Source organism: Papio anubis, chromosome 5, assembly GCF_008728515.1.
Source record: "Papio anubis isolate 15944 chromosome 5, Panubis1.0, whole genome shotgun sequence".
Lineage (NCBI taxonomy): Eukaryota > Metazoa > Chordata > Mammalia > Primates > Cercopithecidae > Papio > Papio anubis.
This window is the reverse complement of record NC_044980.1, coordinates 71,475,042-71,694,418: the sequence shown is the minus strand read 5'-3', so window position 1 is coordinate 71,694,418 and position 219,377 is coordinate 71,475,042. Positions and strand designations below refer to the sequence as shown.

General features: G+C 43.4%; 1 protein-coding gene across 10 annotated transcripts; it reads left to right on the top strand.

The window, feature by feature from the left end:
- The first annotated feature begins 53,586 nt into the window (after positions 1 to 53,586).
- Positions 53,587 to 216,642, top strand: LHFPL2 (LHFPL tetraspan subfamily member 2). 10 transcript variants are annotated; one of them, XM_021939493.2, is made up of 7 exons: positions 58,411 to 58,818; positions 58,911 to 58,971; positions 59,764 to 59,846; positions 69,476 to 69,580; positions 129,943 to 130,001; positions 185,033 to 185,647; positions 212,657 to 216,642. In XM_021939493.2, the coding sequence occupies exons 6-7, from the start codon at positions 185,218 to 185,220 to the stop codon at positions 212,911 to 212,913; spliced, it is 687 nt and encodes a 228-aa protein (XP_021795185.1). In that variant the 5' UTR covers positions 58,411 to 58,818; positions 58,911 to 58,971; positions 59,764 to 59,846; positions 69,476 to 69,580; positions 129,943 to 130,001; positions 185,033 to 185,217; the 3' UTR covers positions 212,914 to 216,642. The 10 variants fall into 10 exon arrangements, with proteins under 10 accessions (XP_017815169.1, XP_021795187.1, XP_021795184.1 ...); XM_031666264.1 differs by adding an exon at positions 99,597 to 99,788 and having other exon boundaries at positions 58,411 to 59,846; XM_031666263.1 differs by adding an exon at positions 99,592 to 99,788 and having other exon boundaries at positions 58,411 to 59,846.
- Positions 216,643 to 219,377: the final 2,735 nt, after the last annotated feature.

Below are 219,377 nucleotides of genomic sequence, written 5' to 3'. Positions count from 1 at the left end.
CTTAAAACACACACACACACACACACAACAATCAGATATAGAAGACCTGTTATGTTCCGCATCAACAGGTCTGCCAAATCCTGAAGAAGATGATGGAAATCATGACCTGGGAGGTGCAGACAAATGACTTGAAAGCATTGGTGAATAAATTGATTCTAGACAGTGCTGAAAAGACACAGAAAAGGCTTGCCTATCTATCCTCTCCACAATGTCTTCGTTAGAAGACTAAAAATGCTGAAGAAGCCCAAGTTTGAATTGGGAAAAGTCATGGAGCTTCATGGTGAAGGTAGTAGTTCTGGAAAAGCCACTGGGAATGAGACAGGTGTTCAAGTTGAATGAGCTGATGGATATGAATCACCAGTCCAAGAATCTATTTAAAGTTCAGACTTATAACAGTGGGACATAAAAAGTCCTATTTGTTTAAAAAAAAAAAAAAAGACTTGTTGAAGCCATGAGTTAGCTGTCCTTTGCAGTTCTGTCACCCTTATAATCAGCTCCTGGGACCAATTTTAACCACATTCTACCCTACAATGGCTAGAGGCCTCTGGCTTTCACATCATACCTCAGTTGATACTTAGCTAACCTGAATCATTTGTTTGTCAAGACTTCCAAAGAGTTAACAAAATCTGACCAGTTCCCAAATCTTTGTAATTTTATTGCCCCAACTCCATTCAAGTGTCAAAGTTGTCACATAACCCAATGTGTCACCTTCTACCTGTACCTGTGCAGGTGACAGTCTTGGTGACTGTGATGTTACTGCCTGCCCAGGCTATCACCACTGCACTCCAAAATCCCATCCTGAGAGGCTGATTTTTAAAACCACTGTTACCAACTCTCATAGCTTGGTTCTCTTACAGGCAGAATCTGAGACAAAGGTCATATCAGGTAGTTTACTTGGTAGTGATACACAGGAACAGGAGTAAGGAACCAGGGGAATAAGACCAGAGAAGATGGAAACCAGTAGAAGGGAACAATATATAAGAATACAGGCCTCATCCCACTCCCAGTGAGACTGAGTATTACACATGATCTGTTTTTGATGTTTTAATAAGTATATATTTCCTAGGTAATTTTGAATTTTAATTTTTAATGATTTACAATATTTTTCTCATGTTTTAAAATTTTTATTCCATTTGTGGGTTTTTTTTTTCCTGTCCTTTGCTCATATGTTAAGATCCAGGGTTGGTTTTTCAAAAAATATATATTGGACCAGCATTGTAGCTCATGCCTGTAATCCCAGCACTCTGGGAGGACAAGGCAGGAGGATCACTTGAGCCCAGGAGTTCAAGACCAGCCTGGCCAACATGGCAAACCCTGTCTTTATGAAAAATAAAAAAAATTAGCTGGGCGTAGTGGCAGATGTCTGTGGTCCCACCTACTCAAGAGGCTAAAGTGAGAAGATTCCTTGAACCTGGGAAGTCAAGGCTGCAGTGAGCAGTGACCAGTGACCACATCACCTCACTCCGGCCTGGGTGACAGGATGAGATCCTGTCTCAAAAAAAAAGAAAAGAAACGAATTTATCTTTAAAAAGCCATTTTCATAGTCACTCTCATATATTATTGGTAGGCCAAACACTGATAAAACATTTCTGGAAAGCCTTTTGCAATTTGTATCAATAACTTAATTTTTTCACCTACTGTAATTTCTCAAAGACAAGCTAAACTTGAGTCACAGGAACAGGGTAGGTAGGTTTCTGAGTGCCTGACATCGGAGTCAAGGTAATGCAGGGTTGATTTTTCATGGATATTTCTCCCCAGTTTGTTGCTTATATTTGTTGTTGTCAGTGATGTTTTGGGGCATTAGAAATTTTAAAGTTTCATCTGGTTGAATCTGTTAACTTTAGAAAGTCATTCCCCTGTCAGAAATCAGAAAATTTTCACTCATGTTTTCTTCTAGTTTTCTTCTGGAGATTTGATATTTTTAAAACATTTAACTCCTAATGCAATGATAGAACCAGCTAACATAAAAAATGTAATAAAATAATACCAAGTGCTGGAGAGGATGTGGAGAAATGATCTCTCATACATAGTTGGGGAGTGTGTAAAATGATATAATCATTCTGGAAAATAGTCTGGTAGTTTCTTCCCAAAGTGAGCTTTACCATATTACCCAGCAATTACATTCTTGTACTTTTTATCCTAGAGAAATAGAAACATTCACACAAAAGGCTGTGTGTAAATTTTCATAATAGATTTATTCATAATAGCAAAATACTGGAAACAGCCCAAATGTCATTCAATTGGTGAATGGCTGAACAAACTCAGGTATAAGCATAAAATAGAATATTCATCAGCAATAAAAAGGAATCACCTATTGATGCATATAACAATTTAGATGGACTTCAAGGGTATTATTTTTAGTGAAAGAAGACAATCTCAAAAGGTTACATATTGTGTGATCCCAATTACGTGACATTTTTGAAATGACAAAGCTTTAATATGGAGAATAGTTAGTGGCTGTCAGGGACAGGAATGTATGTGTGTTTGAGGTTGGGAATAGCAAGGAGTGGGAAAGAAGGGGTAGAAGTGAATGCAAATACAAAGAGGTAGCATGATGGAGTTTTTTTGTGGTGATGAAACAGTTCTTAACCTTGTTTGTGGTAGTGGTTACACCAATCTGTTAATGGGATAAAATTGCATGCAAAAAAACTTATGTCATACAAAAACCTGCACATAGATGTTTACAGCAGCTTTTTAAATAAAACTTGGGAGTGCCAAGATGTCCTCCAGCAAGTGAATGGATAAATAAACTGTGGTACAACCAGACAATGGACTATCATTCAGTACTAAAAATAAATGAGCTATCAAGCTATGAAAAGACATGGAGGAAACAAACACCTATCACTAAGTGAAGGAAGCTAATTTGAAAAGGCTGCAAACTGTATGATTCCAACTATATGACATTCTATTGTAGAAAAGGCAAAACTAGAGAGACTGTAAAAAGATCAGTGGTTGCCAGGGATTAGGGATCAGGAGAGACAATGAATACGTAGAACACAGAAAATTTTTAGGACAGTGAAACTACTCTGCCCGAAGGCATAATGGTGAATCCGTATCACTATAAGTTTGTCCAGACCCACAGAAGGTACACCAAGAGTGTAAACTACAGATTCCGGGTGATAATGACGTGTCAAGGTTGGTTAACCAGCTGTGACAGATGTACTACTCTAGTAAGGAACGTTGCCTGTGTTAGGGCAGGAGGTATATGGGAAATCTCTGTATCTTTAACTCAATTTTGCTCTGAACCTAAAACTGGTCTGTAAAAAAAACAAAGTTCCTTTAAACAAATGAACAGATAAATAAGTAATAAGTGAAATTTACTTTTAAAATTGCATAGGACTACACATATACACATACACAAATCATGATTTTTAAAACAGTGAAAAAAAAAGCAAATTGTGTTTTTTTGTTTGTTTGTTTTTGAGACGGAGTCTTGCTCTGTCGCCCAGGCTGGAATGCAATGGCACAACCTTGACTTGCTACAACCTCCACCTCCCGGGTTCAAGCGATTCTTGTGCCTCAACCTCCTGAGTAGCTGGGATTACAGGCTCCCGCCAGCACGCCTAGCTAATTTTTGTATTTTTAGTAGAGACTGGGTTTCACCATGTTGCCCAGACTGGTCTTGAACTCCTGACCTCAAGTGATCTGCCTACCTCGACCTCCCAAAGTGCTGGGATTACAGGCATGAGCCACCACACTGGCCACAGTGTGTACTCGAATTAATGATAATGATCCATTTCCTGGTTTTGATATTTGATATGGCAGCTACGGAAGATGTTATCTTTGGGGGAAGATGGGCAAAGAGTACACAGAACTCTGTACTATCTTTTCAACTTCCTTTGAGTTTATATTACTTAAAAATAAAAAAAAATTTAAACATTTAACTCTTAATCTGAAATTTATGTTGTATATGGTATAAGGTGAGAATACTAAAGTGATTTATATTCACATGGTTAACTGAAGATCCTAGTGTTATATCTTAATTAATACATACCTGCCCCACTAATCTGTGGAACCTGCTATGAGATTCATTAAACACTTTAAAATTCTGGGATCTGTTTCTAATTCACCTAACTTTATTGTTCTGTGTTTTCTTGAATGTGTGCAAGGATTAAACTGATTTGATTATATATAACATATATGTCACATATATATTATATATCATATTTATCACATATATAATATATATTATATATCTTTATTTGAGACAGAGTCTTGCTTTGTTGCCCAGGCTGGAGTGCAGTGGTGCTCTCAGCTCACTGTAACCTCTGCCTCCTGGGTTCAAATGATTCTCTTGCCTCAGCCTCCCGAGTAGCTGGGACTACAGGCATGTAACACCATGCCTTTGGTAGAGACAGGTTTCACCATGTTGGCCAGGTTGGTCTAAAACTCCTGGCCTCGAGTAATCTGCTTGCCTTAGCCTCCCAAAGTGCTGATATTACAGGTGTGAGCCACCACGCTCGGCCACCAGTCAAGTTTTGATTATATTTACTTTATGATTTAATTATATTTACTTTCAATAGCTAGCAACACTAGTGATTCCTTACTAAAGAGGTGGAAAAGAAAGAAAACCAATATTTTCTGAACAAGACTAAGATCTTCACATGGATTATATCACTTAATCCTCCCAATACTCATATGTAGTAGGTTCTATTATTATTCCCATTTTACAGATGAGCAATAAGAGGCTCAGAGAAATTAAGTAATCATTCAGGATATCAAGTTAGTAAGTGGCAGAGCTGGAATCAAACCCAGGCCTAGGATTCTAAACATTCTTCGCTCTGTTGCCCAGGCTGGCCTGAAGCCATTCTTCTGTCTCAGCCTCCCAAAGTGCTGGGCTTACAGGTGTGGGCCACCAAGCCTGTAATAACATTTTTTTAACCACCCCTCCATTCACAGACAGTTAGGTGTTCAATCTTTCCTATTAACAAATAGTGGGATAAAGAACACCCTTATACATAGTTTATTTCACATGTGTACAAGAATATCTGTACATTACATTCCTAACAGTGAAATTTCTGGACCTAAGTGATGGTGCAAGTATAATTTGGATAGTTGTTTTCCAAACTGCCTTCCAGAAAGTTGGATATATTCACACTTCTACCAACAATAACACAGTACCTGTCTCTGGAGCCCCTATCTGAATTTTCATCTGTGCCAGCAAGTGAAGGTAGTATTTAATTATATTTTATTATATTATTATGATAGTTTTAATTTGTATTTCTTATATTTTGTATAAGGGTGATCATGGGTTATTGGTCTTTTTCTTAATGTAGGAGCTCTTTATACATAAGGATTTTCCCCTTTACTTCTAATTTGAACTGCACATTTTTTCCCAGTGTGTCACTTTTCTTCTGATTCTGCTTACGCAGAGGGGTTGCCATGCAGAAATTTTTTTCTTTTCATATAATCAAGTTTGTCCGTCTTGTCTTTTATAGTTTCTGAGCCTTACATCTGTATACTACTAGATTACAAAAAATAAAAGTGTCCTTTATCTCTTCTAGTAATTGTGTGGTTCTTTTACATTTTCAACTATCTAGAATTTATTTTGTTTGGATGGTTACCCAGTTGTCTCAATATAATTTTTTAAATGAGAATTTTTCCCTACTGATTTGAAATGCCAGCTGACTCTATACTGAATTTTCTGTTTTGTATTTAGCACTTTGGGATACTGAGGCAGGAGGACCACATCAAGCCAGCCTGGGCAATAGAGTAAAGAATATTTAGGCTGTTTCATTGTACTCGATGACTGTTTGTATTAATATATCAATACTACACAGTTTTTCTTACTATATTTTGATAATATGTTTTGTTATCTGGTAAGGCTTATGCCCTGATCACATTTCTTTTTCAAAATGGCAAGTTTGTTTATTTTTAATTTCACCGTGGTGCTGGGTGCATGCCTACAGGGGAGACCTGGCTCTCCATTCACTGTGGTGCTGGGCCCATGCCTACAAGGGACACCTGGCTCTCCAACCTTGCTTATGTGTTCTTCCCCAGCCCCAGTCCGTAGGGTCAGGTTCTCTAAGGACTGCACATTCAGAAAATGGTTCATTAGAAATGTGAGCCCCTGGACCAGCACAGTGGCTTACTCCTGCAATCCCAGCACTTTGGAAGGCTGAGGCAGGAGGATCTCTTGAGTCCAGGAGTTGAAGACCAGCCTGGGCAACATAGTGAGACCTCTTCTCTACAAAAAATGAACACAATTAGCTATGCATGGTGGTGTGCACCTGTAGTCCCAACTACTGGGGAGGCTGAGGCAGGAGGATTGTTTGAACCCAGGCCATCAAGGCTGCAGTGAGCTGAGATCACACCACTGCACTCAGTGCAAGACCCTGTCTGAAAAAAAAAAGAAAAAAAAGAAAAGGAAAAAAAAGGAAATTTGAGCCCCCTTTATCTATTTCCCTTCATTGGAGGCTTCCTTAAAGGCCTTTACCAATAGTGTTTCTAAGTCCTAGGGGGATCTACCTTCCCCTGGACCAGGCACAGGGCTTCTTAAAGTACGTCTCTTGTTCAAGTTCTCAGAATAAGTTCTGAGGTTTGATGTTTTTCTCCAACTAATGTCAAATAGCGGGCCTGTAATTTTCCCAAATTTAAGAGTATTTTCCCCTGGCTTCCTGGCTGGCTCAGACTTGTGAAAATATTCTCAATTTCAACTTCACTTCCTTTAACATCGTGCAAGACAGTATGTGGCAAAGCCTTAGAATATAAAACGTTTCTGACATTTTCACTCTGCATCTTGCCAATTTCTCATTTGATTCTTTTTTCTTTTTATAAAGACAAATTAGAAAGCAATCACTCCATAACCTTTGGCTTTGTTATTTCTTTATTCTTTGTGCTACCCAGTCCTATTTCCCTATCTATCACTCTTCTCTATTGATTTTGGATGGTTTGGTGTTTGCCTTTGTGCTTTGCAAAGAGAGCCATTGATTTTGAATAGATCTAGAAATGTTGGGAGCTCTTGGCAACATACCCAATCTTAGTGTTGCTACTAAAGGCATTAGACATAGCCTTGCAAGTGAGTTTACTGTCTCAGTCTACGATTATCAAAATAAAGACTGCTAACAGCTGTTGGCAAAGACCTTCAGAGTTATCATCTGCCTATTCACAATAAGAACTAGGAGAGTGACCTGCTAAATGCCCTGCTGAACCACTGATGACAAGTATGTCTTTAATTTCAACTCCAAAAAGTAGGATATGGTGTAACAGAAAGAGAATACAATTTTTTTGGATAAAAATTCAGGATACCTGGCTGGATACGGTGGCTTACGCCTGTTATTCCAGTACTTTGGGAGGCCGAGGTGGGCAGATCACTTGAGGTCAGAAGTTTGAGACCAGCCTGGCCAATATGGGGAAACCCCATCTCCACTAAAAATATGAAAATTAGCTGGGTGTGGTGGTGAGTGCCTGTAATCCCAGCTACTTGGGAGGCTGAGGCAGGAGAATTGCTTGAACCAGGGATGCAGAGGTTGCAGTGAGCCAAGATTACACCGCTGCACTCCAGCCTGGGCGACAGAGCGATACTCCATCTCAAAAAAATAGAATTATTATTTAAAAAAATAAAAAGAAAGTCAGGAGACCTTAATATAGTCTTGATGTGCCCCAGCTAGGTGGAATTCCTCACCAGGCTCTGGAGAGAAAAGCTGCTGAAGAACTCATGAATAGAAAGTTGTAGGATATAGACCATTCAAAATTGTCTCTAGGCTGGGCGCAGTGGCTCATGCCCGTAATCCCAGCACTTTGGGAGGTTGAGGCAGGTGGATCAGCTAAGGTCAGGAGTTTGAGACCAGCCTGGCCAACATGGTGAAACCCTCACTCTATTAAAAATACAAAAATTAGCTGGGCATGGTGGCGTGTGCCTGTAATCCCAGCTACTTGGAAGGCTGAAGCAGGAAAATCACTTGAACCCGGGAGGCAGAGGCTGCAGTGAGCCGAGATGGTGCCACTGCACTCCAGCCTGGGTGACAGAGCAAGACCATCTCAAAAAAATAAAGATTGTCTGTAAATGATAAGGACCAGAGATAATGTGGGTAGCTAGGGCTATCTTATCCTTTTATCTTTCTTGATCGCATATTATTCATTGGATTTTCACCCGGTCTCTGGAGTCAATCATATGACAAATTAGGTGGCCAAAGGGCAAACAGTAGAAAAAAATGAAGGAAAAAAATGTAAGTCATCCCCGGGCTAGAGGACCATATGTTGAACAGTTGAGAGGTGCCTATAAATATGTGGGAAGGCTGATGGGGAGGGGTCAGGTTGGCCAGCTTCCCAGCCCCAGAGACGGTGCCATGGGATGGGCATAAGGAAGCCTTTGCCCAGGACATGTCTAAGGTACCCACTGTGGCCCACTTGAAGCCTGCCGGGCTTAGCTGCCCGACTGTGTCTTCCCTTACTTAAGGCCACTCTTGTCGGTGGCCCTGCCTCTGGTGGAGTGAGGAGGTGCTCTGCCATGTAAAGCACTTTTGATTTCATGGGCTGACTATGATGGTGCTCCAAGGGAGTATACCAAAATCAGAGATGTTCCTGCTCTTTGACTCAGCAATTCCCAGGTAAAACTTGAGAGAGTGTTGATTTGAAAAATTGGATTTTCATTTGCTTGGGCTATGGAGCAAAATGAGATATACCTTCCATGTCCCCCTAAAACCATCCATAAATTCTGCGATTCTTACGGGAAGGGATAATTTTAGTGAAACTGGGGAAGGAGCTCGCCTATGTGGAAAGGGGTAAATCAATAGGAGGCTGAATAGTAAGAGCTGTGATGACGCTCAGGTTGGTGAGTTGATTCACTTACCAGTGAAGCAAGATTGCCCTGGGCAAACTTTCCAAAACAGAAGGAGAAAAATGTGTCATGAACACTCACCCATGTGACCTGAGGCTGAGTCATCCATGGTTGATTCCAATTCATTATGCCTTTTATCTCTCTGGATATTCAGGGAAAGCAAGGGTCCTTTGTCCAGCTAGAAGCCAGACATCTTTTTGAAACCGTCTTACTCTTGAGTTGCATCTAATGGGCCATTCTCACATTGGTGAGTCACTGTGTCTCAGACCAGCCTTCCACCCTCATCCAGCTCTTCCTCAACCGGAATGGCCCCAACTCTTTCCTCACTGATTGCGTGCCTTCTGGGCGCTGTTTGTGGGGCCGGTGTGGGTGTGGCCGGGAGCAGGCAGTCTCTCTCCTGTGGTTGAGCACATTTCCAGGCTGATGAGGAGAGACCCTGCCCACATCACACCCTAATGTACCTTACCCCACTCTCCTTATCTGTGAGATGACTCACATGTACTCTTGGTGGAGTATTTGGGATCCTGGAATCTTATAACATTCAATGCAACTTGTTACCTTCCACAATTCTTACCTCACCCAATCTTTGATTGAAAGAATAAAACAAATATAAAATCCTGGGTATCATCTCAGTTCAGGGAAAAAACCAGTCTTCTTTAATCTGATAAAGGAGACTACCTAAATCCTACTGAGAATGGATAATACATGATGAAATATATATATATGTGTGTCTGTATATATATGTGTGTATATATATGTGTGTATATATATGTGTGTGTGTATATATATATTTCTTTTTTTTTTTTTTTTGAGACGGAGTCTCACTCTGTCACCCAGGCTGGAGTGCAGTGGCAAAATCTCAGCTCACTGCAAGCTCCACCTCCCAGGTTCAAGCCATTCTCCTGCCTCAGCCTCCTGAGTAGCTGGGACTACAAGCACCCGCCACCACGCCTGGCTAATGTTTTATATTTTTACTAGAGATGGGGTTTTACTGTGGTAGCCAGAATGGTCTCGATCTCCTGACCTCATGATCCACCCACCTCAGCCTCCCAAAGTGCTGGGATTACAGGCATGAGCCACTGCACCTGGCCATGATGGAATATATTAATCAACAGTGAAAATAAAGGAATTACAGCTACATGAAGTAAAATGGATAAATCTTAGAAACAATGCTGAGTGAAAAAAACTCAAGTCCTGGAATCTCTCTATATAAGAATACAGCAATTGTATAAAGATAAAATCTAGCTACGTGAATATTATAGATATTTTGGTAATTTGTAGAAAACACCGTGTATGTGTGTATTAGTTTCCTGTCACTGCTGTAACAAATTACCACAAACTTGGTGGTTTAGAGCAACAGATTATTATATTACGCTCTCACAGTTCTGTAGGCCAGAAGTCTGAAATCCATTTCACCAGGCTAAAAATCAAGGCGTTGGCAGCGCTGTGCTTCCTCCAGAGGCCCTGGGGAAGAATGTGTTCCTTGCCTCTTCCAGTTTCTTGTGGCTGCCAGCATTCCTTGGCCATATCCCTCTAGTGTCTGCTTTGTGGTCACATGGCCTTCTCTTCTATAGTCAATCCTCCCTCTGCCTCAATTCATTAAGACACTTGTGATTGTTTTTAGGGTCCAACTGGATAATCCAGGATCATCTCCCCAGTTCAAGAGCCTTAACCGAATCATATCTGCCAAGTCTTGGCCATTCACTGTAACATTCCCAGGTTCCAGGGATTAGAATGTAGCCATCTCAGGGGTTCATTGTTCAGCCTATCACTGTGTGTGTGTGTGTGTGTGTGTGTGTGTGTGTGTGTGTGTTTGTGTGCATGCACATTTTTTTCTTGGAATGATAAATACCAAGTTTAGCAACAGTGGTGCTGGAACAGATTTGTACAGGCTTGCCACGATCAACTCCATACATCTCTTCCAGCTCTGCACTCAGCTACTTTAGGTTGGTAACTTGACATCAGTCACGTGGGATTACTTACACCGTGGAAATTGACAAGAACTACAAATCAGTGTTTTTTCCCAGAGAACTGGTTTACACTGTCAGTAGCGTGGTTACCTTCTTAGTGGAAAAGGCAGAGCAGTGGAATTAGGTTTGGTAATGCTTCAGTTTTTAAATTGGATGGTGTGTTAACAGGTGTTTGTTTTACTATTATGATTTAAATGTACATAGGTTTTTTTGTGTGTTTTTTGTTTTGGTTTTGTTTTTTTTTTTTTTTTTAAGATGGAGTCCTGCTTTGTCACCCAGGCTGGAGTGCAGTGGTGCAATCTCTGCTCACTGCAACCTCCGCCTCCTGGGTTCAAGCAATTCTCCTGCCTCAGCCTCCCGAGTAGCTGGGATTACAGGCCTGTACCACCATGCCTGGCTAATTTTTTTTTTCTTTTTTAGTAGAGATGGGGTTTCACCACGTTGACCAGGCTGGTCTTGAACTCCTGACCTCAAGTAATCCACCCACCTCAGCCTCCCAAAGAGCTGGGATTACAGGAGTGAGCCACCGTGCCCAACCTGTACATAGGTTTTATATACAGACATAATACTGATTTTTTTAGGAGAAAAAATGGAAAGCAGCAGGAAGTTTCTGATCTTTCAAAAAAGAAATAAAACTATACCAAAGACTGGTAAGAATGTGGAGACAGTCCACCTTTCATATGTTGCTGGCAGGAATGTAAAATGACACAGATACTCTGAAAAATAGAAAGGCAGTTTTCTTTTCTTTCTTCTTTCTTTCTTTTTTTTTTTTTTTTTTTTCTTTTTTTTTTTTTTTTGGAGACGGAGTCTTGCTCCGTCGCCCAGGCTAGAGGGCAGTGGTGACATAATCTTGGCTCACTGCAGCCTCTGCCTCCTGGGTTCAAGCCCTTCTCCTGCCTCAGCTCCCAGGTAGCTGGGATTACAGGTGCACGCCACCACACCTGGCTAATTTTTGTATTTTTAATAGAGATGGGGTTTCCCCATGTTGGCCAGGCTGGTCTTGAACTCCTGACCTGAAGTGATCTGCCTGCCTCGGCCTCCCAAAGCGCTGAGCCCCAAAGCGTGAGCCACCATGCCCAGCCAGTATGGCAGTTTTCTACATAGCTAAACATATTCTTACCATCCCAGCAATTGCATTAGTGGAAATTTATCCCAGATAAATTAAAACATATCCATACAAAACCTTGACATAATGTTCATAGCAGGTTTACTTGTAGTAGCCCCAAACTGGAAACAACCAAAATGTCTTTTAATAGGAGAATGGTTAAACAAACTATTGTGCTGAATTATTGATACATGCAAAAACTTGGATGGACCTCAAAGACATTATGCTGAGTGAAAAAAAGCCAATCATAAAGGTCACATATTATATGAATTTATTTATATTACATTCTCAAAATGACAAAATTATGGGTCACCATATTTTTTATAAAGCTTCCCCATTATAATCTGATCATCAGTCTGGGGAGCAAATATAGTACTTCTTCCTTACCGTGACCTGCTGGACTTTCCTCTTCTGTACCTGCTTTTAAATCTCTGTCCAAAGCTGCCTTGGGGCAGAGGTGTTATACCTCTTTTCTCATAAAGCAGTGTTTGAACACTGATCCTGCAAAGCAGAAAATGCCCTTTATCATGGACACTGAGCACTGAGCAACAGTTTAATAAGATTTCCTGACAAAAGCAGCCCACTGAATTGGATGTTTTCTCTTTCTTTTATTATCATATTTGAATTTCCCCCAGCCAGATGACTGATAACAATTCTGTTTCTCTTCTTTTCCAATAAGTAAATTTCAGACTCAAGACTATCCCCTCAACAGGCCAGGAAATTCCATCTTTGATAAACGAGTGGGTAGAGTTAATGGAGGAAGAACTTGCTGATCAGGGATTCTCAGTGTGTTAGTCTGTTTTCATGCTGCTAATAAAGACATACCTGAGACTGGGTAATTTATATGGGAAAAAGGTTGAATGGACTCACAGTTCCACATGAGTGGGGAGGCCTCACAACCATGGCGGAAAGCAAGGAGGAGCAAGTCATATCTTACATGGACGGCAGCTGGCAAAGAGAGAGCTTGTGCAGGGAAACTCCTGTTTTTAAACCATCAGATCTCATCAGACTTATTCACTATCATGAGAACAGCACGGGAAAGACCTGCCCCCATGATTAAATTATCTCCCACTAGGTCCTTCCCACAACACGTGGGAATTATGGGAGCTATAAGATGAGATTTGGGTGGGGACACAGAGCCAAACCATGTCACTCAGTTTATAACATACAGAATCACAGCCTCTTAGCAGAGGAGATCTTGCAGTACCATGCACTACACTGGGGCTGGTGCCTGGGACTAGAGCAATTTCAGGCTATGGCCCCTCCCCCCACCATTCTTCCCTCTGTATTTCTGCAGATTCCTGCTGGGAACCAATGCCTATTAATGAGGTTTCTACTTCTAGCCTATGAGTTAACATTCTTTTTGTAAATTAATTTTTAAATATTTTATCTAAACAAAGATAAAGCCAAATTGTATTTAAAGGCTCATGAAGGAGGACTGTATTCCTCTGCTTTAGAATTTAGTCTCATGCCTCAGAGGCAAAACTTTGAACTTCAGCTGTTTCTTCTGATATTTGCCATATTTACACTGCCATTACAGACACCTCAATTTTAGATATTATCTCTTGACTTTCTAACGAATGGCAGAATGGGGATTTAGCTCCCTTTCTCTATCATCCCCACTTGCCTTGTCTCAATATAGTGTCACAACTTTTTAATTCAATTGATATTTGGCTGGGTGCAGTGGCTCATGCCTGTAATCCCAGCACTTTGGAAGGCCGAGGCTTAGCTTAGGGCCAGGAGTTCGAGACTAGCCTGGCCAACATGGTGAAACCCCATCCCTACTAAACTTACAAAAATTAGCCGGGCATGGTGGCACAAACCTGTGGTCCCAGCTACACAGGAGGCTGAGGCACAAGAATCACTTGAACCCAGGAGGTGGAGTGAGCCGAGATCATGCCACTGCACTGTAGCCTGGGTGACAGAGTGAGACTCTGTCTCAAAAATTTTAAAAATAAAAATAAATACATATTTAGCTTTTACATTTTATGTTCCCAGGCAAGTTAAGTGGTATAATTATATTTCCTCCATTTTACAATATTTTGCTTATCTGCAGTTATTATTTGCATTTATTTTTTTCTTACTTTTACTCTTGTACATATGTGTCCCTTAGTCTTTCTAGACCCTCTCACAAAATTATAAAATTCCTCTTAAAACAATTTTCTACATGGTAGAATCTATCAGATTATCTAATCAGTTTTTTTAACCTAGACGTTACCTTTTCAGAGCCCAGAGCTCTTCTAGCCTAAGCAGGTCGTTAAGACAGTTAAGAGTGCAAAAGATTTATGAAGGAGCAATTGCTCTGAAAGGAAAAGGAAATTAAGAATTGGACAGGGGAGCTGCTGCCCTGAGTTGCAAACCTGACAAAGATTCCACCAGCCCAATGGGGAGTGCCAGTGCAAACACTGTCCTTTGGAGACACTCACATTATTTCTTCAACATCTTGTTTAGTCATTGACTAAGGGCTACCCCAAGAAAAATGTGACCTTGGCTCAAAAGTTGAGGCAGATCCCAAAGGAACTACTAGCTATAGATTGTCAGCTAATCACACCGTTTTCAGTTGGGCAGCAAGAGCAACGAGTCATTTTCTGAAGGGGATCTGAGCAGTGCCTTTTTTTTTTTTTTAAGATAGAGTTTTGCTCTTATCGCCAAGGCTGGAGTACAATGGCATGATCTTGGCTCACTGTAAACTCTGCCTCCTGGATTCAAGCTATTCTCCTGCCTTAGCCTCCCAAGTAGTTGGGATTACAGGCATGCACCATCACACCCAGCTAGTTTTCGTATTTTCGGTAGAGACGGGGTTTCACCATGTTGGTTAGGCTGGTCTCAAACTCCTGGCCTCAGGTGATCCACCCACTTCAGTTTTCCAAAGTGCTGGGATTACAGGCATGAGCCACCATGCCCAGCCTTGAGCAGTGCCTTTCTAGGTCTGTACAGATCCCATTTTCAGAATCCCACGTGTTCCTCTTTCTTGTTTTACACCCTCATTTTGGTGGAGCACATTTTTAGTAGTTGCTGAAATGTAAAGTTTTTGAGACTTAGGGTGTCTTAAAATGTCATTTTACCCTCATACTTGACAGTTTGTTTGGGTATAGAATTCTGTATCTCTTTGACTTATAATTTTGATAGCTCTATGTCTTTTAAGTTCTGATGCTGCTGTTGATAAATCTGATACTATTCTGTTTCCTACTCTTTAAATTTTTTCCCCCACTATTTTTCTTTCTCTGGAAACTTTTAGGATCTACTCTTTATTCTCAGTGTAATTTCCATCGTAATTTAAAATAACATGACTTGGTGAACCTTGTTAATTCATTAGGTTGGGCATACAATTCTCATGTTCAATCTGGAGAATAATTTCATTAAATACTGAGAAATATCTTTTATTATATATTTAATAATTTTCTTTATTTTTTTCTGATCTCTCTTTCTTGACTCCTATTAGTCAGATATAGAATTTTCTAGATTGACTCTAACTTTTTTGATATTTTCTCTCCTATTGCCTATCTTTTGTCTTTTTCATCATCTCTCTGGGAGATATTTTATCTTCCAATCTTTCTGTTAAATTTTTATTTCAGCTATCAAGGGCATTTTTTCAATACTCAAATTGTTTTTTCATAACATCCTGTTCTTGTTTCATGTTTTCTCCCATTTCTTTGAGGATATTAGAATTCTTTTAATATTCTGCTCTCTGTAATATCTCTATTTCCTCTAGATCCTTTTTTTCTTTTCTTGTGTGTTTTTTTTTTTTTGTCTTTTATGTTGGAGGAATCTGTTGACCTTAATTGTCTGATCAAATTTAATAGTGACATATTATGGAGCTCATTGATAGTTGTTTAATGGTAGTCCCTGCTCTAGAGAGACCAAGTGGTAAACTATTCTTTAATTGCAAGTCCTAAAATGTCAGGGTTTGTAGACCTTTTCTTTGGAATCTTTACATTTCTTTCAAAGAAAAAGACTCCAGTCTTCCACCTGTGTGCTACTTTACTGGCTGCCATTGTTTTCCAGTGGAGAAAGAGACTGAGGGACTCTTAGTTTACTACTCAGACTTTTACTCAATCTTCCTATTTTCAATGGAACATCTCCCTTCCACCCTTCCCTAAGATCTAAGATGTGCTGATGTCCCAGAATGGGGAGCCTCTAATGTCCACTTTTTCCAGAGAATAAGTGTGTAATTTCCAGACTACAGGAGTGGGAGTGTTGGTGGGGGTGGAAGGAGTAGTTTCCTGCTGGGTGGGGGAGGGGAAAACATGGCATTATAAATTCTCTTTCCATGACTTCCAACCAGTCCTCTGTTTTTATTTCCATAATTAACCTACATTTTCCAAAATACCTGACACTCTTAATTCCAAAGACTTCCTAGGTTTCTGTAGTGTGAACTGGCTTGCTTCTTACTGATGCTTCCCTTTGAAAGTTCTTAGATTTCAACTTTTTCAGTTCTGTTCTACCAGTCACTACTCCTATATCCACTTTTTTCAAATATTTTATTTTACTTTATTTTTTGTAGAGACAGGGGTCTCACTATGTTGCCCAGACTGGTCTTGAATTCCTGACTTCAAGTAATCTTCCCACTTTACCCTCCCAAAATGCTGAAATTACAGGCAGGAGGCACTGTGCCAGCTTCAGAACTTTTATACTTCTAAGTGGCTGTTGCCTCCTCTTCTTTGGACTATAATAACATACATATATATATTTTTTCATATGTCTTGACTGGTGGTCTTTTGGACAGAAGAGATATAAATGCACGTACTTAATGTACCATTTTTATTTTTTATTTTTATTTTTTTGAGACAAAATCTTGCTTTGTCACCCAGGCTAGAGTGCAGTGATGAGATCTTGGCTCACAGCAACCTCTGCCTCCTGGGTTCAAGCCATTCTCATGTCTCAGCCTCCTGAGTAGCAGGGATTACAGGTGTGTGCCACCATGCCCAGCTAATTTTTGTATTTTTAGTAGAGATGGGGTTTCACCATATTCACCAGCCAGGATGGTCTCAAACTCCTGACCTCAGGTGATTCACCTGCCTCAGCCTCCCAAAGTGCTGGGATTACAGGTATGAGCCACTACACCTGGCCTAATGTACTATTTTTAATTTAAAATATCTGACACAAATTTTCAGTAGGCTTACAGGAAGTCCATACTGTTTTCCCTTTACCTTTATTTCAATTCTTGCAAACATTGGGTCATCTGTATGATGCATTTAGGAAAACTTACAGTTCCAGCATCCCATGACTCACAGATAATGCTATTTCCTTAACTGTTCTAGAGGTAACAGCATTCTTTATGCAGTGGGCATGTCCATCAAAACTTCTGTATGGTTATTTTCCTTGCTATTCTGGTATGTATTTTGCCATAACTTTGTTTTGGGACTCACATTTCAAGCTTTGTTATTAAAGATAGAATAGGAGTGAACATTGTGTAATGTCTTAACTTCCCAGTAGAAATCATAAGGCCTAAGATTTTTAAACTCAAAAGTTAAAGGCCGGCTGCATAGAGAGTGTTTTCAGTAAAAGCAAAAGAACAATTTTTTTATAAGCACAAAAATATGTTCCCTACCTTCTCTAAGAGTCATAAAATTGCTCAGGGTAAAAAGGACTTCAAATGTTTTCCTATCCAACCATGCAAGTGATGCTTAGACCCCTCCCCACTCCTCATTCATCCCTTCCTAACGGTGAGTGGAGACTGTGCTTGCACACCTGTGGTGACAGGAAACTGATTTCCACTTTAGGCAACCCCTTCACCTTTCTCAGCCTTGACTGCTCTTATTTTTATAATCTACCCCATATTGAGCTCTGATTATGTGCCCAGCACTCTGTTAAGAGCTTTACAAATATCTCATTTAATCCTTGCCACAGCCCTGCAAATGTTATTTCCATGTTGCGACTGAGAAAATGCAGAGAGCTTAACTGCTTGCCCAAGTTCCCACAGTGAGTGAGTGAGGGCAGGGCCAGCAGGTAAGCAGCAGTTGGCCTGGCTGTAACTCCTTGTTCTTTCTATTTGTTCTTCCTTTTGTCAAGCCCAAAATACCCCCACTCCATAGCTTCTACCCACTCCAGAGCATGGGGCAAAAGCCAAACCTCTGTCCCTCAGGAGAGCAGGGGGAAAGGCCAGTTCTATCTTCCACATGAGCACGCTTCGGGTATTTCAAGATATTTATCTGATGCTCATTCTACTCCAGGCTAAAGTTTTCCTGAAAAAAGATCAATATCTGTTTTGAGAATATTAAGTGTACTTCTCCCTTCAGTTTCTCAGCTTTTTTCCTACTTGAGGCACTGGCTCAGCCTCATAAAGGGGCATAGGCTGGGTGAGTGTCTTCAGTGTGTGCTTGGAAACGCTGCTCAGAAAACAGCTGTGCTTCTGCCTTACACCCACCTTGTGAAGGGCCACAATGGATCTGTACAAGCCAGGAGCTTATTTAGTCTTGTCCTGGCACACCCAGCACATCAGCCACTTTGAACGGAGTTCCTTCAGGAGGAGACTCAGCTAAGTCCCAGAGCAATAGTAATTGCTTCATAACAGGGATCTTAAAGTGTCATTAAAGCAGCTTCAAATTACAGATTCAGATTGGGCAAATACCCATATAAATCCCACCAGATAGCCTGGTTCCTTGGTTATAAGCAGGTTTGTTTTTCTGTACTGTTACCCAAATTCCCCTGATTATAATCCCTCATGAGCCTATTTAAACTGCAGAATTCTGGACCCCACAGAGGAGTCCTGGACCTCCTAAGTCTGAATCTTCAGGAGAGGGATGTACAGTTTGAAGAAGCCTCTCCCAAGGGTTCTCATCATCCCTTAGCGTATTAGTCTGGTTTCACACTGCTATAGAGATACTGCCTGAGACTGGGTAATTTATAAACAAAGGAAGTTTAATTGACTCACAATTCCACGTGGCTGGGGAGGCCTCAGGAAACTTACAATCACAGCAGAAGGGGAAACAGACCTTTTTTTTACAAGACGGCAGGAGAGAGGAAGAGTGAATGTGCAGGAGAAACTGCCATTTATAAAACCATCACATCTTGTGAAAACTCACTCAACTATCACAAGAACAGCATGGGGGAAACTGCCCCCATGATCCAATCACCTCCCACCAGGTTCCTCCCTCAACACCTGGGGATTACAATTAAGATGAGATCTGGGTGGGGACACAGAGCCAAACCATATCATCTAGGCTTGGAAAGCATTGTTTTGAGTTCTTTGCCTGAAATTCCATTCCTTGTCCTTTTTTATTTTTTGAGACAGAATCTCACTCTGTTGCCCAGGCTTGAGTGCAGTGGTGAGATTTTGGCTCACTGCAACTTCCACCTCCTGAGCTCAGATAAGTCTCCCGCCTCAGCCTCCTGAGTAGCTGGGATTACAGACATGCATCACCACACCCAGCTAATTTTTGTATTTTTATCCATTCGTCAGTTAGTAGACATTTGGGTTGATCCAGTTTGGAGCTATCATGCATAAAGTTACTATGAATATTCCAACTCAGGTCTTGCTGCAGACATGTGTTTTCATTTCTCTTGAGTAAATACCCAGGAGTGGGATTGCTGTATCATATGCTATGTGTATGCTTACCTTTATCAAGGTGTATGCTCACTCTTTGTCAATCAAGAGATTGACGGGCTGTTTTTCAAAGTGGCGTATCATTTTGCAATTGCACCAGCAATGTACTACTGATTTCTTTTTTTGAAAAAGACAATTATTTGTAGAGAGATCTACAAATACCTTTATTTCGTATCATCAGCACAGATGTAGAATTAGTTTTGTTTAAAGCACTTCCTTTTTTTTTTTTTCTTTGTGAGACAGTGTTTCGCTCTTGTTGTCCAGGCTGGAGTGCAATGGCACAATCTCCACTCACCACAACCTCTGCCTCCTGCGTTCAAGAGATTCTCTTGCCTCAGTCTCCTGAGTAGCTGGGATTACAGGCATGCGCCATCATGCTCAGCTAATTTTGTATTTTTAGTGGAGACAGGTTTCTCCATGTTGGTCAGGCTGGTCTCAAACTCCTGACCTCAGGTGATCCACTCGTCTCAACCTCCCAAAGTGCTGGGATTACAGGCGCTAGCGACCGGGCCTGGCCGTAAAGCACTTCTTAAGAGTTCTGGGCTTGGAGTCAGATTAAGCTGGGTCCATTACTAAATTCAACAATACTGTATCCATGATTTTGAACAAGTGGCTAGATCTCTCCAAATGTATTTCCCTTATTTGTAAGATAGAGATAACAATACCTCTCTGCTTAGAGATGTCGAAAGGATTAAATGAGATGAAACACATAAATATGAAACACATAAACACATGAAACACTTAATACATTATCTGATATATAATAATCACGATTAACATAAGTTACTGTTACTATTTTCATTACCTTCTTTAGAATAGTATTTGTTGCAGTAGGGTTTAACCATGTGAGAACATGTACCATGAACTTTACTTCTTTAGGGTTTCTTTTGGGTAATAATTTAGAACTCAAGAAAACTGCAGGAAGCTGAAAAAGTGTGTTTTGTCATTGAAAAGAGATATTTGTAGTTATTTAGAATGAACAACCAGTGAGTCATTTTACATTTTTTCTAGAGTGTCTAACTTCAGTGTCCTAATTTGTAAAATTAGGAAATTTTACTAATTTATAGAGGTTAGAGGTAGCCATTCCTCTAACCCCATAAGCCATTCCTCCACCTCCATATGGCGGTGGAGGTAGCCATTCTTGCTTTGCCTCTCTCACAGTGTTGATGTAAAGATCAAAGGAAAAGCTGAACATTAAAAATTGTCAAGTGTTATATGAATATTTACCACCAGTGAAAGTTTTAGAGGATAATCTTTTTTTTTTCTTCTTTTTTTTTTTTGAGATAGAGTCTCACTCTGTCGCCTAAGCTGGAGTATAGTGGCACGATCTCGGCTCACTGCAATCTCTGCCGCCCCGGTCCCAGTGATTCTCCTGCCTCAGCCTCCCGAGTAGCTGGGATTACAGGCACCTGCCACTGCACCTGGCTAATTTTTGTAGTTTTAGCAGAGACGGGGTTTCACCATCTTGGCCAGGCTGGTCTTGAACTCCTGATCTCGTGATCCACCCACCTTGGCCTCCCAAAGTGCTGGGATTACAGGCATGAGCCACTGCACCCGGCCGAGGATAAATTTTGTAAGATACAATTTAATTAGAAAATAGAAATTATAAGATAATAATGTCCTTTAATAATTTCCCTTTTCTAGTGTTACACAGGAAAAAATAGGCTGATAGGAAAAATTGCAAAAAAAGAGATTAAAATAAAGGATGTAAGAAATATTTTTAAAATGTGATTAAAATAAAAGATGTATGAAAATTGGTACCAAGAAGACCAAGCTACCACATAGATCCCAAACTAGCACTAATCTACCTCCAGCATAAAAAAGAATACGCACGCATGGCACTTTTCACATACCACTGTAGGTCAGCAAGCCAAATTCACAGTAATTTAGTAGCCACAAGAAAATGGTTAGTCTGTGTTTGCATCCAAACATCTGCTTTCTGTTGATTACTTAGATGACACATGAGTTCACACATGCCTATTGAAATTCTTTTTGGGATTCTATCAGTTGCATTTAAAAAGCGTTTACACAGTGGAATTTGTGACAGCACCAGGAAAGTTGTAGTAGAAATATAAATTATTTCATTCTCCACCAGAACCGTGTGGGAGAACAGAATATAAAGTACAAAGTTGCATTTGAGAACAGAGAAGTTACGTGTATTCAGAATGGGAAAGAATTAATTACACCTCCCATAATTTATGAGGAATACCAGAGTCAGCCAAAGCTTCTAGGTCATGTTCTTTTTCTCAGAACCTGGAAATTCACATATTGGTCCTGCCTGTCTTGTGGAGGAAGTCTAATTCTTCCTCAACTGTTTCAACACAAGGAGGTGAGAGAAGGGGACCTCTGACACAGCTGCCCTTCAGACTTACCTAGTTAACGTGGATTCTCAAGTGTAGACACTTAGCGTTTTCTATTTAGTAAGTCACTTATCTGCTAAACAAAGTCAGAGCATTTCTCATACCTTGTTTTTAAAACTCAGAAATAAATGAAGTTGTGTTTTTAATTTGCCAATTGATAAGTGTATTCATGTATCATTTTTTTCTATGTATTTTTAGTGTAGACATTTTGCTGTAGGGTCTAAACTTATGATTTGTGACCAGATGTACAGAACATGTTTCACCTAGAACTCAGCCTAAAATGTCATGATTCAGAAGCGTTCACAGAGTACCCACCCACCTCATGACAGTCACTTTCACAAACATGATCATATATTTCATTCTCATGATTATTCTATAAAATAGTATTTTATACATATATAACACACACATATATAAACGTGATTACAATAAAGATGTAAGAAATTGATACCAAGAAGACCAAGACACCACACTGATCCCACACCAGCACTAATCTACCTCCGATGTGAAACACAGTATGTTTCACATGTTACAGTAGGTCAACAAGCTAAATTTACCACAGTAATTTAGTGGCTACAGGAGGGTTTTGTCATTCTTCTTGTAATAGTATGTGTATTTATATGTACATACCACTTAATTAAATGGTATATATATGTACCACATAATTTAAAATATATACAGTGTATATATACATATATTTTAAATTATATATATATGTGTATATATATATAGAGAGAGAGACGGAGTCTTGCTCTGTCGCCCAGGCTGGAGTGCAGTAGCGCAATCTCAGCTCACTGAAACCTCCATCTCCTGGGCTCAAGTGATTCTCCTGCCTCAGCCTCCCAAGTAGCTGGGATAACAGTGCCCACCACCACACCTGGTTAATGTTTGTATTTTTTGTAGAGACGGGGTTTCACCCTGTTGGCTAGGCTGGTCTTGAACTCCTGACATTAAGTGATGTGCCTGCTTCGGCCTCCTGAAGTGCTGAAGATTACGGGCTCAAGCCACTGCCCTCACCTATATATTTATATTATATATAATATAAATTAATAAATCATATATAATTTAAATATGTATTTATACACATACATATTTAATAAGTAAATAAATACATGAATAATATTTACATATTTACCATGTATATACACTTTATTTCAAATTATATATTTTTAAATTATATACATAATTTATAATATAAAATACATATATAGTGTGTATATATGGTAAATATATAATGGCAATACATACATATAGATATTTAATTTTACAAATGAGGAAACTGAGGCCCAAAAAGGTAAAGTAAATTACCCAACATTTCACAGCTAATAAGCAAGAGAAATAGAATTGAAATTCCTGTCCTGCTATACAGCTGCTACAATGCAACAGATGCATACCCCAAACAACTAAGGACATGAAAACCCCAGAAATACCATATTTTGATGTGACCCCAAGAAAAATTGCTGGAATATATCGATTATCCTCCAAAGAAATCAGCCTTAAATTGAGGCATGCATCTCAAATATCACCAGTTACCTTAATAACCTGATATAGGTCTATAATCCCTAAATTTTAAAATATTTCTTGAATGTATTTGTAGTTCCAATCTGGAATATCTATTGAGATAATGATACCTTAAGTTTATGACCAGTTGTGTTATTCAGTCATTGCATTTCTATACACCTAAAACATCTTGCAAATTTCAATGAGCATTACCCCATTTCTAGTATTCCGAATATGGGGGTGCACATTCTTTATCCATCTTCTCAGGATTTCATAAACTTTGCTCTTTCTTCTTTCTCGAGAATACTTGATTTCTGAGCCTGTCTGAGTCTGTCCTCATTTGCAAGCCTCTTGATTGCAGAAGATGACTCTAAACATGTTGCAGATGAAAGAAAAGATAAAACTTGCCCTACCTGGCCTCTTGCACAAGACTCTGAGGTGTCTCCTTTCCCCTCTGGCCTGCAAGTCTGCCTTAGGACACTTGCTGCTCTCTCTCTTCCACTCAAGAAAGTGATGGTCAGTTAGACTTCAGGTTCTTTCTTGCCCTTTAGGTTTGTTTTGTTTTGTTTTGTTTTGTTTTTTGAGATGGAGTCTTGCTCTGTCACCCAGGCTGGAGTGCAGTGGCACAGTCTCGGCTCACTGCAACCTCCGCTATCTGGGTTCAAGCGATTCTCCTGCCTCAGCCTCCCAAGTAGCTGAGGCTACAGGCACATGCCACCGCGCCTGGCTAAATGTTTTTGTATTTTTTTAGTAGAGACGGAGTTTTACCATATTGGCCAGGCTAATCTCGAACTCCTGAGTTCGGGTGATCCGCCCGCCTTGGCCTCCCAAAGTGCTGGGATTACAGGCATGAGGCACAGTGCCCAGTCGCCCTTTAGTATTTTACACTGTTAATACGCCTGAATTTTCTGTACCTTTCTGTTGAGTGGTAATATTTTGGACTTAGTTGTTATATTAAGAAAAAATTCTGAGCAGAATCAAGCAAAGGATGTGGCAGAATGAGGAAATGACCACTTTCTTTGGTATTGGTAGGGCTATGGATTGCAAGTGTAGTGGGCATCAGAAACACCTGCACATTCCTGGGCCCATGATCCCTCCCTGAGGCTCTCTGGAGTGGAGTCCAGATATATGTGGTTTAACTGGTTTCTCTGGGGTGATTCTGATGTAAGTGGTCAGAAACACCACCAGGCTGTGATGCGTCAAACCAGTCTCTTCTGGAAAGAGGCACTACAGCTTCTCTAAAGTCAGTATTATTCATGACCTCCCGCTTACAGTAGAGAGTCCTAGTTAAAGCTGTGAGTAATCTTAGAGGCTCTAATTCTTCCAAATTGTCTAAAACAAGAAACAAAACCAAACCAACCAACTACTCATCTAGTCAAATAAATGCTGCCTGAAAGAAGAGCAACAGCTGTTCTTTCTTCTTATCCAGTGATTTGGAGAAAACATTGTAAGTTCTTCTCCATAAAGCAGTAGAAAAAGATGACATGATAAGAGATCCGTGGGCTTTTCCTCCAGAGAGCAAATAGAAAATGCTTGGTTTTTGTCCTGACTGAGAAACGCTTAAATGTCTACATGTACAATCAGATAATCCCTAAAATGCCTTTCCCCTGGTCTAACTCAATTCAGATAACTGTGTTTGTCTGTGAGAAACCCTCAGAGAAAAATATTCAAGCCAAATGATCTCATGCCTGGATTTTGCAAAACAATATGTGCACAAGACCAGAATTTATATCATCATCGAATATGTGCCTTTCCCAAATCCAGCCCCGGGATGTTCTTCAACAACATGGCTTCTTTGCCACATCTGAGTCACTTCCTGGGCCTGGATCCAGGACAGCCTGCAGACCCCTGGCCACCAACAAGCCACATAAGGAAGCAGTTCTGTACTATTTCTAGGAAGGGCATCTTTTAAAATTATTTTACACTTATCTCACCCATTTTGGTATCCCAGATGGCTTTAAAGGGGAGTTAGCATGGCTGAAAGTCATATATTTTTTCCCCAAAATAATTAAATTTTCCGTTGTGCCCAATTGAGAGAAAAATCAAAGGCATGCAGTGGTGAAAATGCCTGACAATCCCTGGAGACGCTGAACTAGTCTTTTCGGGGAAAATTCTGGAGATCTGTTTGCTGCTCTAGGGGATTAGCTGCCTTTGCACCTCTGCAGGGGAGATTCAGGTTCTATGTATTCTTTAGGGAGGTCGAAGAAACAGGAAAAGTTGTTCTGGATTGAACTCTCACCTCTGACCACAAACAATTGCTAGGTTGAATCTCCCCTATCCAAAAAGTTTGGAACCAGAGTGTTTTGGATTTTTGATTTTTTTAGACTTTGGAATTTTTGCATATACATTACTGAGATATCTTGGAAATGGAACCCAAGTCTAACCATGAAATTCACTTATGTTTCATATATGCCTTATACATACAATCTGAATGTAAGTTTATATAATATTTTGTGCATGAAACAAAGTTTGTACACCCTGAACCATCAGAAAGCAAAGCATCATGTCAGCACTTTAAAAAGTTTAGATTTTGGAGCTTTCCAGATTTCGGATTGCTGGATTAGGGATACTCAACCTATAACACTTCCTGGTACTTGTGTGTATTAGACTACGCCTTTGCAGTTGAAGAGCTTCGACTCCATTTCCCTGGTTGTCACTTCCAGAAGGGCTGCCCTCTATGTGGTATAATGGGATCTCTCATTGAGGGGAGGAATGAGGAGTTACTGTATGCTCTGCCTCAGAAGAGGAGGCCACAGTTGTCAGGCCTACTCAGCAAAGTGTCCCAGAGGCTGGTCTGCAGTCCCTGTAAGGAGGCACATCCAACCTGGGGACTGCAGGAGGACATGTCTGGGCCCACACTACCCCACACACTGCCTGCTCCAAGGACCTCTTTTGGTTTTAAGATTCAAATGCCACCATTGGAAATACATTTGAATTGGTAGATCTCCTCTTTGAGAGGTCAAATAAGAATGAATGGGATGGCCTAGAATGCTTTTCCTGCAGCTCTTGTTATCTTACTAACCATGGTCCTATAAAAAATCAGGCAATGACTCCTGCAGAAAGCTGTTCCATTCTGGGATCATTGGTCCTTCTACGAGGCCTCATAGCCTAGTGCTGTGCTGTCACTTCCTGCTTGAGGTTAGTTTTCTCTGCTGGCCTCCCTGAAGGGAGGACCTGGGTATTGTTCATTCATCGTTGTGTTTCCACTGGCCCTGACACCTGGTTTACTCTATAAATATTTGTTGGATGAGCCCCAGTATCTTTGATTATAAAATGATAAAGTAATTCAGCTACAAAATGACGATGGTAATGATACCTTCCTCAGGGTATTTGTGAGCAGGAGATGAGATAATCTACGTCAAGTTGTTGGCAAACTATAAAGCTCTGTGCAAATGGAAGTCTTCAGGATAACTTGCCAGGAAGCATGAGAGGGGCTCCAGAAGAAGACACAGAAACCTCACCCACTTTCAGGATTTTCCTGGGGCCCATTCTAAGCAACTATACTTAGACCTGCACACAGAACCACACCCAAAAGGACTTTGCTCTTTCTATCAAGATCCTTTGCCCCGAAAGAACCTAACGCCAAATGTACTCCCAGAGCTTGTCGTTTTATAGAATGAATAACCAGAGGTTAGAATATTAGACACTAATTCTCACAGAATCTGTTTAACAAGTAGTGTGGTGGATAACTGCATTAATTATTAAGATTAAAAGTCTAAGACAATAAGGAGCAGAAATTTGCTCATTACCCAGATAGACCAGAACAGAGAGGGAGATTGTAGGGAACTATAGCAGAGATACCAGTTACTCCCCACCCACATCCTCTCCTCAGAGAACCCACCTCTCCTCCCCGCCTTGGCCATCCACAGCTGTCTGGACTGGGATGGGAGGCTATGGTTCAGGACTTCTCACCTCAAAGAAGAAAAGCCACGGCAGGGCCATGCTGTTTAGGTTGTTAGAGTTTGGACAGAGACACTGAGAAAGTCTGCCTTGGAAACATGAACCAGGGGGAATACATTGAGCTAGGCCTGAAGAACCAGTGCACATCAAAGCAAAGAAAGCCAGGCCATCGAAAGACACCGCGGTGAGACCCATTGGTCCCCACCCACCATTTCACCAGGCCCTGTCTGTGTGCCAAGCTCAATCCTCAGAAAGGATATTTCATGTAGGCTGGGTACATGAAATGTAATCCTGTAATCCCAACACTTTGGGAGGCCAAGGCAGGTGGATCGCTTGAGATCAGGAATTTGAGACCAGCCTGGCCAATATGATGAAACCGCATCTATACTAACAATACAAAAAATTAGCTGGGTGTAGTGGTGTGTGCCTGCAGTCCCAGCTACTCAGGAGGCTGAGGCAGGAGAATTGCTTGAACCTGGGAGGTGGAGGTTGCAATGAGCCGAGATCGTGCCACTGCACTCCAGTGTGGGTGAGAGAGAGAGACTTCATCTCAAAAAAATAAAAAATAAAATAAAAAAAAACAAGGCAGAAACAAACAGAAAAAGTAATGATGTTGCTTATGGTGAATGCTGGGGTATACAGCAATGGACCAATAAAGGGCTTCCAAATCAGTAAAGAGGAAGTTAAACTGTCACTGTTAGCTGATGATATGATCATTTACTTTGAAAACCCTAAGGACTCCTCCAGAAAGCTCCTAGAACTGATAAAAGAATTTATCAGTTTCCAGATACAAGATTAATGTACACAAATCAGTAGCTCTTCTATACACCAACAACGACTAAGCAGAGAATCAAATCAAGAACTCAACCCCTTTTATAATAGCTGCAAAAAAAAAAAAACAAAAAAAAAAACAAAAAAAAACTTAGAAATATACCTAACCAAGGAGTCAAAAACCTCCACAAGGAAAACTACAAAACACTGCTGAAAGAAATCATAGACGACATCAACAAATGGAAACACATCCCATGCTCATATGGGTAGAATCAATATTGTGAAAATGACCATACTGCCAAAAGCAATCTACAAATTCAATGCAATCCCCATCGAAATACCACTATTGTTCTTCACAGAATTAGAAAAAACAATTCTAAAATTCATATGAAACCAAAAAAGAGCCCACATAGCCTAAGCAAGACTAAGCAAAAAGAACAAATCTGGAGGCATCACACTACCTGACTTCAAACTATACTATAAGGCCATAGTCACCAAAACAGCATTGTAGTGGTACAAAAATAGGCACATAGACCAATGGAACAGAAGAGAGAAACCAAAAATGAACCCCAATACAGCCAACTGATCTTCAACAAAGCAAACAAAAACATAAAGTGGGGAAAGGACACCCTTTTCAGCAAATAGTGCTGGGACAATTGGCAAGCCATATGTAGGAGAATAAGAGAATCTCTCACCTTATATAAAAATCAACTCAAGATGGATGAAGGACTTAAACCTAAGACCTGAAACAATAAAAATTCTAGACAATAACATTGGAAAAACCCTTCTAGACATTGGCTTTGGCAACGATTTCATGACCAAGAACCCAAAAGCAAATACCATAAAAACAAAGATAAATAGCTGGGACCTAATTAAACTAAAGAGCTTTTGCAGAGCAAAAGGAACAGTCAACAGAGTAAACAGACAACCTACACAGTGGGAGAAAAGTCATCAAAATCTGTACATCTGACAAAGGACTAATATCAAGAATCTACAGTGAACTCAACCAAATCAGTAACAAAAAACCAAACAATACCATCACAAAGTAGGTTAAGGACATGAATAGACAATTCTCAAAAGAAGATATACAAATGGCCAACAAACATGAAAAAATGCTCAATATCATTAATGATGAGGGAAATGCAAATCAAAATCACAATGCAATGCCACCTCAGTCCTGCCAGAATGGCCATAATCAAAAAAGAGTAGATGTCAGCATGGACGCGGTAAACAGGGAACACTTTTACACTGCTGGTGGAAATGTAAACTAGTACAGCTGCTATGGAAAACAGCGTGGCGATTCCTTAAATAACCACAAGTAGAACTACCATTTGATCCAGCAGTCCCGCTTCCCAGAGAAAAAGAGGTCATTATTCAAAAAAGACACTTGCACACACATGTTTATAGCAGCACAATTCACAATTGCAAAAATCATGGAACCATGATTATATATTATATATACATACCATGATTATATATTTTATATATATATATGATCAAGCTCCCCTTTCTATTTTTCTGTGAGCCCACTTATGTCTTGAAGGTCTCATTCTTCAGGAGATCTTGCAGAGCCAGTAGACATTGCTGAGCATCTAACTTGTCCCAAGGGGCTTTCTTGATTCTAGAGAGAATAGAACACTATGATACATTCTGAATAACAGTGGGAAGGACATGAAAAAAGGGTTTTTAATTTTCACGGAAGAAAGATTATGTTGTAGAAATATAATATGTATTTTCTTTTGGATAATGCATTTGTGCATATATATATATACACACACACACACACACACACACACACACACGCACCATGGAATACTATGCAGCCTTAAAAAGGAATGAATTAAACAGCATTTGCAGTGATCTGGATGAGATTAGAGACTAATATTCTAAGTAAAGTAGCTCAGAAATGGAAAACCAAACACCATATGTTCTCACTGATATGTGAGAGCTAAGCTATGAGGACACAAAGGCATAAGAATGATGCAATGGACTTTGGGGATTTAGGGGGAAGGCTGAAAGGGGGGCGATGGATAAAAGACTACAAATATGGTATAGCATATACTGCTCGGGTGATGGGTGCATCAAAATCTCACAAATCACCACTAAAGAACTTATGCATGTAACCGAATACCACCTGTACCCCAATAACTTATGGAAAATAAAAATAAATTTTTAAAAAACAAAGCAGAAACAAATAGAAAAACTAATGGCATTACTTATGGTGAATGCTGGAGTATACAGCAATGAACCAATAGATTTTTGTGGTATTTCTGGAGGGACTTTCTAGGCTGGCTCGAGTTCTTTGGAGACTGATAATGCTGGTGTCTTATTATATTTGGTAAGTTCATACAAAAAATAAATTGTCAGAGGTAAAATTCAGTGTCCTGTGAATGGTGGGAAATGGAGATTAAAAAGGATTCATGTGCAGATGAAAGCTGAGAAGGTGAGAGCCTGTTTGGCTGCTATTTGGAGTTGATGGAGAAAAAGCTTTTGGTGAGGGAGGGGTAACCCGGTTGACTATGACCAACAGTTCACCAATGCACAGCTTTCTGAGTGATAATCATAATTGGGTTGCGCCTGTTTGTAGATAATGTCTCTCCTCAAGATAGGGAAGAATTCCTGGGAAAGCTGTATCCCTGACAAAATGTAAACATAAAACACCATGCTGCCCTCATAAGACTTAGATATATCTTTATGTTTCAAGACTTCCCAAAGACCTCTGCTCTGTGGTTACATTTTTATTGTTGTTTTTTTTTTTTTTTCAAATAGGACTTCAAAGGCCCTCCTCTTTACTTAAGAAGCTCCTGGGACCCTTATTCTTACCTGTGCCATCTTTTCCTTTGCTTTCCTTAATATCCATATTTTTCCAAATATCCTGTTTCTAATTTTTGCTTTAAAAATTTTCTTTTAGATTTTTTCCATTTTAAAAGACAGCCTGTCTTCATAAACTTGCAACCAGGGAGAAAGAAGGTGAACCCCTCCTTCCTCATGCATCTGCCTCTATTGCTTTTTTGGCACAATCAGCTGGCCATTGTGGTATTTCAGGCCCACCACATCTTATAGCAATAATGTGAAAAGTTTAAGAGAACTGTAACCCTGAGGCTATTTGCAAAGTGTTCATTCTGTAAGTACAAAGTTTAAGTGAGTTTGAATGTCAGCTTATCTCAGATTCCCATTTGTAGTTCATTTAAATGACGCATACACTCCATTTATTGCTCTAATCTTCTGCAGGCAGAACTCTGGATTTGCCCGGATATTTCTGGCCCATTTCCAAGTCTCCACATTCCCAGTGATCACCTCCTCATATCTCTTCAGTGGGATCCAAGGTTCTTCTCTCTTTGCCAAACTGCATATTATGTGGGGAGATTGGCAGTGCTAGGGGTTTTCTTTTTGGTTACTTCCTTACTTTCAATTAAAAAAAAAAAAAAAAAAAAAAAAAGCTGCCCAGCATGGTGGCTCATGCCTGTAATCCTAGCACTTTGGGAGGCTGGGGCAGGAGGATTGCCTGAGCTCAGGAGTTCAAGACCAGCCTGGGCAACACAGTGAAACTCCATCTCTACTAAAATACAAAAAATTAGCTGGGCGTGGCAGCGTGTACCTGTAGTCCCAGCTGCTCAGGAGGCTGAGGTAGGATAATTGCTTGAACCCGGGAGGCGGAGGTTGTAGTGAGCTGAGATTGCGCCACTGTACTCCAGCCCGGGCGAGAGAGTGAGACTCTAACTCAAAAAATAAATAAATAAATAAATAAATAAATAAATAAATAAATAAATAAATAATAAAGCTATGCAGTACTCTCAGGCAGTAGGTAATGAAATACATCTATTTTTTAAAAAATCAAATGCTCAGGGAGTGCCTACTGTGAACCAGGCACTGTGCTTGATCCTGGGGACGCAGTGACAACATAGAAATGATGACAATAGCAGCTGCTCTAGAGGTGCTCACAGTCTAGCAAAGGTGTCATAAAAGAGTGAATTATAGAGCTAAGGTGTAGCCTTTGGAGGTTCAGTTTAACACAATCTCAAGGAAGAGGTTTACATTATTCAGAGATTTACACAGACAACATTTTATTACATCCTTCTGAGGGTCATTTTAACCTCACTGTTAAACTTAAGGCTATTTCCTGTTGTTCTTAGCAATGATGAAGGCCGTTTGCTCAGCATCCTCCTGATGAGAACTCTGCATATATTCCAGTAAACAACCATCAGCCTGCCCTTTCTATTTTTCCTATGAGCCCACTTATGTCTTGAAGGTTTCATTCTTCAGGAGATCTTGCAGAGCCAGTAGACATTGCTGAGCATCTAACTTGTTCCAAGGGGCTTTCTTGATTCTAGAGAGAATAGAACACTATGATACATTCTGAATAACAGTGGGAAGGGCTTGAAAAAGGGATTTTTAATTTTCAGGGAGGAAAGATTATATTGTGTAAATATAATATGTATTTTATTTTGGATAATGCATTTACTCATTTGGATTATTAGGTTGAAGGAGGAAAGAGGACCTAAGTAATATGTTTTTCACCAGTAACTTTTTTTTTTTCAACTGAGTCTGGGTTTTGCTCTGTTGCCCAGGGTGGAGTGCAGTGGTGTAATCATAGCTCACTATAACCTTGAACTCCAGGGCTCAAGCAATTCTCCTGCCTCAGCCTCCTAAGTACATAGGGCTACAGGTGGCATCACCATTCCCAGCTAATTTTAAAAATTTTGTCAAGACAGGGGTCTTGCTCCATTGCCCAGGCTTGTCTCAAACTCCTGGCCTCAAGCAATCCTGTAATCCTGCTTTGGCATTCCAAAGTGCTGGGACAGGTATGAGCCACCATTCCTGGTCCATCAGCAACCTCTAGAGCCCCGATTGTGCTGTTTTGTGCTGTGTCCAAAAAAGGTTAATATCTGACTTTATACAAATGAAAGGTGCTGTTGCTACTAATGGCTGTTGCTTAGAGTGATGGCTGACTGCATGTTAAGCATCTATTAGGACCTGGAATCCTACAATGTCCTATCTTATCTCCCATGATCTAGTTGAATGGTCTCATACTGTTACTACTTCTTTCTCTTTTCTTTTCTTTTTTCTTTTCCTTTCCCTTACCTTCCCTTCCCTTTCCTTTTCTTTTCTTTCCCCTTCCTTCCTTCCTTCCTTCCTTCCTTCTTCCTTCCTTCTTTCTTTCTCTCTTTTTTTTTTTTCCAAGGTCTCACTCTGTTGCCCGGGCTGGGGTGTGGTGGCGCCATCGTGGCTCGCTGCAGCCTTGACCTCCTGGGCTTGGGCAATCCTCCCACTTCAACCTCCCAAGTAGCTGGGACTACAGGCACATGCTAATATGCCCAACTAATTTTTGTGTTTTTTGTAGAGAGGGGGTTTTACCATGTTGTCCAGGCTGGTCTTAAACTCCTAAGAGCTTAAGCAATCCACCCACCTTGGCCTCCCAAAATGCTGGGATTACAGGCGTGAGTCCCTGTGCCACTCCTTTTTGAAGAAGCTTACTGATACACACAATAAGCCTAGTTCTTCTACCTTCTGACAACTTTCAAATCTTTGAAGGCAGCTGCTTTGCCATTAAAAATTCCCTATTTCCTCAAGAGCTCCTTATATATGATCCTTGCTGCCTTCTTCCCAATCCAGTGGGACAATAAGTCCTACATTTCTTTCTTTGCATATCTCATACATTGGTCCCTTCTTTCTTTCTGTTCCAACAATTTTACCTGCAATTCTATGAAAATGAACTACTTCACCATAGACATGATAAAATAGTTGAAACCTTGGGAAATGTAACAACATCAGACTGATGTTTGTGATTGTCTCTCGGAGGACATGGGAACAAAACAGTGAGTATAATCATTGCCACTCATTCTGGGGCAGGGTTCAATGGGGACATCTAGTTTTAATTTTAGCTACAATTTACAAAAGAGACTGGAGCTTTTGGACACAGGAAAACAGTGTACCTCCTCCAAGTGTAAGGAGAGAGCTAATTCTAGGTGGAGCAAGTGCCTGTTATAGAAACACTTTCGTATTCCTTAGATCTTCTCCCTTCTTCAAAAACCGTCAATGAGGCCAGGCACAGCGGCATACACACGTAATCTCAGCACTTTGGGAGGCCAAGGCAGGTGAATAGCTTGAGCTCAGGAGTTTGAGACCAGCCTCGGAAACATGATGAAACCCCATCTCTATAAAAATACAAAAAAATTTAGCCAGTCATGGTGGTGCACATCTGCAGTCCCAGGTACTCTGGAGGCTGAGGTAGGAGAATCACCTGAGCATGGAGAAATTGAGGCTGCAGTAAGCTGAGATCACACCACTGCACTCCACCCTGAGCGATGGAGTGAGACCCTGTCTCAAAAAGGAAAACAAAACAAAACCATTAATGGCTCAACTTTGCATAAAATATAGAATCCAAACTTCTGAGCTGCCTTTCAAGCACTAATACATCAGCCAAGCTAGTTTTTTTCTTGCTCACCCTCCCTGAAATAAATAAGCTTTGTACTTTCCTGCCTTTCTTCTTTGGGTAAACCTGTTTTCAACATCAAAACCATCTTCCTTCTCTCTGCCTGGCCAAAACCAGTAGTTCTCAATATTGATTGCCTAACTCAGTTATCTGTTCAACTTAAAAATGAAGAAGGAGGAGAATAAAGGGGAAAAAAAAGGAGGGGGAGAATGAGGATACAGATGAGGAGGAGGGAGGGAGGGGGAGAGGGAGGAGCTGCTAGGTATCATATTTCTAGGGTTATGACCCCAGTACGTATATTTCTTTAAAATGCGTTGAGAACCTAAAATAGACTGAAATAAAATAAAATAGGTTGAGAACCACTGTCCTGCCTATAATGCTCAATTCAAACCCCCACCTCGTCTGGGAAGCCTTCCCTGAACATGCCAGTGAAGAATAGTCCTTCCTGGTTGCCATTATGAATGAACTCAGTGACACCTAACTTACAGCCTAGATGGCCCTGAGTCAGCTCAGAAGCTGTTTGATGATAAACCCAAGTGATTTTTTTTCTTTTTTTGAGGCAGACTCTCACTCTGTCACCCAGGATGGAGTGCAGTGGTGCCATCTTGGCTCACTGTAGCCTCCGCCTCCCGGGTTCAAGCAATTCTCCTGCCTCAGGCTCCCAAGTAACTAGAACTACAGGCGTGTGCCACCACACCTGGCTAAGTTTTTTTATTTTTAGTAGAGTTGGGGTTTCTCCATGTTGGCCAGGCTGGCCTCAAACTCCTGACCTCAGGTGATCCTCCCTCGTCAGCCTCCCAAAGTGCTGGAATTACAGGTGTGAGCCACCGTGCATGGCTGAAGCCAAGTCTTATAACCTGCCATTCTTGGGCCACTAGTACAGCATCTTGTCCATAGAAATCTTCACAGATATTGGCCAGATGCAGTGGCTCATGCCTGTAATCACAGCACTTTGGGAGCCTGAAGAAGGAGGATTGCTTGAGTCCAGGAGTTTGAGACCAGCCTGGGCAACACAACAAGACCCCATCTCTACAGAAAATTTTAAAATTATCCAGGCATGGTTATTTGCGTCTATAGTTCCAGCTCCTTGGGAGGCTGAGGCTAGAGAATTACTTGAGCCTGGGAGGTCAAGGCAGCAGTGGGCCATAATTGCACCACTGCACTCTAGCCTGGGCAACGAAGCAAGACCTTGTCTCGAAAAGAAAAAGAAGAAGAAGAAGAAGAAGCAAAATGAAAAGAAATCTTCATAATGATTTACCAGTTATTGGCTCAATGCGGCAGGGGCAGGTGTAACCAAAAATGGATGTGGAGCATGTAATGGAGGAAAACCAGTGCTGGGGTTTATTACAAGGCAGGATATAAGGGCAGCAGCGAATTCTCTAACACCTTAGCATCCACAAGCAAAGGCAGGCTGCATGAGAGCGAGACGGAACTGCAGAGGAGCCCCCTGAGTCCAGGTAAGCTGAGAGCCGAGTCCTTAGAAGTGGGGAGAGGTGGAGTCATAATCTGTGACAATGCAGAGGGGCCATGAGTTGCATTTTCAGGGAGTTGAGGGCATAGCTTTTGTCTGAGGAGAGAGGCTGCCTTCTGGCCGAAGCAGATAACTTGGGTCCAAGAATATTAAAGGAGACCTCCCAGACTTGGACAGAGTGCCGGAAGTGAGGTGAAATACAGGAAGGGAGCTGCCCCAAGATGGAGGTGAGTGAGGGATGAAGAGATTGGAGGGGAAGCAGGCCGGCCTGCCTCACAGAGACAGATGAGCTTCTTGAGTCATGTTTTAATGGTTCCTGAGTTATCTGAGTACCAGACTTACACATCAATTGGCTTTCTTCGTTCTGTCTCCTAATTCCCAAGGCACTCAGACACTTTACAACAGCTGAGCTTGCTGAGCGACTTACTGCGCCGCAGGGAAAGGGCAGGAGTGGGGCCGACTGCCAGGGACGCTGGGCCAGCCAGGCAGGAGTCTCCCAGGAAGACTCTGCAAAGGAGCCTTCTGTTGGGAACTGCCCGGGGTGCCTGTTTCATACAAACCCTTCCATTTCTGTGATTTCACAAGTGATAAATATTTTTTTAAACAGAGGAACCAGATCTTTGTGGTAAAACATTCATGGAAACATTCCTACCCTACCACAGCAGGAAAAGTCCTCCGGCCAGAATATGTGATTAGAAACAAATTAGGAAAACTCAGTCTGCTGGCTCAGGTGGTCCGTCTTGCCTTGATGGGCCTTGGGGTAGTAGGGGTCCCTGGGGCTTCTCCACTCAGCAGACCGTGGACCTCACCGGGGAAACATCCAAATGCCAGCACCTGTGCCTCCCTTCCTGCCGGGAAAATCCTCCATCCCCAGACCGCTCCCTTTAATTCCCCAAACACCTGCTCTGTGATGTTGAGTGTGGTGGGCTTGTAAAGAAGCCTAAGACATAACTATTTCCTGTGTGCCCACTATGAGCAAGTTTTGTAGCTGCTTTGCACAGAGCTCATTCAAATGCCAATCCTTCTAGCAACCCTGTGAGACAGGTCTTACAATACCAATTTGGGGAGAAAATGGAAGTACTGAGGGTTGTTAAACAAGGGACCCAGTGACATTCAGGGGCAAGTGGAAAGAGGAGCTTCCAACCCAGGGCTGTCTGATTTTCATTAATAATAACAGCATTTGTTATATGCCAAGCACTGTTAACAAGCACTCTACACGCATCCACTCAGCCCAACAAGGTAGGAACAATCATCACTTTCCTCCTTTCACTGATGAGGAAACTGAGGCACAAAGAGATCAGGTACCTTGTCTGCGGTCCAAGTAGTACACAGTATGGATGGATTTGAACCCATAGAAGTGGTCTAGATGTTTCTCCACAGTGAGTCCGGTTCGTCCCTACTCTACTTGGCTGGCCTGGCCTGGCCTGCCTTCCCAGGCTGGTGGCAAAAGACACCATTAAACAACAATGCAGGACACATGGTGTGATAGAAGATTGAGGTTTTAAAATTTTATTATTTTTATTATTTTTTTGAGACAGAGTCTCGCTCTGTCACCCAGGCTGGAGTGCAGTGGCACGATCTCAGCTCACTGCAACTTCTGCCTCCCAGAGTCCAAGCGATTCTCATGCCTCAGCCTCACAAGTAGCTGTGATTACAGGTGTGCACCACCATGCCCGGCTAATTTTTGTATTTTTAGTAGAGACAGCATTTTACATGTTGGCCAGTCTGGTCTCAAAATCTTGACCTCAGGTGATCCACCCATCTCGGCCTCCCAAAGTGCTGGGATTATAGGCATGTGCCACCGTGCCTGGCCCCATTGAGGTGTTTTTTAAATGATTTTTGAAATTTAGGGGTCCTAACAGACATGTATGAGAACCGTGAGGATTTTCTAGTGGCACCTGCACTCTGGGTTGTACTAGCGGGTACAGAAACAGGCCTTGATGGGGGTGGGGGAGGGATTTAAAATTTGAGCAGACAGAATTTTTATTAACATGAGGGAATTCTTAGATTATGGGATTACATGACAAAAGAAAGCTACAAGGCTATAGTATAATCTCAATGATATAAAAAGGCTAAAATGATGGAATAAGATAAATTACAGGTTTTTTAAAGGATCTTTCAATGTTTTGAGTCAAGCAACAATAAAGAAAAATATTTCTACTGGTATATGCTTTTCCTAATTTAGTAAAGTTCAAATATTGTTTTGAGCACGTCTTGTGTTGGCAAGTCAGTGTGACACAGGCATCCCTGTATTACCTGCAGAAGTCTGCATTCTGGTAGTGCAGGCCAGCGGGGCTGTAAAGTCTCTATTACGAGTCCAGTCCTAGAAAAGCAGTCTTTACCCAGCCTGACTTGGCAAACTTTTGTAGCAGGCAAAGGTTTATGTCGTGCACTCTCCTACCATTTTCCTTTCACACCCTATCCTATCATCCAGCCAAATTCCTGTCATATAGAAGACAGCTTATTATAATTGTCCATCAGTATCCATGGGGGATTGGTTCTAGGATTCCCTGAGGATACTAAAATTTATGGATGCTCAAGTCCTTTATATAAAATGGTGTGGTATTTTCATATAACCTACACACATCCTCCTATAGACTTTATTTATTGATAAATAAATAATCTCACTCTGCTGCCCAGGCTGGGGTATAGTCACATGATCATGGTTCACTGCAGCCTTGACCTCCTGGGCTCAAGCGATGCTATTGCCTCAGCCTTCTGGATAGCTAGGACTACAGGTGCATGCCACTACACCTGGCTAATTTTTCAATTTTTTTGTAGAGACAGGGTCTTACACTGTTAACCATGCTGGTCTTGAACTCCTGGCCTCAAGTGATCCTCCTGCCTCAGCCTCCCAAAGGACTAAGATTACAGGTATGAGCCACTGCACCCAGCATCCTCCTGTATACTTTACATCGTCTCTAGATTACTCATATACCTAATACAATGTAACTGCTATATAAATGGTTATTATATTGAATTGTACAGGGAATAATTATAAGGAAAAAAGTCTGTACATGTTCAGTACAGATGCAACCATCTATTTTGCAGGGTTGGGGGGAATATTTTGATCCACAGTTGATTGGATACATGAATGCAAAACCTATGGATATATAAAGTGTCAACTGTATTTATGGCACTCAACCTAAGTGATTCCTCAAAGCTGAATAACCCTGTTGCTAATCATTAAGTAATACCTTAGACATAATATTTGTCCTTTTCCATTTTTTTCTTTAGAGTAATTCAGTGTTCTGTATCTACAAAGAAAAAAGTTTCACCACCTTTCAGTCACACCCTTCCACTTTTGTAGTTTTGCAAGATAAACCAATTGATTTTAATATCATAGAACATGGAAAGTTAATTGATTTGGCTTCAGACTCCACATCGTAACTAACCTCTAAAAAACTATCACTTGTTGAATTTTGGTGTATCAAAGGTGAACATCCACAATGATCTGGAAAGTCTATTAAAATATCCTTTTTTTCCAACTACATGTCTATGGGAAGCTGGATTTTCTTCATATACTTCAACCAAAATACATCGCCAGAGCTTCAGTGCAGAAGCAAATATGAACATCCAACTTTTTCCCACTAAGTCATATGTAAAAGAGATTTTCAAAAATATAAAACCATGCCACTTTTCTCACTAATTATTTTTGGTTTTGGAAAATATGGCTTTTAAATTGAGAGAAAAAAATCACATATGAAACTCACAATTTAATGATAATTTATTATTATTAAAAAACGTTTCCAACTTTAATTTTTGATACAGGGGGCACATGTGCAGGTTTGTTACCTGAGTATATTGCGCAATGCTGACGTTTGGAGTATGTAGGATCCTGTCACCCAGGTGCTGAGCATAGTACTCAACAGTTTTTCAACCCTTGCCCTCTGCCTTCCTCCCCATCTAGTAGTCCCCAATGTCTATCGTTGCCAACTTTATGACCGTAAGTACTTGATGTTTAGCTCCCATTTATAAATGAGAATTAACCATATTTTAAAGTTTACAATCCATGGCTTCCAGTACAGTCACAAGGTTATACAACCATCACCGTTACCTAATTTCAGAATGTTTTCATCACCCCAAAAAGAAAGCCTGTAGTCATTAAACAGTTTTTCCTCATTTCCCCATCCCCCCAACCCCTAGTAACCACTAATCTGCTTTCTGTCTCTACAAATTTGCCTTTTCTGGACAACTCATATAAATGGACTTGTGACCTTTTTGTCTCTGGCTTCTTTTCATCTAACATGATATTTTCAATGTCCGTTTGTATCTATGCATGTATCTGTACTTCATTCCCCCCTCCCCCCCAACTTTTTTTTTTTTTTTGAGATGGAGTCTCACTCTGTCACCCAGACTGGAGTGCAGTGGCGCCATCTCGGCTCACTGCAACCTCTGCCTCCTGGGTTCAAGTGATTTTCCTGCCTCAGCCTCCCAAGTAGCTGGGATTACAGGTGTTCACCACCACGCCCAGCTAATTTGTAAAGATGGGGTTTTACCATGTTGGTCAGGCTGGTCTTGAACTCCTGACCACTCACTTCAGTGATCTGCCCACCTCAGCCTCCCAAAGTGCTGGGATTACAGGTATGAGCCACTGTGCCTGCCTTTATCCCTTTTTATGGCTTAATAATACTCCATTGTAAGCTTAGACTTGGTTTGTTTCCACTTTTTGACCACTGGATAAAGCTGCCATGAACATTTTTCATTTGAACACCTGCTTTCAGTTCTCTTGGATATATGCCTATAAGTAGAATTGTTGGGTCATATTTTAACTCTGTGTTTCACTTGTGATAAACTGCCAAACTGTTTCCCCAGCAACTGCATCATTTTACAACCCCACCAGCCAAGTATGAGGGTTCCAATTCCTCATATCCTCATCAAAACGTATTTTCAACTTACTTATTTTTTATTATAGCCATTCTAGTGGCATGAAGTAGTATCTCATTGTGGTTTTGATTTGCATTTTCCTAATGACCACTGATGGTGAGCATCTTTTCATGTGCTTATTTTCATTTGCATATCTTCTTTAAAGAAATGTCTACTCAGGTTCTTTGCCTGTTTTTAAAAATTGACTTTTTTAAGAATAAAAACTATTTTTATATTCTAGATACCACACTCTTATCAGATAGGTGATTTGCAATTATTCGCTCCCCTTCAGTGTCTCCCTCCCTCCCTCCCTCCCTCCCTTCCTTCCTTCCTTTTCTTTCTTTCTCTCTTTCTTAAGACAGGGTCTCGCTCTGTCACCCAGGCTGGAGTGTGGTGGTGTGATCATTGCTCACTGTAGCCTCAAATTCTTGGGCTCTAGCCATCCTCCCTCCTCAGGGCGCTGGGACTACAGGTGAGCACCACCGCATCTGGCTAATTAAAATTTTTTTTTTTGTAAAGATAGGGGTCTCACTACATAGCTCAGGCTGATCTCCAACTCCTGATCTCAAGCAATCCTCCCACCTTGGCCTCCTAAAGTGCTGCAATTAGAGGTGTAAGACACTGTGCTTGACTTCTTTTTACTTTCTTTTCTATTTTAAACATTTTATTTTATTTTAAGTTCTGGGGTACATGTGCAGGATGCACAGATTTGTCACATAGGTAAACGTGTGCCATGGTGGCTTGCTGCACCTATTAATCCATCACCTAAGTATTAAGCCCAGCATGCATTAGCTATTTATTCTGATGCTTTTCCCCTGTACCCCCTCTTTTTACCTTCTTAATAATGTTGCTGATGTAACAATTAAAATTAAAAATCAAAATTTTTAATTTTGATGAAGTCCAATTTACCTATCTGTATTACTTCTTGTGATTTTGATGTCATCTCTGAGATTCCATGGCCAAATCCAGGGTAAAGAAGATTTACTCTCGTGTTTTATTCTAAGAGTGCTGTAGCTTCTGCCTTGAGGTCTTTGTTCCATTGTGAGTTCCTTGTTTTATTTGGTAAAGGTCCAACTTACCCTTCCACTTGAGAGTTTCACTGAGTTGATTATGAGATGTTGGCTGAAGAGCAACACTTGGGTAAGTAGACATTTGGTCTCTGCTGAAACTTCCCACTCAGCAAATGTATTTCACCATAAAGTTATCTCAAGATATAAATACAATTAAACCTGGAAATGAGGCTTTTAAAAGCATTTCCTTGCCATGCAATTGCCATAACAAATGTTTGGTTAGGTTTCATTATTTAAAAAATGGTCTGTAATTAAAACATGGTCTTCCTAGCCCTTGGACAACAAACTGTGAGAAAAGAAACTGCTTGGTCTTCCCACTCCGTCACTACCTGAGATGGCCCGAGATAACAATTAAACCAGCATGGTTGCAAGCCTGTACTTTGCTAAATGCTGTAAACTATTGCCATTAATTTCCATGAAGATGTGAAGATGTGAGATTTGAATTTTAAACAATATAATAAAACTGAATTTGTTAAAGTTCTACTTAGGCGTATAAACAAGCATTATTAAATGGCATTATTTTACACTACTGAAGATGAGGGAAGTGCATACATTTTCTCAAAGTCATTTTATGAGCTTGTTTTTTGAGGAATACAGTAAACGCACAGCCTCTCACATTGAAGTGTTAGCAGGTTGCACTGGCATTGCTGTCTTTAGGTGCTGACACATTTCCTGTATTTATAATATCGTTGTGAACTTGGAAGCTTTGGGGAAGGGTTCTGGTCTAAGAGAAAGAGAAGCTGGGCTTCTGGGCCACAGCCAGTGTCAGACAAAGATAAGAATGACTTAACAATTTGTTTTCTACGTTTGCAATGTTTCTCCTAAATTCCTTTTGTGTTATCAGTAGACATGGTAGTTGCTTTTTCTTTTGAGGTCTCTGAGGTTAAAATGCACTTAACAACAATTGTTTATTTTTGGACATGCATATCATACTGTCTTTCATCCAATGCTGAAGTGGCTACTTTCTATCAGGTCGAAGAAAGTTCAGGTTTCTAAGGGAATTTTGCACTGACAGAATCCCACATTAGGAAACAGAGATGGTTTCAGATGTAACTTTATTTTTAGGATGTGTTTATCAATTATTTTTTCATGTTAATTTGATCCCATTAGCAATCAATAAATGCATTAAGAGTTGCCCTGAAACTCTATTTGACCTGAGAATCAATAATTCCATTAGGATTGGAGGGCCTGTTCTGGTTTACAAACCTATGATAGTTTCTAAAGTAGTAGTCTGTATAATTGCAAAAGATTAACTCAAAAAAAGTAAATTTCTTTTTCTGTTGTTATTTTAGTTATTGAACTAACCAGTGTAGTGGTGTCCATCAGGAATACTGATTTAGACCACTGGTGCACTTCACGTGCCTTTGAAATAAACAACGATATCTCACTCACTCCAACCTGGAGAAACTTATAAAGAGCTAGTGTCCCGGGCTCCACCAGAACCTGGATCATGAAGTCCCGTGGGAGAGTGTTTCTGCTAGTCTGTTAGCTGATATTTTTCATTAAGCTAAGCTGAAAAGCATTCAGTAAGATTTATCAGCACAATTTAATGTTGGTGTAGTCTGAGTTTTTGAGACAGAAGTTGACCAAGGAAAGTATAGCTGAACCCAATTACACAATCTGGTGGCAAAGGAAAGGATTTGACACTGTCTTTAGAGTTCTGGGAGGGAAGCTCCAATTTTGCCTATCCCATTGCCTGTGGTCTTTTCCACTCATATGAAGAATATGTCCCATTCACCGTGGCCCCCACCAGAATCCAGCCCCTTATCCATGTTTGCTGCTTCCATGGCCTGGACAACTTGCCATGCATCACTCAACCTCAAAACCTGGACATCATCCTTGACGTCTTTTCCCCTCAATGACTGCCAACGAGTGCTGCAAGCTCACTGCCACCACTGATCCTGATCCTATCCCCACTGTCCTGGAAGACCAGTCTTTCCATTCTTGGTCTTGCTCCCATTTAATGCATCTCTTCACAGAGCAGACAGAGAGATCTTTCTAAAACAAGATCAGATCATTCCTGGGATTTAAAACCCTCAATGGCTCCCCAGGGCCCTCAGTTCAAACTTTGTAATGTGACTCCTAGGACCCTTGGTGGCCCCACTAACATCAACCTTACCCCTGAGTTAATAGCTTCTCATTTTCCCTCTCTTTGTGTCTTCTGCCATTCTCTCTGATGCTTCAGGGCTTTTGTGCACTACCTTCTACCTCTCACCTTGTTAACTCTTACTCCCTAGAGAACCTTCTCTAATTCCATTCCCCACCCAGCATCTGTTTCCAGTGTGGATGCCCCCTGCCTCACCCCAGCACCTGCTGTTTAGCGTAGAGCTTTTGCCTAGTTCCTTCTCTCTCACCTAAAAGCCTGAGTGTCTCTAGTGGACCAGGATATACAAACTCTGCCCCTCGATGTAGCACAGTCCTTAAAGGCATTGAGTGTTAAGTGAATACTATGTATTACTTTATTTAATTCTGGTCACACTGGCAATTAAAATATACATTGACCTTCACTGAACCACATAAATTCACTGGATTTTAAACTCCTTGAGGATGGAGGCCTTGCTTACTTGCCTTTGCATCCTTCTCACACACACAGTAAGTGTTCAGCAAATGTTCACTGAAGTTGCTCCTAGTTGTTGAGAACACAACTGTTTCTATCATTTTTACCTTTATTTCATTTTTTAAAAATTGAGATCTATTTTACATACCACAAAATTCACCCACTTAAAGTCTACAGTTCAGTGGATTTTAGTATACTCACAGAGTTGTGCAACCATCACTACAATCTGATTTCAGAACATTTTTATCACCCTAGAAAGAACTCGGTACCCATTAGCAATCACTCCACACTGCCCTCCACCTCCCACCCCCACCCTAGCCCTGGGCAAACACTAATCTGTTTTCTGTCTCTTTAGATTTGCTTTTTCGGGACATTTCATATAAACAAAATTGTATAATATGTGGTCTTTTGTGACTGGCTTCTTTCACTTGGCATAATGTTTTCAAAGTCCATCCATGTAGTAACGTGTTTCAATACTTCGTTTCTTTTTATGGCTGAATAATATTCCATTGTATGTATTTACCATGTTTTGTTTGTTCACTTATCAGTTGATGAACATTTGGGTTGTTTCTGCTTTTTGGCTATCATGAATAATGCTGCTGTGAATATCTGTGTATAAGTTTTTGTATGGACATGTTTTTCTTTCTCTTGGATATTTACCTAAGAGAGGAATTTCTGAGTCATGTAGTATAATAATCCTAAGTTTCATCTTTTGAGGCATTGTCAAAATGTTTCTCAAACTGGTTACACCATTCACAGTCCCACCAGCAAACAAAGTATGACAATTTCAATTTCTCTACATCCTCACCAACACTTGTTATCTGTCTTTTCTGTTTTAGCCATCCTAGTGTGTATCGCGTGGTACCTCATTGTGGTTTTGGTTTGCATTGCCCTGATGATGAATTATGCTGAGTATCTTTTCATGTGCATATTGGCCATTTGAATATCTTTTTGGAGAAATATTTATTTATGTGCTTTGCCATTTTAAAAATTGGTTTGTCTTTTTATTGTTGCTCTGTAAGAGTTCTTTATATATTGTGGAAACAAGTCCCTTGTCAGATACACATTTTGCAAATATTTTCACCCATTTTGTGGGTTGCCTTTTCACTTTCTTGATGATGTCCCCTTGTCACACACAAGATTTTAGTTTTAATAAAGCCCAATTTATATATATTTTTTCTTTTGGCATTTATTCTTCTGGTGTCATAGCCAAGAAATTATAGACTAACCCAACATCATGAAGATTTACTCCTATGTGTTCTTTATATTTTTATAGTTTTAGCTTTTCTGTTTAGGTCTATGATAATTTTGAGCTAATTTTTTAAATTGTACGAAGTAGGAGTTTATATTCTTTTGCATATGTTATCCTGTTGTGTCAGCACCACTTATTGAAAAGACTCTTCTTTTCCCATAGAAATGTGTTGGCATCCTTGTTGAAAATCATTGACTGTAAATGTAAGGGTTTATTTTTGGGCTCTCTATTCCGTTGATCTGTATATCTATCCTATGCCAGTACCACGTTGTTTAGACTCTTGTATCATTTTTAAAAAGCAGTATAAGAAACCTATGTAACTGGCAAGTTGGGAAGGATAGTCTCCTTGACTAGAAGAAAATCCTTTTTGCAAGAGTATGGGTGTCAGTGGGAGGTAACAAACATCTATTGAGCACCTACTTTTATGTTAGGCATTGTGGTAGATACTTTTACATACATTGTAATAATAATAATAATAATAGTCAGAACAACTCCATATAGTAGGTAACATTATCCCAATTTAAAGGTGAAGAAACTAAGATTTGTAGAGGTTAAGTAACTTGCCTAAAATCATGTAGTAACTGGTGGAGGAAATGTAATTTGTACACACTCCTAGCCTTCCAGGGCCCATAATCTTTTCCTATCAAGAAGATTTTGTCACTACACATCTAGAAAACATAAACATCTATGAAGCATATCTGAATGTAGTGTAGAGAACTGAATTAATATCAAATATTTTTCTCATGACACTGGAAAAAACAGGCATTTATAACTATTTTGAGACAGTTGTCTTAGAGCAAAATTTCATGGGATATTTAAAGAAATCACTTCTGAACTATAAAACTAGTTTTATGGTTCATTTTAATTTCACAGCTTATGTTATTCTCATTTATATGACCTCAAGAGTGATTGAACGTTATTTTGTATAATTAGCATAGCACATGCTATTCTGTTGGAAGAGAACTAGAACTAATCTCAGCTGTGTGGATTGGCCTTGTCCCTAATTCTTGTTTTCATTGAAAACCCTCCCAAGGTTGTTCTGAAATGAACACAGGTCATAGTTGTCAAATGGGTTCTATGTGAAATAGTAGAAGATTTAAAATTGAGAAAGATGGATGAAGTTGATGAAGAAGTGGAATTATCTTTGCATAACTCTCTTAACACAAGGCATGTTTATTTTTCTTATTTATTTATTTTACTATTTATTTATTTTTTGAGACAGAGTCTCACTCTGTCACCAAGGCTGGAGTGCAGTGGCATGATCTCAGCTCACTGCAACCTCTACCTCCCGGGTTCAAGTGATTTTCGTGCCTCAGCCTCCAAGTAGCTGGGATTATAAGCGTGCATCACCACACCTGGCTAATTTTTGTATTTTAGTAGAGACAGGGTTTCACCATGTTGGCCAGCTTCGTCTCAAACTCCTGCCCTCAGGTGATCTGCCCACCTTGGCCTCCCAAAGTGTTGGGATTACAGGCATGAGCCATGGCTCCCAGCTCTATGTTTCTTTTTTAAATTGAGGGCACAGAGGGTACACTCTGCGTCCTAGAGTTTGGGTAGAAGTTAAGTTTAGATAATGCAATTTCAGCCATGGCAGAAGCATAGTCTAGAGCACTCTCTCTTCTCGTGTTAATTTCCACATTCACTGTTTCTCTGAGGCAAAGCCTATTGCTTCCTCTGAGTGAAGTTTCTGCACCTACATGTTTAGATTGTCCAGTGTCTCTTATGTGAGGCCCATGATTCAATTCCTTTTGGAAGTTTGTGCCAGGAAAATGTTTGCCTGACTTGAAGAACAACTATGATTTCTTTACCAGACCACGAGAACTATATCATTAATTGTATGTCATTCTTGCCTTGGCTCTGGGAAGCCTAGAGCTAAATTTAATGCTTGACTGTGGTAAACCAGGACCCTGGCAGGAGAGTCTCTTACCACCTTCTGTTATTTCTAATAAGAAGTTCCTCAGATCCATTTGGAAGTGTGCAGAATACATACTATAATCAATGATACCCAATATTTTTATTATCAATAGAAAATAATATATCTTCTAACTCTAGCATTAAGTGAAAACAGAATGCCCAAACCAGCAATTGCTAGTATTACAGATATACATTTTTGTGCTTCTTGTTTCCAGGAAAGGGACTGGAAGAATTTTAAAAAAAGAAAAAGAGAAAAAATTCCTTGCAGGCAGGTTTTTAGATTGGAAATTAGTTTTTCAGTCTGGGCCAGATTAAGGACAAGCATCCTCTTCATGACGCAAAAAAAAAGCAATGGTTTCTTCAAGTTCTCCTTTTAAGCATTGCTACTGAATCATGCTGGGTGAGCATTTTCCAAATTTCATTGTAGGTACTAGTGTGGAAGGTAACAGTGAAACTTTACCTCTTAGAGGTTTTGAGAGCTGCACATAATTCATAATAGAAAAGATAAAGCTCTTGAAAGCCCAAGTCACAGACCAGATGCACAGCATTATTGTTAAAAAGGGCCAAAGCATGTTTTCCCTGGGTGGTTTTATGCCTGTCATGAACACTGTAAGACAGCTAATCCCCCTAGATTCTTTGTACTTTATACCTCTTCTGAGAAAAGTTTGTCATCCAGGAAAATGCCTGCAGGTGAAGATTCTGAATGAATAAGATTCATTTAATTGAATTTGTCAGTTACATGTTATTGAGCATTTAAGAATGTTGCAGAATTTGCATGCAACTTATAAAGTAATATTGCAGTAAAAAATTCTTACCATATGGAAATTTCCACCTCACTTCAAGGATAAGCTCAAATGGACTAGGGCCAAATGGATTTGTTTATGGTAGTGGTGACATAATAGGAGGAAATGAACAGAGTACCTTCTTAGGTTGAAATTTGCCAAAGTCACATGGAGTCTAGTTTTGGAACTAGAGGCAGGAAAACAGGCTATTTTTTAAGGAAAAGTCAGTGGGCAAGTTAAGCTACTGCTTCATGTATAGAAGAAAGGAAGGCCAGGAGGTAGAGACTGTAAGTGGAAGATAAAAGTTGCCAAGAGTCTTCAGTTTTTCCAGGAAGAGCACAAGCGCCCAAAGTTCTGTGTGTTTATTTCTTTTGTGACTTAGCCACAGTGAGTATTTTGAGGTTCATGTTTTTCTTTGGCCAGACTGGAACGTGGATCGTTGAGATCCTTTAACAGGTCTGTGAGGGAAAAAAGGGTCTTTTCTACAGATCACGGAGATTTTCCTTATTGGGATCCTATGTCCCTCGTGTCTAATTTAGTGCTACTGCTCTCTCTGTTATGTGGTACTAGAATATCCTACATCCCTATTTGCACCTGTAATCCTTGTTCTTAGTTGGAGATATTTTGTTACCTTTATTCAAGAGACAGTCGAGCATCTTGATACAATGAGATTTCAATAAAAATAGAGAAATTTCGTTTATATTTACAGGCTTCATTTTTGTCACCAACTTAAAAACTGCCAGCTGGAAGCAGAAATAAATATATGACATTTCTAAGTCCATTGGAGACTTTGGCCAGGCCATTTCTGTGGCCAAAAAGGTGGCTTCTATCTCATGCAGGTCAGACTACTGCTTTTAATCAGTAAAGCCTTGCAAGGGTTTGTGCTCAAAATTACCTTTTCTCAACCCTTATTGGTAGGGAAAAATGGATTCTTAGAATTTCAGATGGTTTCTTTGTATAATTATATCCATGGAACAAAAAAAGCTGAATAATCATGTTCAAGTTAGTGACTTTTCACAAGACCCTGTGGGTGGGAACTACAATCAGCTAGTTTCCTTGAAGAGACTCTTGGCTTAAATTGTCTAGTATTTTATGTGATCTTCAAAAGGCACTGAATTCTAAGTTTGCACCTAGCACTGAAATTCTATGATCATTTGCAGTTTTAGGAAATACAGGGCTGGGCATTGTGGCTCACGCCTGTAATCTCAGCACTTTGGGAGGCTGAGATGGACGGATTACTTGAGGTCAGGAGTTCGAGACCAGCCTGGCCAACATGCTGAAACCTCATCTCTACTAAAAATACAAACATTAGCAGGGCAAGGTGGCATGTGCCTAGGGAGGCTGAGGCAGGAGAATCACTTGAACTTGGGAGGCGGAGATTGAGCCACTGTACTCCAGCCTGGGCAACAGAGCAAGACTCTGTCTCAAAAAAAAAAAAAAAGAAAAGAAAAGAAAGGAAATATCAATCAATCTCTTAAAGTGGGTGGTGGTGGATTTGGGAAGTAGGGTTTAATGAAGATGAATAGGCAAACTTAAAGTTAATCAACAGTCAGTATGCTGACAATCATGAAAATATATCAGTGCTTTCCTCTCTGTTATAAATGCATATTTTATTTAACTCCAAGCAGATTCTTACTCAGAAAAAAATAGGATGCAAAGTGTTCACACAAGAAAAATTGCTATCCGTGTTGAAACAAGGTACTCTAGGTGGAGTACAACATTCAGACATGCAAAGAATAGATTTGCACAGGCAAGTAAGTTCAATACCATACATTTTAGCCAGGCATCATTGTAATTTCACTGTATGACCTATCCAACTGGCTCAATAATCTTCTTCCAAGGCCTCCTTGTCATTTGACCAAAATGTGCAGACACCCTTTAATTTCTCCTAATTTCCTCCTCACTTATGCCTCGTAGTGAGTGCTTCTTGAAAATTTGGCTGAAGCACACGGTAAAAGCAGGATTCACGATATCCCAAAGTTCCTGCTGTTCTCTTTCTTTCCACAGAACTTAGAAGGTACTTTCTTCATGAACTATACTTTTTAGCATTTATCTTCTTCTCTATTCTTCCCTACTTTGCCACTTCTAACTTCCTGCTTTATATTAAGTGTAATTTATCTGCTCTTTAGACCCAAGTTATCCCATCTGGGGATACATGTTTTGATTTTTGCCCAAAAAGCTGCAAACACAGTTCTGAGAAAAAATTAGTTTTATATTTTACAGGTAGTTCTCCTGTGAATTCAATAACACAAGAGTATTAAATGGCTATAATTGCCCTAATTTACATGTCCCAATAGTAATTTACCGTGTCAGACACTGGGGAAGCTACAAAGACATAAGTAAGGCTCAACTCTAGTCTTCAAAGAGATTAAAATACCCCATGCTCAATTCAAGCTACACACATATGAAACATATATCCTGAATAATACAAACCATCTGGTGATGTGTGTTCAAGTCTCCACAACACATGAGGGCAGATATTTTTGTATTTCTTTTTATTCACTGATGTATCCCCAGTACCTGGAACAGCCAGTCCCTGGCATATAGTAAGTGCTCAGTAAATGTGTAAAATGAAGTATAGTCTACTTTTTTTTTTTTTTTTTTTTTTTAAAGCCGGACTCTCTCTTTGTCGCCCAAGCTGGAGTGCAGTGGTATGATCTCAGCTCACTGTACCCTCCACCTCCCAGGTTCAAGCAATTCTCCTGCCTTAGTCTCTCTAGTAGCTGGGATTACAGGTGCCCATCACCATGCCCAGCTAATTTTTGTATTATTATATATATTTTTTGAGATGGTGTCTTGCTCTGTCACCAGGCTGGAGCACAGTGGCACGATCTCAGTTCACTGCAACCTTTGCCTCCTGAGTTCAAGCGATTCTCCTGCCTCAGCCTCCCGAATAGCTGGAACTACAGGCATGTGCCACTACACCCAGCTAATTTTTCTATTTTTGGTAGAGATGGGATTTCACCATCTTAGCCAGGATGGTCTTGATCTCTTAACCTCATGACCCGCCTGTCTCGGCCACCCGAAGTGCTGGGATTACAGGTGTGAGCCACCGCGCCTGGCCTAGTTTTTGTATTTTTAGTAGAGACACGGTTTTACCATGTTGGCCAGGTTGGTCTCGAACTCCTGACCTCAGGTGATCTGCCTGCCTCGGCCTCCCAAAGTGCTGGGATTACAGGCGTGAGCCACCACGTCTGGCCTATAGTCTACTTTTTAAACACAGAATTAAGTACAGTGTACTCTGTTACCAAGGGTGTTTCTGTCATGAGATCATGGATAACACAAACTAACTCATTCGTTATTAGATATTAATAAAATGGGTAGAGTTGTGTTGGTTCATATTCAAGGGTTCCCAGCACTTTAATATTTCTGCACCACCAAGTAACTGCAGCTGCAAAACACAGCAGGGTGCATCTAGTTACAGAGAACACAGGGTGCTATAGGCCCATTCACCCTACATTCTTTCTCTTGGATTCATTTGGCCTTGACCTCTCTACCTTGGAAGGGTTTGTGGGATGTGGGTTGGGGACAGGACAGAGAGTTCTCCTTTTATTTGTACATTTTGTGTTTATCTCAAGTCAGCAGCCTCAAACAACTCCCCTTCAACAGTTATCTTCATCTTTTTATAAAAGTAAAGTCCTACATTTTTATGTACTGTAGTATTTATTAGGAATTTAGCACAGTTCATTGGCTCTGCTGGTATGTTTTTTGGAATGGTTAGTTTTTGTTAGTGCTCTGGTTACAATGTTACATAGATTCGGAGTCATTTTCTAACCCTACTTTCCCCACAAGCCCTGTTATTTCTAGTGTGGGATTTCACAAAATGGAAAGAGCACATATATCCTTTTAGAGCAAAAATGTGGTACTGCAAACTTCATTTTCAATGAAGATAAGTGGAATTTGGCTGCAGCAGAAGATGAAAGAGAGCATTCCAGCTCTGGGAAGAGCATCAGCAACTCCCGTGTGGATACAGGCATGGATCTTTCTCAGGGGGAGGGGAGGATCCCCATCTGAAGAAGAGTGCCAGGCTCTGAGGAGTGCGTATGGAGGTGCAGTTGTTGCATGGTTTTGAACTGATGAGTTTTTAAGGAATTCAGAATGTTCTCTGGCAAAGTGTCTCAGAAAGCTTCTAGAACCGGAAGTGGCATGCCTGAGGGGTGTTCTAGAGCCATTCACCTGTAGGCCTGCACATGTGGATGCAAATGTAGAGAAGACCCCAGCAGAGAACCGGTAGGAGGCCGCTGACGCCATCCAGTCCCAGATAGCGAGATCCAGAAAGGTGGCAGTGGGCTTGAAAGGGCATGGCAACTGCAAAGACAGTAAAAATGAACTAATGGGAGTGGCTACCGGGAGTGGAGAAGCGAGGCCCAAAATTGCTAATCTGTATCTGGGCGACTGGTGGACAGAGATGTCCCAGACAAGGGGCTGAGAAACTGGGAACGGGAGCATTTGACTGGGCTGGGGTTGGGGAGGGGGCGGCGGCGGTGGAATACAAGATGGGTTTGCCTAGCGTGGTGCCACGTCCTAACGCTTCGATCACAAACCATAATGGCACCTGAATTCATAATCATTTAACTCTGTTCTTTGCTCCCAGCCCTGGGGGTGGACGTGGGGAGTTAGAGCATCCCCTCTCTGGACAAGAATGCCTTTTCAGTCTGTTCCTAAAGCGCCTCCGAAACTGATCCGGAAACCGTAATTTTGAGGGCAGGGAAGCTGAGAACACCAAGCATTCTATTAGGAATAATCTTTGTGACTGTTGGAATTGAGTTTCCACAGCTACATATTCAGAGGGCACGGAAACTTATGTCCGGAGCCGCCTCTGCGGGAAAGGGCGGCGAGGATGGGGGTCCAGGCGCCCCGTGACCCCTTTCCCGTTTCGGACTCTCCGGGGCCACCAGACGGCCGTTCTTTCCGCTCGGGCCCGGGTCTGGGGAACTGCTCCGAGCGCCCCGGGGCCGGCTCTCCGCCGGAGCAGCCCGGCCTCTCTCCCCCGGCTCCGTCAGGGCCGCTCCCCGCCTCTGGCGCCCCCGGCGCCCCCGGCAGGGCTACTCGAAGCTGCTCCGGGAGCTTCCCGGGTGCGGCCCGCAGTAACCTCTCAGGACCCCGGAAGACGCCGCCGCCGCCGCCCGGCGGGAGCAGGGACCGGCTCCCAGGTCCCCGCGCCCCCTCTCGGGGATCCCCTGTCGCCGACTCCCTCCTGGACCCGCAGGACACTCCCCTCCGGAGGCCGGGCCTGGTCCGCCCGCCCGCCGCCCCCGTCCCGCCCCGCGCGCCGCGCCGGGAGCCCCGAGCCCGACCCCTCCCCCCGGACGCCCGGCCCGCTCGCGGGACGGAGGCGGCGATGGTGACTGGGCAGCGGCGCGGGGCCGGGGCCTGGGCAGGGCGGCTCTGCTGCCTCTTTCTCTCGCTGCCCCCGCCCCTCCTCCTCCTCCTCTCTCTCCGCGAGTACTAGTCCGGGCGGCCGCCGAGCTTGGCGCTCTCTCGCCTTGCCGCCTCCTCCCCCGCGCCGCGGACCCTCTCCCCTCCCCTGCGTCGGCTCCCCCTCCCGCCGCCCCCTCCCGTTCTCCTCCCGCTCTCCTCCCGCCTCCTCCTTCCAGGCACGGCCAGCGGGGGCAAGACCGAGGTGGATGCGAGGAGGCGTCACTGAAAGCCCTGGCTTGGGGAAGGCTGCGGGCTCAGAGCCGGAGACGCCGAGCTGGGGCAGGGTGAGTGGCAGGCGTCGGGCCCGCGCGCGCTGCGGGAGGGGAGACCTGGTGGGCCCGGCCAGGTGGGCGCCCAGCGCGGGTGCATGGAGAGCCGTTGCGGCCGGCCGAGCCCAGGTTGCTCGCGCCGCGGCTGGCGCGGGAACTTCGCTTCGGCGCCCTGGGAGACCGCGCGGAGCGGTCGGAGGTGCTGCGGGATGGGCGTTGGGTGCTGGGAATGGGAAGGGAACAGCTGCTTCCCAGCGCCGCCGGCGGCAGCAGAAGTGGAAAAAGTTGTGCCGGGAACAACGTCTCCTCTGGAAGCCGGCGCGAGCCCTGCTCTCCGGCCGTTGCTGGCGGGCTTCGGACCGCGGCGCGTGGGTCCCGGGCGCAGCTCGGCACCGGGCTCCAGCGCGCCTGGCACCGCGCCCTGGGGGCCGCCCAGTGGTCGCCCCTGCTGTCCCTGGTCCGTGGCGTGTGGGTCGCTCTGGCCACAGACGTCAGCTGCTTCTCAAATCTGGACTGCATTTTTGTGGGCAGCTCAGTGATTTGGGGTGCGGGCTGGAGGAGGTTGGCGTGGAGTGGGGAAGACCGCATCTGGGATGGGCGAAGGACTGGGGAGACTCTGCATGTGTTTCTGGATGTTTTTAGGCACACAGTTTTTTTCCCCCCTTCCATTCAGCGGCCCAGTGTTCTTCGAACGTAGAAAAGCAAAGGGTTTTCTTCAATCCCGTTCAACTTTTCTGTTATTTCAGGATGGTCATGAGTTCCATGAAAGTCCATGTGCTGTTTCAATGGGAGTGAGACCAGAGTGCAGACAAAGTCCTATCTCCACCCCCTGTCCTCGCCTCCACCCGGGCCATTTCCTGTATGTCCCATTTGCTCTGCTGTAATTGTGTGAGTGTGTTTGTGCATGTAGGTTATCATCGGTGGGTGACCTACGGGGAAAAGAGAACTTTTTGAAATCGCAACGCGGCCGCTATGGAAAGTGTGTGCTGGAGCCGAGGGAGTAAAGATTCGGGCGAGCCAGAGCTGTTAGAGGCTCACCCCAGAGAGGTAAACCTGAGTAACTGAGCTTGAAGGAACATTTATAACCTGCATATTGCTTTTGCCACTGGCCAGAGAGCTCCACTCCTGCCAGGTTTAAGAGAGGATCAGATACTGACTTCTTTGGTGTTGACTTTTGCTGGTATTCCTGATTCTTTCGTACTGGTTCTCTTTTAGAAACTACTCCTTTTTAAATTTAAGAGATAGAGAACACATGTTCGCGGGAAGAGGCAATGTTTTTAAAATAGGAAAGAGAGAATCAGATTCTCATTTCTTTTTGCTGTCATACTATGATAAGCTTATTGATCCATTAGAAATCTGATTCTGATTTTGAAGTAATATCAGATGAAACACTATCTTATTAGTAGTATTTTTCTCTAAGTGGTCACATGGAGAGCAGACTGTGTGGCTTCTTGTGTTTTTTTCTAGGGTGCAGCAAACATTTTATATCAGGAAAAAGACATTGTGTGTTGTAGGAGAGGGGGATGGGGTGGGGCAGTCATTTGTCTTCAGAGCAGCCTAATTAGGAAGAATAATTACACTGCAAATGAACATTGTTGAATATAAATTGAGTCATGATATGTGAACCAGTCATTTGTCTATAGGAAGGAAGAAGGATCTTTGTAGATGAGAACAAAGCAGTGCCTTCTGGAAGAAGTAATGTATGCTGTTCACCATATGCATGGGCTCGGTGTTGATGGCACCACCCAGTGTTTGGGCAGGGAGGAAAAGTCCATAGTAGGAGGTGATAGAAAAACAATATATAAAAAGCTACATATTTCTTTTTAATGAACACTGTATGCAGCTTCTCAACTTCTTTACTGCAAAGAATTGATGAAATGGTAAACCCAAATATAGGAGACCCAAACTTGGGCTGTTGGGCTCCAGATGTACCTAAACCTTGGGCATGTTATTTAATTTCTCTGTTTTTGTGTCTATGAAATGGTGAAGATAAGAATTCAGCTGAGATAATCACCTTGAAGATGAACTGATTTATAGGACTTAGGATGGTTCCTCACACTAAGTGCTCAGAAAATGTTACTGATGATGATCAGGTTTTCCAAATCCCTAGGAAAACGTGGTGCCTGTTAAACAGCTAACGCAGAGATACCTGATTTTAGAGTGAGTAGCTCTGAGTTGAGGCTGGACCTGTGCCCTGCCAGCCTACACTCAAAAACTGATCTTTCTGGAACTTGCAAGCTGCATCCTTTGGCTCATTCTGGTTAGCCTTTTCTGGGCTTCCATTTCCAGGGAGTTTGTAATGCAGGCACTATTTGAGTCTAGAGGTGGAACCCAAATGTGGCTTGCAGTTCCAGGCTACATGTCCCATTGCAATGGCAGCTTTAACTATTAGGTCCCACCAAAGTGAATATCCAAATTTTATTTGAGGTAGAAAGAAAACTAGTAATGAACATGATAAGTGCCTCTTTTGGAACTCTTAAAAGCAACATTTTACCCAATGCTTACTGTTCTTAGATACAAACAAGAAGCAAATAGCTAATCTCTAGAATTTACTCCAAAAAGCTTTAATATATGTCTTGGGTGCTGGACCCGCAGTAGCTCACACCTGTAATCCCAGCACTTTGGGAGGCTGAGGTGGGTAGATCACAAGGTCAGGAGTTCGAGACCAGCCTGGCCAACATAGTGAAATCCCGTCTCTACTAAAAATACAAAAATTAGCCGGGCGTGGTGGCATGCATCTGTAGTCCCAGCTACTCAGGAGGCTGAGGCAGGAGAATCACTTGAACCCGGGAGGTGGAGGTTGCAGTGAGCTGAGACGGCACCATTGCACTCCAGCCCGGGTGACAGAGCAAGACTCAAAAAAAAAAAAAAAAAATATATATATATATACACACACACACACACACACACACACACGTGTGTGTGTGTCTGTCTGTCTTGGGGTTAATGATGCACTTCCCAGTTTTTGCTAAGATTGTGTCTGTCTGTCTTGGGGTTAATGATGCACTTCCCAGTTTTTGCTAAGATTGTGCCCCAAAGTGAACCAAAGGCATTGTTAGCACAATAGTGCTTACTGAGAAGAGGAACTCTGCTATGCATTACTCCTTCTAATTTAGGGAGAATGCCTGTTTGTTCCTTCATTCATGCAGTCATTCATCCTGTCATTCAGCAAATACCTAGGGAGCCGCTCCCTTGGGCCAGGCTCTGTTCTGGACTCTGGTAACACAGCAAGAACCAAGAGCAGGCCTCTCCTCTTACAGAGTACACATTAGAAGAAGAAGAAGAAAAAAAAAAACAACCATACACCTCTGTTTTCAAAGGACTTCCATAGACCCTGGAGGCTCCCTTTTTGACTCAGAAGAGCTATACTAGAACATGGCGTGTTGGGTGTCCTTGCCTTCCACTCTCCAGCCTGGTCAGAGGGAAGTGATCTGGCTGGGGCTGGGGATGGTGGCAGGGTACAGCTAGTCCTGTGGGTCTTCCAAAGGGAGAAGGGGAGGCCTCTTTCTTTCTGTTCTTTATGATAAAGTATTCAGTTTTAGTGGCTGAGCACAACTACTGGCCAGTGAAACAAATTGTTTCGCAGCAATGAAAACAAACAGTTCGCAGTGTACTGAGCACCATAAAGACAGCGCTGGGGCAAGTGAGAGCCAGACAGGCACTGGGCGACTCTGGCTCACTGAGGAAAAAAAAAAAAGACTAAACATGGGCAAAGGAGATCCAAGGAAGCTGAGAGGTAAAATGTGATATGCATTCTTTGTGCACGGTTGTTGGGAGGAGCACAAGAAGCAGCACCCAGATTCTCAGTCAACTCCTCAGAGTTTTTTTTTTTTTTTTTTGAGATGGAGTCTCGCTCTGTCGCCCAGGCTGGAGTGCAGTGGCGTGATCTCGGCTCGCTGCAAGCTCCGCCTCCCGGGTTCACGCCATTCTCCTGCCTCAGCCTCCCAAGTAGCTGGGACTAAAAGGGAGTTGTCAAGGCTGAAAAAAGCGAGAAAAAGAGGGAATAAGAGGAAGATGATGATGATGAATAAGTTGGTTCTAGCAGGTTTTTTTTCCTTATCTATAAAGCATTTAAACTCCCTGTATACAATTCACTTCTTTTAAAGAAAGAAATTGAAATGGAAGACTGTGTAACATTTGTTTTTAAACCGTACGTTGTCTTTTTTTGTATAGTTAACACGTTACCAAATGTTATCTTTAGATAGTCTTGTCCTGGTGGTATTTTCTTTTCTTTTTGAGATGAAGTCTCCCTCTGTCACCCAGGCTGGAGTGCAATGGCATGATCTCAGCTCACTGCAGCCTCCTCCTCCCAGGTTCAAGTGATTCTCCCATCTCAGCCTCCTGAGTAGCTGGGACTACAGGTGCACGCCACCACGCCTGGCTAATTTTTTGTATTTTTAGTAGAGATGGGGTTTCACCATGTTGGCCAGGCTGGTCTCGAACTCCTGACCTCAAGGGATCCGCCTGCCTTGGACTCCCAAAGTGCTGAGATTACAGGCGTGAGCCACCATGCCCGACCCTGGTGATATTTTCAGTGGCCACTAACCTTTCCTGATACAGTGTAGGGCTTGTAAACTGGCATGTAAATTTAAAGCAGGCTCTTGTTGATGCACAGCACAAATTAGTTAATATATGGGGTTGGTAGTGTTTTCATCTTCAGTTGTCTCTGATGCAGCTTTTATGAATGTTCTGCTAACTGAATACCATTCTGTAATTGCAGAAAAAAAAAAAGTTGTGGCTGTTTTGTTGACATAATGCTTCTAAGTAAATACAATCTTTTTTATTAAAAAACCGGCAATTTTTCCGGCACGTGAGACATATCAGCCTTAGAAAGGCAAAGAAGGAATCAAAGGTAGGATCTGATCATCGACTTATAAAAGCCAGATTGTGTCCAGAGAAGAGTCTCAGCTGGCATTCGAAATACTTGATTCTCTCTTGGTGTAGAAGATGTGGCTGAAAGAGGAAAGAAAAGAGTGAATACTTGTTTCATCATGCACCTTTCAAGGTTTTGTTTCTTTTTTTTCATTACTTTAAAAACTGCAGTAATACATGATACGATAATACCTAAGTTTGGAGTCTAGGAGGCTTGGAAAGGTATAGTGCAGCCAGGGCGCTGACAGTAGTTGTTGGACTAGAGTCAAGGTTGTGCTGGGAAGTACCTGAGGGTTTGGGGTCTTGGGCACTAAGCTAAGGGAGTCTGTATTTCATCTTGAAAGCTGTGCGAAGGCTGGTGCATTTGTAGCAGGTGAATGCTGTGATCATATCGCACTTTAGAAAGAGCTCCATGGCCATAAGGTGGGCTAGGTAACAAAGAGGGCAGGGAACAAGGTGAGCTGGGAGGCTAGGACCAGAGTGCAGAAATCCTGGCCGGACTGGGTGGCGGAGAGAGGAGAGGCCTGCAGATATTGACCCCACTTCCTGTTCATCTCCCGGGGTGGTCCCCTAGGAGAGGGAGTGTGCACTTTGACTGTTACGGGTCATGGCACCTTTCACTGAGGTAAGCAGTTGTGGGAACCTCAGTTTGGAGAGAGATGGCAAGGAGTAATGAGTTCAGTTGAATCCAAAACTGAACTATAAGCCTTCCAAGGAGAGATGTCCACCAAAAAGTTGGATTTAGAGGCAGGAGGCGAGGTCTGGAGCTAGAGATGATAGAGGGAGTTCTTTTTACGGTAGTGGCAAGTGTTTGTAGGGAGGCCCCCCTCTCTTGCTTGGCATGTCGAGGTTTACTAACTGATGCTAGGTGCAAGAGTAATTTGTGTCCTTGTAAGTGAAATCTTCTCTTTGATCCCTTTACCAGGCCTGACTGGCTTGATTGTCCATCAAGCCCTTGACTTTGGCCTCAAATGACCAGGCGTGTACTGATGTGATTTTGCAGACTTGGTGAGTTCTGCTTGTTGTTATTTTAAACTGAGATAGTTAAGAGGAATGTACATGGAGTGGTTGTGAATGTGTTTGATAGCTAGGATGTATAACTGATAAAATTGATACCACACACATGTGTGTTAAGGACAATATTTGTGTCCTCCCAGATTCATGTATATCGTGAAGCCCTAACCCTCTATGTGATAGTATGTGGAGGTAGGACCTTTGGGAGGTAATTAGGCTTAGATGAGATAATGAGGGTGGGATCTCCATAATAAGACCAGTGTCATTATGAGAAAAGGAAGAGAGACCAGAACTCACTCTCCAGTGTGTGAGGATGCAACAAAAAGGCAGCTGTCTGTCTGCAAGTCAGGAAGAGGGCCCTCATCAGGAACCAAATCTCCTGGCACCTTGATCTTGGACTTCCCAGCCTTCAGAACTGTGAGAAGTAAACGTTTGTCGCTTAAGCTGCCCCATCTATGGTATTATAGCAGCTTGAACATCTATGTGTGTGTGTGTGTGTGTGTATACTGTACATTTTCTTAAATGCAATAAATATATTTAAGAAAATGTAAGATGAACTTCACGTGCTGAGAATGTAAATTAGTTTTGTGTATATCTACAAGATATTGAATACGGTTAAAGAGGTGTGTTATCTGCATGTTTTCCTAAACTTCAATCAGCTAGGTCAAGAGAAACACCCAACTTTGATTTTGAGACTTGGCAGGACCGGAAAGGAGAACCTCAGTGTATTTGGATTTTTCTTCTGGGTTTGTTCTGACTTTGATTTAATAACACGTTATAATGATTAAGTGGTTTTATGGAGACTATTTTACAAATATTTTTGTTAAACTTAAATAAGACTTCCAAGGTATTTACTTGGGGGTGAACTTTTGAAGTTCAGTCAAACTAACTGTTACAACTCTTCACATTAAAAAAAAATAAGCGAGGAAACCTGTACCCAGTTATAGTATTTGAAAGAAGAATATTTGAGCTGGTTAATAATGAACAATGTTTAACACTGAGGTGACATCAGCAGTAGAAACAATTCTTTCTTTGTGCCTTAAGCACAGAGCGTGGTTCAACTAGAGGTAACCAGGTTGTCTGGCCTTTGACTGCACAAGGGTAATAGGTGGATGATTAGTAGCCCAGGTTGATATACGGAAACTAGGGTGTTCTGACAGTTTTAAAGCTCTCCCTGTTTGTGAGACTGAGAACATTTCCCTTGTGGGTTGAATCTCTCTGGTCCTAAAAGCACACAGATTCCCAGGAACCCATGCATTGCTAATGGGCAGCTGCACACGTGTGCGATTCCCAGGTCTTCATCTCCAACTGCTCTGCACACCCTTCCTCTGAAACATTTCCTTCCCTTGCCTTAGAGAGGGTGGCCGGGCTCTCCTACTCTCCGTGCTAGGAGAACTAACTCTTATTTTCATGTCCACCAGGGATGAGGTTTATCTACCTTCTTTTTTGAGGTTACCAAATGACCCTCAAGGGCTACGGGTGTTAATTTACATTTCATTCATTTGTGGCATAAATGAGAGTGTGCCAAGCAGGCCCCAGTGAATGCTTGTTGAATTGCAGGCACAACCGTTACTCCTCTTACTGCTGTGGATTTAGGGTAAGTCCAGTGGAGATGATTAATTATTGTTAGTCTGTGCAACCAGCAATAACACCTCACCTCATCCTTGCCTGCTTAACAGGGTTGGAAGGACAGAGACTAAAATTTTACCTGGTTATCTTAGTGGGGTTATGAGTGACTATTTTTTTTTCTTTATTTTTCTGTTTCTCAGATTTTCTGTAAGTAGCATGTTGCTTTTTGAAATCAGAACTAAAGAGCTGGGGAAATATTTTGGTTTCTGTACAAAACTGTAGCAGTGGTTTTGGTCACAACGTCATACGTCGCTTTACATCCATAGTGCATCTTTTGTAAGGCAGTTCCTGTCTTTAAACAGAACTGACATTCCTCCTCATTGTTGATATAGTTATAAATACTGGAAGGCTGCAGGAATGTACCTAGGACTGGGGGCTGTGACCCAGATCCAGAATGGGGCAGCTTCCTCTGAATGATAGGGAAGACCCCACCCCTTATAGTGGGTATGTGTGGTATGTTTTCATAAACATTTTAAGTGTGATTTGTGAGGTGTTTCTGTTGTATTGATAAGAAGTACCGAAATAAACCTGGTTGATAAGAAATACTGAATTAAATAAATGCTGTACTGGCACGTTAGATTTTTTTTTTTTAATTTCACCGTTCAGTGGAACCTTAACCAGCAGTGAGATCTGAAATACTTCTTTAGCAAGAAGCTCCCCACATGCCCGGAAAATTAAGAGGGACTCTTTTTCCTCTCCTGATTCTATTGTTCAGCATTTTCTTTCTTTCCACACTGTGCTGTGTTCTCGGGGCACCTGGAGTTCAAACTTCCTTTCTCCTGGGGCAGGCTGCAATTGGGCTGAATTTCACATGTTTTCTAGTTTTAAGGCATTTAGCCAGTTGTTTAAGGAAGGCTGTAATTGCATTCACAGGAACCTCATTCAATCTTCAGATAAGTGGTACATGGCACACACTTATTAAGGGCAAAATAACTTTTAAAAAAATTAACTTTCTCTTGCTCATAGAGAACACATTTTCTGAATTAAAAATAACAGACTGAATAGTCTGGGAATTACAAACTTACCAGTAAGCAGTGTTTCTGTATTTGTAAATGACTAACACTTGTATATTAAATAGACACATAAGAAAAACATGGCTCACAACTTTAAAAACAATGTAAAATCACATTTGTTTTCTTTTTTAAAATGGCCAGCTGTCCGTTCTTAGAAGATGATTCTACATTCTAGAGAGGTATGTCTAAACAGATACTCTTTCATTTGCTCATGCTTATAGTGGGCCTTTCAGGGTTCTTCTGCAGTGGAAACTCATAATTACTGACTTAATTACTGACTCTGCGTGGATCCATGCTGTAATTCGTAGCATAGTGTGCCGGCTTAAACTGGTGACTGTAAGTCATTTTTGATCTGAATCCTTTTGGTAAGTGGGTGTGCTTAGGTTGTCTCGACTATTCATGTGGGTTTTTTTTTTTTTTTTTTTTTCTCCAGCTTGTGCTTAAGTGTATTGTAAAGAAAGGGCAGCATGAGAGGGAACTAAGCTGATGTGTGAAATGTTTACACTATGTTGCAAAGCCAAAAAGAGCTGTAGCCAGTATGGGGTGAAGAGGCCACACTGAATAATAAGAACCCAAATGGTGGTGGTGGTGGGAAGGTATGAGAGTTTGTGTATACACCTGTGTGGACAGGTGGCCAGGGGGCCTTTTAGGATAGTCTGACCAGCCGTGTTAGGGAAGAACTACTGCTCCTTTTGGTCTGGAAACTAGACTTCTGGTCCTTAAGCGGCTTCTAGCTTTCTTAATATCCATATTGGTCAACAAAACTTGAATGTTTTAAAAAATTTAAAAAACGTAAGAACTGCCATCCAATTAGATTTCCTCTAGTTTGGGATGTATATATTTGATTTTTGAAACCTTGATCATGGGACTTTCATTTCTTCTTGTGAAATTTCAGCTTTCTCAGTTCTGACATGTTCGGCCTGTCCAGATAGTTTTGCATTCTGACCCGGTCATCTGTCTTGTCAGCCTTCCCTCTGGGCCACAAGTCGTTCTTTGATACATGCAGCCTGTCAGTCACTCAGGTTCTTTGAGTCATTAACTGGTGCTGCTCTGTTAGCCTCCCCTTGTCATTCTCCTCCAGTTCTCTTCGTAACCAAGGGTGCGTCAGCCTTTGCAGGCGGCTGGAGGGCAGAGGGTTGGAGTCTGTGCCAAGATACAGAGGAAGCTAATCATACCCGTGACCTCGACCTCATTAACATTGTGCTGGAACCAAAGAGCCAGCATTCCATGGTATTGTTTGACTTTGGATTGTCTCTGCTGATTTATGATCACGAGGTCTGTAGTCCTGCCCTCGAAGGGAGGCAGATGTTATAGCCAGATGAGAATGCGAGACACAATCAGAACTTACTGCCTCCTTTTAACTTCCTAAAAACTGGGCTTTGGGTTGTCAGCTATTCATTGAGTCCTGCTGATGGTGATCTGGCTCCAAGCAAACCTGAGTAAAGAGTGTGAGGGAGGAAGGAAGGCTTCTGAGAGGCTGGAGCCCGAGTGGGGAGGCTGATGTTCCCAGTTGTGGGTAGAAGTCTTCAGCAGGGCTTCTCAAGCTTGATGGTGCCCAAGAACTGGCAGGAATCCTGTTAAAATACAGACTCTGATACAGCAGGGCTGGGTGGGGCCTAGGATTCTGCATCTCTAACAAGCTCTCCCCATGATGCTGCCCCTGCTACTCCTGTGGAGCTCACTTTGAATAGCAAGGCCTCACGTTCAACTGGACCATGAAAGAGACTATGGAATAGGCAGCTGGCGGCCGAGACCTGTCAGGGCTGGACTGTGCCTGCCAGGAGGGCCCATGAGGTCTGACTTGAAGTTGGTTGCCTGCTACTTAGGGCTGGCCTCTATTGGGATGAGACTGTGAACCCTCAGCCCTGGCACTTCCATTTGGGCCTTTAATAGCTGTTGGGAGCCACTGTGCGGGGATGCCGTCAGTCCTTTAGGGCAGGGAGGTTATGAGCTCTTCCAGTTGAGATACAGTAAAGCTACAGGGGAAGGCTTCCCCCACCCCCCAAGTTAGTTAAAATGATTTCCTCATTTCATGTTGTTATATTCCATAAGTTTAACTAGGTTAAGAAGGCGCTAACATCCTTCCATTAAACCTGCATTTTCCCACATACCCTGTAACTTCAAGGTTATGTGATTACAAAGCTTTTAAAAAGTTGCCTATTGTTTCATTTGGAGCATTATTTCTGAAACTTGCCTGACACTCCGCTAAGGTGCTGGCTAGACATATGTGTTACCAGACCCTACCAGGGGTTTTGGCTTCATAGGTCTGGAGTGGGTCTTGGGATTCTATATCTTTTAAACAAAGCTTCTAGGTGGTTCTTATGATCAGGAAGGCTCTAGAAAAACCGATTTAGAGAAGCATCCGTTGAGAAACCTGTCTGTCTGAGCCTGTGATATTGGCCATGTCTGAGGGACACCCTTGCCTTTTTATTTCTTGGCCTCTTAGATACTTGCTTGTGAAGGGCTGTCTTCTGTCCCATTGAATCCACTTCACTTTTTATCTTAACACATGCTTTTGCTCTTACAGAGAGGCTCTTATCTTAGATGGAGCCAAATCAGAGAGGCCTTTGTTAACAGTGTAAGAAGTCAGTTCTGTGAAGCCTTTATTTTTAGGAAGGTTTTACAGATACTGACTATTAAGTGCTCAAAGATACTGGACTATACAAGCTTTGGGCCTCTGTAGAGAAGTCTTTAAGAATGTCTTGATAGTGATTTTTCCCACTGTTTCCTACTTTGGTTCAGACACTGGAGATAATGAGCATTGTTAAGTAATGGATGACCAGAAATGGATGAACAAGGGGCCCTATCCTCCACAGACCAACTTGGTTCTGATCCAGGTGACTTGTGAGGTTAAGGAGTTTGCCCTTCCACAATTGTATGGAAATTAACCTCTATTCCTAAAGATGCAGGATCCATCTCAGCCTTACCTTAGGAGCAAAGTCAGCTTATGAGACCAATGAAGTAGGAAATGGTCAGTGTGGAGGAATCAGCTGGATATAGCTCCTTTCCCAAAAGGTGGAATTCACTTAGTGTTGTGCTTACAATTCTACCATTAGAGAAATTGGGTGAAGTGTTTCCCTTTAAGCCTCTTATTAGATGTGTAAGCATCCATAGGACAGGTGATGCATTTGTGATTCATATGTTAACAGGAATAACTTAATAGAATGCTTCTTAGGATCAGAGTATACAGGGAGTGGACTTTGATAGGGTTGAGTATGGGCCACTCTTCAAGGAGGGCAGAGCAGGATGCGGGGCCACAGATAGCAGCCTCAGGCACCAGGTGTCCAGGCAGCTCAAGAAAAGCACAGCGTGCCTTGGGAGGGCACTAGGCAGAACTTGTTCTCATTCATTTAATTGGTGTGTGTGTGTGATGGGAACTTTAATATCATTTAAGATGCATTTGGCACATTTCTAATGTGGCCATTTCACATACGAGTTATAATGAAAAGCCAAGTGATCTATATATGAAAACTAAGACTAAACACCGTAATTGTACATAGGATTGTTTTGGATGGTTTTTTTTTTTTTTTTTTAAATATTTATTTATTTATTTATTTGGGACAGAGTCTCACTCTGTTGGCCAGGCTGAAGTCCTGTGGTGCGATCTTGGCTCACTGCAAGCTCCGCCTCCTGTGTTCACACCATTCTCCTGCCTCAGCCTCCCAAGTAGCTGGGACTACAGGTGCCCGCCACCACGCCTGGCTAATTTTTTGTATTTTTTAGTAGAGACGGGGTTTCACCGTGTTAGCCAGAATGGTCTCGATCTCCTGACCTCGTGATCTGCCTGCCTCGGCCTCCCAAAGTGCTGGGATTACAGGTGTGAGCCACTGCGCCCGTCTGGTTTTGTTTTTTAAAGTCAGTTTAGTTTTGAGAGAGAAGCTAAATCCAAGACTTGGAAAATGATCCATTTTCTGTACCTGCTTAGCAGGTGAGCTTGGCCAGCAACAGAAACCTTCCCTTCTCTCAGGGAAAGGGGGGATGGTGGGAGTGTTGGGGGCATCTTTCCCAGGGGACTTGAAGAGAAGGGCTTGACTCTCCTGAGATTGCATGCCACCTAGATAATGTGCATTAGCTCATGCTTTCTCTTTTGTATCTGTAAAGAATCATTACATTTGCAGAGTTCTCAGCCTCTGGCTGGCAAAAAGAAACTGAACTTGGGCATTCTGCTGCCAAAGCCAAAGCTTGTGTAAGTGGTGGAATATGTTTTCAGAACAGAGTAGGGATGGGTTGGGAGATTCTCTTGTCTCTGCTGCCGGAGTAAACCAGAACTGACAGAGGACTTACACAGAAGCACTCCCCAGGGACCAGAACTCTGGGAATGTCTATGAAGAACTGACCCACTCCACGGCTCACAGCCATTTCCCAACTCTTCTTCCCCTGGCCTCTCTGCTCTGTCCCTAGATTGGGCTTAGTGCCCCACATTCTAAGATTCATAAGATGTTCCTCCATGTTCTTGAAATGAAACATACAAAAAATGAATCCATTCTTATCACACATAAAATATCTTTGTCCTCAAGGGGGCATGGTACTCAGGAAAGATGGAAACAGCCTGTGAAAGGCAGAAATTGATAAGAACTGTCTGTTCTGCCTCCCTGACCTTCCTGTGCCGTCAGCTTGCTCTGCGGCCTTGGGCAAATCATTTTGCCTCTTTGGACTGGAAAGGGTGAGGGGATGGAATCCAGGCCTGAAACTCTTATTCCAGGTGAATCCATATGGCTGTGTATTCAGTCATTTATTCAACACATGCTTATTACACCCCTCAGAAAGCTCGCAGTCTAGTGGGGAGAGACGGGTGGAAGAACCGTGATCGTTGAGGGCTAGCAGGTGTGGCAGTGTGTTTGGCCATGGAAAGCCTTTGGAGGTGTGGGACCACAGGCACAGGGGCCGGTGGGGAGGTCAGAGGGCTGCAGCATACAAACACAGGGTGCTGCCTGAACATGGGGAGGCAGTTGGGGTTTCTGCAGCACTACTTGAGGTGTGCTGAGAATAGTGTCCTCACTGCCCCGATACCACACATGACTTCCTGTGAGTTCCTGCAGCACAGCCACCCTCATGGTGGCATTGGTGTTGGGGGTAGGCCCTGGGAGCTGAGTGGAGCATCATCTCCCTTTATGACCTGAGTGCTATTTTGATGCTTTGGCCTCCACCCCTGCCCCTCATCCCCTTTTGTAAAGAAAGAAAGAGCTATAAAAACATAAACAAGAATGTGAGAACTTGCCTGCTGTTTACAGAAATATGCTTTTTTGTGGGGGAGGGGTAATCTTTTTCTTTTTTTTGTAAGGAGAAGATAGATATTCAAAGAAAGAGGAAGATGAACTGGGCTCTTCTGAATCCTGAATTACTTTATGGCTCCTGGGCCTTGGTGTCTTTGTAACCACAGAGTTTGGTTCACTCTCCAGGAAGAAACTTGACCCTCTGATAAAACCACATGGAGCCTTCCAGGGCAACCTCAGTGTTTCATTTATGGAGCGGTCAGATTCTGTATCTAAGTGGGAGGAGAAATGTCTAAAAGGAGAAGCATGCGTTCTCTTTCCTTAAAGCTCAAGTTCGCTTTGCCTGTCCTAAAACAGATGAGGGCCCAGGAGAAGAGGAAGGGCCTTGCCTGCACTACCACCTCCACCTCCCCACCTTAAAGGTGGCTCAGTCCCCTATCCCGTTGGTCCCCAGGACTGGGAATGGTGCCATGCATAAAAACCAGCTTTGTGTATTTTTTACAACAGAAATGGGCTTCAAAGCACTGTGGAGTGTGAGGCCTTGAGCACAGAGTCGCTGTTGGGTTAGTAGGCTGGGCCAGCTCTGTACTCTGTCCCCCAGGACTTGCCCTTAGCAAGCATCACTGTCACCCAGAGGACTTGTGAAAACACTGAATGTGGGTCCCACCCCAGAGATTCTGAGTCACTAGTACTGGGATGGTGGAGAGTTTGTGTTTCTGACACATTCCCAGGTGATGCTGCTGCACCACACGGTGCCACTCAGGCACTTGGTAGGGGTGTGTTGAGGCAGGCAGACTCTGCCCCTGAGGCAGTGGTGCTGAGCTATTGTCTGCCTGGCAGGAACCACCTCATGCTGGAGGAACCTGGGCTTCACGACTGGTGGTTTGCCGGAGATGCTCGGGGGAGCTCAGCTTCACTTCCGACCATAAGGATTGTCTTTCTGTCCTCTTATGACACACCAGGATGTGGCATTTGGGGCAGCTAAGATGGGGTGTTGTTGCCTCCTTCCAGTTTGTTCTCCTCTCTGGTGTTGCTGAAAGCCATCTGAACCATCCCAGTGTCCTCTTCTATGTCAGAGCTTGCATTAGCCTTAAGGTAAAGTCCAAACTCTCCTAAAGCAGCTGCAAGAAGGCTTCTTGTGATCTGAAATGCTTCAGTGGGCACCAACTTCTTTCTTTTATGAACTGTGTTCTCACTTCCAGGACTCTCCATTTTACTGTTCCTTTTGCCTGGCATGCTCTTTAGTTTGGCCACCTCCTCATTTTAGCCCTCCCTTGTTCTGGGGAGCTTCCTTTGATACCTTGGAAATCAGCTGGTGCCTCTGCAAAGGCTCCCATGTCCCCTTGTATTTTCCTCCCTTCAGCTCCTATCAGCTGCTCAAAGTCGTGAATGCAACCTATTTATTTCTCTTTGTGGACTGTAAGCTCCCTGAGGGTAGGAAACCCATTTATGCAGGCATTTCCAGGCATATAGAAGGTGCCTGGCATATAGAAGACCTTCCTAATCATTCTGAGATAGGTACTGCAGGGGAGGAAACTGAAGCACAGGTAGGTTAACTACCTGGCTGCAGTTACCCTGCCACTGAGTTGTGAAACCAGTATTGTCACCTAGGTCTGTTTGATCCAGCCCCTTGGCCAGGTAACACTAGCCTTGTTTTCTGCTCTGAGACCAAAGAGCTTAGCCATAGGCTGCAGATTTCTGCTGGAACCATCAAAAGACTGGCTACTCCCGTTAATAATAAAAATGACTTTTTCCAATTGTTTTTCAGGTGAGTTGGGAAGCAGACTCTTGAGTTGACAGCTGGCCTATGGTTTCTGCATTTTGTTAGGAACCACCTCATGCAAGTGAGGGACCTGGGTCTGCTCACAGCCAGGTGGGTGTCCCTATACTATAGATATGACAATGCACTCTGATAACCACCCAATGTTCTCATTCAACAGAAAGAAAATCCTTAAATGTGGGGCAGCGGCTTCTCTAAGAAAGGTGTAAATTGGTCCCTGTGGGTGTTGTGAGTGGCCTGGTAAAGATGTTTACCTGGCTGGCTTGCTCGTGGGCATGGCTGGTTTTCTCATTAGTCAGCCCTCTTTCCTTTGTTTCAACACCCTTTTCTTTTCCGTTTAGGTCCGTGCTTTAGAATTCCTTTTCCTCCTTTAAGATTCAGCCCAAATTTCTTTTTTTCTTTTTCTTTTCTTTCTTTTCTTTTCTTTTCTTTTCTATTTTTGAGACGGAGTCTTGTTCTGTAGGCCAGGCTGGAGTGCAGTGGCATGATCTTGGCTCATTGCAAACTCCCCCTCCTGGAATCAAGCCATTCTCCTGCCTCAGCCTCCCAAGTAGCTGGGACTACAGGCACATGCCACCACACATGGCTAATTTTTGTATTTTTAGTAGAGACAAGGTTTCGCCATATTGGCCAAGCTGGTCTTGAACTCCTGACCTCAAGTGATCTGCCTGCCTTGGCCTCCCAAAGTGCTGGGATTACAGGCATAACCCACCACACCTGGCCCCAAATTTCACCTGTTTATCAACTCTCTGAATGAGAGGCTTTTCAGAGTGTAACCTTTTTCTGCTTCCCAGCAAAATGAATGGCCACTTCTCTGTGCTCACACAACACGTTGAACTTGTCGTGGTGAGCTTTACTTACTTGTTTGTGCTCATCTTTTTCCTCTTGTCTATGAGTTCCTTTTGGTACCATCTCCCACCTAGCATGGTTTCTGGCATGGAACATATTTTCAATAAATGGAAGAATGTTCGTCCCAAGTAGCATAGGTTATGCTAGGTCATGGAGCCATAATGCTCTAAATGGCCACCTGTGGCCATGAGCAGCCAGACTCCTTGGCTGACCTTGGAGAGATAGAGTTGTCAACTAGACCCTGGAAGCCCCCAGGCAGCCCTACCGTTGGCATACAGACCACCATAGGATTGAACATTATCTAAATGTAAATGCAGTAGGGAACAAACAGTAGACTTTCCCAAGGGGCAGCCTGAAGGAGATAAAAATATGTCTCAGTGACTTGAGCATTTGTTTTAAAGCACAGTTTAGGTTTAAATAATTTTGATAGGACACTTTTAAATCAGTGCACTTGAGTCTTCCCTACTCTTCTTAGAAAGTTGGGTGCTTTGAGAGGTATGCAGATTGGCTTGAGTTGATCTTGCATTATCCTGTGGGTTGGGAGTAGAAACCCTCAGGGCAGTGGATCACCTGAATGTTGGAGCCAGAATAAGAGTTGAGTACTTTCAGGAGCTGCTGGGTGGCTGAATTCTCTGATGCCTGGGGTGGCACTTAAATCTAGCCAAAGACTACTGTCACTAGGAGAATGTGGTCTTGAGGTTTTGCCCCAGCCTTATTCTGCTTCTGCGTTAACACTACACATTGTTCAGCCTTCCAGTTGCCATCCTGGGTGTTTGCAGCACTAAAGCAAAAGAAATTGTCTTCTGCTTTCTGCATGTGCTTTCCACAACCTAGTAGAGGTTCCTGGACAGTAAGTGCCATGTAAAAATAGTCACTTCCCCATGGTTTCTTCTATGTGGTGCTGAGACCCAGCTGTACAGCTTCCTGAAGGAGAACTGAATGACAGACAAGGCAGTAAAGGAACCTTGACTCCCAGCTGACCCTCTTCATGGTCTTCAAGTTTCCCAGGGCTTGGATAGAAGGAGGATTTCAGCTTTGCCCGAGAATGTCTAGTCTCCATGGAATCAGTTTGTCTATCATACTTGAAAAATAAGCTAAGAAAATACATGAAATGAAAAAGCCCAGATGTTAAAATATGCGTGGGTTTTAGCAGTCTTTGGAACTTGAGATGTTACTGAATGTTTGTGTCACACCATCCCTGAAGAGGCTGCTGCAGGGCATTTGCTAGGAGTCTGGTCTCCACACTGCCCCACGCAGGGAGAGTGCCCCTGCTGGCCACTTCATAATGAACTGCAGTTTACCAAGCTTCTAGGAGATATCTGATCCTCAGAGCCCCTCTTGTTTTACAATGCAGTTCTAATCATGTTAGGAAAAGCAGCAACCATGATGGAGTAGGTCAAACCCTCAAGTTATTGAGCTGCCCGGCTCCACGTAGGTGTGTGTTCAGGCTCACTTCACAGAGGTTGTTAGTTGAATCTTGACTACCCCAAGTAGTCCAAGAAGTGGTTTAGTTCCTGAATCTCCTTAAAGCTTCTGAACTTGTCATATGTGTTTTGGACTTGTTAATAAGGTCTTGTGTTTTCATTCGGTGAAATGTTTACTATTTCTGAAGATGGGACTGCTAGTGCCTTATCAGTTGAATTTGTATGTCAGAGTGTGTGTGTATTTTTAATACAGCTGCTTTTGTAGATTGGACTTGATCCAAAGACACTGTCCAACATGGGCCCCTTGTGTCGAGGGTTGACATTTGGGAGAAATCAGAGCAAAGGCAACTAGCAGACACAGCAGCTTGTCTCCTGATCTGGGACTCCAGTGCAATTAGCATACTCGGCTCTGCCTCACAATTTCCTTTATTGCTGAAATGTCTGGGAACCAGGTATTAGTACAAAGATTAATACATGGTACGTCCTCTCTCAGCCTTTGTTAATTTTTTTTTTTTTTCCAGGCAAAATCTTTATCTTCAGCTGTAGTTCCTTAAAGAGGAAGCAAAGTCTCTAAAACAGCCTTTCAAGTTTCATTGCAAAGCTACACGCATATATTGACACCTCTGGGAAGAGTTTGCTCCATTCCATTTCCAGAGCACAATCAATGCATAATTTAGGAACCACCTTTTACTTGAACCAGGTAGCTTGTCAGCTGTGATTGATTGACTAGTTTGTCTTATCTACTGTAGGGGTTTTGTTGTTGATTTCAAGAAAACGTACAGGTACTTGTTTCCAGGAAAAGTTGATTTTAAATGGAATATCTTAGACTTTTTCCCTCACAGAAAGATTGGAGGTATTGTTTTATGACTATCATGTCCGCTTTCAGTTAAGAAATGTCTGTTTCCTGTTCCTTAGTGTCTTTTTGACACTATGGACCTGTTTTAGAAGGAAGTCCTTTGGATGAGTAGTTAATAGGAGTAACATTTTCAAATAGGCAAAAGACTGAAAAAAAGTCTTCTTCCATCTTTTTTAATGTTAAAGAGTAAACATCCTGCATTCTATATGATTCCTTTTCCCTATGGATCATTCTTATATTGAGCAATGTCTAAGGCTTCTAAAATCCTGTTTTCTCAGGTTTCTTCTTCAAATCTGGGGAAGACTTGGTTGGCTCCCTTCAGACCTCTTCCATTGATGCTTATCTTTGCTGACTTTATTTCCTAATGGCCAAGCTTCAGGGCTCACCTCGCCTGCATTTCATCTGCTTGCTTGACATGACTGCAGAGAAGTCCTTCTTCCCTTTATGGCCACAATCTGAAAAAGAAAACAAATAGCTGAAGCTCTCCTTGCAGCCCAGCAGGCTGGGGAAAATAGTTCTCATTCTCCTTGTTCCTGGGTTCAAAGTGCACTTAACATTTTACGGGGGTGACCAGCCCTCCCAAGGTGCTGGTTTGAGTGGGCCTGTGTTTTAGCCGGGTGGACAATTAACCATGCTGACCTCCTCCTTTTTGCCATTGCCTTTCTGGCTGAGTTGATGCCAATACTCTGAGTGAGAAGGGGCTGCTGCTCCTTTGAGCGGAGCACCAGGGAGGGGTGGGGAAACATCTGATCTTGTTCAAAGGGGATGTCTCTGAAGCATGAAGATTGAACTGATTGTGACCCCACCCTGGGGGAAGGAGACATTCTCTCTGGAGAACAGGCCAGGAGGAAGAAGCCGGCAATTACTAATCCCATTGGCCTGTGGGCCTTCAGGGTCTCATATCCGTTTAAAAGAGAGAGAATTGGGGTTGAAGGTAATAAAGTAGACCTTAAATTAGAGGAGCAGGGGGTCATTTTATCTAATTTTGTGGTTGTTACTGAGGAATAAAAGGCAGAGGAGATAATTTCATTAGCCCTTTTGAGATCTTTATCACAGCAAGATGGCATTTTGGGATCAGCAGAGCCACACAGGGCCTGTCCACGTCTCTCCTGGTAAAAGGAGAGCTTGATTTCCAGTGTGCCAAGGGAGGGGCCGGGAGGCACAGTAACCCTTCAGGGCACTGTGGTCAGGAACAGATGGTATCTCCTGCCACAGTGAGAGGTTAGTGGCTACAAGTTCTGATGTAGGACTCGGCCAGCTACTCAGGAACATGGCATTCCATCTGAAAATGAAGAAATCCACCAGAGAAATGAGCTCCTGCAGAGTTGGGACTTTGTCTTTTACTTCTGAGGAAGGCTTGTGGGTCCTCTGCTGTTGACTTGATTTATTTGGAGCGTAGTGGTCATCAGACAAATTCCTTTGAGTTGAGCATTATTCGAGTGTCAAACCACGTGGTAGAGAGTTAGCAGAGAGTCACAGCTGTGCCTTCTGTCAGATGAATGCAGTTCTGTTCAGAGTGGTAGTACCTATTTAGGGCTTCATAAATGCCCTGCTGAGTAGGCAGGTATTTCTGTTCATGTTTGCAGAGAGGGAGTGAGGCAAAGAGAGGTCCTGTGACTTGCCCGAGGTCTCCTTGTAGGGAAGTGGGTAATCTGGATTCTATCCCTGGACTTCTAACTTTGAAATTAAGCTTTCTGTGATCAAAATTAGTAGAAACAGGGAAAAGGATGAGGAGGAGAGCAATAAAGGTTTCTTCAAGAGAAAGGAGAGAGAAGTAGTGGTGAGAAACAGTTCTTTGTGCTAGCCACCAGCTGGCACCATTCCCCAAAAGCAGCTTGGTTTCTTTCTGTGGGGAGGGAAGCAGAGTGACCAGGGGAGACAGGGAAAGTGAGGGAGGCTGGAGACGGGAGGGTGGGAAGGGCTTTTGGAGTGTCTGACACAGCCTTAGGCAGATGCTGGTTAACTTCAGGGCCTGTGCATATCATCCGAAAGCACAAGGCATCCACTGCCTCCTCAGAAGTCTTGCTGGTTTATTTCTGGGGCCCAGCTTTTCCCACGTCTGTCTTCATTCACACCCTTACTGTCTCATGTCTGATGGCTTTCTTGTCCTCAGCGTCTTCCTCTCTACTCCATACATTTCTGCTTACTATATTTGTTTTTTGTTGTTGTTTTGTTTTTTTGAGACGGAGTTTTGCTCTTGCTGCCCAGGCTGGAGTGCAGTGTTGTGGTCTCGGCTCACTGCAACTTCTGCCTCCCGGGTTCAAGCAGTTCTCCTGCCTCGGCCACCTGAGTTGCTGGGATTGCAGGCGTGCACCACCATACGTGGCCAATTTTTGTATTTTTAGTAGAGATGGGGTTTCACCATGTTGGCCAGGCTGGTCTCGAACTCCTGACCTCGGGTGATCTTTCCGCCTTGGCCTCCCAAAGTGCTGGGCTTACAGGTGTGAACCACCGCGCCAGGCCTACTTACTATATTTCAACTTAGCTCTGAAGAAAAAGGAAAACTTCTCTTGAGATGTGCTCGTGAAGACTCTTATCCACTGTTAAGTACATTTAATCATAGCTTACGTTTGTATCGTGCTTATACAATACAGGTATTTTCCCCTGCCAGTTGATGAAGGAGACTGCGGATACCTCCCTTTCTGGTGGATGCAGTGCCCTCAGGAACTCCCAGAAGGCAAGACTCCAGCCAGGGGTTCTCCTGAAATGTCTGACAGGAATTGCTGGGGGTGGGGTGTGGAGAGGGAGGAATGTGCACTTGATCCCCTAAGGCTTCTCCGTATCCTGTACTCGAATCTTCGCCGCTCTCTACGCAGATGCAAGAGTCCTCTTGCTTTGGCCACGTGCTGCTCCTTTCCTTCAGGACTGTGGCTAATCAGAAGTTGGCCGCACTTCAGTGCCTCTTAAAAGCTTTTTTCCCTGGCTGTGTTCAGGATGTTGAAGTGCAGTGTCAGAAATGATGTGAGTTGATGAAGAAGAAATAAACAAACCCAGGCAGTATGTGAGGAAGGCTTGGCAGCCCTGCTCCTGTTTTTCTTTAGTTTGGATCTGAGGGAACCAGATTTCCTCGTTGGAAGGAATGGGGCTATGAGAGTCCCTGTGCCATGGAGCCTGAGATGTGCATGCCAGTGGGCCTTCTGGACTAGGGCACCGGTTAGTTTAATAACTGTGGGATGAAAATGTGTAGTTTATGGTTGGCAGAATGGAGAGAAATCACATGGCCGCAACCTGAGCTATATGTATGTGGAGTTAAAATAGCATCTGTTCAGGGAGGCAGAACATTCCAGAATGCTTCAGTCCCCTCTTGGAGCCAATGCAGAGAGTGGAGAATAGGAAAGCTGGGAGGGACTTCACAGAGCTTCTTGTCTAAGCCCCTTAATTTCAGTTTAGGACACTGAATAACTTGGCTAAAGCCCTGTGAGGTTAGGGGCCCTTGTCTGTCTGGTTTGTTCACCTTCATACCTTTGGTGCCTGCATTGTATTAGGTGCTTAACATGCATTTGTTTGGTGAATGAATGACATAAATGAAGATATGACTTCCGACTCCTAATCCAGTACTGTCTCTGAGATATTTGTAGGCAGAAAAGTCTGTGTAGACGTGGTGCCAGATAACTTGTATGTAGTTGAGGCTATCTTGAGATTATATATAGGTTAGAAAGTGGAGATGTAGCAGAATCAAACTGGCTTCTTAAAGTTGGTGGTGAAGACAGGCTTGCTCAGGTTTGGGGGTGGGTAGGAGGCAGGACTGCCACTTTGCTCAGCAGATGGGGCTCCTTTCACATTGGATTCTGTGTGAGTGGTACCCTCTGAAGCTGGACAATGGCCCCAATAGCTCAGCTTCCCCGGAAGAATCAAGATGACTTTGGAAAAAATAGGCTTGAAGTTGCCCCTTTCCTTACCGGCAGCTAGGAGCCTCCCCACCTTCTGCAGCCCATTCCCCTCCTTTTCAGAGGGATGTGTGACTTGGAGCTCATCAGACTTACCCTCTGTTTGTAGAGTGGTGTGTATGTGTAGAATGCTATAGGTGTGACTGGAAGGTCATGTTTGATCACTGTAGCAACAGGAGTAGGATGAAGTCCTGCACATAGGGTCTCTGCCACTGTCCAACTCCATTTGGAGAATTGCAACTCTGTTGCCATGGGCCCCAACCAAGGAAACCAGGTCTTACAGGGGGCTGCACTTAGAAAACCAGGGTGGTCCTGGCCAGCATGGTGAAACCGCGTCTCTACTAAAAATACAAGAATTAGCTGGGTGTGGTGGTGGGCGCCTGTAGTCCCAGCTACCTGGGAGGCTGAGGCAGGAGAATTGCTTGAACCTGGGAGACGGAGGTTGCAGTGAGCCGAGATCGTGCCACTGTACTCCAGCCTGGGTGACAAGAGTGAGACTCCATCTCAAAAAGAAAAAAAAAAAAAAAGGAAAACCAGGGTGGTAAGCCACACAGCCACTTCTAGGCTGTTAACTCAAAGCATTGCTGTTTGTTTATCTCTTTTTTTAACTTCTTGGTTAATTCACAAACAAGAAGAGGTTTACAATTACAAGGGAGTTTTAAAATTTAGAATAGTTATAGGAGATTAATTCAAGATTAAAAGTTGTCAAAGGGAATTTGTAAAATCAAGAAATGTTACTTAAATTCGCAAACTCTGATCTGCTGAGACTTTATTGGCTTGCTGCTTGGTAGGTTTCATCAGCCCACTCTGGGCCCTCCTCCCAGCCTGGCTGCGGATGTGTCTCTTGAAATTGACCTTCAGGCTTTACCACTTGACCTGATATCTAGGGGAGAGAGTGCTTCCTCTGGAATCCTTGACAGCTGACCATTTTTGGGTGGAATTCGTGTGCCTCCTCTGCGACAGAGAACACAGTTCCTCCTGGAAAATCCCTTTCTTTTTTTTTTTGAGACGGGGTCTCGCTCTGTTTCACCATGTTAGCGAGGATGGTCTCGATCTCCTGACCTCGTGATCCGCCCGCCTCGGCCTCCCAAAGTGCTGGGATTACAGGCGTGAGCCACTGCGCCCGGCTGGAAAATCCCTTTCACTGGTTCCCCTGACTTCTGCTGGTGCCTGCTTTGTACAACCCGTCTCACTTCTCTCCAGGGGATGTGTAGCAGACAGCCCATCTCCCGGTGGGTCAGAAGACAAGCTGGAGTCAAACCCTGATTGATGACTACAGAATCAGTTGGGTTGTGGCTTCTGTTCTGTATTGAAGATCACAGGACTTACTGATCTAAAGCTGGCAGGCTCTCTGCAGGCCAGAGGTGGGTTGAGCCGGTTGCCAAAGCAGCAAGAAGAATGACTGTTGTCTAGGCTATTAGAGCTTGAATTAAAAGAGTGTATTTCATGTTGCACAGTGGCATTAATCGTTACTTTGTTATTCTGGGGAAAACCAGGCCTTTAGGAAGTGATTTTGTGGTAGTGTCCTTATAGTCTGGTGTTTGAACTTCTCATGGGGGCTGTTCTTTGGCACTGATGTCGTTATCTATAAGCTTGTCCTATTGTGTGGTGCTAGTGTAGTGCTTTGGAGCAAATGGTAAATGTTTACTTGAACCCAAAATATACTGTGTGCAAAGTCATGCAAATTAGAAACAAATTAAGAATACATATGTGTTATAAAAAAGTGGCTTACTTGGAAAATCTAGTTTCATTCATTCATTTACATGTGGGGAAAACTTGATTATTCTCTTCAGGATTCTTGAAAGTATAAACAAAAGTGAGGTGGGAGTGCCCACCTTCCCCAGCTATGAGCCTTAAGCTTTTATGGAGGGTATTTTAGAATGCACTCTTTAGTGCAAAAGAGTTTCAGCATTGCCTGTGGATGAAGGCACACCTTTTGCTTACTTCTATACTTACCGCATGTGACATAGTTTCAATGCAATAGTTCTCTCTCTCTCTCTCTCTCTTGCTCTTTCTCTTTTTAAAGCAATCTGTGGGGGTCTATAACCACAGTGGCAGAAAGAAAGGTAATGGAGATTTATACAATAGTGTTCATGTTTACAAAATTAAATGCTGAAACATGATGGAATTCTATATTCATGGGGTTTCAACTTGCTCTAAAAATGAATGTTAACGTGATGGAGTTCTGTGTTCTTAAGATTCCAGTCCGCTGTAAAAATTAATGTTAATAAGCAACAAGACTGGTTCGTATTCGTGGTTTTCTCCCTGCAAAGTCAAATAGTATACATGCATTTATTAATGACTCCCTGAATGAGATCTAAATCACTTAAGTACAGTTTTATATGGAGTGGAAGTATGAGAATCAAAGTTTGTGGTTTTTTTGTAAGAATTTGCTTCCATTTTTACAATGCAAGTCAGAGAAGTCTTGATGTGTCCCATCTTTTCTTCCATTTGTATCTTCTCTATTTTCCTCTAGATGATTTCCTCGCCTATTATACACGCTCTTTTATCACAGCCTGGATACGATCCCTGATCATCACCCAAGTTTCATCCCCTTCTTTACAAAGCCTGACTCCCCCGTAAGGGTCTCCAATTTCTTCCTCCAGCTAGGCAGGCCTCAGTGGTGTCTTAGTCCATGTCTTCTGGTCGTTTCTGGATCCCAGTTGTACCTCACAAGCAGCCCAGCTCACCCTGAATCTAAAGAGCATGCATTTTCTGTAGCCTAAAAATGTTAATGATTAAATACACAGGGTTAGATTTTGTCTGGTGATAATGCAGTCCCTTTAAATGTTTTACCAGTTTAGAAACATTAGAGAGACTTGTCAGGTTCCTTGGAGGAAGAGAATGCTTGGGAGATAGCCCCTCCCAGCTGCATTTTGCCACAGTGAGGAAGGACTGAACTCTGGGCAGAATGTGTGGTGTGTGGTGGGAAGACCCAGCCTTAAGAGTCAGGCAGGCTCAGGGTCCAGGCCCTGCTCCCCATTCCCAGGCTCTATGACCTCAGGCAAATTACTTTTCTCTCCAGGGCTTAGTCTTCTCATCTGTAAGATGGGGATAATCATGCCTTCTTCATAAAATTGTTAGGAGGATTAAATGAGGGAACCTATGTAAGGCACACCTGGAATTTAGTAAGTACTCATTGTTGCTGCTATTGTAATAGGAGGAAGTCTGCTTTGAGTAATCCAGTGCCTTCTGAAAGTTTCTCCCTAATTGTTGCCCCTCAGCCGAGGTACTCAGAGCGTTTAGGTAGCTGATGTTGTTTTAGGCATGTAGTGCATATAAGTGCTGATGCCACCCAGTCGCTTTCGAAGCCTGCTGCTGAGTGTCTGAGCTCTTGTGTCATGTTTACTCTTCTCCGTAGCAGACAGGTGCTGGAAACCGGCATTTACCAGGGCTTCCTATGCTTTCAGAATCAAGGAATTTCTAGAGTGTGTATTTTGAGATGAGTTAAAATTAATAGTTATTTAAAAAATTAAATGAGCCCTGTGGTCGGATTTCTTAGAGAGTATGTGTTTCTTGGGAGACACTCTAACCAGTGAGGGCCATTCTTGGTGGCCAGCTGCTTTGTGGGGCAGTTAGATTCTACTTCCTGGACCAACATCTTAGTGGAAAAGGGGAAGGCAAAGCCAAAAAATTGTGTAAAACGTATTTATGTTTGTCCTGAGAGAATAGCAACGTATCACACAACATTAACAGGACTGGCCTGCTAATAGTTCTGCACTGCAGTTTGCACCGACCCAGCAGTGTAGTAATTTATTTCACTGAGGGAATTGTGGTTTTATGTGCCATGTATTGGTGTCATTGAAACCATGTTTTAAGAGGAAAATAGCAATTAATGTTTAGAAATGGGAAATAGCTTTACAAATTTGTGGTGGAAGAGACCCAATAAAAATGACTATCAGGAGTTTTCCAAAGGTGAACCTAACAGTTTCTAAATGGTGTTTTCTGTCTGGTAGCTTGACAGCTTTTGATTTGTAAGTGTTAACCAAAGTATGACTGCCACAAACAGAGCAGGGTGTGTGTGAGAGAGTATTACTGCAAGGAAGAAAGCAACTTTACTAAGATGCAGGCAGGCATCTGTGCTGACTTAGGAATGGGTAGAGAGGTCTAGGGTGTGTTTGGTCAGATTACACCCTGTCTGTGTCATTGCTGCTCCTGTTCTCCCGCTGCCAGATGACAGCACTGAAAGAGCGGCTGTTAATCTCTAACTTGGGGTTTGCCTGCATCCATGCATAAACATTTCAGCTCATTTTCTTAAGAAACAGAAGACCGCCGGGCGTGGTGGCTCACGCCTGTAATCCCAGCACTTTGGGAGGCCAAGGCGGGCGGATCACAAGGTCAGGAGATCGAGACCATCCTGGCTAACACAGTGAAACCCCATCTCTACTAAAAATACAAAAAATTGGCCGGGTGTGGTGGCGGGCGCCTGTAGTCCCAGCTACTCCCGAGGCTGAGGCAGGAGAATGTCGTGAACCCGGGAGGTGGAGCTTGCAGTGAGCCGAGATTGCGCCGCTGCACTCCAGCCTGGGCGACAGAGCGAGACTCCGTCTCAAAAAAAAAAAAAAAGAAACAGAAGACCAGAGCATATGGGAGCCACTGAATACTGAATCCTTTAAGATTTGTTTTCTGTTTGTTTGTTTTTAGTATGATTGGTAAGATTGGGGCATCTAAATTAAAAGTGACTCCTAAGGATTCAGTTAAAGGACGGTGTCATGATGAGAATGGTGGTTTTACCTGGGAGGGGGAGTTTGCAGTGAGCCGAGATTGAGCCACTGCACTCCAGCCTGGGCAACAGAGTGAGACTCCATCTCTTAAAAAAAAAAAAATGGAGTTCGAGAATGATGGTTTTCTGATTTTTAGTAGGAGAACTCTTTTAAAAAATGAGATATTTCAGTGGAGCCATGGCATATGTGCATTTAACTCATAAAAATTAAACTGTACACACATGGTCCAAAAAGAGAGAGAAATCACGTTGAGAATAATGTGGAGCTGCTTGGCAGTCAGCTCCGTTAGAGCAAGTGCCCCAGGGCAGGGTTTCTCAGCCTGGGAGGTCCTAGCGTTCTGCGCTGGTCATGTGGTGTTGTGGGTGCTCTGCTGTCCTGTGCATCCTACAGTGGATGCTTAGCGGCATCCCTGGCCTCTGCTGACTAGATGCCAGTAGAACCTTGCTTCCCCATTCATGGCCATGAAAAGTGTCTCTAGACCTTACCAAATAAATGTGCTCTGGAGGCGTGGAAGAGGGCAGAATTGTCTGGGTTGAGAACCACTGCCTTGGCGTGAGACTGATGGGAGGTGCTTTTCAATCGGTTGCTCCCTTAGATGACCTCTGTTTGAGGTCCTTGTTGATCATTGTTTTAGATCATCATTCGTAGATCATCGTTGCCTTTCTGTGATTGAATACATTTAAAAAAATAAAAACTCTGAGGCATAGCGAGTGTCAACTGTAAACTCTAAAGGGTGAGTTGGAGACGATGAAAGCATTAGATTTGCTCCTGAAGGGAGAGCAGCCTCATTGAAATATCTTCTAGAAATTTCTAAAGGCCAAAGCCCTATAAAGAAAAGTGATTGGGGCCAGCACTGTGGCTCACTCCTGTAATCCTAGCACTTTGGGAGGCCAAGGTGAGTGAATTCCTTGAGACCTGGAGTTTTAGACCAGCCTGGGCAACATGGAGAAACCCCATTAATACCAAAAAAATACAAAAACTAGCCAGGTGTGGTGGCACACACTTCTAGTCCCAGCTACTTGGGAGACTGAGGTGGGAGGGTCGTTTGAGCCCAGGAGGCAGAGGTTGTGGTAAGCTGAGATTGCGCCACTGCACTCCAGCCTGGGTGACAGAGCCAGACCTTGCCTCATAAAAAAAAAAATAAATAAATAAAAAAGAAAGAAAAGTGATTGGTCTATTGACACAAATCTTGGCCTTGTCAGTTCAGATATTTTTTGGTGATAGTGGGGCTCATGGCCAATTTCTAAACTCCAGGTCTGTATAATACCATTGTGCGGTGTCCCATCCAGTTTTGACCAATTTTCTGAAAGGCAGGCATTCTGGTTCGTTCTTCTCAGGCTCTGAGTCCCGAAGCGGGCCTTTTTCAACATGTGTGTTCAAGTCTAAGTGCATGTTACCTTTAGAGTGTTTGAATTACTTTATATACAGTATGGTTGGGAAAGTTTTGGATTTTAGAACAGGGTCCCGCTCCTTGAATCTGGGTGGACTTATCAATGCCCTGACCAATAGAGGTGACAAAAGTACGTGCTACTGGACTGACTTCTAGGGCCAGTCACAGAAAGCAATGCAGTGCCTGTCTTGTTGGAAGGAACACTGCTCTTCAAGCCCTGAGCTCCGCTGCCTAAGTCCAGTTCCCCTAAGGCCATCATGGCAGGAGAGGCCATATCCGGGAGCTCCAGTGGATGGTCTCATCTGGACCCAGCCTTCCAGCTATCCCCACTGACATGCAAACCAAGCTTCTAGACCAGCCTGTCCACGGGCTGAATACTGCCTGTGACTGACCTTTGCTATTGCCACATGCAACAGCAGCACCACGCAGCTGCTCCTTGTCCAAATCCTTGACCCACAAAATGTGAGACACCATTAAAAGTTGTTTCAGATGGCTCCTAAAAAATAAAATCAACGTCTTCATCTGGTGCTCTTCTAAAAACTTACTACAGAAGCTTCTTTTTGTTTTTTTTGTTGAGACAGAGTCTTGCTCTGTCGCCCAGGCTGGAGTGCAGTGGCACGATCTTGGCTCAGTGCAAGCTCTGCCTCCCACGTTCACGCCATTCTCCTGCCTCAGCCTCCCAAAGTAGCTTGGACCACAGGCACCTGCCACCACGCCTAGCTAATATTTTGTATTTTTTAGTAGAGATGGGGTTTCACCATGTTAGCCAGAATGGTCTCGATCTCCTGACCTCATGATCTGCCCGCCTCGGCCTCCCAAAGTGCTGGGATTACAGGCGTGAGCCACCACGCTCGGCCTACAGAAGCTTCTTGAGAGATAGTTTGTTGATCTTCCTGAAGAGTTTTTTTTCCTTTTCAGACAGTGTCTTGCTCTGTCATCCAGGCTGGAGTGCAATGATGTGATCTTGGCTCACTGCAACCTCCGCCTCTCAGGTTCAAGTGATTCTCCTTCAGGCTCCCAAGTAGCTGGAATTACAGGCGCCTGCCACCACACCTGGCTAATTTTTGTATTTTTTAGTAGAGATGGGGTCTCACCATGTTGGCCAGGCTGGTCTTGAACTTCTGACCTCAAATGATCCACCCGTCTTGGCCTCCCAAAGTGCTGGGCTTACAGACGTGAGCCACTGCACCTGGCCCCTGAATTTTTTAAGGGTCATGATGCCTGGGAATAAGTTTTGCCCCACTCTGCAAACTTTAATGCCTCTTTGGCATAGTCTGTCAAACTATTAACAAATATTTTAATTTTAATAAATATTGCTTATGACAACTATTTTTTAAAAAGTGAAGTTGCTCTGTTTAATCTGGACAGTAGGGTCAGAGCCCTGCTTTCATCTGGTGCCCTCTCCTGAATTATTGCTCTCATACTCTAAGGCAGCTCTGTGGATCCTCCCTGAGGTTCATAGCTTGAAAGAGCTTTGCAGTTATTCTTTCAAGATGAGGTGGGCTTGTCCTAAATCCAGCCCTGGGGTTGGAAGCACCTTTTAGGGAAGCACCCTAAAAGGTGTGTCTCCTGGAGGTGAGCAGTGTTAAAGTGTAGGTTGCAAAAATTGCACCCATGGGTGCACAGATGGATGTCCATGTGCCTACAAGCAGGTAGAACATACTATCCGTTAGGCTGAGCTGGTGAGAGTGGAAAAATAAATAATTATTCCAACTTACCTCTTTCTTAGAGAAAATGAATAGCTTTCACATAAGTGTGGAGTTTCTATTCCTTTTAAGGAACTCTAGGCTGGGCATAGTGGCTCACACCTGTAATCCCTGCACTTTGGGAGGCCGAGGCGGGTGGATCACCTAAGGTCAGGAGTTTGAGACCAGCCTGGCCAACATAAGGAAATCCCATCTCTACTAAAAATACAAAAAATTAGCTGGATGTGGTGACACGCACCTGTAATCCCAGCCACTCAGGAGGCTGAGACAGGAGAATCGCCTGAACCAGGGAGGCAGAGGTTGCAGTGAGCCGAGATCGAGCCACTGCACTCCTGCCTGGGCAACAAGAACAAAACTCCATCTCAAAAAAAAAGAAAAGAAAAAAGAAACTCTAGAAGTGGCATAATTACTGTCATTAAAAGGGACTTGTGACACTTGAGATTTTGAGGCCTACCTAATGAGTTCTCCCAGAAGCTAGGGTTTGCTTCGAGAAAGTCAGAATTAACAATCGATGTGCAGGGATCTTTCTCAATTAGGGCAGGTGGATCGGGTAAGCTGCCTTTTTGCAGATCTCTGCTGAAATGCAAACCAGTCCAGGTTGTCAGGACTGTGGACATCAGGCATGTCACTGTTAATGCTGGGGTCAGTGAGAAGAGTCAGACTCGTATCAGGAACTGTTGACTGAGGTGTTGCAAGGAGAGCAATAGTTCTCTCCTAGCAAAGGCTCTGAAGGACTGCCAGTGACAATCACATGTCCTTAGACTTCCTAAATCCCTTCTAGCATCCTTTTCCTTCTTCTCTGGGACACATCAGCACACACAGCAAGGATTAGGGGAGATGAGTGTTTATTGGCATAGTGTTCTGAAATCTGGATATGACGGCCTTGGAATTCTTGTAACCCCTTTCTGTGATTTTTATGTAAAATGACTTCAGAAGCAATCCGTAGTCAGGGTTGTCGAAAAGAAAACCTGGGAAGAGGCCGGAAGCGGTGGCTCACGCCTGTAATCCCAGCACTTTGGGAGACCGAGACAGGTGGATCACGAGGTCAGGAGATTGAGACCATCCTGGCTAACATGGTGAAACCCCGCCTCTACTAAAAATACAAAAAATTAGTGGAGCGAGGTGACGGGCGCCTGTAGTCCCAGCTACTTGGGAGGCTGAGGCAGGAGAATGACGTGAATCCGGGAGGCGGAGCTTGCAGTGAGCCGAGATCACTCGGCTCCAGCCTGGGGGACACTGCACTCCAGCCTGGGGGACAGAGCAAGACTCCGTCTCAAAAAAAAAAATAACAAAAAACCCCGAAACAACAACAACAAAAACCTGGGAAAAGAGGTTGGATTGCCAAGGGAATGGGAGGATGGGGAGGAGAGGAACAGAAGGCAGAAGGAAGGAGGACAAGAGGGAAGAGTGTGGGTGAGCAAGTTGCAGAAGATAGTGCAACTGTTAGGTAAGCATTCCTGGTCTTAAGAACCTACCTAGCACCAGTTTGCAAAGGTAACCTCTCTGCTGTGGAGTCATCTGGGTGAGTCACCTGTGACTGCTTTCCAGAACATCGCCCTGTCAGATGGTTGGGAAGAGAGGACAGGCTGAGGAAGGAGTGTGGGTGTTGTATTTTTTGTGTGTCCATCAGCTTGACCTTCTTAGTCATTTATACTTACGGAGCCAAATGAGTGGCTCCCTTATGATAGCATAGGTTTTTATTAGTCCTGGCATGAGGTTTTGAATCAAATTTTGTCTTTTATTTTGGGACAATCTGAGTGCTTTTAGATTAGACTGAATAAGGGGAAGGGCTTCTCACGATGCTTCTGTCAAGAGGCTAGGTTTGTAGATGTCTGGCAGGTCGTAAGTTAATCTGAAATCTTGTGCTTAGAGTTTATGAAAGAGCAGATAAAGAATGTCTACCATATATGGATTTGTTTTTAGAAAACAGTTTTCTGTTAGCTGTTGAGCCCTGATGACTTTTTAAAAATTTGGATTGTTTTTAGTCTAATTACCAGTTTAAGATTATGTGGTTTGATGTAGGAAGAGGGAAAAATCTGTTATGCTGTTATGTATCTTCCCTTTGTCTCTCCTTCCTTTTTATCATCTTCCTTTGCTTGCTAACAGGTATTTCTTGCTTAAATTTTCTTGCTGCCTTTTGATTTCGTCTTCTGTTTACCATGATGGTTCTCAACTGGGACAGGGCTCTCCCCATCTCCTCTCTCAATTCCCCCTACTCCACATACCAGAGGCTTTTGGCTATGGGAGAGGGATTGGTCTCCCCAAAGGCTGTCAGGGAATAGAGACCAGGGATCCTAAATGCGACTAGGTAAGATAAAACAAGCTAGTAGAGTAGTAAAAAGCCCAGGCTTTGGAGCCAGGCTGCCTGGGTTTGGAATCAGCCCTGACTGTTACCAGCTAGGTGATCTTTGGGAAGTTACTTGAAGTTTCTTTGCTTCAGTTCCTCATCTGTAAATTGGAGCCAGTAATACCTCATAGGTTTTTGTGAAGATCAAATGGGTTATAACAGAACCTGCCATATTTGAAATGTTCAGTAGTTACTTCTTTTTGATAAAATATAATTTGAAAGGGTCCAAAGTCACTTCCTATTTCTAAATTTTTTAGTCCTTTTTTCTTTTTCTAAACATGAGCTGTATTGATGCTCATATTTTTATATTGCAAAGTCAACATGGGTTCCACCATAAGTTTCAGTTCAAATGTAACAAAATGATTTTAGAATGTTTCCTAAAGACTTACAATAAAATGGGTAGAGTCTGGCATGTGGTGATAAAAACAGTAGGTTTATGTGCCAGATAACCAGAGAGAAGCACTTGTATCAGTTTGATTTAACACTGCTTTTCTAATTCCATAGGTGGAGCTTAGAAGTGGATAAAATGAGTGAGCTTTACCCAGAGCTTTACCCAAAGCTTGTTTAAAGAACAAGCTTTCTTGCCATCTCCCACCCTCTGGGGACCTAGTGGAGATAAGAGGAGACTCCCAAGCCAGAGAAGGTAGATAGAGTTGTTCTAGTAGCATTTGTGTGTTGGACCTTGCTTGCTAAAGGGCCAGCTATAAATGCCCAGGCAACAGGCCAGGCTGCCCCTGGACATTGAGGGTGACCAGATCAGATTCAGGGCCAGGACAGTCTGGACATATTTCACCCATGAAGCTTTTAAAAACTTGGAGCTAAACCCTTTCATTAACTCATGTTTCTCGTAGCATTGGCACCAAATTTAACATCAATGAGCAGGCCTTATTTCTAGGGGCCTGTTCATCAGCTGCTGTAGAGTACTCTGGTGATCAAGACAAGACAGTATTGTGATGAAGTAGCATTTGCTTAGGGTGTCCTAAGCCCCAGGGAGAATGTTGGCCAGGGCTCTCTTATAGAGACAGCTATTTATTCCTCCCCATTATCCTTCATATAATCAGTCCTTTGTTGGAGATATGAACCCCCTTCCCCCTTTTTGTACCTGATGAATCTGCGTCAGAAGTCCAACAACTTTACTAAGATCATACAACCAAATAAGTGGTAGAGTTGGATTTTGGACTGTAGCTCTGCTTGATTTTGAAAGCCTGTTTTAAATCATCATCCTGGCTGGCTTTTCTTTTAGTATGAAATAGACATGGATAGTTCATTTTGAATGGATTTAAAAATTTGAACCTGAGAGTAATAAACAGTGAAAGTCACAGATAATAGGAGGAGGTCAACCTCTGCAAACAGGAGAGAGTGATAATTAGCATCTCTTTTATTCCAGACACTGCCCATTCATTAATACATTTAATCTTCACAACCACCTTATGGGGTATTAGACCTGTTTTACAGATGAGGCAACAGAAGCTTGGTATAAGTGACTTGTGTTAATAATGCACTCTACTAGTCGGTGGCAAAGCAGGGATGTGAATCCTTTTCTCCATACGATGCTGTGAAAAGGCTGGGATGGTCTCCTTGCCTGGTCACTTCCAGTTGCCTCTGAGGTACATGGGATAAGGCTGGATTTATGAACCAAGAAAAATGAGTGCATGTTCCAGGTTTGCTGTGGTGTTACAGGACCAGCTGCATTTGTTTCTCATCTGAGAAACTTACCTATGTCTTAAGAGAGAAGCAAGCCCACAACAGAGGCAGAAAGCTGATAAGGAAAGCTGACTTCCAAGCAGTATATTCTGTGGCCTTGGCCTCATTCCTTGGCCTTGCCCCTGCTCCTCAGAAGGCACCTGGAAAAGGGCTCATTGGCATTCTTTGCACTAGCTTCTGTGTACAGCTGTCTGCTCCGTGGAACCACCCATCTTCTTGGTGCTTTGTCTACCAGGAGAACTTCAGGATCACCGGCTGTGCACATGGAAGAGCTGGGTGGGGAGGTGAGACTGGATGAATCTCTGCCTTCAGACTATTAGGGGACCATCATTAATGCATTATGAAGCTTGGCTCAGCCTTAATTCATTAGGAAATCACTATCTCCCAACTCATTTGGTGCCTGCCTTAAGGGCACTTTAAATGCAGGATTAAGTGCTGCTGTAAAAGGGAGTCCAGCTCTTTGAAGACTGCCCCTGACACCAGGCTTCTGGGTGGTCGCTGTTTACTGGAGCCAGTTTCATAGAAGTGATTCTGGGGACTGGGTCAAGGAAAGGCAGCCTTTATGTAGAGGAAGTGTGCCATGGTTAGGTAGTTGACTGCTTATTAGTTTACTCTTTCAGCCAAATTATTTTTGCTGCTGTTAAAAATTAGTTTTAATAATTGCTTTTGGATCAAGCTGTTGAATAACTGAGCCAAGTTTTCATGGCCAATGAACTTTTATAGCAAACTCTCCTCTCTTTATGGGGTTATTATGAGGATGATATTTGTAAAGCACTTTAAGTGCCTAGGGAAGGCTGTGGATAAATAGTAGTCATATTTTCAGAGTTCTGGAGCAATGACTACACAATGGCGTTCCAGTTCTGAAAGATGCAAATCCTACTCTGATACTACTGGTTTGTTTTAATGGCTATTTTCCTGTTTTTAATTTTTAAAGGAAAATTTATGAAAAGATCAGGATGATTTTTATATTTTCATTAAAATTTTCTACTAGATTAAAAAACCTCTTTAATTGGATGGGAGAAGTGTTTTCACAGAGTCAGAGTTTGAATAGTAAGTAGGAGATAGTAGGAAAAATGCTCCATTGTCAGCCAACAGCTAACCAAACTGATTTGTAATGGAATGTCATAGTCCTTTTCTATAAAGTAATATTTTGTTTCTGTCTTCCTGTTCTCTTTTGTCTTTTGGGAGAAGAAACACAAATAAATAAAAATAGTTGTTTTGTTGTTTCGGAGAGGAATACACTCTCTAGAAAGGACTGTCTTAAAATGCACTGTGGGTTTTTAACTCATGAAGCTCCTACCATGTGTGCATGCATTCTAAGAACTTGTCTGTATCACATGTGGGAAAATGGAATTAGAAAGGCTTCTCCCTTTGTGGCCTCATTATGTTCTGAGTTTCAACGATAGATTTTCAGTAAAAAAGTTTGTGCTCCTACGTGATCTGGGATACACACAGCAGCTTTCAGAATTGTTAAAAATGTAAATTAGGTGGCAATTTAGACCACTTTCACTCCCTTGCTTAAAATCTTCAGTCTTCTCCTGTCACAGGTAGGATAAAATCCACATTCCTCCCAGACTCCCTAGGCTGGTGTCATCTAGGCCTTCCCTTTTTCACCATCCCCCTTAGTAATTGTCCCTGGGCTCCTTCTGCCCCAGCCCTGAAGCCTGATCCTCAGCCCTCAGGCTTCTCCAGGGCGGGACTTCCCAGTCTTTTACCCCAGGATTCTGGTGGTACTTCCTGGGGTCGGGGTCTGAGCTCAGCATCCTCTCCTTAAGCTCTGGAATGTCAATTACTGAGCAGGGAGCCCAGAAACCTCATAGGCCAGGGTCAGAAGGTGACACTGAGCCCTGCTGGAGTGCAGAAGCTGACAATGGACAGAGTTCAAAGCCCAGGCGGAGTTCTCCTTTGAGAGCATTTCTACTGCCCCTCAGCCCACACTGGTCTCGCCCTGCCCTGGACTGGCCCTGCAGTTGGGCCACAGTTCACAGCGGCCTGTGCTCTGCCTGGGGATGTGTGCTGCACTGAGCTCAGCCTGCTGTCAGCTCTCCTACAGCAGGGCAAGGACTCAGCCCTTGCTTAGTGGACACTGGTATCATGTTTTGTTTGATTTTAAAGACTATTGTCTTAGAAGAAGAATTTATACCTCCTTCATCTGTCTGCTTATAGCAATTCATGAACTTTTTTTTCCCTTCTCAGTAACAAAGCAGTGAAAGCCTAACTGAATCAGAGCTGCACCACTCCATGCCTGTGGCTCCTTGAGGAGGGCACTTAAGTATTCTGTTAACGCCCGTGCAATGCTCCTTTCTTTTTGCTTGTGGTCTAATGACATCTCCTCTTTGCCACATGATGTGTGTCAGAATGTTGGTTCAGTCCATGCATGTGGCCATTTTTCAAATGGATTAACAATGATTCAGTAATGCACAGGAGAGGAAGGTGGAGCGTGTGGGAGGGAGGGAGCAAGTGCTGGAGGGAGAGGGGACAGCAGCAGCGAGTGCAACTCTTCTTAGCTGCTTTCATTGTTAGAGCCTGGATTTTGAGGAGAGTCTGTACCAGCGGGACTACTGATGGCACACTTTTCCCTGGAGTTTCTTTGGATTCATAGGCTTTTTGCTTCATGTGGTATGTGCTGGTGTCCTGGGTTTCTGAAGCCCGTAAAGAGGGCCTTCTGGCCTCTCCTGCTCGCCATGCCATCCTCCCATGCACACCACAGTTCTGGGTCCCCAGCAGGCCCTTGGCTCCTGAGTGGAATCTTGCCAGTATTTGGCTTACTCATCTCTGTGGACTGAGTCTCTCGGGGCCCAGTGGCTCCATCTGTGGAAAAGTGGAACAAGCCCAAGGCATCTGAATCTTTTCTGTTCTCCCAGACCCTTTTCTTGAAGAAGTTTCCATTTAGTAGCCATTTCCTTCTCAGACAGGAACATGTGCTGAATGCAGAAGGTCCAGCTGGCAGCTCCTGAACGAGGACGCTGCATTCCTGCCTGCTCTTGGTGGGGCTCAGAGTCCACCCAAGGGCTCTTTTCCTACAGTGTGGCATGGGTGCCAGCATTGCTGACTGGGAGGCTAGGCTGGTGGTCTGCCTGGGGTGGGGTGACTTGAGTGGGGTCTGACTGGAGCTTGCTATGCCCAGCTCATCTCCTGGCAGGTTAGGTAAGTGACTCTGGTCCCCTGGCAGGTTTAGGTAGGTGATTCCCATTAATGCTGGGAGCTGCTGCCCAGGGCAGGAGTTTCAGCAGCCCGAAGGTCTGACTGTTTCCATTCGGAGCTTCTGATGTATGACAGAGAATTTTCATCCTATAAATAAAGGATGGCTATTATTCTCTCCACAAAAAGATTTTTTTTTAAGGTACACCAATGACTTTTTTTCCTTCAAAATAAAAGGAGCTTAATTTTCTGGTTTCTTTTCTGTCCAAAAGAGAAAGTGCTTATTGTAGAAAATTCAAACAATAGGTGAAAGTACAAGTAAATTGCAAACCATGTCAAATACCCATTTTCTAGAAATTGTTGTTGCCCATTTTTTGATGATCATCATGCACATATATATCCTCAGAACCTCAGATATGAGGTATCAGAAAACACTGGTTCTTTTTTCTTCACAATGGACTGTGATAATCTTTATGTGTCATGGATTTAGAGACACCTAATTTTTAGTATCTGGAGAATGTTCCATTGTATAGATGTGCTGTAATTTATGTAAGCAAGCTTCTCTCTCTCTCTTTCTCTCTGTCTCTCTGTCTCTCTCTCTCTCTCTTTTTCTTGAGACTGAGTCTCGCTTTGTTTCCCAGGCTAAAGTGTGGTGGCTCGATCTCGGCTTACAACAACCTCCGCCTCCTGGGTTCCAGTGATTCTCCTGCCTCAGCCTACCGAATAGCTGGGATTATAGACCTGTGCCACCACACCCAGCTAATTTTTGTATTTTTAGTAGAGACAGGGTTTCACCATGTTGGGCAGGCTGGTCTAGAACTCCTGACCTCAGGTGATCCACCCACCTTGGCCTCCCAAAGTGCTGGGATTATAGGCATGACCCACTGTACCTGGCCACAATCTCTTATAGATGGATTTTTTTCCAATTGTGAATAATGCTCCATTAAACATCTTTGTACTACACTTGTCTAATTATATGATAGTAAGTGGATTAAAACTCCTGAGTCAGAGTATAACCATTTTGGATATTCATGCAGGTTGACAAACTGCTTGCAGAAGGGTCATGCCATTTTTTATTATCCCATAAAGAAGGAAAGCCTCTTGCTGACTTTAACATTATTCTCTAATGTATTTTAAGTCACTAAATATCTGAGAGTTTTTAGGCACTTTTTTTTTTTGGCAAATATAATTTAGATCACTAATTAGGGAGAAGTTTAATGATGAATTTTGTAGCTTCAGTAGTTAAAAACCAAAAGTGTATAGCCCAATTGTATTTTCCCATATATTATTCTAGAATGCAGTTATGTCTTTGCTTGACTTGTATTTTAAATAATTGTCACATGGAGGTTGTGTAATTAAAACAGTCCCTTTATTAGTCTCCATTTTGGGCAATCTATTATGTTCCATATTTTCATATTACTCCTAAAACTTTGCTAAAGAGAGCTTTTGTCAGTAAAAGTAGCAAATATTGTTTTGTAATTTGATAAGCATTAAAACATAATTCTTATTTGAAGGTATAATCTTCAGGTAAGTATTCTGGCGTTCCTGCTAAGGAGGCACTGCTTTCAGGAGCATCTCTGGTTCCTTTTAGAATGTTTTCTCTGCTCCTTTCAGTCTGTGAGTTTTCCCAGATCCATGTGATTAATGCCTGTGGTTCCACCTCTTTGAACTTTATCTCCTTGATCTCATTTGTCCATCCCCTGGTGTCACCTGAAACTTTTTACCAGTTCATTGTTTAATTGCTTATCTTTCTTTTATACTTTCTTGAGTTCATCTAATGATAAGGATATCACATATCTTCTTAAAAGCTTTTTAGTGTGTGTTCTTTTACTGCCTAGAGTGATTTCACATTTAACATTCACTTTGTGCTCCCTTTGGACATTACATAGATCTACCAAATATAGACTTTGCCTGTTCAGACTATTGCAACAACAAGCAAGATGCATAGGTACCTTCGACTTAGGAGAAAAAAAAAAGAACCTACTACTTTTCTTTGTAAACTTATTTGGAAATTGAAGGCATATTTGGAAGATTTTTCAGTGTCTTGTCTTATCAGGTAAAGCCTTCTAGAGGAGATGGACTTTTCATGTTCAATTTTGATTGGGAAGACTGGGGTCAGTAACTACAGGGAAGAACCAGCTAGTGAAGAGGCTAGTCTAGGATAAAACGGGAATGAGAGGTGGGAACCAACTGGATGGAGGTAACTAAGATGCACAAAAAAGACATTTAGGAGGAGGTTCTCAGAGGAAATATGGCAAATTTTATATGTGATTAGATAATAACTTATTTTTAAATGTCTTTTATTCATGTCAGAATGGCGAAATACAAACCTATGGTAGAAGACACACTACATCGGGGGTGGGCGGTGGCTCATGCCTGTAATCCCAACACTTTGAGAGGCTGAGGCGGGCAGATCACCTGAGGTCAGGAGTTCAAGACCAGCCTGGCCAACGTGGCGAAACCCCGTCTCTACTAAAAATACAAAAATTAGCCTTATGTAGTGTCGGGTGCCTGTAATCCCAGCTACTTGGGAGGCTGAGGCTGGAGAATTGCTTGAACCTGGGAGGCAGAGAGGTTGCAGTGAGCCGAGATCGCACCATTGCACTCCAGCCTGGGCAACAGGAGGGAAACTCCATCTGAAAAAAAATAAAATAAAATAAAGAGGAAGATACACTACATCTTGGGGTGTGATCAGTAAAAGAGACAGACTGTGATGGACCATGTTGGGGGTGTTGTCTTGTTACACCCAGCGCCTAGGTTCCTAGGCAAGTCAGAATGCCAAGGACTTGCAAGGGGGGATGGTGAATAAAATGCTTGCCCAGGCTGAGCGCGTGGCTCGTGCCTGTAATCCTACCACGTTGGGAGGCCAAGATGGGTGGATGACCTGAGGTCAAGAGTTTAAGACCAGCCTGGCCAACATGGCGAAAACCCATCTCTACTAAAAATACAAAAAAGTAACTGAGCATGGTGGTTGGCACATGTAATCCCAGCTATGTGGGAGGCTGAGGCAGGAGCATTGCTTGAACCCGGGAGGTGGAGGTTGCAGTGAACCAAGATCTCGCCATTGCACTCCAGCCTGGGCGACAGAGCAAGACTCTATCAAAAAAATAAAAAAAATAAAAAATTCTTGCTCAGCTGTCCAGCCAAATGCCAGGGTTTCTGGCTGGAGTTGGCTACTATGTGATAATTCACATTTTTTCCCCCCAGCAAACAGCTGGATTTCCCCAGAGACTGTTTGATCATGGAGAGTTGTATGGAAATGACCCTTTGAGGACACTAAGGTACTGTTTAATGAACTGTTCCGTTAGTGCCTTTTAATAACTCTCAGTCTTAAGTGGTATTTAATTACTGACTTTTTGAGCCACTAGGGAACTTAGTAATTACTGCTTCATTGCCATTTAATAAATTTCTGTCTTGTACATTAAATAGCACTGAGCACAGTAACTCACTGCCTAGTCCCTGGTGGCATAAAAAAAGTTAAGGCTGCTTGTAGAGATGCTCGTCTGAAACCAGATGGTCGCTTAGGCATTGGGAAAGTAAAGGTGCATTAAAATTGTCAAATAAGGAGGCCCTAGACTTTTGGATTTCATAGACCAGTTTTTAAAAAAGAAATGTTTAGGGACTGGCATAAGGTTATTTTGTTAAGTTTTGTTTGCTTCAAGAAACCTGATGCAGGAGCACTTTGCCTGAGGCAGAGTGGGCACTTGGTGAGTATCAGCTGAATCAAATTGAGCTCTGCATAGGAGAAGAGAATTTTTGCAGGTGACACCTGTTTAATTTTGTTGTTGTTTCATCAGTCCTCATATTAGAGAAGTTAATTTTGTAAAATGTGATATTGAGTGTAGCTGACTAAAGCAATTTCACTTTATATGGGGATGGTGAGGGTTAAATAGCGCGTGTGTGAAAGCTTTGGAAGAACCTCACAACAGATTGTGTATGTAAGGTGATTAATATTGTCTGCTGACAGTACTAGGAAGAGAGAATTCGTCTTTGGCTTATATTAAATTCTGAGGAATTTTAAGATGGAGAGAGGATTAATCCAAAAATGATCGATCTGCAGGTTGTTGTGTCTTCATGCTTAAATGAAATTTTGTGATAGACCAAAGGAGAAAGTGGCTTAGTAAGAATTATTTAATTAAAATTGACCCTTTAAGGTAGAAGCATAAAGGTACTGCCTTTTCTTTGATTTCACTTATCTTAGAAGCCTGTGTTGTTAGGTGACCTGTGTACATTCTATCCAGTTCAAGGTGGTAACATGGTCATGGGGGCGGTAATAATGACATAAAAGACCCGAAAAGTCCTGATGTGTATTTTGAAAGAGGCTGGAAGGGCACAGAGAGTCGCCAATGAAACAGATCCCCTGATGCCCCTGTCAGGGCCGTGTATTTCCCAGACACAAGTCACCCTGCTCAGAGTCCAGGCAGTGCATCAGTGCTGGTCTTGATCCTGATGCCCCCCCAGCTTTTGAAGTTGCATTGATTGCCTGGGTGTCCTATAGAATGTCTGATTTTAGCCACTCAAAGGGGGTAACAATTAATTGTAACACTTTTCATTAAAATGGCCTCCTTAATAATGTTTGAAATATAATGAAAATCCAAGCCAAGCCGTGGCTTTTGCACTTGGCTTTCGAAGCCCAGTAACACACACTCAGTCTGCAGTGGGGCTGGACAGCCTTTTCTTATGGGAAGCAATGGAAATCTGTCATATTTTCTGATAAAACACATTTTGAAAGATGAGTTTTTCAGGCACATTATGTCATAGAGGTTCATTCAGCAAATCACTAAAGTGCGAAACTGTGCAAACACATTGCCCAGACATAAAGTTAAGTACATTCTGTTAGAAAATTCACCACGTCTTTAATCCTAGTGCTTTAGTGCTGTGGTTTAAGTAGAAGGGATTTAGAGAGTTCATAAATGCAGGGAATAGAATAAACAAAAGGATTAAAGGAATGTTTTCTGAGCAGCACTGATGTAGATAGAACTTTGTACCTTGTTACTTTCCCCAGAGATACTGTCAACTTTATTTTAAAGGCAGCCTTCAAGAAGCTAAAGTGCAGACAGGTACAGTAATAACAAAACTTAAGAAATTAACTTCAGTTATCAGGGTGTGCACGTAGTGTCATGAATACAAGTTTCTTGGATCACATAGCAATCTATTCTCTGTTTGAAGTTTTCATACAGTTTTTGCTTCTTTATTAGTTTTACAACCAGCAAAAAGAGAGTATAGCAGATTGAATTCTCATTTACATTTCATTTCTCTCTGATTTTGGTTCTTCTTTCTTTCTCTCTCTCTCTCTCTCTCTCTCTCTCCTTCCCTCCCTCCCTCCCTCTCTCTCTCCTTCCCTCCCTCCCTCCCTCCTCCCCCCCCCCCCTCCCCCCCTCTCCCTCCCTCTCTCTCTTTCTTTCTTTCCTTTCTTTTCTTTTCTTTTTTTTTTTTTTTTTTGAGACGGAGTCTGCTCTGTCACCCCAGCTGGAGTGCAGGAGTACAGTGGCATGATCTCAGCTCACTGCAACCTCTGTCTCCCGGGTTCAAGCCACCTCTCCTGCCTCAGCCTCCCGAGTAGCTGGGACTATAGGCGCCCGCCACCACACCCAGCCAATTTTTGTATTTTTGGTAGAGACGAAGTTTCGCCATGTTCGCCAGGCTGGTGTTGAACTCCTGACCTCAGGTGATCAGCCCGCCTCGGCCTCCCAGAGTGCTGGGATTACAGGTGTGAGCCACCGTGCCTGGCCTGACTTTGATTCTGATATTGTATCTGTGTGGGACCATTTTATAATTTTAAGTGGTAGGTATATACTATTGCTTTAAAATATTTAGTATTATTATAATTTTACGTTCCATGTATCTGCACTAACTGCATTCTACTCATTTTAAATTAATTAATTTTTTAGAGATAGGGTCTTGCTATGTCACCCAGGCAGGTAGGGTCTTGTCATGTTGCCCAGGCTGGCCTCAAACACCTGGCTTCAAGCAGTCCTCCTGCCTCAGTCTGCCAAAGTGTTGGGATTACAGATGTGAGCCACTGCACCTGGCCCACATTCTGCTTCATTTTGAATAGCTCATTTAGTATTTCATCATTTTTTGTGTCATAGTATACTTAGCTAACCCCAAATCAGGGTATTTGAGGTCTTTCCAGTTTGAAGCGGGCATAAATAATGCTACAAACATCTGTGGTTTTTTTAAAAAAAAAATTTTTTTAAGTGAAAAAAATTTTTTAGTAGAATATGGTCTTGCTTTGTTTCCCAAGCTGGTCTTGAACTCTTGGGCTCAAGCCATCCTCTCATCTCAGCATCCCACATGCTGGGAATATAGGCATGAGCCACCACGCCCAGCCAGCAAACATCTTTAAGCAGACTGCTTTTCCCCCTCTCTTGGGGTCCATTACTGTGGATATATTTCTCCAAAGAAAATTTTCTGGTAAAGGGTATGGACTCATTTGTAGCTCTTATTCCATATTGCTTACTTCCCATTTGTTTTAAGAGCCCTCTGAGGGCATATTATGAGAAAGAAGAAAACACCTGGAAGGAAAAAAGAATTGACTTGGAGGTTTAAACCCTTTTTGCTGATACAGGGATAATAGTTTTCAGATATCTGAATTGAGACTTTGCTTGCTGTAGGCCAATCAGTAAATGAGAAAATTCAGTATAGTGGTTGAGAGCACAGGTTGTAACATCCAAATCAGTTACTTAACCCTGCCAAGTCTCAGTTTCCATCTTGCTAAAATGTGTATAATACCTACCTCTGCTGGGTACGGTGGCTCACCCCTGTAATCCCAGCACTTTGGGAGGCCGAGGCGGGCGGATCACGAGGTCAACAGATCAAGACCATCCTGGCCAACATGGTGAAACCCCGTCTCAGCTAAAAATACAAAAATTAGCTGGGTGTGGTGGTGTGTGCCTGTAGTCCCAGCTACTCGGGAGGTTGAAGCAGGAGAATGGCTTGAACCCAGGAGGCGGAGGTTGCAGTGAGCTGAGATCGCGCCCCTGCGCTCCAGCCTGGTGACAGAGTAAGACTCTGTCTCAAACAAAACAAAACAAAACAAACAAAACCCTACCTCATTGTGGGTGGTAGTAAGGTTTAAATGAGATAATTGCCATGAAGGGATTAATTGCATGGGCCTGGCTCCTAAGGCTCAGTAAATGAGAGCTGCCATGATTGGTTCTGACCAGGGCAAGTGGTGTAGACCTCTGGGTTGGGTTGCATGCAGCATTGGCAGGTTGTTCCCCCAAGGCCTTGGGCGCTAGGTGTCCTGTTGGGTGTGTTCACTGAATTCCAGATCAGAGTTCCTCTGCCCAGGAGAAGTTCTCAGGCTTGTATATGAATTGGTGTTGATGGTGAAGGGTCCCTGTGAGTCAGACACACTCCCCTACAGGGAGGCATTCTTAAATAACAAATGAGGACTAAATCTAAATCAATCACATCTATGTGACAAACTTATACCATTCTCTTCTGGTGCCATACTTTTTTGTTTGGGTGAAAGAATGGAGAATTTGAGAAGGATATGTTCTTTCAATCCGTATTCCTTAGCTTAATAAAATGCCTTTAGTGAAGCTGGTAGATAAGAATTTTAAGTTGTTTGGGTTTTGCAAATATTGCATCTTTCACGTTTCTGTGACATTAACAGAAATCTTTCCACTTTACAACCAGCTAATTTCAGAAAGTCAAAGAAGTTGTCAATATCATTGGGTCTTACTATTTTTTTCTTTTTTCCCTTCTCCATTGCCATCATCATCTCCTTTAACCCTGTGTACACTTTCAGATCAACGGTTTGTCATTCTTTCTCCAGAGTATACATCAGATAAGTATACTCTGCCTTTTCTGGAAATTTCAATGGAACTTCTTTTCAAAGTAATACCGTATTTCATGAGTTTTTTTGAAGGGGGTAGTGGGGAGTCTCAAGTTGTATCTGTGTATTTTTTCCACATAAATACAGTTTATAAGAAGTCTTTTTAAAATTTTTTTTATTTTAAGGGAAACTTCCCCACACCCATTGACTCCTTCGTACTGACAGCAGCAATATTTGTGATTGTGGAGCAGTGTTTAACTAGAGGTGTGGTGACACAGCTGTGTTTCCAGTGCAGGATGAACACAGGCTCTGAGAGAAATGACTTTCCCGTGAAGAGACTGAAAGTTGGAGCAGGAGCATTCCCCCAGCCTCTCCACCCTCCAAGTCCTCTGGCTTCTCTTCTTTCTCCAGCACGTTTGCAGATGGCCTCATGAGAATGCAGCCAACGGAGAGGATTTCATCCTGTGTTCAGCCCACCCTAGAGACTGTGCGTGAGGAGCTGGAATGATTTCTTTCCCCTCTAGTGCTGTGGAATTCACTGGTGGTATAAATTTGCTACACAGACATGGTTTAGAGTCTTTTTTTTTTTTTTTTGAGACTGAGTCTCACTCTGTCGCCCAGGCTGGAGTGCAGTGGCAGGATCTTGGCTCACTGCAAGCTCTGCCTCCTGGGTTCACACCATTCTCCTGCCTCAGCCTCCCCAGTAGCTGGGACTACAGGCGCCCGCCACCTCGCCTGGCTAATTTCTTTGTATTTTTAGTAGAGACGGGGTTTCACCGTGTTAACCAGGATGGTCTCGATCTCCTGACCTCGTGATCCGCCCACCTTGGCCTCCCAAAGTGCTGGGATTACAGGCGTGAGCCACTGCGCCTGGTCGGTTTATAGTCTTATTAGATTTACTCGTTATTAGTTTGTTCTTAAAGAATAAACAGCTCCTTTTCGGGGAGGCTGCCTAAGCTACGGGGCCCTTCACCATCAATATCAATTATGTACAAACCTGAGAATAATTCACATTGCTAGTGAGAACTTCCCCTGGACAGAGGAATTCAGTGAGAGGGCCGTGTCTGTACATTCTTGGTACTGTCTGCTCTGGGACCTGCCTTCTCAACTGTGAACATGGCTGAATCATCTCAGCTTAGTAAATCTCAAGGCAAACCAAATCATCCCTTCAAGAAAAGGTGTTTGTTCTGTTGCTTTATCCTCACAGAGAAGTCAAGGGTCCAAATATTTATCATCCTCAATGACACCTCATTTCTCCTTTCATCACTAGGCCAAATGGTAGGAATTGTTCTACTCGATTGTGTTTTCACAGTTTTTTCTCTGAGGCTTCTCTGCCTCTTGTTACTTGATCTTTTGGACTTGAGTACCCCCAGGGCCTGCAGGGTCACTCTGATGTGGGGTTGGAGCAAATGGCACACATGCGGGTCAAGTGTTGGGCAGATTTAAATCTGATTTTCTTTTACTTTCTAGTGTTTTTGGAGTTTCAGTTAACTTTTTTTTTAAATGGCTAATTTGAGTTCAGACACAGGCCAAAATAAAACATTGTCCTGGTCATCTGCTGTTTATGTTCCGTTGTGGAAAGTGTTTTCTGAGCCAGAACCTTTGACTTTAGTTACCAACGTCCTTCATACTATTTTGTTAGTAATATCTCTCTGAGGACTTAAGTATATTGTCTGCTTGTCATTTATTTCTCTGAAAGCTTTATGTATTTATTTTGAGACAGAATTTCGCTCTTGTTGCCCAGGCTGGAGTGCAATGGCATGATCTCGGCTCACCGCAGCCTCCGCCTCCTGGGTTCAAGCAATTCTCCTGCCTCAACCTCCTGAGTAGCTGGGATTATAGGGATGTGCCACCACGCCTGCCTAATTTTGTATTTTTAGTAGAGATGGGGTTTCTCCATGTTGATCAGGCTGGTGTCGAACTCCCGACCTTAGGTGATCCACCTGCCTCAGCCTCCCAAAGTGCTGGGATTACAGGTGTGAGTCACTGCACCTGGCCTCTCGCTGAAAGTTTTATAATTTGATATTTGAAACTCAGAAAGTGGAGGAATTGTCTTTTGACCCAGGCTGTAATTTTAATTTCTTTTTTTTTTTTTCATCACCTGCAACCCCAAACTGAAGAGCTTACTGATAAACTCTTACTTTGAAACTTTGGTGTGGCCATCTGTGGGGAGAAAAACATGAAATAACAGAGCTTTTGTTAGAATTGGTATCTAGTTCGCTCACTTGACAAGAATATATTTGTAAATTTTTTACTTGGAAGGCTCATCTTGAAGAACCTCATGCTGAAATTTTTAGAACTATTCAGGAACTTAGTAGGTGGAATGCTATCAACTTTAGTCTTTCAGAATAATTTTCACCGTGAATAAGCTGTTGTTTGATCTCCCCGGCTTTCCTGGGAAGTAGCTCATGTTCATTATTAATCTGAGTGAGAGGTTAGTTGCCATAAAGTTACAAGATTTTCTTGATCACTTAACATTTTCTTGTAGTCAGAGATTTGACTCTGAACAGTCATTTCAAAAATGTGTCTTTTCAGGCACTATGTAGAGAGAACTTCAGAAACTACCAATAATTTGGGGGATAGTTTGAAAAATCTCAGATTTTAAGGGATGGGAAGCATTCGGAATTGTTGGAGCAGTTGTACTTGCTGAAGGCTGTCTCTCATTGTCTGCCATTATTTGTACTACGTCACAACTAGACAAGATCTCATGGGCTAGGCAGCAAGACTTTACATTTGTTATTCGCTTAATTGTTGAACTGGCAAGCAGGATCTGTGTGTAGGCATGATGGTCTGTCATTAATAAAGCTCTACCTGGTAGAAATAGGGGCTGGGAGTGATGGCTTATGCCTGTAATCCCAGCACTTTGGGAGGCCAAGGTGGGTGGATCACCTGAGGTCAGGAGTTTGAGGCCAGCCTGGTCAACATGGTGAAACCCTGTCTCTACTAGAAAAAAAAAAAAAATACAAAAAATTAGCTCGGCGTGATGGCAGACACCTGTAATCTCAGCTACTCGAGAGGCTGAGGCAGGAGAATTGCTTGAATCCAGGAGGCAGAGGTTGCAGTGAGCCGAGATGAAGCTACTGCACTCCAGCCTGGGCAACAAGAGCAAAACTCTGTCTGCCAACGCCACCCCCCGCAAAAAAAAAATAAATAAAAAGAAGTAGGGTTTGCCCTTTGCTTTCAATCTTGGGAAGTTTTTATCTCTAATAATCATGGTTGTCTCTAACAAAGTACAATTTACATTAATTGAGAAGATAGAACTTTATCCATAACACTTGGAAGGATAGGGGAATGACGCTGTGTGATAAAACAGTATGGCTGAGCCAAGCAAGGGCTGGAGGATGAGTAGGACTGGCTGGGGACTTAGGCAGACCAGCAGGTGCAGTGAGCGCAGCACTTCTGTGACTGGTGCTTGAAAGCTAGGGATAACTGGACTTGGATTGTCTAAGAAGGCTGTTACTGAAATTACCGTATGTTCAAATTTTGTGAAATAAATTTGAAGGCGTTGTACAAGTGTAATAATACTATGAAAGCAAGATAATACATCTATACATTTTTACTTTGGAATGGTATTTGAAATATAACATGGAAGAAAATGATTCATGCAGTTATTGACCAATCAGTGGACAGACATATTCGTGATTATCATTGTTCTCATTTGAGACTACTTTGAAAAGCAGTATTCTGGAATGCCACTAGAATGCTTTATCTATCTGAAGGAAACATGAGATCTATTTTGTTGGAGTGAATTATGTTTTTATGCTATAAAATCCCATTGTAAAGTTGTCTTGACCCAGAAGTTCCCAAACTTTCTCTGTTCTTGGTCCTCTAAGTGTCTAGTTAATTTTTCCAAAGTAGGGACTTAACAGTTTTGTTTAGGAGTTACATACAAACAACCTAATAGGTACTTCTGTTCTAACAACTTAAGGGCCATTTGAAAAAGTAGTATGTATAAATTGAAAGAAAATATGCTTTTCTTTTTATAAAATTACTTTGTTCTTGAATAACCACCTTCATTTACCAGTGAGCTGTGTTTCTTTGTTGGATACCTCCTGGCTTTGCAAGCCTCCAAGTTGGATTTGACATTCCCACCTTGGTTTCCTGTTCCACATTGATGTTCAAATGTGCTTGGTTTATTATCATAGTAATTGCAAAAACCAGTTTCACAAAGAGATGATGTCATCAAAAGGAATGTAATGCATTTTGTGAATTAACTTGAACTAGTAGTTTGTATAATTCCCACACTTCACCATGCTTTTCTTAAAAAATGGTAATATCCCTTCATGCTCCTGTGAGTTTGCCGTGGCTCTCCAGATTATCGTGACACGTGGAGTGGGAACCCGGGCTTTAACCTATATTTGCTATCTATAACTAAGTCAGGGTTGCCTTAAGGGGTCTTTGTATTAACTGCATTATTCAAGAGTTGGATTCCATTGTTATTTAGTTTGTGGTTGTCAAGTTTTGGTGAACAACAAAAACATTTCTGGCTCTGCATCCTGGAAATGGATTTATAATGTTTGGGAAGAGGGGTGTGGAACCCAGGTGTCTGTATTTTCTAGCAAGCTTGCCCAGTGATACCAATGCATATGAAGATGCTAATTCAGTGTGTATGATGCACTGAATTCCATCACAGATAGCTTGAGTTCAGAGGCCATGTTGCTGTTCACTTAAATTCTTTCTCATTCCTATAACATACCATCATGCACATTTGATAAGTGTTCATTGAATACTACTGACTTATTTGTTACTTCTTTTCTCTTTCCTCCCAACTTTTCTTCTGTTCTATACCTTAAAAAGAAAAACAAAGAAGGAAGAATTGAAGAATTGGGTCTTAGAGTTTTCTGACTTTCCGAGCTTCTTGTTCACGGTCTTCCATAATCTGCCATGTCAGTTCACCACTCTCCCACACAAACTCTTACGTCATGTTGAATCACTCTGCTCTGAGACACACTTTGGTATATTTGTCTTTATTTTTTCTTCTGTTCCACACAAAGAGACCTTTAAGTTTCCTAAGTGGAAAAAACAGGGTTTGGGAAAAAATTAGAAAAACTTATATTAGTTTCCTAAGTGGAAAAAACTATGGGGTTGGGAGAAAATTGAAAAAAAACTGGAAGAGATTTAGATTATTTTTTCATACAATGCCCCCATTTTAGAGCTCCCTGTGAGGAAACACAAGGAAGAGATGTGGTGTCCCAGAGGCCACCCAGGAAGTGCAAAGTCTAGCTGGGATTAGACTGCTGCTCTCTTGGCGCCTCGCTCCTGGGCTGTTTCCACTGCACCCCAGCCCCACCAGACCTTCCTCTCCGAGGATGGTGCTTGCTGATCATCAGTGACTTTCCCGAGTCACACAGGTGACTGTGATATGGAAACAATGGCTGAGAACCAGGTTTGGCAGTTTGCTCTGCTTACAAAATTATTGTTTGGTGTGTTAAATATTACTTTGCAGTTTAGTCAATAGTAATTGAATTTCTTTTTATGAGTTTAAATTTTAGTTTCATATGACTATAGACTGTGCAGTGTGGGCAACCTAGAGTCATTTAATTTTTGTGGTTTAATGGGAAGAAGGCAAAAATTTAGAAGCAGAAGAAACTGTCAATATTATTATCAAAGGAAGAATTTGTATTTTCTGGATTTTTGCTTATACTTGACAACCTACCAGCATCAGAATGTGGCTCACTGGGCTTTGGGCAGCATTTCCTTGGTAGATGCCTTTTCTGGGTTTCCTAGCTGGGTTCTGGGACCGTGGCGGGGAGGTGTCCTGACTTTTAGATAATTCAGACATGGCTGTAGGAGACAATTTCAGACAGGCACATGACACTTTTATCCCTAAGCAGAGTTGGAATGAATAGGTAGGAGTCACAAAGATTGCCAAGGAAGGTCAATCATTTTTACTAGATTTCTCTTTATCACATCAGGTATGTCTTAGAAAAGCTAAGACAGACTTATGTTAAAGGAAAACTGGGCACTGTGAGACTCGTGAAAAATATTCTTGGAACTTTGTGATCCCAGGGCTGTTTCATTCAAATGTTCATTGATTCGTTCATGCCTGCATGCTTTACTCTTTTATCAGAGAGGTCATCCTCTAGGCAGCTGCTTACCTTCTGTAGGATGATGTGAGCTTGTGTTTCCTGCAAGTCTAGTCTTTTGGGATGAGGACCCTTTCTCCTTGCATCTTTCTTGAGAAGTAATCTTGTAACTATATATCTTTTCAATTCAATTTCCAATATTTGTCTGGCTTTAATTGTAGATATTATAATGATATTGTGAAGGAGGAAAATCAGTGTATAATTTAGATGTCATGAGGGTTGCTTATAATTTATTATAAGCTTTGTCATCTTCAGTTCAGTCTAGAACAGCTGCAGAGAGGGCTGCTTTTTTTTTTAACCAATGAAAGAATGTTTTGACTTTCATATTTTGTAGAATCAAGAACAAACTTAAATCCACAAACAATATTTGTAATGTTACTTAATACCATTATTGTTCATTTAAACCTCCTTTCTCTTGGACTCCCCTTTACCAGAATGCTTATAGGAAAAAATGCTGTAAGTTTTTGAGTTTCTTTTTTGTTTTTTCCTCATCAGGAATCACCTCCAAAGAGAGGCAAATTAAGAAAGAAGGAACAGCTGGGTGCTGCAGTGGCTCATTCCTGTAATATCAGCACTTTGGGAGGCGAAGGCAGGAGGATTGCTTGAGGCCAGGAGTTCAAGACCAGCCGGGTCAACATAGTGAGACCTTGTCTTTACAAAAAAAGTTAAAAAAAAAAAATTAACCAGGTGTGATGGCTTAAGCCTGTAGTCCCAGCTGTTCAGGAGGCTGAGGGAGAATTGCTTGACCCCAGGAGTTCAAGGCTGCAGTAAGCAGTGGTCACGCTGCTGCACTTACCTTGGGTGACAGAGTGAGACCCTGTGTAAAAAAAAAAGGAAGAAAGAAGATTCTCCTAGTATGGTCCTGAACGCTAGAAACACTTGTCTTGCCTTCCACACTGAGACATTGTTCAGCTAGGTGGAAAGGGCTTATAGATTTCTGGTGGCAGAAATCTGTCCACTCACCACATGAGGGTTGCCTTTAAGCACTGACGTGGCTTAAACTGCATTTGACCTGGTGCTTCGGATTCAAGCCAGTAGGTGACTCATTATTTCAGATGTTTGGTTTGTGCTGTTATAGTTGAAGCAATGTGTAAGGAAAATAGAAAAGCCTGTTGTAAAAATACAGTCTGTCTCCAGGAAGGAGAATCCCTGCGTCCTGACTGGAGGCGGGATGTCTGCATATGGCTTGTCTAACTTGTTATTTTACCTTAGTTCCTGGTTTGAAGCAGTTCTGAAAACTGTTCATCAGTGCATGTTTAGATGGCATTGCTGATTATTGTTACATTCTTGAGTGTGAGTTCGAAACATGCTGGGTACAAAGTTTGCTATCTGGTCCCTGAGAGACAGCTAGGCCAGCCAGGCTGGTCCCCAGACTCTCCTCTAAGGGCAAGGAAAGAACACAATGCTAGCACCCACTGAGAAAGCTAGCCACATCAGATGGTTTCTCTCTGAAGTTGAGATGTGACATGCAATTTATATTCTTTCTTTGGTCGTGGGCGGCTATGTCCGTTCTATATGTGATTTAGTAATTAGGGACTGTTTGGCTTTCTAGAATCAAACAAAGACTATTATAAAATGTCAAGTTTTTTTGTCTTCAACTTTTGCACTGTGTTTTTAAGTAAAACATTCTGCTAACTTGTAAGTTTGTCCCTTCTCTCTTTCTTGTGTCTTGGTTCTTATCCCAGGGGAACACTTAGGAAAAATTATAGAATCCCTACCCAAACAGTGTGGTGAAGGAACTGTTCATGATTTGTAGGGCTCTGGCTATGAACTGACTGCTGCGTGCCAGTTTAAGCTTATAGCCACTATTACTTTATTACAGGATTTTGATTAATTTGTTAGATGGTGGCTGTGTGTCAGCTGCTTGTTTTTGGAGCTTTCACCTGGGTGAATAATAGCTTCTATCTATTAGGTGTGTGCTAGGAACTTGATTTAACCCTTACAGATACATTAGACAGCATATATTACAGATGCAGTGAATAGCTCATAGTTAATTAATGTGTCCAAGGCCACACAGTTAGCTGACATCCTGCCCAAGTTGAGTCGGAGGATGTCTATACAAAGCCATGCTGCCTCTCCCGCTAAAAATAGGGGAGCAGAGTTAACATGCTACATAGGGCCGAATGTCTTTAAGCCTCTCTTCTTGTCTAGTGTTACAAAAATAGCCATTGTTTCAGAGAAGCAGGATTGCATAAAGTCTAAGAGCCAGGATAACTGTCTGGCCCCCATACTTAACTAGCTCTGAAACCTGGGGAAGCTCCTTAACCTTTTTCTATCTTGCTTTCTCTGTCAGTGGACAAAACAGTACCTGGGCTTGTGAGGCTTAAATGAGTTCCTATCTACGAGTTACTGGAAGAGTGGTTCATAATAAGCACTACACAAGAGTTTGCTATTTTTGTGTGTGTTACCTTGAAGACGAATAGGAATGAGATATCCTCTCCATCCCCGCTCCTTCTTGCCTCATCAAGCAGGGTGCCCTGGGTCAGCTTGTGGATAGGTTTCAGAGTAGGGAAGGACTGGGGACAACCATGCCCTCTGGTTTGTGAGTGAGGCCTTCATAGACAATTGGTCCAGCCTTGCTCCTCTAGGCTGTGTATGGAGCTCTCAGGTTCTTCCACACACACTTGGTCCTTCCAGTCTCTGGTCTGGTTACTTCTCAGGTTGCCTCTTCTCCCAGAGAGTGTGTGTCCTTGACCACTACCAGATGTATTATAAGTACGTCATTGCTTATTCAAATATTGATTTAGTATGCTCACCTGTTACCCATATGTTTCAACTAGTGTGGTCACAATGGTATATCATAAACCGTGACCTTCTGGAGACAGGGACCAGGTCTGTGAGGATCTTATGGAGGATTTTTAAAAAGAGCTTTCTGTCATGAAAATGATATTGTTTTTGGAGTGTGAAGGGAGAGGTGCCTGGGAGAGACAGCTGGGGCCTTTAAGGCCCCAGGCTTGTCTTCCTCAGTCGTAAAACAAGAGGTGGAAAGATGTTACCAGGGATCTCAGGACCTTGCATTCTTGACTTTAGCTCTTCTTTTCCTTAACTCCAGGAACCTAGATGTTGTACTTCAGGGCTGTGAAATCTTTCTCCTGATTCCCACGAGGATGAGAAGTGAATCAGGCGTCCCTGATGCAGATACTGTGCCTACTCCCTGGGAAAAGCACTCACTGTGGGCAGCAGCTGGCATTTTCTTTCGTGCCCTGTGAACGAATGTCAGCACCCGGTAGTGTCCCAGAACTGCCGTGTAGTGACTGCTTCCAAGCAGACACTAGGGACGGAGATTCTGCGAGAGTTGCCACAACCGGGCATGGGAACACCTGTTGGCTTTTGTTTTTAATTGTGATAAAATACGCTTAACATAAAATGTACATTTTAAACATACAATTCAGTAGTAGTGAATGTTTTCACACTGTTGTGCAACCATCACCACCATCTCCGGAACTCTTCTATCTTGCAAAACTGAAACTCTGTACCCAAGAAACAATAACTCCCCATTCTGAATCATTTTTAAAATTCAGGAAGACCAACCTGGATGGCCAGGAGTAATTCAGCTGACTCTGTGTGTGTGTGTGTGTACGTGTGTCTGTATCTGATTTTTTTCACTAAGTTGAAGAGTAATCAGGCAGAACTTAATGTAGATGAAAGTGGAAGTGAAGAAAGCAAAAGATGCTCAATCAAGAAGGGCCAGTCTCGTATAGAATCGTGAAACTTTGGTGGAGAGAAAAGGAAACAGCACCCTGCTGCCCGCACCAGGTAGAGAATTTATGCAGTTTACACTGAGAACTAGAAACTACACAGGAGACAAACCCAAATTAGCTCTGACTTTTTGTTACTCTTAGAGAGTCTTCTTGAGGAAAGCATTCCCTCAGTAGAATTTGCTGTGGATCTGCAGAGGCTTCCTCTGAAATCTGAGGCATCCATCCTGCACTCCTTCGAGGGAGGTGCTCTCTGTCCTTCCTGAGCGTTTGGGAGAGAATGCCTTGCCATGTCTTGAGTACTTCTGGAGTCTTCCAGAATTTCCTGGCTGGAATTCTGTTGCCACGCATCTGACTTCTCTTTGACCCCTCACTGTAGGTCCGTGTTGCTTGTTAAAAGACTATTGTACTGCCTGTTAATGGAAGACTGTGTGCTCTTGAGCACTGTGAAAAGACCATCAAATGAAAATGAGTTGAAGGGAACCATGGCGATCAGATACTCTCCAGATGGAGCAGATATAGTGCCCCCTTCCCAGCCCTTCTGCCAGCTCTCAGTCTCTAGGACTCAGTTCTCAGACCTGCCAACCACATGTTCATGCCAGTTGTGTGTGCCCAGAAAGAACTATAAGAAAACCTGGTGATTATATGTGTTGCCCTTTATTTTTTTTTCTTATCCATGTTCTAAATGTGCCTTGTGTTTGCTCTTGCTGCCTCAACTAGTAAGCTTCCTTTCTGTTTCTGCGGCCCCCACGGCACAAGGTCTCCTGGCTTCTCCTCTCCTCTTTTCCCTTGTGCAAGAGTTGGTTTTAACAAAGCCAAGTATTCCACAAGAATGTCTTATTTAATAATTGTCAGAAAGAAAGTGTTCCATAAAGGCAGGAGGGTAGAGGACAATGTCAAGGATTACAGGACACAAAGGATCACAAACATTTTCTTGGAGTTGGTCTCGGTATTTGCTTTGAATTTTATGTTGTCATCCTCTCTTTCTACCCCCACTTTCTGCCTTGCTTTTCCCAGATGATTTCATTGAAAAGTAATGGCAAATTATGACTTGTCTTTTCTGCTAGAGTCTTACCAGATAGTTTATTCTCAGAGGTAAACATTTTAGTGAGCCTTTTGTTTAGTGACTCATTAATTTGATGAGGAAAATGTCCTAATAAAGATAAAGAAACTAAACGGTTTCAAAAGCTGCAAAGGGAAAAATGTTGCAGGGCACTTGAGGTCAACTTCTTCCCCCATTCTTTGAATTTTATTTGTTCTTTGGTCATGGGAACAAACATTGGTCATTAGGGGGTTAGCCCTTGTCTTCATTTTTTTCTGTAAACTTTACATGTACACACCAAGTCATGAGCGTTTGACTTCCTGGGAGTTTCTTTCTGTATAGATAGGGACTAAGCCTGAGGAGATTTTACAAAAATAGGAAGTCAGATTTCCCTCTTCCACCACAAATTAGTGCATTCAATGTGTCACTAGGTTAAATATTTGGCTCATTTTTTTATGGCAAAAAAAAAAAAAAAAAAATATTTGGCTGAGAAATATTTGGCTAATTTTTAGTGGGAAACAGTCTGATTTTCTCGGAAATGTCACAAACCCCCAGGTATAAAGGGTCAAAGATCCCTAAATAGAATTGGAGGCCTTTGAGAGACTAGAAAACATTCTTAGCTATAAACCAGTGGTAACAAAAGGCATGATCTGCATTATCCATTTAGAGGACATCTTCTAGAGAGGTATTATGACTTTATTTTGGTAATATTAAATGTTCCAGCATGGGTGATATAACTATTTCTAGGTTTTGTATGACTATTTAGTGAAATATAAATGTATTCTGGGTAAAAGGCCCTTTGTAACAAGAGTACATTGACTTTTATTAAATCCAAGAGTAAGCATCATAGATGTTTCAAAAAATAAATTGTCCACCAATTTTACACTTAAATTTTAAGAGAGAATTGTATGCCTCTGTGATTCTTCTCAGGAGGAAGACCCAGTTCTAAACTGGAAAAAAAAAAATTGAATAACATCCCACCACACTATCTTTGATAGAAACTTTATAGTATTTATTAGTTGTTAAAAAAAGATGTGAAAGCAGAAGGAAAAATGACTTCAGTATAGTTGGAAAAAATCAAGAGGTAAGATAAAGTGACTTTAAAGTTCTAGGTATAGTATAAAGACCTTGATTTCATTTTGCTTATGTTTGTATCTGCTCTCTTGCCAGATACTTGTCAAGGCGGAAAGATAATGACCTAAAGGTAGCTTTTCATTACAACATACCTCTAACACTGTTGCCCATTTTTTTTTGTTGTTGTTGTTGTTCCTGGCTAGGTCTTCCTGGACCAAAAGGGATAGAAAAGAGCTATCATAACGAACTAGCTCTAGTAGAGCCCTGTGTGTGAAAGTGCGGGTGTTTGTATAATGATGCAAGAGCATTTCGTAGCAGGCAAGTTTCATAATGATATAAATATATTTTAGTTATATGTATGTCTAATTACATAGACTAATGAAATGCCATTTACAAGAGGTGGTCTTACATGTGACACAGGTCATATTCTGAGATGACAACCTGCAGGGGTTAGGTTTAATTTTGGGCTCCTTTTAACTTTCAATAATTGTCAAATGAACCAGTCCTTGGTACATCAGGGAGTATCTGGATAGCCACCATCCATGCATTTGTTCAGTTAACTGTGTTGTGTCCTGTTCTGGGCTGGGCATTAGGGGAGGCCTTGGGCATATGAGGTGAACCAGACATAGTGACCGTCCTCAAGGAACTAACCCATGGTCTGCTGGAGGAGGCAGACATGAACCAGCACACATGCTGCTGGGTGGCGAGTGCTGTAGAGAAGGCTGGCCCTGCAGCAGAAGTCTCTGCTCACCTATTCATGCGGGTGCAGGTTGAGGAGGGACAGGGAAAGGAGGGCAAGAGTAGGCACCATTTGAACTGTCTTCACAGCCTAAGTCCAAATCTAATGCTGTTTTTTGCACTTCCCATATAAATTAGATAACTTCTAATTTTTATTTTTATTTTTTATTTATTTATCTTTTTTTTTTTTGAGATGGAGTTAGCTCTGTCACTAGGCTGGAGTGCAGTGGTGTGATCTCGGCTTATTGCAACCTCTGCCTCCTGGTTTCAAACAATTCTTCTGCCTCAGCCTCCCGAGTAGCTGGGATTACAGACGCGTGCCACCATGTCCAGCTGATTTGTTTTTGAGTAGAGATGGGGTTTCACCATGTTAGCCAGGATGGTCTTGATCTCCTGACCTTATGATCCACCCGCCTCGGCCTCCCAAAGTGTTGGGATTATAGGCGTGAGCCACCGCGCCTGGCCGACTTCTAATTGTTTTAAGAAATGCCTTTGTTATTCTCCCACTTTGTATCTAAATGGCAACTGGATGCAATAGAAAGCACAGTCTGGGTCATCCAGGCCTGTCTTTGAATCCTGGCTGCCACCTGACAGCCACTTGACCTTTCTGAACTTCATGTAAAAAGGGGATAATAAAATCTGCCACACATGATGGTTGGCAGGATTAAATGAGATGTGTAACAATACGTATTAGTACCCCCCCTTTTCTTAGCACACTAAAACAGAATGACTTGTAAACAGTAAGTTATTCTGAAAGGCGGCTGATAAAACAACACAGGATTCACTATGAATAAGGAGAGTAACTAACATTAGGTGCCATTTGTTGAGTCAGGCACCATTTTAAGTGCTCTCTCTGCAGTTACTTATTTATTCCTCACACTAACAGTGTCAGGGACCATTATTTTATCTCCACTTTACAGATGAGAAAATTGAGGCTAGAGAGGTTAATTAGCTTTTATCAACCCTGCCTGGCTGGCCCCAGAGCTCTTAAACATCAGCATGGAGCTTTTGAAGAGGATAACAGCAGTAATGATATGTTAGCTTTTTACAGAGCTTCATCCTTTGAAGAACACTTCTGTGTACATTGTTACCTTTGTTTCTCATTAGAAAATATAGGAGATGGCTAGACATTAGATTAGAAAACTAAGGTACCCAGATGAGAGTGTTATTTGCCCAAGGTTACTAAATCAGTATGTGGCCTTGTTGGTACAAGAACTTTTTCCATTTGACTCTTGCGAGTGTTTACAGAATGAAAGAACAGTTCAGGAATTTTTTTAAAGAAATGGTTGCTGTTAAATTTTTAAAAATACAAGCTGGGTGCTGTGGCGGGCACCTGTATTCCTGACCACTCGGGAGGCTGAGGCAGGAAGATCACTTGAGCCCAGGAGTTCCAGGCAGCAGTGAGCTATGATTGCACCATTGCACTCCAGCCTAGGCCACAGAGCAAGATGCTATCTCTTAAACAAATTAAAAAACAATATGGAACAGACACAGGAACTTAGTTTTGTTACTTAAGGTCTCATGTCAGGCTATTGGTCAGCTAGAATTAGAAAAGATCCAGCTTCTGAGTGACTCAAGTGATAGAATTTGAAAAGTACCAGTGCATCTATTTTCTTGGCCACTTGGAACCAGGGTGCATCCTCATGTCTCCTGCGATTCTGGAACCACCGGAGGGAGGGGCAGAGAACATGAACTGGCCCTGGGACCTCACTTGCCCTTAGTTGAGATTGCGTCCTCCGGACCATAAGGCTTCTTTCCAAAGGTGGGCCAGGGAGGCCACAGCCAGAAGGGAGATGATAAGGATTTGTGCTGGCTGTGTGGTGGGGACGATACAGGGGGCTTGGGTCACCTTCAGACCAATGCTAATCGGCGCTCTCTGTAAATTGAAGGCTTAGTGCAATTTTAAAGACAGCAAAAGACACAAGAAACCAAGTAAGCTTTGACTGAAAGCCTCTTAGGATTATGTGGTGTTTTGTCCTGTAGCTGGGGATCCAGTTACAGATGCCTGTGATTATGGCCTTTGCAAACAATTGTCAGAGAAATGCATAAGATTTCCAAAGGCTGCAGAAGAGCAGATGTGGAATTAAATTTCAAGCACAGTTACCCATAATGGTTTACATGTGGGCATAGAGTATTTAGGATTCAAGCCTAAGTCTCCCACTTTGTCCAGGAGGTGTGGGATGCAGAGTCAAAAGCAGGGATCAGAAATGTCAGCATTTTCTGGTGGTCTTTTTCTGCTGCATCATTTCTTCTTGGCCTGCAGACCCTTTAAAGTGGTGAAATTCTTCCATAATGGTTAGCTTGCAGTGTCTACCATTGTCATCATTTGACCTATTTAGTAAGAAGACTCTATTCGGCATGCTTGCCAACAAGCATCAACCATGCCAGCAGACTGTGGAAAATGTGAGTCTTTGGGACCAACTTTAATTGGCTTTGCAGCAGACATTTGAACTTAATATTGCTAGCAAGGTTCAAGGTATTTAGACTTGCCTTGTTTGGTATCTGTTTTTTTACAATTCATATGGTAAGGACTTTAGATGACTGACTGTAAGAAATACCTTCATTTTATTACTCATAATGAAGGGAAAAAGTGGAAAGAGTAGAAGTAGTTGTAATAATTTAACAGTTGCATGTTACTGAAGCAGCAGCTCCTGAATTTCTCCACACCTCAAATAAAGAAGTACCTTACTGAGTTTAAAAATCCAATAAGTATTCATTAGGCAGCAAAAAGAATTACAAAGACTATTCCAAGTGTTGGTATATATAAAAAGAATATTCTAGTTTTTGTTGTGTGGAAATGCTCCTTTCTAGAACTTTTCAAATAATTGCTAGAAAATATAACTTATACTATATTAATAAACAAGGGAGCCAAGGTTGAATAGTGGGGCAGAATTCAGGGATTGACTTTATTTTTCCCCCTTTAAAACCCTGCAAGTTTTTGCTGTTGTTTTATTTGAATGTGGAAGCTCCTACCTGAGTGGGTGGAGCAGGAGTGTGTGCCAGCCTTGCGTAGAATCACTGTCAGGACAGTGAAACCATGCCAAGTGGTGGTCTTCGTTACAGACTCTATTGCCTGAGAGTATTGAGGTTTTGTGTGCCTGAGACAAAGGGCAGAGGAAGCCAAGGATAGGGAGCCTGTGGTATACCAGCTGTGTGATGACTCAGTGTGCCTGGGCTTCACTTACTGCAGTTATGAAATGAGGACATGACTGTTCCTATCTTCTACCCAGTCTTCTGGAAAGCCAGATGGGATAGCATTCCTCTGCAAATGAGATAACATGAAAATCAAATGGGACAGCATGAAAGAATGGCAACAGTCAGTACGTGTGTCCTGTTTGACCACTCTGAAATCATCTCACATAATCCTCACGGCTGCTTGGTGAGGTGCATGTTGTTGACTCCTGTGTTTGAGATGAGGAAAAAAGTTCTTTGAGGTTTGAGTAACCTGCCCGAGGGAAGAGAGAGGAAAGTGGACAGTTACCACCCATGGGAACTGGGCTCTGCTAAGCAGTGTCTCATGATTAGTTTGTTAATTTGCAAATGGCGCAGGATGAAGCTGCTACTTAAACCCAAGAATTTGAACTCCAGGGTTGGTGCTGTTCTTCATCCTCAAGCCCTTTAGAGAGGTGAACCTTGTGTTTAAAAAATGTCCTTATTACTTCTTCCACATTACGCTCTGATGTTCCATGACCTTTTAGGCCACAGGGAGGTAATACAAGAAAGGCTTGTGTTGCTTGTTATGGCAGGACCTTGGGCAGGCTCCTTTATGCATCCCATCCCCAACCCCAACCCCAACCCCAACCGAGTCTCCCCATCTGTAAAATGGGGTTAATAGCCTATCTCATAAAATTGTTGTGAATTTTCCATGAAGACAAATGCTATTAAGTGCCTAGCACACTTAATAGCCTAGCATATAGCCAGGGCTCGGTTAATACATGTTGATGATGATGAGGAGGAGGACTAAAACCTTGAGAGCACTGAGAATCTTCGCAGTAACAGAAAATCTTCCTCCTCCTCCCTCTCCTGCTCCCCCTCCCTCTCCACTCCCAGTATAGAGAAATGGCCAGACTTTAACAATAGCAAACTCTCTAAACTTGGGTCACCTTATTATAGGTCATGTGAGGGTTTTTTGCTTTAAGGACAATTTTTATCTGTTTCTTTTGCAGAGTCAGATTCTAAAAGGTGGGGGAAATAAACTACCCCTTCGTACTGGGTTCAAGTTAATAATCCCTGTTAGACCGAATGTACCTCCCCAGAAGGGCCTGCCTCAACCACAGCTCTTGGTGAATGGATGCTCTCTCTGCCACTGGATTGTAACTTCTAGGTGCAGGGAGCAAGACTCGGCTGGCGTCTCTTGAGCCCTCACATTGCTCTCCTATGTTGTTGATAGATCATGCGGCTATTGTACTTTGTTACAGGACAGGTAGCTGGGAACAAGCATTCTACTGAGGACCTAGAGTTAGAGATGGAGTAGAGTGTAGTGGTGTCAAAATCCTTGTACATAGATGATTCCTGGAAGACATTTCCCAGAGAAAACTGACAGCGAAGTAAAGTCATTTGTTTCACCCATTGATTTCTTGGTAAAGTACATGTTTCTAGGCAGAGGCTATCTTGAGATAAGAAGCTCTTGAAATGCATATGACCTGGCTCTGTGTGTGTGTGTGCCTGTGTGTGCGCGTGTGTGCGCGCGTGTGCGCGCGTGTGTGTGTGCGCATGCATGCCCGCGCACGCGTGCCCATATGCAAGAGAGAAACAGCCTAAGCCCTTCCTAAACAGGGGTAAATGTGGCTATTTGAAATGAAATTGCCAAAACCTCTGTACCAGAACCTTCCCTCTTGCAAGAGAAGGAAATTATCAACTAAACCCTGATTGTAGTTTCCCAATTCCAAAACTCCCTAAAACCCGCCTGCGAGAGAGAGAGCCTGGACCCAGCCTCATTTAGATCCTTTAATTGGCAAAAAATGGTTCTTACTCCTCCTTTTCCCTGCCCCTGAGGTTATAGTTCTTTCAGCTCCCTCATGGCTTTTGAAAATCCCGTAATACTCCTTTTATTCTTCCTGTGATGAACATCTTGTTTTTGTCAAAAAGATAATGTGCTGGCATTTCCTATCTTTACATTGATCCTCTAAGCAAGTGAAGTACAGAGGACTATGCCAGAAGAGGGAGCATAATTAATACCTTTGTGATTCTGTCCAACTTCCTAAGAAATGATTAAAACTCAGTTATCCTGGTGTTTGCCAGTTGAGGTCAAGCCAACATCTGTACTTGTCTCTCTTTCCCAGAGGGCATGACAAGGAAAGAGAAAGAGAAGAGTTCAAAGAATTAAAAACATAGTTTTCATTAGGATAACATTTGGGGTCAGGTAAACATCTCTTTGGAGTTTCATTGAAAAATTCCAGGAGGCCAAGGGCAGAAATATCTGGAAGACTTGTTTCAAGGAGTGTAGCTCAGTGGAAAGTTCACTTTTAAAAAAATTTAAGAAAACTGAATATGATATTGCTTAGAGGAGTCCAAAAAAAAAAAGGACATCAGAAAAACAAAATTGTCTTGTTCTCATTTAGAAAGTGTGGAAGGCCTGGGAAAGATTTTCCCCAGTGACTAAGAAGTATTTCTTCATTGTCTGTAAGCTACTCTCCTTTTAGGAGCTGTGGAGTCATTTCTTAAGGCTGTGAGCTTGAGTCTTGGTTGGACTCAGCTTGGGGAGAGTGCAGTATGACTGTCCGCAGTGAGCCAGGCGAATGGACCCGTGTACGGCAGATAGTTCTTGGTTGTTCACTTCTGTGTTGCTCCAGTTGCCAGTTTCAGCGTTTAAATGACACCTTTTATATGAGTTGAGCTCTTATTTAACTTAAAAAAAAAAGTGGAGAGAAACAGCCCCCTTTGACTCTGAAGGAAATTAAACCACAAGTCAAGATACCAATGGGAGATTGTGGAATTTCTGTCCTGGAGATCCTCAGAAGTAGAACATAAAAATTAGGTCACTTAAGTAAGTCTGCTTGGAGGCTGACCAGGATGGCCTCTTGCAGTGTTTCAAGTTTATGAAACAACTCATGTTAATATTCATATACTGTTAGAGCATCAAGACAGTCAGTCCTTTGTTACCTTATCCTGTGACTTCTTAAAATGTTTTGACTTCCCTATGCCTGGAAGGCCTGTGTCTCTCATTTGCATTGTATGATACTGTTGCCTGTGGAAATTGAGGAATGAGTGGGATAGAGGAAGTAAGAGGGGTTGTCCTTTTAGAAAACATTTGATCTTTTCAGAGGATGGTGCTGAGAGGACACTTGGCATAGACAGAACATATTAACAATATGTTGAACATATTAATATGACTGAACATATTAACAAAATCTCTAAAGAACTGCACTTAGCTTGTGGGTACTTCCTGTAAAGGACTATTGCATTGCCAATGATCAAGTTTGCTGGCTTTAAATGATCTATAAAATGCTAAAAGGTTGCTTGGTTCAATGTCACTAGAAGCTATTTCACTTTAAAAAGTTAAGAAGACTGTTGGTATCCATATAACAAACCTGCCTATGTACCCATGAACCTAAAATAAAAGTGAAGAAACAAACAAACAAAAAAAGATTGTCGGAAGTAAGATTTTAAACTCATCTGGCTCATGACAAAGAATTGAAAAGTCAAAGAAAAGGTTATTTGTGGAATGTCAAACCACAGTGAACATAGTTCTTGGTGACTTGTTGAATTTCCAGTGTCCCCGGGGCCCTCTCTTCTCCTGCAAATTGCATCCTGTTCAGATGCCTACCACAGAGTGGCAAACCAGTTTCCCTCCCTCCACTGCCCTTAAAGAGACACAGCTTGTGGCTTGTCAGCACCTGTGCGGAGGACTTGTGTTTTTAGGAATGAGAGGAATTGAAGGCTGTTCAAGGTTAAAGGTGTTAAAGGTGGTCGGCAGACAGAAGAGCAAAAAGCAAAATTGGGAGACTTACCTTTACGTATTTATTTACTTTTTCATGGGTAATTTATGAAGACTCTAATTTCTTTCATTCTTTTTCGAGTAAAGATTTATCTTACATATTTTGGCTGGGCACGGTGGCTCACGCCTGTAAGATTGCACCAGGCCACTGCGCTCCAGCGTGGGCGACAGAGCAAGACCCTGTCTCCAAAGAGAACGTTTTACAAATTTAAATTAGAAGATTAAATGTCATCTGCAACTCTCCTTCTTGAAATTGTCCAGTCTGTGCAGGATAAAGACTTTTCCAGAGACGTAGAAACTAAATTACACTATCTTCCCTTTGTTTTTCTTCTGTTTGTCTTTTGTAGTGTGTGTGTTATTTTCCTGGTCAGGGGAAAATGAAGGAGAGAACTCTAAGCTATAACATTTTGTTTTAGTGCTGTTTTCTTTGCTTGTTCTGTTTTAAAAAGACACACTCATTAAAATAAAACCTCCGTTTTTAGTTATTTCTCTCCTTTAACATTTTGTGGAGTTAGTTTTGCCATGCGGTGGTTTTCTTTTTTTGAGATGGAGTCTTGCTCTGTCACCCAGGCTGTAGTGCAGTGGCACAGTCTTGGCTCACTGCAACCTCTGCCTTCCAGGTTCAAGCGATTCTCCTGCCTCAGCCTCCCGAGTAGCTGGGACTACAGGCGTGTGCCACCACGCCGGCTAACTTTTTTGTATTCTTAGTAGAGATGCGGTTTCACCATGTTAGCCAGGATGGTCTCGATCTCCTGACCTCGTGATCCGCCTGCCTCGGCCTCCCTGTGATGGGATTACAGGCGTGAGCCACCGCGCCCGGCCCTCTGTGTGTTGGTTTTCAAGATGTTTATTTATTTACAGCAGAGCCCTTTCTTTCAAATGAAATCTTGTGTTTAACCCTAATATAGGAAACAGGTTAAGAGCTGCTGCCCTGGGATGGGGGTTGCCCACAGCCTCCTCCTTGCCACGTGGTCCCTGAGGCACAGCTGAGCAGTCTGTTCTATAATCCACTGGGAAGAACACAGGATTAGGAGGCAGTGTCTGTTTTGCAGTCCCTAGCTCTGCCACCAAGACCTTTTGTCACTTTATGTCTCTGGATTCCTTTATGAAATGATGACTTTGGGCCAGAGTCTCTCTGAGGTCCTTCCTGCCCTGACAGCCAGCAGTTCTGAGTCACACAGAGAGACTGAGGTGGTGAGGTGTTTGGTGACGCACAGCAAGAACAGGTCTGGAGAGAGGACGCATCACCCTGCGTTAGCATGAGTAGCCTTCACTTCACGCAAGCGAAAGCTCAGGAATGAAAGCATGCATTAGCAGAATTGCCCCTGAGGACAGCGTTTTCTGAAGGTTTCAGCAAGGCATCTGCAACCCTTTAGCACAGAAGAATCTGTGGCAAAAAGGACTTCAATCAATTGTAGGTGGTTGTTTACCACTGATTGTTGTTGAATTTGCTGGTCAGCAGTGGTTTAGTTAAAACCGTTTTCCCTTACTAGACAAAATTATGTCCCATCACTTTGTTGTTGTTGTTAGTTGGGAAATGCATCTGAGACATAGTTCAAGAATCTGCAGCCAATTAACACATTTGGTTCGAGAATGGAGATGGTGAGGCCAGGGTCAGGGTTCAGTTGCTATGTGGGCCAGTTAGCTGGGCTGGGCCCTCTGGCCAGACTGTACTTTTAACCCTGACCAACTGGCTCTCACATGTGTGCCATGGGTCACAGGGAAGGGTTAGAGGGCACGGAAGGAGATCCCAACTCAGCCTTTCCTCCTGGGGCCAAGCCGAGCCTTTACCCTGCTGCCGGAGGGCTGGGCCTGGTGTACAGAGGGCACCCTCCCCACGTCCTTAACAGCTAAAGGGAAATGTGAAATACTCCCCACGGACTACTGTCTTCACGCCCACTGTTAGTGGACCTCTTCAGTCTGAAGACAAAACTTCCCTCCTCTAAGTTAGAACAGACATTATGGAAATAATGCTTCATAGTTCTCGTTGTGAGCATACTCTCCTCCTCTTTGGGAACTGGGAGAAGAGCTGGCATTAAAAGAGAAATTTGCTTCTATTTTGGATATTTGCTTCTATTGGATTTAGTTACAATTTGTTTCCTATAAAATATAGGAAAGACAAGTAGTTTGAAGTAAATGATCTCAGGCCCTTTTGATGAGTAAAGTGTTCGTTTCTATTACACAAAATTCAAACATTACAGAATTCTAAAACTTCTTAATCTCTGCCCACCCTACTCCCATGGTAGCCATCATCAAGATAATCTTGAATCAATTTTTAAATGGACATGAAAGTTAGAATTTTAAAACTTGTGATTTATTTTTCCCCCAGAATTAATTGGGTCCAGGGCAGTGGCTTCCAAAGTGTTTATTTCAACGGTGAGTGCTTTCTTCAAAATGTTAAGTCAGATTCTTACACAGGGGGAGAAAAGATAAAAGCAGCCACGGCTGGTTGTATCTGTGGAGAAGCTCTGCTCACTCCCCCTCCACCCTAACCGGTGAAACTTACAGGTCCCTCTGCTGAGATACCTCCAACATGCCCTTCCCTGCTGTTTCAGTGGTTGAGTGTGTTGGCCTCAACTTCCCTGACCAACTCTTCTAAGTGGGGCAGCCGTAGTCACGCTTGTTTCTCTGCCATTCACTTGGGGTGGTTATTTTTAGTTAAGCTATAGTTAGTTGCAAACTTAAAAGCTAACCACCTAAGCCAACCAGTATTTTTTTCTATCTTAAAATTGGACCTTTACATTTAAGTCATCCTTTCGGTTTAGCTGAAATGCCACATTTGTCACTACTCTTTAGTCTGTGCCAAGAAGTTTTTCTCCTCGTGGACTGGGCTTAAGGCTGTCACTATAGTGCTTGCACCCACCATGGTAGACAATTCTGTTCACGGATCTTGTAGAATGAGTTTTTTCCTTGTATGTCCCGTTCCAGGAAATTGAGTTCCTGCCTGTTTTCTCTTCCCCACTAGATAAGAAGCAGCAATGTGGTGTTATTTCACACTGTAGGTCTTGGGTCCCCAAGCCTTTTTGGGACCCAGGCTGCGCAGCAGGACCGGATGAGCGAGCATTATGGCCTGAGCCCCACCTCCTGTCAGCTCAGCAGCAGCATTAGATCCTCATAGGAGCACACACCCTATTGTGAACTGTGCGTGCGAGGAACCTAACTTGCATGCTCCTTATGAGAATCTAATGCCTGATGATCTAAGGTGGAACAGTTTCATCCTGAAACCATCTTTCCCCACCCACTGCCCATAGAAAAATTGTCTTCCAGGAAACATGTCCCTGGTGGCAAAAAGGTTGGGGACTGCTGCTGTAGATAATGCAAGAGTATCTGTTAAACTCCGTATCTGTTAAATAGAGTATCTGTTAAACTCTGAACAACTCTTGAGTAACTCCTAGCCCTACAAAAGAAAAACACAGCCTCGTGTAAATGTTCGATTTTTAGGTCCATGCTGTGCCCAAATGCTTGTCATTTGGCACTGAAAGTGGTCTTTTGCAGTCTTACAATGTCCTCATATATTTAGTTAGTGTGTTAGTTATATGTATATACGTATACACACACGTATATGTATATATATACACCTACATATATAGCATACTTTGTAGAATTATTTGGTGGAGTCTTGAAGAGATAGCTCAGGTATTTCATATGCACTAACTCCTCTAATACATACATCCCTCTGAGGTAGATGATATTTTTTCTTTTTACTATATAGCCAGCTCTTTCCTTCCTTACTTCACATGCTTTTCTGGGGGTAATCTCACTCTTACCTATGACTTCAGTCACCTCCTATATGTTGGCAGTTTTCCAAACTATATTGCCTGCGCTACTGGAATCCCCTCTACCAGGTTGCCCAGCTAGGTACTTCAAACCTTCAAAGCTTCAGCAGAGCAAAATGTCCTCGCTGTCTCGTCTGATCTCCTTTTCCCCCAGTGTTTGGTCAAGACATTATCATCTGCCCACGCGTGTATTCATCAACTGATATTTACTGAGAGAATGCATTCTTTCTCAGGCACCATTACTGGTGTTAGGGATCTGTATATCATAGACCAAAACTGATTAAAAGCCTTGTCTTCTGGGAGCTTACATCCTATTGGATAGACAACTAACTTAAAAATTCAGATCTATTTCTGTACTTACCTAGCTAGACATTTCTGTCTCTGTGTATCCACCTTATCCATCCATATGGATGGACGTCAGGCAGTGGTGAGAGCTGTGGACAGGCAGTGCTGGAGGCACAGAGGGGTGTGTTGCACTTTTAGCGAGGGTGATCAGGGAAGGAGATAATGTTTGAATGGAGATTTGAATGAAGCAAGGGACAAGTATGAATATCTGTGATTTGGGGGGGGTCTGCCTCACCCTCTGTTAGTCCTTCTCACTCAAGGACAAACAGATCATTTTTGGATGTCACCCCAAGCCACAGTTTGTAAATATGAGCCGTGAAATGAGTGGATGGACTTTGAAACAGGGAGATAGACAAGCGAATAATTATTAGTGTGGTGGATGTGACCCCTACCACTCTCTGAGCCGCGTGAGCTCAGAGAAGGCATGGAGAGGGCAGAGGAAAGGGTGGGTTCAGAGAAGGCTGCATGGAAGATGACACTGAAGTTGGGTCTTGAGCAAAGTTTCATGCATGGAGTTGGGAAGGATATAGAGGCAAAATAGTTACAGAGGCAGATGCCCTGGGCCTCAAATCTGAGGTTTTCAGAATGCAGCATCGAATTCAGGGTCCACACAGGCCAAAAAAGGAGAGGAGCACAACACCATGACCTGTGATGGGGAGTGTGCAGCAAACTCCAGGACAGATGAGCTGGGAATGGGTGTGTTTTAAGAGGACAATTTCCACGTCCCTGATTTTGAGTGCTGCCTTTGGAAAAGGAAAGATGCAAGAAAGAACCAGAGGCTTTTCTACCTTCTTCTCTTTCCAGATGCCTCCAAGAGAGTGTTCCTTCCCTACATCTCCCTTAGTCTGTGTCTTGTCTTCTAGTTTTAATCTTGGCATCTGCTTTTCAGAAACATTGGTCTGTTATTACTTAAAGCTTATGCTTAGATTTGGAATGCAGACCACGAAGAACTGTCAGGCACAGAAAGCGCTTGTCAGCACTTACAGCCCGAGTTATTCACTGCGGCCACCTGTTTGTCTGGCCTATTCCCCAAGAGTGTTGCACTCACCTGTCTGCCTGTAATGCCCTGTGTCTGTGGATCTTAAATAACCTATTCTTGAACAAGTAGTATATTTGATGAGGTTTGCACATTGCTCGTGCTCAACACTATTCACAGTAGTTTCTGTCTTGCAAAATGATGATATGTATATTCAAGGTTTAAAAAAAAAGCAAGACGATTGAGTAGTTGTTATCTGGAGGAGGGTTCTCAGAATTGCCTGTACACACTTGCTCCCCTGTCACTCTCCTTCATCACTCATAGTCTAGGGCTACTCTACAATAGAAGGAGTTCACAGAGGTGGGTCCAGACACTGGTGTTTTGGAAACATACCCACTGGAGGATCCCCCCTGCCTTGGACAGCGTCACTGCTACTCAGTGCTTCATTGCTGCCTGCGATTCCTCCTTGCCTCCTGCGGTTTCTTCTCATGCTGGAATTCCTGCTCTCGTGTTTACCTGATGATTTTCTCCACTCTCGTTAACCCAGTATTTCTTTCTTCTACATAGCCTGACTTTTCTAACTACTATTTGTAGGGAATGTTCATGGTGTAATGATCCTTTTGTTTATTCAGTAAACATTTATGAATTGTCTACTCTATGTCATGCCCTGTGTTGAGTGCAAGAGATTTTGAGAGGAGTAAGCTAGAATTAGTTTTGTTCTCAAGGACCTTGTTGTCCCATGGATTTATAACTAAATATTGGGGAAGAGGTAAGAATTATGTGAATGAACATGGTCCCAGCTGTGTGGGACTAACAATAGCAGTGTTTTGATGTGCAAACCTGGCATGTTAAAAAGCAGTATAATTGAATATGACTCGTGGCTGGCACATTATAGCTATTCTGTTGTACCTAGATATTTAAAAACATACTCTCTAACAGCTTCACGTTGATGGGATAATGTTTGAATCAAGGAGTTTCCCTTCCTTAAGAGAAGAAGGACGTTTTCCTGATTAGCAACATTTGGCTTAGAGTCCGTGAGGTCTTCGGAAACTTGAACCTCAGTCTTTCACCACCGTGGTTGAGTGGCAGGGCTGGCATTGTTGGGGTTCAGGTTCCCAGCGTCTCACATGCATTTAACACAGTTCAGCCTTTGGCAAGCTGCCACTCTCTGTGCTTGGTAGACGGTTCATGAAACTTGACACTCTCATGTCTTTCCTTGAAAATCTTGCAAGGTTCAGCAATCCTTCGGTGGCTGACCCAGTTCTGTTAAACTCCTGTTGTCAGACACAATTGTGAGGTTGTCCTGGACCTGTTGTCAGAGAACGCATTTCAGACTTTAAAAAAAAGTTACCACCAGCCTAGTTCTGGAGCAACGGTTAATGCTTTGGCTGCAGAAACGAGGAGTGCTCTTTGTGCTTAGTATGCTGTCACGGACTCCCCTTAAAATGTGGACAGATTTCCCCGAGCACTTGTTGTATCAGTAGAGCACAGTAAAGTAGAATTTGGACAATTACTCCTTTAGATGACTCATGTAAATAGAGCCTTAGAGAGTGCGTCTACAGAAAATACAATGAGCTCTTCCTAGTCAGGTAGAAGGGATGGTTTTGTGAGAGTAGCAGAGCTCTTACTGTATTTTTCTTTTAGCTAATTTTGCTTTGGTATTTGCCTCGGTGCTTCAGGTCTTTGGGGCCCATCCTTGCCCCTGATCTTAATATGGGGAGATGATACTTAATAAGAATAATGGTTGCAGGCATCTTATGTTGGTTGTTGCAGTATTGCCTAGCTGGAAATACACTGGCCTGCCTGGGGGGTCAGAAGCCCTAGATTGGAGCCCATATTCTAGCATTACTAAGGGTGTGATTTAGCTTAAGTGGTTCAGATTCCTGGTTTATAAAATGGGGATAATAAAGATGTCTCTCCCCACCCACACTCCGGCCCCCTTTTAGTAATAGTGCCTATAAAATGAGAAAATGAATTGCAGAGTGTCCTGTGACATACAGTGCTCTGCCATGAAGCTCCCTTTCTTGCTGTGGATGGGCATAGACCTCAGGTCTCAGGGAAGGATTGTGAGAGGACAGTTGCTGAGACTTTCCCCCTCTGTAGCCTCTGTGATTATGACCTGCTGTTTCTTAACCCACCCTAGAGGCAACGTGGACCACCTTGGGGCAACTGTTTATTACAAAGTTCTTTCTTCATTCAGCCGAAATTTACCCCTGTCATTTCCAAGGTAATTTTTACTCCTTGGTTCTAGTTTTACAGAGTAACATGAAACAGTTCAAATCAGTGCACTGCAAGTCTTAGCAATCTGTAACTGAGAAAGGGGTCTTACAACTCTGCTTCCTGTTTTTGGCAATTCAATTCAATAAGTAAGTGCTGGTGCCCGTCACGTGGGGGCTGTGTTCGCTGTGCGGCACTAAAGGCAGCTATTGTTTCTCCTGACATCCGGAAGTATAACAGAAGGGCATGCAGCCCAAATGGAGATGAATGGGAAGTGAAGATTTTTTAACTCCTTAATGTGCAAAAACACAGTAGTTTTAATTTTATTTAGATTGTTTTTGGAATAAACAGTGCCTACTTTGATTGGACTATAAATGGCCATGCACACTAATAATATACGTATATACAGATAAAGACCAATATTTACATGAACCCATGTGTTTAACTACCAGTAAGTGAAAAAAAATCCATATTTGCATTTAGGAAAATGGAGAAAAGGTGACCTGGAAGCGTGAGAATACTTTTGTATGTGCTCTAATTGATGTTCTTGTCGTCAGCACATCCCATGAGAAGATCCTGAAGTGTCTTCTCAGTGATTAGAGGGACCACACTCTTTACACTGAGTTTTACACGTTGATTTATAGAATCCAAGACAAAAATGAACAAATGAAAAAGCAGTACAGCCTTAGCAGTAGGTGCCCCTACCAGTTCTTGACCCCTGTTACTGACTAGCTGCATGCCTTTGAGGAAGCCAGCCCTTATTCCTCAGGAATTCGTTTCCCTCATAGTTAAAATGAGGCCAAAATTTTCTCTCCTGCTTGCATTATATAGTTGTTAGAATAAAATGTGATCATGTATGCAGATTTGAATATTAATACCACTTCTTGCAAGCCATGTAACTTTTAGTAAGATTAAGTTTCTTTTTGCCTGCTTCCTCATCTTTAAAATGGGATAATACTGGTAGCTACTTCGGGGGTTTTGTGAAAGCAAATGAGTTAATTCACAAAAATTGTTTTTCAGAAACATTGGTCTCTTATTACTTCATAAACTTTAAGTAATAACAGACCAATGTTTCTAAAAAACAGATGCCAAGATTAAAACTAGAAATAAAGACGCTGTTCTAATACGTAGAACAGTGCCTGACAGTCCTCATATATTAACTTTTTGGGTGAATGTTTGAAGTGTCTGTGACTTAGTGTATTTTTAGTATACTGTATTTTCGAAATAGCGTATTTAAAAAAAAATGAAAATCACACCCTGTAAACAAACCAAACCCAGAACAGAATTGGCATGTTTTTATCTTCCTGATTACTTTGGTGGTTTCACAAGATATTACTACTTTGTCAAAAAAGCTTAATCATGATACTAAGAACCTATTCCTAAATGCCTTTTATCTTCAAAGCTTTGGGTCAAATTAATTTATTCTAGAAAATGCTTTTTACTGCCAGTGTGAATTTGGAAAGCTTTAGGTGGGAACTGGGATACAATTCTGCCTTCTCTGTTACTGTTAGGGTCTTGACTGTCTTAACTGTCCAGAGCTTTGCTTGCTTTATATGTAAAAAAAGGAGATTTTAAAAAATGTTATCTTTGAATTTTGAACAGTACCAAGGTTGAAGTGACTCATTTTGTTGTGACTCATTTAGCTTTTAGAAATAAGGAAATGTTGATCAAGAACTCCATTTATAACAGACCCATTCATAATAATCCTAGTGGCATATTTCACAGAAGCCATTTCCAGATAAAAATATTGATCATTACTTCCCCTACAGGGTAAAATAAAATTATGGGAAATGCTTAGAATTTAGCAAGTAATTAAGTTAACAAAGAACCATTTGTAAAAAGTCATAGTTTTGCCGGGCGCAGTGGCTCACGCCTGTAATCCCAGCACTTCGGGAGGCCGAGGTGGGCGGATCACTTGAGGTCAGAAGTTCAAGACCAGCCTGGCCAACATGGTGAAACCTCGTCTCTACTAAAAACACAAAAATTAGCTGGGGGTGGTGGCACATGCCTGTAATCCCAGCTACTCGGGAAGCTGAGGCAGGAGAATTGCTTGAACCCAGGAGGCGGAGGTTCCAGTGAGCTGAGATCACGCCATTGTACTCCAGCCTGGGTGACAGGGAGACTCTGTCAACAAAAAAAAAAAAAAAAAAAAAAGTCATAGTTTCCTTAACTATTATAACAAAGGACTTTATGAATTCAGAATTCTTTTGTATATTTTTGTTAAAGTGAAACCGAATGACTGTTGTCCTGTATCTTCAAGTTTATTACTAAGCTAAAATGATGTGATAGAGGAGGCTTTGTGCCACCACTGGCTTTTCAACCTCAGGTACACTTTTGATTAACACTGGTGCTGCTGATATGAAGCTGCTCATCTGCATATTAGTGTGGACAGTCATAGCTTGATATTACAGATTTTGATTATTATCTCATGGCTGTATTTGAAAATCTGATTATAGAAAATAAGCATGGGGACTTCTTGTTTTCCTGCTTATCAGTGGAATTGAGGCTGTTGAACATTTTGTGTTTAATTTACCTTATGTGGAATTATACATATTTATACACCCCAGTTGCATTTTTAATATCTCATGAACTCAAAATGCTTTTTTTCTAAATATTTACTCATATCCAGTGTTACCTTGTAGTCCTAAATAACGTAAGCCTAATCATTTTTAAATGAAGAAATTACTTTTAAATGTCCTAAAAGAAAAAGCTAATTGGCTGGTCATCTGCTAGCCAATTTCTGTTAGAGTTTGCATTAAGGAATATGTGGTTTCTATCTGGGGAGGTGACCAATAGGCTTTGTAGAATGGAAGAGATTCTTTTAAGAGCAAGATTATCTGATAGGAGGAAAAAGGCATGTTTGGAAACCCTGGATCCTGTGGTATTGAGGAAGGTTCTCTACTTCTTTTAACATCAGTTTCCCCATCTGTTAATGGGTATCTTTGTCTAGAAAGGTTGTAATATGTTCCTATAACAGTCCCAGGTGCATAATAGATTTTCAACAAATGGTAATTGTGACATTTTATGTTAGAAATTTATTCCATTTATGTTTAATATTTCAAAGCAATGCTGAAGAGATATTTGAGGATTCTCTGTTTTGTGAATGTATTAGTAGGCTTATAATTTTCTAAAGGTTCCCTAAAGACTTTGAGACCACCAGAAAGAATCCTTGATTTCTAAATAAACTAATCATTAAATAAGTTCTTACTTTTCAACTTTTATTTTTACTATGTTAGGGTTTTTCTAAAAATGGCCCTTTTTCCACTTTCCCAGTCTTGACATCTTTGTGAATTTAACTTTAGAACTTAACCTGCATAACTGAAAAGGATATAAAGTGCTGCTAGGATAGTTTCTTCAGTCACAATTTCATATTTTATTTCTTAATTTGTTTCTGGATTTTTGAGCCTTTTTATGGTCATTCATTAAAGTATCCTCCAGGACACAAATTATATTTTTAAGTTGGTCCCCTTGTGAGGGGAAAGGAAAGGATGTAATTAGGTACATGTTCACAGGCTGGACATTCTCCCCTGGCCTTTTACTTTTTCTGGTTCATCAGTGGTTTGGACCCTGTGTTCGTGTGTTGGTGTTCCTGGGCGGGAGCGGCTGTGTTCTAATGCAAGTTGAGCTGTGTGCTGCCTAGGGACCAATATTTGAAATGTCATATATTTTAATGAGATATAAAATTGCATGCTAAGTCTTTGTGTGTGTATGTGTGTTTAAAATCTAACTCTTTGTTCAATTTGTTTTTCCAGGTGGCATTTTCCTGAAGTTGTTCATTAAGACTTCCCAGCATTCCTACAGATATAAATAGGTAAGTAAATGAAATCAGATGACCTTATTGTTGGTGATTGTTTGGAAACAATTTTCCAGTGGATGGCAACTTCTTGAAAAAGATGCAGTGTTTCAAACTTTTGAACCCTGTGTGGTAAGCACTAATTTTTTTAAGGCTAGAAACATCACTTAGATGAGCATACATAAATGTTATAAACAACCCTGTGAAGTTTCATAAATGGTATTAAATTCAATGCTATAGTTGCCACACTTCAAATCTAATATGCTTTGTTTGTCACCCTTCATACCCAAGTTTCAGAGCTCTTTATAGTAGGCATAGCGGAATTTAAGTTGTCTTTCCTTTTGAGCTTCTCTGTGGACCATTTCATCATTTTTATCATTTTTCTCAGACAGAGAAAGTAGAGATAGCTGATTAAAATTACCCAATTTTATTACTCAATGATAACTCATATCTTCGGAAGGATTGTGGGAATAAAAGTTGAAGGCAGTTGACTAATAGGTGATTTATGATTAATTCTACAGGTTCTAATTTATAAAGGTCACTTTTTGAAAATATTAGTGAAGATAATAGAGGTTGAGTAATCTTGTACAATACACATTTAAGAAAATCAAGGGAGTACATAGTCAAATAATTGTCCCAAAAGACTTTGATCCAGCTCTGTTTCTCCCAAGGGAGAGGCCTATTCAGCCAGGTCCTCTCGGGTCTTGTTACAAACTGGAAGTTCGGCTCAGTCCAAAGAAGCCAGCTCAAGGTATGGATTTGGGACTTACTGACACCCTTTTCAGGAGGGTCTGCCATGTGGAGGGGATTTGCACACAGCATTTTCACAGACACCATCTCATTTGTAGGAAACTCTTTTAGCTTGCAGATTCTAGGGAAGGAAAAATTGCTCTTATGTTATGAAATGAACTGGTGACTCCTCAAATGTTAAGTTGTTCTAACAACTTCTATTGCTTAGGTTAGGAAGCTTGAGGTTTTTTTTGTTGTTGTTAAATGGGAATTGTAAATACTTGTGTGTTATGAAACTATTTGAGCAGAATTCCTTCTCATTGGAATGCCAGGGCTGACCTGAGACAGGTGGTGTCCTGAGCAGGCTAATCATTGGCACTTTATCAAACTGATAATCTTTTTTTTTTTTTTTTTTTTTTGAGGTGGAGTCTGGCTCTGTCACCCAGGCTGAAGTGCAGTGGTGTGATCTCAGCTCACTGCAACCTCCACCTCCTGGGTTCACGTGATTCTCCTGCCTCAGCCTCCTGAGTAGAGTAGCTGGGACTACAGGCGTGCACCACTATACCTGGCTAATTTTGGTATTTTTAGTAGAGACGGGGTTTCACCATGTTGGCCAGGCTGGTCTTGAACTCCTGACCTCAAGTGATTTGCCCACCTCAGCTTCCCAAAGTGCTAGGATTACAGGTGTGAGCCACCATGGTCAGCCCAAACTGATAATCTTTATCTACTCCATCTTTATGTAGTGGAGGTGGGCGAAATTGATTTTCTATTAATAAAAATATATACCTTTGCCTGTATGGTGAAATTAAGGAACTTATTACATGTGATTTTCTGAACCAGTTGCTCATAAACCTGTTTAAAGTTTGGCTAATAATACTGCCATGTGCTGCTCAGATGCAAAATTTCAGATGCTCGTCAGCTAGGTGACATTGGGTTTGGTAGTGAGGTCTGATTTTTGCTCATATAGTTCTACAACTGCAGATACTCTCATCGGAGGCAGGTCTGTGCTGGGGAGGGGCATTTGTTTCTACTCCCGCGCACTGTCTGCCTGAGTGGTAACAGGAGCGATTTTCATTTTACCTGTTATTTCAGGAGTTGCATGTGAAAACCCGAGTGAAGAGGCTCTACACTTCTCACGTGTTTCCCAGTAATGGCTTAGTCCCCCCTTTGTGAGTGGTCACCGTGGTCACTGCCAGACTGGCCTATTTATTCCTGCTCTGGGGAAAAGCCAATTTCATTCTGCTGTGTTCCTTAAATGTGGTTAAATTAAATGTGGTAAATTAAAAGTGGTGTGTTCCCTTAAAATGCCCCCTCTCTGAATACTTAACCTAATAGAACCAGCCTTCTCTGTGTCTTTTTTTTTTTTTAGGTTGTAAATTCATCCCATGGAAATACAACAACACTTTATCAAGTCAGACAAACACAGGAACAGACATTCTGAATTAATGGTGTCTGAATTGTAGAGCAATCTGATCCTGCTTTTTTTTTTTTTTTTTTGAGGTGGAATCTCACTCTGTCGCTCAGGCTGGAGTGCAGTGACGTGAGCTTGGCTCACTGCAGCCTCTGCCTCCTCGGTTCGAGCAATTCTTCTGCCCCAGCCTCCCAAGTAGCTGGGATTACAGGCATCTGCCACCACGCCCGGCTGATTTCTGTATTTTTAGCAGAGACTGAGTTTTGCCATGTTGGTGATCCTGCTTTCTGTTACGTAGTCAGTCACGTTATATGACTTAGTGGAAGGTTTCTTTTGAGTGAAGAGCACAGTTGCAGTCTTGGGCGAGCCTGATGTTAGGCGATCCTTGGCAGAGGTTCCATCTCTGTGGACACAGACCTGGATTGGGACCCCAGCTGTGGCACCAGCAGGCTCTGTGACCTAGGGCACTTTTCATTGCCATGTGGAATTCTCATCTCTACTCATGGATAATCCCTTCTTCCCAAAGTGGTGGGAAGATTGACCAACATAAAGATAGGAATGTGTGTGGTACGTAGTAAACAGCAGGTATTCCTCTGCTGGTTCCCTGGCACTGGGGTATCGTGGAAAGAGCACAGGATGTGGAATCTGAGGGCTTGCTCTGCCAGGCTCTTGCTGTGCCTCTTTGGGCGAATCTCTTACCACCTGTGCCTCACTGACAAAGTGGCAAGGGTAATACCTGCTCAGTTTTGCCTGCCTATTCCATGAGAATTGTGAGAAGGCTTTGAAAAGTGTGAATTTAGGGTGGGTGATCAGCATAAGCGGCCCCTACTAGGCATGCTTTTAATCCAGACTCTCTGGGCTTAAATCCCTGCTCTAACCACTTATAGTTAGGTGAATGTCCTTGAGCAAGTGACTGTCACCATAATTAGGTGAATGTCCTTGAGCAAGTGACTGTCACCCTGTCTAGTTCTCACCTATCTCACCTGATTGCTCTGAGAGTAAATGATGTACTGTTTGAATACTGGGGCATACAGAACTAGCACCTAATGAATATCGGTATACATGCTCGTAAATTCACTAGGACATAAGAAGGGAGGCAGAGAATCAGACATGAAAAAATATCCACAGTCTTAAAACCCCTCGTGTTTGAACTGTGTCTTGTTGAGCTGCCTTTTATCATGTTATGCAAGTTTGGACCAGGGAAGATGATCTGAATAAACTGAGGATGACCCCCACAAGGTGGGACTCCCTCGTGGGCGAATGCAGCACTGGGAGTTGGTCTTCCTGGGTTCTCTTCACAGGTGAACTGGGGACAGGTCTCTTCCCATCAAGGGGAATTCTAGCTGAAGGGGCAAAGTGAAAGCGCTATACCTGCACCATCCGATTCGGTCGTGTCTCCCCGTTAGTGTCTCCCTGTGTGGCTGCTGAGCACTTGACATATGGCTAGTGCGACTGAGGCACCAAAGTTTTCATCCTACTTACTTGAAAATTTAGAACTGACAGTCGATTCGGTTTTTGGCAAAAGTTTAAGTATGTTTGGAACAACTTTCATATGTGATTCTACTTTTTCAACTGTAAATTTTATAAATTTTAAACCAGATCAATTTTTCCTGATGGAAATTTTGTGCCTTAATTGAAATGTGCAATAAGTGCAAAATGCACAAGATTTTGAAGTGTTAAGTATTAGAAGAATGTAAAAATTACATTAATAATTTTTATGCTGATCACATGTCAAAATCATAATGTTCTAGATATTTTGAGTTATATGAAATTTATTAAAATTGGTTTCTTTATGCTTTTTAATGTTGCTATAAAAATTTTAATACACATGACTTACAGTAATATTTTTATTGCACAGTGCTGTCCTAGAGCATCATAGAATTGGATAGCTTCTAATTTATCAAGTAAAATACTATTTTCCCTATTAGTTTTTGACAATTATGAAAGTTGGGTTTTTTCTTTTTTTAAGGTTTTGTTCATAGTCTGCCAATTAACAAGTTTGAGAAATGTTTTAAATATTCAAAATTGGGGGGGGGGAAGAAAAAATGCATAGCAAACAAGTTACCTAAGCCTTGTGTAATATCGCTCAAGGTCAATGTTTGCTTTCCTTGCAGTCCTTTGGCCTCCACTGCTTTGTGAAGCTGTCAAGGGAAGCCCTCAGAGTCTTCCCCTCACAACCACTCCCTAGGATATGAAACCAGTATTTTCAGCTAAATGATCCTCCTTCTTGATGATTGTTGACTTGGACGTTTGTTGCAGGCACCATGTTCCTGGTATCACATACTGCTGTGCCCCAGGAGATCAGTTTAGGAACAGTCATCTAGGACAAAATGACTTTTAATTTACCCATAGTGATTCTGCACTCTCTTCTTACCATGTACCAGAAATATGGAGATATATTGCCAAGGGCATGATTGCTGGCTAGCTGCTTAGTTTTCAGCAGCAGGTGTAGGAAACATGAGAAGATAATACAACGTAAGGTTATCAGTATGTGTGTTTCACATTGATGCCCTAGTGGCACTTATGTGCATTCTGAGAGGCAGTGGGTCGAGTGTTTGATTCAGAATCATACTGGTCTGGGTTTGAGGATAGGCCACATCCCTTATGAGGCAATGGTGGTGAGGATAGCTAACCTCTGTCATTCTGTCCCTCTGTAGTTGGTGCCAATAGACACTGGTTGCTTTCCTTGTTAAAATTCTTTGATTGTGTGTACTCGATCTGTGATGCCTGTATTTTTTCGTGTAATAACCACAGCAAATACATTGCCATTGTTGTATTTTTCCAGACTGAGCAGATGGGTGGTACAGTTAAAAGCTCTATCTAGGAATTAAGCAGGATTGATATTTCTGTATTAAATAGAAACCATTATCAAATTTTTTGAAGAATCTTTACCTGAAGAAAGGTGTCTTTTCTTTGCATAGTTTAATTGTTATGATAATTGATCTTCTTAAATTCCAATATTAGAATATAGAATACATTTATACCATCAATTTGGAAGCAGTCAATAGGAATAGGAAGCATTTATTAAGAGAAAGTGTAACAACCTTCTCCCTTTACTTGATGGTAATTTGGACCAAATATAGGGTCCCTGGAGGGGAAAAATGATAAAGTAGAAATGACAGTGATATTCAAGATTTAACAAAACAAATCAGAGTAATTAAATGCATTGAAGACAAAATGGATGTAGTTCTTTTTGTCATTTTCTAATTTTGTTACTTGCATGTTGACAATGTATCTTTTTTCTGATGAGACTTCTAGCTAGGCCTATCCCACAGGAGACTTCTGGGGCTTCTCTCCAGAGGGGTATTCTCTTTCTATGAAAAGTTGCTTCCCTTGATGGACTATAAACTTCCCAAGGGCAGGTGTGAGTTTTGTAGTATATCCTCGATGCCCAGTGCAATGTCTGACATTATAGGCTATCTAGCACAGTGCCTGATACTTACATTTGCTCAGTAAATGTTGGTCAAATTGAAGAGTGAGTGGGGGCTTAACTATAACATCCGCTTTGTAAGAATTTGGGAGTATGGCCCATTTATAATTTGGGAAGCCACAAATTTTTTTTTAAGCCAAAAAGTAAAGTTGAACATTAAGAAGGCACCACTGGAGCAGCTGACCAGAGGCCAGGAAAGCAGATAGGAAGGCATCACTGGCAAGAAATGAGGACTAAAAGGGAGGTTTGGGAGGGTAGGGTGGGCAGGGCTGCAGCCGGCTGACGAAACATAGACTCATGGAGGCAGGTGCCCATGGAGTTAGCTTTGGACAGGAGCAGGGCAGCTCTCTGTGGCACAGCAGGTGTGCTGCCATAGGTAAGCTGAAAGTACAGGGAATAGGCCTTAAGATAATTCTTATGTTGTGGCTCAGTTCTTTTGAGCAGTGGGAAAAAAAGTCGTCTGCTTTGGGGAGAGGAGGTGAAGCCTGGAGGCTTAAGAAGAATGCGTGTTTTCCCTAGGTGGAAAAGAACTCTTCTCAGTGCTCATGTGACCAGAGTGCCCACCTTCCGGTGGATTCTGGCCTTCTGTCTGATGGATTATTGCACAAAGAATTCTTGTCCTCCATCCAATCGGATTAGTCCACAGGGATGTTTTGGATCTCACATTAATAAATATATAAGCCTGGCGCAGACATGTGCCTGTAATCCCAGTGTTCAGGAGCCTGAGGTGGGAGTAAGCCCAGGAGTTTGAGGCCAGCCTGGGCCACATAGCAAGACCCTGTCTCTGAAAAGAAAAATGTGTAGTTTTGTTGTGATCAGTGAAAGTCCATGAAAAAGGCTATATGCAAATCTCCCAGCAGGTAGATTTGGTTCCAGTTGGTACTCTTGTTGTCATTCCATCTGCATGAAGAATCCTCCTAATCCTTCCTGAGAAAGCTTTTTTATTTTAACAATCCACTTTAAAAAATTGCTTCTAGAAAGGAAGGTGGTCTAATTGAACTCAGATGAATGAGTGTACACTGGGATGGTGTAGGGGTGTTCCCTTATCATCCCTGTATAACGAATGTATGCTTTTTATGAAGCTTGTTAATATAGGTAATAGCTGTACACATTTTTATTTAGTATTCTTATTTAAAATAATTGCCCATGCCAAACCATAGCAAACCCTGCTTGCCACTAAAGAAAACAATAGCATATCCCTGAAGTTCTGAGATGCTGCCCCCGTAAATACCGTATCTGCTCTTTGAAACGTCATAATGACTCCCTAACTAAAACTGACCTCTACTGAATTAAATATCGATTTAATCTATATTCTCTCGGATTCATTCAATTCAGCTTGCAATAAAGTTTTTGTAGTCTTTGCTTTCTTTCATGCTCTGATGCTGGTTGGAACCGTTAGTCATACAACCATCCTGTCCTTCCAGACACTGCTCGCACCAGCAACCCCAGAGCCACAGGCCAGCCACTTGGCACATGTTACAGAGCCAAGGTAGCAGGCAGCCTCTAAAAATGGGGTTGGCCCCATCTCTGCACCTTATGTTACCATCCCAGAACAATCTGTGAAAAACTCTTAAGGCTACTTGGCAAGTCCAGATGAACTTGGAAACATACCTGATTTTGATCCAAATTGTTCTATAACTGTGGCCAAGTGGTGTTAGGAGGTGGGCACTTCCTGTCGTTAATTTACATCTCTTTCACGTAATGAAGGCAACTATGACTGAGGGTCATGTTAGGAATCTAATGTGACTGGTCTGAAAGAGCTGGTCTCCTCTGTCTGCCTTGCCACCACATTCTCCCTCCTTGCTTCATTCTCAGACTACATCTGTGATTCAGTTGAAGTCCAATCCATTTTTCTCCTAACACTCATGGAGTGACTGTGGATTGGAAAGACACAGTGTCGGGTGGTGGTCAAGTGCTTTCATGGACTTCTCCTCATTCAAGGTCAGGGTCATCAGTTTTGGACCATTATGTCCCACATCAGGTACATTTAAGTTTATTCATCTGGAAACTGGCAGGCATTTTGGTAAAAGGATGGTTACAGAGAAAGTCATTGGGGCAAACCCCTAGAAGCTATGCCTTTCTTTCAGTGCTCTGGTGTTCTGTGTTGTATGCTTGCATATTTACATCATCTGCACATCTTAAATCTAAGATGGTTTTTCACCTGCCCAGAGGTCACATTCAGTCTTCTCTGGTGGCCTTGAACACTGGTATACTCTTTTTTTTTTTTTTTTGAGATGGATTCTTGCTCTACCGCCCAGGCTGGGGTGCAGTGGTGCGATCTCGGCTCACTGTAAGCTCCGCCTCCTGGGTTCATGCCATTCTCCCCCCTCAGCCTCCTGACCAGCTGGGATTACAGGCGCCCACCACACGCCCGGCTAATTTTTTGTATTTTTAGTAGAGACGGGGTTTCACTGTGTTAGCCAGGATGGTCTCGATCTCCTGACCTCGTGGTCCGCCCGCCTCGGCCTCCCAAAGTGCTGGGATTACAGGCATGAGCCACCGCGCCCGGCCAAACACTGGTATACTCTTGAAGCCAAGCAACAGCCCTTACATATATACTATTATGGCTGGATTAGAATTGCCAGAAGCTGTTTATGTGTGACCTGTCCCCCCAGTTGTCAAAATCACCCAAGTTCATACAGAAATGTATAAGCGTACAGGGAAAAAAATCAGTTCCCTTAGGGCTCACTACTGTTAATCTGTTCAAGTTCCTAAGAGTATTCCTTTTTGTACATTCTTTTCTTTACGTAACTGAGTTCTTACTCTGTATATAACTTTATGTTGCTACTTTTTGGTTAATATTATAAATATTTCCTCATGTCATTATAAGTTCCTTTTCTACAGAAATCTTCAGTATTCTGTCTTACGATGTGTATCTTAAATCATTTTAACCTGCTTTCTAATTTTGACATTTGAGTTGTTTTCTGATTTTTTAAAACCATTAAATATCAACCTTGAATATCCTTTTACAGATATTATTGTTTAGTTATAAAACATATTTGCAGGGAAGTTGGGCCCTCATTGGCAGTATAAGAGAGCACCCGTTGTATATCCCCCTCATCAGGAATGAGTTATCAGTTCTTAAGTCTTTGCTAGTTTGTGAGGTGAGAATGGCATCTCGTTTTGTTACTGTTTTTATTATTGACCACATCTAATGTTTTCCTAAATAGAATAGCTGTTGAAGTTTGTCTTTTCTGAATTGTTTGTTCATGTTTTTCCTTTAGGTGAAACTCTCATTTATGATAATAGTGACATTTATGATCTTGGCCCATTTTCCTAGAAAAGTTTATTGGAATGCATAATTTTACATGTATTGTATGCTCTGTAGTTGTTAACTCACACAAAAGTGTCCTACGTTTGAGGGGAAGTCAGGTGTGGAAGTATCAAAGGGAACACAACTCAAAGTTCTCATGCGGCTTCTTGGTTGTGACTGCCCCCATCTGGAAAGTTAGCTCTGCCCGGTGGGTGCCCCCCACCTCACCCACACCTCGTGAGCCCCTCATTGTCACCCTCATCCTGCCCTGGTACTTCTGATTCCACTCTGCCTGTTCAGGGCAGACGAGGTGTAACTTCTATTGTCAGAAGAAGAAGAAAGAGAACGTGTTGGCTCATGGACCCCATGAAGTGCTTCTCACCTGCTTCTCCTCTCCTGATGTTTCTTCTCAGTCTACCTGGCTGACTTCTTTTGCCTGCCCCTTCATCAAGGTCTCTGGGTCGTCTTTGGCCCCCTTTTCTCCCTTATCTTTTTGCATCCTCTGGCTTTTCCGGCCCACTCTGTGGCTTCAGCTGCCACTCACAGGCCAGACCGTCTCCTCCAGGTGGAGAACCATCCAGCCAGCTGCCTGTTGGGGTCTTCCTCTGGTGTCCCACTGACATTTTTAATTTAGCATGCCCCCACATGAAGCTCTCCCTCTCTCTTGACTGGCCCTGTGGCCTGGGTCTCCACTCCCAGGAGAAAGACTGTGTACCCCATCTACCAGAAATCCCTCTTTCCCGCTCTGCCCACATCCCATTGGTTTTATGAATTCCTGTCCTCCTTCCGTGTTCCTCGTTTTTTAGTCCAGGCTTCACTTTCAGAATGAGTGAATGTCTGTTTTCCCAATTAGATACAGTCTTACACAATGGATAAACTAGATTTCTCTAAAACAAATGAAAATTGATATTTTGCAGAGTATGCTACTTTAATGGAATCTATTTTAAATTCTCTGTATGGAGTGAATTCTCACCTATTAATTTACCATTTATAGAAATGAAGTTTTTGCCTCCTTGCTTGGTTTAAAGCAAAACACACCTTGAATACTGTCTAATGTATATTTGTCATGTGAGTCCCTGGACAATACTTTCTAGTTAAAGGGCTTTCGATTTGAAGACTTGATGTTTTCTTGGGACCTTAATTATTTCCATATTTCAATATGTGTTGTTTTTTGTTACATTGGCTTTATCCTTTATTAGCTAGTTTTTCAGCTTACCTCCTAGGGAGCTCAGGCAAGAAATACAAATATTTTCATAAGATTCTTTAAGGGAGTAAAATTAATATTTTTGAGATGAAAATATGATGATTTGTCTCCTAAGGATTGGAAGACTTTATTAAGATAGCAAAATATCCTTCCCCAGGGGTAAGTTTTTTTAGGGCTTATTGGAAATATGGTGCTGGGAAGAATAAAAGGAAATTTAATACCATGGAAGTTGGAAATGGCCCCTGAAATCCAATCCGTTTTTAGAACACATATAACACACAATTCCCCAAGATCTGAGACAGCTCAGTTCACTTCCTGAGACTGTCAGGCTCCTTATGGCTGTGACACGGAAAGTTTCCTCAGCACGAATAAGCCACGGCAGTGTTTTACTTGCTGAAAATCTTTCCTATACCTGATGATGGGGCTGCCATTGAGTCTGCCTTCCCTTATCTGTATCGAGTGGCTTTAGTCTGGTACTTTTCTTAGGTTGGGTTCCCCAAAAGCAGATTCTGCAGCAGGGATTCAAGTGCAAGTAGGTGACTTGGGAGGTAAACCTGGAAAACGTTGTTAAGGGAATAGGGGTGTGAAATAGGAGAAGAGAGCCAATAAAGAGATGGCATTGCTGCTGTGGGCACCTGAGGCTCCATCTCTAGTGAATTCTATGAGACATCCGTCAGAATTATCCCAGCTGGGCCAGCAAGTTCTGGGATATGTCCTCTCCAACTCATCTCTGTCATTAACCACTTCTTCTGAGACCAGCACTTAAGGGCCAACTCCTGTTGGGGCCAAAAGAGAGCCCTCAGGTGGAAGTCCTGGGTGCCTGCTGTAAGCATATGCGGGAACAGGGGCTTGAGGTGCAGCAGGCATGCACAGTGTCTGCCCCTTGCACTGTTGTAAGTTTTCAGCATCGATAGACAAGTCTGTCTACGGGAGACACTTCAGTGGTCAGGAAGGAAGCACATGCAGCGATTTCCAGTGGAATGTACTTAAAATAGATCAGTGCTTGATCAATGCTGGAGTAGATGTAAAAGAGGTAAGAATTTGATACTACTGATCCTGAAATGGGGAATGCAGGGAGAGTCTTGGAGAGGTGTCTAAATGTTGCTCCCAAAATGACATATTGTGCCTCAACAGCAAACACTGACAAACCATTATAATCACAATGGGACAACTGAATTGTCAGGGCTCCTTGTAGGGTTGAAATTTCCTCAGAGCTAATCAGCCTACAGAATTATAACTAGGCCCACAAGGAAATTACGGTGTTTTTTCCATGCAGTCAGATCTGGAAGAAAACAAAAATCTGACGGAAGTCTGTGGCCAGCCAAGTCTGAACAGAGCTACCTTCATTACTTGGGGAAATTCCTAGGGAAGGAAAGAAGGTGGAATCAGTGCTGTCAGTGGACCTTAAGAATCCTTCTGTGCTGTGTGTTTTCTATTCCTATTTTATTAATGCAGAATGCTTGCTGATACAACATGGGAAATATATCCTAATACCCTATCAGCTCTTCCATTCTTGTCATGTAGGGGGTGAGGGGATATGATCTGGACACTACAGATATCAAATCACTTAGAGCTATTGTGTGATGCTAGACCAACAGTACCAAAGTGTCCTCGTTCTTAAAGGCTCCCAACCCAGCCATGAAAGGACAAGCAGAGAAGTCACTGCTGCTGTGGTCAACTCATTATATTGGGGACAGAGGAGGGAACAATTTTGCCAGTTGGAGAAGGCTTGCTGGAGCCATGACCTCTCAACTGGGCTTTGAAAATGACTAGCTTTTGCCACGGGATGAAAGAGGGGAATGGCAGTCCTGGCAGAGACAAGTGTGGGCAAAGGCAAAGAGATGCGAAGTGCAGAATGTGGTTAGGAAGTAGTGAGTGGTGTGGGGTGACAGATACATGAGATGGCGAAGTTGTGAAGGTAGGCAGGAGAGGTCACCTTGTGAAAGTCCTGAAAGCTTTGTCCCTGCTTTCACCATTTCTCCCACACGAATGTCCAAAGGCATGCACCATTTGTGGCCAACCCATTTCTGTTGACTCACGTCCAAATTCCCACCAAACATCCTGCCATGGTGGGAACAACTTAGGTGCAGGATGATTAATGGAGCCTGCAGAACTTCTCTGGGGTTCCAAGTCCCAAAGGTGTGGTGTTTGGATAGCGAAACCAACAATTTGTGCTACATGGCTGGTTAGCGATTCTGTATAGCCCGTGATGCTTTGTTGCAGGAGAAATTGACATGCTTTATGCACCTGGACAATATTATACCTGAAATATTTATTGTTTGTTTGCCGTATATTTTCTGTCATTCCAACAAGTCCCAAATGTGCTACATTTCTGGAAGTATCTAGCTAGATTTAATAGTACACAGAATTGATCATACTTACGTTTTCCTAATTCTTCCCCCCCTGCAGTAGTTCTCTCATAGCATTAGTGTGCTGGTGCCTTTGGCTGTGCCTGAGGAGCATACCTGCTCTTAGAATCCTTCAGTACGTGGATTGAGAAAGGAAACAAAGGAATAAGTTGGCATCAGGTTTCCCCCTTATTACATTAAGCAGCTAAATACCTTTAGTTGTCTTTGTCTTGTAGATGCCAGGGCCCTTGGCCTCCAAAGATTAGCTAAAAAAATCACTGACATCAGGCAGATTGATTAATAGGAGGAAAGGCGTACAAATTTATTAACCATGTATACACGAGTACCTTCAGAATGAAGACCCAAAGATACAGGGGAAATTGTCCATTTTTGTACATAGGTTCAACAGAGTATGAACAGGCATGTAGATATATGACTGGACAGGAGGGTATGATCTAATGCTAATAGCTTGAGTGGGGAAACCTAGCCTGTCGAGATTCCTCTTGGCCTCTCTGGGCATGCATTCTTTTCTTCTGGGTGTGGGGCAGGACCCTCTCTGTGATGAGGGTCTTAGGACCTACAGTCAAAAAAGGTAGATCAGATAATTTCTTTAAGGCTAGTTTTTACATAGAATATTTTTAGGTTTCATAGCTGGCTTTTGGGAAAGAAGGTTCTGGCTTCTATAACCCGCCTTGGGTAAATGGGATTCTAGTTTTTGTGGCCTGACTTGGGAGAATGGGACTGAGACACAGGAGGACAGGAGAAAGAGAATAACTTCATGTTTCTAAGGCTGCTGCTAGGCCTTCATTTTGGGGTGTTGTTTTCCGAGCCCCAACAGTCTTTTATTTCTGATTGAATAGCTACCTTATTAGAGGGAAGGAGAGCTGAAGGTGGTGTGCAGGGCCTGGAGCCATTTCTCAGGGTGAATTAGGAGCAGGAGCTGAAGTGACCTCCAGTTGCAAACCTAGGAACCCCCAGGACAGTAGGTCCAATTACTATCTTACCAAGTCTTGGACTGACTGATCTCTTGGCTCCTTAAATTCAAAATTGCCCTTAAGATTTGATGTTCAGCCATTCTCAAAAAGGCTCTCCAAATGACTTTGCTATGAAATTCTTCCAAGAAGTTACCTTGTTTATTTCTTAGACCAGTGTAGTCACAATTCCTTAGAAATTTCTACTTCCTCTCTTATCATTTATGAGGTGTGTTTTCCCACGGAATTCCCCATTCCCATAGATTCACTTTTATTCCATCCTTTGAAATTGCAGTTAGGCTTCCAGGAGATGTTTCCCTGATGATTTTACAATGTAAGATAAAGGTTTAAAAATATTTGACACCCTAGAAGGAATAGTAGGATGTTTTGAGTCCAAGTTAGTAAATTGGCCACTGACTGCTGTGTGTCTTTTGGTGAATCACCATTGTTTAGTGAATGAAGTAAGAATCACTAATTCTAAGAAACTGTTTCAGCAGCAAGATAAAAATAAATTCTCTCTATTCCCTTTGTCAGTCAGTCTTTCCCGTATGAGAATAAATACAGAAGTATGGCCGGGCATGGTGGCTGACGTGAATCCCAGCACTTTGGGAGGCTGAGATGGGCATATCACTTGAGATCAGGAGTTCTAGACCAGCCTGGCCAACATGGCAAAACCTCGTGTCTACCAAAAATACAAAAATTAGCCGAGCCTGGTGGCAGGCACCTGTAATCCCAGCCATTCAGGGAGCTGAGGCAAGAGAATTTCTTGAACCCGGGAGGCGGAGATTACAGTGAGCCGAGATCACACCACTGCACTCCAGCTTGGGCAACAGAGTGAGAATCCATCTCAAAAATAAAAATAAATAAAACAGAATTAAAGAGGATCCTTTTTCAGTCTCATGTTCAGCATCTAGTATCTCCCTGTGCCTTCACTGCATTCCGGCGCTCTCTCCCTCCACACATAGGGACTATTGTGGAGTTTGGGCCCTGAATTGAGACTGCTGTTGACTGTCCTTGGTCTTGTGAGAGCTCTCTTCGTAACGGCCTGAATCCTTGGTTTGAGTTTGCCCTCGTCTCATGAATCTTCATCCACTATTGGGATCATCATGTTCTCATGACCAGAGTATTAGTTCAATGTGTTCCGTGCCGTGGCTTTTGAAAGTGGAGAACCTGGTTGTGAAGATGGATGAGCCTTTTCTTTTCACAGGAGCAAAAAATTGTATGGGAGGCTCCAGATTGGTGGCCGACAGGCAGGTAAGAAGTAGCGTGGTTTGCTAGTGGTCCAGTAGCCTGTGTGCAAGGTTGGCCTCCTGATCCACTATGGGTTATGTTGTTATTGAATTTCAAATGTGGAATTTATTCATAGTGAATTGTAACATTTATTCTGTAGGAATCAAGACTTCTGTCAATGCTCAGAAATACTGTACCTGAAGAAAACGACCCCCAGTTTTTTGCATATAACTTCTAGGAAAGTTTTTCAAGGATCAAGATGATTTTGAGTGGAAGTTGCTTAATGTCTAGTTACTGGAGCAATGCACTGTGGTGACCTTTAGAGTCATAACCCCAACTCAGGAGTTGCTGTATTGTGTGCTGCTTTCCACATATTGGAAGGTATTTTAGACATGGATGCAATGTTTATGGGACATGTATTAAGGCAGCAAGACAAAATATGTTCAACTGGAAGTGTTCTAAAAATCCAGAGCTCATGACCAGACTTTCCAAAATGGTGTTACAGGAAAGTGGTCTTCCTCTGCTTCTATAAACTTACTCATGATGAAAGAAAATTGAGCAGAATGTATTGCTATTGGAGGACTACTCAGAGTCTTCAGCACGCCAACGTGTGTTGTGGCTCTTCAAGGGGATACAGGATTCAGTGTCTGTCCTGGGATTGCTTTGATCTCAGAGCACCTGTGGCCCTGCCCCAGAACTCCTATAACTGACCCAGTTGGGGAGATGCTGACATGTGGTAGATTAAAAATATCGCACATTCTTTTTCACTCCTCCCATTAATAACTGGAGTCTTATTTCCCTACCCCTTCGGTCTGGGCTGGCCTTTTGACTTGCCTTCACGGCTCAAATGTCGCAGAAGTGTTGTGTAAGTTCTAGAGTCTCAGCCTTAGAGGGTCTGACTACTTCCACTTTCACCTTCTTGGAACTCTGCTCTGAGATCTCTGTGTAAGGATGCCAGTCTCGCCCCAGAAGGATGAGGGGCCTGCAGAGGAGAGCCAAGGTTCCCCTGTTGGCAGGCAGCATTCAGGGCCAGACATGTGAAGGAAGCCTTTATGGGCCTTCCTGCACAGCTGACCTAGCTGAAAGCCATCGTGAGCCAGCCCAGGAGAAACCAGAAGAGGAACAGCCAGGTATTTTAAGCTATGAAATGTTAAGGCACTTTGTTACTCAACAGTAGTTAACAGATAGAACCAACATAATCAGTATCACCTAGTAATGCTGACACAAGACAGAAAAATACAATTTTTTATCTAATCTGATACTTTCTAGGAGGCTTTTCTGTTTTAAAACTAACTTTCTGGATAGGACTTTTCCAGAAACCTGAATCAGGTGAATAGTTAACAAGCACATAATATGTTTGGCCTATGAGGAACTGCACAGAAAATGGCATTTAATCCCAGGGTGCGTGATCCAGCATAAGTCTGCCAGTGCTGCCTAGGAAAGGTGAGGGGAGCTGAGGGAGAAGTTCTAGCCTTCACAGCTGCCGCCAGCAACAGCTTCCCAAGGGCTGACAGCTACCTGTGAGGGTGACCAGTGTCACTTAGGGCTCATTCTGACAGCTGAATAATTAGATTTACACAGACATGGCTGTGGATACGGCCCATCTGCTCTGTTTGCTGACCAGCTGTGGGATGGGAGACCTTTCCAGTGTTCCTTTCATCGACCAAGTTTAATTATTACAGGCTCCAGGGGCAAATCTGATTAGCAGATGTCACAGGGGGCCTGTTTTCAGCAGGCCCTTGGTGAGATGCGGAAATGTGAGGGCCCCTGGTGAGCCCTCCCCACTGAGGCTGGACAGGCGAGTGCCTGGGACTGGGCCTGGGCCAGCACCAGCTCCTTGGATACATCATCCACTCCCTTCTCCATGCCCCAAGGCCGGGTGGAGCTCTTTACGTGGAAGTGCGGACTGTAGCTTATGTATTGTAGCTGGGAGGCCTCTGCCAGAGTCACTGCATTGCCACATCCAGGCCTTAAAACACTCAGAGCCAAGGATCGTGACAGTCATACTACAGCCATGCTGGCCACAGTGAGTTGGGAAGAACCAGAAGGACCTTGCAGTCATGGGAGTTGGAGCTGGAAAAGACCCACTTGGTCATGATGGCTCTTCCTCTGACGCGGCCTGATCGTTCCCTCGGGATCCTCTGGAGTGCTTTGTAAAATCTGTTTCCGAATGACTCAGGCTGGGAGTCTTCCAGCCATTCCCTGGGAAGATGTAGCGGCCTTTCCTGAGGAGGAAATATTTTCTTCACGATGGGTTGGGATATTTTGTTGGTTGGCTCCAGCCCCAACCCTCCTGGCCAGTCTCCCTCAGACCACCCTGAACAGGCCCCCTGTACCTCTTGGGTTCCCGCAGTGAGACCTACGTCATGCTTCCGCGGAGCTGCAGTTAAACCAAGGAGGCGGGGCCTGCTTCCTAGTCCTGGTGCTTTCTTGAAGCGATGACTTTCTTCAGCTGCTTTGTTATTCTCATCCCTTCCTCTGAATTTCTCAATTTTTTTTTTGTCCCTGTTAATATTTCGTATGTGTGGAAACTGTACTGGTACTTCACAGACATTGTAAGGACTGTGTATTCCACCATGAGAAAGGCATTTTCATTGGAAATTATTTTAAAATTTTGGTGAGGTTTTGATAGATTGGATTGACCTTGGTTTCCATGCCACTGCTCGGTGAGAATAAAGAACTGTAAATGCACTATGGCTCCTCCAGAAACCCAGAGTAATGATATCAGACGTCATGTGTGCTGGCTGGCACAGCCATGTAAACATTGTGGTCCTAGGGCATTGCTTTTGGGGAGTTGATGTAACTCAACGTGTAGTCAGTAAAACAAAGAAAGGAAGGGTTTGTGTGTCTGCCCAGCCCACAGCCATGTTGGGAACATTTAGGAAGCACAAGATTGTGGTTTGTGGGCTCTGCCTCTGTTGTTACTGATGCAGCCGTGAGATGAAAAGCAGCAGTGCCCCGGTGAGCCTCTTAGGGTTCAGGCTGAGTGGCATTTGTAGGCCATAAGATGGAAACTGGAAGAGTGAGTGGTTTAGATCAGCGCCCTTCTGAGCATGCTCCACAGAGCGTTCCACTTTCTAGGGACATTTTAGGAGCTACCGGGAGGTAATGGGGGGCCAAGGGGACCCTCCTCAGCCCCCTACTTTGTTTTTGTTTTTTTTGTTTGTTTGTTTGTTTTGTTTTTTTTTAACCAGTACAGCTCTGCTTTCGTCTGTTTCATATGCAGAACTGGGGTTGTTTGTCAGATTCTGTTTTATAAACAGTGTTTCATGCTCAAAAAGAAAGTTTGCAAACCGCAGGTTTAGAGGACTGACTTCTAATAAAAACAAACAGAGAGAAACCTCTTTAGTCAGACAACTAATGATTACATTTCTGGGATCTGCATCGATCAATCTACAGACATTTGGAAGCAGCCAAAAGCAAAGCACTAAACAAATAGATGTTTCTGTGTGACTAGTATGTCATCAAGAAACCCAGAGTCAATATAAAAAGAACATGCAGACTGTGACCTCTAAGTAGCAAGGAGGCAGGAGGCCAGTTCTAGTCGTATGTGCAGGTGATTCTACCAGATTGTGGTGTTCTAAGTAAGCACCAGCAAGTCCTGGAGTCGGTTACTGAGAATCATGTGATAAAAACTGTCGTTTATGGAGAGCTTTCCATTTGTTGATCACTGTCCGTTGGATGCACTGCTCATCCTACAAAATGTAGGTTCTATTATTATTCCTATTTCACGCGTGGGGAAGCTGAGGCTTGAGGTTGAGTGGTTTGCGCAAGGATAAAGTAGTGGAGGTGGGATAGGTCCTCTTGGCTAGAGCCGATGCCCTCGCATACAATGCTGCCGTGTCCCCGTCATGGCTTTGGTGAGTGGAGTGCCTAAGCATGGCTACTTTGAAAAGTGTCTTTCCTTCCAGAGATACAGCTTTATGATCAATCCACTCAAAAATTGCCCCATATAAGTTGACATTTAATGTTGCATGTAAATGATCCTTATTGTAGAAAAGAGAATATAGAGAAAATAAGCCAGCAGTATAATCTTAACAATGTGTGCGAAAACTATTCAGACACGTTCAGCTCTGAAAGTGTGCGTTTGTGCTTGGGTTTAATGGCTCACAGACAGTCACTCCAGAGTTTTTAGTGGTAGCGTAGACGTTAGAACTCTCGAGGCCACAGCAGCAAGTAACATGACCAAGGTGTAGGAGAGTAACCTTTTCACAGGTTTTAAGTTTTAAAATTTGGGGTATTTTTCTCAGATTGTATCTTAGTTTCTCCATTTCAGCCTCTGTATCATGGCCTTAGCTAAAGGCTGAGAAGTAAGGATGAGTCTCTTTTTGAGGGTCTGCCCTTGACTGACTTCATGCCCTTCCAAATGTATGTGAACCGGTGTCTTATTCTTTATTCTGGCCAATAAGATTGTTCAGGCGAGTGTCTTAGATTCTGCAGAAAGTTCTCTGCGGTCACTTGACTCTGTTGGAACAAAGTGGGTCTCCTAAAGAGTGAATTTAACAGGCATTTAGGTTTGTTTTGATAGGTGCATTTGGAAAAGCTGGGACTGCTTGAGAAACTATTTCACAGCACATCCAGGTGGCTTGAATGATCTGCCTCCATGCATCACACCAAGTCTTTTTAAACAAGATGAAAGCTGTAGTCAGTTTGTCTCATGGAGCAAGTGAGGCCCTCAGGGAGAAACATGAACTTATGTGGGTGCTTGGGAAGTATTGAATAATAACTCTTTCAAGCCATGAGATCCCCATTTGCCAAGCAGAAATTTATAACAGTGCCCTTGTGGCTTAAAAATGTTCATTTTCTTTCCCAAGTGTCTAACTGTCTTCCTGAAAATAGTGTTTTCATTGAAGGCTTGGACCATACTAGATCTTCACAGAGAAATCCTACCCTTGATTCTATAGCAGACAATAGCGACTTTGCTGAGATAGAACCTTCGGTGTTGCCTCCTGATGGAGAACAGTGTTGGGTAAGGGGGACATGAATAAGTGGCTAAGTAACAGCCATCTGATATCCTGCAGATCGTATTGGAGATGGATGTGAAGAAGCGCTCTCTGCATGGTTTTGGACCAAATGGCTGTGAGAGTGTGTGATCTGCCTCACAGTGACAAGCAGCTTGTCAGTGGTTTCCAAAACATCTGTCTCAAAGAGGCGGTTGCAATTCCTACAAGGGAGTGTTTCCATTCATTGTTCATGAGAAATGAGAGAGAGTGGGAGCGAGTGATGCACGATCCAGAGGAAATGCGTGCACTCTCCACTTGGGATTACAATGCAGATGAATTCCATATTTTGGTTAGCGAATGTTTTCTTTTAAAAAAAGAAAAGACAAGAAAGAAAAGCTTAGTCGCTGTCCCGGTTACTGAAAAGCAGACTAAAACGCAGTTAAATGCAGGCTGGAACGTTCACTTCAGCTGGATTTTTTTTTTTTTTTTTCTGTTTTGGAGTGTGTGTGTGTGTATGTGTGTGTGAAGATGGCCTGGGACTTCCTGGCACACTTTTCTGCCTTTGGCCCCACTTTCCCACCAAGGTGGCCTGACCTTGCTGATGAGTCACTTTAAAACTGCTGCGGTCAGCAAGCTGTGGCTGGTTCACTGCATCTGCACAGATAGGCTACTTGAAGATTCAAACAACTACTACATATACATCCTATTGACAAAAGTCACAGCAGAGGTTTTCCCAGCTAAAGTTTTACTGTAAAAATGGTAGCCCTATAAGAAAGCCACTGTTAGTTTTCATTTAGAGATTTTTTTTTTTTTTTATGTCTACCCCTGTCCCCTACTATGTCAGTCCAGGAGTGCTGAAGACGATTTGCTTTTGTATATTGTGTTCAAAACGTGCTACCTGTAATGATGCAAAATGAAAGACCTGAGCTGTGTTTTACCCTCTGAGGTGTCATGCAACAGATATTTATTGCAACCTCGCTCTGTGTGCCAGAGGCCTGTGCAGGGATGCGGTGTTGCCTATGGGGGAGACACATGATCCCCTCTTGGAGTTTACTGTCTGCAGCAGCCAGGGTGTTGAAGTTCTCACAGGTTGGGGGCTTGAAGTAAGAGGACAAACTATATCTGGAGGAGAGCCACGTGGGAAGCTGCCATAACAAGGGACTCTGAATGGGCAGGTCAAGCCATTGCTGCCCTGGCACTGATGGGTGGTCAGTGATTGTCCTCAGCACCCCCTCAGCGCCCTTCACTAGAGCCAGGGAAGAGTGCTTGCCAGCCTGCCCCTCCCACCTGGGCATATCTGCCCACTGGAGGTAGATTGACCTCCACCATTCCGAGTCTCTCCTGTCTCTACCTGGAATTGCAAGAGACAAAGGCAAAGTCAGACTCTCCCCTCCACCTCCCATCCCAAGTCACCTTCTCTGCCTTCAGTTCATGTGTAGCAATGGCATGATGTGTCTTGTTCTAATCTTCCTATTTCGTCCTTGTCACTATACACACATCTCACCTGTCTCCCTCAGTCCTCCAGCTGTGTGTTCCTGAAGGTGACTTGACTTGCTGAGGAAAGGGTCATTCTTCACCCTCACCTTGGCCCCCTGTGCCCTGGGATTTCTGGGACCAGCAGCCCTGGTGGGGCTGCCCTGGGCATTGCTGGCTCCTCACCTCATCACTGCAGCCAGGAGGCCAGGCCTGGGGTCTGAGGATTCTGTCAGGGACAAGGCTGAGGGCATGGCTCTCCTACTGTGCCGCACTCTCTCAGAGGGACAGTGAGGGAGAATGGCCAGGTGAAGGCCCACCTGGAGCCCAGGGAGCTCTGTGGATGCATGCTGTGCCCCTGCTTGCAGGGACAGACCCCCAGGGAGATTCCCATTGAAACGGCCTCGTTGTCTGGGGTGATACCTGAAGTTCGTTGTCTCACTGAGGAAATCAAGGTCGTGGACACACAAGGAGTGAGGTTAAGAGCAGAAATTTAAAAGGCAAAAAGAAAGAGAATGGCTCTCTCTGCTGCAGAGAGAGGGGTCCCAAACAGGTTGCCGATCTGCGTTGAAATGCAGAGGGTTTTATAGATGCCTGGTGAGGAGGTGGTGTCTGGTTTACATAGGGCACAAAAGATTGATTGGACCAGGTGTGCCATTTGCATATGGGGCAAACTTCTGGTAGCCCCCACCCTGATCTTTTATTATGCAGGTAGGTTCTCTGCCTGGCCTGCACCATGCTGCCTATTCCTTTACTGTACACGTTGTAAGAAAAAAAGGGAAGATGGGGCCTCCATGTTGCTTATGTCTGGCCTTCAGGTAGCCCTTTTCCATTAGCACAGCTGCTGGCATTGCCCCATGCAAGCTTCCAGTTTGCCTATCTTTGTTTGCAGCTCGATTTTTCAGGCTGCTCTTTGTTAGGAAAAAATAATTTCTTGGGCTGCGTTTTGTTAAAAGAGGACTCTTTTACTCTCACTATCTGCCTAAATAATTTCTTTCTACCTTCTGTATCACCATTGGCACTTAAGGAGCATTTACTGAGTGTGAGGCCCTGTAGGGGATGTGAATGTGAGTCGTGAGGATTTGGACCTCAGGGTGCGTGTGCACTGTCTAGTAAGGGAGTAAAGGCGTCCTCTGAAGTCCACCATGCGGTAGAGAGTACCTATACCATCAAAGTGGCCCAGATAGAGACCAGACCCCTTTCAGTGGGAGAAGCAGTCTGAAAGGCAAGGCTGCCCTGGAAGAGGTGGCCTTGAGCTGTATCTTAAAGGGCAGGCAGGAGGTGTGCATGTGGAGATAAGGGTGGAAGAGACAATGGCATGAGCACGGCGCGGAGGTGGGCTCCAGTAGGAAATCCATTTGGCTGGACCCGCCCGGATCAGGGGGAAGGCTCAGCTCTGTCAGAGCCCCCCAGCCCCCAGGATGCCGCAGAGCAGCAGAGCTGGAAAAGCCCACTAGGGTGATTCCAGGAAGCCCCAGGAAGCCACTCACAAGCAGCCTTTGCTTGTGGATTCGACAAAGGGAACAAAGGGACAAGGGCGCTTGGATGTGGCAGCTCTGTAAGAGTGGGCTCCTTTGATTGGCCTACGAATGTGGCCACGGCAGCATTTCCCATTCAGAAACTGGAGCCTCTCAGGGGACCCTACTGGGGAAAGCCAGCCCTGGGGTGATGTGAGGCCTGCTGGAGATCAGAGCCAGCGCATGGTGCTGGAGAATTTATTTCTGAAGGACGTGGAAGGAATTGGACAAAAACTTAATGACAATGGTCTTTTAAAACAAATCCAAAGGGTCATAGAGCTATTAAATTTCTGTATTTTAAGGATTCTACAATTGCAAATGGCTTCCCTTTTGAAATGGACCCTTGTCATAATTCAAACTGTAGGTATTCTAATGTTATTTCCACCATAGAAAGATATTTTTTTTAAGTGAGATGCTTTTTATAAAAAATGTAACTTAACCACTGTGGTTCTGGCTTCTACCATCTTCAGGCCAGGTGGGCACCAGCTAGCGGCTGCCCTCCTCCTAAGTAGGTCGCAGGCACTCCAAGGCTGCTTTAATTATGACCATTTTCCTGCCATGCAAGTCTGAACTGAAAGTTCTCTTTTGTGTGGCTTTTGCAGCACAGTATTTTATGGATTTATGTTTTATGTTCTTCCCCCTCTTGAGTGTTATTGGATCCCCAGTCACCGGAAGGCTGAGATCTGTTTTAGTAACTGATTTATCAGGTGCCAGGCTGGTCACACACCTCACTGCAAGAGTTTATGAAAGGGACCCCCACCTCCTTCCCAAAAAACTTTGTGATCAGCTCAGTCACGAGCTCCTGACAGAGTGAACTGGGCCAGGGACTGACTTTGCGTTTTCCACACCACAGTAAATGTGAAACGGCTTTAGCAAGTGGGCTGTGCCGTTTGAAATATGAACTGGGTAACCTCTTCAGTGGCTCCCACATCCCAGGGCTGCACTTTGGGTAATTCAGGAGTGGGCAGGAAACTTCAGAGGAAACACTCCTAAGACCATGGGGCATTGGTCAGTGGGTTCCTATTTTGCTATCAGTGAGTACTTAGAAGACGCTCTCCCCACCTTCACCCCCTCCCTCTAGTTGCCCAAATGTCTCACCTCCCCCAGCTTCACTTGGGCTAGTGTAGGTCTTCTTAGACTTCTTTCAAGGCGGAGGATTTAGAGTCTGGGGTGAAGTGGTGGTGATGGATGGCTGGGGACATGGGGCTGCTGACTCAATGGTGATACATCAACCAGTTAATTAAGGGACAAGCTTCTTCTAAGTGGGAGGTAAAGGATTTTTTGTTCCTTTGTTCTTAATGCTCATATTAATGCCATTTTCCCTCATGGAGACCTCAGGCTGTGCTTAAAACGCTTCCATAATTCCCTTTGGCACTGCTAGAGGTCAGCATTGTCCCTCACGAAGGACACAGGTAAGTCACAGACACTGGGGCTTCCTGGTTGTTAAAGGCCAAGAATGTGGGATGAAAACCCTGTGTCCCTGTAGCAAGTTAGGGGTTGCTCAGCAGGGCTGTGTTCATTCAGACAGCAGCTCATTCCAAACCAGCCCCAGAGAGCTGCTCCAACAAGCCATTGTCTGCCCCACGGAGGAGGAGATGTTGTCCAGGGCTGTGGTTAATGCAGTGACATTGGTAGTTGTTCCAACAAGTCAAAGCTGGTTACAGAGAGGCAGCAGTGACAGGATGCTTGAATAAATGCCTTGGACCACAGGTGCCAGGAATTCTCCCCCACACCTCTCTGGCCTCCCGTCTCAGACACCTACCATCACCAGTGTGGGGCCCCTCTCTGCCAGTTCCTGCTGGTGGCCCTGTGTGTTCTGAAGGCCGTGAATGGGAGGCTATGGTGGTTCCTAAAAAGGATGGCTGAGGCCAGGATCTGAGGACTGTTGCAATCAGTGACTGATATTTTGGAACTGAAAGGAGGAACTTGCATGAAACCATTGTTTTTTGGAAAGACACATGGTGTTTTTTCTGTCAGTTTTGCAGCATTGGCAGATAAAATGCTGCAGCCCAGACAGACATCATCACCAGTCCCTTTTTAAGGAAACAAACAAACAAGACAGTGACCCAATTCAGTCCTTTTTCATTTATTATACCGTGCATGGTTCAAGCATTACCAAAGAAAACTGGAAGAGTTCCACTTCTTAGTTCAGTTAACATAAAACATGTCTCTTAGCATACAGGCAGTGGGTATTGATGGGCATAGTATGTATTTTGTTGATTACATTGCTTAGCACTTTGCTGGTGCAAAAATCTGTTTTGCCTGAAAGAAAAATTGTGTACGTGTGTGTACTTCTAAAAACTTCCATTGGTGACACGCTCTGCCAGTCACCTCTGGAGGCCATTTAGAGTTCTGCTAGAGACTCGTACAGCCGATATGAAATACTGAGAGAACATTAAATGCTCGACTGTGTGGTCCTACCCAAGCACAGTGGGAGATCAGAGAAGGGAGAGATTTGTGTGGCCAGGATGGAATTTAAAAATGTATCTTAATAACTTTGAAGGGAAGCAAATGAAAATGCTAACTTTAAAAAAAAAAAAAAAAAAAAAAGCAAAAGACTTGCCTGGTTCCTGTAGAAGTTGTTAGTGGGGCAAGAAAAACGCCCAGTGTGGCTTAGCAGGCTTTGTAGTTTTAGGGCTCCATCCCACCAACTCAGATGCTGATGTGGGCAGCCTTTCCGGAGACCCCACAGACTGCAGAGCCTCATTCCCGTCCCTAGGTGATGCTGTGGGGGGTTTGGAAGTCCTCAGTTTCAGCGCAAGATGGGGTAGTCAAGTGGCCGGGCGCGGTGGCTCAAGCCTGTAATCCCAGCACTTTGGGAGGCCGAGACGGGTGGATCACGAGGTCAGGAGATCGAGACCATCCTGGCTAACACGGTGAAACCCCGTCTCTACTAAAAAATACAAAAAACTAGCCGGGCATGGTGGCGGGCGCCTGTAGTCCCAGCTACTTAGGAGGCTGAGGCAGGAGAATGGCGTGAACCCGGGAGGCGGAGCTTGCAGTGAGCTGAGATCCGGCCATTGCACTCCAGCCTGGGCGACAGAGCGAGACTCCATCTCAAAAAAAAAAAAAAGATGGGGTAGTCAAAGATGACGGAAAATCTGTTAACAAACACCTGTTGAGCAGCATGTGTAATAATAGCAGTGATCACCTTAACTGAGTGCATATGATATACTATACGCTAAGCACTTGACTATCTTTTATTTCTCAGAGTAACTCAGTGAAATAGTAAGCTAAGTGCCACCTCCGACTTCACAGATAAGGAAACAGGCTTGAGGGTTTGTCTTAGTTCACTTGTCCTGCTGTAACAAAATACTTCAGTCTGGGTAATTTTAAAGAACAGACATTCATTTCTCACAGTCCTGGAGTCTGGGAGGTCCAAGACCAAGGTGCCAGCAGTGGTGTCGGGTGAGGGCTGCTATCCACTTCCAAGACGATGCCTTGCTGTTGTGTCTTCACATGGCCAAGGGCAGAAGCATATGCAGGCACTCACTCCCTTCAACCCTGAGCCCTTTTGGAAGGATGCTCATCCCATCCATAACGGTGGGACTTTCATGACTTAATTACCTCCCAAAGGCCACACCTCTGAATACCACTTCATGGGGGATTTCAGCATGAATTTTGGTGGGAATTATTCAAACCATCGCAGGGGTCAAGTGCCTTGCCTAGGGTCACTATGTCGCCAGTGGGTAGCAGAGCTAGGAATTTGAAGTAGGTTGCAGACTATGGCTCATGCTCTTAAGGATTATGCTTTCTGGCGTGTGGTTGGTGCTAGGTCACTGGACAATACAAAGGATATGTGGTGTGTGGCTGCAGACCTGAGGCAACCTGTGCTTCTCAAAGACAATGGGACTATATGAAGGGGCAGCTTATACTGTGGGTGCCCCCTGTCCCCACACAGGGATCATATGGAGAAAGTGAAACTGTGCCCGTGCAGGTGTGGCTGCTCACCCTCAGAGTCAGTGGAAAGAATAAGCAGATGCAGGTGATGGTGTCACGGGCAGGTGTTCTTGTTGTTGATTTTGGACGCAACTATAGTCTCTCCTATGGTATAGTCACACATTCAGGTAGATAGCAGGAATGAGTAAGACAGGATGGTGTGAGGCAATATGAAGTATTAGAGACTGGGACAAACTAGACATACTATGTCGTGTCTAACAGAGCAGCCACTTCCTACCTCTAATCACCTGTTGTCATGTTGACATGGGCCCAGTATTGATAGGTGCACTGAGGTTTTTCCCCCAAGAAAAGCAAAGAGCCTGGCAATTTTACATTTATTCTCCAATCTTTGAATGTTTGCTATTAATTTAAAAAATGTTTAATGAGCCACCTATTGTATATAAGGCTTCAGTATGAAATCTTTGGAGCAGTAGGAGTAGAAATTGAGACACAAACATCGAAACCCCCAGAATAACAAACCAGGAGCAGCACGTCTGTCTCACTTGGTCAGTCTACATAAGGTGACTGCAGCCCACACCAGCCTTTCGTAAACTTCAGCGTGCCTGTGAGTCACCTGGGGATCTTGTTAACATGTAGATCCTGATTCAGGAGTTGCAGGTGGCTCTGAGATGCCACAGGACTAGGGGCTCTATTGAGAAGATTCTAAGGCAGCCTCTAGGCTGATTGGGGGAAGTACCGTGATGAAGTAGTGCCATCTACTGTGAGCAAAGAAGAGGGAAATGGCCTCACGTATTCCCCATCCCTGTAGTGCCCCAAGACAGGTAAATCATGCGTTTATGGCCATGTCCAGGTTTCCCCTAAAAGTCAGAATTTGAGTAGATGAGAAGCTGTTGCATTTTATATCCTTTTAATGCACACTCCTCCACTTAAGATAAACTTGGATGTATCCCTCTGTCATCTGGGAAGTTGGGATTAGAATATCAAGCTTTCAACTTGGGTGGGATAAAGGGAGAGTTAACTGATTGGCTCTCCCTTCTTTCTGCTAAATTTTGAGGGTGAAAAATATGTCTTGCATATGTTAGTGTTCAGTTACTTCCACGTGGCCTTGGCGCCTCTTCAACATGGGGTCCGTGTGGGAGGAAAGGGTGGGTGCTGAGGAAATTGCTTTGAGCAGAAATCATCTTGTTTCCATTCACTAAGAGCTGTTCTTGGATCTCTTCTCTGGGTCCCCTGCCTGTGTCCAATGCCCTTGGAATTGTGTGCCAGGAAACAATATAATCTTTCTAATTGGGCAAGTGGGAGGAGAGGAACTGGGTGAGCCAGGATGGGCTGGCAATTGACACCTAAAAATAGGTCTTTTTTTTTTTTTCCATGAATAACCATTTTTGGGGGGCAAGAAGCCTGGCACATTTCTAACCATCTGGGACAAACATCGCCTTGGCAGGTCAAGGGAGGCAGCTGATGGGGCCAGGGTACAGCCAGGTGGGTGGAATGCCAGCCAGAGTGATGTTGCCATGACAGCTGGGCCCCTCGGAGAAAGCTTCAGTGGCCTCCAGGGAGCAGAGGCAGATCTCAGATCTGGGGCCAGAGCATATGTGTAGGGAATGAGTGGCAAGAGGACAGTCGTAGAGCAGCGCTTCTTAAACTTTAACGTGCCTATGGATGTGAAGTGCAGATTCCGATTCATTGGGTCTGGGTTGAGGTCTGAGCTTCTGCAGTTCTCACAAGCTCGTGGGTGCCACCAACGCTGCTGATCCAGGGAGCACACACTTAGAGGAGCAGGGGGCTGGAGCGCTTCTGCGATCTTCAGGGCTTTGAGGAAGAATGAAGGCGAACACACAAGGGAGTTACCCTGCTCAATTTTTATTGAATTTGACTGAAGCTGGAAAAAAGCCAGTATTTGACAGCTGTTTCTTGTCATATTGTCATACTATGACATTTTTGCTGCATGGTGATGGTGGCACTTATATAAGGACAAGATTACAAGTGTTGTATTTTATGATTTTACTGGTAAAAATACACATGGCTGGGTAGAATCTGAACATTGTGTAATAGATATAATGACTTAATTCAGAAAAACACAGCCCTGAGCTAGTTGATGAATAACCGAGACTCTCCTAAAATAATGGAACAGACTTTACTAGAATTGTAAGGGCAGAAGAATGGCCCAGATATGGAAGCTGTGCGGTGAAAATCATTTTAGTCATTTAAAATTTTCATGAGGATGTAGGTAGGTTTTCCCTTTGGGGAAGAATAAAACCATTCTCTGAGAGGCCAAAGTTCTTATTGGGCTCTGTGGTCTCTTGGAGAACAAATTAGACAAGGCCACGTTTGGGAGAGAAAAAGGTCAGAACTTGTGTTAGTTCTATGAGCTGTTGAGATTTATTTTAAACCCAGAGGCAAAGAGTAAGTGACACTCGCCTCTTTTCTTGGAGGGCTTTCCTCTGGATGGGTGTTTTTGCTGGGCGCCCAGCCGACTGCTTGCATCTGGACAGTAGAGGCAACAGCCATTTACAGTGCTGCGACCAATCCCCACTTGGACATGGCATCCTCCCCTCCCCAGCCCAGAAATGAGTTCTGCATCCTGTGAGCTATTTCTGATCCCCCCACTCTCCATGGGATCACGTTCGACCACTGGGGCCTTTTTCAGACTTTATTGCATTGGTCTGTTCTTGGTATGGACTCCTGGTAAGCATTAGTTAGGTTTGGTGTGGAAGCTGTGACTGGCGGTCTTCATAGAAGGAGGGCCAGGAATACCTCTGCACGGGTGTCCCACATGCCGTGTGACTCCCATGTCCCCATAGAGAATGCCTTGGTCTCTGTGAACTGTGAACAGTTATTCTGATGTTCAGAACTGTGAGACTGGGGAGTTCCTACTTGTGATTTTGATTCTAATCTATAGATTGTCGTGAGTTCGTGTCAGAGTCCGGCACCTGTTGTCGTATGAAAATGTTGAGGTCAGGTCCGGGAGGAACCACAGCCTGCCTGCCCCCAAGGTGTTCCCCCTGCCGTAAGGGAGCTGTGGCCATGTGACAGTGTCGGGGCTAGATAGGAGCTCCAGAGGCGCCCCCAGCCACAGGCTTGGTGGGGAGCGGGTCTCAGCCTCACCCACCTACTGAACCATCTGCAGCGGGGTGGGAGCTGAGCTAGCAGGTAGAGCAGGCCTGGGAGGAGACAGCGCTGGGGGCTGATGGTAAGGGAGGGGTCTTCTCTCTCCTGGCCCCTTTACTGTCCCCTGGCTGCTCTGGCTTTGTGTGGCTCTGGTGGGAGAGGGGGTCCTAGGTCGTCTTTGCTCTCCTTTATTCCTCCCCTCACGCTGGCCACCGTGGACAGTCCCCTCTTCCCTTTGGGAAGCACTGAGAGATGAGGCAGGCAGCAGGGGGTGAGCTGGGAAGGGAGGCAGCTCCAGATCTGGGGAATGAGAGGTGGGTCTGTCTGTGTCTGTGTCTGCCTTCCCTGATTTGCTCAGGGAGGAGGCGGGTGGAAGGCCAGGCCCCCACCTACTTGGGTGCCCGGTGTAGTGCCAGTTTAGGACTGTCCGTGCAGCCCCTCAGCAAATGGCCTGCTCTGGCGACACCACTCCTTCATGTCTGACCCTGTGGTGTGGCTTGGGGTTCAGATGAAGCCTCATTTCCTCTTGTGGGATTCAAAGAACGAAAATGTAGTGGGAGCAGTTCTGGGACACTAGAAAATGGGCTTTCTCTTTCCTCCTAAGAAGTCATTGGGTTTTTTCCCTACATTCCAACAAACTTGTTCAGCTTATGACAAAACGCCATTAAAGCTTTTAAGTTTTTGCCATGGACTTACAGTAGAGGGCAAAGAATAATATTCTAAGATCTGCAAAGCTGAAGTTGAGGTGGCTGTGTGACTTTGGCAGTATTTCTCCCCAGGCCTTGCCCCTGCCTCTACCCACTCCCACACAGGACCAGGGAGCTTTGCCAGGACGGCAGTGGTGGCTGGGAGTGGAGGCACTTGCTGTGATTTCACGGCACCATTTGCTGTTGGTGGGGCCTCCTGACAAAACACCGCCTGTTTGAGCTGAGGAAGCCCTGGACCTTCGGTGACGGCCTGGAAGCCAAAGCTGAGGCCATTGCTTCCCTTGAGGCCCTGGAGCCGCTTCAGTGACATGGAAAGGAGGGAAGATGGGCCCCACGTCTGGAGTTCCACCTTTCTGTTCCTATTTTGCATTGAGTCAGGAAAAGAAAACCCAGCAGTCATAAGGCACCAGAGTGAGTCAGCGCCGGGGAGGGCAGTGGAGGCCGTGGAATTGGGAAGTCACAGACACTGGAGCTGTGAGGGTCCTGTAGCCGCTCGCTTGCTCACAGCCCTGTCCTTTGTGGGGGAGCCCGCTGAGGCCCTGGAAGAGCAGTGCAGCCTGCCCAAGGACACGCGGCTGGAGACGGAGCCGCTCCCTGAACTCCCAGGCCATTCCTCCCTCTCGGCGTCGTGGTGATTCCCAGGAGGCCTTTGCTTCTTGTCCTCTCTGTGGAGCACACTGCAGGGCCCAGGCCCGGGGGCCGCCTCTCCTGTTCTCTTGACCTATGGCACCTGAGAACCCCCTCTGCTGTCCCTCCAGGAGGGACTCCAGGGGACTCTACAGCCAGGTCTCTGGACCCCTGAGAGCCCCCGACGTGTACCCTCCTGTCATTGTCCTCACATCCCTTCTCTCCCTGCCCCAGCATCGGTGATTGGATGTGTCTCCTTGCTGGGCCTTCCTGTGGAGCCCTGCTCTCCTGAGTGGTCCGGGAAGGTCACACAAAGCTCCTTGCTGGAGCATTTGGCATCTCTGCTGGGCTGCAGGAGGGCTCAGGCCTCCACCCCTCTGTTGTACTAATAGCCTCTCTGGCATCTTTTTTCTTTCTTAGGGCAATGGTTTAAAACCCGAGGCAGGGCCTGTAGATTTGGAGGGGAGCGGTGGACCTCAGGTTTAAAAAATTCAATAAAACAGCTTCAGTTCTGGGAATGAAAAGCAACAATTTTAGGTGATGATAAATGCTTGGCAGAGCTCTTTTTCTCTTTTCAGAACTGATCCTGCAGATGAGGGTTTTGGCACATGGCTTATGACTTAGCCCATATAAGCAGGGAGAAATGTAAATGATGCTTGCTTTTCTTCTGCTGAAAAGGGAGCTCTGACCTTAGATTATAAGCCGTTAGTTCAAGCACTGACATCGTTCTAGCCATAGGGGGCGTTTTTCCCTCTGTCTTTTGTTCCAGGAGATAGAAGAGCTGTGCTTGTACTTACCTTTTCCATAGCGTCCTACACCGCCCATCCCCTACTCTCACAGCATGAACAGGAGTTTTTACAAACTAATACTTGTTCATTACCATTTCTTCTCATATGCATTTGTCATAAATCTTCTAAGGAATTTCACTAGGCAACACTTTGTTCATATGGTTGGCATTACTCTCATACCTAATAGATAGAACAAAGCTTCATTTGTTTAAAAACATCGTACAGTGAAGGCTCAGTGTTCAGTGCTCCTCAGCCTGTATCTTCATATAGTAGTGTTCCTCTTTTGTTGGGTATCAAGAATGGGGGAGACATCTTCTGGAATCTTGGCTTGTGAAAAGCCGACGGCACTGACCTGGACCTAAGGAGTTTGTTTTCACCCCCGTAGAGCAGTAAATCCCTAGTGTCCTGAGGAGGCAGAGGGTTTGGTCTACTCCACCACACCAGTAAGGCTGTGAGTGGACTCAGAGAGGGAGAGGAGAGAGGACAAGACATGGTCCCTGAAGTCAGTGGCCACCGCCCAGTCTGCAGCAGGACAGGGTGGTTGGCACCACGGGCCTCACTCGGTGCGTCCACGAGCAGCAGGCCCGCGTGCTGTCAGCCTGGCTCACCATCAGGGGAAACGTTTCTAATCCCCGCCCCTCCCTGATTTTTGCCTCTGACATTACTTGAAAGGCCAGTGAAACGAACATCGCAATAGTGAACTGACCCTAGAATTGTCAGGGTGAAAAGGCTGGTGTTTTGGTTAATAAGGTGGAAGAGTGGCCTCCCGGTGGCATTTCTCTAGAACAGCCCCATTTAAATGACGGCCATGGTTTTATTATTTTTTAAAAAAGGATTTATAGTATCTCAGTGAAGAACTGCATGTATCAGTTATTAACTGAAACCTAATGATGGTACTTTAAACAAATTAAAAGTTTTATATAACAAGAGATCCCGAAGTAGGTGGACCACAGTGTTAGCTTCATGATGTCATCAGGGCCCCAGGCTCCTTCTGTCTTTCTGCTCCATCATCAAAGCACAGGACTTTCATTCCCTAAGTCCCCCATGGCTGTAAGATGACTGCTGGAGCCTTTATGGTCACATCTCTTAGCAGGAGAAAAGCCAAGGTCAAAGCTGAGTCAGGGCTGGGTGCAATGGCTCACATCTGTAGTCCCAGGACTTTAGGAGGCCAAGGCAGGTGGATTGCTTGAGCCCAGGAGTTCGAGATGAGCTTGGGCAACATGGCAAAACCCCATCTCCACTAAAAATACAAAAATTAGGCTGGGTACAGTGGCTCACACCTGTAATCCCAGCACTTTGGGAGGCCAAGGCAGGTGGATCACTTGAGGTCAGGAGTTCGAGACCAGCCTGGCCAACATGGTGAAACCCCATTTCTACTAAAAATACAAAATTAGCCGGGCATGGTGACACGCGCCTGTAATCCCAGTTACTTGGGAGGCTGAGGCAGGAGAACCACTTGAACCTGGGAGGTGGAGGTTGCAGTGAGCCAAGACTGTGCCACTGTACTCTAGCCTGGGCGACAGAGTGAGACTCTGTCAAAAAAAAAAAAAAAAGCTGGGCATGGTGGTGCTGCTTGTACTCCCAGCTACACAGGAGGCTGAGGTGGGAGGATCGCTTGAGCCCAGGAGGCAGAGGTTGCAATGAGCCGAGATCGTACCACTGCACTCCAGCCTGAGTGACAGATCCAGGCCCTGTCTCAGGAAAGAAGCTGTCAGATCCCTTTTAAGCTTTCACAGAAGCCTGCCCCCGTCTCCTTCACTTGAATCTCACTGACCACTGTGTCTGCAGAGGAGGTTGAGAAATGCCTATAGGCTTTTGAGCCGGGCCCATTACTACCCCATCAAGTAGGGTTTTATTCAGGGCCAGGACTGAGGTGGGGTGAGTAAGACATTCACCTTTGGTGCATAACTTAAGAGGGCACCAGGAAACTCAATCATCAAGGTAAAGAATGTTTTACTTCAGTATAGCAGTGTCATTCTGGAACCTGAGACAAAAAGAAAAATTAGGAATGCTGATGCTATCTTTATTTTTAAAATTGATATTTTGTTCATTGTGAATTTTTTATTTTTTTTGAGGTGGAGTTTTGCTCTTGTTGCCCAGCCTGGAGTGAGTGCAGTGGCACGATCTCGGCTCACAGCAACCTCTGCCTCCTAGGTTCAAGCGATTCTCCTGCCTCAGCCTTCCCAGTAGCTGGGATTACAGGCATGTGCCACCATGCCTGGCTAATTTTGTATGTTAAGTAGAGACGGGGTTTCTCCATGTTGATCAGGCTGGTCTCGAACTCCCGACCTAGTGCTGGGATTACAGGCGTGAGCCACCATGCCTGGCCCATTGTGAATTTTTAAATTTTTGATTTTAAGAATATTGTATAATGAAGTATTATTTATCATGATTAAACCATTTTTGCACCCCCTTAAATTTTGTGCCTCTGCTGAGTCCTACTATATGCCAGGCCCGGCCATCGGTTCTGTTAAGGAAGAAGGGGAGAATGGGTATTGGGCAGGAACCTAGCAGTCTCTGCCAAGGAAATGTTGCCCTCTGCTTACCCAAATCCTTGCATTGCTGGTGATGAAATGAGCAAACTTGTAGTTGAAGGGAGACCGTTGTCAAGGCAGGGGCTGTGGGGCGTTCTTTCTGCCACCCAAGAACTGGTGAGAAACAATCCTAATCCTTCCAGAATAAACGTGCCGTCATATCTTCATATTTGCATATGGAATTCTCTGGCAGGTACAGGTGCTGTTGGTGACCAAGGATGAGTTTACGTGGTCAGAGGCTTATGGTCAGTTTGGGTCCATGTTGTAAAAGTGATTAATAAGGCCTGACCCAATAGGTACAGAGTCAGCAGCCATGGAGCGTGGAACTTCTGGAAGAGCCACTGACTCACAAGGTCTTATCAGTTGCTATAGAACTCAGGGCAAATGACCTCACTCCATGATGGGCCCTTTGGGGAAGGGAATAAATGAATAAATACATCATATCTAGGGAGAACTCACTCCCCAGCACCCTGTTCCATGTGTAGACAAATCTCTTGGGATGGCTGTTTATGGTTCAACCTGATTTCATGTGAACCTTCTTAGTGGTTATGCTTCTACAAGAAGTATTAGAGAAACAGTAGACTAAAGCCACATGTATATGTCAAATCAAAAATGGTTAATTTTCTGTTTTTAAATCCTAACGGTATAATTTGATTATTGGAGACGTGGGTTAGAATTTTTTCATAACTTTTAACAGTCACTTTGTATTTCAGAGAAACTCATTTTTTAAATTTAAAAATTAAAAAAAAAAAGTTTTACTGATGATGTTTAGCTATGAATTGGAGTGTCCTTGAGTAATTTACTAAAAATAATATGCCTAATGGATCTTATGGCTTAACTTGGCATGGACAAAATGGCATTTGCCCAATCTTCTGTTCTGGGAACTTGTTTATTTTCTCCCCCTTTCTTCTTCTTGTTTCCACAAATTTGGTCTTGCAGGTAAATTATATTGTAATTTTTTATAAGTTGTAAATCAGTTAATACCTGAAATAAAAAGACAAATGCTGTTGGAAGAGTTGGTACATTCATGAGCCTGATTTTTGCAAAGATATTAAAAATTTTGTGGGGATGATTCACACCCTGATGCTTTCATAAATTCTTGCATTGCACAAATTCATGATTCAGTCTGTCAGATGATTTCCTTCCTTGAAACTCTCTAATATTGCAAAAATTCAATGATTTGTTTCACAAATTCTTTCATCTGTCTCGTCATATAATGCTTTCTGTTTTAAAAAGTGTGAGTATTTTCTTATGCAGCTACATGCCAGCCTCGCTGCATGGCCCGGCTCCATCCTGCACCAACCCGCTGTTACTGCTAGACTGCAAAATGCTTTCCAGAGGCAATCTGTGGCTTCATGCTTCGGGGAAATGTGTTATACTTTATCTCTGCTTTTCAACCTTCCACAGGAATACTGTGACAGTAAAGCGAGGTCACCAGTAAGAGTCCTTTTCAGTTCTTATGAAGACATTTGCTACAGGATTCCAGGTGTTGGTCTGGGCAAACTTTTAATTCAATTCTTATTATGTATTTAGAAATAAGTTCTCACTCTGTTGCTCAGGCTGGAGTGTAGTGGCACAGTCATTGCTCACTGCAGCCTTGAACCCCCTGGCTCAAGCCATCCTCCCACCTCAGCCTCCTGTGTAGCTGGGACCACAGGTGCATGCCACCAGGTCTGGCTAATTAATTTTTTGTTTGTTTTGTTTTTTGTTTTTTTGCAGAGATGTGGTCTTGTTATGTTTCCCAGGCTGTTGAACGCTTGGCCTCAAGCAATCCTTGTCTCAGCCTCTCAAAGTGCTGGGGTTACAGGCATAAGCTACCATACCTGGCAAAACTTTTAAAGTGTGAAAATACTTGCCTTTGACAGGGCTCTGCCCATTAACATTTGGCTTTCAAAAAACAAGCTGTTTTTATCTGTTAGCATTAGGCTGGTTAAAATAGACGTATCTTGGTTGTCAGTATTTATAAACATCTTTTGAATGGGGATGCTTGTGACTCTGTCGGGTGTTGAAGGGAATGCTCTGTATTTATAGATACGCTTAAATGGCCAGTGCCTCAGTTTCCTATTTGTGAAACATAATAGCACCTACCTGCCAGCTGTGAGGGAGTTAAGGGCAGTGCATTTAGCGGGTACACATATTTCACTGGGCCTGCTGCTTTGGCAGGGCCTCTAAATGGCATCATCATTGTTAGTTATTGCTGCAGAAACACATTCTATAACCAGTGTACAAACACGGCAATAAGTTAACATGAATACAGTAAAGCAGCGGTCCCCAGCCTTTTTGGCACCAGGGACCTGTTTCATGGAAGACAATTTTTCTATGTATGGTGGGGTGGGATGGTTTCAGGATGAAACTGTCTCAGATCATCAGCATTAGATTATCATAAGCAGCCTGCAACCTAGATCCCTTGTACACACAGTTCACAACAGGGTTTGTACTCCTATGAGAATCTCATGCCACTGCTGATCTGACAGGAGGCGGAGCCCAGGTGGTCATTCTGGCTCGCCATCACTCACCTCCTGCTGTGCGGCCCACTTCCTAACAGGCCACAGACGACCAGGACTGGTTCATAGCCTGGGGGTTGGGGACCCCCATGATAAAGGACAGTCTTAGAGCGTAAAATGGAGAGTGTGCCAGCAGAGTTGAGTTAGAACAATAGAATTTGGAAGCCCATAGCAGGTACAGTTCTGTGACTAAATGCCCACATGAAATGTGTTGGTTTCAGCATTTCAGTATTGTTTTATGTTGCTGGGAGCACAGTTAAGCCAAAGAGAGATCCAATGTTAGACAGAGAGTGGTGGTTCAGAGATGGGAAATAGCTGGCAGCTCCAGGTTCAGAAAATCGAGGAATGTTATCAGAACTGAGAAACGAGAAATAAACAGTAGAGACAGATGGCTATTGGATGTTACTCTTAATCGCTTCCACTCCTCAGGATTCAGAAGGAGAGGTGTTGCTGACTTCATGTTCTTATCCAGGCAGTTCGGTAAATGTCATGTATCTGAATAAATAAAGCTTGGGGTAGGGTGGGGACCAAGATGGGTAGCTAATTTTCCCAGCTGAATGATGATGTTTAGTCTGTCTTTTGCTGGGACTAGAAACTGTTGTAATATTAAAAGTTGAAAATTTCACAATCTTTTTTTTTCTTTGTGAAGTAAAATCTGAAATCCTTCATCCCTTGACTTCATTATAAGTGCAGTGAAACTGGCCTTCTAGCTCTGTTTCCAGTCAAAGGACTTTATATACAAAGTTCGTGAACACGAAAGGGTCTGGTGAAATAACGAGATGGGAGGCTGATCCAAATTTCTCATCCTTTTGAGTTAAAAGTTATTCTGAGCAGCGGCTGTCGACTTTACCACCCAGGGGGCAATCTGCAAGTCAGGTTGCCATTTATTAGCCTTCTTTACTTCTAGGCTCTCAGTGACTTCTCATTGGAACTTCTGAAAAAAAAACAAAAACAAAAACAAAAACTCTTCATCAGCATTAAGAGCTTTCCCGAAGCTTGATCTTCAGAGTCTTGCTTCCTGATTTCCAGACAGAACTGAGTTAAAAACATAGTAACTGGGTTCGTTTGTTTTCCTGTCTCCAAGGCGTTTGGCCCCATGTTAATCCTCCCCGCCGAGGCGGGAGAGGAACACTTAGTCACTCACACTGCTCACTGACATGAGCCAGCGATGGAAACGGTGACTTGACAAAGTGCTGGCCGGGGAAATGGAGTTCTCCCTCAAGCAGGACCAAATATTTCCCAAATTAATTCTGACAAAGCGAATTTAACATTCAACCTTCTGGAGTTTCTCAGAATAGTTTAGGGTATTTTAAGTCAACTCTGTATTTGTTGCCTGTTATTCACATTTCTAACCTCAACTACCTGTTGGGTCCTGCTACACTGACATCAAATACTTTTCTTTTCCACGTTGGACTATGGATGTTTTTATCTTGTGAAAATTCCCTGGGAGAGTGAGGCCACAGTGATGTCTTTGATGGGATGTTGGGGTCACATGGAGGGTGCTGTGTCACCTTCAGGAAAGAGTGGAGCGCTGTCTTGTCTTCCTCATTTGGTTTTTGAGGTGCATGCAATTGGCAGTAACGTAATAATGCATATCATGGTAAAAAAAATCGCTCACCTCCACTGAGTTTTTGTGTGGACCCAACTTGGGCTCAGAAGATTACAGATGGTTGGGGTGCATTGTTGAATGTTAAAGTGTGTGGCCTTAAGCGTTAGGCACAAGCCCACTGCTATTCTGGGTGATTTAATTTACTTTGATGAGGAAGGAACGATTTGGTGCATTTGAATGACAGAATAGATAACTGCATATCACTGGGATGTAAGTATAACATGGGTCCAGAAGAAGACCGCAAAGACAGTATTTCAGTAAATGCTGCCAGGCCTTGTCTCACAAAGACTGGGTTGTATTTTTGAGTGGCTAATTAGGAGGTATTTTTTTTTTATTATACTTTAAGTTCTAGGGTACATGTGCATAACGTGCAGGTTTGTTGTATACTTGTGCCATGTTGGTGTGCAGCACCCATCAACTCATTATTTACATCAGGTAAAACTCAGAATGCCATCCCTCCCGGTATTTTCAATTTAATGTTGCATTCGCTGTGACTCAGATAGAAAGTCAAGATGATTGTTTTTAATAGCTTATTTTAGACCTTAGCTACCAGAAAAAGTCATTGACTATTTCTAAACCCAAGGAGGTTTGAGTGCTGATTGACTCACAGTATTTGTGTTCCGATGAGTCTGTCCACACCCAGCCTGTATGTGACACACAGACTCGGAGTGTAGGGTGGAGTGGCGAGGCAAGAAAACGGAGTGCTCTGGAGAGTGGTGGGGTGGGCCGGGGCTGCAGAGACCAGCAGAAGAGGCAGAGAGGGGGGCTTTGTTCGTTTCCCACTGAGGGGCCAAAGAACAGCTAGTGGGAGAGACCCAGGTTTGAAGCTGCTGGCACAGGACTTGGGGAGGCTGGGGTGGCTCTGCTGCCTTCTTCAGCAGGCTCAGGTTTTGACAGGAAGAAGCTGGAAGGCAGTGCTTGGCCAGAGAGGAGGCTCTACCGTGCTCACACTTTCCTGCTGCTTTGGTGTTGAGCCATATTACTTTTCTTCTTAGCTCCTTCACAACTGCCCTCAGCACCTTGCAGTGGCCATTTTCAGCTATTTAGATACTCCCCAGCTCTCACTGTGGTATCCTATTCCCAAACGCAGCGTGTTTATTTTAACTTGTGTCTTCAAGCAGTTTTTAGAAGGTGCACACTTTTTACCTTTTCCTCTTTGTGTCAGGATAGTTCTCCTTAGTCTGTAGCCATTTTCCCATTTCATCTCTTTTCTTTTTATTCCTACTCCCCCCTTTATCCTCCAAGGGATGAAAACAACTTGATTTTTATCAAGGTGAGTGTTAATAAGTGGCTGTGTGTTTCTAACACACTAGCCATGTGTGCCCCGTACAGACTGCTTAGATGTGAGCTGTGTGGGCGTTCGTTCTTATTAATGACCCCACGAATGACCTGCTCAATTCATTTTTCCAAGGTTATGGATCTGTGACTCTCTTCTTTAACCATTACTGTTGCTACCATTTACTGAATGCTTACTCTGTGCATTACAATGCTTTGTGCAAAGCACTTTACGTGTATTCTCTCATTTAGTCTTCATCTCTACCCTGTAAGATATCCTCCTTTTATAGCTGGGGAAATGGAGGTCTAGGGAGGTTAGTGGTTATCCTGCTTTATTCTGCCAGTGTGTCCTGTAGTCAGCACTTGACCCGCATCTCAGGCCCTAGGTCTCAACCCTACCTTCTGGAGCAGGATTGTCCCCTGGGGACATTCAGCAATGTCTAAAGACATTGTTTTTGGCCTTGACTGAGAGATTGCTCCTGGCATACAGTGGGGAGAAGCTAGGAATGCTGCTAACCATCCTTCAGTTTATAGGACCAGCCCCTACAGCGAAGAATTATCCAGCCCCAAGTGTTAGAAGTACCGAAGCTGAGAAACGCTGTTATATCTAGAAACCTTTAGCTTTAATACCCAAGTATTATAATACCAAGGGGTACCAAGTATTATAATACCAAGGGGTACCAGAACACAATGTTCTAAAGTTTTAATTATTTCAAGAAATATTTATTGATTGCGTAGTTTCAAGCATTTAAAAAATACTCAATAGGGAGAGAAATATGTAACTGTTTCCAAAGAGAAAACATTTCATGAGATTCCTAACTTTTGAGATTCTGAGAATTTCTAACTTTTTTTTTTTTTGAGACAGGTTCACATTCTGTGCCCCAGGCTGGAGTGCAGTGGTGCAATCTTGGCTCACTGCAAACTCCACCTTCTGACTTCAAGCGATTCTCGTGCCTCAGCCTCCCGAGCAGCTGGGGCTACAGGTGCCCACCGCCATGCCCAGCTAATTTTTGTATTTTTAGTAGAGATGGGGTTTCACCATGTTGTCCAGCCAGATCTTGAACTCCTGAGCTCAAGTGATCCGCCTGCCCTGGCCTCCCAAAGTGCTGGGGTTACAGGCGTGAGCCACTGCGCCTGGCGGGATTTCTAACAATTCTTATACCTCCATTGTGATATTATTGTTGGAACAGAGCGTGACATTTGAATAATTACGCCAGACGTTTTTTCTTTGATTCCCAGTTAGAAGCTGCATACAGATAAATTCTCGCTAGATGTCAGCAGGAAATTTTAAAATTGTGAAACTTGGTGTCTTGGGCTTATTTGGGTCCCATGAGTGAGTGTGCCCCAAGACCTCACTGAGCAGCTCAAGGGAAAAGGCCGTGAGGCTGAGGAGCATAACCCGGGTGCAAAGTGAGCAAGGCTTGGGTTTTCCTGAGAACGAGGCTGGGTGTGGGTTCTGTGTGGAGCGAGCCTTGTCGCCTTAATGACAACCTTCTGTTTCTGTTTCTAGTCATGTGCTCAGCTCCTCTGCTCATCAGGTAAAACCCAGTGTTCCCGGTTGGAGAAGTTTAAGGTCTTCCTGTTTGTCTGAACTCCTGGCAGCGAAAACAGACATCTGTGCATTGTCCGGCTCGTTTCCTTCCCCCCAGCCCCCTGCCCGGCCCCTCCACAGCATCTACACCATTGTGTTGTTCACATTCTTCCTTATCTTGACCTTGTGCTAACTGCCTGTTTATTGTAATGACTCCTCAGATAAAGTACTGCTTGGGACTTTTTAAATTAAATGTTCAGGGTTGAGAAATTGAGAATTCAGCTAAAATGCAGCGCACAACATTTTGAAGTGTATCTTAGGCCACGGCAAGACTGACTTCAGTTCCTGCTAGACTCGTTACTTCTTTTTAGGGGGAAATGCTTGTTTCTCAGGGTGTGACTGTCAGTGACAGCCATTGGCCCCTGTGGGCCATCGCCACCCTCCTTCTGTCCTCGCCATTGCCTTCTAGGACCATCCCCCCTCATTCTTCATCCTTGGTAGGTTGTCTGTCTGGCAGGTTGTCTCTTGTCCTCTGTCTCTTTGGCAGATTTACCCCCTTTTGCCTGTCTCGGGCAGATAGCATCCCCAGGGTACATCCTGGTCCTCCCGCCTTCTTCTACACCCTCACCGTGGGGGAGCTCCATCCTACCCTGGGCTTTCTGTACACTGAGAGTTCCCAAGTCTCCTGAGTGCCTAACATACTTAAAGTAGTTCAGGGTCATTCTTGTTCCTCGTAAACCATTATAAAAAGTTCACAAATAATCCTGTGAGTTAAAAAGTGAATTTGAATGGGTATGAGGGGCTGTGAGAACATAAGGTCAGTTTTCATTCTTCTGTTTGAAATTCATCATACTATATAGCTAGCAGATATGCCTGGGTTAAAAAATCACTCGCCCCTTCATTTTCCATTTTTACTTGCAGAAATACACACACACACCACAGACACACACGTGCACATACCAGAAACGGGTTATCAGCCATTTCTGTCTTGCTGAGAACATAAGCCATGTCAGCATGGTCCAACCCTTTTGACTTCTATTAAGTGTTTTTATGCAACCATCTGGGGTTATACAACAGACGCAGAAAAACTTCAACCCTTTCCCCCCCAACTACAACTCTCCCATTTGAATTAACCATCTGTTTACTTCCCAGATATTATATCCCTGATGAGACCTTATCTTGGTGTTCTCAAGATTCTCACCCCTCGGTCCTGCCCGACCCACCTCAAGGCACTGCGTTCTCAGTGACCTAGTTTATGGTCTTCAGTGGCTCAGGTCTTCATTATGTCTGTGTATTTCCTGATTCCAGCGTTAATAACAGTTTCCGGAGGGCGGTAAGAGTATCTTCAGGTCTCCTTGCCTGCCTTCCCTCTCCCCCGCCATTGTCGAGTACTTCAACCTTGGACAATCAGTTGTGAACAAGGTATTAGTTCTAGAGGTGTCTGGATTGCCTTACCACTTTAGAACTTCAGTGCTTGGCTCGATGAAAGTTGGCTGTAGTAATCACAGTGATAAACAGGTGTCAGCAAATGTATATTAATGTGAATTCTCTGGTTTGGGAGGTCAGCAATATGAGAGATTCCTTTTAAAAATTTTTTTTTTTTTTTTTTTGAGACAGAGTCTCACTCTTGTCACCCAGGCTGAAGTGCGATGTGCAATCTCGGCTCGCTGCAACCTCAGCCTCCTGGGTTCAAGCGATTCTCATGCCTCAGCCTCCTGAGTAGCTGAGACTACAGGTGTCCGCCACCATGCCCAGCCAAATTTTTGTTTTTTCAGTAGAGACAGGGTTTTGCCATGTTGGTCAGGCTGGTCTTGAACTCCTGAGCTCAGGTGATCCACCCGCTTCAGCCTCCCTAAGTGCTAGGATTACAGCTGTGAGCCAACACGCCTGGCCAATGTGACTCCTTTTAAGTGCTTTAGTTTTAGCTGATGTTTAATGAGTATTATTTTCAAGTAGCAAGAGGTTTAGTGAGAAGAGAGGAAAAAGCAAATATTCTGGGTTCTGGGAAAAATTATTTTTGCAGAATTGATGCAGCTTCACCTGTTATTACCTCAGAAATCCATCAGGACTATTAAGAGCCCGGGCCCTTGGTTTCCTGGGGTGGGAGGAGGGGTCGCATCTACACACAGCAAAAGAGTTATTGCTCTCCTCCGCATGGCCAGCCTTAGAAGGTCCGCATTTTCATTCCTGCCCACATCACAAAGGCCTGAGATGGTTCAGCACTTCCTTTTATGAATAGCCATCTCTGCTAAAGGGCAGATTGGAACAAAAGTTAGGAAATCAGGAGGATTGAAAGTGGACGTGTTTGGGTCATTCTTATTGTTGACATAGCTTTATTCTCACAACCCAAACTTTCAGCCGACTTGTCAATTTAAGATGTGCGTGGCTGACTGCCAAGTAATTTATCTTATCAGAACCTCTCACCCCTGACCTTTGCTATTGGTGATTATCATCGTAATCAGATCAATTTTACTGAACCTTATAAAATACTGCCTTTGACAGCATGGGAGCCAAAATTTTCTTAATATTTAAATCTATCCATGGTGTTATTGATAATGCCAAATAAAATTACAAATCACTTTAAATTAATGTCAGCTCAGTAGCTTCATCACCAGACTATTGGGTTGGAGTATTAGATTCTAAAACATCATTTGAATCATTTAGTTGATAACAAAACAAGACATTTTATTAGATCATTAATAAAAATACTCATCAGAAATTGCCCCTGGATAGATGTAAATCAGCCTTCTGGTGCCATTTGTAACTGATGAGAGAATTGTACTGCTTGATTTTAATAATTCACTGAGGAATGGAGGATAAATAGCAAATGTTAATTTTGTAGGACAGTTTCATACAGTTTATGTTTTGAAATGAAAGGGACATGACTTCTGACTCTTGCCTGAAGCTAAGTCACTTAAAAAGGAGTCTCCCATAGTGCTGGCTTTTTTCAGCTTTAGAATTCCAATTGATATGTACGTGTTAATCAGTTGGCACCTTTCTTGACATATGTAAGAAAGCAAAATAGAAATCCTTTTAAAAACGGTTAAAACTTTGTATTCTGCCATGTCCTTTGGCATACAGCTATCAAATTGTTAATGATTCCAAGCATTTTACTTGTCTGAAACAGGAAGCAAAAGTATATCAGAAAGGAACAGTTGGTGATTTTTCAAAACTGAGTAGGGGTCCTTTAAAGGCAGGGTCCATCTCTGCGGCCCAGTGCAGGGGGGACCTCATTTTTAGCAGTTAGCCCAAAGACCGGAGTGGGGAATGCTCTACCATATTCCCAAGAATAGAAGTCAGAGTTAGATTCTCCCACCCCAGGAAAAAAAAAAAAAACATATGAGCAGAAGAGGGAGCCAGGCCAGCCCACACCCTTGGCCAGGGCCCTGGGCCAGCCCCTTGTGTAGTGCCCACGGGTGTGCCCCGGCCATGCCCAGCTCTCCATCAGCCACGGCTGTCCCTTGCCATTCCTGGTAACCTGTGGGGTCTCCCCCTCTTCCTTCCACCCAGAGACCTCCGTCTCCAGAGGAGCAGGTCTTATGGAGCCATCTGCTCTGGGAGGAGCCTCTAATCTGGGAGAAGGTAGAAGAGGTGGTCATATGCTTGAAATGACTGACTTTTGGAGCTGAAAGTGACAGTGGTGATCTGCAAGTGCAGCGCCTTCACTTTGGGCCTGAGACATTGAAGCCAGTGGAGGCAGTGGAGCCGTGCGAGGTCACACACCCATTAGCCAAGAGCCGGGCCTGGGTCGGGACCCATGTTTGCCTGCCTGCCTGCCTGCCTGCCTAGTGGTCTTTTTCCCTTGTCTATTACTTTGCCATTGGACAAATTTCCTTCCACAGAGAGTTAGAATGATAACAGAAGGTGTTTTTATGGCCTTGGGGAGATAAACAACAGAAAAATAAATGTTGACCAATATGATGATAATAGTAATGATTCCTACTATGTCTTGGCACCTGCAGTTATGCCTGACCCTCCGTGCACAGTTTTTGTGTTCCACCCGAAAAGTGTGGCAGCGACTTTCCTTACCCCTACTTTAGAGATGAGGACACTCTCCTTAGAGAGGTGGCGTTTATTGCCCAAAGACACAGAGCTAGTTAATGCTAGAGCGTGATTTATAGCACTGAAGCCATGCCAGCTCTGTGTTATATCCTTTCCGCCACACAACGCCTTTTCCGGGGGAAATTAGTATTTGAAGGAAAGGCTAATTACCTACCTGCCAGATGGGCTCCAGAACCTGAAGATCTAAGTGGCAAAAGGAGTGCCTGAGACATGACCCCAGAAGTGGTCGTGTTTATGCCAGGTCAAGGGACGGGGAGGCTGGATCCGTTGCAGGGGGATAGTCCACACGGATGGAGTGCTTGCCATGTGCTAAGTGCTGTTCTAAGCTTGATTCTTATTTTAACTTAGTTGATCCTCACAACATCCCTATGTGGTAGGCTATTACTCCATTTTACAGACACAGGAACTGAGGAACATGGGCCCAATTTCACCTAAGGTCGCTACTGAGGACCTGGTAGAACCAGGGTTCAGATGAAGAGTCTGCCTCCAGACTGAGTCATTCTTACATGCTGCCTTTCTGGATGAGCTCCTTGCCCTGGAGGGGTGGAGGCGAGGGGTTTTGTCCTGTGTACCCTTCGTGAAGCCTGACAGATCCTCCCCAGAGGCAGATTCTGGCTGTTGCCATGTTATACTGGAACCCAGAATTAGCCACCCACTTGTGGGGTACAGAGAAAAGGAACTTCTTGCGAGGCCTCAGGTGATCAGGACTGTGAGAAATGGTTTGCTGTGATGAGGTCTGTCCTAACCATCTCAAAGAAGTATCTGTCAGCATCCCAGGGACATGCTCCTTTTTACCACCTAACCAAAATCCAGTCTAGTTTCTCTTCTGTGGATTCCCCCAGGCTCTCTTGCCTCGCGTCTCTCTCTCAGGGAGGGCTGTGTGGGTTCTCAGTGGTCATCTTCTCCAGCCTGGCTCATGCTGGGGAGCAAGGTAGCTGGAGCCCCTGGGAGTCCATAGCACTGGGCGTGGAATGAGACAGGCTTCCTCTGCCCACCTTGCTTAGCAGCCCATTCAGGTGAGCACCTGGGGAACAGGGAGTTGGGAAGCCTCTCTTATAGAAATGACCTAAAGCCATTTCTGCCCCAGGCTTTTGCTTTGTTTTTAAGAGGCCTGGTTTCCTGACACATACTCACTGCTTCTGGGACATCCAGCTGAACTTTATCTCTGTTTACTATGCCTCACTATTGTTAGAAGCTACAATAATAAGTCCCTCTTCCCAGAAAGAGGACACTGGGATCATATGAACAAGTACAAGAGTTCAGACTTTTAAAAAGGGGTTTTTCTGTGACCATCTTGAACTTTGAGCGTGCAGTGACTTCATCTGGGCTGCAGTGAGGAACACTCATTGGGCCACCTCCTCCCAGCTGGCACATTCCTGAGTCATTACACCGGCTCAGTCCTGCAGGCCAGGCTGCTGCCCAGAGTTGAAGGATCATTCTGTATTCCAAAGTACCTAGAGCTACTGGCAGCTGCGCATCAAGCTCACATTCCCCTGAGGAGTGTGCATCTCGTTGGAAGCTGCACTGAAGCCCATCTGTTTTCAAAGCGTAGTATGAATCCTAAATATTTGGGGAATTCCTATAGTTAATGAATGGAGAAAGTATCAACCTTTCTACAGTTTTGAATGTGGCATTCTCATTAGGGAAAGTTGGAAAACCCTGGGTACCTTGATCCCTGGCCACAGATGATCCTCCCGCCTTGGCCTCCCAAACTGTTGGGATTATAGGTGTGAGCCACTGTACCTGGCCTGTTACTTTTCTTAATTAAAACTCTCTTATCCTGAGAAGACACAAGAGGTTCACTTTAAGACTTATATTTTGCCCAATATCACAGAATTCATTGTAAGCTTGAAAAACACCTTTCATTTAAAATTCCTATAAAGCAGTGGCATTAAAAGGCAACTCCTGAAATTCAAGTTTTAATTTCATGTAAACAAATTGAAAATGCTTTCGACCCCATGGTCTATACAGGCATAGGCATATGACCCCGGCTTATGGGATCTGGGCTACATCAGATTTTAGTGTCTCCCTTAGAGGTTGGTTTGTTCAGCTCCTCCTGCCTGTTGGACAGACACATAAAGAAAGACTTGCCTAAAGAGCTTTTAGATGAGGACATTTGTAGAAATAGAGGGAAAACAAACATAAAATATGCAAGTGGGCTTTAGAAGAGAAGGAATCATTTAGAAAACAGGACTAGACAAGTGGACCTTCCATCTCTGGCTGTAGACGCTGATATGGTTGGGCTGTGTCCCCACCCAAATCTCATTTGAAATGTAGCTCCCATACTCCCCACGTGTCATGGGAGGGACCCAATGGGAGGTAACTGAATCATAGGGGCGGGTTTTTCCCATGCTGTTCTCATGATAGTCAATAGTCTCACGAGATCTGCTGGTTTTATAAAGGGCAGTTCCTCTGCACATGCTTTCCTGCCTGCTGCCATGTGAGATGTACCTTTGCTCCTCATTCGCCTTCTGCCATGATTGTGAGGTCTCCCCAGCCATGTGGAACTGTGAGTCCATTAAATCTCTTTCCTTTATAGATTACCCAGTTTCGGGTATGTCTTTATTAGCAGCATGAGAACAGACTAATACAGATACCTCAGGATGGGAGGGGAAATGGCCTCTCTAGAAATGGGTGCCCAGAGGTAGGTTAATTGGATACAGGAGGAGTTGGAGTTGGCATCAAGAAAGAAACCTATGACTGGCCAGGATGAGTGCATTAAACAACAAACTTGACAGTGAGCATGGGGTCAGAGAGCTCACTGGGGGTCCCATGCCCAGAAAAAAAAGAGACTTGTTCAGGTGTGTTTGGAGGGAGGGGCTGCCAGGCAGCTGAGAATGTCAATAGTTTCAAGGGGAAGAGAAGCATCTTTTAAGAGGGGTCAGGTAAGAATCAGCAAGCCTGAAAATCTTATAGGTCTACCTCGTAGGGTCCTTGAGGTTCCCTGAGATGTGGGGTGGCCACGGCCACCTGAGTACCTCCTGAGTGACCAGCCCGACTCTGGAGGAGAGGAGTCTGAAAGAAGCAGAAGCCGTGTGGCCAACCGTTTAGTTTTCTGAACCCGTGTCCGGGCCCCTCAGGTGTAGGTGAAGAAAGGTAACAGTAATGAGTGGGGAGCCCCATTTTGCCATTCGCAGAATAGAGATTTCTGAAAACAGAAGTTAACTTTAGCGTGTGATGCAGAGACCACCCAGGACCCCAGGAAAGACAGGCTCAAGGGCACGAGGTTCTGAGTTAGTCTGCCCTGGCTTCTGGGGCCCCAGGCCCTGTCATCCTATCATCTTGGATATCCAAACTAGCATGGCGTTTTTTAAAAATGGAGAAAAACAACTAAAAATATATTTAATTTAGTAAATATTGTGAATGTCCAGATTATAGACATACTCATCAGAATAGACCTTTTAAAAATAGATCTTAAAAATCATCTTAAGTTGCTCCTGTACATTCAAAATTGCCCTTTGTGAGAAGCCCCCAGAGCAGGATTTCTCGACATTGATGATACAGACATTTGGGGCCAGGTAATTTTTGTTTAGCAGCACCCTTGTCCACCAGATACCAGTAGCACACACCCCCAACCCCATAGCTGTGACAGCCCCAAATGCCTTCGGACATTGCCAAATGTCCCCTGCGGAGTTGGGATGGGGACAGAATTGCCCCTAATTGGGAACCATAGATTCAGAGTTTTCCCAGAAGTCAGAGATGGGATGGAGAAGAGGAGTCGATCGGAAGTTGAGCCAAGGAAATTGGCAAAAGCAGGAGGTGTTGAGCATGTTTAGACTGTACCCTAAAGAATAATAGAATTGTTAGTGCATTTGGGTCCTCTTAAATATAATCAAGATGTCTGGATTTCTGTAGTCAGTGTGTTTTACGGGGTGGCCAGAGTGAGAGTTTCAAAACCTCCTTTGGTACATTTTTTTTTAAGTCATGCAAGGTCCTGTGCTTTTTGTGCCAGCACTATCCTTCCAGTTCTGAAAGCTGCTTTTGTCCTCTGAAGAAAAGGACCTGAATGTTTGGGCAGATCGTTTCATGCTGTACAAGGATTATCAGACAACAGATGAGCTGGGAGAACAGCTGGTTTCCCTACAGTCACTGGGCCCTGTGACCTGGGAGGCATCATGAGCTGTGCAGGGGACAAGTGATCTGGCCCCTGGGTCTGTCCTGACTGAGCCAGGCCACACTCCTCCTGCCTCTGCTCTTTACCTCCCTTCGCCAATACCATGGAGCCGACCTTTCCCACGCTGCCTCACAGTGGACTTTCTGTGAAAGGCTCTCCTGGGAGCTTGTGAGAAATGCAGATTCTGGCACCACCCAAAAAGTTTGAATCAATGGTTGGTTGGGGACCAGGAACGTCCTTTTTGAAACAGGTAGCTGTCATTCTCTGGGTGATGGTCCGGGAAACCACACTTTAAGAAGCAGCACTCTGGAGGGTCTTTCCAGCTCTTGGAAGGCAAAAGCACATACATTCTACTTCTCTTAATCCTCTCATCCTTGCAGAAGAAATGGGGATGGAGGCCATATTGCTGACCCTTGCGGGATTCATGTGTCTGAGGGAGACTGCAAGAATGAAAATAGAGATCAGCCAAGAATCTACCAGTCTAGCCTTTAGATGTAACTTCCAGTTTCTCTGAAATAGAGGATAGAGAACAAGTTGAAATGAAATCATGAGGAAATCGACAAATCCAGGTTGTTGAGTATTTTGTAGGACAACTAGCCCAGTGTCTTCAAATAGTCAATGTCAGGGGGAAAATAATGGGGATGGGGTGGAATAGGTTGTGGTGGGAAGACTATCCTTGACTAAAAGAACCTAATCAAATGCAATGTATGAGCCGTGATTGAGTCATGGTTTTAAGAAAACCGCTATTAAAAACAGTGCAGGGGTAGGGAAATTTGAGTAGGAACTAGACTTTGGGTATAAGGGGATTATTGTCCATTCTCTTGAGTGTCCTAATCTTGTTGTGGTTATATAGGAAAATGTTCTTATTTTTAGGAGGTGTATGCTAAAGTATTTAGGGGTGAAGTGTCAAAACATCTGCAACTCATTTTCAGATATTTGAGAAAATGTGTGAGTGTGTATGCTACAGATTGATGGAACAGATACAGGAAAATGTTAACAAATGTTGAATCTGGGTGTTGGGTATGTGGGTGTTCATTGTCTGTTCTTGCCAACTCATATCTATGTTTGAAAACGTTCATAATAAAGTTGAAAAACAGAACCAGGGTGAGTAAGCAAGGTAGTGTTCTTCGAAACATTGTTTGTCCTGGCCTCATTCTTTGGGTGTGCTGTTCCCATCAGGATGGGGACTGAGAGCTTTTTGATGCCGCCTTGATCAACGTCTTTCCGGTTTCCCTTATTCTTTCCAGGTAGATAAGAACTTTGCTCCTGAGTTTCTGTCCGGGTGATCCAGCCGATGGGCACTGGGTGGTTCTGGCTTCACATGTGCTTTCTTCCCTGCTGACAGCAGGAAGCTGCCAAAGACAGACCCGGGATTTAAGTGACAAACCCCAGCTCAGCTCTGCTGAGGACCTTCACTCTACCTTTTCAAAGTAGGGCTCTGGGAAGAATCCGTACACAGGACTGACTCCCACAGACCAGCCATTTAGAAACTCCTCTTTGCTCCCTATCCTATGGTATTAATGTAGGTTTCTGCAGGATTCTCATTTGTCTTTTTTTTTTTTTTAAGTGAAGAGGCTTTACTTTGCACACCTTTGTGCCAGTCATCGTTTTCTGAACATCAAGAGGGCTGTCTAGATTATCCACAATCACCAGGGATGCGATAGTAAGGTCAGGTGTTCTCGAAGGGAAACGTATTTAGTGGCCCATGGAGAGAAGTCGTTTACGTAGAATGGCAGTGAAGGCCTGGTTTATGAAGTGGGCTTTGTGGAAGCAGGCATTACGGTTAATAGCAACGGATGCCAGGCCGAGGAGGGCTGTGCACCATATCCCTGTGGTTAACAGAGTTCTGTCATGAGGATCTCTTTCCCGTTTGATACAGATGTCTCAGTAGGTACCTGCCTTTGAGTACACTTCGCCAAACTGGTACACTTCACAGAGCACAGACCACTGCAGAAGGCCCCTGCTGCACTTCGAGATGGTCCCTTGTCCTGCCACCCTAAGAACTTTGCTTGCAGCCTCTATTAGTCCGTTTTTACACTGCTGGTAAAGACATACCCTAGACTGGGTAATTGATAAAGAAACAGAGGTTTAATGGACTCCTCACAGTTCTGCGTGACTGGGAATGCCTCACAAACATGGTGGAAGGCGAAAGACATGTCTTACATGGTGGCAGACGAGAGAATGAGAACCAAGCAAAAGAGGTTGCCCTTATAAAACCATCAGATCTCGTGAGATGCATTCACTACCATGAGAACAGTAAGGGGGATCCACCCCCATGATTCCGTTATCTTCCACCAGACCCCTCCCACAACACGTGGGAATTATGGGAGTATAATTCAAATGAGATTTGGGTGGGGACACAGCCAAACCATATCACAGCCCCCAGGAAGCCTCAGTTTTAGTCAGCCTTGCGTATCACAACTGTTCCTCTGAGAGTAGCAGTTAGCAAACTTACTAGGGAGAACAGAGCATCTTTTCCCCCCGTTGAAAACAGAATAATGAAGCCCTCATCCCAGCCAATCTTGTGTGAGTGTGAGAATTTGGTGCAGTGAATGAGGAAATGTTTTAGCACAAAGGAGAGGGAACTATATTATTTTAACTTAAGCATGTGGGTCCTTAAGCAATCCTGCCTTCAGATAGTTCTCAGGCATTTTGCTAAGCCCAGACGTCCCATCTTCTCCTCTCCTGAACTTTTACAGCCTTTTTCTTCAGATGCTGCAAACTAATTGCATTCCTCACTCTGAGCAGACCTTGCTGGCCAGGGCAGTGGACACTGGAGTAGTCATTAAGATACAAGTCACCTGAGAGGTTGTAGGAGCCCTGCAGTTCTGCAGGAGGACAAATATGAATGTTCTCATTGAAAAATTATATTCAGGCTGGGGCAATGGCACAGGCCTGTAATTCCAGCACTTTGGGAGGCCAAGGTGGGTGGATGACCTGAGGTCAGGAGTTTGAGACCAGCCTGGCCAACATGGCGAAACCCCATCTCTACTAAAAAAAATTTAGCAAGGCATGGTCATGTGTGCTTGTAATCCCAGCTGCTCTGGAGGCTGAGGCAGGAGAATTGCTTGAACCGGGGAGGCAGAGAGATTGCAGTGAGCCAAGATCATGCCACTGCACTCCAGCCTGGGTGACTAAGTGAGACCCCATCTCAAAAAAAAAAAAAAAAGAAAAAAGAAAAATTACATTTAACAGAAAAGGGATGGGACAGAGATTGGCTGGGCATAACTAAAATGGTTTTCTAATCAAATGGGAAGGCTTTATATAAAGCACTCAACAGGCTGGGATTGCCACCTGTGGACTCAAAGTATTTGTGAGCCTGGTGGGCACGTGCAGCCTCTCAGGGCCTCCTGGGAGTCTTTTTGGTTCATTTTCTTGTTCTCTTTTAGAATGATTATTTTCATTATAAACAATCTCCTCTAAAGCCCTCAGTAACTTTTTTCTCAAAAGGCTTTCTTTTTTTTTTTTTTTTGAGATGGAGTCTCGCTCTGTCGCCCAGGCTGGAGTGCAGTGGCCGGATCTCGGCTCACTGCAAGCTCCGCCTCCCGGGTTCACGCCATTCTCCTGCCTCAGCCTCCCGAGTAGCTGGGACTACAGGCGCCCGCCACCTCGCCCGGCTAATTTTTTGTATTTTTTAGTAGAGATGGGGTTTCACCGTGTTAGCCAGGATGGTCTCGATCTCCTGACCTCGTGATCCACCCGTCTCGGCCTCCCAAAGTGCTGGGATTACAGGCTTGAGCCACCACACCCGGCCTCAAAAGGCTTTCTATTCGGTACTATCTGGAGGAGGAGCTGAGAATGAGTCAGTTGGAGTAGGCTATACCTTCTGGCTGAATGCTAATTTATCTCCACCAGGTAGATTGGCAGCTGAGTTAGGTAGTGGGGAAACAGGAAGACCAGGACTCTGCCCTTGAAGGCAGCCAGGAAAGTTTAGACATGAGTGACCTCGTCCATCTCTAAGTAGCCTGTGCTTAATGTTTTCTGTGTGCAGTGGCCAGGTTTCTGTAATCTACTGGGCACCTCCACTGGACCAATAGTTGTCTGAACGGTGTCATCTATGTTGCAGGAAAAGCTTCTGAGGGCAAGGAGTTGATACTTGTTGAGCACTTACTCTGCCAGGCACTGTGTGGGTGCTTCAGTAGGTTCTTGTTCATTCCTTGCAATAATCTGGTGAGGTAGGCTACCCTTACCAGCTCAGATGAGGAAGCTCTGAGAAGTTAGACATGCACATGGTCAGTACTGGAGCTGGCTTTGGAACCCATACCTGATGGACTCCCTTCCCTTATCCAGTGCTCGGCATAGCGTTGTGACACATGCACACACACCCTGACAATTAAGTGCATATGTTCCTAGTAGTGCACGAGCTGTGTCCCCAAAATAGCATCTTGTATAGCAACCACCATGATATGACGATTTTAAAATACATCATGTTTCAAGGGATGGGTAGATCACATGCTAATTAGGAAGTCAGCCAGCAGGCAGACAGCTGGTGCAGGGTGTAGAAACGGGCATTTTAAGCTTTGACACTGGGCTTCCTTATTTCCCCGCTTCTCTTCCTCTTTGATAACTCCCTGCCTCACCCCACTCCCAACATGCCAGGGGGCTCTTTGCAGTTCTCATGGAGTTGACTTGACCTCAGTTAATGAGATCTAATCATTCAGAGCAGGGCCATGTGCCCAGATGTAAGCTGAGGGATTGTTCTTGGCCTTGAAATGGGGCAGAAAACGGGGCTGCAGACCAGCACTGCTGGCCCCCATTTCAGGGTCTAGACTCCTCTGAAGAAGGCTTGAGCCATTGGAGCAATGTCTTCTGGTAATGAAGTCATTCCTCCTTGGGGACAGAATGAGGCCTCTGTGAAATGAGAAACAATGGGCACGTTGAGTTCCAGACCTGGGGTGAATCGAAGCTTAGGCAGAGGCACATGGGATGAATTGGGACAATTCAAGGGATGCATTCTTCATAGACAAGGTTCTGTTGTCAACAAGTCCACTCAGTTGTAATGATGCTTAGTTAACGGTCATTAATGTCTTTTAAAAATAATTTCCTCAAGTAAGGCATGAACTCTTAAGGTTTTTTTCCCTCTGAGTTTTAATTAGTGTAAATTATTTTGTCTAAAAATCACCCTGTGAAAAATGGATGAAATATAGGTGTGGGAGCAATGTTTTGTTTATTCTTTTTCATGGGATTGTTTCTTATTTACCTATGAAGCAAACACACATGTCTCTGCTAGTAATTTAATTTCCAGGAAATAAAAGTGGGGTGTTGCTACTCTCTACTGTTAAGCAAAAGCGCTTGGTGCAAGTTTCGCAAAACTTAACTCACCTAGTACCAAAACAGCAGGCCAAAAAGTCTTGCAAACTTAAAAAAAAAAAAATCCACTAATAGAGTTGATTGCCATTCTTGCCTCCTCCACTCTGGATCCCTGTGCTGTTTGACTTTTTCCAGTAAAAGATGAGGGAGCGGGAGCCCTGTCCTAAGAGTGCAGCAGCAACCGGGACAGTGCTCCCTGGGTTGGGAGCAGGACCTGGCACTAGCCGCCTCCTTCCATAGCGCTCCCAAGAGAGAAGGTTAACTGCCACATAAGAGTTCTGAGTGCAGTGATGTCAGGGAGAACTTGAAACAAACGCAGCGAGTGCAACAACCGCCTGGCATGCTGGCCGGCCCGGGGCTTGCTGGCAGGGTTCTGCGGGCGCGGGCCGGGCTTGGACTGTGTCGCTGCGCGGCGGGAAGGCGGGGCGGGGCCTGGCGGCGCTGCTAACCGCCCTCCCTCTCCCCTAGGTGAGGCCGCAGGCGGTGCTCTGGGTCCGGGAGCGCTGTCCCCAGCATGAACGCGGCCGGCGGCGGGAGTGAATGACTGCAGCTGCGACTTCCTTCCCGGGCCGCCCGAGCCTCCTTCCCCACCGACTTTCTTTTTTTGATTAACTCCGTGGACTCCTGACTCTTTCTTCGCCTGGAACATCAATATGTGTCATGTCATTGTCACCTGTCGCTCGATGCTCTGGACCTTGCTGAGTATTGTAGTGGCTTTTGCCGAGCTCATTGCCTTCATGAGCGCAGACTGGCTGGTCGGGAAAGCGAGGAGCCGCGGCGGCGCGGAGCCGGCGGGCCCAGGCGGGGGCTCCCCCGAGCCCTACCACCCCACCCTGGGCATCTACGCCCGCTGCATCCAGAACCCAGGGATGCAGCACTTCCAGAGGGACACGCTGTGCGGGCCCTACGCCGAGAGCTTCGGCGAGATCGCCAGCGGCTTCTGGCAGGCCACAGCTATTTTCCTGGCTGTGGGAATCTTTATTCTCTGCATGGTGGCCTTGGTGTCCGTCTTCACCATGTGTGTACAGAGCATCATGAAGAAAAGCATCTTCAACGTCTGTGGGCTGTTGCAAGGAATTGCAGGTAAGAAGGCAGGACCCCGGGCACGGTGGGATGCAGGGATGGAGAGCTGCCGGTGCAGCGCACTCTGGCACCGGGCATTTGCTTCCTGCCAGTTTTGGAGAAGACCATTTTCTCTCTAATCAGGTTTCCTTTGCCCCTTCCGTTCTAGGCGACGTTTGTGTGCTGCTCGCATGGGCCTCTTTCCCCTGTCTTACCCCACAAGAAAACGGGCTTGTTCTTCTCTGGTGTTACATGGTCCTCCTCATTGCTTATTTCCTCGGGGTCTAAGGTGTTGGTTTTGGTTTGAGTAACTACTCCTACTTTTTGTGTTTCCCATTAAATTAAAAGCATGCTCTCCACTTCAGTGCAACTCCCTGAGGAATTACGGAAAGCGTGAGTCCCACCTTCAGCAAGCACTCGATGCTAAGAGGAATGTAAGTGGGGTCGCTCATTAAGAAGCAGCAAGCCTGCTTCCCCATCCACTCTCCGCTCCAGCCCCCAGATGATTTCAGCTTGGGCGGGGAAGACAGGGGCTGGGAAGGAATTAGTATCAGCTGCTGTGTGTTTAGTGAGGTTCTGGTTTAAATTGTCTGTCTCCTAGAGCCTGACAGAATGTTCTGTGCACTCAGATCAGAAAATGCAAGCTAACTCTTCCATTTTCTGGGAATTTCTCACTCACGAGCTTATTAGAAATGGGCAGAAAGAAAAGGATGAGCTCTTTACAGTGGTCCCAGGGAGAAGGTTGTGAGCTGCAGGGAAAGCATCCACGGCTACCAGCACTTTTGTAGGCTTCCCTGCGTGGGTTTGAAAGGTGGGTCCTGAACCAATGGGATAATAGTCTGTCTAGGTTTGATTCAAGGTTCTTGTTCTGGGTGACAGAAATTCACACACAAACACACAGCTGAGTTTGAAGACATCCCCAAAGAAGTAGAGGAGTAGACTCTTGCTTTGATATTCAGAAAACAGGTGCTTACTTTTTAACCAAGACATTAATCTAGACTCTAACAGGACAAAGTTACCCACCTACAACCCTAAATGAAGGGCACAGGTGATTCATCCCTCAGCAAATTCTAGAGGTGTGTGCACAGGATTCTTCAAAATAAAGTTATACACTGAGCCATGTGTCCAGGGCAGTAAAGCAGCAGCCCCCAAACGAATGCACTCTAGCCGGCCTCATAGCAAACTCTTGAGCTCAGCAGGGCTGGCTTCCAAATAAACAGATCAAATGACAGTTTTTTCCCAAACAGCCGATAAGATAAAGTTTACTGTTCCTCAAATCTTAGGAGGCCCCTGTGTAGGGTGGAGGTGGGGAACGGGGAGTAATGGGCCAAGAGAAATGACAGAGGGCCTGCTCCTTAGTTCTGATTTGTTTTCATGGAGGAATACACCATCCAGACACCAGGCCCCTTAAACTTTCTGGCCCAAAGGGACAAGTCTCAGGTCCCTCATCTCTCCATCTGCCAGGATCAGCCATACCACAAGTGACCCAGGCACTCATGGAATTTGGGAGACCAGGATTCTGTATTTCAGCATTGCTCCTCAATAGCAGTTTCACATGAGATAAATGTACCACCCCGGGTCTCAGCGTTCTCCTTCTGAAAAATAGGAAGATTGGAAAATATGACCTTCTTTTAGAATTTTTAGGCTTAGAGTTTGATTCTGTGAAGCTCCTTGTCCCCTTTTGACTCACTTCTGAAGATGTCTCTCCCCTTCAGCTTGGCATCTCACCACCCAGAAATGTTAAAGGTGGGTTTCAAGACTGAGTCATCATTTTCTTTTTTTTTTTTTTTTTTTGAGACGGAGTCTCGCTCTGTCACCCAGGTTGGAGTGCAGTGGCCGGATCTCAGCTCACTGCAAGCTCCGCCTCCCCAGTTTTACGCCATTCTCCTGCCTCAGCCTCCCGAGTAGCTGGGACTACAGGCGCCCACCAACTCACCCTGCTAGTTTTTTTGTACTTTTTAGTAGAGACAGGGTTTCACCGTGTTCGCCAGGATGGTCTTGATCTCCTGACCTCGTGATCTGCCCCTCTTGGCCTCCCAGTGCTGGGATTACAGGCTTGAGCCACCGCGCCCGGCCCATCATTTTCTTATCAGAGAAATGTCCCTGCTTTATTCTCCTTGGACACAAGGTGCCTCAGGGGTGTGTGTGTGTGTGTGTGTGTGTGTGTGTGTGTGTGTATGCATGTGTATATCTTAAAACTTTTGCAGAGAAATGTTACTGAAGGCTTTTGAAGAGTCAAACATGTAGCTCAAGGGAAGCCAGCACACACAATTTATTAATCCTGTTGAAGAGCCCTGGTTGACCAGAGAGAAGGATTTCTGTTTACTGTTCCCTCGCTCTGTTGTATTTGTACATCCTTGATGATTTCATGCCTTTATTATGGGCTTTATTGATTTGCTGGTATGTAGATGAGACTCCTGGTTTGTCATGTAGGGGTGCTTCTTATCCTGAGAAACTTGATGATCCCACTATCTTCCAGTAAACCAGTGGCCATTTACTGGAAGGGGTGGGACATCTTGGGCCATAACACTAAACCTATCTTTGGCAGTCATTCAGAAGCAAAGCATAGTATCCTTCAAGACTATTTACATGCAGTTTATAATAAGGTGTTAGTTGAGTGAATTCCATCTCTGAATGTGGATTAGTCCAACACATTCTGGTACTCTCGTGTGCCTCACATTAATGGCACGGTGTTCATTATTGCACAAAGATTAGTATGGCTCTCCGGTATTCGAACGCTCCAGGGAGTTTTTTTTCTTTTTTCTTTTCTTTTTTTTTAAGACGGATTCTCACGCTGTTGCCCAGGTGGGAATGCGATGGCATGATTTGGCTCACTGAAACCTCCCCCTCCCAGTTTCAAGCGGTTCTCCTGCCTCAGCCTCCCAAGTTCCTGGGATGACAGGCGCCCGCCACAATGCCCGGCTAATTTTTGTATTTTTAGTATTGACAGGGTTTCCTCATGTTGGCCAGTCTGGTCTCAAACTCCTGACCTCAAGTGATCCACCCACCTCCGCCCCCAAAGTGCTGGGATTACAGGTGTGAGCCACTGTGCCTGGCCTCCAATGAGTTTTTCTTACTTTTCTGTCTGCACAAGGCCTCTGGGAGGAGGGTTGAGGAGAAAGAAGTAGGAGCACTCCTGAGGGCTGGTGCTGATCTTCTGCCTCTTTCCAGTCTAGAAGCTTTAACTTCCTCCTTACTCCTGTTACCTATGCAGCATCTTAAAAATTCTTAAATTACTCAGAATTTTAAATTGGCAGGAGGCAGAGATTCCTGCATAGTTTGACTGCTGTCTAGGAGCCACTGATCTAAGTGCTGAAATGCAGGAAATAACTGGTCTCTTTTCTCTGTCCAGCCTAGCATCACCCTTCAGAGAAGAAATCATGAAAAAGAGGGACTGATCTATACTTCTTATGTTTGGGGGTCACACCTGCAAGGGATACTCAGTGGGCGCTTTCTCCCCTATCGGAGGTCTCATCATGCACTTCAAGCCAGTGTAAGGGGCGCTGTGGTTCTTGCATCCATGGCTGAGGACGTTGCCACACTGGCATCCGAAAGGGCTGGCTGGCTTTCTCCCGTTGGCCAATCTGTGATAGCCTCTGGTCAGCCCCAGCCTCAGCAAGGACTTGCTGCAGCTGTGAGCACCGGCTTCTTCTCTCCCTATGCCCCGTCTCCCTCAGCCCTGGATCTCTTCAACACCGAAACAAATGGTGAGAAAGGAGCCCGTTGCCAGAGCAACAAAAAGATTCTTTAGAAATATACTCAGGCTGTGTTTGTTCTTACACCTTACATTTTGGCGAAAATGTGACTGGATGAAAAATGATCGTAAGCATATTATTTTGCTATACCTAATTTTAAGATATAAATAGGCCACAGGCTTGTGTAGCCTTCACTGTCTATAAAAAACACAGCACAATTAATCAAAATCTTGTCCGAGTTTAGAAATTGAGTGTGAAAGAATCTGCTACTTCAGTGGAAATCCCAAACTCTGGGCTAACTTAAACAGTAATGAAATATAACTATTGCCTGTTACGTGAATCCAGATAGCAGGATCTGCCTTCAGGGCCTGGCCTAATGGTGGACATCCGGCTGATACTTTCTAAATACTGTGCACGTGTCCTTGATGTTCAGCACTCACGCAGTAATGAGGGGTCAAGCCTCACCTGAATGTGCCTTTGAAACACGGACCAATTTGCCTCACTTTTCTGAGCCATAGTTTTCTCACTTGTAAAATGGGTATAATACTTTATACCTCAGGACTGTTTTGAGGATTAAGTTAGATGCTACATAAAAAGGCTTAAGCATAGTGCTTAACACACAGTAAATAATAAATGGTAGCTATAGAATCATTATTAAAGTATTTCTGCTTTCTTGGCAAGTTTTAGTATATTATAGGTTTCCTGGATTTGTTGCATTCTAAGGAACACGGATATCTTGTAGCTTTTAGAATTGACCTTATTCTGTTCAAATCAAACACAAATACAGTGTGTAGGGTCTTTCCCTGTCCTTAAGAGCCTGCCTGTGTTGGAGCTCAGGGCGCACAGCAGTCCTATGGCTTTGGTGTAACCAGGGGTGTCCTCAGATCATTTCTTTAAAAAGCAGGAGAGAGCAGTCAAATTGACAGGAAAACAAAGAGCTCCTTCCTCCCACTCCCCTTCCCCTGACATGCACATTTTGCATTCCTTCGCCTTCTGGAGGCAGCTTCTAGCCATTGAATGTTGATTGCAGGTGGCTTCCCAGAGCCTCCTGGCGGAGTAAACCACAGGCTGATTGGTCTTCAGAGGTGAGAACTTGTCCAAGGACTTGGCAGAGCCAGCAGCACACATCGGTTCGCATCCCTTTGGGATTCGTTACAAAAGCCGGTGATCAGCCAGCAGCGTTGGCTTTTTGCCGGCTGTCTTCCTTAGGTCGTGACCTGGATATAATCCATCGTGAAACCGTAGAATGCAAAGATCCAGGTTTTCCATGACAACATCAAGCAGTTTGTTTTTGGAAATGCGTGCAGGGTTCTCTTAGAAGTCCATGGAATCCCCAGTGACTCAGGTTTGGGACTGAAGCCATTAAACTGAGCTCAGGATTTGGCTCACTTGTGCTGGCTGGGCCTATTCCACAGGGACCGCCATGAGCATGAGCCACCGGCCAGCTGCCTGCTATCTTCCAGTCTTCCCTTTATGCTGGGCTGGCTCTCACACTCTCTACTCCCTCCAGCCCTCTGTCTGCATGGGTCTCAGTCCAGCAGGACAGCCTGAGCAAGCTGCCCCACCAGTCTGACCAGATAGATTGCCCTGGGGCTGAACCCTGCCTCTGCAGGGCTGCGGTGAAGGGTGTGGTCGTGGGAATGGCGCTGGCAGTGAAGGGCCTGGTGTGTGCAGGCTCAGCCTTCTTGGAAGTGAGCGATGATTGAGGGTGAAAGAGGACAACATGAAAAAAAGCAATAAAAGGAAAAGCCGGGACAGACAAGTGGGGATTTTGCCTTTGCCGCTTACAGAATTGCTTTTGTCATAAATCTGGTGGGTGGAAGGGCCGGCATATGAAATGCAGCTGATCACTCTCCAGGACTTGGTATTCTCACTGCTTTTTACACAGGATAAAAAGTTACCTTAAGCAGCAAGGTTAGGACCATAGCCCAACCCCATGACTGTTCTCATGCCCTACTTACTCACTCCCAGGCCCAAAAGACAAGGTCAGCCACTGAGAGGAGAGAAATCAGAACAGGGGATCGGGAAGCACAGGGAGAGGGACGGAGATGCCTGGCGCACACAGAGCCCTGCCTCAGAATTTTACTCCAGAAAAAGTCACTGGGCTTTCTCTGGGGTGGTGTGACCTTGGTTGCCCACCTTCAGAACACCCTCAAAGAGGCATGGGGAGAGTAGAAGGAACAGCCCTTCCTTTTCTTCCTGGTGAGCATAAAGCCCTGAAGACCTCTGGCTGCCAAAGGGAGGCTCTTGGTTTCTGGCTCTCCAGACAGACGATGCTCCACCAGAAGTCAGGTCCAACAGTTCCGTGTCTGAGCAGTTTAACCTTACCACTGATAGGACACATTTCCTAATTCACCAGCCTTTAGTAGTCCCTTGGTAAAAAGGTAAAACAAATGCAGACATGTTGTGAGAAGGCAGGTCAGAATTCAATTTCAGTCCTAGGCACTTTTATTGGGTGCCTGCTATGTGCAGAGACCTGTAGACGCAGGTCTACAACTTCCTGAGTTCTGCTCCCAGGCTGTATTAGAGAGTCATCATTTCATAAACTGTACCATAGAGAAGCAAAAGAAATATAAAATAAATAATACATAAAGGGAATGAAGAATTCAACCATATCATTAAATTAAAAAATGACTGCTGAAAAGCAAGTGGGCCAAGCAGGTATTAATTTAGTAAATCTAGAGACAGGAACTGGTTTTTTGTTGTTGTTGTTGTTGTTCTGGGTTTTTTTGAGATGGAGTTTCACTCTTATTGCCCAGGCTGGAGTGCAATGGCTTGATTTTGGCTCACTGCAACCTCTGCCTCCCAGGTTCAAGCGATTCTCCTGTCTCAGCCTCCTCAGAAGCTGGGCTTATAGGCACCTGCCACAATACCTGGCTAATTTTTGGTATTTTTAGTAGAGATGGGATTTCACCATGTTGGCCAGGCTGGTCTCGAACTCCTGACCTCAGGTGATCCACCTGCCTCAGCCTCCCAAAGTGCTGGGATTACAGGCATGAGCCACTGCACCTGGCCAAGATGGGGACCTGTTTTCAAAGAATGAGTTGGAAAGTCTGGAAGTAAATTGCAAACTCTCTTAAAATTCGGATACAGCAGTTGATATGCAAACAAAATGTGAAAGTGGTTTGCCATGGCAACTACTTAATTGTAGACATAAATTATCACAGAGCCATAGATGATCTAGGTTCAAATGACATTAACAGATAATCATTTAAGCATGGCTCTGAATATTTACATGAGCAGTTCCGGCACTCTGTTTTAGGGGCTTAATGCAAAGGTGGTATTCTTTTAAGCTATAAAGTCACTTCAAAAGTAATTTGCATCTGCTATGAAGAACTGTCCTACAGCACAGTCAGCCACATTTATGAGCTCATTTATTGTAGATGGTCTTCCCAGTAGCTTTATTAAATGGCCAGCAACCTTTTTCTTTTAAAGACAGCCAGCAGTACAGATTAAAACTACACATACAGGGAAAGTGAAGCCAATATTAAAATGCTTTAAGAATCAGTACAAATACATGTCCACAACTCTTAAGTAATTTCAACTCAAAATGCAGAGTGGCTGTGTGTTCAGAGTGACAGAGGCCAAGTTCAGGGACCTGGTGTTGAAAAGACAGCGCCTGGTTTGTTGTAGTAGGAATTATTTAACATTATCTGCACCCAAAGACCTCAACGGGCAAGAAATTTACTTGTCCTAGAAATTCCATACCTTAGTAACTATGTTTTTTCAAAGTGCCTTTTACTCTGTTACACATTACATTTTGCAGCTTATTTTATTTTAGTAACTTGTTTTGAATTATCAGTGTATTTTGGTTATAGTCAAGCAGGAGCTCTGTCTTTCGTAATCCTGCCTGTCTGATGAATAACTTATGGAGAATGTATTTCATAAAGTTCTTCCAGTTGCATATAAGCCAGTTAACAAACAGCTTCTCACCCGGAATGTGAAGGAAGGCTTCATCACTAACTGACGGGAAGGAATCATCTGGCTAGATGAGTTTGTTGAGATGTATTTCAACAGTTCTAGAGTTAAGGCTTTAAAAACTGCTAGCGGAAGTAATTTGCTTTTAAACAGGAATTATTGCTGAGAAAGAGGGAGGCTTCAACAATGGAGAAACTGCATCTTTCTTCTAGATTGTTTCTCCACGTATCCTAAGGGCATCAGACAATTTTTAATTGATGGCCATTAATTTCAAGTAATTATAACAGAAACTTCCTTTGGGGACCTTGGTTGTAAGATCTTTTTATGACAACTGTGCTGTGATTGTCTTCTAAAGAATTCTATTTATGTTCATCTGTCATCTTCTCCCCACCCGGAGAGTGTTTTTCTTGCCAACTATAATATCATGGGAGTATTTTTAGTAGAAAATGGATATCCTACTAGATTTCTCTGGGGAAACAGCAAAAGCATTAATGCAAGCTTCTTTGTTTTTAATTGACAACTTGAAAATAACCAGTTCCTTCCCTTTTTCTCTTGCTTGTCTCTGAAAATCTTACTGGTTAAAGCTTCTAATATTATTGATCATGTACTAAAATAACATGTAGATATCTGCTCTCAAAGATGCTATAGTCATTCACAAAAACCCTTTTATTGCCAGGAAACCCTTTGATTTCCTGTTCCTGATCTGGCCCGTGGAACTAAATGAGTTACTAAATGTCGACATTAAGCTGGTTTAGCTTGTCCACAACTCTTGAAACTTTAAAATGAGATGGAGTAAGCCACGTAGGCTCATGCCTGTGGTCCTAGCTACTCGGGCAGGAGGATCGCTTGAGTTTGGGACTGTAGTGCAATATGATCACGCCTGTGAATAGCCACTGCATACTAGCCTGGACAACATAGTGAGACCTCGTCTCTTAAAACTTAAAACACAAAATGAGATGCAACAAAAACAAGTTTGGACCTAGACTCCAAAGAGACTCAGAGCCTCCTTACCCTGTATCTTGATACTTGCACAGTAAATAAATAGGCTTCTTAGAAAGGTGTCCACATCTTAACACAGGTACCCTCTGCACTCCCCCATCTCTTACCCCGCAGAAGGGCCCTCAGCCAGAAGTTGCTTCCTTTGAACGAGTGCTGGTCCACTCTGTGCTAAGGCTTCTACCATTTCACAGCAAAATCAAGGAAGTTTGGTAAGTGTAGTAACATTTCATCAAGCCGAATGTATTCGCTTCAAAGAACTGCCCTTTATTTTCCGATTACATCCTTCACCCTTCTTATATTAAAATATTCTTTTATGAAATGATAAGAGGAGACAATAAAGGCTATCTTCAGTGTCCTTATTAGCAAAATAAAAAATGTTGACCTCCCAACAGTTTTTCTGGACTGTCAAATCCAGGAAGTGTAAAAGCCACTGTTTCAGAATATAAGGAAGCCCCACAAGGGTGCAGTGTGTCTTTTCAGTTCTACCTCTGGTGTTCAGAGTGGAACCCACTTCGTGCATAGTAGATGCTCAGTAAATGCATGTTCGCTGACAGGCACGTATCTGTGGAACCGCTCATTAGTCTCTTCTAGCCCAAGCTGTAAATTTACAGGTGTTTGGATTTAACAATTGCCATTAAGTCTCAATTCTGACATAGACCCACAGCCCTCCTAGACAGTTATGGCATAAATAACTGATGAGCCATCATTTGAAGAATCACTTCAGAACTGGTCATCACTGAAATCAAATTCTACTTGGGCTTTGAACAAGTTTTCATTGAAAAACCTGAATGGGCAAAGGTATAGATTAACCAAAAGTGGTCACGATTGGGCAGAAATACATGATTCATGTTATAACTCCTACTTTGTTATATTACTTTTATTTAGAGATACTGTTTAGTGCCCCAGACTCTGAGTGGCTAATTGAAGTTTTGGTACTGAAGATAGCAGCCCATCTGGTATCTGAGGAAGACAAGCAGGCTTGAATACCTTTGCTAATTTCATTTGGGCTTGTAGGGTACAGAACCAGAACTCTTCCTGGGTGGAAGGAAGAGATCTTGCTTCCCCCCAACCCTCTAGTGTTTACAGTTGTTCTAAGCAAGCTTTCACGAGAGCCAGATGCCTGAGATTACGAGCAGCTTCCCCTGCACGCAGACATAGGAATAAGCAGATCCCTCAATGCCATGGGTGTAACTAACACCCCCTGGATCACAGATAGTGGTGCAAGGATTCAGGGGTGAGGAGGCAGTCAGGCAAGACAAAGATCATCAGCTCTGTGAACTGAGAAAGGCTGCTTGGAGGAGGCGAGATGGCTGAACAGTGGCCTGAGCTACTGGAGGAGGGATTTGGGACTGAGATGCTCATTGCTCGATTTTGTCTAATTGGCTACAGATGGCTTTCTTGGATGTGTTTTTTTATGGATCATTTTGTGGATGGCATTATTTTTCTGAGTGGATCTGTAATTTCAGATGATTCCCAAGCATACAACATCTGAGCAAAAACTAAAGTTGTCAGTTGATTATACTGCTTAGATCTTTTTTTCCCCTTCTGGTCCAGTGGGTTTGTTGCTGTTTGCAGTTTTCTGCTCACACAGGTGTTCCACATTCTGTACAAGGTTCACATCATAGTGAACCTTAAATTGTTCTGACCTGTTCACTAGGCTTCCTTCTAGAAGTTAGTTGGACCGAGGGCAGCCATTCCAAAGTGGCATCTAATGCTTCGGTAAGGTTGGTGACACTCAGATCAAATGGAAGAGATAGTGGAGATGGAATTTCTTTATCTTGCTGTTGTTTTGCAATAGGATTAGCAAGTCAACCTGCTTGACATTAGGCAACCTTTGTTTTGGTGCAGTCTTCCCCCCTCCATAACCCCTTACGGCACTCCTGTGGTTTCTCACTTGATAATGGTTCCTTATCACCTGCTCTCTCATCCTCGTAGATATAACTAAGTCAGCTTTTGAGTGCATATCAGTCTCCCCTCTTCAGTTGGACAAATGTTTTTGTCTTGGAAGTTAGCCTCTGGTCTGCAGTAAAACAGCAGTCTAGGATAAGGCTCAGGAAGTGGACTCTGGAGCCACATTCTCTAATTTTGAGTTCCCTGTCCTGCCGTTAACTGTGTAACCCTACTTAGCCCTTCTGTGCCTCAGTTTCCTCATCTGTCAAATGACAATAATATCAACCTCATAGGATTGCTATCGGGACTGCATGAGTTAAAGTGCTTAACCAATGTCTAGCACAGAGTGCTCAACAAGGATGAAATGCTGCCATTGTTAGTGTAAATTATCTTCATGATTATTAAAGGGTTCTAATCACCTTTACGAACTTCCAACAAGAGTTTAAGTATCCATTGTGAATGTATATTATAAATTTGGGGGAAGGTGTTTATAGTTTCACCTCCATTTCATCTTTACTTGGAATCTATCATTTTTATTATAGAAGACCTTTCCAGAAGGTTCTTCCAAAGAAGTGATGCTTAGAAAGGAAATGGGCATCAGAAATGGCATGTAAAGCTGGTCGACACTGCCATATGTGTAGGGGACTGCGTAAGAGGCACTGAGTGTAGCTGGGGATAGGGCTGGAGTCATAGAAACTGAGGAACAGGAACACTCCTTACCACTGTCAGCGCGTTTCCAGTGGAATCGCAGTTCAGGCCTGCAGCCTGTCTTGGAACCAGTGCTTTTTATAATGGGACAAGTGCATCTGTGTCACAGTGAGACTTCTGGTGTTTTTTTACTGGATAGTTTTCCAGATAGTTATCCACTTTTTATTATTTTTACCCATGAAATTCATTCTGAATTGTATCATGTATGTCTGTTTCTTCTGAAGTAGGGTGTCTCTTGTCTTGGTGAGTGAGGATCAGTACTGCAGTGTCTCCAGAGTCCCTGCACATGGGAAATCTGCAGGCTCACACTGTGGTCTTTGGAAGAGTATATCTTAATGGCAAATTCAGTGGCGAGGGAACTGGATGTGGTCTGATACATGAGCCCTCCTCAAAGCACAGCCTTCAGACTGACAGTTTGCCTTGGGATATTGTAAAAGAGAAAATGTCTCCACTTAACAACAGTTGGTGGCCTACAAATAGCTGTTAGGGGCTGCCAGAATGACTTCCGACTATCAGCATGGAAGATGACTTGGGGAAAGATTAAAAACGTAGACAGAAAAGAGAGGGAAGCACACAGATGAGCGTTAACCACACACAGCGATGTTGCTTATCATTCAGTCCCAGTTGTTGTACACTTGATTGAGACAGATGGCCTGACTTCTAAACATCTACTGGGAACAGGAAAACTCATCCCCCACCCTCAGAGGTTGATCTGCGATGCAGCCAAGAGGAGTGGGCGTTTTCCTGGGCTGCAGAACAGTTCTGCATCCTCTGCCCACAGTGCTGGTACCTTCACAGTGGTGTTTTCCGTTCTCCAGGCTCACACTGCTTCTAAGTACCACCCTGCCTCTTTCACAAGTGGCCGTGGATCACCTCATTCCCCCCCATATCTTTTGTCTTCTCACCTGTCCTTTCCCGTCCTTCTCCCGTGTGCTGCTCCTCTCCCGGCCAGTGCCTGGCCGGCTCTCACAGGTCAGCCACGGCCTGTCTTGGCAGCTGTCCATGCTACAGCCAGGCCAGGCTGGAAACAATTTCAGAGATCTGAGCCTAGACTCAGGCTGGTCTCTAGATACCTGAAAGTGTATTACATTTAATCAAGTGACTACTTTTTTCTATGTGATTTCCTAACAACCAGCTATTTTCTGTAGCCAGGAAGGTTTTCAGTGCAGGCAGTTATGCAAAAGACCAGTCCTGTGGTTTGGTCTTCACATGTGTTCCAGTAGTAACTGTGTGGCTGGCGTTCTGTTGGCCAGAAGTGCAAAATGAAGCTTTTCCTCCAGCCATTTCAAAAACTTGTCAAGAACTTTCTACAATGGCTTTGTTTAAAAATGTAATATAATCACATCACCTTATCTTTTCATTCATCCATTCAATCAGTGAATATTTACTAAGCACTTGTTACATGTCAGACCTTGTTCTAGGCAGTTGGGACACAAAGAACAAACTGCACAAAGTTCCCTGTCCTCATGCAGTTTACATTCAAGCTAGTGGGGGCAGACAATAAACAAAATAAGTAAACTATATAGTATGGTAAAAGGTGGTGTGCAATAGGGTAGAGGAGCCGGGAGAAGGTGTAGCCCGGGTAAGAGAGGCCGGGGTGTGCTGGAATAGTGAGAGGGAATGTTGAAGAGTTAGAATAGGATTTATTGAGAAGAGGAGATTTAACCACAGCCTTGAAGGAGACAGAGGAGTTAGCCATATGGGTATAGGAGAAAGCATTCCAGGCAAAGGGAACAGCTAGAATGAAGGCCCACAGGCTTGCCGATGGAGTAACGTGGGATTTCTGAGAAAGGAGTCAAAGATGATAGCAAGGTTTCCCACCTGCACATGTCTAAGAATTGAACTCTCATTTGCTGAGATGAGGTGGACAAGGTGAAGAACACGTTTTGAGTGCGGAATGAAAATCAAGAGTCCTGGTTTGCACATAATTTTCAAGTGCCTTGCTAGACATCCCAGTGGAGGCCAAGCAGGCAGCTGGATATGCACATCTGGAGTTCAAAACTGGAAATGAAAACTCAGCTTGGGGTAGTACTTAAAGCCATGGGGCCAACTGCGATCAGGAGGGGAATGCAGATAGGGAGGAGGAGGAAGGAGTGAACCCTGGGCACCCCCGTGTTTAGACTGGAAAGGTAAAGAGGGAACAGGAAAGAACACCAAGAAGGAAAAGCCAGTGAGGCTTCCCATCGGGAGGCAGAGCACTGGCTGATTATCTTAAATTCATATAAGAATAACTATCCTGTCAGTTTGCCTTTCTTCTAGTACCATCAGTACTTCATAAAGCTGTGCCCCTGAAGAGCCTGGAATGCTGTCTAAGCTGTGTCAGATGGAATACAGGAAGCAACTTAGTGGCCGGCCAGCCCTTGGGCATCATGCTGTAGTGAGCTGTGCTGGGTCAGCGAAGGCTGCGGCTCAGACTTAGCTAGATTCCCCAGCTCTCTGAGTCACAGGGCAGACCAACACTAAACACTAGAGGGATTTTTTATTTTTTTCAGGAAAATGTTATAAGAGAAACTGATGTTTAATAGTTAGATGGTCTTCTGCTGTGTTCCTAAATGGGCCAGTGGCTGGCTATTTGAAAGACAGAATATGAACTCTTGACCTAGCTGTGTGATACACCTAGCAGGTTTATCATTGAATGTTAAGGCAAAGTTGTGATGTCTCATTAGAATTAGTATCAATTCTAATTAACCTATAACCTATAACCAAGTTCCTAAAAAGTGTCACAAAGTGCGCTGGGCATGGGAGATACCAAAGCTTTTCTGCTTCAAGAGTCTGAGTCCCACTACGATACTGTTGTATCATCAGGGTTGAGAGTAATGCCCTCAGTAAACAGCTATTGAATAAATTTTTAAAAGTGAGAAAGAGCTCAAGAGGGACATCCGTAGGAGGTGGGAACACAACGAGAACAACCATGTGGCAGGAAGTGGTGACAAACATTTCCCGTGGAGGCAACATTTGCACTGGAATGAGGGAGAGTATGCCCAGATACGTGAGCGTCCAAGGGGTCACTGTGAATAACAGGCCCTTGTCCGAGGAAGGGTGATGTGTGTAGTGTGACCAGATTGTTGACTGTCACCAGCCTCTGAAACCCTACAGCATTCCACTCCTATAACCCAGCCATGGCCACCCATAAATGCTCTGTGAAGGCAAGCAAATGGCATGCACTCCGTGGACACGCTCGGGAACTTCCTAAGTGGGGCCCACGTTGATCAGAGGTACTTTACATCTGCTGTCAATTGTCTGCTGTGAACTGTCTCTGGAGACGTTCAGATATTTCATAGCTGTGGAATATCTGTTTGATTTCGACTTAGTAAAGGTGCTGAGTGTTGGCTCTCTCAGTGGTGGCTTCTCCACAGATGGCTGGTAGTGGTAACAGGTGACCTTCTTTTGTTTCTGTTCTTAGAATTTCCTTTGCAAGCTGAGGTCTAGTCTTTAATATTTAGTCTGCTAAGCCTGTGTGACGGGGAAGTGCGAGTGTGGTGTCTAAAGACTCGCTTCTTCAGACAGTTACTCTATGGAACAAGAGCCAGCCTGTAGTGCTCACTTTTCAGGCAGGAGAAATGGCATTTTTCTGTACAGATGGTTGGTGACCCAAAAAGACAAGAAACCTTGAGTCCCATCCATTGGCCAGCAGGTAGTGAAGGAGGGTAGCAATCATGACTGATGTGGAGGGTAGCCAGGGGAAGGCTGTGAAACAACCATGGAGCCTTGTCCCACTTCTTCACCAACTGAAAAGCTGTGGTTCAGACTTGGCTCCTCCATTCCTAGCATCCCTCACTGTGAAAGACTGATGTGGTCGCCTTCAGACCCAGTGAAATACTCACTGTGTTTGGCAATATCCAGCCTTCCCCAGACTGGGGGACTGGCAGGACTATGGAAATGCTTTTCTTCCCACCTACGGGATTTCATTAAAAGTATTTGATATCCCATTATTTGATTCCAGGGCAGTATTTTAAAATTTTACCTAAGACATAAATTTGTGACTGGTCTGATCACAGTCAGTGCAAAATGTTGCTAGGAAATCAGGACTGTGACTTGGCTTTTCCTGGTATGTTTCCTGCGTTTGCATTGGGAACACAGTGATAAAACGTAGCCTCTGCCCTCACAGATCCCCAGTCCGATTATTTGTGTTAAATGCAAACCACATGTTTAGATTCCCCAAAGAAACTCTGAAGATTCCTGCACAGGTAGATAAAACTTCTGTGAGGAAAATATGAAAATGGCAGAGGGGTGTGGCAGGTGCTGCATTGGGATGGCTGGTGCCCAGCGGATTGGGAGGGCCAGCACCAGCTATCCCAATGCAGTACTATGACCACTGGTGAGGTTGTCAAGGCTCTGTCTCCAGCTGGAGGTGGCACCTGTTGGGCTGTCCAAGTGACCGACCATCAGCTTTTCATTTTTTTCCTCTACAGATAAGGTTGAATCATGTGACCCGCCCATTGCCTGCAGATGCTAATGTCTTCTAAACCCTTGGTACAATGAGGCTGTTAGAACACGGGGCTGAGGATGTCTTTTAAGGTTATGAAAATTGTTACCTTCTAGGGCACCATTCTGTCAAGTTGAGCCATGGCAGAGGTGACCACCCCTCCAGGTGACTTATGGCTTCTTTCCATGGTGGCTGTGTTGTCTTTGGTGGCTGGTCAGTGTCATTCTCCCCACATTTCTTCTTCCTCCTAGCTGTGCTTGCTGCGACCCAGTCTTGAATCAGGTAGAGACGCCAGGGAGAAGAAAACAAATGCCCACAGCCCTAGTCCCTTCCTTTTTCCATTGCCCTTCACACAACACACAAACACACCCCCAAAACAACAGTGCAGTGGGGCAAGGTGATGGCAGGGCCCCAGAGACTACCAGAGAGGGTGGCTTCACTTCAGGAACTGCTTTTTTAATAGCTGCAAAGGGAGAGCAGACGGACCATTTTCTGGCTCAGCTGTCATGTGAAACCCAGTCCAAATCATCCTTTACCTTCCATTTGGCCTCTGAACGTAACCTATGACCAAGTTGATAGTCCCTGAGTGTACTCCAAATTGAGTACCAGAAAAACCATTCCAAGTCTCCAGCAAACTTCGTATCTGTTACTGTATTCTCTTGCCTTAGTCTGATACGCCCACTGAAGAAATTATTGATTTTAATTGTTTTATTAGTATCATCAAGCCCATTTGGAATTCAGGGCACAAGACTGCTTTTAAACCCCGGGGCTCACAGGCCTAGAACAGGATACATCAACCACCCAAGGTCTCCATTTTCTTTCTTGCTGACACATTTCATTCTTATTGACTGGTATCTCAGTTATCTTACTGATTTCCTCCATGGGCACTGTGGTTTAGAAATATTTTATTACAAAGCAAATTACACTGTCAATTTTTATTAAGGGCTTACTGTGTGCCCAGCATTATTCTAAACACAGACATTAGAGCAGTAAACTAAATACACAAAAATCCCTGCCCTCATGGAGCATAAAGTCTAGGATGGAGATGGATAATCATCAAATAGTAGGTTGAGTTGTATGTAATGACAATTCTTGTAGTTAAACATTATCAACTACTGACAGTTTCTTGTGACTGCTAGGATGAAGTCTGTGCCTGAGGGATGCTTGTCAGGGCCCAGGAACTCCTGCTGAGGCTCAGCTCAGAAGCTGCTTTCGGCCTGAGAGCAGTGGAGAACCAGGGCCAGGCTGGTTTGCTTCCCACTGTGGACCTCGTTTGGGGAGGACTACATGTGGCATTCACCACAGAGGGACACCTGAGTCACTGATCTTGCTGGGACTCCTTTGGTAGAAGAGGCTTTATCTACATACCCAAAGAAATTATGTGATTTTAAAAAAAAATTATTTTTGCTTACCTGAAGGTCCAATTTTCTCTTAGACACTAGTCCATTTTACAGGTGAGGAATCATAGAGGGCAGAGCCTGGATTCAAACCCTATTCCATGGTCTTAGTTATGTCAATAACAGCTGTGATGGGCGCTGGGAGCAGAGGCCCGCCAGTCAGGGCAGAGTGGATAGTGGCAACTTCCTCCACTGCTCCATGGAGCCCTGGGCTAAGGTGCTCTTGCACCTGTCAGGACTGGCTGCCCAGGTCGCAGTGTGTGGTTGGCACTTCACACCCACGGGGCAGATATACCTCACCCGCTTTGTATTACTCTCTCACATGGACTTTCCTGTGGACTTATAAATAGTCAAGCTGAGGCTTTCCATAGGCTCACAAGCATGGCACCCTTATGTGATTTAAACAATAGCAATAGTCTCCCTGCTGTCTTTATTCACATACTGAGCCAGGAGCAGCCACAAGATTTGAAGATGGCCTGAAGCCCCTCAGCAGTCACACCTGAGGAATTAGAAAAGGGAGCACCTCAAGGCGATGAATACTCCTGGTTGGGCTCAGCACGCCGTGGAAAGAAGGCTGATGCTATCAAAAATAAGGATTGTATTAAGTGATGTAAAACTTGCCTGCTTCCCCAGAGAACCCAAGACAGCCAAATTAAGGTATTTCTAACACCCTACAACTAGCCAGAGCCTGGCACAAGGTGAGCCGGTATGTGACAGCAAACTCCATGCTTTGTCTTCTGTCCCTAATATATTAAAATGCGGGGGCACACCCAAGATGGCCAAATAGAAACAGCTCCAGCCTCCAGCTCCCAGCATGAGCGACACAGAAGACGGGCGATTTCTGCATTTTCAACTGAGGTACCGGGTTCATCTCACTGGGGCGTGTCGGACAGTTGGCACTGGTCCGTGGGTACAGCCCGACCAGCGAGACCTGAAGCAGGGTGAGGCATTGCCTCACCTGGGAAGCGCAAGGGGGAAGGGAATTCCTTTTCCTAGCCAAAGGAAATTGAGACACCCAACACCTGGAAAATCGGGTAATTCCCACCCTAATACTGCACTTTACCAAGGGTCTTAGCAAACAGCACACTAGGAGATTATATCCCACATCTGGCCCAGAGGGTCACATGCCCACAGAGCCTCCCTCATTGCTAGCACAGCAGTCTGAGATCTAACTGCAAGGTGGCAGTGAGGCTGGGGGAGGGGCGTCCACCATTGCTGTGGCTTAAGTAGGTAAACAAAGCTGCCAGGAAGCTCGAATTGGGTAGAGCCCACCACAGCTCAAGGAGGCCGGCCTGCCTCTGTAGACTCCTCCTCTGGGGACAGAGCATAGCTAAACAAAAAGCAGCAGAAACCTCGGCAGAGGTAAATGCCGCTGTCGGACAGCTTTGAAGAGAGCAGTGGATCTCCCAACACGGAGGTTGAGATCTGAGAACGGACAGACTGCCTGCTCAAGTGGGTCCCTGACCCCTGAGTAGCCTAACTGGGAGACATCCCCCACTAGGTGCAGACTGATATCTCACACCTCACATGGCGGGGTACACCCCTGAGACGAAGCTTCCAGAGCAAGAATCGGACAGCAACACTAGCTGTTCAGCAATATTCTATCTTCTGCAGCCTCTGCTGCTGATACCCAGGCAAACAGGGTCTGGAGTGGACCTCAAGCAAACTCCAACAGACCTACAGCTGAGGGTCCTGACTGTTAGAAGGAAAACTAACAAACAGAAAGGACACACACACCAAAACCCCATCAGTACGTCACCATCATCAAAGACCAAAGGCAGATAAAACCACAAAGATGGGGGAAAATCTGGAAATTCAAAAAATCAGAGTGCATCTCCCCCTCCAAAGGAATGCAGTTCATCACCAGCAACAGAACAAACCTGGATGGAGAATGACTTTGACGAGTTGAGAGAAGAAGGCTTCAGTCAATCAAACTTCTCAGAGCTAAGGAGGAATTACGTACCCAGCGCAAAGAAACAAAAAACCTTGAAAAAAAGAATGGATGGATAACTAGAATAATCAATGCAGAGAAGATCTTAAAAGAACTGATAGAGATGAAAACCATAACACGAGAACGACGTGACAAATGCACAAGCTTCAGTAACCAACTCGATCAACTAGAAGAAAGAGTATCAGCGATTGAAGATCAAATGAATGAAATGAAGCGAGAAGAGAAGTGTAGAGAAAAAAGAGTAAAAAGAAATGAACAAAGCCTCCAAGAAATGCGGGACTATGTGAAAAGATCAAATCTACGTCTGATTGGTGTGCCTGAAAGTGACGGGGAAAATGGAACCAAGCTGGAAAACACTCTGCAGGATATCATCCAGGAGAACTTCCCCATCCTAGTAAGGCAAGCCAACATTCAAATTCAGGAAATACAGAGAAAGCCACAAAGATACTCCTCAAGAAGAGCAACTCCAAGACACTTAATTGTCAGATTCACCAAAGTTGAAATGAAGGAAAAAATCTTAAGGGCAGCCAGAGAGAAAGGTCGGGTTACACACAAAGGGAAGCCCATCAGACTAACAGCAGATCTCTCGGCAGAAACTCTACAAGCCAGAAGAGAGTGGGAGTCAATATTCAACATTGTTAAAGAAAAGAATTTTCAACCCAGAATTTCATATCCAGCCAAACTAAGTTTCATAAGTGAAGGAGAAATAAAATCCTTTACAGACAAGCAAATGCTTAGAGATTTTGTCACCACCAGGCCTGCCCTACAGGAGATCCTGAAGGAAGCACTAAACATGGAAAGGAACAACAGGTACCAGCCATTGCAAAAACATGTCAAAATGTAAAGTCAATCGATGCTAGGAAGAAACTGCATCAACTAGTGAGCAAAATAACCAGTTAATATCATAATGACAGGATCAAGTTCACACATAACAATATTAACCTTAAATGTCAATGGACTAAATGGTCCAATTAAAAGACACAGACTGGCAAATTGGATAAAGAGTCAAGACTCATCAGTTTGCTGTATTCAGGAGACCCACCTCACATGCAGAGACACACATAGGCTCAAAATAAAGGGATACAGGAAGATCTACCAAGCAAATGGAAAACAAAAAAAGGCAGGGGTTGCAATCCTAGTCTCTGATAAAACAGACTTTAAACCATCAAAGATCAAGAGAGACAAAGAAGGCCATTACATAATGGTAAAGGGATCAATTCATCAGGAAGAGCTAACTATCCTAAATATATATATGGACCCAATACAGGAGCACCCAGATCCATAAAGCAAGTACTTAGAGACTTACAAAGAGACTTAGACTCCCATACAATAATAATGGGAGACTTTAACACCCCACTGTCAACATTAGACAGATCAACAAGACAAAGTTAACAAGGATATCCAGGAATTGAACTCAGCTCTGCACCAAGTGGACCTAATAGACATCTACAGAACTCTCCACCCCAAATCAACAGAATATACATTCTTCTCAGCACCACATCACACTTATTCCAAAATTGACCACATAGTTGGAAGTAAAGCACTCCTCAGCAAATGTAAAAGAACAGAAATTATAACAAACTGTCTCTCAGACCACAGTGCAATCAAACTAGGACTCAGGACTAAGAAACTCAATCAAAATTGCTCAACTACATGGAAACTGCACAACCTGCTCCTGAATGACTACTGGGTACATAACGAAATGAAGGCAGAAATAAAGATGTTCTTTGAAACCAATGAGAACAACGATACAACATACCAGAATCTCTGGGACACATTTAAAGCAGTGTGTAGAGGGAAATTTATAGCACTAAATGCCCACTAGAGAAAGCAAGAAAGATCTAAAATTGACACCCTAAAATCACAATTAAAAGAACTAGAGAAGTAAGAGCAAACACATTCAAAAGCTAGCAGACGGCAAGAAATAACTAAGATCAGAGCAGAACTGAAGGAGATAGAGACACAAAAAACCCTCCAAAAAAAAAATCAATCCAGGAGCTGGTTTTTTGAAAAGATCAACAAAATTGATAGACCACTAGCAAGACTAATAAGAAAAGAGAGAAGAATCAAATAGACGCAATAAAAAAATGATAAAGGGGATATCACCACCGACCCCACAGAAATACAAACTACCATCAGAGAATACTATAAACACCTCTACGCAAATAAACTAGAAAACCTAGAAGAAATGGATAATTTCCTGGACACTTACACTCTCCCAAGACTAAACCAGGAAGAAGTTGAATCCCTGAATAGACCAATAGCAGGCTCTGAAATTGAGGCAATAGTTAATAGCCTACCAACCAAAAAAAGTCCAGGACCAGACGGATTCACAGCTGAATTCTACGAGAGGTACAAGGAGGAGCTGGTACCATTCCTTCTGAAACTATTCCAATCAATAGAAAAAGAGGGAATCCTCCCTAACTCATTTTACGAGGCCAACATCATCCTGATACCAAAGCCTGACAGAGACACAACAAAAAAAGAGAATTTTAGACCAATATCCCTGATGAACATCGATGCAAAAATCCTCAATAAAATACTGGCAAACCGGATCCAGCAGCACATCAAAAAGCTTATCCACCATGATCAAGTTGGATTCATCCCTGGGATGCAAGGCTGGTTCAACATATGCAAATCAATAAACGTAATGCAGCATATAAACAGAACCAAAGACAAAAACCACATGATTATCTCAATAGATGCAGAAAAGGCCTTTGACAAAATTCAACAGCCCTTCATGCTGTTGATGGTATTGATGGAACATATCTCAAAATAATAAGAGCTATTTATGACAGACCCACAGCCAGTATCACACTGAATGGGCAAAAACTGGAAGCATCGCCTTTGAAAACTGGCACAAGACAGGGATGCTCTCTGTCACCACTCCTGTTCAACATAGTGTTGGAGGTTCTAGCCAGGACAATCGGGCAAGAGAAAGAAATAAAGGGTATTCAGGAAAAGAGGAAGTCAAATTGTTGCTGTTTGCAGATGACATGATTGTATATTTAGAAAACCCCATTGTCTCAGCCCAAAATCTCCTTAAGCTGATAAAGCAACTTCAGCAAAGTCTCAGGATACAAAATCCATGTGCAAACATCACAAGCATTCTTATACACCAGTAACAGACAAACAGAGAGCCAAATCATGAATGAACTCCCATTCACATTGCTTCAAAGAGAATAAAACACCTAGGAATCCAACTCACAAGGGATGTGAAGGACCTCTTCAAGGAGAACTACAAACCACTGCTCAGTGAAATCAAAGAGGACACAAACAAATGGAAGAATATACCATACTCATGGATAGGAAGAATCAATATCGTGAAAATGGCCATACTGCCCAAGGTAATTTATAGATTCAATGCCATCCCCATCAAGCTACCAATGAGTTTCTTCACAGAAGTGGAAAAAACTGCTTTAAAGTTCATATGGAACCAAAAAAGAGCCCGCATCTCCAAGACAATCCTAAGTCAAAAGAACAAAGCTGGAGGCATCACGCTACCTGACTTCAAACTATACTACAAGGCTACAGTAACCAAAACAGCATGGTACTGGTACCAAAACAGAGATATAGACCAATGGAACAGAACAGACTCCTCAGAAATAATACCACACATCTACAGCCATCTTATCTTTGACAAACCTGACAAAAACAAGAAATGGGGAAAGCATTCCCTATTTAATAAATGGTGCTGTGAAAATTGACTAGCCATAAGTAGAAAGCTGAAACTGGATCCTTTCCTTACTCCCTATATGAAAATTAATTCAAGATGCATTCGAGACTTAAATGTTAGACCTAAAACCATAAAAACCCTAGAAGAAAACCTAGGTAATACCATTCAGGATATAGGCATGGGCAAGGACTTCATGTCTAAAACATCAAAAGCAATGGCAACAAAAGCCAAAATTGATAAATGGGATCTAATTAAAGAGGTTGTGCACAGCAAAAGAAACTACCATCAGAGTGAACAGGCAACCTACAGAATGTGAGAAAAGTTTTGCAATCTACTCATCTGACAAAGGGCTAATATCCAGAACCTATAAAGAACTCAAACAAATTTACAAGAGAAAAATAACCCCATCAAAAAGTGGGCAAAGGATATGAACAGACACTGCTCAAAAGAAGAGAGCAGACACATGAAAAAATGCTCATCATCACTGGCCATCAGAGAAATGCAAATCAAAACCACAATGAGATACCATCTCACACCAGTTAGAATGGCAATCATTAAAAAATCAGGAAACAACAGGTGCTGGAGAGGATGTGGAGAAATAGGAACACTTTTACACTGTTGGTGGGACTGTAAACTAGTTCAACTATTGTGGAAAACAGTGTGGCGATTCCTCAAGGATCTAGAACTAGAAATAACATTTGACCCAGCCATCCCACTACTGGGGATATACCCAAAGGATTATAAGTCATGCTGCTGTAAAGACACATGCACACGTATGTTTATTGCAGCACTATTCACAATAGCAAAGACTTGGAATCAACCCAAATGTCCATCAGTGACAGACTGGATTAAGAAAATGTGGCACATATACACCATGGAATACTATGCCGCCATAAAAAAGGATGAGTTCGTGTCTTTTGTAGGGACATGGATGTAGCTGGAAACCATCATTCTCACCAAACTATCGCAAGAACAGAAAACTAAACACCGCATGTTCTCACTCATAGGTGGGAATTGAACAATGAGATCACTTGGACATAGGAAGGGAATCATCACACACCGGGTCCTATTGTGGGGGGCGGGGGAGAGGGATAGCATTAGGAGATATACGTAATGTAAATGATGAGTTAAGGGGCGCAGCACACCAATATGGCACATGTATACATATGTAACATACCTGCACGTTGTACACATGTACCCTAGAACTTTATAATAAAAAATAAAATGCATTCATTTTACATTTAAGCCACATATAATACAAATGAAACATGCAGTTAATGTTGAATTGGAACAAAACATATGAACACTTGATCTTTTAAAGGAAAGAGCAGCTAATGCTGCTCCACCTCAGGCCTACACTCCGAGCTTTAGGGCAGAGGCTGCAGCACACCCAAAAACACCTTTGCATGCTGGGCTGGGGGACATTGTACAGAAGGCCCAGGGACGGTACACCAGAGTGGCACCTTAGGACCTGGAGGAAGAAAACTATTAACGTCCCCATCATACCTAGTGGGGTACTTCATAGGGAACAAAGTGGGATGGAGACAAGAGTAATTAGGGTTTATTAAAGGCCTTAGAAATATTTAAGAATTGGTTAAATCATTTTAGATCTCAGCTGAATAAACTTCTGTTCAGATGGAGAATATTTTTTCAAGAGTACTAAAGTGTAGCCTGGGGGTCTCTTCTCTCCCCAAATCATTATACTTCTCAAAATATGCCCTTAACAAAAGCTGGTCTGCTTCTGTGTGGGAGGGGCCTGCCAAGGGCGTGACCTGTGTTCAGGCTGCTCGTCTGTTTCCAGTTTTGTTACAATGGTAGAACAGACTTCACGATTCACAGCCACCTATAAGTGATGGATTAGTCCATTCTACAGGTGAAGAATCATACGTCACTCACTCAGCCCAAAGAGGGCAGAGCCTGGATTCAAACTCTAAAGTCAGAGCTCGTAACTATTAACAGAATCACCTCTTAATTTTGTGAGTCTCTGCTGTGGTCCACCATATTTCTGGTTTGTGTTCTAGCCTCCTGCCCTTGCACTAGACTATGGGGTCTTTTCTGCTGCTTGATTTCTACCCTTTCGTTGCTGGTTCAGGACCTTCCATATTCTGGAGGACCAAGAGCCTGCACTGGCTGCTGGTCATTTCTTACAGCCTCTCTCCAGCTTCACTTCATCTTCCCAGCACCAATCACATTTCCTTGCTACAACTCATTGCCTCTTGGGTTCCCACCACTCAGATCTGTAGAGGGGGCCATGGGGTTAGAAAGACTTCCTTGTGAATCACCCCTCTTCAGACAGCATCTGAATGGATTCCCTCTACTCCACCCCTGCTACAAAGTCCCTTGAGGCCATCTGAGAAGAACAATGTGATGGGGTGGGGACACTGAGATCCCAAATGCCCTGGTAGTGACATGCCAAGCTGGACACCATCATAGGATGAAGACCACTATCAAAGTTGTGATGTGTGGGTTGACACACTGTCCCCAGTCTTCCTTCAAGCCTCATACTGCCATAAAGTCAGTCATGTTTTCTTTGTGGGGAAGTTGCTGTAAATGACTTAGAAGCTTTGGTGGGATAAACCCAGAGAATTTCAGTCAAGGTAGGTAAAGAAACAGAACTCAGAGTCAACATTAATAAGTGTAGAATTGATATTCCCAGGTATCTAAAAAGTGGGAACTTTGTAATCAAGCATTCTTGATTACATAGGTTGAATTTTCCAGAGAAAACATTTTTCCCCTCCACATAGGATAAAGCCCTCTTCCTCCTCTTGCAGTATCTTGCAGGTGAAATAAAGGCCTTTAAAATGTATCTATATATAAATATAAATACATATATAAATATATATATTTTTTCTTTTTTTTTTTGAGACGGAGTCTCACTCTTTTGCCAGGCTGGACGATCTCAGCTCACTGCAACCTCCACCTCCCAGGTTCAAGCGCTTCTCTTGCCTCAGCCTTCCGAGTAGCTGGGACTACAGGCATGCCACCACACCCAGCTAATTTTTGTATTTTTAGTGGAGACAGGGTTTCACCATGTTGACCAGGATGGTCTCACTCTCTTGACCTCGTGATCCACCCACCTCAGCCTCCCATAGTGCTGGGATTACAGCCGTGAGCCACTGCACCTGGCCTAAAGATTTGTTACCAAGAAAGTTTTAAAGTTTTGCTGAGTAAAATCTGGGGGGCCTAGGCTGCTTTTGTCATTTCAGGCCTCTGGCTTTTTTGGGAGGAGCTGTTGTCTTGTGACTGGCAGCCAGGGCGAGGCACCCACTGTAGGCACAGGGCTGATATCTGAGGGTCAGCAAGCGACTCCTTTTGTGCCTCACCCTAGTCCTAGCTCTGGTGGGACTAGGCATGAAAAATAACTCAAGTGATGCATTCTGGTTATATAGTGAGCAGTAATGCTGTGAAGAACAGGAAAATAGGTGTTTAAAATTACAAGGTAGTAGGGTCAGCAGAATGGAAGTAAAGCTTATTAGTGTCTACTCTCTTAAAAGTACACAGACAGAAAGTCCTTACAAAGTTTGCAATTTGTAACAAATCAGGTAAAGACCTGGTCTCCCTCTTGGCCCTTGCTCTTGCATTTAATCAGGCTGACATCAGGTGGTTCTGTGTGAATTTTGCTTATACCAGGAGTTGGCGAACGCTTTCTGCAGAAAGACAGTAAATATTTTAGGTTTTGCAGACCATAGCAAAGCAGTCGTAGGCATCCAAAAATGGCTGCAGCTGTGTTCCAATAAAACTTTACTTGTAAACCTACATTTGGCTTGAGGGCCTTAGTTTGCCAACATCTGCCTTAGACCAAAAGAGAAATGCTCAGTGCACCAAAAGCCCTGTGGGAATACATAGTAACAAGTTGGCCACGAATGGTGGAGGCCGAGGTGGGAGGATCACTTGAGCTTAGGAGTTTGAGACCAGCCTAGGCAACATAGCAAGACCTCATCTCTACTTAAACGAAAACTTAGCCAGGTGTGGTGGTGGGTGCCTGTAATCCCAGCTACTTGGGAGGCTGAGGCAGGAGGATAGCTTGAACCCAGGAGTTCAAGTGCAGTGAGCTACAGTTGCACCACTGCACTCCTGCCTGGGCAACAGATTGAGACTCTGTCTTAAGAAGAAAAGTAACAATTTGCTTTTCTAGAAGAGAAATTTTTAGTGGATTCACATTCCAACATGTAAAAAAGTGGCTGAAAATATTTCTAATAATGTGTTATTTCTTGATCAGGTCACATTAGTTGCATGAAACAGTCCCAACACTTTCTGTTGCAGAATAGATGCCCTTGCCCAAAGCAAGCAAATCAAGTAACAGTTACATCAGATCTGGACAGTGTAGCACCATGGGGATTTTCTAACCTGTTTTCTCGTTTGTTCTGCAGGTCTATTCCTTATCCTTGGTTTGATACTCTACCCTGCTGGCTGGGGTTGCCAGAAGGCCATAGACTACTGTGGACATTATGCATCTGCCTACAAACCTGGAGACTGCTCCTTGGGCTGGGCCTTTTATACCGCCATCGGGGGCACAGTCCTCACTTTCATCTGTGCTGTCTTCTCCGCACAAGCAGAAATTGCAACCTCCAGTGACAAAGTACAGGAAGAAATTGAAGAGGGGAAAAACCTGATCTGCCTCCTTTAGTTTGGAAAAGACATTAATGCCATTTTCTCCCTTGAGTAATCTTGTGAAACAGTTCACAGTTTCATCATTTGAGTCAAGTGGAGAACCAGCCTTTACCTACCAAAGCCACGTTCCACAGCCCGAGGCTTAAACAGGACCAGTGAGAGGCCACATCCAGCTACGCAAAGTTACTGGACGTGCGGTCTGCAGTGGACATAAGGAATGGAACATGAAAATAGTATATAATCCCTGACCTGGAGTTACCAAGTTCTGTCAGACTCCATCTCCCCCAGGTTCAATGAAGGATAATAATGTAAATCATTAGGGCAGCAGTTTCTCTGGTAAAGGAAGAGACCATCCGCCAGATTTGCAGGCTGCTTCTGCTCCAACGCTGCTTGTGTGTGAGCATCTCTGCCTCAGAATGGGGTTTTGGGTTGGATTTTTTGTTTTCCTCTGTTCTTTCAAGGCCATCTCAGTTGGAGACGAACAAAAAACTATAAATTTTACTGGGGACAGGATGTGTTTGCTAAAGGGCACAGCAAGATACTGTCTTTTGCTTAGCTGACCAAAGGGGTCAGCAGGGGTGGTGTGGAGTCATGCTGTGGAACTTATTCTAGGCTGAATCCTAGGGTAAGGTGGATCAACTGAACTGTCACTCCAGAGATTTTAGAAATTTGAGTAAAGAAACAATAAGGACCTATACAATCATATGAGAACAAAAATAAATACGAAATCTTGCTAGTGAAGACATTTTTTTTTCCTCTTCCCAGCAGCCAGGCTAGCACCAGTTCTGGCCCAGTGTCCTCTTCTGGAGATCACATGTTTTTCTCCTAAGGTTAGGATTGTGCTTTGACTGCCAAAAGGAAACCTCACTCTGTTTCCTCCTTCCAGGGACTGAGGTCTCCAAGCCAGCTGCGGCTCATTCAGATGTTCACTGGGAGGACTTGCCAGAATCTCGGCACTTGCGGGGAGCCCTTTCCTCCCTGTTTGGTGACCATGCTGTAGTCAGCTCTATTTCCAATCCCGACAGTAGCAGAATGGCATTCTACAACAAAAAGAAGCTAGTTGTGGGAGTTAAGTTTTTGTAGTTACTGGTGTTGATCCTGAAAGCAGACTGAGATAACATTAAATTGCTGCAACTGAAGAACTGCAGCTGAGACTTTAATTAATTCCAGGAAAGTACAGAGGACAAAGTTAATTCAAAAAGAGGAGCTAGATCAAGGTCACAGCACTGCCTACACCTGTTTACAAAAAGAATCAAATACCACTATGAATAAGGATTCAGGGGCTTTTAACCTACTTTCCTAATTACCAATATCACTGATTCAGGAAGACAGTATCTCAGAATGACCAGGGCACCGCAGAAACAAGCTACTCTGACATTATGGGAGCTTCAAAATTGTATCATGATACAGAAACACTCCTTAGCACTTTAAGAGATTTCTGGAAGGGGAAAAAGTGTAGGTCTTTGGGTTCATTAATCTGCTCGCTTGAGGACTTTGTTTTGAAAAAGTACCTTCTGTGGACAAGGTATTGTGTGTTAAGTGCTACCAGCTATACAACCGTGGTTCAGATTTTGCAACCTTGCCCCAAGTGAATCATGTTAAAGCTGTCTGAGTCTAAAGCACCATATGATGGTGCAGAACAGATAATTATACAGAGATGGAATGGGACAACTAAAGTTTTACTGCATTCTGGTTTTGGGCCTATATGAGAAACCATCTTATCTCACAGATAAGGGCTAAGGGCAAAAGGGGTGGGAGGTGTTTGTTAGGCCTTAATGAGTTTCCCATTCCTGAACCAAAATTCAAAGTGAGCAAGATATAAATCCTGTGATTTTGGTGAAGAAAAAAAACGGGTATCTTCATAGCAGCCTAGGAAACATTAACCATATCTCTAACACCACCCAGAAAGAGGCTGGAGGAGCCACTGGACAAAGCTCCTGTCTCTGTGTGTACATTTATAATGTTCTAACCAAGTCTCAAACCTTGGCAATAATTTTCATTAAAAGCAATCCCATTCATCAGACAAATCTTGATGGAAAACACAAAATTTTTCCATAAACTTATCAGAAGACTCACTTTTTTTTTTCTTTCTGGGATAGAGAAACCATTTTCTGACAGTAGGTTTACAATCTCAGTGTCCTTACAAGTTAAGTCCTAAGCTCAGAGGATCCTCCGAGCATGTCCATCACCTGCTCTTTGGCTAAGGCGGCAGTGTACCTCTAGATCAACCTGGAAACAGTCACAAGGGAGTGTGACTTCTTGGCCATAATAAAGTCACTTGACAGTGTTTATGTTACTAATTTGAACACACAGAAGACAAAAGCACAGGTATGCACACACACAAAACCCCAAACCACTAAAAACTACCTAAACACTGAGTAAATAGTAAAAAGGTAATGTTGGGACTTTTAAACCTTGAATTCATTAGCCAGGCTTGGGGTGAAAGGACCATCTAATATCATGCAAGTCTAAACCATACTCTTCCACACAGCTGTTTAAAAACCACTGGGTATGAGGAATATGCTAGTAAGAAATGTTAAAAATAGATTGTTGGCCCACACTTATTTTTCTAATAAATAGGACCATTATTACTACCAGGATAGTCTTATTTATTTTGCCTGAATTTGTGCTTAAAGAAAGCCTCATGACAGGATGGGATGGGCTGTGCTTCTCAGTGTACTCTGAGGCAGAAATATTTGCCTTGGATTCTGTGGATTTTTTAAACCTGTGTGCTGATAATTCAAACAATGTTGCATTAATTGTGTAAGGGTTTTTTATAGTTTTCAAACATCTGTGGTGTAATGATCTTTGTTAAACATATATTCTGTAAAGTGCCATAGTCTTTTTTTATGTGTAGCATATTTAAAAATGTATATGTATATTATACATACACAAGTTCGTGTGAAAGATGTGCAATAACAAAGGTGTATGTATGTTTTGTTGTTTTGGAAACTGGACAGGAGTCAAAACAGGAATGTTTCTGTTTTGGCAAAGGAGAGTTCCACATTTTTGCCTTCATGGCTTATTCAGTAACCTATAATTTTAATGCTACACAAATCTTATGTGAAGAAAAGACTGGTATGAAATCATTTTCTCCTGGGTCTAAAATAATCACTAGCATATGTCAAGGTTAAGCCAGCAAGCCAGGCCCAGTTAATGCTAGTCTTTCATGTGAAATGTGAAGCTGCCATGTTGCCTTTTCTCTTAGTAAGATAACTAGTAGCTGGTACATAATCACTGAGGAGCTATTTCTTAACATGCTTTTATAGACCAATGCTAATGCTAGACCACTATTTAAGGGCTAATCTCACACCTCCTTAGCTGTAAGAGTCTGGCTTAGAACAGACCTCTCTGTGCAATAACTTGTGGCCACTGGAAATCCCTGGCCGGCATTTGTATTGGGGTTGCAATGACTCCCAAGGGCCAAAAGAGTTAAAGGCACGACTGGGATTTCTTCCGAGACTGTGGTGAAACTCCTTCCAAGGCTGAGGGGGTCATTAGGTGCTTTGGAGGAACTCAGCACCATTTGATATTCAACAGCCACTTGAGCCAAATATAAAGTTGTATTTACAGCTGATGGACTCAATTTGAGCCTTCAAACTTGTAGTTATCCTATTATATTGTAAACTAATACATTGTTTGTCTAGCATTGATTCGGTTCCTGTGCATATGTATTTTCACAATGTGCTCCCCTCCCCAGATCTTAATTAAACCAGATTTTGCAAATTCATTCTTATGCTTTCAAGTCTGAGTATACTGGCTTCAATATGATGTGTATAATCTGATCAAGAAAATACCTATAAATCAGTCAATATTTATTTTAACTAGCTTACATGTAATATTGATGAATGGAAAAAAGATATTCAGGTATTTTAAACTATTCCATTCACTAGTAACATATATGTCCCTATCTGTGTTATCTTTAATGTCAAGTACGTATTTCTTCCTTGAAGAAGCATCAACACAATTATAAATAGGAAAAAACATCTCAAGTATTATAAAGTAAAGCTATGAAATATGAAAATGCTCCATTAAAAAGGAATTTTCAAACATAAATATGTAACAATGACAACAGGGAAAAGTTAACTGAAAGACACATCCTCCTCTTCCAACAACAACCCTAAAAATAAAAGCCAATGATATGGTGTCATTCCACATCCATGTTTCCTGAAGGTAATCCTGGCCATAAAAAGCCTCATCCAGAATAGGTGGAATTCTAATTTATAAACTCAAGAATGACACTAAATACCCTTCTCAACTCTTTCAACTCCCTGTATCCCATGAAGCATTTATTATTTCATACAAAAAAACAAAAAAGGCAATTTCTTCCCCTGATCTAGGGCCTATGACAGTTGAAATTACATTTATGTTCTGGTTTCTAATAAAAATAAAAGCTGACAAAGTTACCCACATCAGTTTTAAAAAACCACACACGGTTTTCCAAATAATCATGATTTGAATAACCCAAGAAAAATCAGAACATTTCCATTGCTTTTTCAGCTGTTACTATACTCTCCAAAATTTAATCCACAGAGAATGGTAGAAGCTGGGGAACCCTCCCATGTGCTTCCCCCACTTCCCATCCTTAGTTGTTATCTAGCAATTCTGCTTCTAGGTCCACTTTCCACACTGATCTTCCTGGAACATTATGCATTCAAATTACACCTACACCCCCTTAAAGTTTTTGCTTAACCAAACAACCACTTAGAATGGTCCTTACTAACACGGACATTTTATGTGGATATTATTTCAGTAGTTTCAAACAATCTTTTTCAACCCTCACACAATGAAGGGTAAGGCATCAAAGCAAACTTTACTCTTCAAAGCAGTAAGAACCAATAACTTTATTTCAGGGGCCCTCACTAGCAGCTGAGTCATTTGGCAGAGCCATCCCCCTGCTGCTCCTACTACTATCTTCTTCCTTGTTCAACTTCCTCTCCTTACCCTGAACAGCTGTGCAAGATAAGACTTGCAGACATAAACTGCCAATTTTACTAAGGTACACAGGACACAGATAAAAGCATACAAAAAGAGGAAGTAGTGAAACCAAAACCACATGGGAAAGAAAAGTCAATCAAATAACACATTGCTATTAGCAGCTTTTTAGCTTTTTATAGCCAAACATCCTGAAAAATTAAACACCTACAGGTAGGCAGTCCAGAAAGTGCCTATGTTTAAGAGAAACCACTATGATTTTATTCACAAGAGACGAAAGCCTGAATTAAGGCAGTGATGGTAAAAGACAGTCAATGGGATGAATTCTATGTTAGGGGAAAAGAATGGACAGGTGGACTGATCAGAAGTGGAGGGGAAGGAAAGAGTCTAGGATGATAGCCAGGTATTTAGTGTAGAAACTAGGTGGAAGGTGATGTGATCAACAAGAGGAAGACTCCAGAAAAAGCAGGGACAGTGAAGGTGAGGAGGTTCAGCTTAGGCTGCCAATGTAGAAGTCCTGTGTGCAGCTAGGACTATACTAGGGAGAGAGATTGATTTGGGAGTCATCAATACACCTGAGAGATGGTAAGTGTCCTTAGTTATCGTGCAATTTCTATGGGCAGATACTACGCTAAGCACTTCATAAAATTCATTTATTCATCAAAACCCTATGAGATAGAAACTACTATCATTTTACAGATAACTGTCACTTAAATAACTGAGGTGAAATAATGTGTCCCAGGTTAGAAAGCTAGTAAGTGGCAAAGTCAAAGCTCAGATATATGTTTGACAACAAAGGCAACCCCCTCAAACTGTTATGTTGTTTCCTTCTACCTGGAATGCACAGGGTGGGAAGGCGGCCAATGCAAATTCCTGGGCAACACCAATATCTCTGCATTGCAGACACTTAGAATAACTTCCAAATAAAACTCCAAAAGGGCCTCACCATCACAACTGATGAAAACACTGCTTCTTCCTCCCTGTCAGAGAAAACACCTAGTGATTTTTCATAATTTTGAAGATGACATATGTCTCAATTTATCAATCAGGATTTAGCTCAATCCTGAAAACAGACACAAGAAATTCAGTATATGACAGTAGGAAAGTAAATGATAGGCTGTGACAGTTTTTATTGTTTTCTTAGTATCAAAAATCTCTCATTCAGAGTAAGCAACTATTATAATCACACCAGAAGCATATTTAACCTAATAATAAGGATTTGTCCTCAACTGAAGTTTCTCCAAACTCACAAATGCCAAAGACCCTTTAGAAAATTTACACTGCTGAAGGATGGGCAATAGGACTCACCTTTAGGTGGCAGGTGTTAGCATTTGGTCTGGAGAATCCAAAAATCATGTAAAAATTTTGTTGATTTTTTTTTCCAGTATCCATTGTCCCTAAAGGATGGACATGAATGACTGGAAATGTGGAAGGATGAAAGGGAAGACAACTGGAACGAGGCAGCACGGTGGGGCAGCCACGCTTGGCAGGAGTCAGGGGACCTGCCTGTTCTCATCATCCCTCTCCAGCCCCTCACCACCACCA

Bases quoted from the DNA above. Each gene is read 5' to 3' on its own strand.
- LHFPL2 (XM_017959680.3), top strand. From the start codon at position 185,218: ATGTGTCATGTCATTGTCACCTGTCGCTCGATGCTCTGGACCTTGCTG. The intron at 185,648-212,656 runs GTAAGAAGGCAG...TTTGTTCTGCAG, and splicing joins GCTGTTGCAAGGAATTGCAG to GTCTATTCCTTATCCTTGGT.